Here is a 288,358-nt window from a genome sequence, read left to right as displayed (position 1 = left end):
GTGATGGTATATTACGTGGAACTTTTGCAAAGTGTCATGTAAGAAAGAAGGCATCCCTTCCCTCTCCTTGTTTCTTCTTACTAGCTGGAATATAGACTTGGCAGCTGAAACAAGCATCATGGATCATGAGATAATCTTGAGATTAGAGGTGACACAGCACAGTAAAGACTAAAGGAATCAAGACCCCAGATGATCATTATGCTAACACAAACGCCAATTCTGAACCTTCCATATAGCTATATTTTCATAAGAACAAGAATACCTGACTTAAGTCAATTTTCAGTCTTCTAATGTTATCTGAACTAATCTGTGTAAGGCAGAATCAGTGTACCTTTCCCCAGTAATAATACCTGTTTGGTGGCAGATGCAGAGTAAATAATCTACATGGAAAGAAATGAGAGCAGCAGAAAGGAGCTAAACAGAAAATGAGGCAACAGAGACCCATAGTTCCATATCTCCTCCTTTGTTTTAAGATCCTTAAATTGTAGCTTACTTGTGGGATTTAAGTCCCTCAGAAACAACAGTTCTCAACTAATATAGTATCACCTTTCTATCTTCTGTCACACACCTACCAACTTTATTGTTTTTCACAAAATCCTCAGCTAGTCAGAAAACAAAGTGGAGGTGGAACAGGAAAGCAAATAACTAAATTTGCTAATCCAGGAAAGGGATCCCAGAAACCTGGAACACATAGAAATGCTGGAGCATCAAAGACCTGGGATATGTGTCTGATAAAAAGAAGTAACACTCTTCTTTCCCTGTATCAAGAAGTTAATGCAAGCTACTACGTATCCCAACCACACCAAATTTCCAAAAATAGCCCTCTAGGGAAAGAGAGAAATGAAGACAGGTGAGGAGATATCAGCTCAAAATTTAAAATTCAAGATGCCCTTCTAAAGTTTGGTGTTAGATTTTTATTTTGCTTAAGAATTTCTCCAAGAAAAACATTTTAGTTCCCCAAGTTATCCAATCCATTACTCATGTACCAGTGCAATCCCAAAACCCAAAGATATCTTACCTTCACCAACACATAGTCCCCAGGCTGAGCTCTGACCCTGATCCCAGGGTTAGTGACATCTTCTATCTCTACATCAGAGAAGATCACCTTAAGATTTCCATCATTCCGGCCACACAAGTCAGTGGCAGAACGTTTACTGACCTGCAGAAATAACAGAGGAATTCATTTGTCAATGTTTAATGGGTAGAAAATAGGCATTCTATGTCTCAGATCTCCCAAGGTCTTACTCACTGAGCATTCTTCAACCAAGTAATCACTGATGACTAAGTTTTTCCTACTGCATTAAAAATAAGCGAGTGCATGGTACACTGGAGAGCCACAATGAACTTTTACTGCATATATATATATTTTTGTTTGTTTGTTTGCTTTTTGGGTCACACCCGGCATTGCACTGGGGCTATTCCTGGCTCTGCACTCAGGAATTACTCCTGGCAGTGCTTGGGGGACCATATGGGATGCTGGAAATCGAACCCAGGTTGGCCTCATGCAAGGCAAACACCGTACCCACTGGGCTGTCTCTCCAACCACTGAATAAATGTTAATGAATGACTCAATCAAGTTTTTCTTAATTTTCTTTACATAATGAGGAGCGATAGCACAGCGGTAGGGCATTCGCCTGGCACGCGACCAACTTGTCCGACCTGAGTTTGATTCCTCCGCCCCTCTCGGAGAGCCTGGCAAGCTACCGAGAGTATCTTGCCCGCACGGCAAAGTCTGGCAAGCTACCCGTAATGTATTCGATATGCCAAACACAGTAACAACAAGTCTCAAAAAGGAGACGTTACTGAGCCTACTCGAGCAAATCAATGAACAATGAGTTTTTGACTACAGAATTACCTTCTGTAAGATGTGCTGGGAAGAGGGGGTGATGAGGTGTCAGGAATATAAATTAGGGCCTAGTACTTGCAAGCACTTGTTCCAACTTGAGCTAACTTATTGGCTCCTGAAAGTGTTATTTTCATAAGGTATGCGACAGGTCAGAGAGATAGCTCAACAGACTGAGCTGAGTGCAAGATTTGCAAAACAGAAGACCCAGGTTTGATACCCACTTTTCTTTTTTTTTTTTTTTTTTTTTTCCCCTTTATTTTATTTTATTTTTTTTAAAGTTGTAGATTTACAATTTTTTGTGCTTTGGTTTCAATTATACAATGATCAGATACCCATCCCTCCACCAGTGCCCATTTTCCACCACCATGGATAATATCCCTCCCACCCCCATCCCCCCATCCCCCCGTCTCTGTGGCAGGGCAATCCCCTGTGTTCTCTCTCTCCTTTTGGGTGTTGTGGTCTGCAAAAGAGGCATTGAGTGGCAAACATGTTCAGTCCATAGTCTACTTTCGACATGCATCTCCCCTCCTGGGAGGATCCTCCAAACATCCTTTATTTGGTGCTCCCTTCTCTATCTGAATAGCCCTTTCCTCTAGGATACCCGGCTGGCCTCTAAGTTATGGAGTAATCCTCCTGGTGCTGATCTCAGCTATTCTTGGGTATTAATCTCATACTTTGTTACTTTATATCCCCCAGATGAATGCAATCTTTCTATGTCTATCCCTCTCTTTCTGACTCATTTCGCTTAGCATGATACTTTCCATATTGTACCACTTGTATGTAAATTTCATGACTTCATCTTTTCTAAGAGCTACACATCTGACAAGGGGTTGATATCCAGGATATACAAAATACTGGTTAAACTCCACAAGAAGAAAACATCCAACCCCATCCAAAAATGGGGCAATGAAATGAACAGAAACTTTCTCAAAGAAGAAATCCGAATGGCAAAAAAGCACATGAGAAAATGCTCTACATCATTAATCATCAGGGAGATGCAGATCAAAACCACAATGAGATACCATCTCACACCTCAGAGACTGGCCCACATTCAAAAGAACAAAAGCAACCGATGCTGGCGTGGATGTGGCGAGAAAGGGACACTCCTTCACTGTTGGTGGGAATGTCCACTGGTTCAGCCCTTCTGGAAAACAGTATGGACGATTCTCAAAAAATTAGAAATTGAGCTCCCATTTGACCCAGCAATACCACTCCTGGGAATATATCCCAGAGAGGCAAAAATGTATAGTCGAAGTGACATCTGCACTTGTTTGTTCATTGCAGCCCTCTTTACAATAGCCAGAAACTGGAAGAAACCTGAATGCCCAAGAACAGATGACTGGTTAAAGAAACTTTGGTACATCTACACAATGGATACCCACTTTTCATGGTCCCCAAAGTGCCACAGAAGCAACCTGAAGCACAGAGCATAGCTCTGAGCACCACCAGCTTTGGCCCAATTTTTTCAAGCAAAGTCAAGGGATGTGGTTCAGTGGAAAAGTAAATACCTCATGTGTGAAGCCCTGGGTTCAATCCCTAGCACTAAAAAAAAAAAAAAATCAGACAACCAAAAGCTAAGACTATTTATCACCCACAGACTGACAATGTAACAAATATTAGAGGTTTCCAAGCATGAAGAAAACGATACCAACTCTATCAAGACAAACTACCCAGATCATAGTTTTTCTTTTTTTTTTCTTTAAGCTTTTTGGGTCACACCCAGCGATGTTCAGGGGTTAGTCCTGGCTCTGCGCTTAGGAATTAGTCCTGGCAGTACATGGGGGACCATATGGGATGCCAGGGATTAAACCTGGGTCAGCCCCATGCAAGGCAAACGCCCTACTGGCTATACTACCTTAAGAGTTCTTTTTAACGAGGAAGAAAAGGTTGCTGATAATACTTTTCCCTAGTCCACTAAGTACAAACAAATTCAAGAATAAAGGGGAAAAAAGACATTTTAAAATGAAGGAAAATAGACCTATTTCATTTAGATACATGCAAATAGCAGGAGGGAAAAGCAGAAAACATCATGATAAGCAAATAAGAAGGACAAAAGCACATGTCTGCCAGAAAACAATATGGCTCAGAGACTACCCCACTCTAGATATGTAAGGTTTTATCCATCACCTGAAGGTGAACTGGAGAGGAGAGATGGGACAGTCAGATACAGGTAAATAATAGAGGGTTACTTAACCTCAGAACAAAAGGACTGAGAAGCAGAGCTAAGAGAAACAGACTGAGCCACACCCACTGGTTCTTAGGGTTCTCAGATTTTATGCTCAGGGATCAGTCTTGATACCTAGGAAACCATTTGTGATGCTCAGGAAGAGAACCCAGCTCTGCAGCATGTAATGCAAGTATCTTACTCATTATGCTATTTCTCCAACCCTCAAAGGATAAATTTTATACTGCACAATTAAAATATCTATAAAGTAACTGATTACATGCTAAAAAAGGGTGGGGGGAGAAATTTAAAAATACCTTAAAACAAAGAGTAAACAGAATTTATGAATACAATGGAATAAAATAAAGATGCAAAATGGGGAAAGTTTAATAGTAATATACACAAAATACTTCAAATAAACCATCTTACAAAAATGGAATTTGAAAAAGAACAAATAATGCTAAAAACAGCAAAAGAAAGATCATAAAAATCCTAGCAGAAATAAATAAAAGAAATCTGGGCAGAGAGAAGGTAAAAGGTGTTGAAGTACTTGTCTTGTTGACCCCAGTATGATTTCTGGACAGGCCTGGTCTCCTAAGTATCACCAGGAGCAATTCCCAAGCACAGAGTCAGGAGTGGACCAAGAGAACTACCAGGGATTGCTCAAACCACCCAACACACACACACATTCCCAAAAAAATGAAAGGAAACCAAAGAACATGATAAAAGATCATTGAAAATAAAGGGCCAGAGCAATAGTACAGCAGATTGGGCATTTGCCTTACAGGCAGCCAACCAAAGTTCCATCTCCAGCATCCCATATGGTCCCCTGAGCTCTGCCAGGATTGATTCCTGGCTGTAGAGCCAGGAATAACCCCTAAGCGTCAATGGGTATGGACAAAGAGAGAGAGAGAGAGAGAGAGAGAGAGAGAGAGAGAAAGAGAGAGAGAGGGAAATGTAACCTGGTTACAGTTCATTTTTACAAAAGTGTGGTTTCAAAAGGATTAAAGACAGCAGAGCTCCGGCAGTCAAAGACCTCCAGAACCAGCCACCACCATGCTGAGACCACTCTCCACAAGCATGAAGGTACCAACAGAGGAACAAAGGCATGCAGGTCCCGGGGCTGAGATCTCCAAGCCTGCTCGGATCAGGGCTGAGCATCCTCCACCCAGATCCTCCACCCTCCAGTAGGCATGGGTCACACCCACCAACTGAACCCCAGCACCATGTAATCCCATCAATGGTCAAGACCCAGAGACTATAAAACCCAGCTCCCAGAAGCACACGGCCACATTAGAGAGACGATCTTATTATCTCATTCTTACTTTGGACAACCTGGCAGGCTACCAAATGAAACCAGCCCACACAGCAGAGTCTGGCAAACTCCCCGTGGTGTACCCAATATGCCAAATACCAGTAACAATGATGGGTCTCATTCTCCTAACCCTGAAAGAGCCTTGAATATGGAACTTTTTATAATCTCAGGGCTAGGGTGAAGGAGACATTACTGGTGCCTGCTCGAGCCAATTGACGAACAACAGGATGATCGTGATCGAAAGACAGATAATAAAATTTATTCTAGATATACACACATGATACTATCTCCACAAAGATGTTTTTTCCTAGTCCGTCCACTAAGTAGCACTGTCGCACTGTCTTCCCGTTGTTCATCGATTTGCTTGAGCAGGCCCAGTAACGTCTCCATTGTGAGACTTGTTACTTGTTTGGTCTATCAAATACACCACAGGGAGCTTGCCAGGCTTTGCTTGCAGGCAAGATACTCTCGGTAGCTTGTAGGCTCTCCGAGAGGGGCAGAGGAATCAAACCTGGGTCAACCAAGCTGGCCATGTGCAAGGCAAACGCCCTATTGCTGTGCTATCACTCCGGCCTTCCTCGGACTTTTGGCTAAGATCAAGTGTAGTATCTGTCCACTAAGCACAAATATTATTTCAAGAATGAAGGAAAAAAGTCATTCTAAAATGAAGGAAAATAGATTATCTGCTTCCAGAGTATCTAAAAGAAGTTCTTTAACAGAAAAACAATAAAGGAATTTAAAATCAACAGGAGGAAAGGAAAACATGATGAAATGACAATCTACATAGGAAACCCAATGAAAACCTCAAAAAATAAAAACCTAGAGGTACCTGAATTCAGCAAAGTATTGGGAAACAATATAAACATACTGTCACTGTCACTGTCCTCCCGTTCATCGATTTGCTTGAGCAGGCTCAGTTAAGTCTCCATTTTGAAACTTGTTTTCACTGTGTTTGGCATATTGAGTACGTCACAGGTAGCTTGCCAGTCTACATAGTAGTAATGACCACAAGAAAACCCAAAAAACAATAGCAACTACAATAGCTAAAAAAGTTAAATACTTAGCTATAAACCTAACAAAATACATACAGAATCTGTATGCTGAAAATCCATAAACTCTGGGATTTGGCTCAGTGGCAGAGCACTTGCCTTATAGGCATGAGGCCACAAGTTCTATACCTGGATCCACCCCCACATCACAATCACAATCATCCTGTTGTTCATCGATTGCCTCAAGCAGGCGCCAGTAACATCTCCTTCGTCCTAGCCCTGAGATTATAAAAAGTTCCATATTCAAGGCTCTTTCAGGGTTAGGAGAATGAGACCCATCATTGTTACTGGTATTTGGCATATTGGGTACGCCACGGGGAGTTTGCCACACTCTGCCGTGTGGGCAGGTTACATTTGGTAGCCTGCCAGCTTGTCCACCCCCACATAATCAAGTGATTCCAAAATGCACAGTAAGTGTACAATCTCCAGCAGCCAAAGAGGTATGTAAACCCTAGCAAGCACCACATCTAGTGTGTGAGCAAAGCAAGCAAATCTGCAGCTCTCAAATAGCAGAACAATGACAACAGGGAAAGACATAAGGAAGGAGACGAAATGTCTAAAAAAAAAAAAAAAGATCTAAATACAGGAAGACATACTAATTTTCTAAAACACACACACTCTGTTGGGGGAAAAGGCAAGTGGGATGGAGAAGAGGTCACTAAGCAAATGATGGTTGGAGGGATCACTCAGTATGGCAGACGCATGCTGAAAGTAGGCTATGGACCAATCATGATGGCTGCTTAGTGCTTATGTTGCAAACCATACACCCAAAAAGAGAGAGAAAAAAAGAATGTGTCTGCCACAGAGGCAGGGGGTGAGGGTGGCGGGAGGGACACTGGGAACACTGGTGGTGGAGAATGGGCACTGGTGGAGGGAAGGGTACTTGAACATTACTTGATTGAAATGTAATCACAAAAATTTGTAAGTCTGTAACTGTATGTCACGGTGGTTCATTAAACTAAAAAAATAAATAAAACAAAACACACACATTCTCATTCTCTCTCATTTTCTCTCTCTCTCTCTCTGAGTGTTCTAAAACTCCCCCTCCCTCCCCCTTCCTCCCTCCCTCCTTCCTTCCGTGACACTCTCTCCTCTTTCTCTCTCTCTCTCTCTCTCTCTCTCTCTCTCTCAGCCTCACCCCTTCCACCAGCACCAGCTGGGTACAACCCACAGCAGTCTTGTTGGCTTTTGTAGCTTCTTCCCGGAAGACAGTAATAAGTTCCTCTAAACGCCTTAATTTGACCTCTTCTGGAACATCATCCTTCAACCTATGATATGCCCGTGTCTTCTATAAAAAGAGAGAGAGGCAGGGCTGAGGAAACAGTACAGCAGACAGAATGCTCGTATTGCACACGGCAGACCCAGATTTGATCCCTAGTACCATACATGATCCCAAACCCCACCAGGAGTGATTCCCGAGTGCAGAGCCAAAACTAACCCTTGAGCACCACTGAGTAAGACGTCAAAAACAAACAAAAAGTTCTAATTAAAACAGGCAAACAGACTGGGACATAATGAGGAAGGCAAGGGGGCGGGAACAGGCCTGGTAATGAGTTCTCGGGAAGTAGTAAAACAATGATATAATTAAAAGAAGATAATGTCACTAGTCCTAAAGTAGTAAAAAAAACATGAAGGCTCAATAAAAAAATAACTAAAAAGAATTTTGAAAAAATAAAATGTTTGATAACAAAAATTAAGACAAAAAAATAATCATGAAGGCTGGACTGCTTTGTGGACACAGGAACTAAAGCCAATAAGACTAGTGCAACACTAGTCCAGAGAAGACCAAACCTTTTCTAGAGAGAAGCTTCAAAGCAAGAGAAGGCTGTGATAAGAATATGAAAGTAGACCACCAAAAGTTCAAAGCTCGTACCTTTGATGATGCCCTAGCAAGACTGTTTATCTACACAGCAAGCCCCAAGTGGAAGCAGTTTGGGATCTATAAAACCAACTTTACAAAGGCAAGTAGAATACATCCCCATTCTGGGAGTCACCTGCATCCCAACTTGGAATGTGCAATTTTTTTTTGTTACTTTATGGGTATCTTTGATTCTCTCCCCTCTGGGGAAGCCCACATTTTCTCTTGAACATGCTACTCTCTTTCTCCTTCCCTCCTTATATTCTCTAATTAAAACTGTTTTACTTCACTATTCATCTCTACCTGAAATTCTTTTCTGTGAGGACAGGTAACAGATCTGAAAAGAACTTGGGCAGAGATGAGCACTGATTTTCCTTTTCCTACAAAGGGCAAGTCCTTGCTGCAACCTGAGTTTTAAGGTGCCTCAAGAAACCAGGTGGTGGGAATTAATTCCCAAGCTATGAAGATCAAGCTGAAGTCAGATGCAGTCTACCACTGTCTAGTGGAGCTGGTAGGAAGCAGCATTCACACTATAGGTGACTCATGGCACACTTTATCAGACCTGACCTTTCCAGGCTCTACCCCAGGTATCTGGGGTGAGCGAAGAGAAAAGCAATAGACTGCCCTCTCTAGGGTATGGCGTCTCTTCTCCCCACTTCATATAAGTCATCTGCAACAATTAATTTTACTAATTACATAAAATAATACAGAAGTTAATTAAAATAAACAAATTGAAGCATCCTTTCCGTTCTCAAGGACTGCCTCACTTCCACTTTCTTTTCTTCCCAGTTGTCTAACAATTGATCCCAAACAGGTCAGGAAGGTCAGTCTCAGTCCAGAGTAGCTCTTGTCCTCATCCCCAGCCATCCCGCGTCTCACCTGTCTCATGCTGTAGGCAAAGAGAAAGCCTGTGTTATACTGAACTTCTCGAAGCAAAGACACTGTCTGGAGATGGTCTTCCTCCATCTCACCACAAAAGCCAGCAATGAAATCACTGCTGAGGCTCACACCTATGACCCAAAAGACAACAAGGTGAAGCTGCTACTTACCTTAAAAATCTTAGGTTCTAGGAATTACAAATGGAAAAAATGACAGCTAAATGACCTTTCTTGAGACCACTGAAAACATGTGCAAATGAAATAAAATTATTACAATACAAAAGGGGATAAATCCACTAATCTACAAAATTTACATGCCCAAATTGGTTTTTTGATTTACATTATATTCTACATAGGAAGGTATTTTTATATCAAATTTTGGATTTAATCACTCATTTAGAAATTCACGTTTTTTTAAATGGTCCTGTTTTAAAACCAAGAAGAAAACCTTGCAATGCCTCATACACATAATATTCATTTAACATAAATATATAATATATAATATTCGTTTAACATAATATTCATTTAGTAGCAATAAGAATTACTAACTACTGATACTAAGAAGCTAAACTATACCAGCAATCCAATGACAACTATTGATTGTATCTTACAAAATGTGGATTTATAGATGTGGATGTGGAATGTGAAATCTTACAGATGCGAAGTCCAGAGACACTACTCATTACTGCACACCATCAAAATAAGTATTTATAAACATTAAAATCACTCCCACAAAAAGTGATCTTTGCAGACAGAGCCAAGAGTAAGTTCTGAGAACTACTGATTATAACCCAAAAGATAAAATAATGAGAAATATGGAACAAATGTAGACACTTTCAACCAAATGTAAACTTACAGACCCCCTAGGTCTTCTACTAAAAGTAAGGGAAAACCTAGATCACCATTGGAACCAGGGCATAGGGAGGAAAAGGAACGAAATTGAGTGAAAGGTGTGTGGAAAACTGTGAACACTGGTGGCTGGAAACGTGCACTGTAGACTAATGTGCTAAGCAGAAAACACTTTTAAAATGTACCTGGTATCGAGTCTCTGATATGATCAATCAATTCCACGTATGCTTCCCTTGAATATCTGTAATAAATGAAAAGACTTAGATGAACCAATTATCTTTAAATTAATTCTGTAAAATGGTAACAGTAGGTCAGAGCGATAGCGCTTGCCTTGCAAGCAGATGACCCAGGTTCAATCCCCAGTATCCCATACGGCTCCCCAAGATCTACCAGGAGTGATCAATAAGTGCAGAGCCAGGAGTAAGCCATGAGTACTGCCATGTGTGGCCCAAACAACGAAATGATAACACTATGAATTACCACTTATAATTGCTTCTCACCCTCATAAGTCAGAATAGTATATATTTAAGTATATAAAGATTGTGTTTTGCTTTTGGTTTGTTTTCTGTTTTGTTAAATATTAGGGTTTATTACAAGATGTTTGCATAAGAGAAAAATGTTACTGACTGCTATGAAGCATCATACAATTATCAATAAGCTCATTATTAATGGTACAGTCAAAATAAGTACACATTCAGGTGGAGTGGGGGGTGTTGGAATATTGTATGACTGAAATCCAATCATTAACAGCTTTGGAAGGGTCTATCTCACAATGATTCAATAAAAAAGTTTTTAAAAAAAAGATAATATACAAAATAAATTTAAGAACTAGTTCTTGTATCTTGCAGCAGAGATATGGCACAGTGCCACATCTCCAAAAGAACATAATACCACCAAATATTCCCAAGTAGGCTGGACTGGGCTGAGAATGCTGGAGCCTTCTCACAATGGGGACAGGCAGATTCCTCTTCCTGCTTAAAGGCACAGCAGCCTGCAGCCACACAAGATACCCTCCAACAGAGAAACAACCCAGCTCAATTATTATTACATTATTATTAGTAGTATATTATTGATAATTAATAATTATTATATTATTATTACAACACCTGGTTGGCTCTATGTTAGGGACCATATCATATGTGGTGCTGGAGAACAAACCCAGGTCAGCCACATGCGTCTTACCTGCTAATCTCTCTGGCACCTTACATATTTTTTTTAATAAAAAAGATAGGGGACGGAGCAACAGTAAAGCAGGTAGGGCATTTGCCTTGCACACGGCTGACCAGGATTCAATCTCTGGCATCCCATATGGTCCCCCGAGAACCACTAGGAGTAATTCCTGAGTGCAGCCAGGAGTAACCCTGAGCATCACTAGGGATGACTAAAAAAAGCAAAATAAAATAAAATGAATAAATATGTAAAGATAAACTGCGAAACTCTGCCAATGTGAAAAACAAGACAAAACACTAAAACTCCATAATATCATTTGCCACCTTCTCCTTTTAGTTTTTTTCTCTAAAACATTCTTAAATTAAGTGACCACCAGAGGTATAAATTCCAAGACCTAAAATACTTAAGTGTTAAAAGGTATAGGATTAAAAGCTCAAAGTGTGCCATACTAAACATGCTTCTAAAAAAGTAAGCAGTAACCAGTGATCCAACCTTTAGTCTATACTTGCAGGGTGAACAAACATTCCAATGTCCAAGAGTATATTCGTATATTCCCATGATAAATATTTTTTGAGCAGCTACAATGTGACACATGAAATGCTGGATTTTTTCTGTCTGGTTCTGATTTAGGGTCACAACTCGCCAAGTTCAGGGACTATTTTTAGGCAGTACTCAGGAGACTATGAGGGATTTTAAACCAGGGCTCCTGCATGCAAAACATGTGCTCGTATGCTGGGCTCTTAGATAAGGTTTGATCTTTAAAGAAACATAGAAATATGGGGATGCCCCCTCCTTGAGAAGTCTGACCCCCGCCTCATGGCCTCCAATACACGACTGCTTCCACTCTGGGCCGGCAGATGGATCTGTTTACAGATATTGTCTCTCTCATGGATCAGCTGCAGGACCTGATCAAACAGAACACAATACAGATCATAAAGAATGTAATACAAAGGAATACTATGCTGCTGTTATTTCACTAAGAATAATTTTTAAGTAACTTAAGAAGCTCATTAAACCAAACACAATTAAGCAAATCTATTACTTGTACTCTCTGAGTCTGGATTTTATAGTCTCTGAGTCTTGGCCGCTGATGGGATTACACGGCGCCAGGGGGCCAGGTGGTGGGTGTGACCCCCGCCTACTGGAATTTGGAGGATCTGGGTGGAAGATGCTCGACTCCAATCCGAGTAGGCTTGGAGGTCTTGGCCCCGGAACCCGCGTGGCTTTGTCCCTCTGCCAGTACCTTCATGTGTGCGGAGAGTGGTCTCAGCATGGTGGTGGCTGGTCCTGGAGGTCTTCGGCTGCCGGAGCCCTGGTCGGGGCGGGGAGGAAAGCTCTTCTGCGGGGGCAGAAGACTATAAAATCCAGATCCCGGACGAGAACAGTGCAGTCTTCTGCCCCCGCGCCTGGGTGTTCCTTCCCGGGGTCCCTTGGAGGGGAGCGGGTTGAGCTTTCCTCCCCGCCCCGACCAGGGCTCCAGCAGCCGAAGACCTCCAGGACCAGCCACCACCATGCTGAGATCACTCTCCGCACACATGAAGGTACTGGCAGAGGGACAAAGCCACGCGGGTTCCGGGGCCGAGACCTCCAAGCCTACTCAGATTGGAGTCGAGCATCTTCCACCCAGATCCTCCAAATTCCAGTAGGCGGGGGTCACACCCACCACCTGGCCCCCTGGCGCCGTGTAATCCCATCAGCGGCCAAGACTCAGAGACTATAAAATCCAGATCCTGGAACCGCGCGGCCGCAATTGCGGCCGCGCGACACCTTGTCAGAACTTTTTTTTATGACATCTTATTGTTTCATTCCTACTTTGGACAAACTTGCAGGCTATTGAATGTAGCCTGCCCACAGGGCAGAGTCTGGCAAACTCCCCGTGGCGTACCAAATATGCCAAATACCAGTAACAATGATGGGTCTCATTCTCCTAAAGAGCCTTGAATATAATCTCAGGGCTAGGATGAAAGAGACGTTACTGGGGCCTGCTCGAGGCAATCGACGAATAACAGGATGATGAAATGAAATGAAATGAAAATTACTTGTACTCAAGCTATATTATGTCCCAAGCATTTCACCTGAGAGTATCTCAACTTTCAAAGAATAAAGCAAGCAGAGATCAGATTTAAGCCATGGTGCTATTTAGAGTTAGTGCTGACACAAATAGCAGAAATGACATTTGTTTCACCTAACATATAAGCTAATGAGTTTGTAAAGATAAGAAACTAGAATTAGACTAGCTAGGAATGTAGCTAAATACAAAAGCACATCACCTAGCATGAGCGAAGACGTGAGTTCAATACCCAGCATGAGAGAAAAAGAAAACATAAACTGAACCAAGGAGTAGAGTGGGTGGAAGCCAGGCTGCGGCTTGGAATGGGGGTGGGAGTGTCCTTGGTTTGGGGGTCCATATTCAGTGGCACCCAGGGGTTCCTTATATGGTGCTCAGGGCACCATATGGAATGCCAGAGATTGAACCCTAATTGGCCACATGCAAGGCAAATATTCTACCACTGTTTCTCTGGCCCCATATGAGGCAAGCTTTGCATATATTTGATACCCTGAGTTCAATCATACCACTGATCACCCAGCACTGACAGAAGTGTCCCCAAAGCTCCTGTCAGTCAAAACCTGCCTAAGCACCTCTAAATATGCTATACACAACAATAATAACTAAGTATATATAGAGAATTTTTACAACTTGATGACAACCCAGAAGGGGAAAGACATGGCTAGAGACAAAATTTAAAAGGTCACCCAAACTAAAAAGTTTCCTAAGTAGGCTGCACACTTCATGTCAGGCAAGTTACTGTGTACCTTCTGCGTGTTAGTCCTCTTTTGAAACAACCCAAGAAGTGATCATTAATCCCATTTACAGATGAAGATGAAAGATTAAAAAGTCATACCTATGGGTAAAGCAGAACAACTAAAATTTTAAACTTATGGGGCCGGAGTGATAGTGCCGTGGGTAGCGCACTTGCCTTACATGCAGCCAACCTGGGTTCAATCCCTGGTACCCCATATGGTCCCCTGAGCACCTCCAGAAGTGATCCCTGTGCAGAGTCAGGAATAAACCCTACGTACAGCTTATTTGTGTGTGTCCCAAAAACTAACAAGAACTAAAATAAACTTCTGCCTGAAGCCAGAGTCTGGACTTCCCATTGCATCACACTGCCTCCCTTCCTGTCCATCCTCTATCACCTTCTAAAACCTCTAAGCAAAGCCCTGCTGGCCTCAGGCGATATAAATCACACATTAATATCAGTCCTCTGCTGCCACCTTCTGGACTTTCAATCTTTTCCATAGGTCTAAAAAGTTCTAAAACATTGAGAAGGTGATTTAGCACTACACCATGACATACTGAGCAGAAGTCAAGGTTACTGCTGTGGCCTACTGGATCTAGGCCTTCAGTATGCTTAAGGATACTGGGATCAGTTTGGCATAGATAAACAAACACTTACCTCATCAGGAAAGTCCTTAGGGTGGGGAGAGGTAAAACGGATCCTCATTTCAGGATCTACTCTGGAGACCTGATCCAGAAGGTAAGCAAAACGAAGTCCCCCTTGCTTGATTTTATAGTTGGTGGAGAAACCACGGCTGAGGTTGGTGGAGACTGTATTGTTGAACTGGATCTCTGAATTGTCCTGAAAACTATTAACATTCTGTCCAAGAAGTGTCACTTCTTTCACTCCCTGAAAAAAGGAAAGCAAATATATTGGAACCCATTTAAAAACATTTTGAGGGGCTGGAGCAATAGCACAGTGAGTAGGGCGTTTGCCTTGCAGGCTGCCGACCCGGGTTCGATTCCCAGCATCCCATATGGTCCCCTGAGCACCGCCAGGAGTGATTCCTGAGTGCAGAGTCAGGAGAAACCCCTGTGCAAGGCCGGTTGTGACCGAAAAAGAAAAAGGAAAAAAAAAAGAAAAAACATTTTGAGGGGCGAGCAAAAAGACAGTAATAGCAAGTTGGGCACTTGTCTTGCACAATGACCCAGGTTTGATCCCTGGGACCTCATATGGTCCTGTGCCTGACCAGGAGTGATCCCTGAATGCAGTGCCAGGAATAAGCTGGGTATGGCCCCCCAAAACACAAGAACCATGTTTGGTAGCTTGTCTCCGTCTGGCACCTGGTCCTTGGAGATACTCACCTGGGAATTAAGCAGGGTTGAACAGCGGTGTCAACCAACTACATAAAGATATACTTCTACATGGTCCTGTTCTAACAGCAGAACTGAAAGCTACGGTCTTTAAAATAAGCTAGTTATAGGGGACATAAAGTAACAAAATAGGAGATTAATAACCAAGAATAGCCGAGATCAGTACCAGGAGGATTACTCCATGGCTTAGAGGCAAGCCAGGCATTCTAGGGAAAAGGGCAGCTCAGATAAAGAAGGGAGTACCAAATATAGGGTGTTTGGAGGATCCTCCCAGGACGGGAGATGCATGTTGAAAGTAGAGTGTGGACTGAACATGACTGCCACTCAATGCCTCTTTTGCAGACCGCAACACCCAAAATGAGAGAGAGAACAAGGGGGAATGCCCTGCCACAGAGGCAGGGTGGGATGGAGGGGATGGGTGTGGGAGGGATACTGGGATCCGTGGTGGTGGAAAATGGGCACTGGTGGAGGGAAGGGTATTTGATCATTGTATAATTGAAACCCAAGCACACAAATTTGTAAATCACGGTGTTTCATTAATAAAAATCAAAAATAAAATAAAATAAAAAGTAAAACATTAAGATAAAAAATAAGCTAGTTATGTAAATAAAAAAATTTATAAAGTCTTTGATTTATTGGCAAAACACAGGAATAAAGCCTGCAGTTAGTTTAACTTCAGTACTATTCTTTTGTTTTGGCAAAAGTAACAAAAATAGGAAAATTAGAAGTAACCTCTGTGCAACTCTTCTTTAATCACTTAATCACTTAACTTCCTGTTAGTCGTCGATTTGCTCGAGCGGGCGCCAGTAACGTCTCCATTTGTCCCTGTCGCGTGCTAGATGCCCAATGGCATCTGTTCACTCTGGGAACATGAAGAGCCTCAAACTGATCGTTCATGATCTTCATGAAGAAGTCTAACCATCTGGTAGGTGGGCGGCCACGCGGTCTTTTGACATCCTATGTAATCCAGTCGGTAACAGCTCTAGTCCAGCGGTCGTCTTTAAATCTCATTACGTGACCAGCCCATCTGATTTTCGACACCTTGGCAAATGAGACAGCGTCCCTGATTCTTGATCGTCGACGGATGTCGGAACTCCGGATTCTTTCTCTCATTTGAGTGAAACGTGATATTCCAAGCATAGCTCTTTCTATTCTTCTTTGGGAGACCTGAATAGCGTTCTCATCCTGTTTGCGTAGGGCCCAGGTCTCTGAGGCATATGTTAATGCAGGAAGAACAGTGGAATCAAAGAGATGTGCCCGGAGCCGGAGGTTCTTCGTCCTCTTAGCTATTTCTTCGACGTTCTTGAAGGCGTCCCAAGCCGCTCTCTTCCTCCTGCGCAGCTCGGGTGCTAAGTCATTGGTCATGATGACTTCTCGACCTAGGTACACATAGCTGTTGCATTCGGAGATGGTCGTTCCATTGAGAGCGAATGGGGCATCAGGAACGAGGCTGTTTCTCATAAACATTGTCTTCGTAAGATTCAGCTGTAGTCCTACCTTTCCACACTCACGGTCAAAGTCGGCCAGCATTTGTGCCGCTTGGCTGATGTTTGGTGTTATTAAAACAATGTCATCAGCAAAGCAGAGGTGGTGTAGTTGCCGACCATCTATCTTCACTCCCATTCCTTCCCATTCCAGTCGTCGCATGACGTTCTCGAGGGTGGCACTGAAGAGTTTCGGTGAAATGGTATCACCCTGCCGCACCCCTCTCTTGACATCAACGATCACTTCTTTGTAGAATGGTGAGATCTTGGTAGTGAATCCGCAATACAGCTCATGGAGGATCTTGATGTATTGGGCTTGAATGCCCTGATTGGCTAGGGCTTCAACGACCGCTTCCGTCTCAACAGAATCAAAGGCCTTCTTTAAATCAATGAACGTTAAGCAGAGCGTCATCTTGAACTCCCGAGAAACCTCAATGAGTTTGGTTATTGTGTGGATATGGTCGATGGTGCTGAATCCTTTGCAGAACCCGGCTTGCTCGCATGGTTGTCCTTCATCTAGTGCTCTGCCAATCCTATTCAGGATGACTCGAGTGAACAACTTGTAGATGACAGACAATAGGCAGATCGGGCGATAGTTGCCAATGTCAAAATCTCAAGGCTAAACTAGGCTGCCACAACGAAGGAAGACAAAAATGATCGTCTGTACTTTCAATGCACGTACGCTAGCATGAGATACATCCATCGAGGACCTGATGGCACAAGCGCAAATGATCAAGTACGACATCATTGGTCTGACCGAGACAAGAAGGCACGAATCTCACCATGCCGTTTTCGACACTGGAGAAGAATTGTTCCTCGGAACATGCGATAAAAGAGGTGTCGGAGGCATCAGTGTTCTTGTCAACACAAACTTGGCCAAGAGCATTGATTCATTCGAATGCCTAACAACCAGAATCGGACGTTTACATTTGAATAGATGTGGCTCACTGCCTGCAGTTTCTATCTTCGTTGTCTACGCACCAACATCTCATTATGATGAAAGAGAAATCGAGAAGTTCTACATGGAGCTGGAGAAGTTCTATAAAGAAGACCACACCTTCTACAAGATCATCATGGGTGATTTTAATGCCAAGATAGGACCAAGAAGATCAGCTGAAGAACTTCACATCGGGACCCATGGCCTAGAATGGAACGAACAGGGTGAGAGACTGTCTGAGTTCATCATGTCGACCAAGACCATCCAAGGTAACTCACAGTTGCAGAAGGCAGAATCTAAACGTTGGACATGGGAGTCTCCCGGTGGACAATTCCACAATGAAATAGACCACATCATATTCAATGGACGGTTTTGCCTGACCGATGTCGCTGTTGTCCCAAAATTTCGAACGGGATCAGACCACCGTCTCCTTCGTGCAAAATTCTACTTCACAGAGCGGGGAGAAAGGGCTGCAAAGTTCAAAAAGAGAACTCCCAGAACGACAACCAACTGGGAACTCTTTGGCACTATCGTGGCAACATGGGAAGATACCATTGTTGACAACATTGACAAGGAATACGATCGACTGGTTCAGCACCTCCATGATTGTGCGAGGAACGCCAAGAGAGAGATAGTCACAAAAAAACGCCTGTCTTCAAAAACTCTTGAGCTAATTCGCCAGCATGGTTTGGCGCATGCCTCAGGCAACCGCAAGCTAACGTCCGAGCTCGCAAAGCAGTGCAGAGATGCGATCAAGGAAGACCTCAAAGAGAGAAGAGCAGAAGTACTGGTAGATGCGGCAGAAGCCGGGAAAAGTATTCGTTACGCCCGCCTGTCCTTCGCCAACTACAAGACCAAGATGACTGCCCTCCGACGTCCTGATGGATCCATCACATCCTCCAGAACGGCAATGGAGAAGATTATCCATGACTTCTACTCAAATCTCTTCGACAGCCATGTCCACTTGCCGACATACCAAATTCCACAGGATGGATATGTCGTTCCCAACGTTCTCCCTTCCAAAATCCGACACGCCATTTCGTCAGTAAAGAAACAAACAGCACCCGGCCCAGACAAGGTCAGACCTGAACACCTGAAGAACCTGCCATCAGTACTCATCAATACACTGGCCTGGCTCTTCACTCGCTACCTGTCTGAATGCAAGGTTCCGTCCCAATGGAAAACCAGCAGGACCGTACTACTGTTCAAGAAGGGAGACATCCATGACATTGGCAACTCTTCTTTATTTTTATTTATTTATTTATTTATTTTTGCTCTGCACTCAGGAATTACTCCTGGCGATGCTCAGGGGACCATACAGGATGCTGGAAATCGAACCCGGGTCAAGGCAAACGCCCTACCCTCTGTGCTATGGCTCCAGTCCCCTGTGCAACTCTTCTTTAAACTCAGTTTTAAAAAGAACGTACTATTTTTAAAGAGGCGGGGGTAGGAGGGAGGCCCTGCTAGGGACAGTACAGCAGGACAGTACAGCGTCCCTTACACAAGGCCGACCCAGGTTCAATCCCAAGCATTCCATATGGTCCACCATGTACTGCCAGGAGTATTTCCTGAGTGCAGAGCCAGATGTAGCTTAAAAAAAAAAAAAGATACAAAACGAAGTATTATTCACACCCATGCATGTAAAAAAGACACCAAACCAAATGTCAGAAACATTATCAGGGAGAGAGCTCAAAGGGCTGAAAGCTTGCCCTTTTGGAGCCGTAGTTGGATCACCCATGCTCAACACACCCTCCCCCTCACTACACGCCCCCATCCCAACACCACTAGATGTGGCCCCAAAGCAAAAAACGAAAAAAAACAGAAATAAAAATAAAAACAAAAAAAATTAGGATACCAGGATAACTCAGAGGCAAAGCACTTGCCTTGCAAGAGTGAATTTGATCCTTGGTACCACCCCATTGGGCTGGAGTGATAGCACAGCAGGTAGGGCGTTTGCCTTGCATGCGGCTGACCCGGGTTCGATTCCTCCGTCCCTCTCAGAGAGCCTGGCAAGCTACCAAGAGTAACCCACCTGCCTGGCAAGCTCCCCGTGGTGTATTCGATATGCCAAAAACAGTAACAATAAGTCTCATAATGGAGATGTTACTGGTGCCGGCTTGAGCAAATCGATGAACAATGGGAGGACAGTGCTACAGTGCTACCACCCCATTTGCACTAGCAATGTTTCTCAACCATTTTCCAATCATGGCCCCCTTCTAGCCTTGTTTTCTTCCTGTGACCCCCCCTTCTAGCCTTCTTTCCTTCCTGTGACCCCACCAATTGGTAACTTGTCTCATGCTAGGGTCCCCATTTCCACAATATTCACCTGTGACCTCCTTGAAATATGGCCCCCAGATGAAAGACAACCGCACTGGCATGATCCTAGCAGTAAGTGGCACTGCTGTTCAGGATACTGGGGGTACAACAAAAAGCATGTAATCTCTACAACCAAATGTGTTCTTGGACAATTAAAAAGTTGTATCATTCCAAAAACTCAGCAAGGGTGCATTTTTTTTTTTTTTGGTTTATTTTGACCATACCCAAGGAATATCGGAGATCAGACCCAGCAGTACTTGGAGCATCATATGGTGTCAAGGATAAAACCCAGAGGTCCCACACATAAAGCATATGCTCCAGCCCTTTGAGTTACCTGCCCAGCCCCTTGTAGAAATCATTTATATATATGATTTTATAGATAGATAGATAGATAGATAGATAGATAGATAGATAGTTATATATAGAAATCCCCATGGAAGGAATTTACAGGAAGAAAGTTTAGAGAACTTGTCACCTGCTCAGAAAGTTTCCTCACTTCCTCTAGAATGGAAGCAACAGGTCTACTCCTCTCTCGGCCACGTGTGAAAGGAACAATACAATAGCTGCACATGTTGTTACAGCCTCGCATGATAGACCTGGAGAAGAAAACAATATAACTTACAAGCAGTTCAACCCAAGTCGTTGGACACATAGCTTCCTTCACTTTAATTATTCTCTGGCTCTAAATTCTCTTGGCAAGAGGATCACAATGGACTAATCTGACAATCTATGTTGCACTGACAAACACTTCATCCTAGGCTCTAGGGCCAGAGAGATATAAACTACAGTTCATGTTTTGTATGCAGAAGGCCCGGGATCAATCCCTAGAATTGCATGGTTCTACAAGAACTGGCAGGAGCGACCCAAGAACAAAGCCAGTCCCTGAGCAATGCCAAGTGTATCCCCCTCCACACTCCAAAATAAACAAAAAACCCTAATATCTAATCACAGCATATAAATCAAATTATAATTGGTGCTTATAATGATAACTATGAGGGACAACAGTGGTAAAATATTGGGGCATAGACATAAACTTCCTGGAATTCCTAGTGCTTGGGGCTTTACTGCTCATCCTTTTAAATAAGAATAGACGAGCCAGAGTGATAGTACAGTGGGTAGGGTGCTTGCCTTGCATGCGGCCAACCCAGGTTCAATCCTCAATATCCCTTATGTGGTCCCCCAGGCAATTCCAGGTGTAATTCCTGAGTGCAGAACTAGGAATAACATCTGAGCATCACTGGATGTGACCAAAAAAAAAAAAAAAAGAGGAGGTTATTACTGGCAGAAGGTTTGGTGGAGGGCTGTGTTATACATGAAACCCTATCATTAAAAGTATTATAAACTTATTATAAAGTGTTCAAATAAAAACAAAAATTTAATGATAGGTTATGGGGACTGCGGAGATACAGTTGGATGGACTAAACTTTGCATGCAGGAGCCCCAAGTTTAATACCCAGAGCACCAAATGATCCCCCAAGCACTGCTAGAAATGACCGAAGCACCGAGCAGAAAACAGACTCAAAGAAGTGCTAGGTATGGTCCAAAAATCCAATGCATATTTTTATAAACACAGACACATAAATACAAAGGAAAACATAGAAATTATAAACAATAATAATGGCATTTAACATTAGGTGGTAGAAATACAATTTTTTTTCTTTTCCACATATTTTTCAACAAATAGGAAAAACTATTATCAAAATTTTAACTTAAAAAACAGGGAAGGGGGAATTAGGGTCAGAAAAGCCTAAAGTATTTCAAGTGAAAAAATAGTCTTCAGCCATAAGTAAAGACGAAATCATACAGTTATCTGCTCAGTGGATGGATCTAGAAAGTGCCATACTGAATGAAATGAGTCAGAGGGAAAAGGACAGACAGAATAATCTTACTCCTATGTGGGATACAAAAGAAACTTAGTGGGGAAATAACTAATGCCCAAAAATAACAGAAATGAAGTGCAGGAGAACTGGCCCTTAGCAGAAATCTTGCCAATGTCAAGGAATAGAGAAAAGGTCAGGGAAGGGACAACTAAGACAATGATAGAAGGTCGTGGTGACTCTGGACAAGAACCGGGTGCTGAAAGGTGAAGTGATATGCAGGATACCCTAGCACTAACAGTACTGTAAGTCACGGGTCCTAAAAGGAAAAAAGAAAAAGGAAAAAATGAAAAAAAAGGAAGAAGGGCAGGAGGGAAACTGAGGACATTGGTGGAAGGAAGTGAACAATAATGAAGGAATTGGTTTTGGAACATTACATACCTGAAACCAAATCATGAATAACTTTATAGCTTTGTAATTCATGGTGATTAATTTAAGTATAAGAGGAACAGCAGAAAAAAATCCCATATTACATGAAAGCATATGAAAAGAATCCTTGTGAAAGAGTGATACAGGAAACTACCAGTATGACTACCTGTAAGAGGTGGCCTAGAAAAATGAGTATGACAGATGTGAGGAAACTGCATACAGCTTTTTTGTTTTTGCAGATCTGCTAAACTATATCTCTAGCCCCCTAAGTTTTTGTTTTGCTTTTTAATAAAAAGAACATGTCAGGGGCTGGAGCAATAGCACAGCAGGGGGTAGGGCGTTTGCCTTGCACGCAGCCAACCCAGGTTCGATTCCCAGCATCCCACATGGTACCCTGAGCACTGCCAGGAGTAATTCCTGAGTGCATGAGCCAGGAGTAACCCCTGTGCATCACCGGGTGTGACTAAAAAGGAAAAAAAAAAAAAAGAGCATGTCATTTTAAAAGTGAAAAGGTTCACTCACTCACACAAAGGCAGAAGTAGCACTGGGGCTCGTCTGAACTGGCATGACATCAGCATAGGTTTCATCCAGAGAGAGCAGAACATTGGCAGCTTGCTGGCCTGACTCAGCAACAGCCAATAAGCGAGGAAGGTCACGGTAGGCATCTGGACCAGCCAAAATATCTACCATTTTCTCTCTGTTGAGGAGCTCCTCCTTCAGTCTCTCAGCCATGCAGCCTGAGGGGGGAGGTAAGAAGTCAGTATCTGTTCCAAAACTCCTGAAGTTTCATGGCTTCTCTCTGTACACATTATCTCCAGTCAGAGATAATTGCAGGGAACAGAAATTTCTCTAAAATTTTAGCATCTTCCCCCATTTTTCCAAAACTTCCAGTGCTGGAACCTACATTTTCCTATTTGAGAATCAGTAGGAAAAGAGTTTTTTTTTTCTTTGCTTTTTGGGTCACACCCGGCAATGCACAGGGGTTACTCCTGGCTCTTCACTCAGAAATTACTCCTGGCAGTGCTCGGGGGACCATATGGGATGCTGGGAATCGAACCCGGGTCAGCCACGCGCAAGGCAAATGCCCTACCTGCTGTGCTACTGCTCCAGCCCTCAGGAAAAGAGTTCAACAAAAATTAAATACCCAGAAAAAAAGTTAAGTATCCCCTAAATACCTTTCTAGTTGTGACCCACATCTTCTATTTATTGAAAATTACTTGGTAATACAAGTAACAAGTATTTTGTCAAGAAATTTTTTTGTGGGCTGGAGCAATAGCACAGCGGGTAAGGCGTTTGCCTTGCATGCAACATACCCAGGCTTCGTGCAAAGGAAAAAAAAAAGAATGAAATTTTTTTGTGGATGTACAATGCCTGGTGCTCAGAACATCATACAGTGCCAGACATCAAAACTAGGGCTCACACATGCAAAGCATGCACTCCAGCCCTTTGAGCCATCTGCTGGACAGGAGCATTTTTTAAATAAAATTTGCCAATAAATTTTAAAGAGTGTAGTATGATGCATAGTTGCCTTGGCACTCCATAGTCACCGAGGCCCCACAAGAAGTGATCCCTGTGAACCAGAGCCAGGAGAAAGCCCTGAGCACAGCTGGATGTGGACCAAAATAAGTACATTTTATGATACCTATGTTACTTCAATACCTATTTGGGAGATTTTTGAAATTCCTAACATATACTCAGCAACAAATATATTCCTAACATATACTTAGTTCTCTCGATATTGGGAGAAAGAAATCTGCAAAACATTTTAGTTAACTTCCCATCATCCTATGCCTACTTAGCACATTAATCTGAATATGAGATATGCTCCAACTATGTTCTGACCATCATCAAGAGAAATTAATTTAACTATTCCATAACAGATAGTCTTTTTTTTTCTGGTGGGGGGGTGTTTGTTTTGTTTTGGGGCCACACACAGTGGTTCTTAGGGGTTACCTGGCACAAGGGATGCGGGGATGGAACCCAGATCACCACATGCAAGCCAAGCACCCTACTCACTGTGCTATTTCTCAGGCCCACCAGACAGACCTTTTCTAGTATCTGTATTCAAGGCACCATGAAAAGCCCCTTTGTAAGTTGTCGCTCATTAAATCCTATAGCCTCCAACATTAAGTACAAGAGTTAGAGGGGAAAGGGTGTTGCCCCATTCGCCCTCTCTTCTCTGGAAAGAAGGATGGCGGCCGCATGGGAGCCTTGTGGACAGCAGGTATGAGCCGGGGGTGTGGGGGCGACTAAAACATCATGGGAAGGGGGGCGTTCCGGTCCGTCCTTCACGCCCTACCGAGGTCACCGGTTGCCCCCCGCGAGCGGCTCTCCAGCACGGCCACAGCCCCAGAAGCACAGGGACTTAATGCAGAACCCGGCAGCTTGGAGCAGAAAAGTGAAAGGACTATGCGTTAATCCAGGCCATCATGTCTGTCCGGAGGGGAAAGGGTGTTGGTCCCTTCCGCCCTCCTCCCTCTGGAAAGAAAGGTGGCGGCCACATGGGAGCCTTGTGGACAGCAGGTATGAGCCGGGGGTGTGGGGGCGACTAAAACCTCATGGGAAGGGGGGCATTCCGGTCCGTCCTTCACGCCCTACCGAGGCCACCAGTTGCCCCCCACGAGCGGCTCTCCAGCACGGCCACAGCCCCAGAAACACAAGGATTTAATGCAGAACCCAACAGCTTGGAGCAGAAAAGTGAACGGACTATGCGTTAATCCAGGCCATCAAATCTGCTGGAGGGGAAAGGGTGTTGCCCCATTCGCCCTCTCCTCTCTGGAAGGAAGGATGGCGGCCACATGGGAGCCTTGTAGACAGCAGGCATAAGCCGGGGGAGCGGGGGCGACTAAAACCTCATGGGAAGGGGGGCATTCCGGTCCGTCCTTCACACCCTACCGAGGCCACCAGTTGCCCCCCACGAGCGGCTCTCCAGCACGGCCACAGCCCCAGAAGCACAAGGACTTAATGCAGAACCCAGCAGCTTGGAGCAGAAAAGTGAACGGACTATGCGTTAATCCAGGCCATCAAGTCTGCCAGAGGGGAAAGGGTGTTGCCCCATTCGCCCTCTCTTCTCTGGAAAGAAGGATGGCGGCCACATGGGAGCCTTGTGGACAGCAGGTATGAGCCGGGGGTGTGGGGGCGACTAAAACCTCATGGGAAGGGGGGCGTTCCGGTCCGTACTTCACGCCCTACCGAGGTCTCCAGTTGCCCCCCGCGAGCGGCTCTCCAGCACGGCCACAGCCCCAGAAGCACAGGGACTTAATGCAGAACCTGGCAGCTTGGAGCAGAAAAGTGAAAGGACTATGCGTTAATCCAGGCCATCATGTCTGCCCGGAGGGGAAAGGGTGTTGCCCCAGTCGCCTTCTCCTCTCTGGAAAGAAAGATGGCAGCCGCATGGGAGCCTTGTGGACAGCAGGTATGAGCCGGGGGTGTGGGGGCGACTAAAACCTGGGAAGGGGGCGTTTCGGTCCGCCCTTCACGCCCTACTGAGGCCACCAGTTGCCCCCCACTAGCAGCTCTCCAGCATGGCCACGACTCCAGAGCACAGAAACCAATTTCTTAACTATCTGACTTTCAGTATAAATACTTCCAGGGTCAATAAGTAAAATAGCAGAAATCCAAAACCAACATTTAATTCTTGAACCCAGCTGTAGAAAGCAAATCACGTCACAATGCTTTTTCAGCATGTCTGATTTGGGGGGGGGGGGGGGGGGGGTAAACTCTAAATAATAGTGGTGAATCTTTTATTGAAACAATGAATCTAATCAAAGCAGATAGAGTGTTAACTAGAATTCATCTGCCCCACAGGGACTGGGAGGGGTGGGGGGTGGGGTTTCATTGGGGTTCTTCATGGTAAAAAAAAAAGTATTGGTAAAGGGAAATGTGTTTGATATTTGCATGACTAAGACCTAAACCTGAAAGCTTTGTAACCTTTCCCAAGGTGATTCAATAAATAAAAAATAAATAAATTAAAAAAAAAAAAAGAAACAAAAAAAAAAAAAGAGTTAGACGGTACATATAAGATATCTTGATACACTGGCTGTAATAACTGTGATTCATAGAAAATATATATTTTATATATAGACATATGTACATATATATGTATACATTATTTTTTATAATTCAATTCACCAAGACAATTTTCTCATAAATTTAGTCTACATCCATAGTTCTTAGTTTACAGCATCCACAATGGCCAATGAACTAATCAGTCATGCCAATGCACTGAATCCTACATAAAAATCAAGAGGAGAAAAGCAACCTGTGTTGGCACAGATGTGGCAAGAAAGGGACACTCCTTCACTGCTGGTGGGAATGCAAACTGGTTCAGCCCTTTTGGAAAACAGTATGGACGATTCTCAAAAAATTAGAAATTGAGCTCCCATTTGACCCAGCAATACCACTTCTGGGAATATATCCAAGAGAGGCAAAAAAGTACAGACGAATTGACATCTGCACTTGTTTGTTCATTGCAGCACTCTTTACAATAGAATCTGGAAAAATCCTGAGTGCCCAAGAACAGATTACTGGTTAAAGAAACTTTGGTACAACTACACAATAGAGTACTATGCAGCTGTTAGAAAAGATGAAGTCATGAAATTTACATACAAGTGGTACTACATGGAAAGTATCATGTTAAGCAAAATGAGTCAGAAAGAGAGGGATAGACATAGAAAGATTGCATTCATCTGGGGAATATAAAGTAACAAAATAAAAGACTAACAACCAAGAGTGGTCGAGATTAGTACCAGGAATTTTGCTCCATGGCTTGGAGGCCAGCCACATATGCTAGGGGAAAAGGCAGCTCAGACAGAGAAGGGAGCACCAAATAAAGGGTGTTGGGAAGATCCTCCCAGGATAGGAGAAGCATGCTGAAAGTAGACTATAGACCAAACATGATTGCCACTCAATGCCTCTTTTGCAAACCACAACACCCAAAAGGAGAGAGAGAACAAAAGGGAATGCCCTGCCACAGAGACAGGGTGGGGGTGGAGGGGATGGGGGGTAGGAGGGATACTGGGACCCGTGGTGGTGGAAAATGGGCACTGGTGGAGGGATGGGTATTTGATCATTGTATAATTGAAATCCAAGCACAAAAATTTGTTAAGTCTACAACTGTACCTCATGGTGTTTCACTAATCATCATCACGGTCATCACGGTCCTCCCGTTGTTCATCGATTTGCTCGAGCGGGCCCAGTAATGTCTCCATCATGAGACTTGTTGTTACTGTGCTTGGCATATCGAATATGTCACGGGGAGCTTGCCAGGCTCTGCCGTGCGGGCGAAATACTCTCAGTAGCTTGCCGGGCTCTCCAAGAGGGGGCTGGAGCGATAGCACAGCAGTAGGGCATTTGCCTTACAAGCGGCCAATATGGCTCACCCGAGTTTCACTAATAAAAAATTTTTTAAAAAAATCAAGAGGAGAGGTATCACAGAGCTTCCAGTTTGATGAATATGAAGCTTTAGAGGAACTCCAAGCCTTGCATATCTTCCACCTGGCTATCAACTCATTACCTTTGTAATAAATTGGTGATCTAGTTAAGAAAATGAGTTTCTTGAATTATGTGAGCTGTACTGGAGAATTAATAAAACCTGAGGTGGTTGTCCTGGAAACCTGATTTAACGTTAATCAGAAAAACAGATAACAATCTGGGCTTCCAAAAGGTACCTTAAGTCTGAATAGAATATATGGGAAAATCCCATCTGTACTCTGAAAACAGAATTCAAAAGTCCAGGTTACCAAACGGGACTGGTATCTGAAGTAAAGAACAGGTATCTGTAGTAAAGGGCACCGACTCTTTAAATCTGCAGAACCTGATGCTCTCTTCAGGTGTCAGACAGTATTAGAATTAAGATGAACTCTTAACACTCTGCTGGTGTATAATAACTTGCTTATGTGAGATGTCAGCATTTATATGTCTACCACTGGCATAGAAAGTCACATCAAGTTAAAGTCTCAAAGGTGACAAAATCCAATAATATCTGGATACCTAGAATCCCAATCCTTAGAGGTCCTCGGGAACGAGGCCGCTTTGTCTTCAGGACCTTAAGCTGTTTCAAACGATTCCAGATGGTTTGTTCAGCCTTCTCCCTAGAGATCGAAAAGCAAGAACTAAATTAGAAAGCAAACTATGCTTATAGAGTAATCTAAAAGCACAGGACAATGTGAAAAAATAAAAACCACCCTAAGGTTCAGGGATATAGCTCAATGATACTGGATTTACCCAGCAAGTATGAGACTCTAGTTTCAATCACCAGCACTAAGCAAATGTATAGCAATTCAAGGAAACATTGACACGTACATGGTTTGTCCACCAAGATAAAGAAAATGTTCACCTCCTACAAATCACCCATCTCTCTTCAAAATCATCTTTCTCCTCCACTGAGCCTACCCTAGACCTACCTCATAAATCTGGGCCACCCACTGAATAAAAAACTTAGGAAAAGGTGAGTCAGTCACTCAGCAACACACTCTGAGTTTCAACAAAATGTGTTTAGGTATAGCACATAATTCATAGTTATAAAACTTAGTGCCCGTAGATTATTTTGTACAGGACCTGACACACAGTTATTTGCTCAGCAAACATCAGTTATATCATTACTATTGACATGTAAGTCCATTGGCTGATCTTTGAAAACAAGCCAGTCAAGCACTGTTAGCTCTAACACTACACTATACAAAATATACTAACTCCATAGGAAAGAACACGTTCCCACCTGATTGAACATGTGACAAGGAGGATCACATCAGCCTGAATAAAGAACAGGGAAAAAAATTATGAGTTTTTAAATACCCACAGTCCTTTTATAAAACTGGAAAAAAAACATACATAAAACTTACCTTTATACCCATTTTCAAATATACAATTCAGTAGCATCAAGTACATTCATATTCAGCCATTATCACTATCAACCTCCATAACTATTTCATCTTTCCCAACTTAAACTCTGTTGGGGAAGATAAAATAATTTAACCCATTAAACTCCCTATTTTCCTCCTATTTGCATCCCATTTTATTTCTCTGCCTAAAGGAACTATTTAAGGAAGCATAAAAATTTCAAAAGTAACAAAAGCATACTTTAATTCCATGATACACACTTTACTCAATTCACTCTTGGATTTTTGTCTTTTTTTTTTTTTCCTGATCACACCAGATGGTGCCAAGGATTTAACTGGGGTCAGTTGCATGCATAAGAAGCACCTTAACCACTATACAATTTTTTTTCTCCAGGCTCAAGGAACTCACACTTTCCAGGATGTGCCCATTCCTACACCTAAGAACAAGAACAAATGCAGTCTCACCCAAAGCTAGGGAACGAGAGGTAAAAAGAAATAGTTACCTCTTGGAGATTACTGGTTCGCAGGTAGCCACTCTTCTGTAAGATGGACCATGCTATCTCTGTGTCATTCACATTCATCTGGCAGCCATAGGTCTCCAGGTAGACTACAAAGAGAAGGTAAGTTCATGTTAAGCAGACAAAAAAGAGACCACATAATTGTTATTATTTTGCTAATATTAAACACATATAGCTTTTATTTTATAATAAAATAATGTGTATGTGAGAGAAAGACAGACAGAGATCAAGAGATAGAGAGAGAGATCACGTTTCAGTCTCCTCTCCAGGTGTCAGAAAGATAGTTTTGCCAGAAAGATTTGCCTTGCACATTATTGACCCGGGTTTGATCCCCAGCATCCCATCTGACCCCCTGAGCACTGCCAGGATTAAGTCCTGAATGCAGAGTCAGGAGTAACCCCTGAGCATCGTTGGGTGTAACCCCAAAATTGAGGGGAAAAAGAGAGGGAAAAAAAAAACTTTCCAAACGTCCTAAATAGACCTACAAATTAAAGACAGCCTTTCAGGAGCCAAAGAAATACTGTGGGGATTAAGGCACTTGCATTGCGTGAGACCAACCCACAGTTCAATTCCCAACATTACATATGGTTCCCTGAACATCACCATGAGTCACTCATGAGCACAGAATCAGGAGCAGGTCCCCTGCATAACTGGTTATGACCCAAAAATCAAAAATAAATGAAGACAGTTCTTTCAACACAACTAAGTTATTTATGTATTCAATTATAAGCCATTTCCCATGGTGGGGGAGGGAACATGTATATGAGAATCAAGAAAACATGGTCTGAAAAAATGTAAGAAAAGGGAGGACTGACAGTGATTATCAACCTGGGGGGAAAATAATTAAAATCCAAACATTACTCAAAATAAGATTCTCTAGACTCTGGAAATAAGAGTACTAGTCAGATAGTATACAAAACCACAAATTAAAAATTAGTAATTTGACCCAGCATTGCTGGGCATTACCACTTCTGGGAAAATACCCTGGGGGCCCAAAACACACACAACAGAAACACCATCTGCATTTCTATGTTCACTGAAGTACTATTGAAAGAATCTGGAAAAAAACCCAGAACAGATGACTGGATAAAGAAACTATGGTACATCTAAACAATAGAATACTATGCAGCTGTTAGGGAAAATTAAGTCATGAAATTTGCCTATAAATGGATGGACATGGAGGGTATCATGCTGCGTGAAATGAGTCAGGAGAGGATCAGATACAGAATGACTGCACTCATCAGTAGAATAAAGAAAAAAAATAGAGAGACCTATATCTAAGGCCAGGAAAAACTGGGGCCAGGAAGACTGTTCAATGGTTAGAAGTTTGCCTCCTACTACAAAAAGTCCAATTCAATGCATACTCCCAAAACGCAATATTTTTTTTAAATTTTTATTGTTTTGCTTTTTGCTTTTTGGACAGTGGTCAGGGTCACTCCCATGGTGCTGCTTGTGGAGTCACTTCCAAAAATGCTGAGGGAACTAAACCCAGGTTTCCTGCATGCAAAGTAGGTACACCAGCCATTTGAGTTATGTTTCCAATCTCCAGAAGCACACTTTAGTACCCAATAAATTCTGGTGACACTGAATTTAATGATAGATACTAGAAATAAGGTTTCAATAACAAATAAGGTTTCAATAATGAATATATGCCTCATATGTTCAATGTCCTAAGTTCAATTACAGGCACATGTTCACTCAAGCACCTTCGGTATCCAGGAACACCACCAAGTCAGTACCATTCAGCATCACTGAGAATGGCCCCTATTAAAAAATGTTTTTGAATGACAGAGAATCATATTAAAATCAACAGAAATCATTTAGAAAAGAAAAAGAAAGGGCCAGAGAGATAGTACAGCATGTAGTATGCTTGCCTTGCAAACAGGCAACCTGGGTTTGATCCCCAGCACCCATATGGTCCCCTGATCCTGCCAGGAGACATTCCTGAACAGAGAGCCAGGAATAAGCCCTGAGTGTTGTCATAAAACATCTAAAATATTTGTTGGCTGCTTCGTTGTCTGAAAAATGTCAGTACTTCAGTCAGAAAGTACCCAAGAGGAACAAAAATTTTTTAAAAAACACAATAAGCAACAGTTGGGGTGGGATAGTACCGAAGATAAAACCCCTTGCACGTGGTGGATGCTGCTTTCCCACGTGGTCCCACAAATGCCACCACCCTCAATCAGAGAGCTGGGAGTAGTAACCATGAACTGCCAAGTGTGGCACAAACATCCCCGAGTCCTTCGGCCAAAAAAAAAAGTCATTGATTGATGTACATATTCCATAATTTCTTTTTATTTTTTTTTTTTTTTTTTTTGCTTTTTTGGGTCACACCCGGCGATGCACAGTGTTCACTCCTGGCTCTGCACTCAGGAATTACCCCTGGCGGTGTTCAGGGGGCCATATGGGATGCTGGGAATCAAACCCGGGTCGGCCGCATGCAAGGCAAATCGCTTCAGCCTCTCCATGATTTCATAATTCAATTCCTAGACTGATTATACAGAAAAAAAGATTAACAGAAATAACAAAAAAGAGAATTCCAAGAATGGAACTGAAGTAATTCAAGCTAAAGGACACCAAATCAGGGAGGTCACAAATTAAAACCACCAAGGTAAAGGGTAAAATACTGTCTCAACCAACTGCCACATGGGAAACCAAAATATCAACAACCCAAAAGCCAGAGTTTCTGGGGCTAAAGCAATAATAGTACAGTGGGTAGAGTGTTTACTGACCAAATTTGATCCCCAGCACTCCACAGGTCCCCAGAGTCAGGAGTAAGCCTTCAGCACCCTGGATGTAGCTCCAAAACAAAATAAAATTCCAAAATTTCCATGAAACTGCAAAGACCTGGGGTTGGAGCCACAGCACAACAGGTAGAGCGTTTGCCTTGCACGCGGCTGACCTGGGTTCGATTCCCAGCATCCCATATGGTCCCCTGAGCACTACCAGAAGTAATTCCTGAGTGCAGAGCCAGGAGTGACCTCTGTGCATCGACAACTGTCAAGACCTGAAAGATTATCATCAATATCTGCAGAACTTGACTTGGAAGAGAGCAACAGCTGCAGAGATGCCTCCTCACCCCTCGTCAGGCTGACTTCATTCGGTATCGTGGAGTGGGGGCAGGTGAGTCCCTCCACCTGCCCTAACAAAATCCCAGCAGTCGCAAACTCCAGAACCCAATTACCACTGTGTTCATGGCCAATCTTCAGGCTGTGGATGCATGAATTCACTGAAAAACCCGGGTAAGCAGGTTTTGTGACTGAAATCAGGCGTGCACAGAGTTGGGAATGGGCGTCCTTCCTCCCCATCTCTCTGTGTTTCTGGGTGCCTGGCAGTCAGCCCACAAACTGCCTCTGGGCACCATATAAGCTCATTAATGGCAATGATCCAGAGACTCATAAACCTCGAAAGAGAGCAAACCGCTGGAGAGATGCCTCCAGACCCCAAAGTCACCATCCAGTTGAAAATTTTACTCCAGCTCTATCACCCTATTTAAAATTGTAGAATTCCTGGATTCTCATACTTTATGCCACTGATATATACCAAGAATAGCACACTTCATTTGATGGGGTGTAAAGTATAAGACAACCGATCTTGATCAAAATATAAAGAGAGAGAGATATATTAGCACACAAGGCTCAACCTGTAACAACATGTTAGTGATCTCTTATACAGGGACTTAATGGCTCCAAGGAAAGATATAATTTTCACACACTTCCCTCTATGGAAAATTTTTGGATCATTTTTAGTGCATTTTCATAACAAGCAATACAAAATAAATTATTTAGCATCTGCTTTTGGGTGGTGGTGGGAAAGTTCAAAATAATGGTGGTGAGAAGGTATAATGGTAGTGGGATTGGTGTTGAAATATTGAATGTAATAAATTATTGTGAATCTGCAGAAGCTTCAGGACAATGAACACATGGCTAACTTCACACTAGAAAGCTTCTACTACTTTTGGCCTTTCTATAACCCCTTTTCTAGCAAGTGAAGCTCTCACCCAAGAGAGCCTTGGTTAGGAGACTCAAGCTTAACTTGACCTTAACTTGACCCCTAATAAAACTGAAGCAAAGGGCTGGGGCAATAGCACAGTGGGTAGGGCGTTTGTCTTGCACAGGGCCGATCCCGGTTTGATCCCCAGCATCCCATATGGTCCCCTGAGCACCGCCAGGGGTGATTCCTGAGTGCAGAGCCAGGAGTCAGCCCTAAGCATCACCGGGTGTGACCCAAAAAGCAAAAAAAAAAAAAAAAAAAAAACAAAAAAAAACCTGAAATAAGTATGAATATAAGAATAGTTTTATGATAGAAAAAAGTGCTCAGAACATATCACGTATCATCGCTCCTGGCGGAGTTGGGAGGATCATCTGCAGTGAAGGGGATCATACCCAGATCAGCTGCATGCAAGGCAAACACCTTAGTTGCTGGACTAACTCTTTGACCAAGAGATAGCATAGCAGATAAGAAGATAAGACACTTGCCTTGCACATGACTAATCTGACTTCAAACTCCTGAGCCAGTAGTAAGCCCTGAGCATGACTGTGTATGGACCCAAAACAAAAACAACAACAAAAAATTTTAATAACTTAATAACCATCTATGGGACAAAAACTAAAATACATTACAGTATTACACAACATACTTTGCAGCAATTTTTATTTCTTAATTATGGATATATCTGGAAACTATTTTTTCCCTTTGGAGAGGGTTTGGGGTAGGTGGTAGTGCTCCAAGACTACTCCAGGCTCTGAACTCAGGGGCTGCTCCCTAATGTGTTCAGGGGACATCCAGTGCCAGGATCAATCCGCAGTCATATGCAACGCAAGTGTGTTAAACCCAGCACTATCATTCCAGCCCTGAAAACATTTTAAAAGAAAATAACTTATAAATAATTTGTTCCATGTTGCAGTCAAATCTTTATTTTATTTTTAAATAAAAGCTATAGCCACTGGTGCCTGGGGGTTCTTATGGTGCCAGGAATCTAACCTAGGGACTAAAATATGTTTGCCATGTGCTCTACCATTTAAGTCATAGATCCAGTCCCTACACCAAAAATCTCTAATTATAAAGGGAAGCAAGAGAGATAGTACAGCAGGTAGGGTGTTTGCCTTGCATGCAGCTGACCGGGTTCAATCTCCAGAATCCCATATGGTCCCCTATGCACAACCAGGAGTAATTTCTGAGAGCAGAGCCATAAGTAACTAGAATATTGCTGGATGTGGCCCAAAAACAAATAAACAGAAAATATATATAAAGAGATATTTTTAGGCTGAATAAATAGCAGTTCTACGTAAAAAAGGAGATATATATTTTTTAAAACAGAGCAAAGGTGAAATCTAATTCTCTTTTAGTTATTTTTCAAATACTTAAATGCATTTTAACTAACTGTATAAGCATAAAAAAGCACTGTTTTGGTTTTTTTTTTTTTTGCTTTTTGGGTCACACCTGGCAATGCACAGGGGTTATTCCTGGCTCTGCACTCAGGAATTACTCCTGGCGGTACTCAGGGGACCATATCCATATGGAATGCTGGGAATCGAATCCGGGTCGGCCGCATGCAAGGCAAACGCCCTACCCATTATGCTATCACTCCAGCCCCAAAAAAGCACATTTCTAAAGCATCAATTAAGAAATCTTATTTTATGATTGAAGACAATCCAAAAAGAAGAACAAAAAGTATAGGACTTCCAAAGGTAACCAAAAACCAAGAGAATTTCTATCCACCAGTTGCATGTACCAACACTATGAGTTTTATATAAATGTTATTTGGTAGGATTTGATCTTTATAATTTAAGTCTTCCCATATTTCCCTCCAAAGCTAGGTCCACAATAAAAAATAAATGAAAAATAAACAGGTAAAGAGATAAAAATAAACAGGACACAGATGCTGCAAAAGAGCAGAGCAGGAAGATTAAAGAGAAAAACAAAAGTAAAACCAACCTTTTCTCTGTTTTCCTAAAAGTTCATCCACCATGAGATAAGGGGGTAGATCCTCCACATCTGGAGAAAAGTGTTTCTCTTGAATTGCTGATGTACTTAAAAAATACTGAAAAGTTGGTCCAGTGGCCAGTCTGGTGCTAAAATCCTTCCGAACTCCATCCTCCTGCTGCTTCTCCGGAAGGGGACATGCAGTACTGGGAACACTATTTTGTTCAGTGAAGTTTCTAAGTGACAGCCAGGACACAGAGGCTAAGGGACATCGCCTCAGCGACCTCTGTGATGGGAGGATACGAATTAAGGGATGCATGGTGCTAAATACAGTCCAACATCTGCAAAAGAATGAGAGTCATCACCAACTTTTATTAAACCTCTTATAGAGGGCACTACCCGAAGTACTTCAAGTTTACAGGCATTCCAATTTCACTGCACTTCTCAGGTTCTATTTTCCACTAAATGAAGGTTTGTGGCAACCTCTGAATAAGTCTTTATTAGATCCATTTTACCAGCCTCATGTACTCACTACATAATGTGTCTCTCTTTGGTAATTCTCACATTAGCTCACACTTTTCCATTACTAGATCTGTTACAGTGATGTGTAAAATTACAAATTTAACTATTTAGGGGCACCACAAACCCTAACTTGTAAGTCAGTAAACCCAATAAATAATACACTGTTTTTCATTCCCTTCCTTCCCCCCCTCCCCGACTCCTTTCCTTCACTGTTGTTTATCGACTGAAATGATGGGGGCTGCACATAGCCTGGCTGTGCTGCTCCCACACATTTTTAGCTCTGGTGCTTGCCAAGGTTTGCCCATCACGTTGCAGTACTTGCAGACATCACCACAGTGTTCACCAAAGTTTGCACTCCTTTAATTCCAACGTCTGCACATATTTGCTAGGAATACCTCAGTTAGTTTAGGTAGTTAGTTATACAGGTCGCCAGAAGTCAACAGAGTTTTCACCAGAGGTCCCCCTCCTGGCCATGGCACTCATATTTTTTTTTAATTTCCCCACAGTACTTTTATATGTGCTCTCTCAACAGTAAAGATGCAAGAAATGTTCATATCATGACATAATTTAGTGTTGCATATTATACAAGCTCAAAATCTGAGTTACTGGCATCATGGATTATAGAGATATTTTGAAAGACATTACTACGCTAGAATGGCTAGCAACAACTTTATAATTTATAGAAGTTATTCGATATGCCAGACACAGTAACAACAAAGTCTCCAATGGAGACGTTACTGGGCCCACTCGAGCAAATCGACGATCAACGGGAGGGCCAGAGCGATAGCACAGCGGGTAGGGCGTCTGCCTTGCACCCAGCCAACATGGCCGACCCGAGTTCGATTCCTCCGCCCCTCTCGGAGAGCCCGGCAAGCTACCGAGAGTATTCGATATGCCAGACACAGTAACAACAAAGTCTCCAATGGAGACGTTACTGGGCCTGCTCGAGCAAATCGACGATCAACGGGAGGGCCTTTACCTTTACCTTTACCTTACTGTGAACTGCATAATCCTACTAACCCCAAATTTTATTCCGATTTCAACCTGTACTTTTAACTTCAGTATCAGTGATTTACAGCATTGTATGTTTTCAAAAGTGCCTTTTTTTTTGGGGGGGGTCACGACTGGAAATGCACAGGGGTTATTCCTGGCTCTGCACTCAGGAATTACTCCTGGCAGTGCTCAGGGGACCATATGGGATGCTGGGAATCAAACCCAGGTCGGCCACGTGCAAGGCAAACACCCTACCCACTGTGCTATTGCTCCAGCCCCTCAAAAGTACTTGTTCACATCTTTTTTTTTTTTAATTAAATCACCGTGAGCTACACTTACAAAGCTTTCATGTTTGAGTTTCCATCATACAATGATCGAACACCCATTCCTCCACCAGTGTATACATTTTCCACCACCAATGTCCCCAGTACCCTTATCCCCACGCCATTGCACCCCTCCCCCTGCCTCTATGGCAGAATTTCCCTTTTACTCTCTCTCCACTTATGGGCATTAGGCACTCATATCTTTTTAAGCTGTATTACTTCCTGCAGTTGTACCCCTTTTTGTGGTGCTTACACACACCTGGCTCCAGTGCACTTAGAAATTGCTTCCAGTAATTTCTGGACAAGACAAGAGCTGCCAGGCTCCAACATCCAACAGCAGAGCTGCCATAAACAACATGCTTGGCATATGTGAGGCACTAGGGATCTGAAATGTGACCATACACTTGAAAGGTTAAACTCTCTCAGCTCCTACACTATTCCTCCAAACCCAATATTGTGTGTCCTCACTACTCCATTGAACACCTATTCCCCTATCTTTCGCTTCCTCAACCTCCCTAATCCTGGCAGGAAAATACTAAATCGGCCCAATGGGACCAGAGAAATAGCTCAATGGGCTGAACACATGGCTTTGATACATGAGGCCATGTTTAATCCCTGACAGCCCATGTTTCCCCTCTCCCCCTCCAACCTGCCAAGCACCATCCATCAGGAGCTACCTCCAAGCAAAAAACCAGGAGCAACTCCTGAGCATTGCTGAATGGCCCCAAAACAAAGACTACACCAGTTAGTAACTGGATAATGGCCTTTTAAATGTTCATGTAAAAGGAAGTCGTATCTCTTTCAATCAAAAGCTAGAAATGATTAAACTTAGTGGACAGCAGTCAAAAAATGAAGAGAAGGGGCCAGAGCAATAGTACAGTGGGTAAAGCGTTTGCCTTCAATGCAGCCATCCCAGTTCGATCCCTGGCATCCCATATGGTCCCCCAGGAGTAATTCCCAAGTCAGGAGTAACCCCTGAGCATCGCTAGGTGAAACCCAGAAAGCCGGGGGCGGGGGGTAGAGGGGGAGGAACAAGAAAAGGGTCAGAGAGATAGTACAGCAGGTAGGGAACTTGCCTTGCATGCAGCCAAGCTGGGTTCAATCCCCACATCCCAGAAGGATGCCTAACCCAGTACACTACAATTGATTCCTGAATGAAGAGCCAGAAGGGGGGAGAGGGGAGAGGGGAGAGGGGAATGGAGGAAGTAGGGGAAGAGAGAGAGAGAAGAGAGAGCCTAAGCTAAGCCTCTTGACCTGTTAAGTCAAGTTGAAAATACAAAGAAAAAGTGCTATTCCAGTGAAGACATGAAGAATAAGAAAATGAAACAGTCTTGTTGTTGTTAAGTTTTAGATGTGCGGATATCTATCTGGGTCAGGGCCCCAGAAAGAAAGCTACCTGAACTGAGCAACTCCTTTTCACAGAGGAAGACCAGGTTTGAGTCCTGGCACCAGATTGTGCCACGCACAGGCAGCACTGAGAACACCACCTAAACAGTGCTAGGAACAGCCCCCCAGCACCACCAGGAATAGCGCAAAAACAAATTAAGAATAGAGCTGAGTTTCATTGGGGGTACCCCAGAAGGGGGCAGGTGAGGCCCCTCCCTGCCCCAAAGGACCCAGCCCTGGTAGCCAAAAACCTCCAGAACTCAACCGCCGCCATGTTCACGGCCACTCTCCACACGCTCGGGCAGAGCCTCACCCACTACTGAATTTTCTTCTGGGCCTCACCAACAATATTCCAAAAGCAGCACACCATGGGGTTTAAAGTAGAAGGCAACCAATCTTAGCGGGAAATATATTCTTACAGATATATTTTATATATATACATAAGCATACAAGGGTCAATCTTCAACAACATGTTAGTACTTTCTTACTGAAGGGCTTAATGGCCACTGGGTGAAATATAACCATCTTCACACACTTTCCTCTAAGGAAACTTTTTTGGAATACTTTCAGCTGTTTATTTATAACAAACAATACAAAATGAACTTCAGTTCTGCTTTGGGGCAGGGGTTGAGGACCAGGATGGAAACATCCCAAATATGGTGGTGGGAAGGTGTTATGGTGGTAGGATTGGTGTTCAAATATTAAATATAATCAAATATTGTGGAATACTTTATAAAAATAAAAAGAAAATGTTAATCACATGAATAAATCTAAGCAAACGATAGCCAGAAGAAAATGAATGCAATGTTTTGGTAGTATAGATAAAAATAAAATTTAGGGGCCAGAGCGATAGCATAGCGGGTAGGGCATTTGCCTTACACGCAGCTGACTTGGGTTCGATCCCCAGCATCCCATATGGTCTCCCCAACCACCGCCAGGAGTAATTCCTGAGTGCAGAGCCAGGAATAACCCCTGAGCATCGCTGAGGTGTGACCCAAAAAGCAAAAAAAAAAAAAGTATCATAACTGAGGAATAAATTATTAAACAACAACAACAAAAGAATAGAGCTGTGATCCCATGATTTCCTACTCCTGGCATCTACCCCAAGAACACTTAAACATTAAATCAAAAAGATATTTGCATTATATTTATTGCAATGCTATTTAAAAGAGCCAAAATCTGCAAACAACCCAAGTGCCCAGCAACAGATAAGAGGATAAATTATGAGGCTGGGGTTGCAGTTTAGTGATAGAGCAATTGCATTGCACAAGTGAGGATCTGGGTTTGATCCCTAGCACCTCGGGGAGAAAAAGCTGGACAGTTATACTTGTATCAGACCAAATGGCACTCAAACTAAAGAAAGTGAGTAAGGACAGACACTATTGGTCATTGGAACAACAGATGAAGAGGTACTAACTTTAACCAAAACATATGCAACAAATCAAGGGGCAACAACAAAGCTTCTGCTCACAGATCAAAAGAGGCATGCTGATGGAAACACAGTAGTGGGAGGCTCCAACATTCCAATTCTGTCATAAGATCAACCATAAAGGCCATGTATCCTTTATCTCCCTCCCTCCCTCTCTTCTCTCTCCTCTCTCTCTCTCAATATTTTCCCCTAGAGAAAACACATGCTAGGGGCACTAATGCAAACAGACATAAATTTCCACATATAAAAATTTTATCAGAGACCCTCTTAAACCATGCTATGAAGACAGATACTAATCACTAAAAGGGCCAGAGAGAGTACAGCAGGTAAGGTGTTCGCCTTGCAAGCTGCTAAGAGGTTCGAATCCCAGCACCACATGTGGATACCCCAGGAGTAAGCCTGGCATACTGAGGGCAGTGCGGTGTGACCCAAAACACAGGGGGGAAAAAATTGACTTTAAAAAAGGAGGGAGGGGGAGAGGAGGGCTGGAGTGATAGCATAGCCGGTTGGGCGTTTGCCTTGCACACGGCCAACCCAGGTTCGATTCCCAGCATCCCATATGGTCCCCAGAGCACCGCCAGGAGTAATACCTCCTGAGTGCAGAGCCAGGAGTAACCCCTGTGCATCGCGGGGTGTGACCCAAAAAGAAAAAAAAAAAAAAGAGTGGGACATTCAGTAAATAAAAGGGGCCAAGATCAGAGAGACAGTACGGCAGCTAAGGCCTTGCACACGGCAGACCGGTGTTCAATCCCTGGAACCCCCTATGATGCCCCTAGCCACTTCGGGAGCGATCCCGGAGCACAGAGCCAGGATATAACAGAGGGAGCAGGGGTGGAGCTCAGCCAGAGAGCGCTGGCTTCACGCGTGCGAGACCCTGGGTTCCATCCCCGACACCACAAAACACTAAAAAAGTGGATGAGAACAAGGGCCAGGGAGAGAACTCACAGGCCGGAGTTCACGCCTGGCCCGCGAGTGGCCAGGGCGGCCCGAGCCTAAAGTAAATACATAAATAAAATTAAAATTTATAATAATTTGCTTTAATAAACGGAGGCGCTCGCTGAGGGCTCCGAGATTCGTGGGGAGCCGAATACCAGGAAGCTGCCAGCGTCGCCGCGACAGTCAGAACCGCGCGACCCCCGAGGTCTTGCCGGGCTGGCGGGTTCGACGGGTGGCCCCAAGGCCCCAGCGGGAAGACCCCGCAGCCGCGCCCCCGTGTCCAGACACTGCGCGAGGCTCCCCGCCAGAGCCAGCCGGCGCCACAGCGTCGCCCCCGACCCGAACGGATTCCGTCCCGACTCACCCGGACGGCCCAGTCCGCGCGCCCGGGCATACGACTTCCGGTCCGCTGGGACTTCGGTCCGGGTGTTCCTCCCCCAAAGGGGCCGGGTGGACGGAAGTGCTCTCCCCGAAGGGTCCGGCTGGGTTCGGGTTCCGGGATGGGGGTGGTGGGAGGGGAAAGAAACGTCCACAGCTGCAGAGAACCTCTATCTATGGCAGCTCCCCAAAGTCGGCTGAGAGCTGGAGTGCGAGTGGAAGGTGCTGCACACGGAAAATGCACGCCGGGTATGGGAAGAAAAGGCAGTATTTTTTTTTAAATTTTTTTTTGTTTGTTTTTTGGTTCACACCTGGCCGTGCACAGGGGTTACTCCTGGCTCTGCAGTCCTGCTCAAGGCAATCGACAAACAACAGGATGGTCGTGATCGTGATCCGTGGGACAGAGTTACAAAGCTTTCATGTTTGAGATTGAGCCATATAATGATGGAGCACCCATCCCTACACCAGTGAACATTTTCTACCACCAATGTCCCCAGTATCCAACACCCCCACCACACACACGCACACGCACACACACACACACACACACACACATCCCAGTTCTCACCTTGCCTCTATGGCAGACAAATTCCCCAATTCTCTCTCTAATATTTTGGGCATTATGTTTTACTCGAATTTTCCCACCACCATTCAAGCCTGCCTGCCAGGGGCAGACGCTAGATAATTTATTTTCCATTGCTCATTTTGAATATCAGGAGAGCTTGCGAAGCTCCGATTATAAATGTAAATTTCTAGATTGTAAATGGTTGGATTCCAGAGACATCTCTGTATAGCAATAATCCATTTCGGGATTCAATTGAAGTCTCTGGGCCAGGACTGTTGGTGCGCTAAGATGCACCTGGAGGCGAATTGTTGGCGTGACAGCCAGCTGGGTGGGCAGGGACCCACAGAGGGACAGCCCAGGTCCTGTGCCACCATGCGACCTATAGATTCAGTCCTGGAACCTGAATACCTGGGCCTTGCTTGTGGAATCTCTTGGTCACCGGAATTTCATCTGGAGAAGGCAGGGAGATTGCACCTGCGCCATCCGGGGTAAAGGCAGTATATCTCACCCGAAATTCAGGCTGGCTTCGGAGAGGATGTAGCTCAGTGGGAGACCATATTGTACCTTAGGTACTTGAAGCCCTGAGTTTGATCCCGACTTCAAATAAAAATGAAAGATGGGAACAGAGACACAGTTCAACAGGTAAGATACTTGTTTTGAATACAGTTGACCAGGGTTCGCTCTTCAACACTTCATGTGATCTCCTGAACCCCACCAGAGTGAGCCCTGAAAGCAGACCTAGGTGTAAGCCCTGAGCACTGCCTGGAATGGAAAAAAAACCTAAAATAAATATTTAAAAATAAAAAGGAAAGTAAAAAACTATACTGGTTATATGCTGTTAAATAAGCACTATTTACAGGAGATGGGGTCTGGCTTAGTGATAGAATGCCTGACTTGCATATGTGAGGTCCTGGATTATATCCCAATATTGCAAAAATTAATTTCACCTGTTTCTTTTTATAAGTAAGTTGCAGCAAACTGATTACTTCATCTTTTATTATGAGTGCATAGTGTTCCATTGTGTTTATATATCACAACTTCTTTATTCATCCATTATTATACATTTGATTTGTTTCCATATCCTGGTGAGTGTATTAAGCACTATGATGAACATAGGTGTGCATATATATTTTTGAATGAATATTTTTGTGCATGGGGTAACTATCATGCTGAGAATGTTGTCTGCTTCAGCCTCTTTGGAAAATAGAATGGAGATTTCTCAAAAATGCAAAAACAGAACTTCCATATGATTCAGCGATTTTATGTCTTTTTACTTGGGTGGATGTGTGTGAGAGATTTCAACCAGCTAGCTGTGCTCAGGACTTACTCCTGCTCTAACATAGGGATCATTCTGGCAGTGAAAAGGGGACCATATGTGACGCTGGGGGATTGAGCCCAGGTTGGCTGCACAGAAAGCAGGTGGCTTACCCCTACACTATCTCTGTGGTCCATTCTTTATGCTTTTTCTGATATGGCTACTGATCACGATCACGATCATGACCATCCTGTTGTTCATCGATTGCCTCGAGCAGGCCCCAGTAACGTCTCCTTCATCCTAGCCCTGAGATTTTTTAAAAGTGCCATATTAAAGGCTCTTTCAGGGTTAGGAGAATGAGACCCATCATTATTACTGGTATTTGGCATATTGGGTACACCACGGGGAGTTTGCCAGACTCTGACGTGTGGGCAGGTTACATTTGGTAGCCTGCCATTTTGTCCAAAGTAAGAATGAGATAATAAGATGTCGCGCAGCCACAAATGTGCGCGTTTTTATAGTCTCTGGGTCTTGGCCACTGATGGGATTACACGGCGCCAGGGGGCCAGTTGGTGGGTGTGACCCCTGCCTATTGGAAGATGGAGGATCTGGGTGGAGGATGCTCAGCCCTAATCCGAGCAGGCTTGGAGATCTCAGCCCCGGGACCCGCATGCCTTTGTTCCTCTGCCGGTACCTTCATGCATGCGGAGAGTGGTCTCAGCATGGTGGTGGCTGGTTCTGGAGGTCTTCGGCTGCCGGAGCCCTGGTTGGGGCGGGGAGGGAAACTCAACCCACTCCCCTCCAGGGGCCCCGGCAAGGACTATGGCTACTGAAAAAAATTTTATCACATAGGTGGTTCACATTATATTTCCATTCCATTGCCTGGTTCTATCAGTTAAAGACTTTCAATGCATATCTTATGCTGCAACTTTCTTTGGGTGTCTAATCACCACTTTTAACTTCTACAGATTTCTTAATTTTCTTTTTTTTTAAATTTTGTTGAATCACCACAAGACAGTTACAAGCTTTCATGTTTGGGTTACAATCACACAATGATCAAACACCCATCCCTCCACCAGTGCACATTCCCCACCACCAATATCCCCAGTATACCCCTCCTTTCCCACCCTCCCTCTGCCTCCATGGCAGACAATATTCCCCATACTCTCTCTCTACTTTGGGGCATTATGGTTAGCTCTCTTAATTCACACACACACACACACACACACATCATCATCATCATCATCATCTCACAAAATCTGTTCTGCCCACTCTGGCCCATCCCTATATAAGGTCCAAGCATCCTCCCAGTTGCACAGGAGAAACCTACAAATCATTTTTGTTTCCTATCTCAATCTCCATATTCAATCTGTCATCCAAGACTGTCAGTTCAAACTCCAAAATGTTGCAAATCTGTCAACTTCGGGTTCTGCTGTTTTTGTACTACAGATGTCATCATTAGCATAAAAAAATGACTGCAGTCTGGGGATGTGATTCAAAGATAACTCATATGCTAGAATGCATGAGACCTAGAGTTTGATCCCAGCACGGCAAAATAAATAATGGCAATCACCTGCTTGCTGACTGTTCCTGCTTCTGCCCTTGCCCCTGAACCCCAGAGCAGTGGCTTTCAATCTTTTATGCATGCTGACCAGTGACAACAGGAGAAATACTTCTCATTCCAGTAAGATAGGAAATTGTTAAATTGTAACAAAAATTATTTCTTTCCATATCAATATTTACAGTAATGCTGCAACATGATCCAGGAATATCATATGTTATGTGGCAATAACCTTTTTTTTCTGGACCACATCCAACAATGATCACAGCTTCCTCCTGACTCTGTGTTCAGGGGTAACTCCCAGCAGTGCTTGGGACCATATGTGGTACTGGGGATTGAAGTAAAGTTAGCTGTGTGCAAGCATCTTAACTCCTACGCTGTAAGCATCTTAACTCCTACACCATCTCTCCAGTGGCAGTAAAATTTTCTGCAATAGGCAGGAAATTTCTGCAAACCTGTGGCTCTGTATAAACCATTTCTCACAGAGTCTAAGAGAGTGTATCTTAATTTTCTTTGTTTTGTTAACCCGGACCACATCATTCCTCTGCTGAGAACTCCAATGGTTGGACATTGCCTTAACACTAAAATCCAGATTTTCTACTGTGCCCTAGGGCCTGCATGATCTGATTTCTAATTATTTTTAGTTCTCCCACATACTTTTTTTACTGCTTACTTCTCTTAGCATGGTCTCTCTAACTGAACCCCACTTCAACTACATAATTTTATTTTGCTCCTTCAAGACCCTAAGCCCCTGTTTATCTCAGAGCCTTCATGCTTACTATTCTCTTTCTGGAAAGTTCACCCACAAATTCTTTCTTGGAGAGTTCCTTCTCAGCCTTTTTGTCACAGCTTAAATATCAATTCTTCATTTAAAATATATATGTGGGAGCTGGAGCAATAGCACAGAGGATAGGGCATTTGCCTGGCACGTGGCCAACCCGGGTTCGATTCCCAGCATCCCCTGAGCAACACCAGGGGTAATTCCTGAGTGCAGAGCCAGAAGTCACCCCTGTGCATCACCGGGTGTGACCCAAAAAGCAAAATATATATATGTATATGTATTTCATATAAATACACATATATGTATGGGCCAACAGTGGACCTCAGAAGTAGAACAATTACTACATATGTGTGTAGCCCTGGGTTCCATCCCTACACTGCACCAAAAAATAAATGTAAAATTTAAAAAATATATTAAAAATAATAAATTAAATTACAGTTCAATGAGGCCCTCTCTGACCATGACTAATAAATGGCACATCCTTCCTATACTGTCATGATTCAAAATGTTAGCATTATTTGTTCTCTTGTTCTCTGAGAGCTGGGCTAGTCTGTCTTTTCTGAAATATCCCCAAGGTCTAGCATAGAGTCTGACTCATAGAAGGGCTTAATAAACATGTGTTGAATGAATAAATGATCGCTTTGTGTTTTGGTTTGTGTTGCCAGGAAGCTGACCCTGCAACAAGGATCTGAGTGCAGTAGATGATGTCAGGAAAACCACAGGGAGTGGGGGAATGAGGCAGAGGGGAGGGAGCCCATCAAGAACGTGCTGTCGAACCAGTTACCCTGGGTGTCACATGGATCTTAGTTCTGGTGGAGTCTTCTGGTAAACAGTGTATAATGCCTCAGAATTACTTCCCCTAAGGGAGAGGGAATTTGGTTAGTTGTATGCTAGCAGTCATTCTGGTAGAATGCTTCTACTGTTTTAATCCCTCAGCCTTTCTGTCATGCTGTGCGGAGACCTGTGGTTTTGTTTTTTATTTTTATTTATTTTTTTTTTTTTTTGCTTTTTAGGTCACACCCAGCGATGCTCAAGGGTTATTCCTGGCTCTGCACTCACGAATTACTCCTGGCGGTGCTTGGGGGACCATATGGGATGCCGGGGATTGAGCCCAGGTCGGCCGCATGCAAGGCCAACGCCCTACCCACTATGCTATTGCTCCAGCCCCAAGACCTGTGGTTTTGAAGAAAACTTTCAGTCTCAAGATGCCAACATCAGCCCCCAAAATCAGGAAAGCAAGAATAGCCTGATGATCCTACCTCAATTGATCTCTTTAACCCTATTAGATGTCTACAAGGTTGTTTTTGGCCCATTTGGGGTTGGAGGGTGGGAGGCACGCTGTTATATTTGTTAATGGCTGTTGTTTTTGAAGGCCACGCCCAACAAGGTTCAGGGATCACTCCTGGCAGGACTCAGGAGACTATACGCAGTGCTAGGGATTGAACCAGAATCATCCACATGCAAGGCAAGTAAGTGCCTTATCCACTGTACTAGCTCTCCAGCCCCTAAAGTTAAAGTGTTGTACAAGAGTGAATGCTTATGTGGTGTCCAGTGTTACTACATCATGCCTGTCACCAAAGTGTCCCACCCCCCCATAGTAATCTCAATTCTGTGGTCGGAGTGTAAGACTTTGTTTATGTACTCCCTATGAGTGAGAATATAGGGTATTTCTTCATTTCTTTGCCTCCATAGTGACTCATGTGGAGAACACATGCACTGGAGAGGGAAAGGCGAGGAGATACATGGGGAGAATATTTCAGAGTCTGGAGCAATTGTTCACAGAATGATATCAAAGCCTTGGAAAACAGTGGCAATAATCCTTCTGAATGCTAGGAGTTTGAGACTTAATGCAATGAAGTTTACTCTGTCTCCTTAGAAGATCACTGGATATTAGTCCAATCAAAAATATAGGGCTGGGGGCTGATGCGATAGTACAGTGGGTAGGGCCTTTGCCTTTCATGCAGCCGACCTGGGTTCAATCCCCAGCATCCCGTATGGTCCCCCAAGCACCACCCGGAGTAATTCCTCAGCGCGGAGCCAGGAGTAACCCCTGAGCATCACTGGGTGTGACCCAAAAAGAAAATACATAAAAAAAATATATATATATATATATATATATATGTCTAGGAACTGGAGCATAGTACAATGAATAGAACTTGCCTTACATGTAGCCAACCTGTATTCAATATCCAGCAACCCCATATGGTCCTCTGTTTAAACCTAGTGTAGCATAAGAAAGAAAGAAAGAAAGAAAGAAAGAAAGAAAGAAAGAAAGAAAGAAGGAAGGAAGGAAGGAAGGAAGGAAGGAAGGAAGGAAAGAAAGAAAGAAAGAAAGAAAGAAAGAAAGAAAGAAGGAAAACAGAGCTGGTAATACAGCTCCTGGGAACAATGCATGTCTCACATGTATGAAGCTCTAAGTTTGACCTGTGATGCTGCAAATACAAATAAACACATAAACTCACACATACAAAGGCACACACAGGCAAATAAATGTACTATTGGGGTTGTAGAGGTAGTATATAATAGGTAGGGCACTTTCTTGTAAGCAACTGACCCAGCTTCAATCTCTGGCATCCCATATAGTCCCCCATATAGTCCACCAGGTATGATTCCTGAGCACAGAGCTAGGAGTAACCTCTGAGCACTGTCAAGTATGGCTAAAAAAAAAAGCAAAGAATTATATTATGGTTCTTGGACTGGAGCAGTACTACAGCAGGCATGGCATTTGCCTTACATGTGACCAACCCTGGTTTGAACCCCAGCATCCCATATGGTCCTCGAGCACCGCCAGGCATAATTTCTGAGTGCGGAGCCAGAAGTAACCCCTGAGCATCTCCAGCTATGGTTCCCAAACAGAAACTAAGCAAAGAATTGTACTATGGTTCTTTTTCTTTCATTTTTTTCCACAAGTCATAAGGAACAACTTTTTATTATATTGGCAGATTCTGTGTGGATAGAGAGATGTGAGGGGAGGTAGAAGGGCAGAATTTCTGAGCTCAGATTGGAAGACTCAAAGGTCAGAAGTGTCATGAAGACCATGAGCTGGACTCATCCGAACACCTCCTCAGCCAGACTGAGGCTGGCTGCTAGGAGAGAAGCTTCCCAAGATGCCCCTAACAGGTGCCCCGGAATGTCGATCTGGCACACGGATAAGTGAGAGCTGAGGGGGCTGGAGCAATAGCACAGAGGGTGGGGCATTTGCCTTGCACGGGACCAACCCGGGTTCGATTCCTAGTGTCCCATATGGTCCCTTGAGCACTGCCAGGGGTGATTCCTGAGTGCAGAGCCAGGAGTAACCCCTGTGCATCGCTGGGTGTGACCCAAAAAGCACAAAAAAGAAAATAGTGAGAGCTGAGATCAGTCAAGGCCCTGAGGAGCCTTTTAGTCCCTCCCACTCCTCTACATTAGCATTTTTGTGGTGCCATCACATCAGGCCCAGAGGAGTATTATTAGGGTTCTTGTTTTACACTGTGACTTTTCAGGTAACCTAAAATGTGGTAGAACTTTGGTGGGCTATAAGAGTAAAACATAGCACAGCAGTATAAGAGTAAAAAAACTGATGGGGTATAAGAGTAAAAAATAGTACAGTGTTGTAAAAGTAAAAAAAAAATCAGAATGTCAGAAAAATATGGACTCTACAAACAAAAGTTTGTATCCAAGGAGATAGCTCAAAAAGCAGGAGCTGGGACCAGAGTGGGTAGGGCATTTGCCTTGCACACCACCAATCCGAGTTCAATCCCTGGCATCCAATATGGTCCCCTGAGACAACCAGGAGTAATTCCTGAGTGTACAACAAGGAGTAACCCCTGAGCATCACTGGGTGTAAGCACATGCTTGGCTTTGGAAACCCCAAGTTCAATCCCTGCTACTGAACAGAGTGTCTTACCTCTTGAATTCTCTGTCACCTAAATTTTATTTAAATTTAATTAACCATAATATTGAAAAACCAGTACATTTGCAAAAAATTGGGTATCTGAATCTCTTTTTTTAACTTAAAAGATACGTTTATCACACATTTTGAATAATTTTTTATTAAAGTAACATTGATTGATAACATTACTTAAGTCTTAGGTATGCATCATTATAAACTAATGTCTGTATATTGTACATGAATTTCACCACTAAATGAATCCATTTGTTTGTAACTGCAAATTTTATGAAGTCTAAGTACAAGTGACTTTCCAGTGAAAATTTGGCACCTGAATAGACATATACTATAGATGTGCTTACTTTTTGTTTTTTCCAGTGCTGGGGATTGAACCCAGGTCTCACTGCGTGCAAGGCATGCACTTTGCTGCTGAGCCACATCCCTGGCTCAAAATGTGCTAAAGATATAAAAATACATCCCAGAATTCAGAGGCATGGCATAAAAATAATGTAAAATGTTTCATGAATAAGTATTTCTACTGTTATGTAATACAAGTAATATTATTTGGGATATAGTGGATTAAATAAAATATATTATTAAAATTATTTCTACTTTTTTCTGTGAATTCTAGGAAATTTTAATCACGTGTGCATCTCTCATTCTATTTCTAACAGACAGTGCAAGGCCAGAAAGTAGAAAGACCTGGTTTGAATCCAAGCTCAGACATTTCAGAGGTCTTGTCACTTGGGCAGTCATTCTCCCCACCCCCTCAGAGTCCCAGTCCCCTTCCCTATGAAATACAGATCAGCGCACCCAGCACGCAGGTTTAGAAGTGGTGAGGATCCATGAGGAAATGGGTGCACAGTGTCAGAAGACAATAAACTCTCTCTGAATGTCAGCTACTGTTACTGGCGTCACTGGTTGTTCTGTTCATGGAAGCAAAGCAGATCTAAACAAGGCAAACTCACATCTAACCATCACATTACAGCTTCCAAAGACATTTTCCACGAAGCACACTCCCAGTGTCCTCACTTCAGCAGGAATGGGGCCCACAGCGACCTATGGTGGTCCACCAATTCCCTGATATTTCTTCAGAGGGTGCAACCTCGCCCCCCTCCCCTCAAGTGTGTGCTCAATGCAGAGCCTCACTTCTGATGAAGAGAACAAAGCAGCAGTGACAGCCTATGACATCCAAGACAAGGTCATCAAAGGCCTGTGGAACCCTCTTGGCTTGCTCCTTGTCACGAGCAAGCTCTATGTGCAGGCCCAGGTGGTGAAGAGCTGCGGCTTCCTGCCCACAGCCAAGTGAGTGAGCAATACTGCACACGGATACCCAGCCCCACTCACGCCCTCAGAGGGTACACACCCAGCCAACATCTTGGCTATAACTTCACTTAAAAAAAATTAAAAAGAGGAAAGAACAACCCATGTTAAGTTCCCTCAAATGCCCGATCCACAGAATTAAAGAGATAACAGAGGCTCACTTTCAGATGTTAAATTTTGGGGTGGATGGGGTGAATTATCACATAGTAATGAATAATTGGTATACTCTTTGGGAGTGGGGGGAACATGTGGTCAAAAGCCTTTTTTTTTTTTTACTTTTTGGGTCAAACCTGGCGATGCACAGGAGTTACTCCTGGCTCTGCACTCAGGAATTACTCCTGGCAGTGCTCAGAGGACCATATGGGATGCTGGGAATCGAACCTGGGTCAGCCGTGTGCAAGGCAAACGCCCTACCCACTGTGCTATTGCTCCAGACCCAAAAAGTCTGCTCTTCAATGGGACAAGAGGACCCGGTCCTGAGTCTGGTTCATCTTGGGATAAAACTGAGACACGGTTGGATCCCAGGGCTGAGGTACGACGCACAGACACGGGACCAGGCTGCCTGCATGCTTACAGGCTGTTTATTCATCCAAGATAATGAAGAGAAAGGACAAAGAGTAAAACCAGATGCCCCCACAGTGGTGGAGCTGAGGGGAGAAAAGAGCTGAAAGGCTCCTTTTTCTCTTGCCTTGCATCCCAGGGAGCTCCAGCTTCAGGTGGGGCCCCTGGGAATGGCTTGGGGGCCTCGAGGAGGCCCAGCAGTTGTTGGCTGGGCTCAGGATCTCTACAGGAGCAGTTTCCAGGCTCGGAATGGCTTCTGTGTACACAAAATATCACTCTGCAAAAGGCACTGGTGGGGAGAGGGGAAGGGGGTAGGAAACCTCCCCCATCACAGGTAGGATTAACTCTGTCCTGGGTCTCCACCCCTGCACCTCCAAGACGACCCACCCCCAGGGCTGGGTCTCTGCACCCTTGTTCCTTCCTTTTCCCTTCCGTCAGTCCAGTGGTGAGCAGGCAGTCCACGGAGGGCCAGGTCAGGCCAGGTGCTCTTCGGGGCTGGGCATCCTGCGACGTCCTAGGCCAAAAGCCCCAGGCGGGTGACTTTGGCAGAGAGGAAGGAGTGTATGATGAAGACCATGGTTTTGGGGCATGAATGCAGGTCCAACTGCTGCAGGGTAGATGGAGAGAAGGGTCAGGAGCTCCACTCACCTGATATCCTGAAGAATACTCCCCCCTACTCCCCACTCCACGCCTCCACTCACAATCTCTCCTTCAGTGCCCCCAAAGTCCAGGAAAAGGAGGCTGGCTCCGTCGTCTGAGGACATCTGCAGTTTCTCAAACGGCTGGCGGAGCAGCACTGCTCGAGTGGCGCCTGGCTCAGCAGCCCACAGCGTGAAGCCCTTATCGATGTGCACAGAGAGGCTGCAAGGCCGGCCGTTCCACGTACAGGCTGTGGAGGTGGGAGGACAGGGGAGTGGGCCTGGGCACAGCCAGCACCTCTGAGACTGCACCGCTCCAACCCCCACCAGCAGCTCCCAAAGTGGAGCCTGAGTGCCCGCAGCAACGGGAGACTCACAGCCACACCACAGCCACCCACCCTGCAGAGACTCACACCCCCACCCACAAAACACAGACAGACAGGCCCCCAGAAGGCCCGCTGCTGGCACTGCTTCTAGAAACCCAAGGAAAAAAAGGGAGCTGCTTAACCTCTGCCATCCTCCACAGAAGGGTTAACAAGTAGGTCATCAAGCATGGCCCCAGGCAACCTCAGAGACCTGTAGCTGCCCAGCTAAATGAAAATCCCAGATGCACATGGATCATTGGGACCTACTTAGACTAAAACAAAGCTTTCTCTAGAGCTCAAATTAGGAGGTTGGCGTTAACAGTACATCAGGGAGGATGCTTGTTTTGCACGCATCTAACCCTGATTTGATCCCTAAGGTCCCCTGAGCCTTCCAGGAATGATTCCCGAGTGAAGAGCCAGGAATAAGCCCTGAACACCACTGGGTGTGGCCCCAAAACAAAAGCAAACAATTTAAATTACATGTTTAAATTAAGCTGTTCTATATTTGATCAGCCAAGCCCAGTCCAGGTGCTTATTCTCACATCCTCACCAGGAGAGTCTCAAAGTCAAGCAAGAAAACCAGAGAAGACTCTCACCCCGAGGGCAATGGGAACAGAGGTTCTGGGGCAGAGAGATGGTACAGCAGGTAGGGGGCTGGCCATGCATGCTCTCACCCAGGTTCAATCCCTGGCACCCAACATGGAGCCCCAAGCACCATCAGGAGAGAGCATAGAGCCAGGAGCAAGCCCTGAGCACTGCCATATGTGGCCCAAAGATAAAACTAGATCTCCCCAATACCCACGTTTTACCCCTTCTTCTAACACTCTAAAAAAGGAAGCCTCTTGAAGGGGACTGAGAGCCGTTACCTGAGAGGCACCCCCAGTTCCACCCAGCTCACCTGTGGACACTTCCTGCACACCCTCGGCAGCCCGGTGACAGCCATCCACCAGTTGACGGGTCCATGCAGCCAGCTCCTGCGGAGACTCCACGCTGAACAGGTGGGTGTCCACGCCATGGCGCGTGCCCGTGCGTAGGGCAAAGGAGAGCTCTGCGTCATAGGGCACCGAGCCCTTGGAGGGGCCTGAGTGTACCAGCCTGGGGGAACAGGAGCCGAGGGTCTGACATTAGGCATCAGTCAGCCAGGAGAGGACTCTGGGCCAAGGAGCTGGACAGAACAGGAGTCTGGGACTCTGTTGCCACCTAGCCCTGTGGTGGGGCCTTAGATGGGCACTCAGACGCCCACCCTCTGTCTCTCTCCCCCACCTCTCCACGGCTCCTACCATGCTGGCATCTTCAAACTCCAAGCACACTCAACCCTGCGCTGCTCTGCTCCCTCTCCTCCTTCAGACCTCCCCCCAAGTGGCACCAGCTTGGAGTAGTACCCTCTCGCCTCCCTGCCTGAACCCACACCACAATGACCAGAAGCAGACTTGTTCCTGGCAGCAGTTGGTTTCCAATGTCCCTTTCTCTCTAGAGTATCACCCAGGCTTTCGTACAACTTCTTGTCTAATTTGTTTACTCTTTTAAGCAACTAAAACGACATCTAGCATACAGCAGATGCTCAATAAGCATCTGAATCAATTCATCCATTACTTAGTGGGCGAGCCATGACTCACGATCCAATCCGTGACTTATTACTCCCAAGGGCCAGTGTTTAAGCCAGAGTTGTAGGAGACAAGGCCTCAGACCCTCAGCCTTAGGCAGCTCACGGTCCCTCCTTGGGCAGCAGACCACAGAGTTCCATCGGCAGCCACCTTTGCTTCCTCTCTTCCTGCTCTCTAGCTGACTTAGTTGCCCCAGAAGCTGCTGCTTAGCCTCCCATTTCCCAGTCCTGACCTCCAGGAGGCCCTTGGTACCAAGATTCCCCTCCTAGACCTCCCCATCCACCCACACTGTTTAGACTCAGCTCAGCATCTTGCTCTCGACTCCTCCCTTTGCATGTCGTTCCCCGGTCCCACTGCTTGCCCAGACCCTGTGCCAAGCCTCCCCGAGACCCACTCATCCTGGACACCTCCCTCACCCTCCCCATCTGGCCCACACGAAGCCGGCTGCATTTTACCACCCATGTGCCTCCCCATGCAAATGTGGCCTTTCTTCTCCATCTGCTGCCTCCACCCACCTTCCTCAGATCCCCTGCACATCACTGGCAGCCTCCCAGATTCCATCCTGCCCCCGCCACGTGGCATTTTCCATGTGGCAGCCCTGGGGACTCTTTTTTTAAAAATGCTACCTGAATCAACCTCTCTCACAAAGCTAAAACCCTGCCATCCCTCCAAATGGCTTAAGATGGAGCTCGGGTTCTTGAACTGGGCAAAAGTGGCTCAACCAGGTCAGACCCCTGCCAACTCCCTGCTCCCTCCTCTCCGCTTCCTGCAGATTCTGCTCGCTGGGTTGTACATGATCAGCCCCCATCATGCTCCTGGTCCTCAGACCTCTGCACCTTTGATGCTGTTCTGTGTGAAAATCTCTCCCATCCCACAATCAAGACTTCTACTCACGAGAGAGAGAGAGAGAGTAATAGTAACAGTGGACAGGATGCTTTCTTTGCACATGGCTGACCCAGGTTTGGACCCCGGTACTCCATGTTGTCCCCCAGCACCACCAGGAGTAATCCCTGAGCTCAGAGCCAGGAATAAGCCCTGAGTCCCACTGGGTGTGGCCCCAAAGCCAAAACCAAAAGACTCCTACTCATCCAGTAAAGACCAGCTTCAATAAGCCTCCCCCCAACCAGGCCCAGCAGAGCTCATCAGCTCCTTCCTCTGGGCTGTAAAGGCTGTCCCCAGGTCAGTGTCTCCCACCCCCCACACACACCGTCCAGGTGCTCCTGTGGGGAGACTGTTGGGGGTGGCTCCGTGTCCCCTAAACTATGCAACATAATGTTGAGCAGAGTGGGTGGCAATGAATGCAAGATGAGTGGGCCTCACTTCCTTCTATCCCAAAGCCCCATTTTACAGTTGAGGAAACAGAAGCTCCAATAGGTTGAAGACTTCCTTTGGTCTCCGGGGGGAAATGACTCCTGGATGAAAGGGGCTGGAATTCCCCAGCTTTTCAAGCATGACCTGCTACCACGCCCAAGGTGTGGGTGAGACAAGTACCCCCACCTGCTGATACCTGGTGGTGATGAGTGGTGCGCTGCGGGCGGGCTGGCTCAGGGCCTCCCGGGTCTGGGGGAGACAGCAGTACAGGAGCAGCTCCTTATCCGTCAGCAGGGCCAGGGTGGGGGCTGTGCCTCCGTTGGGCAGCTGTTGAGGACAAGACCCAAAGAGAAGGGGTGAGGGTGAATGGAGGAGCGGAGGGCTGGGGGGACATGGTGAGGAGCAATGGGGATGGATGGGGGGCAGGAGAGGGAGCAAGGGACGGGACCCCGACCCAGCAGGTACCTGCTCTGTCAGCCAGCCAATCTGCTTGATGGCCTGGTTCCCTGCTGTGCTGGTGGCCACCAGCAGTGCCTGCAGCTCATCCTTGACCCACGGCATAAGAGTGTTGACCTGGGCTTGGATAGCAGCTGCCCATGACTTCGCACTCGCCTCATCCTTGGCCCTCAGGAAGAGGGTGTGCTGGCCATCTGCGGAACAGATCTCCAGGTACCTGCAGGTACAGATGGGGGTTGGGAGGGAGGAGCCTCTCCACTGGGCTCCTGCTGTGCAGCCCTGAAAGCTGGCCCAGGAAACCCCATCTACCGTAACCAGGAAACACCGCCAAAGACGCCTGTGAGAGACCCGGGCGCCATGCTCACTGCTGGGCCCCAGCTGCAGGACTGGAGCCATATGAGGTCTAGGGACAGGGGACAATGACATACACAAACACACAGATAAACACACACTCAAACCTGTGATAGGGGCTAAAGCTACCAGTGTAGAAGAACTCATGATCTTGTTCTTTTCTCCAGATTCTAAGGAAAAAATTCTCTTGCTAAACCAGCACCCAAATTTCTATTTTATGGCACAGAAAGCAAGCACTGATTAAGGGGGGGGCGTAGGGGAAACATATAAACTGAAGAGAATTGATGGACCAAATTGATCTACATTTAAAAAAATAATGAGGAGAGGCCAGAAAGAGAACTAAATAAGTCAATGGGCTGAGCACCTGCTTTCATGCTGAAGGCCTGGGATTGAGCCTTGGCACCATATGGTCTTCCAAGCACTGTTGGCAGTAGCCCATGAGAACTAAGCTGGGAGTAGTCCCAAACCCTGCCAAGTATAGCCCTCCCCGCCACACACACACTCACACACACACACACACACACGAGTAGTCCCAAACCCTGCCAAGTATAGCCCTCCCCGCCACACACACACGAGGAATGGATTAGGAACTTGGAAGGGAAAAAAAGCAATATGGACAAATGTGGAGAAGAGTTGTTAAAGAAATACCAAGAGTGACAAGAGGGAAATTTTTAATATTTTGTGGGGCTTTATTACTTCTTTTTTTTTTTAGGCCAGTAATTAAACCAGTAATGCTCTGAGTCTAGTTTCTACTAAATGGTGCTACAGATCAAGGGGTCATTTCTAGTGGTGCCTGGAAGAACTATGGGGTTCCAGGGATGGAATCCAGTCCAGAAACATGCAATGCACACACCCCAGCCTCCTGAACTCTCTCTTGGGTGCCTGTTTTATGGGGCTTTAAATATTCACATTTGAGGGAGCCAGAGTGATAGTACAGCAGGTAGGGCGTTTGCTTGTGGCTGTCCTAGGCTCAATCCCTGGCACTCTGTATGGTCCCCCTAGTCCACCAGAAGAATTCCTGAGTGCAGAGCCAGGAGTAGCCCTCGAGCATTGATGGGTGTGACCCAAAAATCCTATATATATATATATATGTGTGTGTGTGTGTGTGTGTGTGTGTGTGTATTCATATTTGAGGGGCTAAAGAGATAGTACAGTAGGTAAGATGCTTGCCTAGCACAAGGCCAACCCTGGTTTGATTCCCCAGAACCTCTTCTGGCACTCTGAGCCCTGCCAGGAGTCATCCCTTAAGGAGTAAGCCCTGAACACCTCCTGGTGTAAACCCAAAACAAAAACAAATAAAAACAAACAAAAAAGGTGCATACCATGTTGACTTTTCCATAATTGGTGAGAAGGAGTAGAAACTGGAGGATGGTTCTTACAACATTTATCCCAACCCTTCTCTCCTTTGTCTTCCTCTAGTGCTAGAGCTAGAGAGCAAAATACTTGAATTTCCAGACTCTCATGCTGTTAGGGTTGATCATGAAACCAAGTTCTGACCAATGAGATATAGATGGAGGTCTTTAGTGAGGGTATTCTTTCCCAGCTGAAAGACAGATCTTTCTTTTTCCCCCCTTTGGTTCTTGGGCCACACCTGGAGGTGCTCAAGGCTTACTCCTGGCTCTGTATTCAGGGATCCCTCCTGGAAGTGCTTGGAGAACCATATATGGAGCTGAGGATTGAACCTGGGTCAACCACAAGCGAGGCAAGCACCTTACTTAATGTACTACTTCTCTCACCCCAGAAAGACAAAGCTTTTCTAGAAGATGGTCTCCACCTGTCCAGAGACACAGAGTCGCTTCTCTCACCAAAAAGTGAAGTTTATTTCTCCTCTCTTGGACTTTGTGACAAATAAAATATGGTAGAACTGATATGCCGTCGTGCCATGTAATCCAGTTACTGTACCTTGTAGCCAATGACCCTGTGAAGAACAAGCTAGGATGTGGAAAGGCTATGAGGAAAGAGGAAAGCTTAATCAGCCCCAAGTTGTTCGAACCATCCCAGATGAGGCAGCAGTGAGCAAAGCAGCCATCTCGATGTCCTGTAACGGGAGAATTCACACAGAGCAGAACTGACCAGCTGGGTCAGCCCATATTACAGAACTGTGAGAGATAACAAATTATTAGGGGTCAGAGAGATAATGTAGTAAGGCACTTGCCTTGTACTTGGTTGACCCAGGTTTGATCCTCAGCATCCCATATGGTCCCTGAGCATAGGAGAAATCCCTGAGTGCAGAGCCAGAGTAAGGCCTATTGTGGCATGGTGCGAACCAAAAACCACAAAAATTCTGTTAGTTTCCAAGTCACTCAATTTTAAGTGGTTTCTAATGCCGCAAAAGAATAAAATAGCATGAGAAGAGTTCATTTTCCTTCTGCCTTCCTCCTGTCCGGATTAAGGACACGTTTTTGGCCTGTAGCCATCATCCTGCCTCCAAGAAGAAAATCCACAATAAAGATGGCATAGAAAAAAGCCTGAGGGCAAGCTTGAACAGGAATAGCAACCAAACTAGCTCACCTCTGGATTTCTTTTTAAACACGGAGAAAAATTAACTTATTTGTCATTCATTGCATGTTGGGATTACTTGTAACTCAAAGTAATCCTGACATTGAGTAAAAGTTAATTATTTATTATATCTTGGATTATGTATCTTTGACTGGGATACTGTGTTTATATGGAACACCAGTTATATTCAAGTCATACATGCAGCTACTTTATAACACCAGTTATATTCAAGTCATACATGCACGCAGTCTATGTATATACATACAGCATATATGCATAGTAATCAACACAAATAGGCACAAATCTACAAGTATAAATGTGAGAAATGCTGTCACATACACATAAATACTTGCATTTACATGTGATCAACAATATATACATACATGTACACACATGGTTCAGAGGATATCTGAGATCAGGCTGGGAGCAAGATAAACCTAAAGATCTGTGAATTTCAGGAAGAACACATAACATCTCACCTTCAGTCAACACAGAGGGTCTGGCATTGGACCTAATTTATAACTAGGGCCCACAATAAGGTTTTTCTACCCATTCCACACATACACCACCCCAAATGCCATCCAGCCCACCGATCAACATTCACTCCATTCAACCACCACCATCACTTATGCACCTGCAGCTTCTAATGCAGAGAGAGCTACCTGGAATGAGGCAAGTTCCATCCCTTCCTGGTTGTATGGTCTTGGGCAGGTTACTTCCTCTCTCTGTCCTCATCTATAAAATGGGGTGAAATAATAGGACTTTGCTCATAGGGCTGCTACAAGAATTAATTGAAACTGCGCATGAGCAGCACTCAATAACATTAGCTGATATCAATCTGATAATCAATGAATTATTAAGAAATACTCATATGAGAATGATGAAAAGTTTCGATGTTCCTGACACAAATGTTGCTATATATCTCAGAATCTCAGTTGGTAGAAACTTGAAGGACCTAACAACCTTATTTTACAATGGAGAATCTGAAGGTTATTGGAAGGGAAAGAGATCACTAATTCAGGGAGTATAGGGAGTAATAGGGCTGGAGCGATAGCACAGCGGGTAGGGCGTTCGCCTTACACGCGGCCAACATGGCCCGAGTTCGATTCCTCCGCCCCTCTCGGAGAGCCCGGCAAGCTACCGAGAGTATCTCGCCCGCATGGCAGAGCCTGGCAAGCTCCCCGTGACCTATTCGATATGCCAGACACAGTAACAACAAAGTCTCCAATGGAGACGTTACTGGGCCCGCTCGAGCAAATCGACGATCAACGGGAGGGCCTTTACCTTTTAGGGCCTGTTTTTTATAGGGAGTAAAATCCAGGGTTCCACTACAAAGTTCCTTCTCAAATGTGAACTGCCACAGCAATAAGAGAGAAGCAAAGCATACCATCATCCCACAACTTCACTCTTGCATCCATGCAACAAATATTACAGAAGCACATAACTGCGTTTGTGCTTGTGACTCACAACACAAGTCCTTGGGGTCCTTTGGCCCTACCATCTTAATACCAGGATGTCATCATTTCACTTACCTGGGCTCTGGATCAGTAAGGGTGCACCTCCTTGAGACATAGGCCATCTTCAAGGGCACATGTTTGGCCTCACTGAGGTCCCGGGGTGGGGGGCCAGGAGAGGAGGGCTGCTTCTGAAGGGGTGAGGCAGGAGGTGAGTCCCAGCCAACTGACGTTCCACCAGCAGAGTTCTTGAAATAGGGTGAGACCTCTTTCATGTACTTGACTGTCAGAAGATAGGGCAGCAGTTACCACAGTGATATGAGCTCCCAGGAGGCTCCCATAACAACTGTCATTAATTCATTAAGAGTTCCCACTTGGGGTCAGAGAGAGCTCAAAGGGCTGAGCACTTACTTTGCATGTAGAAGGCCTGGGTATGATCCCTAGCACTACAAAATGCTTGTGCATCTTGGGAGTCATCCCCAAGCACAGAGTCAGAAGTAGTCCCCAAGCATTTCCAGGTGTGACAAAAAAAAAAAATGAAGCCTGAGAGATAGTACAGCAGGTGAGATGCCTACCTTACACATGGCTGACCAAGGTTTGATCCCTGGAACCCCATACAGTCCTCCAACCCCCACCAGGAGTAAGCCCTGAGTACCACCAGGTATGCCCAGCTCCCCAAAAAAGCAAAGAATTTAATTCTTTTCCAGTATCACTATCCTCCTTTAAACTATCTCTGAAAAGCTTCTGGAGAGATCTTATAGAAGTAAAGCATTTACCTTGCATGCTACCAACCCTGGTGTGATGTCTGGCACCACATATGGTCCTCAGACCACCACTAGGAGTACGCTCAGAGCACAAAACCAGGGGTAGCCTTTAGCACTGTCATGTGTAACCCTACTTCTTCCCACGAAAAAAAATCCAATAAAGTTTCTGACAGGGCATTTTGTTAAATGGATACATGCCACCTATGGGGGAAAGTACATTTCCCAGCTCCCTTTACTAGGTGTGGCCATGTGACTAAGCTCTAAACAAGTAATTAGAAGTGTTTGGAATTTCAGATGACTATTTTTATGTTTTTAATAAATTTTATTGGATCACTGTGAAATAATTACAAAATTTCATGATTACATTTCAGTCATATAATGCTCGAGCACCCATCCCTCCACCAGTGCACATTTTCCACCACCACTGTTCCCAGTGTCCCTCCTGCCACCCCCACCCTATCCACTCCCTGTGACAGGTACAATCCTTCTTTCTCTCTAATTTTGTGTGTTATGATTTGCAATACAGATACTAAGAGGCCATCGTGTTTGGTCCTTGATCTAATTTCAACACACATCACCCATCCCAGGCAATCCCTCCAATCATCATTTACTTAGTGGTCCCTTCTACATCCCAACTGACTTTTCCCCCAACACGTGGGGCCCGCTTCCAAAACACGGCATTTTCCTCCTGGCCCTTATCTCTACTGTCCTTAGGTGTTAGTCTCATATTATGCTACTTTATATTCCACACTATCACTGTCACTGTCCTCCTGTTGTTTATCGATTTGCTTGAGCGGGCCCAGTAACGTTTCCACTGTGACAATTGTTACTGTGTTTGGCATATCAAATACGTCACGGGTAGCTTGCCAGGCTTTGCCATGTGGGTGATATATTCTCGGTAGCTTGCCAGGCTCTCCGAGAGGGGCGGAGGAATCGAACTCGGGTCCACCGTGTCGGCCACATGCAAGGCAAACGCTTAAAAAACAAAAGTCTTGATTGTGGACTGAAGTCAATGTATTTCTTAAAAAAGAAAATCTCAGGGCTGGAGCAATAGCACAGCGGGTAGGGCGTTTGCCTTGTACACAGCCAACCTGGGTTCGATTCCCAGCATCCCAAATGGTCCCCCGAGTACCACCAGGAGTATTTCCTGAATGCATGAGCCAGGAGTAACTCCTGTGCAATGCCAGGTTGCATAGGGATTGTGTGCAAAAAAAAAAAGAAAAAGAAGATCTCAGGGCTGCAGAGATAGTACAACAGGTATTTGCCTTACATACATATGACCTGGGTTTTATCCCCAGCACAACAAATGGTCCCCTGAGCCCTGCCAGGAGTGATCCCTGAGCATGAACCAGGACTAAGTTCTAAGCACTGCTGGAGGAAAAATTAATTTTTTTGAAAAGGAAACTCTCACTAACAATGGTGATGGTAAGTGAAAGGCACTCTGATGACAGCCAATCCTGAAAGCGGTTGGCAGGGGTAGAGAAATTCAGAGACAAGTTAGATTGATGTACCAGGTTTGGGATTTGACCCTTGTCCTGGAATTATAAATACATGACGCTGTGCTGCTACTTCTTTATCTCTTACCCATAGACAATATAACTAGTCAGGTAGAGTTCTAAGGTACCTACTATCAATCAGAGTGATTGGTAATTGGGTGAATTAAGACTGATGGGTAATAAGACATTGATGCTGGAGAGATAGTATAGGGGTGAAGGCACTTGCCTTGCATAAAGTCAACTCTGTGTGGGACCCTGAAACTATCTGAACCCCTGAGCACTGCCCCCTGATCCCCTACTCCCTGCCTAAAATGACCGACCCCCACTCCAAGTACTGCCAGGTATTACCACACAGCCTCTCCCAGGTGGGAGAAGATGCCACAGTCCAGGAAGTCCCAGCTCAGCTCAGACACCAGCCTCAGTGAGGCTTTCTCAAGGGCCAAGTCAGGACCCCCCTTCTCCGCTGACCCTGACACCCTACTTCCCCCGGGGTGTCAGTGTAGGGATCTGTGCCCCCCACCAGGCTGGAAGCACATGAGGGCAGGGACTCATGGGACTCAACCAGACTAGGGCATATGCATATGCAGACTCAGCAAATGAACAGCTGCCACCCTGGAGACCAGAGAAAGTGCTCAGGGCCCTGCCCCCCCCCCCCCCAGGCCTTCCTAGCGCCTGGCCCACCCTCTCCTGGTTCTCCTCCCGCAGGAACATGCTATAAACGGACGGCATGCCAGCTGGTGCCTGAAACAGGACTTGGATTTCACTAACCAGTCGGCCTGTCCCAGGGTGGGGGTGGGGTCCTGGGGACCCAGAACGTGGCTATAAATAGCCCAGCTCTGAGGCCTCCTCCCTGCTCTGATTTCTGCCTGAGTCACCCAACCAGGCAGGGTGAGATTGCCCAATGGCTGCGCCTCAGAGAACTGAGGGTACTTTCAGGGCACTGTGGCCCATCTCCTGGAGATAGAGATGGCCCATCTCCAAGGAGAAGCCCAGCTGAAGGCCACATCCTCACCAATAAGCCCCTGTCCCAGGAGCCGGACAAGCAGTGATACATGGGCCCAGTGGGAAGCGAGACAGGCAGACCCACACGTGGGACCCCCTCCCCGCAAACAAGACCCTGACCTCCAGGGACTTTTGTTTCTGCCAAGAGAAGCCAAGACCCGGCTCTGACCCCAGAGATCCAGGATGAGATTCCACAGGAAACACTAGGAGTGGAGACCAAACAGGAGCACGCACTGGGAAAGGACGTGGTATGGCAGGGAAAGGGGATGCGTCAGTCTGCTCAATACAGTATCCCAGTGTGCATCACCGTGCCAGGTGAACGCTGGTGACTGAAAGTATTGGCCCTGGGGCCAGAGCGATAGTACAGCAGGTAGAATGTTTGCCTTGCACGCAACTGACTCGAAATCGATCCACAGCATCTTATGTGTTCCCCCAAGCACTGCCAGGAGTAATTCCTGAGCACTGCAAGATGTGACCCCAAAAGACTAAATAAATAAGTAAATAAGCAAATAAATGCCCTGGCCCCCTATCTTGGCTGAATAGATGACTGTCCTCTATGATCAAGCTGTTTCTTAGCTGTTCAGTGGATGGTTGCTTGGTTGGCCCTGCCTGAAAGGACACGATCAATCCATTGAATATTAGTCGCTGGCCTCCCTCTTCTTTCTGGTTCGCTAGGCGAATCACAGCATCTTGAGTAGTACCTGACATACACCAGGTCATGGGTGGAATGTGTTTGAAGACTATATCAACAGGTCTGAGGCTGCTTAGCCTGGAGAAAGAATGCTGCGTGTGGGCTCTGGGATAAAGTGGGGCTTAGATTTACTTTTACTTTCCTCCTCTGGGAATACACACAAGCTCCTTGTCTTCCCCCAGTTTGGGTGTTTTGTTTTGTTTTCTTTTTTGGTGGAGGGGGAAGGCTTGAGCCATACATAGCAGTGCTCAGGGCTTACTACTGCCTCTGTACTCACGAATCACTCCAGGTGGTACTCAAGGGAACATATGCAATACCAGGGATCTAACCAGGGTCAGCTGTGTACATGCAAGGGCAAGCACCTTAACCCCTGTACCACCTTTCCACTATTTCTCCATCTTTATAATGGGAAAAAAATACATCCTACCTTCCAGGGTACTAATGCTGAATACTTGCAAAGCATTCTCTGTCTGTCAGAGAATAGGTTTTCAATCAATAATAGTTAGGTTATTTTTGTTTTGGTTTTTTTTTTGGGGGGGAGGAGTTGTTTGTTGGTTTTGGTTTTGGTTTTTGTGGCATACCTGGTGATGCTCACAGGTGACTCCTAGCTCTGCACTACATTACTCCTAGCAGTACCCCGGGGGATCATATGGAATACCAGGGATCGAACCCAGATCAGTCATATACAAGACAAGTGTGCTACCCACCGCACTATCTCTCCAGCCCCAGTTGGGTTACTTTAGCTGCTGCTATTCTTAGCGTGACAGTATAAGAGATACACAGGAGGTAGAGACACAGAAAGTTTTCCATTTTGGTCCTGTCACTTCCTCTCTGTACTCAGCTAGTCCCACGGTATCTCTGAGCCTCAGTTTCCTTGCCCACAGGTAGGAGGAGGTCAGCTCTTTTTGCACAGCTGTATGAGTTTCAAGTCTTACCTACTCACCTGTCTGCCCAGGATGGTGTAGAGGATAGGAGACTCCAACACACTTTAAAAGGAATGACATTTAAGGTTCTGCTAGTCCAGCAAGGCTGGTTTAAAAATAGTCTCCAGCCCTGGCAGACCCTGCATGAGGACTGACCAACGGAGTCAGAGCTGCCACCCTCTGGGGCATGAAGTTTCACCTTACCACACCCTTGAATAAGTGAGGGAACACCAGCTGTCAAGGTCCCAAAGACAGCTGATCTCTTTGGTTTGGGCTTTGTATTTTTATTTGTGTGTTTTTCAGGGTCACACCCAGTGGAATTCAGGGCTGATTCCCAGCTTGGTGCTGAGGGGACCAGGCTGTGTCAGAGATGGAACCAGCTCTCCCACATGCAAAGCATCAACTCCAGCCTTTTTGAGCCGCCACTCTGGTTTTTTCCAGCAGTGCCAGGAACCCAGGGCGTCACACCTATGAGCATGCGCTCTGCTACTGAGCCACATCCCCGACTCCACTAGAGCTCTTGGTCCTAAAAATACTCTTTCCAGGAACTTCACTTCAAATTAATACTCATAAGTACATGGAGGGACTATGGCTCTGTTGTTTTCTGAACAAAGGTTGTTTGGTTTGGTTTCTTTCATTTGGGGGCCACATCCAGTGATGCTCAGGGCTTACTCCTGGCTCTGAATTCAGGAATTATTCCTGGTGGTGCCTGGTTGACCATAATGGATGCTGTGGATCTGAACCCATGTCAGCCGCTTGCAAGGCTGCTGTACTGTCACTAAGAGCCTCTGTTGTTTGGAGTAGGAAGCTAGGAACAAGTTGAATGTCCAGGAGTAAGTGCTGCTAAAAACAAGATGTGAACTCTCTGACTGGCAGAGATCATTCTGTTTGTTCATGGCTATGACCCGTTACCCACGTAGTCCTTGCCCAGAGCAAAGATTCAGGTTACTAAACACAGGAATCCCAATAAAGGGATGTCTGGAAAGAAGACAGAAATACACGTACCACGTTGGAAAGGTGTCCTTAATTGTTTAAATAACAAAAACAAGTGTGGAAATGATCTGAAAAGGTAAAGGTAAAGGCCCTCCCATTGATCGTCGACTTGCTCGAGCGGGCCCAGTAACGTCTCCATTGGAGACTTTGTTGTTACTGTGTCCGGCATATTGAATACTCTCGGTAGCTTGCCGGGCTCTCCGAGAGGGGCGGAGGAATCGAACTCGGGTCGGCCATGTCGGCCGCTTGTAAGGCGAACGCCCTACCGCTGTGCTGTCGCTCCAGCCCTGATCTGAAAGTACATAAAAATATCAACAGGGATCATAACTAGGAATGATGATTAATTTACACTCTCCTGAGATTTTTTTATGGGGGAACTATACCTGGTGACACTATGTGCTTATTCCTGGCTATGTACACAGGAATCACTCCTGATGGTGCTTGGGGAACCATATGGGATGCCAGGGATGGAATCCAGATCAGCTGCATGCCAGGAAAGTACCCTACCTCCTATACTATCACTCTGGCCCAAGAAATTTTTTTTAGGGTTTTGAAAGTTTTTTATTTAGGGTTTTTTTTTTTTCAGAACTAGGAATAGAACCCAGGGCCTCACACATGCTTAGTCACATCCCCAGCCTCTTGGGTTCTTTTTTATGTGTATATTACTTTTTACTTTTTTTTTAATTTAGCATTTTTTCTTGATCACATCTACGTAAGTTTGTTTTAAATCACAAACTACCTAAGCCAGGATTCAAATGTCATCTGCTGTCAACTCAGGAAGCCTAGACTTGTTTGGGGGGTGGGGGGGGTTAGGGGGTTTTTCTCTTTTGGGTCACACCCAGCAGCACTCAGGGTGTACTCATGGCTCTGTGCTGAGGGATCACTCCTGGCAGGGAACAACGGACCATATGGGATGCAATGGATCAAACCCTTGTTGGCTACATGCAAGGCAAATGCCCCGCCCAAAGTATTATCTCTTCAGTTCCAGGAAGCCTAGACTTGAAGTTCTAAGATTTGGTGATAGGAGAATGAAGCACTCATTGAGCACTTATATGCCAAACACCATAAACGTATTTTCAGCTAACCATGCCAGTTCAATGAGATGGATCTATGATTATTAACAATTTAATAAATTAGGAGCTAGAGAGATACTTCACAAAGATAGAGTATACACTGGAGCCCAACATTTGATCCTCAGCTCCACAAAGTCCCCCAAGCATTACTAGGTCTACACCCCAATAAAAAATAAAACATTCATGGGACTGGAGAGATAGTATGAAAGGTAGAGCACTTGCCTTCCACACAGTCAATTCAATTCAATCCCCAACACCTCATATGGTCCTCCAAACCTGCCAGGAATTAATTCCTGAGCACAGAGGCAGGAGTAACACCTGGGCATTGCTAGGTGTGTCCCAAAAAACAAAAATTCATAAATAAAATTTAAATAAATTAAATAGGACCAAAAATGTGGTCAAATCAAAATGTATGTCTTGTATGCATGAGACCCACGATCAGCTGCCAACACTACAAAAATAAATTAAAACCAATAAATTAAATAAAATTAATCTAAAATGACATGAAATCAAACTGCAGTATAAATTCTTAATAAGACAGGCTTTTGGGCCAGAGCAATAGTACAGCAGATAGGGTACTTGCCTTGCACATGCTGACCTAGCTTCAATACCCAGCACCATATGTAATCTCCCAAGCACTGCTAGGAATGATTCCTGAGCACAGAGCCAGGAGTAAGATCTGAACAGTGCTGGGTGTGGCCCCCCCAAAAAAAAATGCTAAACAAAACAAAAATATGGACTTTGGGAGCCCAATAGATATTACAGCAGGTAGGGCCCTTGACTTACATGCAATCAACCCAGGTTCAATCCTCACCACCACATATGGCCCCCAAAGCCCCACCAGGAGTGATCCCTGAGCCCTGTCAGGTGTAGCTCAAAGCCAAAAACCAAAAAACAAAACAGATAGACTTTGGTGGCCAGAGAGATAGTACAGGGGCGAAGAAACACATAAGCCTCACTTATGGCTGACACCAATTTCCTGGCCAGACATGGTCTCCTGAGCACCACTAGGAGACATTCCTAAGCACTTTCACTTTCAGGCATAGTGACTGCCCCATCCCACCTCCCTCTAAAAAATAAATAAATTAATTAATTAATTAACAGTGTCCATGGTAAAACACTGGTAGGCCTTTCTCGTGCCCTTTGGTTCAATTCCTGGCTGGAAAAAAAAATGTAGGTTTGAGAGATCTGGGCTCAAATCCTATCTCTGCCACTTTGTAACTATGGGCAGATAACTTTACCTCTAAACAATGGAGTGAACAATGCATTAAGTCACAAAGGTGACTTTTAGAATTCAAGGATGGTGATTCAATAAAATTTTTTAAAAAAAGAATTCAAGGAGATCACATATGGAAGGGGCTTAGCACATTGCCTGCCACTCTACTCAACAAACAGCAGATATTACCACAGCTATTACTATCATTATCACCACTATTATTCCTCCACGACCATCTGCAGTAAGGCTCACACAGCTCACTGAGGCCATAAGCGGCTCCAGAGTGCCACGAGCACTTTAATCAAGATCCGGGAATAAGCCAGGGCTAGATTAAGCCAAGTTTTACCTGTGGGGAGTCAGAATAATATGTGTGTCTGTTCAGCCTATGGTCTCCTTGAGAACAATAACTAAAATAATAGTACTACAGGTAAGGTGTTTGCCCTAGCACACGGTCAACCTGGGTTTGATCCCTGGTACCCCATAAGGTCTGAGCACCAACAGGAGTAATTCCTGAGTGCAGAGTTGGGAGTAAGCCCTGAGCACCTCCAGGCATGGGTCAAAAAAAAAAAAAAAATCAAACAAAAAATCAAAAAAAAAATAGGTCTTTGCAGCCAGGAGAGAACTGGCTGGGGGGGGGGGGGGGGGGGCTCCATCCAACACTCAGTTCCTAGCCCCGTAGTTCATCAGGCACCTCATAGTACACCAGAGTTCAACTAAGCTAAATAGGATGGCCACCAATTAGGAGCATCTGTTAATAATTCCACACACATACACACTATTTGCTTCCAGGACCCCTAAGCACAGAGTCAGGAGTAAGCCCAGTCAACCCCAGGAGTGGCCCCCAAACAAAAGCAAACCAAAATAAAAATCACATGAGATTCATAATTCCTTTATTTTACTTTTATGGGCAGGCTTGATGTTTTCTCCCCTCTGGAGAAACCCACATTCACTCTTAGATGCATCAATCTTGCTCCCCTCTTCATCATATTTCCCTGACTAAAACTATTTTATTACAGAGGTGGGGGGAAGAAAATATCTAATGTATATTTTATACACAACATACACTGAGCTCAGAGTCAGGCCCGGTGCTCAGAGACAAAGTCCCTCTTGGTGTCTGCCCCCAAAGACCTTCCAGTTCACTCGAGAAGCCAATCACACTGCTCTGCTGTGATGACAGAGGTGGACATTTATTGAATGTTTGCCACCTGGAAGACATCATCACCGGCACTTCAAATCAACTGTCTCATACTTATAAATAGCAAATAAAATAATCATTCTTTTTTACCTAATATGGGCAGGGGCCTCGGCATATGAACATGAGTTATGAGGCATAGGACAAGCACTGCTGTTCAGTTCTGGCAAACAACTATTTGAGGTAGACCAGTTAGCCAAAGCTGAGGTCACTGTGGCATAACAGTCAGACCTTAGTTTTAATTCTGCAACTGCCGACATATTGTGTGACTAGAAACTATTTTAGTCACTTAAAGTCATTTAAGTCACTTAAAGAAAGCTATTTAAGGTTGCTTATAAAGAAAGTAATATTAACATTGGTTGACCTGGTCTATAAAACAGGGATGATAAAGAGGAGGTTATAGGGGCCTCAAGGGACTGAAGTACATGTTCTGCATGCTAGAGCCCCAGGCTCAATCCCCAGCAATGCCTGGGTGCACAAGCTCCAGTAGAAGCAATCACTGAGCTTCAAGCTAGGATTAGCCTCCAAGCACCTTTGGGGTAAGGCCCCAAAACAAAACTCAAAGATTGGACAGTGGGGAAGGTATTTGTTTTGCAAGTGGCCGACCCATGTTTTATCCCTGGCATCTCATATAGTCCCCGGAGAACAACCAGGAGTAATTCCTGAGTGCAGAGCCAGAAGAATCCCTTGAGCATTGGCCAGGTGTGACCCAAAAAGCAAAACAAATAAATAAATCGCTTAAAAAAAACTCAAAGAGGGGCTGGAGTGATAGAACAGCAGATAGGGTGTTTGCCTTGCACACAGCCAACCCAGGTTCGATTCCCAGCATCCCATATGGTCCCCCGAGGACCGACAGGAGTAATTCCTGAGTGCATGAGCCAGGAATAACCCCTGTGCATCACTGGGTGTGACCCAAAAAGAAAAAAAAAAAACTCAAAGATTAGGGGCCAGATATATAGTAACAGTTGGTAGGGCACTTGCCTTGAATGCAGCTGACCTGAATTCTATCCCCAGCAGACCATCTGGTCCCTCAAGCACCACTAGGAGTGATCCCTGAGCACAAAGGCAGGAGTAAGCCCTGAGCACTAACTCACATGATAAAACAAACAAACAAACAAACAAAAATACTCTCAGAAATTAGAGTGATTCTTATTAGTCTACTCTGTTCATAAATATTCTTATCATGAATATTTATGGACATGCTATTCTATGCCTATCATATCCTTTAGAAGTCTATTCTTCAAGTGGGTTGTACTATCCCAGTTCTGTACAAAGCACTAAAATTGACTTTATTAAACTTTACTGTTCTTGATCTTATTGCTGTTGGTATTTTCTGCGATGGAGCCAGGGATCAAACCCAAGGCCTCTTACATGTGAAGCATGAGATCTACCACTAAGATTCATACCGGTCAGTTGTGCTGCTTTCCAGCATTATTTATTTATTTATTAATTTTGCTTTTTTGGGTCACACCGGGCGATGCACAGGGGTTACTCCTGGCTCATGCACTCAGAAATTACTCCTGGCGGTGCTCGGGGGACCATATGGGATGCTGGGAATCGAACCTGGGTTGGCTGCGTGCAAGGCAAATGCCCTACCTGCTGTGCATCACTCCAGCCTGGCAGCATTGTTTTTTAATGCATCACAAACACAGTCTATATATATTTCTCTCTATGATTTGTTGCCTACTGTCTGAACACCATCAAACATGGTGTGGTAATTATGGAAAATGGGTAGGAAGTGTTTAAGCAGCTGCGCGGTCCGGAAAGTGGCCTGGAGCGTAGCGGCGGTTGGATAGTGGAGGTTGGCTACCAGGACTGGGTCCCTTGGGGCAGGGAGGACTCCCGCCCACACCCCTCTAGGGTGCCCTGAGTGAAAACAGCCTGGCGCAGATTCTCACCAAAGGTTATTCAAGTAAAAATAGATTATCTGGGTTGGAGAGGTAGTACAGCAGGTAGAGACAGCAAGTATGGCACTTGCCTTGCACACAGCAGACCCAGATTTGATTCCTGGCATTCCACATGGTCTCCTGCATGCCACAAGGAATAATTCCCATCTGTAGAACCAGGGGTAACCCCTAAGCATTGCCAGGTATGACCCAAACACTTTTTAAAAAATAAATTTAAAAGTGGAGCTGGAGCGATAGCACAGCGGTAGGGTGTTTGCCTTGCACGCAGCCAACATGGCCGACCCGAGTTCGATTCCTCCGCCCCTCTTGGAGAGCCCAGCAAGCTACCGAGAGTATCTCGCCCGCACGGCAGAGCCTGGCAAGCTCCCCGTGACGTATTCAATATGCCAAACACAGTAACAACAAAGTCTCCAATGGAGACGTTACTGGGCCCGCTCAAGCAAATCGATGATCAACGGGAGGGCCTTTTTTTAAATTTAAAAGTATCTAAAGTTCCTTATTAAAGATGCTAAAACCAGGGACTGGAAAAATAGTAGAGCAGGTAGGTCCCTTGCCTTGCACACAACTGACCCAGGCTCAATCTACCACAGCTTATATGATCTTCTGAGCCTGTCAGGAGTAATTACTGAGTGCAGAGCCAGGAGTAAGCCCTAAGTACTGCCAGTGTGGACAAATTTAAAAGAAGAAGACGCTCAAACCATACCTAAAACACTTCTTATTTTCATCTGGGGATCTTTTGGGTCACTCCCAGGGGTACTCAGGGTGCTTCAGGGCACTACCTGTGTACCCCTAGTTCTAGCAGTGCTCAGGGACCATCTGTGGTGCTGAGCATTCAAACCAGGGTTAGCCTAAAGCAAAGCTAGTGCCTTACCCTTCCTGTATTATATCTCTAGCCGGGGTGTGTGTGTGTGTGTGTGTGTGTGTGTGTGTGTGTGTGTGTGTGTGTGCGCGCATGTTTGGTATCCAGTCAGGGATGCATCCACTCTGCATGCTAAGCCACATCCCCAATCCCTATAAACCTCTCTTTAGCAAACTGGAGAATGCTACCAAACATTAAAGGGGGGGAATGATACCAACACACACGTGAGGGGGCAGGAGAAGCGTTGCTGGTATTTATCAAGTCTATTCTGTATGCCAAATGCCAAATTCTGTTCTGGGCCAAAAAACAGGCCAAGATCCACCTGAAGAAATTTCCCAGGAGAAGGTTTTATCTCATGAAAATTTTCAGAAAATAGAAGTACTGGAGCCCTTTGTCCTGGGGTGTCATTCCTCCTCTCTCCTCAGTACCAGTGGACATGGCTAATCAATGCCAGCTTCTTTCTGCTAAGCCGGGGCTGGATGTCCTAATCCTTTTAAATATAGTACTCCCACAAGATGGGGAGGAAGTCATCAAGACTCTGTGTGAGGGGGCTGAAGTGATAGTACAGCGGGTAGAGTGTTTGCCTTGCACACAGTCAACACAGGTTTGATTCCCAGCATCCCATATGGTTCCCCGAGCACCGCCAGGAGTAATTCCTGAATACAAAGCCAGAATTAACCCCTGTGTATCGCTGGATGTGACTCCTCCCCCCCAAAAAAAGACTCTGTGTGAGAAGGAAGACACCAAGAAATGAATCACCTCATCTTATCTGTATAAGAGTCAGAGCCATTGATCACTAAATAAAACAAGACTTTGTCAGGCTGGAGGAATAGTACAATGGGTAGGGTGCTTGCCTTGCATGTGGCTGACCCAGATTCAATTCCTGGCATCCCGTATGGTCACCAAGCACTCCAGGAGTAAACAGAGCAAGTCCTGAGCACCACCATGTATGGTATAAAAAAAAAAAAAAACCACATTAACTGTCACTGCCAGGAGCCACCAGGGAAACTAACAGTCACGATCTTTTAGTCACCTCTGATCCAGTCTAAACCCAGTCAACAGAGAAGCTGAGGTCTAGAAAAGGCAAACGTCTTGTAGAAGACCACATAGGATTTCAAACAATGGGGAGAGAGACAGTGTTTGTGTTTTATCTTGTTCCCACAGGTTGAACTCATCCAGGGGACACCCTGAGTTCCGTGGTGCTTTGGCCCAATGCTGTGCCAGATATCTGTGTTTCTTGGCTTCTCAAAGAGAGGAGAGAATGAGTTCAATGGGAGGCACAGGTATTAGCCCATAAACCAAGCAATGCTTCAAGCATCAAATCACATGGAGAGGCCACTTTCTCTGAAGAATCCAAAGTCCCAGAGCCCAGAGGGACTTTCTCAACCTAGGAGGGGATATAGGGAGCTACACTGTAGGACAGAAGTGCATCCATAGGGACCAGAGTGATAGCACAAGGAGTAGGAGACTGCCTTGCACATAGCCAAACCAGGTTCAATCCCCAGAACTCCATATGATCCCACAAGTTCCACCAGGAGTGATCCCTGAGCACAGAGTCAGGAGTAAACCCTAAGCATAACCAGGTGTGTCACAAAAGCCAAATAAAATAAAATGACATAAAATAAACACAAATGAGCCCATAGTAGAAATCTTACCATCCACAGAACAAACTTTCAAAGAGCAGAAACTAATTTCATTCCAAATCAACTAAAATAGGTCATTTTGATGAATTTCAATAAGTTCAAACTGTATTATAGGTGATAGATATAAAGTACTGAGGCATCCAGGGGGAAAGTGTCATATCCTTAACACTTAAAGGTGATCTTAGGGCCAGGAGTGATAGTACAGCAGGTAGAGCATTTGCCTTGCAAGCGGCTGATCCAGATTCGATCTCCGGCCTCCCTTATGGTCCTCTGAGCACTGCCAGGAGTAACCCCTGAGCATTACCAGTGTGGCCTCTAAACCAAAAAGAAAAAAAAGTAATCTTATTATTTAACTTTGAGGTTAAAAATATGATTCCTGGCTCAATCCCTGCTACCACATGGTCCCCTGAGCACCTCCAGAAGCTACTTTTGAGCACAGAGCTGGGAGTATTCCCTGAGTCACCAGATGTGGCCAAAGCAAAACAAAACATTCAATTCTGGATCAGAGAGATAATACGGGGATTAAGGAGCTTGCTTTGCATGCAGCTTTCCCCAGCTTGATCCCTGGAACTATGTCTTGTTCCCCTTGAAAACCAGCAATGGGCCTGAGCATAGAGCCAAGAATAGCCCGAGTACTGCTGAGTATGAGCCAAAAAGCAAAAAGTAATAATAATAAGAAAAATGTGATTGCTATATTTAACCTTTTAAAGACCAAAATGAAATCACCTTCTAAGTATATATATATATATATATATATATATGTATATATATATACACATACATATTTTAAGTGCATCCATGGCATTTAAAAAGATATGCAGCTAGGGTAGTCAGAGAGATAGTATGGGGGTTCACATACTTGCCTTGCATACAGCCAACCTGGGTTTGATCCCCAGCACCGCATATGATCCCTCAAACATTGCCAGGAGTGATTCATGAGCTCAGAGATGGGAGTAAACTACAGCTGGGTGGGCACCTCTCCGCCTCTCCTCACTGCCCCCCACCAAGAAAAGGACAAACGGGCCAGGGAACTGAAATACTTCAAAGGGTTAGAGCATATATTTTACAAGTGGGAGCAATTCCCAACACCACATGGCCTGCCAAATACCACCACGATGCAACCCCCAAATAGCTCCTGAGAACCACTGAATGCAGCCCTTGCTAAAAAAAAAAAAAATCATGTTAGTAATCTCTTATACAGAGGCTTCATGGCTCTGGGGTAAGATACAACAAGCTTCACACACATTCCTATAAGGAACTATAAGGAAACTTTTTTTTTCAAGGATGCTTTATGTTTTATTTTATTTTATTTATTATTATTATTATTATTATTATTATTTGCTTTTTGGGTCACACCTGGTGATGCACAGGGGTTACTCCTGGCTCTGCACTCAGGAGTTACTCCTGGAAGTGCTCAGGAGACCATATGGGATGCTGGGAATCGAATCTGGGTCAGCCAGTGCAAGGCAAACGCCCTGCCCGCTGTGCTATCTCTCCAGCCCCAGTATAAGGAAACTTTTATGGATTTTTTTTTGCTTTTTGGGTCACACCCGGCGATTCTCAGGAGTTACTCCTGGCTCATGCACTCAGGAATTGCTCCTGGAGGTGCTCGGGGGACCATATGGGATGCTGGGAATCGAACCTGTGTCGGCCATGTTGGCTGCGTGCAAGGCAAACGCCCTACCCGCTGTGCTATCGCTCCAGCCCCTTAAGGATCATTTTTAATGGATTATTCATAACAAGCAACAAAAAATAAATTATTTAGGATCTGCTTTGGGGGCAGGCTTGGATGGTGATGGAAAATTCAAAATAATGGTGGTGGGAAGGTGTAATGGTGGTGGGATTGGTGTTGAAATACTGAATGTAATAAATCATTGTGAACAACTTTTAAAAAAATACAATTGGGGCTGGAGCAATAGCACAGTGGGTAAGGTGTTTGCCTTGCACATGGCCGACCCGGGTTTGATTCCCAGCATCCCATATGGTCCCCCAAGCACCGCCAGGAGTGGTTCCTGAGTGCAGAGCCAAGAGTAACCCCTGAGCATTGGCTGGGTGTGACCCAAAAAGAAAAAAGAAATACAATACACATTGGGGGGATAAGGGGTGGGAGGGATACTGTGATTAGTGGTGGTGGAGAATGGGCACTGGTGGAGGGATGGGTACTCGATCATTGTACAACTGAAACCCAAGCACAAAAAAATTTTAAGTCTACAACTGTACCTCATGGTATTTCACTAATAAAAAATTTTAAAAAATACAATACACTTAAAATGCCAAAATAAAATGAAACAAAGCTGAAAGAAGTGAGCCTGGGGCCATAGAAAGCCAAAGATGATCCGAGACTCAGAGTCTGTGCCCTTCTGTGGGAAACAAAGGCCACTCTAAGGAGTTCAGCCCGGGCCGCTCAGCAGACTTGATGGTCACGGCATTCTCCACCAACCCCCGCCACCTCCCTGTGCCGGCTCTGGGCCCTGAGCCAAGACACATTCCTCAGGCCCCCAGAACTTCTGGAACAGAGAGAGCAGAGTTTGAGAAAAAGGCTGAGCAAGGCAAAAACACCTTTAGAGAGAAGGCAAGAGCAGAGATGGGACCACCACAGCGAGAGGCATCTAACAAGCCAGAACTGATCTCCAGTGGAAGTCAAGGACTCAGCCAAAACAGTACCATGAAGAGAGGACAGACAGATCCACCGAGACCACCCCCCAACCCCTCTCCCTCCGTAAAACTCTCTGATCCTTGCTGAGGAACTTGGCCGCCTGCCACATACAAGCCCGTCCTTTGCCAGAGGAGGAAGAGCACTAGACAGATCTAACCCAAGGGCTCTCTATTTCCTCAGAAACAAATCTTGTTTTGGGGGATTTGTAGTAGGATGGGGGAGTCACACCTAGCAGTGCTCAGGGGTTATTCCTGGCTCTGTGCTCAGTAGTGACCCCTGGAGGTACCCAGGGGACAACACGCAGTGCCAAGGATTGAACTGGGATCAGCTGCCTACCTTAGTGCCTATGCTCTCTCTTTGGCCCAGGAATGAATATTTTTTGTTAGTATTTTTTTTTGTTTAGGGGCCACACCTGAAAATGCTCAAGGACTCTGCATTCAGGAATCACTATGGTGGCCTCAGGGGACTACATGGGATGCCAGTGATGGAACCCAGGATGGAATCCAGATCAGCGCATGTAAGGCAAAGTGCCTTAGCCACTGGGCTATCTCTCCGGCTCCAGTAGAAATAAATCTTACCACCATTGCCCCCATCCCTGTCCCTTCATACCCCTCAACCCAGCTTAGTCACTCAGTGGGTGGCCCAGTCAGTCATGAACCTTTGTGAGTATGTGTGAGTGTGTGTGAGTGCGTGTGTGTGTGTGTGTGTGTGTGTATGTGTGTGTGTATGTTTTGTTTTGGGACCACATATTGTTTTGTTTTGGGAGGCCCTCCCGTTGATCGTCGATTTGCTCGAGCGGGCCCAGTAACGTCTCCATTGGAGACTTTGTTGTTACTGTGTTTGGCATATCGAATACTCTCGGTAGCTTGCCGGGCTCTCCTAGAGGGGCGGAGGAATCGAACTCGGGTCGGCCATGTTGGCCGCTTGTAAGGCGAACGCCCTACCGCTGTGCTATCAGGGATTAACTCCTGGCTTTGCACTCAGGGATAACTCCTACTGGTTCTTGGAGGGGACTACAGGGGTGCTGACCATAAAGGTCAGCTGTGCACAAGGCATGTGTCCTGCCCACAGTATTCTCTCTGTACCTTTCGTCCTGTACCTAACCACCCAGCAGGCAGAAGTTACCTCCCCATTTTACGAAGGAGGACAAGAAATGTCATGCAAATAAAGTGACTTGTCCAAGGCCACAGACCACAGAACTCAAGCATGGAAGAGAAGAAATAAACACCATGTCTGTCTGATTCATCCAGAGCCTCACCCCATACTGTCTCAAGGTGGTGCCCAAATTCCTTTTCTTTTAAAGGAGGAGCTCCGCCCAGGGAAACTTGGGAGACCATACAGGGTCTAGGAATATCCTCTTCTCTATCACTATCATGTTCAACCCTTCTACCTCGCAATCTCCACTGTTGGAGACCCAGCAGGGGCCAGAGAGCAGTGAGCAGTCATGGGGCTCCCAGGGCTTACCCTCCAACACCACTTCTTTGCCCGTCTTCTTCAGCACCTGTACCGCCTCGTCATGGGTGGCAGAGGAGAGGTCTTCCCCATTCACAGAGAGGATGGCATCGCCCACAAAGAGGGCCTCTGTCTGGTCAGCTGCCAGGCCCTTGAAGATCTTGGAGATGAGAATGGGCATCTTATTCTCCCGGCCTCCTATACAGCACAGAGAAAGGGAGAAACTGAGGCAAATGCACCAGTGTTTGGGATTATTTATTGTGTGGTGTCAGGAGTTGAACCCAGGTCTCATGTGTGCAAGGCATGTGCTTTACTGGTGAGCCACATCCCTGACTCCAAAATTATTTTTAGGGAGCCAGGATAGTTCAGAGGGTTAGTGCCACATGTCGCACTCTGAAGCCCTGGGTTCAATCCCTGGAGGTATAGAGTCCCCTAAAACATCTCCAGGAGCAGCCCCTGAGCAACAAGCTGGAAGCAAACTCCAGCACCACAAATGTGACCCAAAAAACAACCCTTGGGCTGAAACAATAGTACAGTGAGTAGGGCGTTTGTCTTGCACTTGGCCAACCTGGGTTCAATCCCCAGCTCACAGGGTCCCCTGAGCACAGAGCACGAGTAAGCCCTGAGTACAGCTGGCTGTGACCCAAAAACAAAACAAATTAGCCCCTCAAAAATTTCTTTTTTAAGATCTTTTTCAGTGCCAATTCCCATTTCAGGAAAGGAGAACAGAAGGGCAAAAAGAATGTAGAAGATGTGCCAGAGAAATATAGTATAGCAGGTAGGGCACTTGCCTTGCACATGGCCAACCCAGATGATCCCCAGCATCCCATATGGTCACCTGAGCACCACTAGGAGAAATTCCTGAGTTCAGAGCCAGGAGTAATCTCTGAGCATTGCCAGGTGTGGCCCAAAAACTAAAAGAAAAAGAAAATTGGCACCAGGGCCTCACACATGCAAGGCATATGCTCTACCACATGAGTCACAAACCTTGGCACCCAGAATCAATACATTTTGGGGGGTTTTTTGATTTTGTTTTGTTTATGGGCCACACCCAATGACACTAAGGACTTACTCCTATCTCTGCACTCAGGGATCATTCCTGGTGGGGCTCAGGGAACATAGAGGTACCAAGGATTGAAACTGGTCAGGTACATGCAAGGCAAGTGTCCTACCCTCTTCACTACTGCTCAGACCCCAAAACCAACACTCTTAAGCTTATACATGCAAACCAGGCCCTCAAGTCTCACACTGCCAGTCCATCCCCAGTGTGTTCATGATGGGAACTGATGGGGAGAGAAAGAGGGGGTCACACCAACACCAGCCCTAGGGCCCATGAAGGAGCGACAGTTTGCTCAGTGCACCGTACTTAGCCTGAGGCCCAGGAAAGGAAAGGATTTCTATTTATATCTGCCCTTCTCCATCTGAAACTAGGAACTGCAGTTCAGTCTGAGCTGTGATCATTTCAAGCTTCCTGAGGCCGGACTGGACTGGACCCTAGAGGTAAGGTCAAGGCAACAGGCATCCAGTATCCACCTCCATTCAAGAATACAGTGAAGCCAATACTCCCCCCTGATGCTTCCTGAAAGTTATCTCAGCCCACCTGGGATGGTAACTTATGTGGCCTCAGAAAGTTTCTGCTCCACTCCAAGTTTGTCCATTTACAAAATGAACTCTGTCTGATCTCAAAGTTCTTTTCCTCCCTGACACCTTGAGCATACAACTTCTGGATTAATCTGTTGCCCCTGCCAGAATGTGGAGGGCCAGGAAGATAGCACAGAGGTCAGGGACATCTGCTTGCTTATAGGGGAACCCTGGCATGCCCTATATGCGCAAGTACTGTGGGGATCACCCCCACCTCAAAAAAAAATATGGGTTGGGACAGAGTGATAGTAGGGCAGGTAGGGCATTCACCTTGCATACAGCCAACTCGGGTTAATTCCTGGCACCCAATTAGTCCCCCAAGACCTCCAGGAGTGATCCCTGAGCACAGAGCCAGCAGTAAGCTCTGAGCATCACTGGATGTGGACCAAAAACCCAATATATTTTATATTATATACATACACATATATATGTACATACTCACTCACTGGCTTCCCCATTTTCCATCTTATTTATTTAGGTTTTGGGGTCATACCCAGCAGTGCTAGGGATCATTCCCAGCAATGCTCAAGGTACCATGTGGTGCCAGAGATCAAACCTGGGGTTCCTGCACGCATGCATTCCAGTCCTTTGAGCTCTCTCTGTCTCTCCATCCCCTAGTTCTTGCTTTTAGACCCATTTGATTGGTTGCCTAGTCAGTTGCCTCACCATAGGGAAGAACCAGGTCCTCCCCTGGGCACTGTCTAGTGACCTGCTCTAGAATTTCTAATCCAGTCTGCCATCACTACTGGGGAAATCATCTGAGTCTTAATTTCTTCACCTGCAAAATGGGGGTTATAGTACCTACCTTCCTCCACCTGTTGCCAGGATGAAGTAGATTCAGCACAAAGTGGTACTGAGCCAATGACATCCCTACTCCCTCATCCAGGACCAAAGGACTAGAGGCACCAGTGACAGGGGAGAGAATAGTACACATCCAAGACTGACAGCCCTTGACAGGGCAGACAGCTCTGCTCTGGGGGGGCTGGGTTGCAGAGGGCACAACCCGCAGCTCAGTGGGCAGGGATTTTAGCCACTAAGGTCAGCTGTCTGGGGAGTCTTTCCTGGCCTCAGTTTCCTTCCCATCTGACAGCAATAATTAACCAGGTACCTACTGGGTACTGTAAGGTGAGTCCATTAGATTGGTTCCAATCACAGCCCCCTCCTGACTTGTTTCCTTTCTGTGACCACCCTGTCCTACCGGTTGGCCCCAAATCTCCTGCTGTGAGCCCCATTTTACTCAATTTTCACCTGTGGCCACTTTGAACTATCCTAGGAGCACATAGGTGCTATCCGGGTGACATGGCCCGCTGGTTGAGAAACACGTTCTCCCTGTGTTTTCACAGAAAAAGCTCTCATTAGCCTCCTCATTCTATAGTTGAGAAAACTGAGGTTCAGAAGGGGGAAGTGACTTATCCAAGTTCACACAGGCTGGCTGCAGTCTCAAGACAGCTGTCAGGGAGTCAGGATAAATGGCTCAAAAGGCTGGAGCGCATGCCCAGCCTGGTTCCATCCTGCCCCCAGCAACAGGCGGGTGTGGCCCCCCAAAACAGAAAGAAAAGCAAGCCTCCAGTATTATGTCCGAGTCTCTGAATGCCATACAAGGTAGAGATGGTCAGATGAGGAACCTCAGACCCAACTGTCTGGGCTCTCTGCCTGCTACACAATTCCTGGATGCTCGTATCTGCCCAGAGCCCCTGAGCCAGGCCTTTCCCCCACACACACCTGGGTAGTACCAGGGACTTCCCCTCCCTGCCCAAGTCAAGTTCCCGGTCTGAATCTCCTCTCTGCATCCTTCGTTCTCCGAGGCCCCTCCTGCCCTTGGTTTCCTGCAGCCCCCCCGGCCATCTCTTCCCTCCAGGCGAAACTTTAACACCCACCGGTGCGCCCGAACCCCTTGCACACCTGAGCCTTCGCTTCCTACCAAGACCTCGATCTGCCCGGGCTGCGGGGGGCCTCGGCTCGCCCGGTCCCCTCCCTCTCCCTTACGACCCCGGGACGCAAGTACTCTCCAAGTCCACGTCCTCGGTTGCCTGCCATCGCTCCCCAGCCGCCCTCGGCGCACCGCACACACCACGACCCGGTGCCCTCGGTGCCCCCAGCGCCCACCTTTGATGCTAATACCCAGACCGCCCGCGTCGGCCTTGCGCACGGTCACGCGGCGCCGCTGGAGCAGCAGCGCCTCGGGCAGCTGCGGGGGCGCCGCGCCCGGCTCGGCGGCGCCGTTGAGCTGCGCGGGCTCTGGCTCCCGCGGGCCGGCCGGCTCGCCGTCGGCGGGGCTCACGGTCAGCGCGTCCTCCGCCAGGCTGAGCAGCACCCGCTGCCAGCGCTCGGCGCCGGCCCCCGAGCCCGTCCCGCAGCGCAGTTCCAGCAGTCCCGTGCGCGGGGTGCGCCTGCTGGACGCCATCTTCGCCGCACCAGCCGGGCCCCTGCGAGCCGGGCCCACTCCGACCCAGCGCCCAGGGCAGAGGGCAGCGGGGGCCCGACTGGGCCAGCCGCCACCCTAGCCCGGGCCGCCGAGGGTGGAGCCCTGAGGGGCGGGGCTGGTGGGCGGGGCCATGGCCGCGGGGCGGGGCCAAGGCAGCCAGCGGGAGGCGTGGGCGGGGCCCCGGACTGAAGCGTACAAGGTGGCTCTGCTTGAGGGGTGGGGCCATGCGAGGGGTGGGGTCCAGGGGCGGGCCTCGTCCTCAGAAGAGCCAATGAGGCAAGGAAGCTAGGAATTGGGCGGGGCCCTGCAAGGGGCGGGGCTTGTGTCCAGGCGGGACCCTAGCACCGCAGGTTCCAACTCTTGCGAAATAGCGGAGGCCCAGATTATTAGATTCAGATGTAGGAGCAGCGGATGAAAAACAACAGATCATGAAGCTTTGGGGAGGCTTTGGGTGTCGAGGAGGGGCTTTCCTATGGCAAGGGATGAACTTTCCAGACAGGGATTGAATGAAGCGGCCAATATCCAAAGAGGTTGAACACATGCCAGGCATGCAGGAGACCTGGATTTAATCCCTGGCACCGCGTGGTCCGCAGAGCACCACAGGAGTTATCCAGAGCACAGAGCCTGGAGTATCCCCTGAGCACCTTCGAGTGTAACCCCCACAACCCCAAAATAAAAGTGGCAGATACCAAGTTGCTATGAATTTTATGTCAGGGGAGGGATTTTGCAAATGAATGTTGGCGTATATACGACAAGCAAACAGAATAAAGAGAAAAAAAGAAGGAAGGATAGAAGATTAGAAGACAAAAGAAAGGAAATGCATTGATATTTAACTTTTTTTTTTCCTGGTCAGGGAAATGACTCAAAGGGCTGGAGTGCACATTTTGCATGCAGGAATGATGTTCAGTATCTAGACCTCCACGGTCCCCCAGCACTGTTCAGTGTGCCCCTCCAATAAAAAGTAAAAACTTTTTCCTTTCCCCCTGCTTGCTGGTGCTGGGGATAGAATTCAAGACTTGATATGCATGAGTTATGTGCTCTACCACTGAGCTACACGCCCAGCCTGCATTGAGATCTTAAAAATATCACTGTGCATAGGGCTGGAGCGATAGCACAGCGTGTAGGGCGTTTGCCTTGCATGCGGCTGACCGGGGCTCGATTCCCAGCATCCCATATGGTTCCCCAAGCACCGCCAGGAGAAATTCCTGAGTGCATGAGCCAGGAATAACCCCTATGCATCGCCAGGTGACCCAAAAAGAAAAAAAAAATTATGACTGTGCTTGGGACAGAGCAGTAGTAGTACAGGGAGTAGAGCACTTGCCTTGAACATGGCCAACCCACACCATATGGTCTCCCAAACCCAATAGGAGTGATCTGAGTGCAGAGTCAGAAGTAACACCTGAACACAGCCAGGCGTGACCTAAAAACAAAACAAAAGTATAACTGTGCTTAAAATAAAAAATAAACTGAAAATTTTGGGAGTAAACACTTGTGACAAATGAGAATGCCATCTTACTTGACGTTCCCAAGCTTCACTGAGACTTGTTGGAGCCGATCGGTCAGAAGGGCAGAGACCCGGGGGAGGAGGGACCCTCCTTCCCAGAACCAAAGCCTGGAGCCAGATCCTTAAAAGTCCCCCCACGTACTGCCCTGCTTAAAAATGACTTAATGAGTCCCAGACAAACTTAGTGAGAAAAAGTCTTGATCCAGATGGCCTCCCCTAGGGGACTGCTTTCTATGATTATAATGGGGAGGGAGGAGAGTGAGATGTGTGCAGAATGAAAGGAAGCCAGCAGAGAAGGGAACCAGAGGACGTAGAGTCAGAAGAAATAGCAAGGAAATAGCATTGTGCAGTGTGTGTATGTGTGTGTGAACTCTATGTGCGTATATGACTCTCTCTCTCTCTCTCTCTCTCACACACACACACACACTCTCTCTCTCTCTCTCTCTCTCTCTCTCTCATGCACTCTGAGAACATGCATTCTGAATTCTCTCCTCTCTTCCTGGACCCCCAGGATCAGGTAGAGAGGCATTCCCAGACACGGGGTCCAGTACAGGCAGGCCACTCAGGGCCAGTCAGGGACAGAATACAGGCAGGGCTCGAATGGATTCCCAGGAAAGCTCAGGTTCAGGCAGGGCTCAAACACCCCGGTAGTGACAAGGTACTGAGCCCAGGATTCTCACCCACATGCATATGACCATGGGTGGAGACTTGAGGAAAGCATACACGGGATAGAAAGCGCAGGGACAAGACCTGGCAGTCATTCACGGGAGGGGAGTAGAAACATGAGACAGGACTGGTCATGTTTTTCACAGGCAAAAGGAGATACCTGGACATCTAGGGAGGGACCTAGACCCATCTACAATTAAATTTATTTATTGTATATTAAATAAAAAGGTAAAGGCCCTCCCGTTGATCATCGATTTGCTCGAGCGGGCCCAGTAACGTCTCCATTGGAGACTTTGTTGTTACTGTGTCTGGCATATCGAATACATCACGGGGAGCTTGCCAGGCTCTGCCGTGCGGGCGAGATATTCTCGGTAGCTTGCCGGGATCTCCGAGAGGGGCGGAGGAATCGAACTCGGGTCGGCCATGTTGGCTGTGTGCAAGGCAGATGCCCTATCTGCACAATAAACACTTAACTTTTTATCTACTGAGTTTTATATGCAAATCTTTCATAAAATTCTCAAGAACTCAGCAGAGCAGGAAAGCCAACTTCAGTGCTAATATATTTTGAGATTGTGTGAGAGTGTGAGAAGTGTGTAGGTACATGATCTTATGGAAATGGCTGTGACAGTGGGCTGTGCACCCCTAAGACACCCCCAGGGCCCTGTAGCTGGAGGATGCTCTGTCCTTCCACTGTGGTCAATGGATACCTCACTGCTATAGCTCAAAATTGGCCTCAGACACATGTTTCCAGAGTTCCCGGTGCCAGATTAAACCCCAGGTCAGAGCTGCCAGAAATCAATTCCCTCCCAAGTAGTTAGAGAGGGAAGGAAAGAACTGAAATATGCCTTCAGCAGGAAAGCACTCAATTCACCTTGGATATGGGAAGCCTGGGTTCCATGCCCCAGTAAGACAGAAGGGTCCTTGGGGGTATGATGCCCCCAACAGATCAATCTGTACCTGCGGGGCAAGTGCATCAGCAGCCTGATGGTGTCTTCAGGCTCCTGACACCCCAAAATTGCCACTGTGCCCTTGGCCAGACCCAAACAACTTGGGACCAAGTTTATCAAGAAATTAAACGACCAAAAAGGCACATGAAAAAATGCTCCATATTGTTAATCATCAGGGAGATGCAGATCAAAACAACAGTGAAATATCACCTCATACCACAGAGACTGGCACACATTCAAAAGAACAAAAGCAACCAATGCTGGTGTGGATGTGGAAGAAAAGGAACGCTCTTCCACTGTTGGTGGGAATTCCCACTGGTCCCGCCTTTCAGAAAAACAATATGGACAGTCCTTCAAAAACTAGAAATTGAGGGGCTGGAGTGATAGCACAGTGTTTGCCTTGCATGCGGCCAGGTGTTTGCCTTGCATGCGACCAACCCGGGTTCGAATCCCAGCATCCCATATGGTCCCCTGAGTACCACCAGGAGTACTTCTTGAGTGCAGAGCTAGGAGTAACCCCTGTGCATTGCCGGGAGTGACCCCCCAAAAAGAAAAAAATTAGAAATTGAGCTTCCATGTGACCCCACAATACCACTTCTGGGAATATATCCAAGGGTATAAAAAAGCACGGTAGAAATGACATTTGTACCTTTATGTTCATTGCAGCACTGTTCACAATAGCCAAAATCTGGAAACAACCCAAGTGCCCGAGAACAGTTCTTTAACGACTGGTTAAAGAAACTTTGGTACATCTACACAGCGGAATAATGGAATACTATGAAGCTGTTAGTAGAGATGAAGTCATGAAATTTGCTTATAAGTGGATAGACATGGAGAGTATCATGCTAAGTGAAATGAGTCAGAAAGAGAAGGACAAACATAGAAGGACTGCACTCATTTATGGAGTATAAAATAATATAACACGAGACCGACACCCAAGAACAGTAAATACAAGGCCCAGGAAGATTGTTCCATAGTTGGAAGCCTGCCTCATGAGCTGGGAGAGAAGGCAGCTGGAATAGAAAAGGAATAACTAAGAAAATGATGGTTGGAGATATCGGTCAGGATGGGAGATGTGTGCTGAAAGTAGATAAAGGACCAAAAGTGATGGTCTCTCTGTATTGCAAACCATAGTGCCCAAAAGTAGAGAGAGAGAGTATGGAGGAAATTGTCTGCCAGGGAGGCAGGAGGAAGGTGGGAAAGTGGGGGTTTTCTGGGGAAGATTGGTGGTGAGGAATGTGCACTGGTGGAGGGATGGTGATTGAACATTGTATGATTGTAACTCAAACATGAAAGTTTATAACTGTATCTCACAGTGATTCAATAAAAATAAATAAATAAAAAAGAAAAAGAAAAAGAAATTAAACGGCTGAAAGTTAGGTATATGGGAGTCATGCCTACAAACCACCTCCAGCTCAGCTATACAAGCTCATTTATTGGCCTTATTTCAGAGACCCATAGATAATTTCAAAAAAGACCAAAAGCCACACATAATTTCAGATTCACAAATGGCTAAACAAACTGGGGTAAATCAGAGATGAGCAGATTGGCCTATGCCTGCCCAATCAGAACCCCCAGAAGACTCTTGCTTCCACAATCCAAAATCACCACCATACCCCCGGCCTGATTCCACCATCTCAGGACAAACTTCACCAAGATACAATCTGCTGAAAATTTGAATATGCAGGTTTTGTGACTGAAATCTCCAGGATTTCACGGAGTTGGAGTTGACTACCTCTTCCCAGTCCCCAATACACATGGAAGCACTGGTAGTCACCCCCACGAACCAACTCCAGTGCCACCCTGTGAACTCTATTATTAACCTTGCTTCAGAGACCAATAAATAAAATCTCAAAAGAAATCAAAAGTCAGAGACACAGCAGTGAGTCCTAGAAGACACCACAGAACTGGAGATCTCTCTGGGCCCCATATCAAACCAATTTCACTGGGGCTCTCCAGATGGAGCAGGTGCAGTCTCCCCACCTACTCTAAATGGAATCCTGGTGACCAAGAGCTACCATAAGCAAGGCCCAAGTATGCGGGTTCCAGGACTTAATTTCCATGTCCCATGGTGGCAGAGGTGCCAGGTTGTCCCTTCCCAGCTCTCCGCCCACTCGTCAGCATGGCTGTCACCCTCACAGTGTGCCTCCAGGTGCCACCTTAGTGCACCAACAACCCTGTTCCAGAGACGCCCAATTAAATCCCAAAATGGATTAGTGCCCTACAGAAATGTCTCTGGAACCCAACATTTATGATCTAGGATTCCAGAAGCATGCAGCCACAGCACCCAAGATATTCAAAATGAGAAAGGACAATAAATGATCTAGCGTCTGCCCCTGGCAGGCAGGCTTGAACAGTGGTGGGAAAAATTCAAGCAAATCATAATGTCCAAAAGTAGAGAGAGAGTATTGGGGAAATTGCCTGCCATGGAGGCAGGGTGAGGACTGAGATGGGGGAGCAGAGGGGGATGCATGTCAGATATATTGGGGACTTTGGTGGTAGAAAGTGTGCACTGGTGGAGGGATGGGTACAGCTGAATCTCGAACATGAAAACTTTGTAACTGTATCTCACAGTGACTCAAAAATAAAATAATGTGGAGTTCATAGTAATGTGGAGTTCATGCTCAATTCAATCAGCTTAATCAATGGCTGAATACTCCTATTATTTATTATTACTCCTATTTAATGTAGCAGTACTCCTACATTAGAGGGGGAAAAAAAGAAGACAGAAAGATCTTACATTTTCATTAAAGGTATTACAGGCTCAAGTCCTTGAACCAAGAATATAGTACTTAGTCAAACAGGGAGGCTTCTATACACAGTCACCAAGTCAGGGAGCAAAGATCCCTACACCTCTGACCATCAAAACCCAAAGATGCCCAGCATCGCCTGGTTTCCTGAGAACTACCAGGAGCTGCTTCCAAGAACCACTTGGTGTGGAGCAAGTGTTTTTTTCTTTTATTCCATAAATTAAAAAAAAAATTTAAGATAATCCTAGGGCCAGAGTGATAGTAGAGTAGGTAGGGCATTTGCCTTGCATGTGGCTGACCTGGGTTTGATCTTTGGCATCCCAGATGGTCCCCTGAGCACTGACAGGAGTAATTCCTGAATGCAGAGCCAGGAGTAACCCTAAGCCCTACTGGGTGTGGCCCAAAAAAGGTAAAGGTAAAAGGTAAAGGCCCTCCCGTTGATCGTCGATTTGCTCGAGCGGGCCCAGTAACGTCTCCATTGGAGACTTTGTTGTTACTGTGTCTGGCATATCGAATACTCTCGGTAGCTTGCCGGGCTCTCCGAGAGGGGGCCCAAAAAGGAAAAATAAAATAGATAATCTAAAAATGAGGTCATATGTTTGTACCCATTAGGAGATGAAGAAATTGAGGCTCAGAGACATGAAATAATAGGTCTAGAGGATCTGGCCCATAGAGAGGTTTGAATGTTAGTGAACACTGACGGTATCCAACATCTAAGTCTTCATATGTCCTGTCACTGTCACTGTCCTCCCGTTGTTCATCAATTTGCTCAAGCAGGCCCAGTAACATTGTGAGACTTGTTACTGTTTTTGGCATATCGAAAACATCCCGGGGAGCTTGCCAGGCCTTGCCGTGCAGACGAGATACTCTTGGTAGCTTGCCAGGCTCTCCAAGAGGGATGGAGGAATCAAACTCGGGTATGTATATACATATACAGGACACAGGAAGTCTTAGATGTTAGATACATATATATATATACACACACATATACAGGATATATGAGGTCTTAGATGTTGGATACCTCCAGTGTGAGAGAGATACATAAATATATATACATATACATGTATATATATACACACACATATATAGGACATATGAGGTCTTAGATGTTGGATACCTCCAGTGTGAGATGTATATACACATATATGTATATATATATCACACTATATATTTATATCATATATATCACCTTTCAATCCAGTCTGTGAGTCAGGCATTATTACTTTCATTTTGCAGAGGAGAAAACCAATATTCAAAGATAAAAAGTGACTTTCAAAGGTCATATACTTAATAAACATCGGAGTCCAAATTGAATTTTTTTTGGAGGAAGCATATCCAACAATGCTCAGAGATTACTCTTGGCTCTGCACTCAGGCAGGGATTATTTCTGGAAGTGCTCAGAGAACCATATGGGAGACCAGGGAATAAATCCAGGTTGGCCACATACAAGGCAAGTGCCCTGCCTACTGTACTATTTCTCCAGACCCCAAACCAAATTACTTCTGATTTCAAAGCTTTAGTCCTTCAACTGGAATACTTAGGGTCCTAGTTAAAATCCGACTCGCACATGTTGGAGAAGGCAAATTGCCATCAAATGGAATTTAGAGTGAAGGAATGTTAACATCCTATGGAACTAGAGAGCAGCAAGCTAGCATCATGATGGCATCATGCTAAACATGCTAAGAGAACTGTGCACAAATATCGAATGTTCTCCCCCCTTTTGGTGGTGGTGAATCTTGGACCCTACCCAGCCATGCTCAACAGCTATTCCTGGAGCTTCATTAATCTTGGGGAATCATATGTGGTTCCAGCGATGTAGAATACAAGCAAGAAATGCCTTAACTCCTGTACTATCTCTTGGACCCCAAGGATGGTCTCTCTCATATGTGTAGTTTAAAGAAAGGTTAGGGGGGCTGGAGCAATAGCAGCCCTATCCGCTTGCACGCAGCCGACCTAGGATTCCCAGCATCCCATATGGTCCCCCAAGCACCGCCAGTAGTAATTCCTATGTGCATGAACCAGGAGTAACTCCTGTGCATCGCCGGGTGTGACCCAAAAGCAAAAATAAATAAATAAATGAAGGTTAGGGAATAAACAATGACCAGCAAACACCTAAATAGCTTTTTCCCCCTCTAGAGAAGCCCGAGTATCTTGCCCCCGCGCCCGGCTGTCTTCGCCAGGGCTCCTTGGAAGGGGGCAGGTTGAGTTTTCCTCCCCGCCCCGAGCAGAGTTCCAGCAGCCGAAGACCTCCAGAACCAGTCACAACCATGCTGAGACCACTCTCCACACGCACGAAGGTACCAGCAGAGGAACAAAGGCATGCGGGTCCCGGGGCTGAGATCTCCAAACCTGCTCGGATCAGGGCTGAGCATCCTCCGCCCAGATCCTCCATCTTCCAGTAGGCAGGGGTCACACCCACCAACTGGACCCCTGGTGCCGTGTAATCCCATCAATGGCCAAGACCCAGAAACTATAAAACCCAGCTCCTGGAAGCTCGCGGTCACATTTGCAGCAGCGCAACATCTTATCTCATTCTTACTTTGGACAAACTGGCAGGCTACTGAATGTAACCTGCCCACACGGCAGAGTCTGGCAAACTCCCCATGGCGTACCCAATATGCCAAATACCAGTAACAATGATAGGTTCCATTCTCCTAACCCTGAAAGAGCCTTGAATATGGCACTTCTTAAAAATCTCAGGGCTAGAACGAAGGAGACGTTACTGGGGCCTGCTCGAGGCAGTTGACAAACAACAGGATGATAGTGATCATGATCATGAGAGAAGCCTGTATTCCCTCTTGAACATGTATCTCTTTTTGTTTGTTTGTTTTGGGCCCACACCAGGCAATGCTGTACTACTTCTCCAGCCCCTTTAACACATATCTCTCTTTCTCATTGCACTGCTCTAAATTTATTTCTATGAGCTATAGCATAGCGGTAGGGCGTTTGCCCAGCCGAGCCAGGTTCGATTCCTCCGCCCCTCTCGGAGAGCCTGGCAAGCTACCAAGAGTATCCCTCCCGCATGGCAAAGCCCGACAAGCTACCCGTGACGTATTCAATATGCCAAACACAGTAACAATGAGTCTCACAACGGAGAAATTACTGGGCCTGCTCGAGCAAATCGATGAACAACGGGAGCACCGTGCTACCGTGCTAAAATCCATTTGCTTTACTAAAATATGACTTAATTAAATTAAAATTTTTAAATGTTTAAATGCTGCCAACAGAACTGAGGAAATCAGAGGTTGGGGTGGGGCGGAAGGGGCCTAGGGACAGCTGTGAAGGAAATTGGGGCTCTTGTGGTGGGTGTGGTACAGTAGCATTGTAAGCCTGGAACATAAATATTAACACTATTGTGAATCATGACACCACAATAAAAGCTTTTATAGTTGGGGGCGGAGGGGTTACTGGGTTAAGACATAGTTTAAAGGGCATGAGAATGTATAAGGCATGCAGAGACCCTGGGTTCAATCCACACACTGCATGGTCCCCTGAGCACCACCAGGGGGCAACCTTTAAGTATTGAGCAAGAAGAAGCCACCCATGGGCTGGAGAGATGGTACAGAGGGCAGCGCACTTGCCTTGCCTGAAGCCAATCCAGGGTCTATCTCTACTACCTCATATGGGCCCTGAGCCCTGCCAGAGAAGACCCTTGAGTGCAGAGCCAAGAGTAATCCCTGAGCATCGCCAGGTGTGGCCAATAATAATAATTTTTTTTAATAATAATTAAAGAAGGGGCTGGAGTGATAGCATAGCAGGTAGGGCGTTTGCCATGCACACGGCTGACCCGGGTTCAATTCCCAGCATCCCATATAGTCCCCCGAGCAATGCCAGGAGTAATTCCTGAAAACATCACACCCATGTGCATCACTGGGTCTGATCCAAAAAGCAAAATTAATAATCACGATCACGATCACGACCACCCTGTTGTTCGTCGATTGCCTCGAGCAGATGCCAGTAACGTCTTCTTTGTCCTAGCCCTGAAATTTTTTTTTTAAGTGCCATATTCAAGGCTTTTTCAGGGTTAGGAGAATGAGACCCATCATTGTTACTGGTATTTGGCATATTGGGTATACCACGGGGAGTTTGCCAGACTCTGCCGTGTGGGCAGGTTACATTTGGTAGCCTGCCAGTTTGACCAAATTAGGAATGAGATGATAAGATGTTGCGCGGCCGCAAATGCGGCCGCGCGCTTCCGGGAGCTGAGTGTGATGGTCCCAGCATGGCCTTGGCTGGGCCCCGGTGGTCTTCAGCTGTTGGGCCCTGGTGGAGACAGTCAGGCATAGGGTAGGAGACTGCCTTGTTCTCTCCCAGGAGCTGAGTGTGATAATCTCTGGATCCTGGCCATTGTTGGAGTTACACGGCAGTTGGTGGGTGTAACTGTCTAGTTACTGGCAGGTCCAGTCCCAAACTGTGCAGGCTTGGAGATCTCAGCCCCGGGTCCCACACACCTGGGTTCCTCTACCAGTTCTTTTATGCGTGAGGCTCATCCAAGTGTGTGGAGAGTGGTCCCAGCATGGCCTTGACTGGGCCCCGGTGGTCTTCAGCTGTTGAGCCCTGGTGGAGACAGTCAGGCATAGGGTAGGAGACTCAAAATTATGTGAGGGCGATCTGGCTGCGACATCTGTCACCCCATTGATCACCAGGGTTGATTCGGCTGATCTGGCTGGCTAGGCGGGTGTCCCCTTCCTCCCTCACCGCTCCATGTGCGTCCCTCCCGAAGCTGCGCACTCGGTCGAAGAGGATGGCCTTCCCCGATAGAGACGGACCGGTCTTCGGTCGAGGGTATACGAGTAGCTGCGCTCCCCTGCTAGAACCTCCAAACAAATTAATAATAATAATAATAATAATAATAGCACTGTAGCACTGCCCCCCCATTGTTCATTGATTTGCTCAAGCGGGCACCAGCAACATCTGCATTGTGAGACTTGTTGTTACTGTTTTTGGCATATTGAATACGCCATGGGGAGCTTGCCAGGCTTTGCCGTGTGGGTGGGATACTCTCAGTAGCTTGCCGGGCTCTCTGAGAGGGGTGGAGGAATTGAACCTGTGTCGGCTGCATGCAAGGCAAACACCCTACCCGCTGTGCCCAATAATAATAATAATAATAATAATAATAATAATGAAAGAAGTAGACACTGAATACCACTGAACATCACTGGTTTTCAGCATTGTACCCAAAGAAATACAATCACAGCAACAAAAATATTTATGTCAAGTCAAATTAAATAATATTCTATACAATTTCACTCGTATCACATTATGAAATAAATAGGTCTATTTTTTTTTTAAAAACAATAGGTGGTTTTCAGAGGCTGGGATAGGGATATTAATTTTTTTTAATTTTTGTTTTCTTGAGCCACAACCCAAAAACCCGGTGCTCAGGGGTTACTCCTGACTCTGCACTCAGGAATTATAACTGGCAGTGCTCGGGGAACCATATGGGATGCTGGAGATCGAGCCTGGGTGGGCCACATGCAAGGCAAACTCCCTACACTGTACTATCATTCCAGCCCCCTCGTCATTGAATGTGAATCTGTTGATGTGTGAACAGTTTCATCTCTGTCGGCAGCAAAGTTCTTTTTCTTAATTTTTGTTTTGTATTGGGGTCACATTCAGCAGTGCTCAGGAGCAATTCCCAGCTCTGTGCTGAGGAGTTGCTCCTGGCAGTGCACAGGGGACCCTGCAGTGTCAGGTCAGACCTAGGCCTCCTGCATACATAGCATGGCTCAGCCCTTGAGCGTTCTCTAAGGCCCCTTGTGGCACCTCTTGAACCACAAGTCCATCTAATCGATCAAATTTTTACTGACAGTAACTTGGACACTGGAGTGGAAAAAGTTCGATTCATTCCCTCAGAGAGTTCTATGATACTGAACTCTTGGTCCAAACAAGTCCCAGGAGGCCAGAGAGATGGCCAGAAGGTAAGGCACTTGCCTCACATGTGGCTGCACAAGCTGCAACTCTGGTTAGAAACCCTGACCTGATAGATGGTGCCCTGAGGACTGTCAAGTGTTGCCAAACCACCACCTTTAAATAAAAATCGAATTAAAGGGGCCGGAGTGATAGTACAGTGGGAAGATCATTTGCCTTGCACATGGCAGACCCGGATTCGAGCCCAGGCTTCCCATATGGTCCCCCAAGCACTGCCAGGAGTAATTCCTGAGTGCAGAGCCAGGAGTAACCCCTGAGCATCATTGGGTGTGATCCAAAAAGCCAAAAAAGAAATTGAATTTAAAAAAATGGGCTCCTATTAGGAAGGCATGAATTCAAGTCCAAACACCAGTCAGTGGGTTTGGCGAGTCCCAGAAGGACCTCAGAATGGGGGTATACTGCTGTAAGTACAGCAGGGATGAGCAGGGAAATCCCTGAAGGCTGCAGACAGTCAGACCTATAAGGATGAACAGAGGACATGGTGGGGCAAGGATGCGGAGCATGGTGGGAGAGTCCTGGCAGGCAGATCAAGACCATCTCAGCCCAAGCCAGTGCCCCGAGGAACTGGGGGTCCTCCTGTCTCCCTTTGTTCTTGCAGTGCTGGGATCAAGCCCAGATCTCCTGCATGCAAAGCACGCTCTTTACTGCTGATCTCTGGAGACCTGTTTTTGTTTGTGGTTTTACCCAGTGGTCCTCAGAGGCTACTGCCAGTTCTGCGCTCAGATCATGCAGTGCTGGGGATTGAACCCCGGCTTCTCGCACGCAAAGCACGTGCTACAACCCTTTTGTTAGCAGGATCATTTCCTAGCCTAGTGAGTTCTTGCTCTAGACGTGGAGAGAATTACATGACCAAGCTAGACTTTGAATGCTGGTTTTATTTCTCCAAATCAAGGAACACATAAATTGTTTTACTGGGAGGGATTCAGAACATTCCCTCCAAAGGCCCTGCAGAGTTCTCAAAAGTACCACCTCCCAGTCCTGGGTACATCCAGCAATGACAAAGGATTCAGCTGCAGTGTAGAGTCAGCTGTCTGGTCCCAGGGTTGACAATGAAGATACTAAAAACCTTGTGGCCTCCCCAAAAATTATATATCCTAGGGGTCAGAGAGATATAGTACAGGGATGAAGGTGCTTACCTGATATGCAGCTTGTCCAGTTTGATCCTCAGTATCTTATGGTTCTCCCAGCATAGTCAGATGTGCCCTAACCCCAAGTTTCATACTCTAAATGAGTATATCGATTGTATGTAAATTACATATCCATAAAGCTGTTTTTATATAGCTTATATAGTTCCATTTTTATTACGATTAAAGGCTATAATTTTTAGATCAAGGATTCTACTGTCATACTTGACATATGTACCCAAATGATTTTTGGTTTTTATTTTGGTTTGGGGTCATACCTGGCTGTGCTCAGGACTTATTCCTGCCTTTGTGCTCGTGGCAGAGCTAGGGCACTGTATGTGGTATGTGGTGCTAGGGATAAAAGCTGGATTGGCATGCTTGTAAGGCACACAACCCACTGTACCCTACTACTCTCTGGCCCATGTACACAAATATGATAGAGAAGATCTAGAATGGATAATACAGTTACTTTAGTCCAGTCATATTTGAGATGTATATTAATGAGCCTTTACACATTAATAAATTTTTTAATTTTTAAATATTAGAAACTGTACGATTCAGGAGAGATAGTACAGAGGTTAGGGCATTCACCTTAAATGTGGTAGCCGAGCTCAGTTTGTTCCCTAGTACCCATCAAGCCTACTGGGTTTGAGCTCTGAACACAGAGCTGGGAATAAACTCCAGGCAACTGCTCGGTGTGGACTAACCCCCACCCCCCGCCCAATAAAAAGAATAATAAGTTGTATGATTCAGACATTGCAGTATCAAAGTGCATTTTCACTCTTTGCAGCTCAGTCTTGTATTTTTAGATTTTACTCTGTATGGTTAGATATTTTTGAGCAAGAGAGTTGTTCAGCATATCTAATCCTCTAAACTGTTGACTGATTTATGTTTTTAAACATAATCATCTGTTAAGTATAAACATAATCATAAAATCCCTCTCCTCACAAAATACTATGGATGACGTGAGAGCGGTGGGTTCGGAGCAAGGAGACCATTCAGACTATCATTCAGATTTTGCTTTTTGGAAAACACACCCCCACGAGCCTCGCCTTAAGAGAAGCTAGTGATCCTCACCGGGTAGGATATTTGCCTTGCATTTGACTGAGTTCGATTTATGTCACCACTTACAGTTCCCTGAGCCCACCAGGAGTGATCCCTAAGCACAGAACCAGGAGTAAGCCCTAAGCATTGCTGGGTATGCCCCCCCCCAAAAAAAATAAGATTCACTTTCATTTTTGTTTTGTATGGGGGGTCAAACCTTGGGATACTCAAGGGCTACTTCCAAGTATGCAAGTATGTTGCTCAAGGGGGGTGGGGTCACTCTTCTCTTTTTTTTTTCTTTTTGCTATTTGATGCTCAGGGGATATTCCTGGCTCTGCACTCAGGAATTACTCAGGCGGTGCTGGGGGACCATATGTGATGCTGGGAATCGAACCCGGGTTGGCCGCTGTGCAAGGCAAATGCCCTACCCTCTGTGCCATCGCTCCAGCCCCATGGGGGTCACTCTTGATGGTGCTTAGGGGACCATGGTGCCACAAAGCTAGCCCAGACCACCTTTATTCAAAGCATGCTGCTAGCCCTTTGCATTATCTCCCCAGCTCACTTTCAAGATGCCTCCCTCACAGGACTGGCAAGTTGGTGTAGACTTTTAGCTAGAAGTTCCAGTGGGGGTTCATGGGAACTGGGTTTTTTGTTTCCTCTCCCAGAACTGCTGTGTTCTCCACAATGTGACAGGTAACTCACGAAAGCCAATGTCCCAAGGAAGCAAGACATTCAGACACAGTGTTGTTATTTATTTGGGGGAAAGTTGGGGCCATACCTGGCAGTGTTCAGGAACAACTCTGTTTTTTGTTAGGTTTTTTGTTTGTTTGTTTTTTGCGTTACACCTGGTGAAGCACAGGGGTTACTCCTGGCTTATCCACTCAGGAACTACTCCTGGTGGTGCTCAGGGGACCATATGGAATGCTGGGAATTGAACCTGGGTCGGCCGCATGCAAGGCAAATGCCCTACCCACTGTGCTATCACTCCAGCCCCTTTTGTTAGGTTTTTTTGTTTTTGTTTTTTTTGGGGGGCCACATCTACCAATGCTGTAACTGCACTCAGGAATTTCTCCTGGTGGGCTTGGGGGATCTCAGGGTATGTGGAGGATTGAACCTAGGTCGGCTGCATGCAAGGCAAGCACCTTACCTGCTGTTTTATCTCTCCCCTCAGGGGCAACTCCTATATTTACTGTATTTACTCTGTATTTATTCAGGGATAAATCCTGGCAGGGCTGGGGGGGGGGGGGGATGGCGAGAAAGGGAGGGGGCACATGAGTGCCAGGGAACCAACAGGGTCAGTCAGAGGCAAGGTAAGTGCCTTAACCCCTATACTATCTCTCTAGCCCCAAGATGGGTTTTTATGATTTAATCTGAGAAGCCACATAGCATTATTGCTGTAGTCTCTGTTGGACAAGATAGTCACAAGTCCTCGCCAGACTCAGGAGGTGGAAGTAGAACACTCACCTCCACCACTTCATGGAAGAATGACAAGATTCTAGAAGAGCATATGGGATGGGGGATACTCTGTGGCAGTCGTTGGAAAATACAATCCGCACAGAGGCTGTTGGAGTTGTCCATATGGCAAGCGGTGGTGACTTAGGGAGGCGGCTGCAGTGGGCATGGAGGGGAGTAAATATAATTAAGAGGCACAGAGCAGGTCAGATGGTTAAGACTTGTTGAGGGTTTAGGTGAAGGAGATTAGAGTAAGTCAATAGCAATTTAAAGGCATTTAAAGTTTTTGACAGTCTAGGACCATCAAGGTAGTAAAACAAAAGGTAAAAGAAAAATCAGCCCAAGGATAAGTTCTAAGAGAAATCACACAAAAGAGAGTGAGAAAGTATAGGTGAGTCCCTCAGGAAGAAGACACAGGACCAGGGAGACAGCACAGAGGGGGCTGTGTGCATGGTCTATATGCGATGCAAGAGACTGGGGTTTGATCTCCAACATCAAATGATCCCCTGAGTATCTCCAGATGCGCCCCCCCTCCCCATCAAAGCAAGCAAACAAGCAGGACTTTTATTTTGGGGCATGCATTGAGAGCCAGATGTGGGAGTAGGGACAGGTAGAGTGTATGGAGAGTGACTAAGAATGGGATTTTCCTGGGCTGTGTAGACAGTACAGCAGGTAGGGCGCTTGGCTTACACATGGCCAACTTGGGTTTGATCCTCAGCTTCCTGAATGATCCCCTGAGCACCACCAGGAGTCCCTGAGCACTGCTGAGTGTGGCTCAATACCAAAAAAAAAAAAAGAAAGAAAGAAAGAAAGAAGATTTTCAGGGGGCTAAGTGATAATACAGTGGGTAGGGCATTTGCTTTGCACGTGGTTAAGCTGGGGTTGATCCCTGGCACCCCATATGGACCCCTGAGCGTCACCAAGAGTGATCTCTGAGTGCAGAGCCAGAGTAAGCCTGAGAACCACTGGATGTGCCTCCCAAAAAAATGATATTTGGGGGGACCAAAAGGATAGCTCAGGGCGCTGGAGCTATAGCACAGCAGGTAGGGCGTTTGCCTTGCACGCGGCCGACCTTGGTTTGATTCCCAGCATCTCATATGGTCCCCTGAGCACTGCCAGGAGTGATTTCTGGGTGCAGAGCCAGGAGTAATTCCTGTGCATCGCTGGGTCGATTTGCTCGAGCGGGCCCAGTAACATCTCCATTGGAGACTTTGTTGTTACTGTGTCTAGCATATCGAATACTCTCGGTAGCTTGCCGGGCTCTCCGAGAGGGGCGGAGGAATCGAACTCGGGTCGGCCATGTTGGCTGCGTGTAAGGCGAACGCCCTACCCGCTGTGCTATCGCTCTGGGTGTGATTAAAAAAAAAAGAGAGAGAGAAAGAGATAGCTCAAAGGGCTGGAGCATATGCTTTGCATGCTGGAGCCCCTGTTTGGTATTTTGGATATTTTATTTTGTTTTTTTGGGGGGGTTGTTATTTGTTTTGAGGGTTACACCCAAGGTGTTCAGGGCTGTACTATTTTACTGGCCCCAACAGAGGCCCAGGTTTGATTCCAAGCACCACACGGTCTCCCAAGCATCTCTAAGGAAAGACTTCTCAGCGTAGCCAGGAGTAGCCCCTGAGCACTGATGGGTGTGCCCCCAGTCATAGGGTTTTTAGTTCAATCCAGAATTTCATGAGGGAAGAATCACAGGCCCTACAGCAGTTCACCAGCCTATATATATCAGCCCAGTTCGGGTCACTGGCAAGACATTTGGCAAAGGGCTGCTTTCAGGATGCCTTGCCAGAGTGCCCGTACAAAAGCCACACCTGATAGATGCCAGCAGGGGGCAGCAGAGAGCCAGGGCTGCAGGATCTCTGGGCACGAGCCCTGGCAGAAGGAAGAGTGGAGAACGTGCAGGATCTTTGACAGGGACATTTCCAAAGCACTATCTTTCTTTTTTCATATGAAGATCGCACATGTATTTCACATATGGTGATCATAATAATAACAATCGTTAGCATTATGATACCAGTTGCCATTAATTGATACCCAGGCCCCAATCATCAGAGTCACAAACTCAGTCAGCAAACAGAGAGAATTCAGGAATAAGGCAGACCTGCCTTGTCTCCAACTCCGGAGTTTTTTACTGACTCACCAAGTGTCCTCAAAATGGTTGTTTTGGGGACTGAAGAGATACAGAGGTAGGGAGTTTACCTTGGATGCAACCACTCAGGTACAATCCCTGGCACTCCATATGGTTTCTCACTACTTCCCTGAGCATAGAGTCAGGAGTAAGGCCTGAGTACCACTGCATGTGGCAAACACACACACACACACACACACACACAATGGTTGCTTCCTGGGCTAAAGAGGTTGTACAGGGGGTACTTACCTTGTATACAGCAACCTGGGTTCAATCCCCAGCTCTGTGTTTGGTCCCCCAAGCACCATTTCACTTTCCTCAACTGTAAAATGGAAAGAAGGGGCCTGGGGAATGGCTCAGTGGTTGAAAGCAGCTGCTGCATCTGTTTCAACCACAGGTTCTATCTCAAATGCCTCTCATGGTCCTGGGGACTCCTGGCACTGCAGCAAAGTGCACTTTCTCCAGTGAAAAGCTAGGAATGTGTGGGCCTCCCGAAGCTGTATAAGCATTAAGTGCAATTCCCAGTGAGCACTGCCACATGAATCTGCATGCACAGTATGACTACATGAGTATGACCCCTGTCAAACACTCCACCAGCTCCCAAATTTAAGAGTTTATTAAAAAAGAAAGTGTGACCCTTGGGCCAGGGAATAGCTCAACAGGCCAAGCACATACTTTGCATGCTCAGGTTACAACACACCAATCTACCAGAGCACTACCAAGGGTCAATCCTGAGCACAGAGCCAGGAAAAATCCCTGAGTACCTCTGGGTGTGGCAAAAAAAAATGTTTTTTAACCAGGTGGGCCAGGGTCTGGGGGGAAAGAAGGGTGCCTAACTCTGTCCAAGATGTGTATGTCCCTTCTCTTGCCCTCTGACCTCTTTGGCCCACACCTACCTGTGGCATGTACTTTCTTACCTGATGGCACTTTCGCCCACATCCCTGCTTGGGGAAGCTTGCGTTCATTCTTTTTTTTTTTTCTTTTTGGGTCACACCCGGCGAAGCACAGGGGTTACTCCTGGCTCTGCGCTCAGGAATTACCCCTGGCAGTGCTCAGGGGACCATATGGGATGCTGGGAATTGAACCCGAGTTGACCGCGTGCAAGGCAAACGCCCTACCCGCTGTGCTATTTCTCCAGCCCCTTGTGTTCATTCTTGAGCAGAGATCTTTCTCTTTCTGCCCCATTACATCCCAAATGAACTTGTTTTACTTCACAGACACAGCAAAAATAAAACCAAACCCCCAAAATAGGGATAGAGATCAGTAGATAACATGAAGGGTTATAGCATATGCTTTGCATGCAGAAGGTGTGGATTCAAACTTCAGTACCATATGGTCACCCAGGCACCTGTAGAAGTGACCCCTAAACATGAATAGCCCCCAAGTATTGGCGGGTGTGGCAAAAAATTCAAACAAACAGAAACAAAGGACCTCTTGTTATAAAGGTTCTCCAGCAGTCTTCCAATTGATTATTGGATTATTGATTTCTATATGATTACATTGTCATCCTCATATACTGCACTACCTCTAGAGACCCCTGTTTACTGAACCTGAAGCACTGTAACCCCCTTTTTCAAATATCCTCAGGACACTGGCTGGATGCTGCCATAGCAGTCTGCTCAGATTTTGACTGCTGATAACCTGCTGTTCTTCTTTTTGAAGGTTTTTTTGTGGAGCTATACTGAGCTGTGCTCAAGGCTGACTTCTGGCTCTGTGCTCAGGAATCACTCCTGGCAGGGCTCAGGGAACCATATGCAGTGCTGCAGATGGAACCAGAGCTGTTCGCGTGCAAGGCAAGCGCCCTACCCACTGATCTATATCCCCAGCCTCAGAACTTCTTGTTTTTGTTTTATTTTGTTTTGGTTTGGGGGGGTGTTTTCTTTTTGGGTCACACCTGGCAATGCAGAGGGGTAACTCCTGGCTCTGCACTCAGGAATTACACCTGGCGGTGCTCAGAGGACCATATGGGATGCTGGGAATTGAACCCGGGTTGGCCCTATGCAAGGCAAATGCCCTACCCACTGTGCTATCTCTCCAGTCCAAGAACTTCCAGCAAGTTTTTTAGCAAGTTTTATTCAGGGACTTCTACTGCCACTTCAAGAATCCCACTTCTCAACTGCTTCCTACCTCTTTTTTCGAGTGACTTCAATATGACCTTTCTCTGAGCTGGTAGCAGAGAACTGAGGAGGTTCTGAATTGGGCACCCCCAAGAAGAGTCCAAGATTGCAAGCTGGGGTATTCAAAGGGGGATTGATTGGTCACAGATTTTAGGGTTGGAATCTGGTAGATTAATCCTAGCACCTTAGGGACTGCAGAGATCATACAGGGGTTAAGGTGCTTGCCTTGCAATGTGACCGACCCAGGTTTAATTCTGTACAACTTGTGGTTCCCTGATCATTACCAGGAGTCACCCTTGAGCACAAAGCCAGGAGTACCCCTGAGCACCATCAGATATGGACCAAAAGCAAAAAGACAAAAAAAAAAAAATCCTAGGACCTGAAAATCCTAATCCATAGCTTTTTCCCAACCTACACACACACACACACACACATACACACACTATTCAAACTGAAGCTGTTCCCCACATCCCTCTGATGACTGACACCCAGGGGAGTTCCAAAAGGTGTGGGAAATCTCCCACATGACCCAGAACTCATGGCACATCTAGAACAACACTTCACTCGTTTTTTCATAGCTGTATCACACACCTTCATCTTTTTCTAAACTCCCTCTAAAGGTTTCATGGGCAATTTTTTCCAAATGCCAGTAATTCATCCGATATTAATAGAGCTGATTTTGCATGAAGAAGCCATTAAAACATGCCCAGGCCCTGGGCGTAGGGAAGGATTCCTGGAGGCAGCCCCCAGGAAGCCTGGCCTGGTGGGGTCCTGTGCTTAGCTCCCTTGCCACCAGTCTCCTCAGCCCACAGCACTGAAAACCCTCAGGTTAGACTTCTGAGGAACACTGGAGGTCAAACAGGGCACTCTCCAGAGGCTGCCAGCTCACAACAGCACAGAGGGAGGCTTCTGACCAACAGGCAGCACTCTCTCTACTGAGTTCAGGCTCAACACAGCTCTGACTCAGAGGCCCTCCCAGACCTCTCCTGCGGCTGGGGAGGTAGCTCAGCTACCTCTGTGCTCTGTGCTCTGGATTCACTCTTGGTGGTGCTCATAAGCCATTTGAGGGGCTGGAGCAATAGCACAGAGGGTAGGGCGTTTGCCTTGCATGTGGCTGACCCGGGTTCAATTCCCAGCATCCCATATAGTCCCCTGAGCACCGTCAGGAGTTATTCCTGAGTGCAAAGCCAGGAGTAACCCTGTGCACTGCCAGGTGTGACCCAAAAAGCAAAAAAACAAAACAAAAACAAAAACAAGGGGTCATTTGATTTCTGTTTTGTTTGGAAGCCATGCCTGGAGGTGCTCAGGCCTTATCCTGATTCTTTGGTCAGGGATCGCTTCTGGAGGTACTTAGGATCACATGTGGGGCTGGGGATCAGCCCCATGCAAAGCAAGTGACCTACCCGCTGTACTGTCTCTCCAGCTCCCAATAATAAACTTCTGTTATAAAAATAACTCTTCCGTCTGGATGAGGAGAGTAAGAGATAGCTGGAGTGAGGGCTGACCCTCCCCCTAACTCCAAATAAAAGCACACATTAGTATGATCCATGAGCTCACTTCAGCCTTACAGCGTCCAGTGTGGTCACTTGCTGTCATCGAACCATGGGATAAGGAAACTGAGTCACAGTCAAGATGGAGAGATGGTGTCAATCGGGGAAGTTCTAGGAGAGAAAGAACACAGCCCAGCTACAAAACACCCTGGGCTCCTCCTCTCCCCACCCTGGCTTTCTTCGCTCCAGCACTGCAACCACTGTCCAGAGTTCAGGAGTGTGGATTTCGCTCTTGTGTCTGATGGCCCACTCTAATACTGGCTCCTTCCCTTACCCTGATCTGCCTTCTGCCTCACTCTGTGCTTATGATAAAGACTTGTTAACCACACTTCAGATGCAGAAGGAGAGCTTAGAGGATCGTCCAAGGACTCATCCTCAGAGCAGATGTGGGACCAAGTCAGGTGGGCCTTCTCTCTGGTTCACGAGAGTTTTCTAGACCTGGTTCCCCAGGTCAGCCTGTCAGAGACCACTGACCAGGCCCAGCAGAGTGCTAGACACCATTTTGCCACAATCCTGGCTCATGGCACTTCACCTTATTATCGAATCTGTAACTCCTTCTCACTGGAGAAATACTGTCTTGGTCTCACCTGCCCATTCTCTGTAGAAAGATAAGTGGGTTTTCTTTTTGGGTCACACCCGGCAATGCACAGGGGTTACTTCTCGCTCTGCACTCAAGATTTATTCCTGGAGGTGCCCGGGGGACCATATGGGATGCTGGGAATCCAACCCGGGTTGGTCGCGTGCAAGGCAAACGCCCTACCTGCTGTGCTATCGCTCTGGCCCTGATAAGTGGGTTTTCAAGTCTGAGGCTCTCTAGGAACACTGCCTGAGAAACTTCCTGGACAAATGGGGTGGAGGAGGGGTTGTCTCTGCAGAAAGGCTGCCCAGGGAAAAGGCAGGTCAGGCCTGCGAGTGAGCGGGCAGCCAGAGACCAGACTGGCCAAGCTGGTCAGGGCGGGAGGCAAGTATAGAGGATCTTTTGTCGGGCCAGAAGCTGCAAGGCCGCCCCATCCCCACCATCTGGCTCTAGCTCCAGTCCAGTGATGCATGATGGGGAAAACAGGAGGGGGGGGCGGTCCTGGGGGCTGCCCACCTGCTCTGCCTCCTGGGATAAGCCAAGCTGAGATCTCCCAAGCCCATCTGGTCAACACATCCCTGAGGCCCTGATCACCCCTGGGGACTCCTTCTGACAGGCTGAAATTGGCCGGGAGTGTGGCCAGCTCGTCAGGGTCACAGGTCACTGTTAATCTGCCAGAATGAGGACGAGGACAGGCAGGAGGGTGGGCGGGCAGCCGGTGTGGCAAAGCCCTGGCAGCTCCTGCTGTCTGCTCCAGTAGCCACAGAGGGAGCGAGTCCTTTTCAGGAAGACAGGGGTGAAGGCAGGAAAGAGCACAGTATAATTGCTGGCGCTCACATCTCGCTCCTGAGCGATTTCACTTCTATTAAGTGGTATCCTAGAGGCCACAGCACATCGTATGAGATAACACAGCACTGGCCATGACCTGGCTGCCCATCAGTAGGGGTCCAGGCAGCGATAAGGACCCAGACCATCTTCTTCAACTGACGTCTTCCACAACCCTCGAGTCTGAGAACTAAGATCCCCCTATGCCAACGCGACTTGACTGTTTGTTCCAGGAAATTCTTGCCCAGAAAGATAAGACTGTAAACCAATAATAAATTCACTATTTGCCTCAGGAAATTCTCGCAAACTAATTTGTTTGGGCGAACAGTTTGCTCACCTTGGCAAATAGCTCTCTTATCAGACACCAGTTCTGCTTATCAATGTTTCTAGAGCTTCTTCTCAGGTGGCGACCAACTCTAATAACTCATAATAAACTATTATGTTGATTCTAAACTACTACACTCTGCCTAATCTCAGAGAGTTTCTGCCATCAACAATTCCCTGGAACCAAGGAATGTGAGCAGCAGTGGAGTGTGTGCCTTGCACAGATGAGACACTGGTTGATCTCTGGCTCTGTCCTGCTTAGAAAAATGTGTGACTCCAGCACCACAAGGTCAACAGCACATACACTACACAGCCCAAGTCATAACAAAAATGAGTCGAACACAGAAACCTCCCAACCCCCACCAGCAGGAGCTAAAATCTGACCTTTTGAAGTCCTAACTCTCAAAGACACCTTTCTCCCTCACGGCACTAAGTTTCATAAACTTAGCTTTGTTTCACCAAAGTTTTTTTCCTGGTGGCCTTTCTGGAAAAGCTGACCAGAGACAAATAAAATGTGATCTACTTATATGACAGCAAACCCTTCAGAAGGGAAAAGAGAATTAATTTAATGGGCTAGAGATAGGACAGAGACGGACAAGGTGCTTGCCTTGGACAGCGACTAACTGTTCTAATCCCTGGCAACTGCCAATGGCCCACAGAGCACTGCTAGGAGTGATCCCTGAGCACAAAGCCAGGAGTAAGTCCTAGCATAGCTGGCTATGGCCCAAAAGCCAAATAAATAAGTAAATGAATAATTTTTAAAAAAGAGAATGGGGCAGTTGGAACGATAGTACAGTGGGTAGGGCATTTGCTTGCACACAGCCGATCCAGGTTCGATTCCCAGCATCCCATATAGTTCCCCAAGCACTACCAGGAGTAATTCCTGAGTGCAAAGCCAGGAGTAACCTCTGTGCATCGCCGGGTGTGACCCAAAAAGCAAAATAATAATAATAATAAAATAGAAAATTAAAATAAATAAATAAGAGAATAGGGCCATCGAGATAGTACAACAGTTTCTACTTTGCATACATACTTGCCCAGCACACAGTCAACTCAGGTTCGATCCCCAGAATTGCATACGGACTCCTAAGCCCTGCCAGGAATGTTGAGCACAGAGCCAGAAGTAAGATCTGAGCACTGTTAGTTGTAGCCACCACTGTCCCCGACCCCTGCTACACACATACACACACACACACACACACACACACACACACACATACACACAAGATAGAATGAATTTAAAGTGAATGTGTTCCAAGGCTGGAGAAAGTGTGGGGTTGGGGGGGGGTGGTATGATACTTACTTTGCCTGTGGCCAATTCTGGTACAATCCCTGGCACCACATATGATTCCCCTGAGCACCTCATGTGATCTCTGAGCACAGAGTCAGGAGGAGTAAATCCTGAACACTGTTGAGTTGGCCCTCAAACAAACAAAAAATATTCCTAGTTAGTGGGGCCAGAAAGACAGTACCCAAGATAAGATACTTCCTTCTGTGTGGCAGCCAATACCCTGAAATCAAACTCCTGGCACTACATGTGGTCCCCTGAGCATTGCCATGGGTCATTTTTGAGCAGAGAGCTAGGCATAGCTCCTGAGCACTTTTTTTGAGGGTGGGTGTGTTCAGGGGCTATTCCTGGCACAGTGCTCATGAGATGCTCCTGATGGTGTTTGGAGGACCATACAGTGCTGAGGATCAAACCCAGACCTTCTGCATGCAAAGCATTCACTTAACCTTTGAAGATATCTCTCTGGCCTTCACCCAAGAAATCTTTATCATGGGCCGGAGAGATAACACATAGTGTAGGGAACTTGACTTGCATGTGTCTGACCTGGTTTCAATTCCTGGTACTTCATATGATGTCCAAATCTCTCCAGGAGTGATCTGCTCTGATGGCAGAGCCAGAAGCAATCCCTGAGCACTGTCAGGGAGTATGGCCCCAAAACCTAAATAAATAAACAAATCAAGTTTATAAGATCCAGGGTATATAATATATCTACAAATCATATTTATTGATAACAAAATCATAAATTTATTTTAAAACAAAATATTTGCAACCCCCACATTTAGTTATGTGACCCTGTATGGAGTCATGATCCAGTTTAGATTTCAAAAAGTGGTGTTTGTTTATTTGGGTAAATAGATTTTTTTCCTTTATCTAAAATCTCTTATTTTTGAGCTGGAGCGATAGCACAGCAGGTAGGGTGTTTGCCTTGCATGCAGCCGACCCGGGTTCAAATCCCAGCATCCTATATGGTCCCCTGAGCACTGCCAGGAGTAATTCCTGAGTGCAAAGCCAGGAGTAACCCCTGAGCATCACCGGGTTGTGACCCCAAAAGGCAAAAAAAAAAGTCTCATTTTGATTTGTTTTGTTTTCTGGTGCAGGGATCAAACCTAGGACCTCACATCCATGACGCATATCTCATCTCCTCATGCTTCAAGCCTGGCCCTTTTATTGTTTGCTTTTTGTTTCAGACCAAATCCAGCAGTGCTCAATCCTGGCTCTGAGCACAGGGATCAAACTCCTGGCAACTCTGGAAACTATATGGGACGACGGGGATCAAACCTGGGTGGGTTGCATGGAAGACAAGCCACCTACCCACTGTACTATTCCTCAGCCCCTTGGGCATGTTCTCTTCCCTCCCCTGTGTCATGTGTCAAAACTGTGTCATGCACTCGCTTTACCTGTTCTTCCTCCCTCTCCCTCCTCCCCCCCTCCCTCCTCCCTCCCTCCCCCCCTCTTTCTTTTCTATGGTAAAATACTTGTAGCATGAAATTATAATTTCAACCTTTTGGGGCTTGGAAGAGGATGAGGCACAACTGGAGTTTCTCAAGGGATAGTTCCAGCTTGATGCCCAGGGGACCCAGCTTTGACAGGGATCAAACCTGGGCCTTCTGCATACAAAGCATGAGATCCAGTGCTCTGACTTGTCTGGTTCAGTTGTCTGACACTGTTTTGAAACCGTCATCCCCAACTGTCTACAGTGTGGTCCCTCTTACTAAATTGAAACTCCATGCCCTTTAAATAATCCCTTCTCTTTTCTCCTTCATCCCAGCTACCCACTATTCTTTCTGCTTTTCTACTCTCTATGGATTCACTTACCCTCATATAAGTAATATCACAATATTTGCCCTTTTGCAACTGGCTTGCTTTATTTAACACAATGCCTTCAAGAATCATCAATACTGTAGTCTGGGTCGGAATTCTTTCCCCTTTTTTTTCCTTTTAGAGCTGAAGAATATTCTACTGAGTGGCTGGACCCCTTTTGTTCAGCCACTCCTACACTGTGGGCTCTCAGCTTGCTTCCACCATTCAGCTATTGTAACTGAGGCTGCTATGAACATGTGTCTCAGCCTTTTGTGCTGCCTCCAGGCCCAGTTTCATTTCTCCTCTTCCCCTTGTTGCTGTTGTATGAATGACAGGCTCCGCGCTCTTGGCTGAGATGCTCATGCCTGGGCCTCAGTGCTCACCAGGGGTGGCGCCCCTTCATTCAGCTGTGATGCTCACACTCACTCTGGCTGTGATGCTCCCCAGGAGTCACTGTGGTGCTCACACACCAGCTTCCTGGGTTCATACTTCCAGGCAGAGGTGCGTGCTCATTTTCAGTGGTGGTCATGACCAGCGCATCACACACCTTAGTGGGGATGCTCCCTTGGCTGTGCCTGGGAGCCAGTCGTCTGTTGTAGTGCAGGTCGTGTCACATAGCAGCTTTGCTGGAACCCCAGATGGCACGTTCAGGCAGTTTCAGGCATCAAACTCATGTCCCCATGCTTCAAGCCTGGCCCTTTTATTTGTGTTTGTTTTTTTGTTTTCAGACCACATCCAGCAGTGCTTGAGGCTTAATCCTGGCTCTGAGCACAGGGATCATTCCTGGCAACTCTGGTAACTATATGGGATGACGGGTATTAAACCTGGGTCACTTGCATGGAAGGCAAACTCCCTACCCACTGTACTATCCCTCCAGCCCCTTGGGCATGTTCTCTTCCCTCCCCTCCCATTCCACTCCTTGATCTCCCCTCTTTTCCCCTCCCCTTCCTTTCCCTTTCCTGTCACACCTGGTGTTTGGGGGAGGGGCAGGAGTGCTGCTTCTGACATTGTGCTTGAATTATTCTCATCTTCTTATTATCCAGTTACTCAAACTTTTTTTTTTTTTTTTGAGGAGGAGGAGGGATGATGTGCTCAGTGGTGCTTGGAGGAGATTGGAGAATGAGGTCCTGGGTATCAAGCCTGGGACTCCCACCTGAAAAGCATGCTATATTCTGGGCCCCCAATTTCTTCCTCTGTACAAACATCTACACTATTTTCATTGCCTTATTTCTGGCAAACTGGGGCTTAGGAGAGTTAAGTCACGTATCTAATGCTGCACAGACCTAATTTCTGGGTCATGGGCATGATTCTGACCTGCCTCTCCCTTTAGCTTTCGATGTGCTTCTCTTTTTCCTCCCCCCGCCCCCTCTCCACTTCCCCCTCTGTCTTACCCTACCTCCTTCTATCTATATTTTTCTTTGAATTAACTAGTTCATTTTGGGGGTTGGGGAACCACATTTGGCTGTATGTGCTCAGGGATCAGTCCTAGTGGTGCTCAGGGGATTGAACCAGTGTCAGCTGCATGCAAGAGACAAGCACTTTACCCCCTGCACTAATTCTGCAACCCCCTTCTTTCCTTTTTAATACAGAACAGTATACAAAATAATTTGTACTTTAAAAAAATGTCTGAGACTAGTAATGCACCTCAAGTGGTTGAGCACATGCCTTTCATGTGGGAGGCTCTGGATTTGAGGCCCAGGTCTGCATGCTCCAGCTCTCAGCTGAACCTTGGAGACTGGGACCACAGGGTCCAAGCTCATAGAATTTGGTCCCACACCAATGAATAAAGCCTACTTTGGGAGTGATAGTAAGCAGGCAGGGTGTTTGCCTTGCACACGGCCAGACCGGATTCAATTCCTGATATCTATATGGTCCTCTGAGCAATGTCAGGAATAATTCTGGAGTACAGAGATAGGAGCAACCCCTGAGCATTGCTGGGTGTGACCCAAAAAGCAAAAAAAAAAAAAAAGCCCACTTTGAAAAATCATTAACATGGTTATTATTTAAAAAAAGAATAGCAAGTGTTGGCCTGGGATGTAAAACACTGGTGAAACACTTGCCTTGCATGAAAACCTGGATTTGAACCCCAGACAAAAACTCTCTCTTTCACTCTCTCTCTCTCTCTCTCTCTCTCTCTCTCTCTCTCTCTCTCTCTCACACACACACACACACACACACACACACATACACAAAAAATCAAGTGCTGAGAATGCGGAACTGAAGTCCTGTGCACCACTGGTAAAAATGAAAACTGTACAGCTGCTGTGGAAAATAGTAACGCAATTTCTCTAAAATCAAAATTTAGGGGCTGGAGATAGCACAGTGGGTAGGGCGTTTGCCTTGCACGCGGCCGACCCAGGTTCGATTCCCAGCATCCCATATGGTCCCCTGAGCACCGCCAGGAGTAACTCCTGAGTGCAGAGCCAGGAGTAACCCCTGTGCACCACCGGATGTGACCCAAAAAGAAAAAAAAAGTAAAATCAAAATTTACAGGACTGGGTTGAGTATATCACAGGGAGTAGCCCCAGCCCCCTGAATATGGCTTTGAGAGCCTAAAACAAAGAACAAAACAAAACAAACAAACAAACAAAAAAGCGACCAGGAATGTATCTCAGTGGTAGAGCTTTTGACTAACGTAGGTGAGGTCCTAGGTTTCATCCCTGACACCACCAACAAATAAATAAATAAAGGCCTTGAATGCTGTGAGATTTGGGCTTTTTCTCCCTAGATAATCTCTCTCCTATTCTGTAGCATTAGCCGCATACTCTTATTTATCATTAAATAAAAGTAACAATCACTCAGTTGCTCTTACTCAATAAGGTAAAGGTAAAGGCCCTCCCGTTGATCGTCGATTTGCTCGAGCGGGCCCAGTAACGTCTCCATTGGAGACTTTGTTGTTACTGTGTCTGGCATATCGAATACTCTCGGTAGCTTGCCGGGCTCTCCGAGAGGGGCGGAGGAATCGAACTCGGGTCGGCCATGTTGGCCGCGTGCAAGGCAAACGCCCTACCGCTGTGCTATCGCTCCAGCCCTAAAGGTAAAGGCCCTCCCGTTGATCGTTGATTTGCTCGAGAGGGCCCAGTAACGTCTCCATTGGAGACTTTGTTGTTACTGTGTTTGGCATATCAAATACTCTCGGTAGCTTGCCGGACTCTCTGAGAGGGGCGGAGGAATCGAACTCGGGTCGGCCATGTTGGCCGCTTGTAAGGCAAACACCCTACCGCTGTGCTATCGCTCCAGCTCTTACTCAATAACATTTCTTTATTTGGTGGGTCACACTCAGGACTTACTCCTGGCTCTGCACTCGGGCTCACTCTCTGCCAGGCTTGGGGGACAATATTGGGAACTGGAATTGAACCCTGTTTAGCCATGGGCAAGTAAGCACCTTACCCGCTGCACGATCTCACTGGTCCCACTCAGCCACATTTCAAGTGCTCAGTAGATGACTCTGGCATTGAACAGGTGTAGCCATACCACATGGGCTTTGGGGCTAGAGAGAGAGCACAGGGATTAAGGTGCTGGCCGTGGGTCCCCCTGACCGTGGTGGCATCACAAGCAGCCCTCTGGGCCCTGCCAGGGTTGACTCCTGACACTGCTGAGCAGGGAGCCAGGAATAGCCCTCTGAGCACCACTGGGTGTGGCCCAACCTAGTCTCCCTGCTTCTTTTACCCAGCTGCCCCCCAGTACACATAAGACCATTATATCTGCCTTGTACAGCAGCGTCCTGACCCAGATGTTGAAGAGAAGCAGTAGAAGTGGCAAAATCATGACAGGGGAGGTGTTTGTGCAAGAACCTCACTCCTTAGGAGTCAGGGAGGCAGAGAGATGGGTACCAACAGGTTAAAGTGAACAGGTTGTGTGGAAGGTTCTTTTTTTTTTTTTTTCTCTTTTTGGATCACACCTGGCAATGCTCAGCGGTTACTCCTGGCTCTGCACTCAGGAACTACTCCTGGCGGTGCTTGGGGGATCATATGGGATGCTGGAACTCGAACCTGTTGGCCATATGCAAGGTAAATGCCCTACCCGCTGTTCTATAGCTCCAGGCCTGTGTGGAAGATTCTAAGCCTGCACGGTGGGTGGAAGGGACAGAGCAATGGGGGTCAGGAGGGAGCTGGGAGGTAGCCCAGCCTTTGCCTCTAATATTCCTTTCCTTGTCATCAGCTGTGGAACTTACACGTGCAACTTCTCTGAACCCATTTTTCAGACAGAAATAAGGAGGGGCCAGGGAGGTAGTGCAGGGGGTAAGACATTTGCCTTCCATGCAGCCAACCCTGATTCCACCCCTTCTTTCCTCTCCCTGCCATGCTCACAGCTCCCTCTGATCACTGACAACTCTGCTCTTGCGCTGCTTTGGCATGGAGGCTTCCAGAATGATTAGAAATTCATGGCTTCAGAGCTCTATTAGTTAGAATTTCACTACCAGAGAATTCTATTGATTTGAGTCTTAAGGCGCCAGAGAAGTATTGATTCACATTCCATGGCCCTAGAACGCTATCACTTAGAATTTCATGACTGGAGAATGCTATTGATTGAAATTTCATGGCCTTTAGTGTCCCGGCAAAGCAAGTTCCCCCGGATGCCCCCACGTACTTGTTTAGGTCTCTTCTGAGGGCTGGGGATTTGGCTCAGCTGCAGAGCACACGCTTCTCATGTGTGAGGGTTAGGTTTGATTCCTGATGGAAAGAAAGAAAGAAAGAAAGAAAGAAAGAAAGAAAGAAAGAAAGAAAGAAAGAAAGAAAGAAAGAGAAAGAGAGAGAAAGAAAGAAAGAAAGAAAGAGAGAGAAAGGAGAGATAGGAAGGAAGGAAGGAAGGAAGGAAGGAAGGAAGGAAGGAAGGAAGGAAGGAAGGAGAAAGAAAAAGAAAAAGAAAAAAGCACCATGCAGCTCTCTGCTACACGGGTCCCTGCTCAGGGAGGCCTTCCCTCACCTCCCTGTTTCAAAATATTTGTCTGCCACCTGCTCCTTTTTATTTTTCCTCCATAGCAGAGATTACTTAGCAATACCTCAGACATGTTATTTACTGCCTCCTCTACTAGAGAATAAGAAGCCTTACCAAGAGGGGGAATTTTTACTAGTTTGTTCTGTTTGGGTAAGGCCTTACCCAGTGGTGTTCAGAGGCAACTCCCAGAGCAGGCCCCCCAGCATGCTGGGGGACCATGCAGGAATCAAACCCAGGACTCCTGTGTCAAAGCCTGTGCTCCAGCCCTTTGAACCATCTCTGTAAACCGAAGGGAGCTCTTATTCACTTCTATATTCCCAGATCCCAGAATAATGGCAAACTACATGCACTGTAGCACTGTAGCACTGTCCTCCGGATGTTCATCGATTTGCTCAAGTGGGCACCGGTAACGTCTCCATTGTGAGACTTGTTACTGTTTTTGGCATATTGAATACGCCATGGGTAGCTTGTCAGGCTCTGCCATGAGGGCGGGATACTCTCAGTAGCTTGCCGGACTCTCTGGAGGAATCGAACCCACGCAGTCGCATGCAAGGCAAAAGCCCAACCCGCTGTGCTATCACAACAAATTTTCATTGAATATGTATAAGTGAATAAAATGTGGAATGAGCAAATTGTTACAATTATTATATAAGATGCCATAGAACCGTTACAAAACAGTGACTTATGCATCTTCCTTCTCTTAGCAAGCTCTGATTGAGAGGGAGTCACTGTGCCTTTAGCTTCGGGGTGGGAAAGATAGTACTGGGGGCTAAGGCCTTGCATGCCGTCAACCCAGGTTCAATCCCCGGATGCACGAGGTGCCCTGAGCACCGCCAAGAGTGACCCCTGAGCACAGAAATGGAATTAAGCTCTGAGCACTGCCAGATGTGATCCACTCTCCTCCCAAAAGAAAGTTCTAATGTTTTAGGAGAGGAAAGAAATGGAAATGAAGGGAGGTGGGGTGAGTGTAAAAAGTGTTATTTGAGTGAGTATAAAGGGTGATAACTGAGGAATCATTTGAGTGAGTATAAAGGGTGATAACTGAGGAATCAGAATCTAAATCATTTCTAAGGCCTCATGAGTTACCATCACATCCTTCTTCCAGGAAGCATTCCTGAAGAACTCATTCTTAGCTTTCTGCACCCCTGTTCTAAGTATTATTTACATCCAGAGATGTGCTAGGGGATTATCTGATAACTGCAGATAAGGATCAAGTCTTGGTGAACTTGACTCTGCATGAAAACCACATCATACTCTGGAAGAATAAAAAAGAGCATGCTAGGGTAGCCTGCAAGAGTAGTCAGGTGTCAGGGGATGCCAGAGTGAAGAGACCCCCTCAGGGGTTGAGTTTAATCCATAGCCCCCTTCTGGGGCTATCTCCAGAAGAAGGGTAGGGCGGGGCCAAGTTCCTGCAAGTGATCAGCTAGTGAAAGCCAGACTTCCCATAATTGTGGCAATCAGCCTGGACAATAGGCAAACAATTAGCTGAGGGGCCAGAGAGAGCATTGCATCAGGGTGTGGCCCCACAATAACAAAAAACCAACAAAACTGATTAGCTGCCTATGTTCCCCAAATCTTCTAGATGCTAAAACTTTGAACTGAATATCTGTTTTGCTTATCACACACAAGAACCTTACTTTAATCTGCCCCATAAGTGAAAAATAGTAAAAAATGGTCCATCAGGGGCCAAAGAAACAGTAGATCAGGAGGCCAACCCTGATTCTATCCCCAGCACTGCATATGGTCTCCTTAGCCCCCATTTAAGAATATCCTGTGAACACCGCCAGGTGTGACCCCAAACCTTCCTCCCCCACCCCCCCACCCCCCACAAAAGGCCCAGCAAGCCAAGACTGTCAGGGTGGGAAACCTGGGTGAAATTTCATTCTTTCTTCTTTTGGGTGAGGGTGGGACTTAATACCCAGCAGTGCTTAGGGATCATTTCTGGAATACTCAGGGGATCATACTAAGGTGGTGGGGATAGAACCCCCGTCATAAGCAAGCACTGTCCTATCTCTCCAGCCTCCCTCCATTTTTTAAGTATAGAATGTTGGGCGCATCTGTGAACCACTGTGAACCTCCAGCACCTCGTTTGAAGGGATGGTAATAAAAAGTTCCCAAGGCAGTGGTGAGGATTAATCGAGATAACGCTTTAACTCCAGCCAGCCAGACTCAGCTTGAGCCTCTGGGCTTCTCTGGTTCATCATCATCATCATCATCATCATCATCATCATCGTTATTCCAGGGGTGGTTTGGGGAGGGGCGTGTAAATCCTTCTGCACACAAACTGGCATCAAGGAGACCTCCTTAGATGCTCGGAATTTCCCGTTCTCCCATCCCACCCAGATGAAGCTCCCCAGCATCTTCTCCCCTCCCCCCCCCCCGCCCCCAGCTCTCCAGCTCCCCAGACGGGAGGTACTCAAGGCAGCTGGCCAGGGGACTGGCAGAGGGGCCTGTGGTGGAGGGAGGAGGGCTCTGATCAGCCCCCTCGCCCCCAGCTCATTGTCTGAGCCAGCCGCCCGCCAGCCAGCTGATGTCCTGGGTCGGGGACACCAGCTGGCTGGCCCCACCCCCACCCCAACACCCTTTTCTCCCAGGTCCCGCCTAGTCACTCAGCCTCCCCTCTACCCCCCCCCCTCTACCGGCAGTTTGGAAAGACTCTGGGTGCGACCAGAAGTATAGGGCTTTTGTCCCCCAAATCATAGGCTGATTTGCATTCCTTTAGCAATTTGCACACCCCATTCATTTGTAGAGGGCCAGGCTGCCGCAAGGCCTGCGGGCTCCTTTGTGTTGTATTTTATTTGAGAGGGGTTTTAAAATATGGTTTTGGTGTTCCCTTTCAGCCTGCAGCACTTCCTTCATCTGGGACTTTGGCCAAAGGATTTTACCACTCCAACTCTCAGTGCTGTCATCTGTAAAATGGGGACACAACCCTTTCCTGTGTGTAGTCATTGTGGGGATTCAACGGTCCTGCAGGGTACCTGGCACAAAGCGTGTACTCAGAAATGAGAGCTGGGACTTTTTTTTTTTTTTCCTTTTTGGGTCACACCCAGCGATGCACACGGGTTACTCCTGGCTCAGCACTCAGGAGTTACTCCTGGCGATGCTCAGGGGACCTTATGGGATGCTGGGAATCGAATCCGGGTCGGCTACGTGCAAGGCAAACGCCCTATCCGCTGTGCTATCTCTCCAGCCCAAGCTGGGACTTCTTAGACAGATTGTCTTCAGCATCCCAGTGCCCTCCCGTGCCTCTGTGAAAAGCTGAGATGTCTAGTAAGATAGCCACTAGGCACATGTGGTTGTGTCATATTAAAGTTAATTATAACGATAGGCTGGAGTGATAGCACAGTGGTAGGGCATTTGCCTTGCGCACAGCCAGCCCGGCCAAGCTGGGTTCGATTCCTCCGGCCCTCTCGGAGAGCCTGGCAAGCTACGGAGAGTATTCAATATGCCAAACACAGTAACAAGAAGTCTCACAATGGAGACGTTACTGGGCCCGCTTGAGCAAATCGATGGACAACGGGAGGACAGACAGACAGAATTATACCGATTCACTTGTAACCTTAGTTCCTCTGTGGAACCAGCCAAACTGAAAGTGCACTATAGCGCTGATGGCTTCTAGAGGGACAGAGCTAGAACTTCTCATGGAGAGTTTGTGGGGGAAGACCTGGAATGGTGCTCGGTGAAAGAGTATGATCTTTGCACGTTTAGTTGGCCCTGGGTTGGGAAAGGTAAGCAAGGATTCCCACTGTGGAAAAAGAACAGGTGTTTTATACTGTGCTGATTCAAAAGGCGAATTACCTGGATCAAGGAAGGAAAGGGGGAAGGGGAAGGAAAGAAGGAAGGAAGGAAGGAAGGAAGGAAGGAAGGAAGGAAGGAAGGGAGGGAGGGAGGGAAGGAAGGAAGGAAGGAAAGAAGGAAGGAAGACGAGAAGGGGAATTGAGGGGGAGGGTAAGGGAGAGAGACGGGCAGGAACACTTGCACAGCGAAAGGAAGTCGCGTTCCGCAGTGCTGATCTACTCAAGCCCCCAGAGCTTTCCTCCTTTCCCCAAATAGGACTCTCCCTTCTGCAGTTTTTCTCCCGCCCTCATCAAGGTAATGACCTTGGTGAGTAGGTGTTCTTTTGTTCTCTGCACCTGGACCGGGTGGGGGTGGGGGTGAACAGGTGTGGAGCTGTGCCCCGGAGCACTGGGGGAGGGGGGGAAGCAGCGAAACGTCCCTGTTGTAAAGCAAACAGCTGCACCCACCTCCATCCCAGCCACCAGCCGGAGCTTCCCCAGCCAGACTCGGAGGAGGGTGGGCGGGCCCTGGGAGTTGCCTGCCCTGTCCCCACCACCACCCAGAGGCGGTTTCAGGTCACACAGCTAGTCTGGGCCTGGGACGAGCGGTTTCCCGGACAGCTGACACCTGGGGAAGGTGCGCCAGATGGGAGGCCCGGAGTGGAGGGAGGAGGGGCGGATTAGCCACCTCTCAGAGCCACCCAGGCTCAGCTGCACCAGCGGCAGGAAGGCTCAGTGGGTCACACTCAGACGCCTTCCAATGCTGGCCCCCCACTGTGGTCCTGCTGCACCCCTGCAGGAGAACAGCCACAGCAAGAATCTGGGAGACTCATGGGACTTTGGTGGCACCCCCAGTTCACATCTCTGCACCCCGACTCCTGCGCTGCTCCCAGGATGTGTCTGTCTATACCACGGTCTCTTCCTCTCTCTCTTTGGTTTTGGGGCTACCCCCATTTCCACTCAGAGCTTATTCCTGGTTCTGAGCTCTGAGATCGCTCCTGGTAGTGCTGGGGGATCAAACCCGGGTCAGTCACACCCTTTAGCCCCTGGACTGTCTCTAGCTGCGGCCCCAGGCTGACCCTGCCTCATCCCTGTGACTCCATCCTTCCAGTTATCCAGCCCAAATCTTAGAGTTGCCTTTGCCCCTTGTTTTTGTCCCCTGAGTGGCTGTGAGCAGATCCCACCAGCTACCTCCAATCCACCCCCTGCTCTCTGCTGCCAGGCGGAGCTGACAGTGGCAGTTCCTGGGGCTTAATGAGCCCCATTTGCCTGGCCCTGTTCCCTTTGCCCCTCCACTTGGCTGCCCGTGCCCCACCCCACACTGATGTCCTTCTGTGCCTACACACTGCCACCTTGGCGACCTGGCTCTTCTCCCCTCCACCAGGAGCCCCTCAGACCTTCTTCAGGCAGAGACAGACCCTGTTTAGGAGCGACCTTCTCTGACACCTAACAGGTCTCTGAAAACCTGCACAGGCCCCTGCCTTGTCTCTTGCCCTGTTTTTCCTCAGAGCACCTGTGACTGTCTATATTTACGGAACTTTCCAGTCCACTCTCCTCATCCCCCCACAGAAATGCCAGCTCCACAGGCAGGAATTTCATCTGCCTTGTGTACTCTATGCTCAAGGCTCTGGACTGTGCTTGGCTTAGGATAAGAGGAGCAGGAAGAAAGGAAGGAAAGGATGGAGGGAGGAAGGATGGGGAGGAGGGAAGGGAAGGAGAGAGGGAGGAAGAAAGGATGGGAAGGAGGGAGGGAAGACGGATGGGAAGGAGGGAGGGAGGAAGGAAGGATGGGAGGAGGGAGGGAGGAAGGAAGGATGGGAAGGAGGGAGGGAGGAAGGAAGGATGGGAAAGAAGGAGGGACGGTGCTGGTCGTCACACTTAACATGACCAATATCATTCAATGCTCATAGCCCTAAGGTATTTATGGATTATCTAATTTTGATGGTGGAAAGAGGGTCCAAGGCAACAACTTGCCTCAAATTATTAACAGATTTTCCCCAGTGCACCTCAGGTCCTCAAATAACTTTATTTTCTTATGTTGAGGAGAAAAAAGCATCAATTCCTAGTTGGAGTCACTGTGTGTGGTGTTTGTACCTTCTCCCCCTGACTCCTACTTCAAATGTGTGCATGCTAAGTTAATCGGTGTGTCCTGGTCACCCTGGCTCCGTGTGAGTGTGGGTGAACAAACAGGCACCCCAGCAGAGTCTGGTGTCTGACCCGAGTTGGTTCCTGCAGGGGAAGGCTCATGACACCTGAAAGTCTGACCTGGAATAAGTAGGTTGGAAAATGAATGAATGAATCCAAAATGAACGCAAAGTATTGCTTAATATTAGAAGTGTCTGGGGCTTTATTGAAAGGTTTGCGGTGGCTTAATGACCAGCAATATGCCTAGAAATGTCTTTATATTTAAAAAAAAATTTTGTTTTGGGGCCATATGTGGCAATGCTCAGGAGTTGATCCTGTCTATGCACTCAGGAATTACTTCTAGTAGTGCTCTGGGGACCGCTGGGATGCCAGGACAGAACCCAGATTGGTCATGAGCAAGACAAGTGCCCTACCTGCTGTACTATCTCTTCAGCCAGGGAATGGAACTCTTGTTCCTATCACTTTATCCTATGGCAAAAAAAAAAAAATGGTTTGCAGTAAATTTTTTCACTTAAAGTCCTAGTTTCCAGGAACCTGGAAAAAACTCTGACTCTCTTTTATCTCTTACTCCACTCCTATACATATAGTCAGAATTGACAGGGAGTTGCAGAAGATCTAGTTCGATGTGCCTGGGACATGCACCAGCCTCGGCATGACATCTGAGACTGTTCAGTAGAAGTATTTCCAGAAAACAAACAAACAAACAAAAAGCCTCTGATGAATCTCTGACTTCTCTATATTATAAAGGAAGTTCTGGCCAATTGTTTAAAGAAAAATAGAAGGAGTGCTCAGGACTTAGTCCTGACTATGCTCAGGGATTGCTCCTGACAGAACTCAGGTACCATATGTAGTATAGGGGATCAAACTCAAGTCAGCTGTCTGCAAGGCAAACAAGGGCGAGGCAAGCACCCTACCCACTGGGTTGTCTCTCTTATCCCAGTTCTGCTTTTTGAACTTGGCAACTCTGCCACCTTGTATTGCAAGCAAATTTGGTCCCTATGACAGCCAGGGGTGTGTGAGTACCACAAAAAGGGATATAAATCCCTGAAAGCATGTAACGAAAATGAAATGTTAGTGCCACAGCCACAAAGTGTGACCCAGGCCATGTGAGCATGCAGTTGCCTCGCTGAGCATCACATCCAAAGTGGTGTGCCTCAACTAAGAGGGTGAACCCCATGGGCATGTGAGCAGGACAGATTGGGCAGGAGCGAGAGTACAACAGTCAGAGACTTGCCTTGCGTGCAGCCAATCTGGGTTCGATCCTCAGTATTAGCAACAGCACAATGCTAGGAGTAAGCCCTGTGCCCCACTGGGTAGGGCCCAAAGGGGAAAAAGTGTTTTAAATAAACAAAGAGCGGGGCTGGAGCGATAGCACAGTGGTAGGACATTTGCCTTGCACACAGCCGACCCAGGTTCGATTCGCAGCATCCCATATGGTCCCCTGAGCACTGCCAGGAGTAATTCCTGAGTGTAGAGCCAGAAGTGACCCCTGAGCATTGCTAGGTGTGACCCAAAAAGAAACAAAAACAAAAAAAATAAATAAAGAGGGACCAGAGCAATAGTCTAGGTGCTTGCTTGCTTTGGGTTTGACTGCCATCATCCCATATGGTCTTCTGAGCACTACCAGGACTGATCCCTGAGTGCAGAGGCAGGAGTAATCTTTGAGCATGGCTGCATGTGGTCCAAAACTCAAAAGGAAAGGAAGGAAGGGAGGGAGGGAGAAGGAAGGCAGGGAAAGAGGGAAGAGGAGGAGAGAAAGGAAAAGAAAGAGAGGAAGGAAGGGAGGGAGAGAGGGAAAAAGGGAGGAAGGAAGGAAGGGAGGGAGGGAGGGGGGGAGGGAGGAAGGGAGGGAGAAAGGAAAGATAAATCTCTGGAGCATCAAAGCCAAGTAGCAAGAAGCATGATCCCTGGAGTAACTCCTGAGGCACTCCAATACAGGGTCTGTATACAATCACAACATAAAGGGGAGGAGGAAATAAAATTAAACAATCACTAACTCAACTTTTTGAAGGCTGGAGAGATAGCACAGCTTGGAGCATTTGCTTGCCTGCAGCTGATTCAGGTTTGATCCCCAACATTCTACAGGATCTCCTGAACACTTCCAGGGATACTTTCTAAGAGCATTGACCCAAAGAAACAAAAAAAAATTGTTTTTGCTTTTTGGGTGACACCCAGCAATGTTCAGGGGTTACTCCTGGCTCTGCACTGAGGAATCACTCCTGGCAGAGCTGCAGGACCATATGGAATGCTGGGGATGGAAGATGGGTCAGCCACATGCAAGACAAACACCCTACCCACTGTACTATCTCTCTGGCCCCCAAAATTCAAATTTTTTTAAAAAATTTTTATTAGTGAAACACCATGAGGTACAGTTGTAGACTTACAAATTTTTGTGCTTGGGTTTCAATTATACAATGATCAAGTACCCATCCCTCCACCACAAAATTCAAATTTTTAAGAAAAAAAAAACAGATAATAAAGTTAAATCCGGGATAATCTCATTTATATGCAAAATTTCAAGTATATTGGGCCAGAATGATAGTACAGTGGGTAGGACATTTGCCTTGTACATGGTAGACCTAGGTTCAATCCTTGGGATCCTATATGGTCTCCTTAGCACTACCAGGAGTAATTCCTGAGAGCAGAGCCAGGAGTAAACCCTGAGCACCACTGGGTTTACCCCCCACAAATTCTTTTTCAAATATTGATAAAAGTTATCTTCTTAGTAATTATAACTCTCTCTCTGGGTCCCCGATTTTCTTTTCTTTTTTTTTCCCTTTTGTATTTTTGGGTCACACCCGGCGATGCTCAGGGGTTACTCCTGGATATGCACTCAGGAATTACTCCTGGTGGTGCTCGGGGACCATATGGGATGCTGGGAATCGAACCCGGGTCAGCCGCATGCAAGGCAAATGCCCTACCCGCTGTGCTATCGCTCCAGCCCCGTTTGCTTTTCTTAAGGTTAGTGACTGGGTGGGAGCCCTGGGTTCAATCCCTGGCACCACATTACCCCTGGAACACCACCATGGGCAATCCCCAAACCCTAAGCCAGGAGTAGATACCAGGAATTGCTCAGTGTGGTCCGAAGGGGGAAAAAGAAAAGACCTGGAAGTGGAAGCACACAGTAACTAGGAACATAAGGCTGTGTGCAGGAATGCAGGGCCCACTCACCTGTGGACGACAGAAGACCTAGGAACCTCTTTGGGCAGAGGCTTGGAGAGCATTCTCTTGAGAAGACCAAGTATTGATCTGGAAAAAAAAAACATGAATTCTAGAGTCAGCCACTGCTATTCAAGCCTGTGTCTCTCCATCATGCCATCTATTAAGAGGGATAATATGACAGCACTTAATCTAACAGGATCGCTAGACACGCTTTGTGCTTCATATACAGTAGCTGGCTTATAGGAAATATTCAATCAATGTGCTCTTTTTTTTTTTTTTTTGGTTTGTTTGTTTTTGGGCCACAACTGGTGCTGCTCAGGGATTACTCCTGTGGTGCTCAGGGGAAGCTGGGGATCAAACCCAGGTTGGCCGCATGTGTGCAAGGCAAATGCCCTACCCCCCTACCTGCTGTACTATTGTTCTGGCCCTCAATGTAGCTTTCTTGAACTGTTTTTGTGTGACTGGAGAGGCAGGGCAGGCAGAATGTAATAATGATGATACCTTGATGAGTTTAAACAGTTTGTCACAGTCAGGTAGAGTTTGAAGGCCTAAATGATTGCTTTGCAGGCAGGAGACCTGGATCTGATCTAATCCTTAGCATCCCATGAGCCCCAAGTTCCACCAGAAACAATCCCTGAGCACTGCCAAGTGTGGCACAAAAATAAAACAAATGAAAGCAAATGAAACATATATTCTGAGTACAGAGGAATAGAGCTCAATGGCCTTGCTGCACAACTCTAAATACCTAGTCCAGAGTTCAATCCTAGGTGCTGTCACATGTGCCAAAAGTGATGTTGGCAGCTCGGTTGTTGGGGCCTGGTATCTCCAATACCTGTGATTCCCTGGTGCTACAAGCAATTTCTGGCCATATCCCAGGCAAATGTGTGCATACACTGTACATAAAGTGGTTCAATCCCTGGGGAACACTAAATAAAAAAGAGATCTGTGAACTCCATGGCCAGGAAGTGTAACCATTGGTGAGTATATGTGTGAGCACTGCAGCAACTCCTGGCAAGCAGTACCACCACAGCATGTATGATACACACAAGAATGTGACCCCAGTGAGCACATGTACAAGCACCACAACTAAGGAGTGTGAGCCTTAGTGAACGCCACAGTCGAGAGTGCCAGCATCTAAACCTGATGTGAGACTTCCAGCAAGCACTGCAGACACACACACACACACACACACACACACACACACACACACACACATACACACACACAGAGAGAGAAATAAAACAGGAGGTAAGTTGTTGCTTTGGATATGACCTATTGATCATTTCTAGGTCATATATTGATCACGTGAGTGGTAAGTCAAGAATAGCTTTGAGCACCATAGGGTATGACCACGCCCCCATCCATAGCCAGAGAGATAGACCAGAGGATAAGGAATTTGCCTTGCATGCTGCTGATTTCTTTTCTTTTCCTTCCTTCCTTCCTTCCTTCCTTCCTTCCTTCCTTCCTTCCTTCCTTCCTTCTTTTTTTTGCATGCAGCTGATTTCTATCCAACCCTTGCTATCACATATGACCCCTGAGCACCACCCAGGAGTGATCCCTGAGTACAGAGCCAGAGATAGGAATAGTTTTTTTTTTTTTTACTCCTGTCTGCACTCAGGAATTACCCCTGGCGGTGCTCAGGGGACCATATGGGATGCTGGGAATCGAACCCAGGTCGGCCACGTGCAAGGCAAACGCCCTACCCGCTGTGCTATCTCTTCAGCCCCAATAGGAATAGTCTTTGAGCACCACTAGGTATAATTCAAAAATCCTCCCTCAACAACAACAACCCCCCCAAAAAAAACTGGGGGCCAGGGTGATAGTATAGTGGGTAGGGCATTTGCCTTGCACATAGCAAACTTGAGTTTGTTGACATCCACATGGTCACCGAGCACCACCAGAAGTAATTTCTGAGTGCAAAGTCAGCAGTAATCGCTGGGTCTGGTCCCCAAGTGAAAAAACAAACAAACCAACAAAAAAATTCCAATGACAACAAACAAAGAAAATGGAAATAATGATGCCGAGTTATGCTCAATAATTATCACAGGAAAAAATTATTTTGCAGCAGCCCTAATGGATTATTTGTATATGTATCTACCAAAAGTACATTAAATGATTATCCACTAAAGTGGTGTTCATAGAGAATTTTCCCACTGATAAGTATGTCATCCTTGGACAGAGGACATGCTAATCTTTCCTGCATTGTTCCAATTTTAGTATATGTGTTGCCGAAGTAAAGTGAGCACTATAGATAAGTTTTAGCATAAAAATACTGATGTATGCAATAGTTTTATTTTTATGAAAATAAAATGAAAATGCACTAACAATGTGGTCTCAGTTGTAAAAATATTCCCACAAGTAGAAAAGCATTGAAGGGAACAGAAACTAGTGCAATGGGTGAGGCACTTGTCTTGCATGTAGCTAACCCCAAATTGTTCCCTGCTATCACGTATGATCCTTTGAGCACTTCTAGCAGTGATCCAGAGCCAAAATTAAGCCCTGAACACTGCTGGATGTGACCCCAACCCTTTCCTCCAAGTAGATTGGTAGGGCCAGGGAGAAAGCATAGGAGCTAGGAGTATGTACCCAACCCTGGTTAGACCCCCAGAAGCACATTGCTCACTGAGCATCACCCGATGTAGTCCCGATGGTCTTCTGCATCACAGGGTCTAAGCAGCACTGCATCATCGGGTTGTTTCAATGCACTACTGGCCTGGTTGTCCAAATGTTTCCAGAGTTGCCCACGGGCCACTGAGCATTGCTTGGGGCAGGGAGGTCCAAAGGGAAAAACAAAATAAAGCAAATCAGAACTATGGAGGTAGAGCACATACCTTGCATGTGTAGGCCCTGGGTACCATTCCTGGAATTGAAAATTGAAAAATTAGAGAGGTTTTAATTTTGTTTCTAATCTTGTTGTGAAGCACAGTAATTCCTCACTGTAAGTATATTGCTCACATTTCTTTCATAATCATAAGCAATAATGAATTTAATAATATAACCAGTGGCCAAGAAACTCAATTTACTCCTTTCTCCCTCTGGGAGCTTTTCGGCTCTTCAGCCTCCTATGGAGAAAAAGCATTTTCCCTTGCTTATTAGAAAAGTCCCAGTCATGCCAAATGGTTTTCTGGTGCACAGATAATCTTTTTCAAGCGCCATGGGCATTTCAGTTTCCTGTTTACCCAACAGGAGCAAACACCTTAAAGGCACTTCCCCTCACTGACTGTCATATGTCAGGGCCTGGTGTTTATCATTCATTTAGCTAGCCGAAGGGGCATGGCTAGGGCAGATGGCAGGCAGCATGCATTTGTCTCTACCACCCATCTTTGTTCTTCTTGTCAGTAGTGAAAGAACAACAATTACTTGGGGGATTTTTGTTTTGGAGCCACACCCAGCGATGCTCAGGGACTATATTTGACTTGGTGCTCAGGGGTTGCTCCTGGAAGTTCTTGGAAGTCATGTTGTGCTAGGGACTGAACCTGTGCTCCGGCGCTTCCAGCTATTTCCTTGCCATGCTATACCCCTCACCTGCCTGCACCACCCCTCCACACACACACCCAATTAAAAAAAACTTTTTTTTTGTTTTTGGTTTTGAGGCCTCACCCAGTGGTGCTCAGGAGGTACTCCTGGATCTGCACCTAGACAGCATTTCTGGTGGTGCTTGGGGGACCATATGGGATGCCAGGAATCGAACCAGAGTCAGCTGTGTACAAGGCAAACATCCTGCCCTCTGTTCTGTCTTCAGCTTTTTTTTTTTTCTTTTTTGGGTTACACCCAGCAATGCACAGGGGTTACTACTGGCTCTGTGCTCAGGAATTACCCCTGGCGGTGCTCAGGGGACCATATGGGATGCTGGGAATCGAACCCGGGTAAGCCACGTGCAAGGCAAACGCCCTACCCGCCGTGCTATTGCTCCAGCCTCTCTTCAGCTCCTTTTATCTCAGTGTTTTGCTTGTAAACTTTGCTTATGGTGTCTTTGTGCTTAAGAGTTTGGAAAATTTAAATCTCTTGTTCAAGGGCCAGAGCAGTGCAGTGGATAGGGCGCTTGCCTTGCAAGTGGCTGACCAGGATTCAATCCCCAGAATCCTGTATGGTCCCCCAAGCGCCAATAGGAGTAAGCACTGACAGGAGTAACCCCTGAGCATCACTGGGTGTGACCCCAAAAGTAAATTAAATAAGTAAATTTTAAAAAATCTCTTGTGGAGCTGGAGGGATAGCACATCAGGCTGAGCGTTTGCCTTACACGCAGCTGACATGGGTTCGGTTCCCAGAATCCCATATGGTCCCCCAAGCAGCATCAGGAGTAATTCCTGAGTGCAAAGCCAGGAGTCACCCCTGTGCATCACTGGGTGTGACCCCCAAAACCAACCAACCAACCAAACAACCAAACGAAAAAATCTCTTGTTCAATTTTATTAACCTAAAAGAAATTATTTGTACGGGGGCTTTGGGGCCATACCTGGTAATGAGTGGGATGTAAGGCGAGTCCCTTAACATCCATACTATCTCTCTGTCCCTTGTTCCATTTTTTTTTGTTTTTGTGGTTGCACCCAACATGCTCAGGGATTACTCCTTGCTTTGTGTTCAGGAATCACCCTATGGGGAGCCAGGGATAGACCCCTGGTCGATGACCTGCAAGGCAAGCTCTCTACCCTCTTCTATTCCTCTGACTCCTCAATTTTAAACTTATTTTATTTTATTTTTTTGCTTTTTGGGTCACACCTGGCAATGCTCAGGGGTTACTCCTGGCTTTGCACTCAGGAATCACTCCTGGAGGTGCTTGGGGGACCATATGGGATGCTGGGAATCGAACCTGGGTTGGCCTCATGCAAGGCAAACACCGTACCCGCTGTGCTATTGCTTCAGCCCCTAAACTTATTATTATTTTTTTTGTTTTTGCTTTTGGGTCACACCCGGCGATGCACAGGGGTTACTCCTTGCTCTTCACTCAGGAATTACTCCTGGCAGTGCTCGGGGGATCATATGGGATGCTGGGTATCGAACCCGGGTTGGCGTGTGCAACGCAAACGCCCTACCCGCTGTGCTATTGCTCCAGCCCCTTATTTTTTTTAATAGTGTGTCACATCCGGGAATGCTGTGTGCCGGAGGAGTGGTATGCATACCAGTTATCTAAACCCAGAGTTTTCACACATGAAAAGCATGTACTCTACCACTTCAGGAGCATCCCTGGCCCCATTTTCTTAGCTTTTTATGCTAACAGTCAGGGTCAACAAGTTGATTGGCAAGAAAGGACATCATTTGCAGAAAAGAGGGAAAGCATCTCTCTTTCTCATTGTGGATTTAATTAAAGTGTATAAAAATAGCACCTGAGCATGACAGAGGTCAATAATAATAATGATAGCTAACAGTTATTAAAATTATGATGATGATAGGGCCCAGGGGTGTGGCTCAGCAGTAAAGAACATGCATATGCATGAGGCCTGGGTCCGTTCTTTGGCTCTAGAATAAAAAAAGAGGATGGCATTTTGAACCCTTGAAAATGATAGAGGCCTAAAAACGGGGACGGTACTTGTTAACAGACCTCGGGCGGGCGAAGGCTTGCAGAACTCAGGTGCGGCGTTATCCCCGATCCCTCAAGCCCGCCTCCTAGGACTCCGCCCCCCGGGCCCTGGCCACGGCCGAGACCTTAGCGTGAAGCCCAGTGCCAGAAGAGTGGGCAGCGCGCGTGACAGACGCGCGTGATGCTGGAGGGGCGGGGCCGAGTGGTAGGGCGCGCCGGGATAGGACGGAGGTTCGCGCGGAAGGGGCGGGGCCGGCGAGGGGGCGGGACTTGACCGGATCTGGTCCCGGGCTTCCGCGTGCGTTGGTCCGGAGGGCGGGAGCGCGCGGCGGGGGCGTGCCCGGGGCGGGGCGGGGCCAAGCGGGGGGCGGGGCGGCGCGCGGCCTAACGGCGGCGGCGGCGGCGGCGTCGGCGGCGGCGGCGGCGGTGGCAGCTTCGGCGGCGCCTGGGCTGGTGGCGCTCGGCGGCTGCAGGTCCCGCGGCGGCGGCTGAGCGGGACCCGGGCCGCGAGAGGAGCCGGAAGGCGCGGGCCGGTGTGGCCGGGGGATGGTGGGCGTCCCCGGAGCGGCCGCCTTCCAGCGTAAGCGAGGCGGGAAGGAGGGCGGCCGAGGGGGGCGTGTGAGGGGCCTGCGGCGGCTGCCACGGGCGCGAGGCCGCGGTGGGGAAACTGAGGCCCGGGGCCGCGCGGCGGATCCAAGGTCACGCGGCGGGCCGGGCCTCCCCGGGCTCGCCAGGCGGCCCCGCGCGTGCCCGGCGCCGCGCCGACGGCTCGGAGTCGGGCTCGGGCTCGGGCGCGGGGCGAGACGGGGCGGACCGCGGCCTCGACGCCCAGGCCGGGCCGGCGGCCCTCGGACGGGCCCGCCGAGGATTGTTCTGTGTTTCCGGCGCGGAGGCCCCGAGCCGGGCGGCGGGCGGCGCGGCGCGGCGCGGCGCGGCGCGAGGGCCGGGGCTGCGTGGCCGAGGCGCTGGGGGCGAGGGCGGCCGCGCTGCCGGGGCCTGCCTGCGGGGCGCGCGGGTCGGGTCCGGCCCGGCCCGCCCGCTGCGCGCTGCAGCCGCACTCGCGGCTCCCGGCCTCAGTTCCCTCATCTGTGAAGTGGGGGTGCCCCGCCCAGGGCGTCTGCAGACGCCCCCTCCCCCCCGGTTTCGGGCACGCCGGCAGAACGCTTGGCCCGGACTCGGGCACACAAAAGCACTGCCCGTTTGTAAGTCGCGGGTGGTCCGTGTCCACTGTGACCCTCCCCCGGAAAGCTAGACACTGGGGCTCTGGTGGTTTATTTTGGATGGAATTGTGTGTGTGTGTGTGTGTGTGTCTGTCTGTCTGTCTGTCTGTCTGTTTCTCTCTCTGTCTCTGTCTCTGTCTGTTTGCCTTTCGGTTCTGGTCTGGCAGTGTGTTTTGCTCACCTCCGTGTCTTCAGTCCTGCCTTTTATCTCGTGTTCCTCCAAGAATTGTGTGCTGACTATTGGGGGGGGGAGGGAGGCATGGGGGAGGTAGGGGCGGGGTCTATTAACAGCAAAATTTTAATTGTTCCTTGTTACAAAAGCAATTATAGCCTGTGTTTTTTGAGCACCAGGCATTTTGCTTTCTATTCATTTAATATTTATTAAATCATCTATTAAGTAAGAAGTACCATTCTCAGCTCTGGGAATACGGCCGCGAATCTGTTAGACTAAACTTAGGTGAGCTTTGAGTTTTGATTGGAGGAGGGGAAGGTAGCGTAAATTAAACAGATAAATACACTTTGTGTGTTTTACATAACCCTGGTGACTACAATAGAGTTGAGTCTATTAATGTGCCCATCCTGCAGTGGAGAAAACTGAGAGACAGGAACCCTGCAATCTAGTCTTAGAGCCAATATTTCTTACATAAGGCGTCTTTCCATTGCCACTTGGAAGTAGATGACCCTGCTAATAACGCTTTATAGTCTAGCCTGAGGTTGCTGCTTTTGGTCATTTGATCAGTTCCTTTTGATGTTTATAATGAGAAATAAGATAAATAATCCTTTATTGTTTTGAATTTTGGGATCATACCCCGCGAGTTACTCCTGGCTTTACACTAATTAGTCCTGGCCGTTGCTCAGGAGAGGTATGGGATGCCAGGGATTGAACCTGGGTGGACTTGTGCAAGGCAAACACCTACCCACTGTACTATTGCTCCAGCCGCAGTAAATAACCCTTTAAATTTTTAAAAGGTACATCATCTTAGTAGTGTGAAAGAACATAATTTCCTTTTTTTAATGTTTTAATTTAAAATATACTGCAAAGTACAACTTCTTATTCTATAACAAAGTTTTATTTAGTTTATTTTAATGTTCTCAGAGAGCTCTATTATATTCCTAGGCATTATACTTTTTCTTTTCTTTCTTCGTTGAATTTTTTGGCTTTTTCGATGCTTAGGGGATTCTCTTGACTCTGCATTCAGGAATTACTCCTGACAGTGCTCAGGGAACCATATGAGATGCCAGGGATTGAACCCGGGTCGGCTGCATGCAAGTCAAATGCCCTACCTGCTATGCTCCATTCCTACTCTTTTAATCTGGAAGCATATAGTAAGTTGCATTAAAATACTGAGATGAATGTTTTCAGCAAGTTCGCATGATACAGTTAGATTGACCATCTGCTATGCATCAGTCCCTGTGTTGACGTTTGGATTGCAAAGATAAATAAGAGCAGACTCTTGCCTCTGGAAACTTACTGATAGTCTTGATTGGCTAATGTTTTTAACTGAAGTGCTGGGAGTGAGGATGTAGATGCTCAGGGTCCCTGGGGGAAGTAGTCTAGAGCAATGGCCTCAAGTGTTTTGGTAAATAGGGTTGATGTTATGTGAATGCTCTTTCCATCATTGATAGTGTTGACTGTTCTCACTATTACATATATTTGATAATTTTTGGTTTGGTTTGTTTTTGGGTTACACCCAGCGAACTCAGGGCTTAACTCCTGGCTCTGTGCTCAGGATCACTCCTGGCAGGGCTCTAGGGACCGTAAATGGTGCTGGGGATCAAACTTGAGTTGGCTATATGCAAGGCAAAACCCTTTTCGCTGTGCTATCACTCCAACACCGTATTATGTATGTTTTAGAATGTACAGAAATAAAAGCTTTACAAAAGGATGAGCTAAAGTAAATATAATTAGAAGTTCCAATATTGTCTTTTCACACCCCAATGTGTGAATAACAACTGTTCCTCCTGGGGTGCAGACCACTGACTTTGTAGTTGGTGAAAGCTTCCCCTCAGTTTGTTCTGTTAAATTCGATTCTAGAATTTGTGCCGAGGTAAAAATCTTGGGTTTCAGTCCTTACTAGCTTTGAGATTTTTGGCAAATAATATAACCTTTCTGCTCACTTTATTTCCTTCATCTATAAAACTGAGATGAGAATACCTACTTTATTTGCAGTTTTATTGTGTTGATCTTACTGTCTAGTAAGGGCATAAGTAAATGAATAATGATAAAGTGGTTTTTTTTGTGTGTTTTAAGGCAAAGTTTTGGGACTGCAAAGGAGACATATTTTTTGGGGGCTTCGAGTGAAATTCAGCTAAATCTGGGAAGGATGGGGCCTTTGTTTAGGAGTAGTAGGAGGAATGAATCTGACTGACTGAGAGTGAAAACTTGGAGGATACTGAGGGCTTGCCAGGTAACTTTTCAGATCTGGGTTTCAGGCAACCTGATTGAAGCTTGTATACCTTCTTAATAAGATAACTGAGATCTGGCTGGAGTTGTTTCTGGCTCCAGCCAGATGGCAGGGAATTCTGTTCCAGCACTTTTCACAGCACCATAGCTCTTTACTCTCTGGTGGCATTTAACCTCATTCTCCTTCTTAGTTGTTCAAGATTATAAACTCCTAATTTAAGGTCCTTGATGTTTTTAAAAGCCTTTATATTTTTGTGGTTTTATTTTGAATAGCAAGGTTAGTGTGGTGAGAGGTATCTAAATCCTTCAGGGGCTGGAGGGATGCACAATGGGTAGGGTGTGTTTGCCTTACATGCCAACAACCCAGGTTTCATCCCTGACATCGCATATGGTCCCCCCATGTCTGCTAGGAATTATTCCTGAGCATAGTCAGGAATAAGCTCAGCATTGCCTGGTGTGGTCCCGAAACAAAAATAAACAAAAAATTTGTTCTTTCAAAAGAATTTTGAACAATTAAAAGTGAAATGGTAAATGGTGATCACGATCACGCTCATCCTCTTGTTCGTCGATTGTCTCGAGCAGGCACCTGTAACGTCTCCTTCTACCTAGCCCTGAGATTTTAAAAGAGCCATTTCAATGCTCTTTCAGGATTAGGAGGATGAGACCCATCATTGTTACTGGTATTTAGCATATTGAGTACGACACGGGAAGTTTTGCCAGGCTCTGCCGTGCGGGCAGGATACTTTTTGTTGCCTGCCAGGTTCTCCAAAGGAAAGATAATAAGATGTCGTGCGGCCGCAAATGTGGCCACGCGCTTCTGGGAGCTGGGTTTTATAGTCTCTGCATCTTGGCCATTGATAGGACCAACCTGGCGCTGTCGGCAGCTGGTGGATGTGACGCCTACCTACTGGAAGATGGGGGGGTCTGGGTGGAGAAGGCCCAGTCCCAATCCGGGTAGGCTTGGAGGGAGACCTCAGCCCCAGGACCTGCATGCCTGGGTTCCTCTGCTAGTTCTTTCATGCATGAGGCCCGTCCGGATGTGTGGAGAGTGGTCCCAGCATGGCCGTGGCTGGCTCCGGAGGTCCTTAGCTGCTGGGGCTCTGCTTGGGGCAGGGGAGAGAAACTCAACCCTCTCCCCTCCAAGGGGTCCCGGTGAGTACAGCCAGGTGCGGGGGCAGGAGACTGCACTGTTCTTCTCCGGGATCTGGGTTTTATAGTCTCTGCGTCTTGGCCGTTGATGGGACCAACCTGGCGCTGGCGATACTTCTAGTAAAAAACTTGTTTAGTTTTTTTTTTTCATACCCAGTGATACTTAGGGCTTATTCTGGGATCAAGGATCACTCCTGGCGGCTCAGGGTCCATATGTAGTGCTAGGGATTGCTTTGATATTTTATGATAGCTGTCCCTGTGTATACTATTCAAAAGGAGTGCAAAATGTGGGGTTTAGTAACTCCTTTTTTTTTTTTTTTAATTCTTCCCTTCTTTTGTTGTTGTATCAGTGCCTTAGGCTCATACAGTGTTTACTGGGGATCACACTCTTCAGTTATGTTGCTCTTATACATTCTGGTAGTGATGCTTAATAGTGGTTGCATGCTCCCTGAGCATTGTGCTCTTTAGTTGTGCTTGAACACACCTGGCTACAGTCTGCTAGAGCTCACACATTGTTTTGCAGAGCTGAAGGTCCTCAACAGTAGCGCCACTGGGTCTGCTTTGGGTGCTTGTGGTCAGTGCTGAGGATCTCTTTATCTCATGCTTGCACAGCAAGTGCTTTTGCCACTGAGCTATCCCCTGGACCCAGTTCAGTAACTCGTTATCTTAGGCATTAGAATAATAGAAGGGCCTTGGAGATAACTCCAAGGGTTGGAGCAGAAGCAAATTTGATCCTGATTACTACTTGCACCACATGGTTCCCCAGCTCTGTCGGAAATGTCCCCTGAACACACTGGGTGTGGCCCAACTCCCCCTCCAAAAAAAAAAAAGTGATAAAAAGTGATATGAAAGTGTACAAGAAAGACTTCACGAAGGCTAATTAGGCTCTTAAGGCCCAGTTCATCCTTTTCACTCTTTGCCCTGGAAGGCTGACTTACTTACTGTGTGGACTTCTCTTTCCTGTGAAGTTAAGCTTAATTTCCATGCTCTTTTTTGTTGTTGTTGTTGTTGCTTTTTGGGTCACACTTGGCGATGCACAGGGGTCACTTCTGGCTCTGCACTTAGTAATTACTCCTGGCTGTGCTCAGGGGATCACATGGGATGCTGGGAATTGAACCCAGGTTGGCCACATGCAAGGCAAATGCCCTACCCGCTGTGCTATCTCTCCAGCCCCAATTTCCATGATGTTTTTTTTTTTAATTTTTAAAATTTTGTATGTTTTGGGTCACACTCAGTGATGCTCAGGGGTCACTCCTGGCTCTGCACTCAGGAATTACTCCTGGCAGTGCTCGGGGAACCATATGGGATCCTGGGGATTGAACCTCGGTGGGCTGCTTGCAAGGCCCTCCCATTGTGCTGTCTGTAGCTCTGGCCCTCTCCATGCTCCTTTCTGATGGGTGTTGTCTCCGATTGGCCATGTCCCTTGATTGGATATTGCCATACTCCTTTATGCCTTTTAAGGTGGTTCTCTTTATGATTCTCTTCTTGTTGGCTTGGAAAGGTTTTATGCTCTATATTTCTTGACTTATTTGTATCCTCACTAGTCCCAGGATATAACTGCCCTTTGTGATTATCTTATATCCTCCCCCAACCCCCCTTTTTTGGGGGGGTCACACCCGGAGATGCTCAGGGGTTGTTCCTCCTCTGCACTCAGGATCATTCCTGGCAGGGTTCTGGAATGTGGTGCTGGGGATCAAACCTCCGTTGGCCACGTGCTAGGTAAACATCCTATCTGCTGTATTACTGCTCAAGCCCCCTCTAACCACCTCTTTTTTTTAAAAAATAGTATTCTTTATTAAACATTTCTTAAGTTGTCCTTACTAAAGTATGTCTATTTTTCTGGTGGGATCATGTGATTTAAATTTGTGTCTTGTTTATAGGGTAGCTTCTCAAACTTTAACTCAGATCTCATACATTATCTAACATGCTAACATGCTTCAGAGATACTTACTTGAGTCCCCAGCTCATACAGATTCATTTATTTGTAGGGTTTTTTTTTTTTTTTTTTTTTTTTTTTTTTTGCGGGGTTGGCGGGGAGGATACTAGAAGTGCTCAGCCTTACTCTTGGCTCTCAGGGCTTACTCCTGGCTCTGTGCTCAGGTAATCACTCCTGGTGGGGGTCATGAGACCATCTGCAGTGTACAATTTCAAACTGGGGTTGGCATTCTGTGGAAGCAAACACCTTAACTCCTGTACTATCTTTCCTGCCTTCGTTGCAGATTTAGACTGGACAGGGTTTGGGGAGATAGTGCAAAGGATTGAAGCACATGCCTAGCATGTGAATACCAATTCCTGGCACTTCAGTGTGCCCCAAGCACAAACAGGATGTCCTTGGTGGCCACCAGTACTGCTTGGTAGATTCCTCTGCCAAAAAAAAAAAAAGAAAAACCCAACAAATTAGATAGAGAGGAGAGTCTCCGGTAATTATGACTGTGAGAGATGGCATCTCATCCTCTCCTGTGTTTCTTACCTATACTAATGACAATTATGTATTTCATCATTTTTAATTTTTGATGTTTTGGGTCACATTCAGTGATGCTGAAGGGGGTCACTCCTGGCTCTGCACTCAGGGAAAACAAAAAAGGAGCATGGAAATTGGGGCTGGAAATATAGCACAGCAGGTAGGGCATTTACCTTGCATGTGGCCAACCTGGGTTCAATTTCCGGCATCCCATGTGGAAAGAACAAGGAAGAAAAGAGGGGGCAGGGAGATGCTTCAAAGGGCTGGAGTGCATGCTTGTTTGTCCGAGTCCTGAATTCAATTTGTGGCACCACTTAGTCTATGGAACATAGCAGCCAGCAATTTCAAGCACTATAGGGTGTTTGTGGTTTTTTTTTTTTCTTTTTCTTTTTGGGTCACACCTGGCGATGCACAGGGGTTACTCCTGGCTCTACACTCAGGAGTTACTCCTGGCGGTGCTCAGGGGACCATATGGGATACTGAGAATCGAACCCGGGTCGGCAGCGTGCAAGGCAAACGCCCTACCTACTGTGCTCTGAGTGCAGTGCAGAGCAGAGCCAGGAGTAACCCCTGTGCATCGCTGGGTAAGACCCCCCCCCCCCCCCCAAAAAAAAGAAAGAATTAACTCATTTTATAGAACTAATACACAAACCAAAACCTGGACACTGGACACTGTGGACACTGTCATCCCATTGTTCATTGATTTGCTCGAGCGGGCCCAGTAACATCTCCATTGGAGACTTTGTTGTTACTGTGTTTGGCATATGGAATACGTCACGGGTAGCTTGCCAGGCTCTGCTGTGCGGGCGAGATACTCTCGGTAGCTTGCTGGGCTCTCCGAGAGGGGTGGAGGAATCGAACTCGGCTCGGCCATGTTGGCTGCGTGCAGGGCAAACGCCATACCCACTGTGGTGTTGCTCCAGCCCAAAATTAAGATAGCAGTTATTTTTTTTTTCTTGGTTGGGGGCACACCTGGTAATTCTCAAGGCTTTCTCCTGGCTCTGCACTTTGGAATCACTCCTGAGGGGATTGGGGGACCTTATGGGATGCCGGGGATTGAACCTGGGTCAGCTGAACACAAGACAAGTACCCTACCCAATGTACTGTCTCTCCAGTCTGGTAGCAGTTAATTTAACTATTTTGGCAGAGGGTGGACATTTGGGCTGCATTCATTGGTCCTCAGGGACTACTGTTGTCTGTGCTCTGGGGGTTACTCCAGGTGGTGCTAGGAAGGACCATGTGGTGCCAGGGATCATATGCCAGTGCAAGAGCCTAATCCCTTTAGTGTCTCCTCAGCTCTTAACTTTTTTTTTAGGTGGGGCCACCTGGTGGTGCTCAGGGCTTACCTCTCTGGCTCTGTGTTGAGTCATTCCTGTCAGGGCTCAGGGGAACATAAGGGGTGCTGGAGATCTAACCTGTATCGCCCATGTGCAAGGCAAGTCCCTTACCCACTGTACTGTCTCTACTGTCCCATCTCCCCGATTCCCCCTCCCTCCTTTATAGGCCTCTGTCCTCAGTGCTGATCAGGAGCCCGCAGGACTGCAGCTGGCAGTGCTCAGGGGCCCATACAGTCTTCTGGGTTGAATTCATTTATGTGCTTACCATCTAATCCTAGCTATTCATTTAAAATGTGTTGGCTGGGTGGAGGGGGCCGAGCCATAGTGCAACGTGTTGGGTGTTTGCCTAGCATGGGGCCATCCCAGGTTTGATTTCCCTACATCCCATATGGTCCCCCGAGCCCACCAGGAATGATTCTTGTGTGCACATTCAGGAGTAAGCCCTGAACACTACTGGGTGTGGCCTAAAAAAGAATGTGTTGACTGGGTCCGGGAGATAGCTCACAAAAGCTACTGCTTTGCATGTATGAGACCTGGGTTTGATTTCTGGCACTCCATGGGTCACTCAGGCATCACTGGGAGAGACACCGCCCCCCCCCCCAGCATCAAGCTGAAATTCTACACCAGTGTTTCTTCCATTGTAAATTAGGCATGAAAATACTTGTTAAATGTGTTGGCTATCACTAAGTGGGAAAATGAAACACTTTTCCTGCTCTTTTAACTTCCTACATTCGAAGGATCATTTAAGTTATCAGAAAGAACATTTGTAAGAGGAGGAAAACCATGCTTATAGTTATGTGTACATTACCACATTACAGAACTTTTCCTTGCAGTTTCCTCCATTACGTGGGGCAGGGTATTCTGAACCTTTGTTGCCTCATATTCTGTATCCTACCTAATTTACCACCTTTACCCAATTGCAGAGTTGAGTGAAGTGAGTTGAAGTCTTCAAGAATTCTACTGCCAAAAACCTTAATTATTGGTTAAGGCTATTTGCATGTTAATTTTTTGGGGTGGAGGGGCACATCCAGTGGTTCTCAGGGCTTACTTACTTCTGGCTTTGCACCCAAGGATCATTCCTGGCAGCCTCAGGGACCATATGGGATGCTAGGCATCAAACCCAGGTTGGCCAGGTGCAAGGCAAAAATGCTCTACTAGCTGTATTGTCACTGTAGCTCCTGCATTCTGTTTAGTCACAAGAGTTCTTGTGTAGAGTTGAGTGTAAGGTTTTCTTATTAGAACAGTTGATACTTTGTTTTGAGGTCTGTTGAACTTTGATTGTTTTGAGAGTTGTAATTTTGTAAGTTGAATCATGTCTTGGACTTTTGATGATTTTTTTTTCATCTTGGATTTTAATTACATTTTTGCCAGTATGTTTTCCTACATATGGACAGATTCTAAAAATAATCAAGAGATTGACTTTTTAGCCCAATTAGCCCTCCCGTTGATCTTCGATTTGCTCGAGCGGGCCCAGTAACGTCTCCATCGGAGACTTTGTTGTTACTGTGTCTGGCATATCCAATAAGCTTGTTTTTGAATAAGCATGTTGTATAGGGTTTATAAATCTCTATGATCAGTTATTTGAATTTAATGAATACTTTTAGGCAGGAAGGATGGTTCAGTCTTAGTTGCTTTTTGTCCTTTTAGGTTTTTTTGAGGGGAGGGGCAGGTGGCTCTTCTGGTAGCTTGGGAAGAATCTTTTTTTTCTTTTTGAGAAAGAATCTTTTTTTTTTTTGTTTTGTTTTTGTTTTTGGGTCACACTTGGTGGTGCTCAGGGTTTGCTCTTGGCTCTGCACTCAAGGATCATTCCTGGCAGAGTTTGGCGACCATATGGGGTGCTGGGGATTGGATCTGATTTGGCCAACTGCAAAGCAAATGCCCTATTTGCTGTACTGTGCCTCGGGGCCTTTGGGGAAGGATCTTAAATGGTGCCTGGGTTAACCAAGTGCAAGGCAAATGTCATAACTCCTGTACTATATTGCCTGTAGCCCATAACTGCTACTTCTTTTTATTTTTTTTTGGAGGGGTGGGGCGGTTTGGTGCAGCCAGCATTGATTGAAGGTTATTCCTGACTGCACTCAGGGATCACTTCTTTTGACCTTTGGGGACCATATTAATGCCGGATCTCCTGTACAAGGCAAGACCCTATCCACTGTACTATTTCTCTAGCCCCAACCCATAACTTCTTTGTTTAAATTAAAAAAAATTTTTTTAATTGAATCACTGTGAGATACACAGTTACAAAATTGTTCATGATTTGGTTTCGGTGATACAGTGTTTCAACACCCATCCCTTCACCCTTGTACATTTCCTACCACCAGTGTTCTCTTTCCCTAGAACCTTGCTGCCTCTACTGCAAGACACTTTTCTCTCCCTCTCTCCCCTCCCCTCATTTTAGACACTATGATTTGCAATACAGTTACTGAAATGTTACGAAGTATATATCAGTTTACCTCCTTTCAGCACTCAGTTCTTTTTCACAGTGATCATTTCCAACTGTCATTGTCATAGTGGTTCCTTCTCTGTCTAATTGTCCTTTCCCCAACTTGTGGCATTCTTCCAATCATGGACCAGCCTCCTGGCCCTCGTTTCTACTGTCTTTGGGTATTAGTCTCATACTATGTTTCTTTATATCTTGCAAATGAGTGCAAGCATTCTATGTCTGTTCCTCTCCCTTTGACTCATTTCACTCCTCATGATATTCTCCATGCCCATCCACGTGGAGGCCTTGTAGTATTCCATTGTGTAGATGTACTATAGTTTCTTTATCCAGTCATCTGTTTTGGGGTACTTGGGTTGTTTCCAGATTCTGGCTATTGTGAATAATGTTGCAATGAACATAGAAATGCAGATGACTTTTTCTGCATTGTATTTTTGGGCTCCTAGTATATATTCCCAGGAGTATTACTGGGTCTTAAGAAGCTTACTTTCTAGTTTTTGAGGAATGCCCATATTGTTTTTCAAAAAAGGATGGACTAGTTAGCATTTCCACCAACAATGAATGAGAATCCCTTTCTCCCTGTATCTGCACCATCACTGGTTGTTCTTGTTCTTTTTGATGTGTTCCAATCTCTGGCATAAGATGATGTCTCATTGTTGCTTTGATTTGCCTCACCCTGATGATTAGTGATGTGGAGCATTTTTTCATGTGACTTTTGGCAGGCCCATAACTTCTTAAACTGTGGGTTTTGACCGTATATCTCATACAGGAATCGAATGCCTGTTGAAAAGATGGTTTAAATTAAATTTCTTGGGCCAGAGTTATTGGGCCAGAGGTTAAGGCTATTGTTTTTTTTTTTTTTTTTTTTTTTTTGGATTCAGCCGACTCTAGTTCAGTATCTGGCACTCCAGGGTCCCTTAAGGACCATTAAGGGTCATTGCATTTATATCCTGCAAATGAGTGCAAATGAGTGCAAGCATTCTATGTCTTGAAGCAACACCTAAGCACAGAGCCAATAGTAGGCCCTGAGTACCAGGAGGTGTGGCCCTATTCCCACACCCAATAAATAAATAAATTTTTTGGGGGGGCTGGAGATATAACTAAGTGGGTTGAGGGCATGCTTTGTATGCAGGAGGCCCAGTTTTGATCTCGAGCACCACTGGTCCCCCAAATGCTTTTAGAAATTGCCCTTGAGCACTGAATCAAGAGTAGTTTTTGAGCACCACTGGGTGTTGCCCCCCTAAATATTTTTTTCATGATTTATTAGTAAATGATTTGTATACTTATTTTATATATATACCTATATGTTGGAGTTTTAAAATTTTTTGGGTGAAAAGAGTTATGAATGGAGAAAGTTTAAAAAGCTTTGGTTTTTGTCTGAGTGCCCGAGAACAGATGACTGGTTGAAGAAACTTTGGTACATCTACACAATGGAGTACTATGTAGCTGTTAGAAAGGATGAAGTCATGAAATTTACATACAAGTGGTACTACATGGAAAGTATCATGCTAGGTGAAATGAGTCAGAGAGGGATAGACATAGAAAGATTGCATTCATCTGGGAAACATAAGGTAACAAAATCGGAGACTAACACCCAAGAATAGCTGAGATAAGTACCAGGAGGTTTACTCCATGGCTTGGAGGCCAGCTGCACACTCTAGGGGTAAGGCAGCTCAGATAGAGAAGGGAGCACCAAATAAAGGATGTTGGGAAGATCCGCCCAGGATGGGAGATGCATGCTGAAAGTAGATTACAGACTGAACATGATTGCCACTCAGTGCCTCTTTTGCAAACCACAGGACCCAAAAGGAGAGAGAACAAATGCCACTGAGGCAGGGTGGAATGGGGGGATGGGGAATGGGAGGGATACTGGGATTAGTGGTGGTGGAGAATGGGCACTGGTGGAGGGATGGGTACTCAATCATTGTATTACTGAAACCCAAGCACAGAAATTTTTAAGTCTGCAACTGTACCTCATGGTGTTTCACTAATAAAAATTAAAAAAAAAAACACCCTTCTAAGGGATGAAATATTAAAAAAAAAAAATAAAAAGCTTTGGTTTTGTGCCAGAAAGATACACAGTGGGTAAAGCACTTACCTTTCTTTCTTTCCTTCTTTTTTTTTTCACTTTTTGGGTCACTCCAGTGATGCACAGGGGTGACTCCTGGCTCTGCACTCAGGAATTACTCCTGGTGGGGCACAGGGGAGAGACCATATGAGTTGCTGGTAATCGAAACCGGGTTGACCACATGCAAGGCAAATGCCCTACTTGCTGTGCTATCACTCCAGCCCCAGCACTTACCTTTCGTGCAGCTGACCTCAGCTGAGGTTTGATCCTCTGTACCACATGTGATCCTGTGCATGCATAACCAAGAGGAAGCCTTGAGCATACTTGAGTGTGGCCTAAAAACAAATATCAAAAAAGAAAATGCACTGGGCTCTGGTTTACATAATAATGTGAGGTTGTGCTCCCAAAATTTTATGGTATTAGTGTAAATCAACGAACTTTTATTAGAAAAAAAATAGTACACAGGGACTGGAGCAATAGCACAATGGGTTGGGCGTCTGCCTTGCACGCGGCTGACCCGGGTTTGATTCCCAGCATTTTGTACAGTCCCCCGAGCACTGCCAGGAGTAATTCCTGAGTGCATGAGCCAGGAGTAACCCCTGTGCATCGCTGGGTGTGACCCCAAAAGAAAAAAAAGTAGTATACAATAAATAAATCTGCACTGGGATCAAAATGAATTAATGTTAAGCTCATAGTCTCTTCTAGAGTAAAGAAAATATGAAGAAAGATGCGGGAAGTAAGAGTTCTCAACTACCAGTTTTATCCTCGTTCTTTAGTTTTGTTTTTTGGGTCATACCCAGCAGTGCTCAGGTCTTACTACTAGTCTTGTGCTTAAAGATCATTCCTGGTGGTTCTGGAAAACTGTATGCAGTGCTGGGAATGGAACCCACGTCAGCCATGTTCAAGAGAAGCGCCTATCTGGCCCACATTTCTTAGTTGTAAAGTATTGTTTTGAATCTCCTTATAGAAAGTGATCATTCAATGATAGACTTGTTTCATATCTTGGAAAGTTTGAGACCAGTGAGGGAGACTTGCCTCTTCCTTGGTTCTTGTTTCTGCTTGGGTAAGATTACCCAGCAGAAGGGCCTCACTAGTGCTGTACTCACTGGCCTGTTGCAGTATGAGCGTAGTGAATGTACTTGTGACAGAACCAGTTTCTTAGTTTTATTATTACTTGATAAGTAGCTTTTTTTTGCCTTTGTGTATATTTCTGGGTTTCTTTCTCTGGCCCCTTGATGCCTTTGGGACTTTCTGAAATATAGGAATTATGCATTATAAATTAAATTTTTTTGGCGGATGGGGGCCACACCTGGTGATGCTCAAGGGTTACTCATGGCTCTGTACTCAGGAATTTCTCCTGAAGGTGCTCAGGGAACCATAGGGGATGTCAGGGATCAAACCCGGGTCAGCTATATACAAGGCAGGTATCCTACACACTATACTATCATTCTGCCCATAGATAGGTAAACTGAGAAAAATTCAGCTGAAATTTTTTTCTTTAAAAGTGAGTAAATAGCATGTAATGTGTAACAGTAAACCGATTTAGGGAAAAAAGAACCCTGAGATCCCTAATGTGAGTCCTGTGTGCCTGGGCCAGTTCCAGACCTGCAACAGACCTGCAACAGTCCTGAGGCCACCAAGTTCCAAGCAAGGGTTAGAAGGGAAGATGGGTGATTGGAGGTTTAGTCCAGGAGTTCCAGGGGCAAACATAGGTACTAGTTGATTTTGACCTTGGAAAAATCCATCTCTGGATGTTGATCCTGAACTTCTTCTGAATTTCCTGTTTCTTCTGCTCATCTGAGGTGGGAGTCCCATGAACTTCTGTCTCTTGTACATCATCTTCTCCACCATGCTGCAAAGCCTTACTGTCCAGGTCCGACAGCTTGGGATTCTCAGGGTTGATTTTTTTTTTGTGTGTGTTGATCTTAGGATCACTGACCCCCAGGAGACTCCACCACTCCATCTTGTTCATCTCCAAATGCACGGTCTCCACTTTTCCATCCTCATTAAATCATGAGCTCTCCTCCACTTTCACCTGATACGGCTCCTTGTCAGTGATTCCTGTCTAGAGGTGGGATGTCCTGCTGCTGGACGTCCACCACCACATCCTTCCCTTTCAGTCGGAAATTCACACGAAAGGGTACTGCCAGATCCAGTTCTGACAGGGTCAGGGTCTAGCATTAATTGGACAGCTCTGCCTCATTGCTAAGGTTGGGCTTCAGTTTTCCGTTACCCTTCTCTTTGTCCTCCTCCTCCTTTCTCCTTCTCCTCTTCCTCCTCCTCCTCCTCCTCCTCCTCGTCCTTCTACTTGTCCTCCTTTCCTCCTCTGTCTTCTGCTTCCCTGCTGAACCAAGGCTGCCAGTTTTTTTTTTTTTTTTTTGGCTTTTTGGGTCACATCCAATGATACTCAGGGGTTACTCCTGGCTTTGCACTCAGGAATTACACCTTGCAGTGCTTGGGGGACCATGAGGGATGCTGGGGCTTAAACTCTGGTCGGCCAAACACCTACCTGTTGTGCTGTTGCTCCAGCCTCAAGGCTGCCATTCTTGAGGTGCCTCATGATTCTCTGCATCCTTTTTCTGTTCAATCTCCAGCTGCAGTCTCTCGGCCTCCTCATCAGTTAGCTATTTGATCTGGAGCCCAGCAGTCTGACTTGGCCTCCTTGGCCAGCCTGGCTTTGTCTCTCCCGACAGTCAGGCTCCTGCCGGGCTTTTTTCTCCCTCTGGACCTTCTGTGCCAGCTGGTTGTGATGGCTGATGGTCTGAGTGATCAACTTCTGCCGTCCCCTCATATCCTCCAGTGAAAAAGTCTGTTTTGTGTCGCAGGAAACTGAAGAAGTGTTCGCAAGCTCCTGTGCTCCATCCTGGTGCTGCTTTACCATGGACCAGCAACCTGTCCTTAAATTGTGCATCTTTCTGCCCATCATCTTGCCTGCTCCTAGCTGCACACTAACACCTGAGCTCTGCACTTACTTCCCCCGTGCTTCCCGTGCTTCCTCAGCTCTGTCTCATAGCGTCATACACAAGTCCCTGATTTTTTTTTTTTTTTGGCTTTTAGGCCACACCTTGACCTATGTAGGGCTTACTCTTGACTTTGCTCAGGGATCACTCCTGGCAGTACTCAGCAGACCATATGTCGTGCCAGGGCTCAAGCTCTGGTGGCTGCATTCAAGACAAGTGCTTTACCTGCTGTACTATATCTCTCTAGCCCCCAGTTGAAAATTTTGTTTTTGGGCCACACCCAGCAAGACTCAGGATTGACTCTTGGCTCTGCACTTAGGAATCACTTCTGACAGGCTTGGGGACAATATGGGACGCTTGGGTTGGACCCTGGTCGGCTGTACGCAAGGCAAGCACCTTACCTGCTGTACCATCTCTTTGGTCCCCCCAGTTGAAATTTTTTTAAAAAGATTTTTTTGCTAGACTTACGCTGGATGCTTTTCATACAGGTCATTTCATGTAATTCTTAGAATCACCTTGGGAGGGAGTTAGTGTCTTTGTTTTACAGATGAGGAAATAAGTTTAAGAGAAGTTAAATACATTGTTTAAGGTCACACAGTTAATAGTAGCAGATACATTATTCCAAGCTTAGTTTGCTCCTGGTGTTGAGTTCATTTATTCTGAATTGAGACCTGAGTCCAAAATCCTTAGGTTACTATTTTCTAACACAGTGTTTCTTCTTCCTCTTAACTAAACATGTATTCCAAGAGGAACTGTGAAGATACTTGATTTCATTTTTTTTTCTTCTCCTAAATCTTACCAAAAATATTCTAGGAATTGGGCTATGTGTTTTAAAGACTACTATATTAGGATTTGTACAGTTCAAGAAGTGCCCCGAGAGTTAGAGTGGTAGCTAAGTGAATAGGCCATTTTCCTTGCAATGGTCCAACACGGGTTAGATTCCTTGGACCACATACAATCCCCTCAGCACCACAAGGAATGATTCCTGAGCACGGAGCCAGGAGTAAGATCTGAGCACCATCAAGTGTGGCCCACAAACACAACCCTCCCCCTCCCACCAGAAAAAAAAATCCTGAATTGGCCTTAGAGATGAATTAAAAGTAAAGGTAAGAGTAACTCTCATCAGCCTTTACCAATTTATACCATTTGTTACCTGGTCTTAGAAGGTTATGGAATTGAACATCAAAAGCTCAAGAAATGTCTATGCTAAATTTACATGACCATGTGAGTAGCTTTCAGATATGGATGGTCAAATGTATTATATGGACCAGACAGCAGACCTTTACTTTAGACTGTGGCTCTTTTGTGTATAGGGGTGGGGAGGGGGAATAGGGAGTGAGAAGGACAGTGTTGCCACACCTGGCAGTGCTCAGGGCCCATAAGTGGTGCCAGAGGATCAACCCTGGGTTGGCCGTATATAAGGCAAATGCCTCGTTCTCTGTACTGTTCCTCCAGGTCTGGACTATGGCTCTTTAAAAATTTGATTCTAGGAGCTGAAGAGATAGCACGGAGGGTAAGGCATTTCCTTTGCTTTATGGCTAGCCCCACTTTGATCCATGGCACCACCAGGAGTGACCCCTGATCTCAGAGTAGGAATAACCCCTGTGCACCACAGGGTGTGACCCCATAACCCAGAAAAATTAAAAAAATTTTTTTTCTACTGCTCTATTTTGTATTGTACATAAATGCAGAAACTTAAGTAAAATTCAGAGTAACGCAGAACAGGCTATTCTCTGTCTGAATTTATAGCTTTGGAGTTGGCTAGACCTTTCAATTAAATTAGCTGATGGCGACAAATATGTAATCTGACCTCTCCAGCAGCTCAAGTGAAATGTTAATAACAGACATTGCACAGCTCCCTTGACACACGACTTTGACCTTTTCCTCTTTCACAAATGTTTCCCTTACTCCTTTGTTAATTTAACCATCTCCATGAGGGGAGGTTCTGACTGCTTCTAATTCCTAAAGTCTCCTGAGAACAGATATTAAAAGAGCACAGATTTCTTCACTTTTACCTGTATCCCTAGAGTTATTCTAATCATACTGTTTCACCTAATTCACATGTAACATTTAGCTGGTTTGCTGTCTCCTTATCACTATCTACACTCAGACTTGCTCTTACCCTCTCAAAAGCTAATGTACCAGTGATGTTTTTCTCCATGCAAAATATGGCAGGGCATTTGTTCCTTGACTTAAGAGAAAGTGTTTATGTCTTTGGTTTTGTTTCCCTATAGAAAAGTGGAGCCAAACCTGAAGAGAGGAAACAGGCAGAAAGGAAGTTCTGTTTATGACTGAGATTAAAAGTCGAGGTGGTTTGGGAGAGATGTTCAGAGTTTTGCCTCTGAGCCACATCTGGAACCTGATACAGCTTTTTTGGGGTGTTACCAGATATTGAATCTAGAACTTCAGACATTCAAGGCATGCTGTACCATTCTTGAGCTACAGCCCTAATTTTTTTTGGTGGGGGTAGATAGAGTGGTGCTCAGCATTCCTGGCTCTGCACTCAGGGATCACTCTGGGCAGACTCTGGGGACCATATGGTGCATCAGGGTTCGAACCCAATCAGCCTAGTGTAAGGCAAACACCATACTGCTATACTAAAACTCTGGCCTTCAACTTGTCTCTCTTTCTTTGCTTGCTTGGAATCACTGGAGAAGTCTGTATTTTCTCTCTTTTTCTCGAACCCTTAGGCCTCTGGAAATAAATTTAAGTAAAAATTTCTTGCAAAAAAATAAAGGTACAAATTTTTCTATTGTCTTCAAAAGTTCCCTTAGGCTTCTTTCTGTCATTTATCTGCTCTTGGCAACTACAGTGTTGATTTATATTCTCATAGGTTATTGTTGAATATTTCTGTTCCTCTCTAGTCTTGCCTTTTCTACATAATATATAAATGGAGCCATTTGAATTGAACTCAGGTTGACCTTGTGCAGGACAAAACACCCTATCCTCTACTATCACTTCAGCCCCTCCCTTTTTTAATTAAGGCGATATTCAATTTTTTGTTTTGTTTTGTTTTGCTTTTGGGCAACACCCGGCATGCTCAGGGCTTAGTCCTGGTTATCACCCAGGGATCACTTCTGGCTGACTGGGGTACTGTATAGGGTGCTGGGGATTGAAACTGGGTTGGCCATATGCAAAGCAAGCACCCTACCCTTCATATGGTTGCTCTGACCCCTTTTTTTTCAGTTTTCATTCATTCATTCATTCATCATCCTGTTATTCGTCGATTGCCTCAAGCAGGTCCCAGTAATGTCTCTTTCATCCTAGCCCTGAGATTATATTCAAGGCTCTTTAGGAGAATGAGACCCATCATTGTTACTGGTATTTGGCATATTTGGTACGCCACAGGGAGTTTGCCAGACTCTGCCCTGTGGGCAGGCTACATTCGATAGCCTGCAAGTTTGTCCAAAGTTTTCAAAGCAATTAAAATTCTTCAGTTCTTTTCTGTTTTGGGTGCCAGGACTTCATACGTGAAAACCATGTGTCTTATCATGAGCCACATTTCCAGGCCTGCAATTTGAAAAAGAATTGTTTACATGGGGATTTCACATAAACTGTCGTATTTACTGCTTACAAAAGGCCTGTCAGTGAAGTACTATTATCATCTCCACTTATAGTTTTGGAAACAGGCTCTGAGAATAAATCATTGATTTCAGGGTATGCCTCTCATTAAGGAGTAGAAATAAGATTGATCCCACATCCTAACTCCGCATTCTTGTTCATTATTTTTGGGTTTTGGGCCATACCAGGAGTGCTAAGGAGTTACTCCTGGCAGATCTGGGGGATCATAAGGGTTGGCAGAGATCTAGCCCAGGTTGGTTGCGTGGAAGGCAAGTAAGTGCCCTACGTGCTGTTTAGCACTCAACACCCCCATATTTATATCAACTTGATTAGGTAAAGGCCCAGCTACCATATTCTATTTCCTAATCTGTTTTTGTTTCTTTGGCAGTGCTAGGGATTACATCCATGTCTTCTGCTTATAAGGCATGCATATTACTACTTGTTCACATCTTTGCCCCTTCCTAACTATTCTGAAGAAGTGATAAGTTATTACTTCTGCTTTTATACCATAGTTTTTGAAAAGTACTTTATCAATGTAATTTAAGACATTCTTATAAAAATCAGCCTAGATGGATTGGAGAGATAATTCAATGGGTAGGGCTCTTCTGCATTTGATCTCCAGTATCCCATATGGTCTCCGGAGCACCACCAGAAGTGATTCCTTAGTGCATATACGGGAGTAACCCCTGAGCATTGCTTGGTGAGATCCTCTGCCAAAAAAATATCAGGCTGAAGAGATAAAGCTTAGGTAAGGTGCTTGTCTTACACATGACTGACACTCATCTATCCCCAGCATCACGTATAGCCATCAAAGCACTGCCAGAGGTGGTCTCTGAGCACAAAGCTAGGAGTAAGCCCTGAGCACTACCAAGTGGGGCCAAACCCATCCAGTCCTCAATAATACGTCTATTTGTATCAGGCATGGAGAGAGTTAAACAGTTTGAGTACATGCTTTGCATATGGGAGACCCAATCCTAGTTTGATCCCCAGCGCCACATGGCCTTCTGAGCACTGCCATGGGTGACTCCTGAGCATAGGACCAGGAGTAGCTTCCTAGCTTTGTTAGATGTGTTCTCCAAAAAAAAAAATGTAGCAAATAGAGTCAAAGTGAAATTTCTTTCTATGTAATTTTTGCAAGTTTGTATTTCTAGTCTTTTTAGGATAGTTTTTTTTTTATAATTTGTTACATGCCAGTATATAGTTTTTCAATGTGGGATCCATAGCAGCCTTAATATTCTGCTGTCTATAATGTCAAGATACATGGGAAATTCATAAAATTGTTCTCTCAGATCTTTGCTTTCAATAAGAGCAAAGAAATTACTCTCTTCCATTGCTTAAAGTACCTTGGAACAAATTTTATAAATGACAGCAGCATTCAGTATTGATTTGTTGAGATCCTTTTAAAATGATCACACCTTTCATTTCAGAGAACTTTACAAATGCTCTATAGAAAAAAAAAAAGCAGATGTATGATTGACTGCTTCAGGAGACTGCCAAGCACCGTTCAGATCTTTTCCCCTTTCTCAGGAAGTGCAAGGTCATCTATCTTTGGAGCTATTAACTCTTGCAAATGCATTTCCTACCTGTGGTTATAGGACATGTTTCTCCATCTGTCTGATAGTATAAAAAAGAATAAACTTGTGAAGTTCTATAACTAGACAGAATTCCTGGAACAGAAAACAGGTCTTTCCTGCTACTGATAACAGAGAGAAAGCAAAGCGCTTAAGGTAGATCATACTCCAGGCCTATATCATTGACGCCTAGTAATTTTCATCTGATTAATGCCATAAAGATGTTGTAATTTATTTTTACCATTATAAACTATACATATGACAATTTGTTATTTTATTTTTGTTTTTTGAGCCAAACCTGAAGGTGTCCAGGGACTGTGCCTGGCTTTGTGCTCAGGGGTTGTTCCCAGCAATGTTTAGACAACCATGTGGTTCTGGGTATTGAGCCAGAATTGACTACGTGTAAGGTCAGTGCTTTAACCTTGTACTGTCTCGCTGACCTTGGTATGACAAATTATTTTACTTTATTTGGGGGCAGGGCGCGTTATTTTGGGCTATACCTGGTAGTGCTTCTGTGCTTAGGGGGCTACTCCTGACTTGGTACCTAGGGGTCACACCTGGTGGTAATCAGGGGACCATAGGTGCTAGGGATTGGACCTGGGTCTCCTACATGCAAAGTTTTCAGTCCTTTGAGCTATCTCTCAGGCCCCTATTTTCCGTTCATATTTGTTATCTTGTTATCAGGACACATCAGGGTTTACTCCTTAGGGGCTATTCCTGGCTCGGTGCTCAGAGGTTCCTTCTGGTGGTGTGTGGAGATACTAAACTAGGAAGCAAAATCTGGGCCTCATATGCAAAGTATTCATTCCAGCCCATTAAGTTATCTCTTTGACTCCTAAAGATATACTTTGGAATGGTGGTGTTTTGGGCCACATTTGGCAGTGCTCAGGGACTCTATACTTGGGTGACCATGTACAGTGCTGGGAACCAAACTGGGGTCAGCCTCAGGCAAGACCTTATTCCCTTGTACCATCTCTGGCTCCACTAATATCTAGCTTGGTTGTTTAGTTTTTGGACCACTCCCTGCCTGCTCAGGGCTTACTCCTGGTTCTGTTCTCAGGGAGCATTCCTGGTGGGCTTCAGGGACCATATTAGATGCTGGGATTGAACTCAGGTTGGCTGCAAAACAAGTGTGGGAGTTGCACACATTCTGGTTGTACAGTGTGTGGGGGAGTGTCACTGCAGTCCTTTCACATCTTCATGCTCACCAGGGGTCACCTCCTTTAGTTGTGGTGCTCAGACATACTTGACTCTGGTGTGGCTGAAAACTTCTTGTGATGTGGGGCACGTAGACGGCAGAGCTGCCAGGATTGCATTCCACACATTTGGACAGCTGTAGGAATAGAATTTGGGATCTCATGCTTATAAGGAAGATAGATAATTTGGCCACTGAGTCATCTCCTGGGCTCATAAAAGTATAACTTGTATCATTCAGTCTGACTTATTGGGGCTAAAGAGAGAGTACAGGGACTAAGGTGTTTACCTTGCATGTGATGCACCCCCGTTCAGGAAAACCCCCGTTCCATCCCTGGTACTATTTATGGTCCCCTCGTACTGCCAGTAGAGACCCCTGAGTACTTATGGGTGTAGCCCCCTGAAAATTAAAATAAAGTATGGTATGAAATCTTCACTACATGTGTTTTTACTTGCTGAGGAAAAAACCACTATTTCTAGTTTTTACACACGTGTGTGTAATATATGCATATGTATTTTTTGCTGTTTTTGGCTACACCCAGCAGTGTTCAGGGCTTGGGATCACTTCTGACAGTGCTCAGGAGACCATATCTGGTGCTGGGGATTGAACCCGAGTTGACCACAACTAAGGCAAACACCCTGCCTGCTGAACTGTCATTCTGGCCCCCCAGTGTTCTTAATATGAGACACTGCTGAGGAATAATAAACTCATTTTATTAGGATTATCCTCTTTTAAATATTTTAAATTTAGTTTGGGAAGTGGTTAAAGACAATCAAGTTAATGATTAGGCTTTTACACGTAGAACAGTTTTTCTGACATTATTATTGTACTATTCTAACATTTGTGTTTTGGGGATGCAAAGCACAATTTTATCATCTTACAATTAAAAACTGACATGTTTAGCGAGGCTGGAGCTATATTACTGCAGGTAGGGCATGTGCCTTGCACTCAGTCAACCTGGGTTTAAATCCTGCAACCCTTGTGGTTCCCAAGCCGGCCAGGAGTCATCCCTGAAAGCAGAGTCAGGAGTAAACCCTGAGCACCGCATGAAGTGATGTGGCCCGTAAACAAAACAAAAAAAAGAAAAATGAAAAGCAGAAACAGCCAAAACACAGAAAAAATCTGACACTGGTTATAATATGGGCGATAAAATAAGAGCACTGACCCGGACTTGCCTGCTCTGTAGATAGCATTTTTCTTGCAAGCTCCATGGAACTCAATTGTAGAACTAGGTGTTTTACTTTAACTGTAACTAAACCATCTGTGGGACCAGGTGGACAGATTCTGTGTCATCAGGAAAACACAGCTGGTGAGACTTAGGAGATATAATTGACTGGTTTTCCTCAACTATAGCTCTCTCTGGTCGCATACATCTCAGTATAGCTTTTACCTGAGCATAGGAAAAATGACTCTGGTCAGGAAAACAACAATCAATGAACTCCAAAATGGTAGTATTTGCTTGTATTTTTATTTACCTGGCATTGAAAGATTTTCTTTTAATTTAGTTTTTAGTTACTTAAGCATACTTTCAGATTTTATAATGTCCCTGAGAATTCCTTGTGAGAATAGTTAATTATGGTAATAGGTATATCGAGTTTTGTCAAAGGCTCTGTTCTTAAAGAATTGGGACATAAACATGTTGTACTTTTATTAGACAAAATGGCGCAAAAAAAAGTTGTTTATTCCATGCACTAATGGAACAGAAAGTGAGTATAGATCATAGAATATTTTTTGAAAAGACTATCCCTCCTTCCTATTTTACAGATGAGTAAACTAAGGTCTAGAGATAATAAACTGCTGTGGCATTGGTGGAGTGGGGTGGTGTTTGCTAATTCCTTAGAGAATTGAGTTACAATTCAAAGTATCACTGGGTGGGAGGCTAGAGAGAGAGTTCAGAGAGTAGAGCACTTGCCTTGCACAGGGTTGACTGTATATGGTTCCCAAAGCCCCACCAAGAATTATATCGAGCACAGAGCCAGGGGTAAGCCCTGGGCACAGCCAGGTGTGGTCCAAAAACCAAATAAGTGAGAAAGAATTACGGGGCAATATTACAAGCATGGGGGCTAAGAGCTGCTTCTGTTGTCACAGAGTTTAAATTCCTGGTGTCCCACATGTGCTAAATGTGATCTGGGCGACTCTGTTGTTTGAGCCTGGCAACTCTGCCATCTGTGATCCCTGGCATTGAAAGTGACTTATGGCCACACTTTAGCCCAGTGTGTGTAAGCACAGCAAAAAAGGGGCGTCACCCCCGGAAAACATGCCAGTTTAAAAGATGTGCTAAGGCCATGGCCAGGAAGTGCAGCTTCTGGCAAGCACATGTATAAACACTGTAGTGTTTTGGCATGAGTAGCCCTAACTTGTGTGCCTCAACTAATCTCTGTCTTGGGCAGCACATGCAAGGACTCCAACAGAAAGAGCACAAACCTCAGTGAGCACTAGGGCCTGGTGTGCAAATATTGGATCCTGATGTGCAATCTCTGTCAAGCACCACAGCTAAAATTGTGTAAGCGCTGCCAGAGTGCTGGTCAGTTCAGCAGCAGCAACAGCAGCAATGGAGGGGAATATATTTTATTTATTTATTTATTTATTTTTTGCTTTTTGGGTCACACCTGGCGATGCACAGGGGTTATTCCTGGCTCTGTACCCAGGAGTTACTCCTGGCGGTGCTCAGGGGACCATATGGGATGCTGGGAATCGAACCCAGGTCGGCCACGTGCAAGGCAAACGCCCTACCCGCTGTACTATCTCTCCAGCCCCTGGAGGGGAATATAAAGTTCAAAAAATAAAAATTCAAAGTAACATTAAATTCTGAAACTGGATCTAATCCAGAATTATTTGGACCAACTAGTCAGTTTTATATATGATTTTAGCTCATCTGGGTTGCAAACTAAAAATGAACCAGTGGGCCAGAGCAATAGTATAGTGCATATGGTGTTTGTCTTGTATGCAGCCAACCCAGGTTTGGTTCCTGACATCTCATGCTGTCTCTAGAGCCCTGCCAGGAATGATCCCTGAGCGCAGAGCCAGGAGTAAAACTCACTGCTCTATGTGCCCCAAATAAAACACACACACACATACACACACACACTAAAAAGCCCCACAACAAGGTAACTAACTGACCCTGCACACATAGACTAGATTCCGGGTTGGTAGGAAAGAAACATGTGGAACATAGATAGCCATGTGACCTTAGATGACTTTTAAAAATTTCTTCTTTGGGGGCTGAGAAGAGAGTACAACAGGTAAGGCTCTTCGTATGCATCTTATTTTGGTTCTATTCCCAGAACTCCATATGGTATTCTGAGCTTTGCCAGAAATGATCCCTGAGCACAGAGCCAGGCATAAGTTCTGAGCAACACTGGATGTAGCCCAAAAATAAACAAAACTAAAACTTTCTTCTTTCGTTACCATTTATATATTGTGAACAAAAATTGTTTGTTATGTTATTTTGTTTGTTTTTGAACCACACCCACCCAGTGGTGCTTAGGACTTACTCCTGGCTCTGCACTCGGATAACTGGTGAAGGTGGGGGAACATAATGTTGGGGATAAAACCCATGTAGGCTGCACACGTATAAGACAAGTGCCCAACCTGCTATACTGTCACTTTGGCCTCTAATTTTTATGTTTGCTTGTTTGGGGCCATACTTGGCGATACTCAGGGCTTACTTCTGGCTCTCTATGCTTAGGAATTATTCCTGGCAGTGGTACAGGGATCATATGAGATGTCGGGAATTGAGCCCAGGTTGAATGCATGCAAGGCAAGTGCCCTACCTCCTGTACTATCACTCTGGCCTCGATATTGTGAATTTTGAATTATTGGAAATGTTACTGGAATTCAGAATCTGAGAATTTGAAGAGTCTTCACTGTTAATTATATAACCATCTAGATTTTTTTGTTTTTGGATTTTGCTCACAACCTGTGATGCTTAGGGCTTACTTCTGGCTCTGAACTCAGAGATCTTCTAGCAAGGCTTGGGGACCATATGGATGCTGGAAATCAAATGTGGGTCAGCTGCTATATTGTCATAACTAGGAATTTTTAAACTGGGTTTGTGACTGATAGGTAGCATTGGTCTCCCTTTGTTTTTTTTTCATTCTGGATCTTGTATAAACTTAGAAATGTACGTATTTTTATGTAAGATAATTTTATTGCAAGTGAGTTTTGACAGAGCTGTTTGGGACCTCCAATGGTGGTACTCAGGATACTAGCCTGGTACTATGCTCTTGAATTTGATCCCAGATAGTTCTGGGGAGACCATACGCAGTACCAGGGATCATCCCTGGTTCAGTTGCATGTAAGACAAATGCCTTACCTAAACTTATCTTTCTGGTCTACATATGATATAAAGGCTTTTTGGGAACCAGAGTCATATTTTGGGATTTAGGTCATATCCAGCATTCATTCATTCATTCATTCATTCATCATCCTGTTATTCGTCGATTGCCTCGAGCAGGCCCTAGTAACGTCTCTTTCATCCTAGCCCTGAGATTATATTCAAGGCTCTTTAGGAGAATGAGACCCATCATTGTTACTGGTATTTGGCATATTGGGTACGCCACGGGGAGTTTGCCAGACTCTGCCCTGTGGGCAGGCTATATGCGATAGCCTGCAAGTTTGTCCAGAGTAGGAATGAGATAATAAGATATCATAAAAAGATGTCCCGATAAGATGTCGCGCGGCCGCGAATGCTGCCGCGTGGTTCCGGGAGCTGAATTTTATAGTCTCTGAGTCTTGGCCGTTGATGGCGCCAGGGGGCCAGGTGGTGGGTGTGACCCCCGCCTACTGGAATTTGGAGGATCTGGGTGGAGGATGCTCGACTCCAATCCGAGTAGGCTTGGAGATCTTGGCCCCGGAACCCGCGTGGCTTTGTCCCTCTACCAGTACCTTCATGTGTGCGGAGAGTGGTCTCAGCATGGTGGTGGCTGGTCTTGGAGGTCTTCGGCTGCCGGAGCCCTGGTCAGGGCGGGGAGGAAAGCTCAACCCGCTCCCCTCCAAGGGACCCCAGCGAGGAACAGCCAGGCGCAGGGGCAGGAGACTGACTGCACTGGTCTCATCCGGGAGCTGGATTTTATAGTCTCTGAGTCTTGGCCGTTGATGGGATATCCAGCATGGTCAGAGTTTATTCCTGCTTCTGTGCTCAGGGACCACTCCTGGCAGTGAGCAGGGGACTGTGTGACTCTAGGGATCCATCTGGGGCTTGAAGGGCTCCTCTAGCTCTTTGAGCTCTAGTCCTGACTCAGTATTTCCATGAGAGGAGGATCATTCTCTATCTGTGACTTTTTAAGGAATTTACCACAGTCTACTTCATTGGTATCAGATGATCTGGAAAGTTTTAGTTCTTTAATTTTTTGGGGGGGTGTTACACCTGGTGATGCTCAGGGGTTATTCCTGGCTCTGCACTCAGGAATTACTCCTGGCAATGTTTGGGGGACTGGGCATGGTGTGGGATGCCGGAGATCGAACCCATATTTGCCACATGCAAGTACTATCACTCCAGCCCCCTATATTGAAACAAATTTTAAATGAAGATATTCAAGTATGACTTAGACTTCGATTTCAAACATTGGGGAGTGTTAATAGCAAAAGTGAGAAAGCACACAACATACTTTAAAAATGGCAAATGCTGTAACTAGGCCAGAATGTATCTTATATTGTTACTGCATATTTTCACTTTAGGGGCTTTGAAATGTATTTAAGAAATAAGTCCACCCTCCCCCCCCATTACTGTCCCACTAGTAGAAAGACACAATCTGTTATAAGTTCATGTTTAAATCTGCTTCATTCCAATTCCTATCCTTGTACTAGCCTCTTAATTTCTGTGGGTCTGATCCGTTTTTGTGCTAAATGAAAGCACACAATCACAAAATTGTGTAGGCATAAATGAGAGGCATATGGGGGTGGTGTAAAAGGAACTCTAGGAGTCTTCATATGCCTGGGTGGGCGAGCTAGCCTAATAGCTCCCAGCAGTTCTTCTGAATCAGACATTGTGGAGCCAAGAGTCTAACATTTGGAATTCCACTGCCTGTGCTTAGGGTCTGTCTTTTATCCTCCAAACCACCATTTGTTAAATGGCTAATGACCCAGTGGACCTGTTGACAACAAAGGAGGAAGACTGGCAAAGATCAAGTTAAAAGGAAAAAGCTAAGTTCAAAGGTAGGAAAGTAAGAACAAGAAGAGTTTGATCATATCTTCACTTACTGTTTATTATTTTGTTACAATTTATTGTGGAGGATTTAAAAGATACACAAAGTAGACAATAATGTAAGGACCATGAAATTACCCCTCTCCCTGCCCCAGCCCCAGCAATTTACCAGACTTCATTGTATGGAAACCAGAACTCTGGTGAGCCTTGAGTTTGCTCTCAAAGTCTTGTCACCTTTGGCCTAATGCCATTAAACTTTTTTTTTCTTGAGCACCAAGAATGTAGAATACTATGTTTAGTTTTGTGATGAGTAGGATAATACTTAACCTCTAGCAGCTCATGGTTCTAAGTGCGGCTGTTCAAGTATAATTATTAGGGCAGAAAAGTATAATTAGTTTCAAGGGACAGAGTGAAGGGGAAGCTAAGGGAGAAGAGTATATGACAAAGGAATGATTCCCTGTTTGAGATAGCACTGTAAGCAATCTAGTAACTCTTTAAACTGGGCTATTCTGTCTCAGATTTTTTTTTTCTTTTAGGGTCACACCCGGCAATGCACAGGGGTTACTACTGGCTTTGTATTCAGGAATTACTCCTGGCGGTGCTCAGGGGACCTTATGGGATGCCGGGAATTGAACCCAGGTTGGCCACATGCAAGGCAAACACCCTACCCGCTGTGCTGTCATTCTGGCCCCTGTCTCAGATATTTTTTTGCTAATCTGTATATCTCCTTGGATGTTTATTATCAATGATCTGTGCAAGGTGTGTTTGATTCTGAGAAATACCATTTCAAAGTAAGCCGACCAAGGTTTCATTGGACAGGACCTGTGAGAGGAAAGAGGTGGGCTTTGTTGGTGTACCTTGTTTCAGTTATATTTATCAGTGAAAAAAGCCGGAGAGCAGCCCAACTTTTGTATTTTAAAAAGGTAATAGACTGCTTAACTATCAATAATTTTATAAACCATGATTCTTTAATTAAATACAAAGCTTTTTAAGAATTAAAAAAATATAGAGCTAGTTGACTGACCAAATAATGTTATGATTAGTGAGGCATTGAGCTAACCTGGAAGGTTCCTTGTTCTTGTGTTCTGTCTTCTGCTACTTTTCAAGGAATAAATGATAGATCTTTGTGTCTCAGACCCAGGTTTCTCACTATTACATACGTCATTTGACTTTTTTCTTTTTGGGTCACACCAAAAAGTAACCCGAGTGCTGCTCGGGTTACTTCTGGCTCTGCGCTCAGGAATTACTCCTGGCAGTGCTTGAGGGACCATATGGGATGCTGGGGATTGAACCCAGGTCAGCCGTGTGCAAGGCAAACGCCCTGCCCACTGTGCTGTCAGTTCAGCCCATCATTTGACTTCTTGACTCCTCGCTTATATTCAGTTCTTTTAAACTGCTTGAAATTCTCTGGGATGTAAACGCTTACTGTCCTGAACAGTATTTCTTGGGCTCTTTTTTCCTAAACCTTTATTAGTTTTCCTTTTGATATTAGTTTATTATTATTATGGTTTGGAGAAATCTGTGGGTGCCAGGTCTAGAACCTCAGTTGGCTGAATGTAAGGCAAGCACCTTATCTACTGTAGTATCGCTCTGGCCTCCCATGTAAATTTTAAAATCAGTTTGTCAGTGTCTATAAAAAGGGAAGCTGGGAACTTTTTCTTTTGTTTTTTTGTTTTAGGGCCAAACCCAGCAGAGCTCAGGGACTACTCCTGACTTAGGGCTAGGAGATCAAGTCCTGTTGTGTTTGGGAGACCATGTGGTTCCATTTTGTACCTCCTATCTAATCCAGGGTTCCAGCATACAAAGCATGTACTTCAGGGGGTTGAGCCTGAGTCAGGCACATGTAGTGCAAAGGCCCTACCTGATTTACCATCTCTTGGGCCCCTCCTGTCCTTTAAAGGAGCTCTTTCAGTGCTTCTTACAAAACTGGTTTCAAGGCTATGAATTTCCTAAGTTGTTGCCTGTCCATAAAGCTCTGTATAGTTGTTTTAAATCTGAATGATAATGATAATCCAGCTGGATAGAGTATTCTTGGTGAGGTGTTCATTTCATTGTTTTTGTATTGTATCCTTCCATTTTCTTCTGGCTCATAGGGTCTCATTTGGGGATGGACTTATTATTTATTTATTTATTTTTGCTTTTTGGGTCACACCCGGCGATGCACAGGAGTTACTCCTGGTTCGTGCACTCAGGAATTACTCCTGGCGGTGCTCGGGGAACCATATGGGATGCTGGGAATCCAACCTAGGTCGGCTGCGCATAAGGCAAACGCCCTACTCGCTGTGCTATTGCTCCAGCCCTGGACTTATTTTTTAAATGCATTTCAAAGCCCATAGATAAAGTGAAGAAAATATGCGGTAACAATATAAGATACATTCTGACCTAGTAACAGCATTTGCCATTTTAAAAGTATGTCGTGTCCTTTCTCACTTTTGCTATTAATACTGCCCAATGTTTGAAATTGAGGTCCAAGTCATACTTGGATATCTTCATTTAAACTTTGTTTCAACATAGGGGGCTGGAGTGATAGTACTTGAGTTGTGCTTATTTTTGTTTTGTTTTTTGGGCTACACAAGTTTAATCCCCCAATGTGGTCCCTTGAGTAACATCAGGAGTGATCCCTGAGCACAGAGCCAGGAGTAAGCCCTGAGCACTACCAGGTATGGCCCAAAGCAAACAAAATGCTATTAGATAATTTTGGATCTTAATTCATTGCTATCAAACACTTTATTATAAAATATTCTCTTTCATTACAGTTCATTTGCTTATACATGGGACTAATAAATGAAATGATTTTTTATGAATGTTTTCATTGAAAAAGATTGACAGGTTAACTTACTGATATTAGGCATATAACATTAGTTTTATATTTATATATATTATGAATGGTCACCCCAGCAGTTCTTTGTCCTTCTGCAATCTACCCTAAGGTTCTTCTAATGTTTAAATTCAGAATTCTGTGCTAGAAAATGAAATGTGGACGGCTTTTGAACAAATAACCAGCATTGAAGCAAATATAAATAGTAGATATTATATTAATGCCAACTGAGGAAATATGATTAGGTTTAGTCAATAAATAAATCTGTTAACATATCTGTCATGTGCCAATTTAGATAATAAAAGAGTTACTGTAGGAGGATGTTTTGTTAAATGTCCTATGTGGCATGTTTTTTTCTGTGCAGGCTTACCATGTAATAGACATTTATTAATAGTTGGGAAATAATAATGATAATATGATATTGAATTTTCTGCCTTTTAAATTTTTTATCCAAGGTGCCCAGGATAGAGCTTAGAATACCTCCTACCTTGTAGACATTAGGCCAGAATTGTGACTACAATGTGCCACCATCCTTCATACAACTCATTAAAACACAGGGAATAAAAAGACTACTTGGGGACCAGAGAGATAGTATAGCAGTTAAGACACTTGCCTTGCATGTAGTCAACCTGAGTTCAATCCCTAATACCACGTAAGGACACCAAACCCTACCAGGAGTGATCCCTGAGCACAGCCAAGAGTAAGCCATGAGCCCTGCAGGGTGAACACCCCAGCTGCGGGCCCCCCGCCCCCCCCACAGAGTACTTGGCAGAAAGTAGTGTATTTAAAATCTTTGGTCTAGGTCTTCCCACTTTTTGGATGAATTCCAACAAAACTAGTTGTAAAATATCTCAAAAGTGTATATTATTTTCTACTAACATCTTTTTTTTTTTTTTGAGGCACTGTGATATACAACACTAAATACAATACAATAATAGGATTTAATGCATACAGTGTTCTGACCTCACACCTCCTCCAGGTCTTTTTCTTTCCTTCATTATTGTTTTAGTGTCAAATCTTAAACACACACCCTCTCCTGACACCCATCACTTCCCTCCCCACACACTTGGGGAAGCTCAGTTCTGTAAACCAGTTCTTAGATTCTTTGCCTTGGACCATTTGTTATTCCCTTAATACGTTTCTTTTTGTTTGTTTGTTTGTTTTGGGTCATACCTGGTGGTGTTCAGGGCTCCATGCTCCTGGCTCCATGCTCAGGGACCACTTCTGGCAGGGCTCAGGAAACCATATGGGGTATGGGGATCGATCACAGGTTTACCGTATGCAAGGCAAATGTCCTACCCGCTGTGCTATTGCTCCAGTCCCTAATAAATTTCTTTATATCCCACATATGAGAGACGTTCTGTATATGTCCCTCTCCTTCTGACATAATTTACTCAGCAAAGATACCTTCTAGTTTCATCCATGTAGTGGCAAGCGACAGGATTTAATCTTTTCTTAAAGCCCAGTAGTGTTCCATTGTGTGCATATACCACAGTTGTTGTTTCTAATTACCAGTTCTTGGATATTCCTACTAACTTTTGTTCTTAAGATTAAAATACTAAAAACTGAACGGTCAGGGTCTAAGGCACTTGTCTTACATGTGGCTGACCCTATTTTGACCCCTAGCACCACATATGGTCCCTCAAGCACTTCCAGGAGTGATCCCTGAGCACAGAGGAAGGAATAAGTCCTGATCGCTGCTGGTGTGGTCCGAAAACAAAACAAACAACAGTTGAAGTTCTGGAACGAGGGGAATAGTACATGGCTGGCTTGCACTGAAACCATATTCCTACTTACCCAGCAGCACTTGGTTGTAGCCCTTGTGGACTTCAGCAGTGCCGGTTCAGCACAGCACCACGTTGTTAACCATCTATTGCTCGGAGTTGCTCCTAAGACCTCTGAGTAGTCCTTTGGAGACTCAAAAAATAAAATTGAAAGAAAAACCCCACCAATCTGAAACAGTTTTCTGAGCAATAAGTAGTCCCAAGATGCATGGAAAATTAGTAAGTAATATTTCTGTTATGATTGTTCTGTTTGTCGAGTGTGTTAGATTTTTTTTCTCCTTTTTGGTTTAGAACCACACCTGGCAGTGCTTGGGGACTGTTGCTGGTATAGTGTTCTGGGATTGCTCCCAGCCGTGCTGGGAGAACATGAGGTTCTAGGGGTCAAATCCAGTGTTCCTGCATGCAGTGTGTACTTAGTACACTGAGCTCTCTTTTCAACCTCCTTTTGTGAGTTTTAAACATCACATGTAAGTTCACCTTTAATATCTTGAATATTAAAGGTTTTGTCTTTTAACACCTTGTATTGCTTTTAAATTTTGTCTCCTCTGTAACCATAGATATACAGCTTACCTGTTATGTAATTTTTTTTCCTTTTTTGGGTCACACCCAGTGATGCTCAGGAGTTACTCCTCGCTCATGCACTCAGGAATTACTCCTGTCAATGCTTGGGGGACCATATGGGATGCCAGAGATCAAACCCCGGTCGACCGCATGCAAGGCAAACGCCCTACCTGTTGTACTATCACTCTGGCCCCTAAAAATTATTTTAATACTCTTGGTTTTTTTTTTGAAAGGGAACTTGCTAGGGATTGAACTCAGCGCCTCTCATATGAATCATGCCCTCTACTATGGAGCTATATCCCTACCCTGCAAAGTTGTCAAAAACAACCATTTAAAACTTGTATTGAGTTGTTCCCAGCAGTGTTACTCAAAAATCAAAAATTGGAAACAATCCAAATGTTTCTCCTGGTGAACAAATATTTATCAATGCAATACTACCCAGCAATAAAAAAAAAATTACTTGTACTATAGTAGAGCTAAATTTCAGAAACCTTATACTAAATTTAAAAAGTCAGTTACTGAATAAAATAAAATACAGATTCCATGTATTAAGTGAAATGGCTGAGAATAGAGACAGAGTGAGCAGATTGGCAGGTTCCTGGGACTGTGGGTATAATTGGAATTTCCTTTAAATGGACATAATAGACCATTTGAAATGATGGAAGTATTATGAAATGTGATTGTGTGATGATTAAATAATTTTATAAGTTTACTAAAAATTGTTGAATTGTACATTTTAAATGGGTAAATTTTTTTTTTTTTTTTTGCTTTTTGGGTCATACTTGGCAATGCTCAGGAATTACTCCTGGCAGTGCTCGGGGGACATTATGGGATGCTGGGAATTGAACCTAGGTTGTGTTGGCCACGTGCAAGGCAAACATCCTACCTGCTGTACTATTGCTCCAGCCCCTAAATGGGTAAATTTTATATCAATAAAACTTACATTTTAAATTTTATTGAGCTTCACGCCGTACCGAGGCTACAAGTTGCCCCCCACGAGCAGCTGTGCGGCACAGCCATGGAACCAGAGGCACACAAACCAATCTCGTAATTATCCAGCTCTTGGCAGAAATCCCTCCAGACTTAATTAGTAAAATATCAGAAATCCAAAATCACGTAGCCACAGTAGCGGCCACATGACTATCATATGATTTTCATAACCAGCAATAGAAAACAAATTATTTCACAATGCCTTTTCAGCAGTTCTGATTGTTGGGGGGAAATTCCAAACAATAATGGTGCATCTTTTGTCGAAATAATGAATGAAATCAAAGTAGAGATTTAAGTAGAAATCATCTGCCTCACAGGCATCGGGAGGGGTCAGAGGGGGGTATATTGGGGTTCTTGGTGATGAAGAATAATTACTGGTGAAGGGATGGGTGTTTGATCATTGTATGACCGAGACTTAAACCTGAAAGCTTTGTAACTTTTCTCACAGTGATTCAATAAATTAACAACAACAAAAAAAAGAAATTCTGAAATTCAAAAAAAAATTATTGAGGACGAGGCCTTCTTTAGGAGCTTTGGGGACACCTCTGTGATACTTTGAATGGTTCAGTTATCAGGCCCAGATATAGTACTACTTCTGACCGTCATTTCTGGGAACTTCCAAGACCACATTCAGTGGTTTTTAGAGGCCCAAAGGCAGTACTTGGTGTTGCTGAGAGTAGGGCATGTGGTTAGAGGGATCAAATTCAGGGTCAGCCGTTGAGCTAATGTCCTAGTCTTACAGATGTTTTTTCAAAAACTCAGTCTAAAGGAGTGGCCCCTGTACAGCACATCTCTGTAGATTTACTTAGATAACTGCTGATCAGCTTGCTTAGTTTAAATCTTCTGAAAGATTAGAGTCAACAGGAGATAGAATAGTCATTAGGGATCATGTTATGATTTAAGACACATCAAAGACATTTGTTTTTAAATTTATAAACTAGAGGTTGAGTATATAACTGACCTAAGTTAGACCTTACCTGAATTTGAACACCCAGTTTTGTTACTCATATAACATTTTCTTTTTTTTGGGGAGGGGTCGCACCCGGCGATGCACAGGGTTTACTCCTGGCTCTGCACTCAGGAATTACTCCTGATGGTGCTCAGGGGACCATATTGGGATGCTGGGAACCGAACCCGGGTCGGCCAGGTGCAAGGCAAATGCCCTACCCACTATGCTATCTCTCCAGCCCCCTCATATAACATTTTCTTGATGGTAATGTATCCTAATGACTTGACATATATTGCCCTATATTGCACTTGCAAATAGGTATATATCTCTGGATGATTTATTTTTGGTACTAAGGGACAGAACATTGGACTTTGTTATTTAAAAACTGTATGACCTACCACTAAGATTTATCCTTGGTCTGGATGAATGGTAACTTATTTGGAATAGGACAGGGGTAGCAAAAATATTTGGGAAAACCAGGGCTAGTAATTTTCAGTTATTTGCAAATAAGTTATTAAATGTTTTTGCCATTTTAGGGGCCCAGGAGATGGCTCGAAGGACTGGAGTGCATGCTTGCATGCAGGACTCCTGGTTTTGATCCCTGCAGCTCATAGTCCCCCAAGTATCATTGTGTGTGATTCTTCCTCCAGTAAATGTTTTCTTTAATTTAAAATCCATAGTACTCATAAAAATGATTGATGAGGATATAATTTGATTTGAATGTTTTATTTAATAGAGGTGGAGTGATAGCACAGCGGTAGGGCGTTTGCCTTACAAGCGGCCAACATGGCCGACCCGAGTTCGATTCTCCACCCCTCTCGAAGAGCCCAGCAAGCTACCGAGAGTATCTTGCCCGCACAGCAGAGCCTGGCAAGCTACCCCTGACGTATTCGATTATGCCGAACACAGTAACAACAAGTCTCATGATGGAGATGTTACTGGGCCCGCTCAAGCAAATCGATGAACAATGGGAGGACCGTGACCGTGAATTTAATAAGAAAAGATAGTTTTCAGACTATATCTTTGCCTATTTTATTAAATAGAGGTTTTGGTGCAGATTTTTTTAGCTGATGTTTTGCGGTTCTAGAATAAAGAATCTTACTCTGTTACATTTATTTATTTATTTATTTATTTTCTTTTTGGGTCACACCCGGCAATGCACAGGGGTTACTCCTGGCTCTGCACTCAGGAATTACTCCTGGCGGTGCTCAGGGGACATATGGGATGCTGGGAACCGAACCTGGGTCGGCTGCGTGCAAGGCAAACGCCCTACCCGCTGTGCTATTGCTCCAGCCCCTAAATTTATTTTTTAACAAATAGCATATTGTAATTTATTCATCAAATAAGCTTTGAATTTATGGATTTTGACATTCTCCCAGCCTTAGAGGCAGGTAATGGAGATTCAGAATAATGTACTAAAAGTGAGTCAGAGAGCTCAACACACTGAAGAGTATGCTTTGCATGGAGGAGGTCTAGGTTCAAGTCTCCTTTACCATGTGGTTCCCCCAAGCTTTATTGGTTGTGAACCCAAAACAACAGCAAATTGAAATAATATTGTCAATGGGTAACTGAAAACTTAAGCATTAATTTTTTTTTTTAAAGCACCCTACCCGGCTGTGCTACTGCTCCAGCCCCTAATTTTGTTTTGTTTTATTTTGGGGCCGCACCCACCAGTGCCCAGGAGTTACTCCTGGCTCTTCACTCAGAAATTAACTCCTGGCTGTGCATAGAGGCACCATATGGAACTTCAGGGATCCAACCCAGGTCTGCCATGTGCCATGGCAAGCACCCTGCCTGCTGTACTGTCTCTCTGACCCCAAATATTAATGTTTTGGGGCTGGAGTGATAGCACAGCGGGTAAGGCCTTTGCCTTGCATGTGGCCGACCCAGGTTCGATCCCCAGCATCCCATATGGTCCCTTGAGTACCGCCAGGAGTAATTCATGAGTGCAGAACCAGGAGTAACCCCCCCTGTGCATTGCCGGGTGTGACCCAAAAACCAAAAAAAAACCCCACAAAACACAAATATTAATGTTTTAATTATTAAGTATTACTATCATATCTCTGCACGGCAAAGCCTGGCAAGCTACCCGTGACGTGTCCTATATGCCAAACACAGTAACAAGTCTCACAATGGAGACGTTACTGGGCCCGCTCGAGCAAATCTATGAACAACGGGAGGACCGTGGACCGCCGTGACCGTGACTATCATATCTATCTTACTTGCTTTGAAAATCATCTCTCCCAGAGGTAAAACTCCTGTGACATGATTAATTTTCCAGATGGGTAACATAAAAGGGAATATAGAAAAGAGCTTACACACACACACACACACACACACACACACACACAACCATTCCTGACAGTGCTCAGAGGACCATATGGGACGCCGGGATTGAACCCCAGTCAGCTGCATACAAGGTCAAGGCAAGCACCCTTACACACTGTACTGTTTCTCCAGCCCTAAAAAGAGCTTATATTGAGGGAAGAGTTCAGAGTGTAAGAAATAGGTTGGTAGAATAACTAAATATTATCTCTTATTCTCAGGATAAGAATCTTAAAGGGTTATGTGTAATTTGTTTTAGCAAATGAAAATTCCTGCTTCATTTATTTTTTGTATCTCTAATCTATCAACTTTTAAAAATCAGTTATTACAATTAAATTGAATTCTTGATTTTAAATGATGATCCACAGCTGCTCCTGTCTGGTTTGTGTCCCATAAGGACCCATGACTTAAACATCAAGAGAATTGTTTTTCAGTTTTGTTTTCAAGATCATTTGTGAGTGTGATTGCTTCTCTTTTTAAAAAATTGACAAAACATTCTTGCAAACTTTGTAATATTATATAATGCAAGTAACAAGCAAATTATGAAATTTTTATTAATAAAATAGGGATCTACTTTGTTTCTGAAAAGTCTTACCTTATTATTTTCAGGTTATTTAACTTAATTGCTATCTGGAGAATAAGTTTATATTTTATATTTAAAGCTTTAAGAATTTAGGTACTCTGACTTACAGTATTGATAGTGGCAGGGTTACATGCATAAAACACCACAGGCTACTGAGAATCAGCTTCTTTCCAGCATCGTTCCCATACCTCACACTGTAGAATCAGTTTAAAGACAAAATGAAAATGGAAGCTTAAGTAAGAAAGCTGTAGGAACAATTATATCATTTAATCCTGGCCTCTGACTTGACATAGGACTTAGCTAATTAATTTAGTAGCTGAATTGGACAGCGCCCTGAATTGCAAGAGAAATGCCTCTTAAAATCTTTGCTGTAGATTCTAGAGAGATAGTACAGCAGGTTTGATGCTTGCCTTGCATGTGACTGACCTGGGTTTGCTCCCTGGCACCACAAATGGTCCCCTAAGCCCCACCAGAAGCAATCCCTGAGCATAGTGGGGTGTTTACATCCCCACCTCTTAGGGGGTGGGAATGTGAGGTGGGAATGTTTGCTATAATTTGATCTGAAAAGGAAGACCCTCCATACTCTGGTATATTTTAAAAGTCTAAACATTTCTTACATACAAGAGGTACTACCTGGGAAGTATCATGCTAAGCGAAATGAGTCAGAAAGAGAGAGACAGACATAGAAAGATTGCATTCATCTGGGCAACATAAAGTAACAAAATTGGAGACTAACACCCAAGAATAGCCGAGATAAGTATCAGGAGGTTTACTCCATGGCTTGGAGGCCTTCCACACACGCTAGGTGAAAAGGCAGCTCAGATAGAGAAGGGAGAGCCAAAGAAAGGGTGTTGGGAGGATCCTCCCAGGATGGGAGCTGCATGCTGAAAGTAGACTATAGACTGAACATGATTGCCACTCAATGCCTCTTTTGCACACCACAGCACCCAAAAAGAGAGAGGGAACAAAAGTAAATGCCCTGCCACAGAGGCAGGGTGGGATGGGGGGATAGGGGGTAGGAGGGATACTGGGATCATTGGTGGTGTAGAATGGGCACTGGTGGAGGGATGGGTACTCAATTATTGTATAACTGAAACCCAAGCACAAAAATTTGTAAGTCTACAACTGTACCTCATGGTGTTTCACTAGTAAAAATTAAAATAAAATAAATAAAAGTCTGAACATTTCTTTAGGGTTTTAACTTGTTTTTTTGTTTGTTTTTATCATCCTTCCCCCACACTCCCCCCCCCCCCCCCCCAGTGCTCAGGGGTTACCCCTGGAGCTGCATTCAGGAATTACTCCTATCGGTACTCGGGGAACCAAATGGGATGCCAGGGATTGAACCCTGGTTTGCCACTGCAAGGCAAGTGACCTACTCACTGTCCTGTTGCTCCAGCCCTATATTTAGTATTTTGTTTTGTTTTGGGCCCATACCTGGCTGTGCTCAGGGGTTACTTCTGGTTCTGTGCTCAGGGATCACTCCTGGTGGTGCTTTGGGGCTATATGTGGTGCCATAGATTGATCTGGGTTGGCAACATGCAAGGCAATACCCCTACCCACTTGCACTCTGGCCCCTAACCCTTAGGTACTGAAAGTAGTTTGATAAATCATTTGATAGTTTGTTGAGACAAATTGGCCTATATTGTTTACCTACAACACAACAGAACTATGTAGTCTGTTCTTTGCTTGTTAACTGTAATGAATCTTCCTTTTACCAGTAATGTTGTCTAAACACTACTTTCAGGTCTTCATGCATCTTCTCTCATACATTCTTTTTCTTTTTCTTGTTCTTTAAAATGTTTTAAAAAATTCTTATTAGTGTTCATTTTTATTTTTCTATACATTCTTTTCTCTCTACCTGAAGTAATTGAAATATTCATTAACTTCTTTAAAAAAAATCTAATTCCTTTCTCATCTCTTTAAGTTTTACTTCATTCGATAGTACTTATATATAATAAACCCTTCATCAACCTCCCTCTGCCCTATTCTAGGCCCTTAGTTCTCATCTTTTCCTAGTACTTACTGTTTATTATGCATACATCTTTGTAAGCTTTTTATATAACATATAGCCTCAAAAGACTGTGGGCAGAAACTATATTTGTTTGCTTTTTTGTCTCCTATACTTGGCCTAAGATTTGCTTCACTGTGTTTGTGTCTTTGTAAAAATATTCTTGCTAAATTCTGGTATTTTGTAAAAGGCCAGCCAGTAAATGTTTTTGGCTTCCAAAGACATCATCTGTCCAAATTCTATTGTTGTAAGGGGAAAGCAGCTATAGAGAAAACAGTGTAAAGAAACAGGCACGGTCTTTTTCCAGTGAACTTTAGTAAGCAGGTTAAAGCTTGCTGTCCCTGTGATAATAATTTTTCTGTTTGTTTGTTTGGCTCTGGGTCACAGTTGGCGATACTCAGGGGTTACTTCTGGCTCTGCACTCAGGGAGTGCTGGGGGACTGTATGGTATGCTAGGGATCAAACCTGGGTTGGCTTCATGCAAGGCTAGCACCTTCCCCACACTACCGTCTCTAGTCCCCTCATAATAGTATTGAGGGCTGGAAAGCTAGTACAGTGGGTAGGGTACTTGCCTTGCGTGCAGCTGACCTGGGTTTGAGCCTAATACTCTGTATGGTCCCCCAAACATGCCAGGAGTAAGTCCTGAGCACTTTGAGAGATTATTCCTGAGAAGGCTTTCATTCCTAATCTGTGTTCATGTAGGTTTTTTTTTTTGATGGGGGGGAGGGTGGGAACACATCTGGCTATGCTCAAGGCTTACTTTTGGTTCTGTGCTCAGAGATCACTCCTGGCTAGCTTGGGGGTACCATATGGGCTTCCAGAAATTGAACCTGGGTCGGGCACATGCAAGGGAAGCATCTTACCCACTATGCTATCTCTCGAGCCCTCATTCTATTTTGGAATTACATTTCCCTGATTTTTTTTTTTTTTTTTTGCTTTTTGGGTCTCGCGATGCTCAGGGGTTACTCCTGACTCTGCACTCAGGAATTACTCCTGGCAGTGCTTGGGGGACCATATGGGATGCCAGGGATCAAACAAGGCAAAAGTTCTACCGCTGTACTGTCACTCTGGCCCCTTCCATGATAATTGTTGACGAGCATTTTCTCCTGTGTTTTATTGATCTTCTCTGTGTCTTTTTTGACAAAGTAACTGGTCATCCCTTCCTCCCTTTTTATGATGAAATTATTGCTATTATGATTTTTGGCCACACCCAGATCTACTCAGGACTTAGTCTTGGGTCTGTGCTCAGGGATCACTCCAGGTAGGGCTCAAGGTACCATATGGGGTACCTGGATCAGCCATATACAACACCTTACCCCGTACTATATAGCTTCAGCACCTATTACTATTAATTTTTTATTGTTGAAGGTTTTTTCTTTGCGTGTGTATATATTTTACTCTTTGGGCTACTCCTGACTGGGCTAAGGACTTTCTCCTAGCTCTGAGTTCATTGACCGTTTCTGGCAATCTTAGAGGGCTGTATGTGATGCTGGGGATTTAAAACCTGGGTGGGCTACATGTCAGGTAAGTACCTTCCCCCTTGTATTATCTTGCGGCCCTTTTATTGTTGAGTTTTGGGAATTATTTACATACCTTGGATACTCTTTTCTGATGTGCAGTTCTATAAGGTAAAGGTAAAGGCCCTCCCGTTGTTCGTCGATTTGCTCGAGCGGGCCCAGTAACGTCTCCATTGGAGACTTTGTTGTTACTGTGTTTGGCATATCGGATACGTCACGGGGAGCTTGCCAGGCTCTGCCGTGCGGGCGAGATACTCTCGGTAGCTTGCTGGGCTCTCCCAGAGGGGCGGAGGAATTGAACTCAGGTCGGCCATGTTGGCTGCGTGCAAGGAAAACGCCCTACCGCTGTGCTATCGCTTGGAACGATACAGAGAAGTGCAGTTCTATAATTTTTCTTTTTGCGGAGAGGTGTTGGGCCATACCCAGGGATGCTTAGGGCTTACTCCTGGCTCTGTGCTCAGGTCACTCTTGATGGAGCTCAGGGGACCATATGTAGTGCTGGGAATCAAACCCTGGTTTACCATATGCAAGTTAAGCATCCTGTCTGCTGTACTATTACTCCAGCCCTTTATGCAGTTATTTTCTCCTGTTCAGTAGGACATCTTTTTGTTTTGCTGATGATTTATTTTGTTGTGCAGAATGTGTATTTTTGCGTTTGTTTCCCATGATGTTAAAGTCCCCAAAGTCATCACTGAAACCAATATTGTAGTGTTTTGCCTATGTATTTCTCTATGTATTTATGATTTTAGGTAGTAGATTTAAATCTTTAATCCATTTTGGATTCAGTTTTGTGTATGGTGTGAGATAGTGATTTAGTTTCAGGTTTTTTTTTTTATAAATGTATGTATATGAAGCTTTTCCATCATTTGTTAAAAAGAGTTTTCTTTATTGTATTCTTTCAGCTTCTTTGTTGTAAATGAAGTTCCATATGTGTATGGATTTATTTCTGGGCTCAGTTCTATTTCACTGATTTGTGTTTATATTTTTGTCTAGTACCATACTGTTTTCATTACTCTCTTTATAGTATAATTTAAAGTCAGCATCACACCACCTATCTTTTTCCCCAGTATTGCTTTGGTAGTATGGAGTGGGTTTCAATGCAAATTCCAATCATATTTGTTCTATGACCTTGAAGAGTGCCTTGGAATTTTGATAGATACTACATTAAATCTGTAATTGCTTTGGGTAGGATGAAAATTTTGTTTTGTGGGAGGGCTACACCTTGTAGTGCTCAGGACTTATTTGTGGCTCTGTGCTCAGGGATCACTCCTAGTGGTTCTTGGGGGGACCACAATTTGTAGTGCTGGGGATTGAATCTGATCAGCCACATGTAAAATAAGTAGCTTAGCTCCTTTGTTACCTCCCCAAGGATGGGTATTTTATTAGTGTTGATTCTTCTAATCAATAAGAATGGGATGTCTTTATTTCTTGGTATCATTTCTTACAGTGCTTTACAATTTTCATTGTATAGTCCACCTTTCTTTGAAGTATATTCTTAGATATTTAATTTTTTTTTCCTTTTTGGGTCACACCTGGCAATGCACAGGGGTTACTTCTGGCTCTGCACTCAGGAGTTACTCCCGGCAGTGCTCAGGGGACCATATGGGATGCTGGGAGTCGAACCCGGGTCGGCTGCGTGCAAGGCAAATGCCCTACCGGCTGTGCTATCAGTCCAGCCCCAATATTTAATTATTTTGACAATATCAGTTTTCTTTATTTTTGTTTGGGGTCCTGGCGGTATTCAGGGCTTGCTCCTGGCTCTTTGTTCAGGGATCACTTCTGGCATACTTGGGAGACCATATAGTATGCTGGGGATTGAACCACTTTGGCCACGTTCAGTTCAGGTTCCCCTACCCGCTGTGCTATTGCTTCAACCAACACTCAGTTTTGTATGATTAATTTTCATTAAGCAGAAATTGAGTATGTTATGCCAGGTATTTAAGGGAATAAATGATTAAGCTCTGACCTTGAGTGGTTCATTTCTTCTCTCTGCGTTCTCTCTGTTATACTTCCTTTAAAAACACACACACACACACACAAACACACACGCACAACACAATTTACTATAGCATCGTGATTTATTACATTATTCATAGTTGAGTTTCAAGTATACATTGTTCCAGCACTAATCCCTCACCAGTGTCAACTTCCTTCCACCTATGTCCCTGGTTCCTTCCCACCCTCCATTATAGTTCTAAAAATTTTCACTCCTTAATGATAAACGTTGTTATTTGTCTCATTCATATTTTCTTTGCTTTAAATTTTGTCTTGCATTGTGTCCCCATTTTCATTTATAATCTTCAAAAGCATCAGAACCATGTTGCCTGCATTGTCTTACTTTAATCACGTGCCAGTTTTGCAGTGCTACCAAGTTTGGATCTGAGAGGCAGCTTGTGTGAATCATTTACATACATTTCTGTTTATATTCCCCAAATTAATTTGCAACTTTAAATTTTTCATCCAGTTATGTGTTCAAAGCAGATTTTTAATAATTTATTTTAAGAATCTTACCTAGGATTTAAAAACTGGCTCTAAGAGCAGAAGCTATTAAACAATAGCAGGAACCAGACAATACATAGGACTTTAAATCGTAATTGTTAAACCTTTGAATGTTCCCCAAACATGAGTCTCTGTGTATGTGAATCTTTACATGTTACTCCACTAGGGACTCGTGCAGATAGGTTTTGCACAGTATCCTTGCTGTTATTGTCAACCATAAACAAATTACACGTACTTAACAAGTTAATGTCAGATTGGCTAGGAGCCATTGGGAGGTGTGTACTTAGTGACATCAGCTGGCAAAGAGCCCTGGTAACTGGGAGGGTTAGGAGGGTAGTGGAGGGAGAAGGGAGCAGGAGGGAGGTAGAAAAAAAGAGACAGAGAAACTGACTGTATCTGGGGATTCTGGCAAGGTGAAGAGCTGGTCTGTTTGGCAGGACCTTCCCATCTGGGATCCATCTGTGTTTCCCTGGAATGGGACAGGCAGCTCTAGTCAGTGAGAAATCGCAGATGTGAGAGAGCTGACACATGTCCAGCTAATGAAAGAAGGAAGGAGGCTGGTTTCAGATTGGGCTTTGAAGATTAGGAGGAGAAAAAGAGACGCTTTTAAGCATCTATTTGAAATATATTTGGTATATTCATATTCTGGATTGTTATAATTTGGACATTTGGGGTAAGTACATTTTAATCTAATTTGGGGGATCAAAATGGGCATTTCTCTGCCTCAAAGCTTTCGCTTACTTCACATTATGACAGTCTGAATATTTTTGATATTGATAGTTTGTCTTTTAGCTGCGCTTTTTTAAATATTTTGCTTTGTTCATGTATGTGAATTATCACTTTCATTTTGTATATTATACTTTATTAAGTGGAAACCAGTTAGATGTAATGTGTGAATACTATGAGTAGGGAGAAATCCTACATATATTTCTGTAAGGCTTTCCAATTTGAGTCTTAATGTGATGTTTTGAGGTAAATTTTTTTCCTCCAGTATGCACAAAAAAAGATGGCCTATAAAATACTCTTTTTCCAGACTTTATTTCAATATATTTAAGCAAATTGCAGCTGGAAGATGATATCATCACTAAAAAGCATATCAATTTTGATGCATTTAAATTCAGTGTATTTTCATTACTTTTTATCCCTTTGCTGTTTTTCCTGTTTACTTTCTACTTATGAAATAAATAGCTAACATCAACAGATCTGAGTTGAATTGTGAGTTTGAATCACTTTTGTGATGCAGTAAACCCACGTGTATATAATGTGTTCTATGGTCCTTTTTAGTTTGTAGTGGGTAATTTAGCTTTTTGCTACTTCTGAACATTGTATTAATGTTTCCTAGACTTCCAAAACCAGATTAACTATGAAATGAGTGTGAGTTTGGTAGTTAACATATACTGTAGAGTCATCATTAGTAAATGCTCTGTTCCCAAGCAATCTGTTTACTGTCATTGAGTTTATTTTTGTGAACTTCCTGCCTTGTGTTACTTTGGGGGGAATTGGTGCGGCACAATGAAGGCATACACGTTACTTTCATAAGTTTTCAGATGTTCATTAGTCTGCTGTCATTGGTTTTTAAAACATTTGCATTTTTAATTTTAATTCTCATCCTAAGAATGAGTCTATAATTGTAGTTTTCAGGACACCCCTCCTCTCATTGTACCTGCCTCCCAGATCTCTCTATTTTTAAAACAAATATTACACATTATTTTTGTTAAACCTCATTGTGATTATAAAAAAATTGAACAGCATCCTTAGCATTGTAATGTAAATGAGACCGTTATAGTATACCAGAACAGAAGAACTTCAGAAAGTGAACCAACATGACTGAGGTACCCATGAATTACACTCATTGTATAAACAACTATTTAGTTTTCCCCCAAATTTTGATTCCTTAAAATTAACCTTACTTCTGTTGGTTGGATATTTAAGTGGACAGTACAGTAACATTTAATTTCTTCAGTTTTGTATTCCAGTTTCTTGTGGGGAACATTTTTATCAGTTTTTTTTTTTTTAAGCCAAATGACTAGATGAATTAGTAAGAATTTACAGGTTTGTGTTTTGATAGATGTATGTGTGTTTAACATATTTGGGAACTTGTTATAATATCTGAGAGGATATAGAGTTTATGTTAAATGTTTATGATATATATGTTATATATGTGTGTATACATACACACACACACATTTTGGTTTTTGTTTTTGGTGTCACACCTGGCGATGCTCAGGACTTATCCTAGCTTTGCACTCAGGAATCACTCATGGTGAGGCTCAGAGGACCACACTGGATGCTGCAGATCCAACCCTGGTCCACCACATGCAAGGCGCACTACTTGCTGTACTGTCTCTCTAGCCCTAGGTGATAATTTTTTGTTTGTTTTGGGGCCACACCTGGCAGTACTCTAGGCTTACTCCTGGCTCAGAAATCACTCCTGTCAAACTTGAGGGGGCGCCATATGGGGGTGCTGGGTTGACTGCAAGTAAGGCAAACGCCTAACCCATGATACTGTCTCTGGGGCCCCACATGATACTTTTTTTCTTTTTAAAAGTTGTTCATGATTAGGTTTCGGTCATACAATGTTCCAACACCCATCCCTATACCTTCAGTGTACATTTCTCACCACCAGTGCCCCCAGTTTCCCTCCCACCTCTCCATCTTGCCTCTATGGCAGGCACTTCTTCTCCCTCCCTCCCTCCCTCCCTCCCTCCCTCTTCCCTCTTTTTCGCTCCCTCTTTTCCTCTCTCCCCCTCTCTCTCTCCTTTTCCCTCATGCATGCATGCTCTCTCTTTCTCGCTTATTCTCTGGCTCTCTCTCCTTCTGGTTATTATGGTTTGCATTAGACACTGAAAGGTTATCATGTATGTCCCTTTACCTACTTTCAGCACTCGTTTTTCTCTAGAGTGATCATTCCCAACTGTACATGATATTTCTTAAGTGACCAAACAGTTTTCTTTGTTTTTTTTTTTTCTTTTTGGATCACATCTGGCGATACACACGGGTTACTCCTGGCTCTGCACTCAGGAATTATCCCTGGCGGTGCTCAGGGGACCATATGGGATGCTGGGAATCGAACCCGGGTTGACCGCGTGCAAGGCAAACACCCTACCCACTTTGCTATTGCTCCAGCCCCACAAGCAGTTTTCTTTGAACCCTTGGAGACATTATTCTAAGTTGAGTTTGAGAGAAATACTTAATACTGGGCCCTAACGTAGGCAGAGGCCCACAGTGAAGGGCCACAGAAGAGATTTGCATACCACTTTATGGATCTATTATAAATACTTACTTGTATGTCGTGTGCCAAGACCTCATACATGCAAGGCATACTCTATACCACTGAGGTACATTTCTGACCTTGCTCTAGGAACACTTTTTAGAGTAATGTTTCAAGTAGAATTAAAAAATATGAGGGGTCTGAGAACTAGTATAGAGGGTAGAGTATTTGCCTTGCATGCAGCTGAACCTGGGTTTGATCCCTGGAACACCATATGGTCCCCTGAGCATCATCCGGAGTAATTCCTGAGCACAGAGCCAGGAGTAAGCCCTGAGCATTGCCGGGTGTGGCCAAAAAATCAAACAAAATTATATGAATTTTACTATGTGAATATCCATTGACTGCAAACAAATGTGGCTGACTCAAATAAACTAGGAACACATAGTTCAGAAGAGCAGTTGCTTGTTACTGAGATAATCACATATCTTTTTTTTTTTTTTGGGTGGGTGAAGGTCGTCACACCTGGCAATGCACAGGGGTTACTCCTGGCAGTGCTCAGAGGACCATGTGGGAAGTTGGGAACTGAACTCATGTCGGCCCCGTGCAAGGCAAACGCCCTGCTTGCTGTGCTATTGCTCCAGTCCCAACAATCACATACCTTTGAGTTGAAGGTAAGACTGTGAAAGTATTAAAGCTTTATTATTCTGAGAAGAAACATCTTAAATTGATTTCCCAAAATGACCCGACCAAGAATTTTCATACTGGACTGAAATTATTAGTAATATCAGTACAATGAAAAGGAAGATAATGACATTTAAATTGCATCTCTGAAACATCAGGAAAGAATGCTTTTTAGTTTGAATGACTCTTTTATACAAGTGGAAGGATTTAAGTGGATCTGAAAGATTATTTGAATTATTTCATTGAAGGTAATTTTAGACTATTCTAGAAGTGCTCAGGAGTCCTCATTGATGAACTATAAAAAAATTAAGATTGGAAATGATTTTAAGCATAATCTAATCAAAAGCATTATTTTATAATAAGGAATCTTGAGGGGAGGGTGATGAAACAGTAAAGAGTCTGCTTGACTCAGAATTTAAAACCACAGGTCAATGAGAGAGAAAGGTGGATAAGGCACTTGCCTTGTAACCACCCTCTCTCAAAAAAAAAAAATTAAAAATTGATACCTTAGTTGATGACTGAGCTTACATGGAATTGTCTTGAGTTTCTGGAACATACATTTTACATTACATAATTTTGGTTTCTTATATATCATCATAAGGTAAAAGTAGAAAATGCCTTAAAGGGGAGATCGAATGTTCAAAAGTAAGTCCTAGAAATTAACTGCCAACAATTGGAATATTCATGAGGGGTTTGATAGCAACTGATTAGAACTTAGAAAGGGATTGGAAGCTTAGTGTAGGGGTTAAGACCCTTTCTTTGCATGAGCCAACACCATATCAGTCTCCAGGCACCATGTATGGTCCCCCAAGCACCACCAAGCATGATCACTCGGCACAGAGCCAAAAGTAAGCCCTGAGTACTCCTAGATGTGACCAAAAATATATTTTAGAGGTTCAATAAAATATATTTTTTAAAAAACTGTGTCTGGAGGGATAGTACAGTGCGTAGGGCACTTGCCTTGTTTGTGGCCAACCGGGGTTTGCTCCTCGGCACCCAATTTGGTCCCCTGATCCCCCAGCCAATGGTGCTCTCACTCAAAAAAACAAAAAGCAAACATATAAGAACAGGAGGATTTGGAAGAATAGTGGATCGTTGGAAAGGTTCACTTTCTATTAGATGCCAGTGCCTTAAGTTAGACTTTTTCAAGGCATAGAAACACTAATATCTACCATATTTTTAGTTAGGTCTAGCTGTTATCTTTCCGATTGAAGAGTAAATGTTTACTTCTGACATATGTCTCCACATACATGCATATCCCCCTGCCACTGTCATAAACTTAAGGTTTATACCAGGAAACTCTAAAGATTCTTTGATATTGACTGTGTGGGTTTAATTTTTTTGTTTCAAGTTCAAGTCAATTTGTACAAACATTAGTGGTGGCTATATCATGCAGAAAAATAACCTACTGTAACTGTTCTTTATATTCTTACTGGCTGACAGTCCAAACAGCTTTTAAGAGCTAGATGACTTTTAAAAGCATTTGTGCTAGGAAACTTAAAACGGAGATAGATATATATTTCTGAAGCTTGCCACAACTTGCAGAAAGTAACTCTGCTTTGTTTAAACTAGTGATCCTCAGCCACCAGTCCACTGATTGGTGCCAGTTTGCATGTGTAGAAAGTGAAAACACTGGTCTTCTACTCTGGTTATAATTGTCCTGTTATATAGGTTGACTGGTATATAAAGGTCAAAGAATGCTGGTTTAGTGCAAAAGCCAGAGAAAATGTTATTCAGTCCTGAGTTACAGGTGCCTAGTTGAGGCAGGGGGTAGTGTGCAATTCAGTCTAGGATATATGTGCATGTTCTTGCTGTTGTCTTCTTTTGGGATGGGAGCTGGTGGTCCTCAGGGCTTTTTCATGGCTCTGTGCTCAGGGATCAATCCTAGCAGGGCTTGTGGGCCATATGTGGTGCTGGGGATCAAACCCAGGCCAGCCATGTGCAAGGTAAGTGCCCTACCCACTGTATTATCCCTCTGACCTTTGCAATTACCTTTTCTTAGCTGGAGTTCTGAAGTAGATAGAATTTGTATTTTCATCTGCTTATGGTAGTTAATACAGGTGAAGAAAAGGCAATGACAATATTGTGTTAAGCTTTGGCATTAGACTATGTAATCATGACCTAATTTATCTTTCAGTTCTAAACCCCATTTTTTCTCACCTGTAAACTAGGAGGCTGGAGCGATAGCACAGCGGGTAGGGCGTTCGCCTTACAAGCGGCCAACATGGCCGACCCGAGTTCGATTCCTCCGCCCCTCTCGGAGAGCCCGGCAAGCTACCGAGAGTATTTGATATGCCAGACACAGTAACAATAAAGTCACTGGGCCCGCTCGAGCAAATCGACGATCAACGGGAGGGCCTTTACCTTTACCTTTACCTTTAAACTAGGAGTTAAAAAACTTAACTGTGGGCTCTAGGGATTAAATTAGAAAGCAACAAGCCATTGATACTTAATGCATGAATACTCAGTAAGGTTTGTCTTGCACTTGATTTTTCTTGGATTCTCTAAACACTGAGACCACAATAAAAGACTTAGTTAAAAATGTGTTTTTTCGTGTATTTTCAGTCTTTCCTCAGACTGACAGGAAGCCAGCCTTACTCCCTTAGCTAACTCTTAGTCATGAGAGAAGGGTGCATGCAGAGGATGCAGCAACCTTAAAAACTCAAACCTGTTGCTGTGTGGCAAGCTGTTCATGTGTAGGGACCTTGGATTACTCACCCTACTGGAAGAACTGGGGGATGGGCCACTTTAAGGGTGACAGATGTGCCCTCCGCTGCCGCCGGGCGCGTGCCGGCTCTGTCCCTCTGCTCCCAGCACCAGGTGCAGCCATTGTTCTGGCTGGTCTCTCTTCATCCTGCCTCATCCGGCCTCGTCTGTTACTCTGCTCTTTCTAGCTCATTGTTTCTGTAGGAAATTAGCATTAAAAACCCATCTGAAACCCCCATGTCCCTCAACTGCAGGTGACTGTTATTGGTCCCAGCTGCCACCCTTGCGCTTGATTACTTCCATATGGGTCTGTGCAAAGAAGTAGTAGCCATTTATTGATTTCCATCACAACCCCCACCTCTATTACTCAAACTATAATACCCTGAAATCTATTAGACCCCCAACAGCCTGTATAGCTCAGTTGGCACTACAACTGTGATGAACGTTTTACAAGCAAAACTAATTACACCCTCTTCCTACCCCTTTACCACCTCCTAAGTGTTCAGTGTTTAAAAACCAGAGTGTCATACGTGGAATAGTAAATCTTGTGAATGTTTGAAGGTGAATCTGTTTTTGTACAGTAAGGCTTTTACACTAGATGGACTTTTATGGAAAATTTTAGTTACTGCCTTGAATATTTCATATCACAGCCATAACGTTGAAGCAGATTTGTAGCCCAGTAGGCCACAGGGGGAGGGGCATGCAAAAACATTTGTCATTTGTCTTATAAGTTCATCAGGTTCCAGTTTGTTAGAAAGGGACCTAGTTTAAAATACACTTTTTGTTTGTTTTTGTTTGGGGATAACATCCATCGATGCTTAGGGTTTACTCCTGGTTCTGCACTTAGGGGTCACTCCTGGAGGACAATGGGGTACCAGAGATCAAATCCAGGCAAGCACCTTACCTGCTGTACTATCTCTTGCTTAAAAAGCACACATTTTGTGGGAACACTTCTTGCAATTACAATTCTTCCCCCCCTCCTTTTTTTTCGGTTTGGTTTTTGGGCCACACCCATCAAAGCTCAGGGACTATTTCTGACTTGGTGCGGGGAGGGGGGTGTCACTCTTTGCAGTGCTTTGCGGATCATGTCATGCCAGGAGTGAACCTAGATCTCCTTCATGTGAAGCATGCAGTTCAGCTCATTGAACTATCTCTTTGGCCCTAAGTTATTAATGTAGTGAAGATCTTTATTAAGGAATTTATTTTCTTTAAACATCTCCCTGGTTGATCATCTTCACCTTCTACCCCCTTACCACCTTAATTGTTGCTATGACAACTGGGACTGAAAGTTACATACTTGTAGTGCTCACTGGGAATCTCACACTTTTATTTTCAGTTTTCGTTAAGGTTGCACACAAGGATGTTGTGCACATCCTTGCCAGGAGTTACACTCATTCAGTTGTGGAACTTGCATGCATTCTCGTTATAGTTATAGCTTGCCACATGCCTTGGTGCTCACACAGTTCTTTTAGTTGTGATTCTTGCCAAGGGTTTCATGCTTCAGTTCTAGTGCTTGCAGAGTATGTCACACACTCCATTTTAAGGACCTGAAACAGCAGAGTTGCAGGGACCACATTCACCACATGTGGGCACACATACAGGTGGAGCTGGAGATGAAAATCTCTGAGCTTTTGCTTTTGCCACTGAGCCATCCATCCCGAGGCTACTGACAGTAGCCAGATTATTTCATTCTGCATTGTTTTGTTATATACCTCACATATTTGCACAGTTGTATCATTTTTTAGGATAAATATCAACATCTAGGAGACTGGTAACCTGCATTTATTCCTTCAGCAGTAAACAAAGTATGTGTTCTGGTTCATCTTAATCAAGGGTCTAATCCTTAACAGACTGGCTTAAGCCCCTTAATTGCATTATTATTGACTGCTAATGAATTGTATTGTGATTTTAATAAAGTCACTAATCCAGTCTGGTAAAAGTCAGGTGTACATCAGAGCTTTACAAGTCTGTAGTGAGAGGACTGGAGAAATAGTACAGTGTGGTAAGGCACTCACCTTTCATGCAGCCAATCTGGATTCAGTCCCAAGCATTACCAGGAGTGATTCCCTTAACTCAAAGCCAGAGGTAAGCCCTGAGCTCTGCCGGGCATGGACTGCTCCTTCCCCACCCCCCCACCCCCCCCCACACACACAAAACCCCATCTAAGTAAGTAGTAAGATAACCAAGACTAGTCATGACTAAGATTTTTTGGCAGCCGAATATTTAGCTGAGCAATCAATGTTAAAGTAAAATCTGGACTTCACAACATTTTAAATTAAGTTATTTAGTAATTCTAACATTTCATGTAACAACTTCAGTATTTTGAACTTGGCTAAATGGTAACTTAATCATATTTAGAGAAGTTAAAGCCATTATTGGTTGGGAAACTTTTTTCCCCTCTTTTCCCACTTTCCTTTCATTACCTTCTAAAATTTGGAGTTTTAGAATTTCCTAGGGAGACTGGAGAGATCAGACCCAGATTTGGTTGATTTCTCAGATATTGCAATTTGCAAACTCAAACTGATTAACCTGTTGAGGATTAGAAGCAGATTTTATTCGTGGGCAAGAAGTGCAGAAGGTGAAGTACAGATGGAGTCCAAGAAGTTAAGTTCATTGGCTTAAGAATGAGGAGAGAGGGATTCTTGGCACATGTTCATTGCTCAGGAGTTAAATTTAGATCTTCTGTAAATCTGGCGTTTATCATGAATCAGTCTCTGAGTTCTTAAGCTTTGATTTTTTGAGGTCTAAATTATATGAAATTCTTTTTTCTAAAAACAACTTTTTAAAAAATGTAAAGAACCATGATTTATTAATTTCTTAATAGTTTAGTTTTAGAGATATATTTCAGTACCAGTCCCACAACCAGGGTCAGCTTCCCTCTACCAGTGTTCTCACACTTCATGGGCCTCCCCTTCCTGCCTGCCACATTGAGAAAACGTTACAAAGTTCAGTGGTTGCAGCTTAGATCTCATGTTTTCAGTGTTAATGCATTTGTGCTTTAGATATTTAACTACCACTCTCCCACATGAACATTATTTTATGTCCTTGGGTTCCAGTTTATTTCATTTATTTATTTTTGCTTTTGGGGGTCACACCCGACGATGCTCAGATTATTCTTGGCTCTGCACCCTGAAATGTGCTCAGGGGACTGACTGTATGGGATACCGGGGATCGAACCTGAGCCAGCCTTGTGTGAGGCAAATGCCCTACCCACTACACTGTTGCTCCAGCCCCCTCCCCTGGGTTCCAGTTTAGATAGAAATTCTTTCATACCTTTTGTTTCTTTGTATTTGTGTGCTTTGGGTTCCTTTGACAGTGCTTGGGGAACCATTTGGTGATGGAGCTTGAACTGAACCTCCTGTATGCAAAGCATGCACTCCAGCCCATTGAACATCTTTCTGGTCCCCATACCTTTATTTTATTTTATTTTATTTTATTTTTGTTTTGAACCACACTCAGCAGTGCTCAAGGCTTACTACTGGCTCTGTGCTCAGGGATCACTTTTGGTGGGCTTGTAGGACTATATGGGCTGTCAGGGATTGAACCTAGATTGGGCTCATGCAAGGCAAATGCCCTACCTGCTACACTCTCACATTTATCCAGTCCAACCACGTTTGTCATTTGAACACATGTCAGATTGCTATATTGACAATGGTCTCGGGCTAGAGAGAGAGTGCAGAGGATAAGGCACTTATCTTGCAGGTAGCTGATCCGGGCTTGATCCCCTGCACGCCAAAGTGCTGCCAGGAGTGATCCTCGAGTGCTAGAGTGACCTGAGCACAGAGCTGGGTGTAAACCTTAACCAATGCTGGGTGTCCCCTCAAAGTAGGGGCCAGAGCACTAGTATAGTGGATAGGGCATTTGCCTTGTACAAAGCCGACTCAGGTTCAATTCCTGGCATCCCATATGGTCCCCGAGCACTGTCAAGAGTAATTCCTGGGTGCAAAGCCAAGTAACCCCTGAGCATCACTGGGTGTGACCCAAAAAAACAAACAGCAACAAAAAATTCTTTGTTTCTTTTGTTATTGTGGTGGGGTGTGTGTGCGCTTGCACGTGCCTGTGTGTACTGAGTATCAAACCCAGAGTCTCACACACACGTCCTCTGTCACTGAGTTACATTCCCAACCTTGGTTGGTGTTTCTGACATTAGGTTTCTGGGTAAAAGATGAATATCATGAGAGCAAACTTTAGAATTAGATTATCTTGAAATGATTCCTTAATTATCTTGAGATGCAGCCAGGAGCGATAGCACAGCAGTAGGGTGTTTGCCTTGCGTGCAGCCAGCCCGGCCAAGCTGGGTTTGATTTCTTTGCCCCTCTTGGAGAGCCCAGCAAGCTACCAAGAGTATCTCACCTGCACGGCAAAGCCTGACAAGCTACCCGTGATGTATTCAATATGCCAAACACAGTAACAACAAATCTCAAAGTGGAGACGTTACTGGGCCCACTCGAGCAAATCGATGAACAACGAGGGGACAGTGACAGTGACAGACAGAGATGATTCCTAAGTAGTAGTCTAAGCAAGAAATGGTGAAGGTCTGAACTTTGTTGTTGGTATACTGTAGGCTAGAGGATTTGAACTTGGCAGAGTGATGGTTGGTAGTAATGATTTTCATATAATTTGTACCAAGTGCCTAGGGGACTATGCAGTCCAAGGGATTAAACCTGGGGCTCCCACATGAAACCGTGAGCTCCAGACCTTTGAGCCATCTTCCTGGTCCAGTAATGCTTGGTTTTAAAAGACACCTGAAAAATATTTGAGATTGCTCCTAGAGCTGAGCTCCTGCTCTACATATGGGAGGTCTAGGTTCAACCATGAGCACCACATGGTCATCCCCCCGCCCCCTCCCACCATTGGGTGTGGCCCCCAAACTAAAGTCAAACCAAAACAACATCAAAAAGCATGAAAATGCCTGGATTTGAGCTGATGTTGCTATTTGCTTTTTTTTTTTTGTCCCTTTGGGATCTGCTGCTGGTTACATCCCTGATCCCCAGATCAGTTATTTTAAAGATTGCCTATGAAGTGTTTTTATGCTTTCAAAGAGAAATTTGAAAAGAGAGGAAAAGCTTGGGTACTGTAGGGTTTTATTAGACATTTGGGGGTGGGAAAACAATTTCTAAAATATTTCTAGCAACATTATTTTCGTTTTTATCTGCAGGATGGAAAAGTAAATTCTGAGGTTCTTTTTGATTAAATTAGCAGACCATATGGTGTTTACACAGACTGACTGCTATCCGAGGTGGCTGTGTTATTTTCTTCTTTCAGGATGTGATGCTTTACCTGATGCCAATGTTCTGAAATATTTATTTTCTATTCAACAATATGTGAAGCAATTATTCTAATCGTTTTCCTTGGTGTCATAATTTGTGAGGGATTTAACTCTATTTTCTGTTAGTTTGATACTTTATTGTTACTTCTCTTGATTTTTGCTTTTTTTTTTTTTTTGGTGGTTCAAGTGGTTCAACCCAGGGCCTATGCTCTACCTCTTAACCAATTTCTAGCCCTTGTTGCCAAACACAGTAACAAGTTTCACAATGGAGATGTTACTGGGACTGCTCAAGGAAGTCTATGAACAACGGGAGGACAGTGCTACAGTTAATTTAATATTTTAAAAGTTAAGTCTTTATTCCAGACTTGTATAGTCTTGTCCAAACTTTCCATATAGCATACAGAAATTAGTAAATTCTGGTTGTTCATCCCAGCTAGAGGAAATTACCTATGTTCAATATATTAATAAATGATGTATAATCCATGTACTTTGAATATATAATCAATAAATTTCTACATTACATGTAATCATTCACACATTTCCAGTGATTATTGGCCTACAACTTAAAAATTTTTTTTTAGGCTGGAGTTATAATACAGTGGGTAGGGCTGCCTTGCAAGTATCTGACCTGGGTTTAATCCCTGGTGTGCCATATGGTCGCCTGAGCACTACCAGGAGTGTTCCCTGAGCTCAGAGCCAGGATGGCACCACCAGGTGCACCTGCGCCCCCGCCCCCTCATTTCTATGTAATGGAAAAGTTTTAGAAACCTTTATGTTACATTTTAGTTAGCTGAAACTAGGAAAGGGAACCTATTCCAGTGTTTTAGACAGGTGATAGGCCAGTCTAAATGTGGGCATAGCACACCTGGCAGGCACTGGAGAAACAAAAGAAGCCTCAGGTACTATTGATGGACGGTGTGGGGTGGGCAGTAGGAACTTTTTGTTGGTTCACTTAAAGAAGGTTTCTCCTGGGAGGACACAAAGTGATTTTCCCCCATTATTTATTTATTTATTTATGCTTTTTGGTCACTTCTGGCGATGCACAGGGGTTGCTCCTGGCTCTGCACTCAGGAATCACTCCTGGTGGTGTTCAGGGGACCATATGGGATGCTGGGAATCGAACCCCGGGTCGGCCACATGTAAGGCAAACACCCTACACTCTGTGATATTGCTCCAGCCCTCCCCCATTTTTTAAATATTGGAGCCAAACCCCGGCTATCTTCAGGGGCTATGCCTGCTCTGTGCTTGGGAGTTGCTTCTGGTAGACCATCCAGTGCTAGGGATCAAACCTGTGCCTCCTGCATATAAAGCATGACTTCAGGAATTTCTAGTCTATATTATGTTTCAGATATGATACGTACAGACATCTGATTATAAAAGTAAATCACTCTTGGAGCTGGAGAGATAGTTCAGCAGGTTAGGGTGCTTGCCTTGAACACGGCCAACTTAGGGGTTTGATCCCCGGCATCCCATAAGGTCCCCTGTGCACCAGTAGAAGTTTAAGTCCCGAGTGCAAGGCCAGGATTAACCCCTGAGCGTTGCTGGTGTGGCCCCAACCTCCAAAGTAAAGCACTCATAGGCTAGTAGAGACAAGCACAAATGATATACAGGTGTGAAAGATCTGTGAGTGTGCAGATATGGCCAAGTTCATTATGTTGAGTGTCTGGGAAAGCTAAAGGAGAGGTGGGGTACTTCTATTCCCCTCCCTTGCCCCCGATGTGAAGGAGCAAACCCAAGACCTTACACATGTAAGGCAAGTGCTCTACTACTGAGCCACATGCCTTGCCCAAGGTTTATATTCAGCTTTTTTTTTCTTTTTTGGATCACACCTGGTGATGCACAGGGGTTCCTCCTGGCTCTGCACTCAGGAATTACTCCTGGCGGTGCTCAGGGGACCATATGAGATGCTGGGAATCAAACCCGGCTCGGCCTAGTGCAAGGCAAACGCCCTACCCACTGTGCTATCACTCCAGCCCCTATCTTCAGCTTTAAGGTAGAAGTTTTATGAAGTGCCTGCATAAGGTTTACAGGGTAATATAGGGAGAGGATAGTTTGTTTTATTGCCTGTATGCTTGTTTCATTTTTATTAGAGATCTCCTCTTAATATATAGTTCACACTAGGGCCCGGGAAATACATTAGGGGTCAGGGGCTCATGTTCAGTCCCCAGCAGCAAATGCCCCCAAGTGGCTTCAGATCATCCCTGTGGACCCAAACAGCACTGGCTCTCCAGGTTTTAGCATTGAACTGTCTAATCCCTTAGGCTGAGTGTAGCCAGGAGTTGCCTTTAGGCACAGCTTGGGAAAAACTCTCTGCTGAATCAAAATAAAAAGCGCATATATAATAGCATAACTTAAAAGTCGGTTCTTGTGGCAGATGTGTTTATGTGTCCCACTGTAGTGCTCATCTACCTTCTATTTATGTTGTTTGAAATCAGTCCCTACTATTTTAGTACTGTATTTGCATTGTACTTTTATTTTTCAAATATAAATTTGAAAAAAATTTTCTTCCTTTTAACAGCCCCATAGTGATGAAGAAATAAAACAGGTGATAGCATTTTTATTTATGTGCAGGAGAAAATGGAGGCACCTTTATCTTACCAGTATTTTTTGTTTTCAAGCGTTAGTCTTGGGGGCCAGAGCAATAATACAGCACATACAGCACTGCCTTGGCACTTGGCTGACCTGGGTTCATTCCCTGGCACCTCATATGGTCCCCCAAGCCCCACCAGGAGTCGATCCCTGGGTGCACCAGATGTGACCAAAAAAAAAAAAAGACAGAAAGTTAATAAGAGGAAAGAACTTAAAATATCTGTAATGACTATATTAATTTCCACAGTATCTTTGCTTTATTGTATAGGGCGCTGTTCTACAGGAAGAAACTCTCCCAGTCTCTGGGCACAGTGAGAGTGATGACTGATGAGGCAGTCACTAGGAGGGAGGCAGCAAAGCAGACAGCAGGGTTGCTGATTACAAAACTAACAGCCCGACATCTGCAAGCTGCAGCTGTAGCCTTTTGCTACAGCAAATTCGTATTTCTGCACACACTCAGAAGAATCACAGGGTTTGAAGGAGGAATGCAAGTTAAACCATTCCAAACATAGAATGTGCTCCGTTTCTAGCTCTTGTACTCTGTGCTTCTATTTTATATTGGGTGGAATTGTCTGTAACATCCATAGTTGATATTTTTCCAGCTTACTGTTTGTTGTCTTGTTTATCCCAACTTCCCAACACCCAGTTTTAGTTTAATGCCAAAATAAGATTGAATGGAATAGGTGCTCAACATGACTGAAATGCTTTCCAAAGAGATATGAGTGTATTCTAGCTGGTTTTATTCTGAATCCTTCAGCCTCTCCTGGGGAACACATGTAGACCACCTGGTGATGTTTAACTGTGTCATTGTTAAAATATTCATTTAGTGAGCAGTTTTGGCTGTTGACTCTACATTTCTACCTACATATGCTTATCCATTTTCCCAGAAATATCTGGATTTAAATAGTGAAAGAAAGAACTTTTGGGCTTAATTTTGAGGAAGAAAAAGACACTCTTGGTGTGAAATCAATATTTTCACAGTCATGTCTGTCTCTACCCCCCCCCCTTCCCATACCTAAAGTCCGTTTAATTGACAGAGTGTGGGCCTACCTTATCAGAAATCTTTCTGATTGCCATTTGAGGACAGATACTTTTCTATATAATAACTTTTTAGTCTAAAAAAATTATTTTATTTTTTTGAGGGGGCACACCCAGCAATGCTGAGGGGCCACCCCTGACTATGTGCTCAGGAGACCGTATATGGTGTCAGGAGTTGAAACTGGTTCAGCTTTGTGCGAGGCAAGTGCCTTGACCCCAGGTACTATATCCAGTCCCTCAACTAAATTCTTCTGTGTTATCAGTTGATGGCTTTTGTTATCAGAAAAGAATGACTTCAGGCATAAAACAAATGACTTATGCCTAAAATGTCTCAAAAAGTCTTAAGTTACAGGACTAGTACAGCTGACTACAGAAACAACATAAAACTGAAAATATTGACTTTTCAAATTGTAAAAACTTTTTTTTTTTTGCATTGCAGACTTTTAAAGTTGTGTGTTCATGGGCTTGTACAAGTTTTAGGTGACCCTGTCAATCCCAAATGAGAGGGGGAAAATGTATCCCAGACTCAGCCCATCGGGCAGTGCTGGTGATCTGACTGGTGACCTCATGGCTGCAGAGCAGGCGCCCTAGCATGAGCTATTCCTAGATCTCAGGAGTATTCTTTAAAATTTAAGTTTTACCCCAGAAGAATGGGAAGCAGCTGAGAAGTTAAGGCAGTGAACAGTAGAGTTTTGAAAATGAAAATTTGTGTGGCAGTGATGCAGAGATAGCCTGAGTGGTTTTCATATGATCTTAAAAGGGGTTAGTGGAATGGGGTATGGAATCCTTTTCCACTGATTTCAAAATACATATAATTGACATAAAATTCAGGTGATTGTATGCAGTCCAGATTTGTCATGTGAAGTCTCCCTCTCCTCTGTACCCTGTGCTCCTTCAGAATTTATATGTATCCTTTTCTCTTGACAAATTAGAATTGTGTATTTATTATAGCTTCCCTTTTAGACATTACTTTTATACATTGTTAGTTCCTTTACTAACCTGTCTGATACTGTTTTGATTAAACCCAGGATGGCTGCACGCATGTTACATGCTGAACTATATCTCCCTCCTGTAATTTCATATTTTGATTGTTTTTAACTATTAGTAGTAAAAATTTTTTTCGTATAACCCACAAGGAAATACCTAAGACCTGGGCTATTCATTCAATAATAAATGCGTACTGTATTCTGGCCACTAGACTTGGCACTGAGAATGTAGCAATGATCAAGACTGACTGGCCCCAGTTATCAAGGAGCTTGCAATTTAAGAGACTGGCCTCTGACAGATTAAGCATTAGGGCTTTGATGTGAATAGGTTTTTGATAGTCCTTATTGAGTAGCTAATAGAAATGTCAAAATTATCAACTAAGTAAGCATTATTTCTTCCATGTGAGTAGGATTCATCTGTAGCACACAGGTAAATTGCTAATTTTTGGTTTCATATTTTAATGAAATATGTTTTAAACCCTGAGTAGATATGTATGTCTTTATTTTCCACTATTGGTTACTAAGCAATAGTAACCTAACAATTTCTTTGCGAAGTCTTGTTTTATACCTCTGATTGTGTTATAAATTGGGTGTTTTAGGTGTTTTAGGCTACACCTGTCTGTGTTAAGGTCTTCTGTCTCTGTGCTCAGGAATCACTCTGATGGCAGACACGGGAGACCATTTGGAGCACCTTACCTACCATATTATCTCTCTGACCCTTCTGGGTTTTTTTTATTGGTGGTGTTTTTTGGGGGGGATGAGGATAGGAAGTGTTTTTGTTTTAATCCACTGGAACCAGAGGTGTTAGTTTGTGTTTTAAAACTCACATTTGATAGTGGTACCAACAGCTGTCACACTGAATAATTGTCAAGTCATTATGAGAGTTTCTATTGCTCACAAATCTGTAGCTATAAATGTGGGTTTTAAGTGCATGTGATTGGTAGAAATTAGTTTTGGGGATAGTATGCAGTGTAGGATATCTCTTTCCTGTTTGTAAATACAAAAATGAAAAATTAGTCTTAAACTTGGAAAACCAGTGAACCTCAGATGTATGTTAAGATAGCCTGAGAAAAGTCTTGGTGACCCTTATAACATGGGATCTATTTGCAGACACCCATGGCTTTGCCAAAGCATTAGTGTGTGTGATTATGTTCTTCATTTGGTTAGAGAAATCTCTTTATTTCTAGCTGATTTTATTTTGGGCCACACCTGGCATTGCTCAGAGTTTACTCTTTGCTCTGCACTCAGAAAATACTCTTGGGGATTCTTGGGGTACCATATGGGATGCAGGGAATCAAACCCCAGTCTGCCTGACTTACAAGGCAAGTGTCCTGCCTGATGTATTATCACTCTGCCCCCATTTTTAGCTGATTCTCAATGATAGCTTGAACTACAACAGGACATTAAAGTACAATATGATTTGATTGCTTTCCCTTCTCTGATCCCATTCCCAGTCTTCTTGAGACTATTTCTTAATTTTCAGTGATACCAGGAAATTCTTGGGGTTGGAAATGCCACTTTACCCCTCCCCCCCCGTTTTTATAAATTTACTGAGCACTTAATACAAAGCTGTGGTCTAATCTTTCAGTGACTGCTAAATGAATCACCCTGGCAATTTCTTAAATTAAGAAAGTGTAGGGGAGGGGGCTGGAGCGACAGCACAGCGGGTAGGGCGTTTGCCTTGCACACGGTGGACCCGGGTTCAATTCCCAGCATTCCATATGGTCCCCTGAGCACCGCCAGTAGTAATTCCTGAGTGCAGAGTCAGGAGTAACCCCTGCGCTGGGTGTGACCCAAAAAGCTAAAAAGAAAAAAAAAAAGAAAGTGTGGGGGGGGGGAGGAAAAGAAAAAAAAAGAAAGTGTGGGGGTCAGAATTTTAGTACAGGGCGAGCCATGTACAGGGCAAATGCCCTACCCACTGTACTATCGCTTTAACCCCCAAAGAGTGACACCTTTTATTAAAACCAACATATTTCTTCCCTACTTCCCTTCCAGTTTTTGCCTATGCCTGGGTACTCCTTTTGTGTTAATTCTATGAATACGTTATTCTTTCATATAGGAGACCATTTCTATGTTACTCTGTATTTTCTCATCAGAAGCAATCTCAGAATGTACATTGTTTTCCTCACATATCACTTTTGACATTAGATTCTGTTGCTGTCTGTCAATCATTTTACTGTAAAGTTGGTTTAGTCACCTGGTAATGGATCTTTACCAGGGCCAAACACCACCCATGTCTGGTTTCATTTTCTTCTGGATGAATTTACTGTGTGGTTTTCTAGTTTTAAGTTCTTGCTAATTGTAAATCTATTTGGGAAAATATAATAATTTGAATATAATGATTTTCGTCATGTTTCTTTGTGAGTTAAAAATGTATTTAAGGGCCAGGGTTTGTAACTCACTGGTAGAGCATGTGGACTCTGAGTTAAAGGCTCGGCATTTCTCCCCGACCCACAAAAAGAGTATGTTTAAATATGTTAACTAAATAATATTCAGTAAGCATTTAAAATAATTTTGTTTTGGGGGGCTGGAGTGATAGCATAGCACGTAGGGTGTTTACCTTGCACGCAGCTGACCCGGGTTCAATTCCCAGCATCCCGTATGGTCCCCTGAGCACCACCAGGATTAATTCCTGAGTGCCGAGCCAGGAGTAGCCACTGTGCATTGCCGGGTGTGACCCAAAAACAAAACAAAACAAAACAAAAATTTGTTTTTTGAAAAGAATAAAATTGCATACAATTGAAAATAAGTTATTTGTTGAATTGAAGTCATAAAAGGATTCATTATATTTATTTCTGTCCTAAGTCTCCTTGTTTGGAATTTGATGGTGAACAAGTCTCTAGGGGAAGTAATATTAGAAGCCGTTTGGGGGTTGGAGGGTTAGATAGTTCAATGGATTTAGAACTTGCTTTGCATGTAGGAGGTCCGGGTTAAATCCTCCAGCATCACCTCTTCCCTCAAAACCACTGGTGTGGGTCCCCCACCGCCAATAAAAAGAAAATCAGATTTATATTTATTGTCAGGTGTATTTTTTAATATAAAATGAATGTTTAATATTCCTCCCCCCTTCCCCCCCCCCAAATAACAACTATCTTAATTCTAAAAGTACTTTTTTTTTTCTTTTTGGTTTTTGGGTCACACCCGTCAATGCACAGGGGTTACTCCTGGCTCTGCACTCAGGAATTACTCCTGGCAGTGCTCGGGGGACCATATGGGATGCTGGGAATCAAATCCGGGTCGGCCACGTGCAAAGCAAACGCCCTACCCACTGTATCATCGCTCCAGCCCCTAGAAGTACTTTTCTGAGTATCTCCTATACCATCCAATTCATGTATTACGGACGTGCTTTCTTTTCTTTTTTTTGGCAGGGTGTGGTTGGGGGGCATACCCAATGGTACTGCTGTACTATCACTCTGCTCTATATGTCTGTGTTTGTTTGTTTGTTGTTTATTTGGGTGCCACATTCAATGATGCTCAAGGACTGACACCTGGCTCTGAGCTCAGGAATTACTCCTGGCAGTTTGGGGTGATGACACCGGATGCCAGGGTTCACAAAAATGTTAAAACAGTTGACATTCCCATCAGCAGTGAATGAGAGTCCCTTTCTCCCTGCATCCATGCCAACATTGGTTGTTTTTAATGTGTGTCAGTCTCTCTGGTATGTCACATAACTTTGTACTATGTACATTTCCTCTTGTGTGGAATCGTCTTCACATATAAAATTTTTAATGCCTTTATAGTTGATGTCAGTATGTAGTTGGACCATTTATTTCACCAGTCCTTTGTGGTATTAAGGCCTTTTTTCCCCTGGTGTTATTTCTTTAACGACAAATTCCTCAGGAATGAAGGAATTCCTTACAGTCAAAGGCAGGATTTATTTTTTATCACAGAGAAGTTATTTTTTAACCTCATTAATTGCATATTGGTACTGCAAAATACAGTTTTTTCCTTCTTCATTGGTAATTGAATAGTGGAACTAATGGAAGATAACAAGTTTGAAGACAATCTTGAAAGCTTTTGGGTTGAAGGGGAAATACATTTTCTTCAAAGTCCATTATCCTATTTTGCGTTGCAAAATGAGTGATGACTATCTGAAGACCAGGGGAAAAACTTTTAACTTTTTTTAAAAAAGGATAACTTAAAAACTTTCAGAAAAGGGGGGGGGATAATCTTTGATACCCCCCTTTTTTTAGATAAAAGTAGACTCTGAGGTTCCTATTGGTGATGGCTCTTTATCCTGCACAATGGAACCTGCTTGTACTATTTTTCTCTAAAAATCTTAAGTAGAGACTGGATTCATGAAAGTCATTCGTATTTTAGAGCAGATTGTTGCCTTGTATATGAGAGCAAAATAAAATTATTCTCTTCTCAGTGCCAAGGATTGAACCAACGGCTTCCCATATGCAAGGAAAGTGCGTCCTGCTGAGCCTCACCCAGCTCCAAAATAATAACCTTAAATCCATTTCTCATTATGAGTTTCTAAATGATAAAAATGTGGCTAGAGTGTGAAGGGTCGGGGGACTTATTTAGTATAGAAGGATATATGAATGGAAAGGCAGCTTTGAAATAGGAAAACTTTGCTACAGCCCCACTGACACACACACACAGAGATTTGTACTTTGACTCTCAATTCCTCGTTTTCTTGGAAGGTTCAGAGTTAGGGCATAGAAGTTAAAAATTGTCATAGTTTGAAAGCTTTACAATTAGAATTGTCTGTAATGGCCAGAGAGATAGTACAGTGGGTAAGGTGCTTGCCTTGCATGCAGTTGACTTAGGTTCAAGACCCCATCTCTGAATATGGATCCCCAATCCCCAACCCCAGTCTCATCAGGAGTGATCCCTGAGTATGAGAGCCAGGAGTATGCCCTGAATACCAGTGACTGTGTCCCAAAAGAAAGAGAAGAAAAAAGCAGTTGTCCCAGGGATAGGAATTTGGCAGGGTAGTGTGGGCAAAGAAAAAGAAAAAAAAAAAAAAAGAAACTTATCAGACTTTTCTCCAAATCTAAATGTCATAGGGCCTGAGAGATGGTTTTTGTGGTCAATAGTATGCCATGACTTCTATGAAAAATTTAAAATCTAACTCCTCAGTACTTAAATTTAAAACTCTTTATTCATTAATTGAAATTACTTTCAATTATGCTCCCATAAATGGAATTTAAAACCAAAAGTTAAATTATTTTATGTAATTTTACTTGGACTGGAGCGATAGCACAGCAGTAGGGCATTTGCATTGCGTGCAGCCAGTCTGTCCTAGCTGGGTTCGATTCCTACGCCCCCTCGGAGAGTCCGGCAAGCTACCGAGGGTACCTCGCCTGCACGGCAAAGCCTGGCAAGCTACCCGTGATGTATTCAATATGCCAAACACAGTAACAAAAAATCTCAAAATGGAGATGTTACTGGGCCCGTTCGAGCAAATCGATGAACAATGGGAGGACAGTGAATTTTACTTGAACTTGTCAATCTGTGTTGTTTTGGCGTTTAAAGCTATCGATCTCAACTCAACTCATGATTTCTGTCTGGAGACAATTAAAAGACTCATATTTTTATCAGAACTATTTCTTTTTGTTGTTACTGTTGTTGTTGTTTTGTTTGCATTTGGGCCACACCCAGTGATGCTCAGGGGTTATTCCTGGCTTTGCACTCAGAGGTCACTCCTGACAGACCTCGGGGGACCATATGGGATGCTGGAGATAGAATCTGGATCAGCCGCATGCAAGGAAAACACCCTCCCCACTGTCTATCGCTCCGGCCCCCATGTAACACCTATTTCAATCATTATTTCATTCACATGTTTTAAATCGAGATAGAAATTTTATATAGTGAAGAGACCAGAGTGATAGAACAGTGGGTTCTTGTGACCCCTTGCCTTGTGACCCCAGTTTAATCTTGTGACCACTTGCCTTGTGACCCCAGAAGTTCATACGGTCCCCCACACCCAACAGGAATTACCCTCCTGTACAGAACCAGGAGTAAGCTCTCAGTGCCTTTGAAGTGGCTCAAAAACAAAACAAACAAAGGAAAGAAAAATAACTAGTGACAAAATGTTGAGTTTCGAGTAACATTTATTGTTACCATTGAAAAAGGAAAAGATTCTAGTAAAGAAAGGAAGACCATAAAGTAACCAGTTACATAGGTATGTTTACTTTTTTGGGGGGGGGGGGCGGGAACCACACCCAGCAGTACTCAAGGCTTACTTCTGGCTCTGTGCGCAGGGACCACTCCTGGTGTGCTCGGGAAATAAGATAGGGCATTGGGAATCGAACCCGGGTAGGCCATGTACAGGGCAAACACCCTAACCACTGTGCTATTGCTCCACCCCCAAGGATACCTTTTCTTTGGACTAAATTTCAGAAATGAAATAATTAACCAATACTTTCTTACCCTTAATTGCATAGCCAGAACAGTGTGAAGTAATCGTTGTCCAAATTAATTGTGGGGGGTAGAGGAAATGAGAAGGAGGAAAGATGAATTAGTTTTTAGTTTCCTTGGCCTGGGGTTTGTGCCAGTTCTATTTTTATTTTATTTGATCATCAACAGTAATGCTGGCAGCTGGACAGTATTGATTGCAGGTTATAAGCAAGGAAACCGGAGAAACAGATTTTGAGGAATAACTAATCTCACTGTCAAAGAGCTCGAAAAGAAGTAGGGCCTCAGTTTGCATCTTGATCTATCTGAATGTGGAAATCAATTATTTTTCTGTCATCTTCCTACTCAATAGCTGTCCTACTTTCATTTCAGCCCTAATAGTTTTTAAGGAAATTTTTGGGGTTTTGGGTGGTGCTTAGGTATCACTTCTAGTGGGTTTGGGGGACTGTTTGGAGTGCTGGGTATTAAATCTGGGTTGATCATGTGCATGGCAAGCACTCTGTCTGTTGTATTTTCTCCAGCTCCTAGTAGCTTTATTTTATTTATATATTTTTTGCTTTTTGACTCACACCCAGCGATGCTCAGGGATTACTCGTGACTCTGCACTCAGGAATTACCCTGGTGGTGCTGGGGGGATCAGATGGGATGCCAGGGATCAAACCCAGGTCAACCGCGTGCAAGGCAAATGCTCTACCTGCTGTACTGTCACTCCAACCTGGTAACTTTATTTTAAATAGAAAAACAGGTGAAATTGTGTTTTTTTATTTAATATGTTGGGCTGGGTTGATAGCATAGTGGGTAGGGCGTTTGCCTTGCACACAGCCGGCCCTGGTTGATTCCTCCGTCCCTCTCGGAGAACCTGGCAAGCTACCGAGAGTACCCTGCCCTCAGCAAAGCCTGGCAAACTCCCCATGGCGTATTCAATACGCCAAAAACAGTAACAAGTTTCACAATGGAGATGTTACCAGTGCCCGCTGGAGCGAATTGACGAACAGCGGGAGGACAGTGCTGCTTAATATGTTAAAAACATTTTTAATATATGATTTTGTGAAACCAATTGAGATAGTTACAGTTCTTTATGTATGCAGGGGTGTGTGTGTGCATGCGTTGAAAAACAAGTCCAAGCCTTCATGTAAGTGAAGCATACATGCTAGCACTGATTAAATTATATCTGTGGTTTTACATGCCCCCCCTTTTTTTCCAGTACCAAATCTCTGAAACTTAGTTATTTGAACAAAAGATTTGATGTTTATATTTGTCCAATATTCCTGAACAATTTATTTGAGTTTTAGGACCATGGTTGACTATGTTTGGGCTACTCTGGCTAGTATTCCTGGGTCCACACAGTGCCAAGAATTAAATTCAAGTTTCTGACTTGTAAAGAATTTACTGCAGCCCTTAGAGCCATCTCCCTAGCCCAGCTTTTAAAAATAGATATTCAACTTCTTTACAGTTTTGATAATGGATTCCAGATTTATATAACATTTTATGTCTCCATTGAACAGGTAAAGATGTATTACTAGTACATGTAATTTGGAGGGATAATTTTTTTAGGTGCTGCTGATGGATAGAGCTGCATATAGCTCTGTCTTCAGACTTTGTCTTCCTAGTGTCAAGTAAAATTATGACTTTATACGATTAACAGTACTCTGTAGCCTAAAATTAAAGTAAGCAAAACTTGCTTATACAACAGATTCTTACAAAATGTGACTTTATTCATGTCATTTTATTTGGAGGGAAGGGCTTGGGCTGGGGATTCAGTCCCTATTCCTGGCTCTTTGGGAATTACTTCTGGTGGTACTCAGGGAACCATATGTGGTACCTGGGATCAAATTGGGATTGGTTGCTCGCAAGGCAGGCCTTACCTCCTGTACTATCTCACCTGCCCTCAACATTTTGTAATCATGTTTGTGAAAGAAAAGAATGGATTCCTGGCCAGGACTTGTTTGTATGAACTTTACACGTCTCCCCATGTTCTGCTTGAATTTTCACTGGATACACAGAAATATTGCAGGTTTCTCATTATATCCCAAACATGGATAGGTTAATTGTTGTGTCTAAATTGTGTCCTTTTCAGAGTGTATATGAGTGTTTCTTGGATAAAGGATAGTGTTGTGTTGTCCAGTGTTGGTTGCCACCTTGTGCCCTAACTTGCCAGGATGGGTTCTGGAAACTGCTGACCCTACCCTGGAATAACAGGCATGGAAAATGAATGAATATAAATTATCGTATAATATTAGAAGTGTTTTGAGTCTCTCAGATGTTTGATGTTTGTGACCAGAAATAGGCCAGAGGAACTTATTCTTGTTTGCATCAATTATCCTATGGTAAATTGTTTTAGTTGTATTTAATTTTGTCCAATATTGCAGTTTCTTTGAACCCTTCAGCATTAAGAGACTTGCTATATTTATTCTGTTTATGAACATACTTTAGCAAAACTATTATAAATCATCTCCTTTTATTTTCCTCTTTAGCAACAATTGTTACCAAGTCCCCAACTCTTCACTTACAGAGTCCTATGCAAGGTGATACAAAGGGGAGGTGTCAGAGAGATAGTACAGCTGGTAGGGTAGCTTGCCTTGCACTCAGACAGCTCAGATTCAGTTCCTGCATCGTATATGGTCCTCTGTGTACCACCAGATGTAGCCCAAAAACCACCAAAAAGAGAGGGACAGAGAGAAAGAGATTAAAGAGGGCCAAGAGATAGTAAAGCAGGTTGTGCACTTATCTTGCACATTTCTGACCCAGGTTCAATCCCAGCACCTCAAATGGTCTCCTAATCCGTGCCAGGAGTAAGCCCAGAACACAGCCATGTGTGAGCCCCCTAAAAACAAAAATTATAAGAGATTAAACTGAGGACCAGTTAAATGTGGGGACGGGATATAGGAACAAGGTAAAGAATATGAATTGTTATACTGTAACAGTTTTGCTGTTGGTGTCACAGCCCCAGGCTGCTGCACATTTCTTTAATGACCAGTTCAATACAACACAGCTAAATTCTCATGCGTATTTTATTAAGTCTCCTATGATATTATTCCTCAGACACTGAAAAAAGACACTGTCCAGTTGTAGAAAAGGCAGCTAATTACCCCAGAGTTTATCTCTCAGAATTTAATGTTTTATTCTTTGTGTTTCAGAGAAAAGGTAGCAGAGATACTTCAGTAAGTGGAACCAGACAAACTTCGGTTTGATTTTTTTTCTTTTTTGGATCACACCCAGCAATGTGGGGGGGGGGGGTTACTCCTGGCTCTGCGCTCAGGAATTACTCCTGGCGGTGCTCAAGGGACCATATGGGATGCTGGGAATTGAACCCGGGTTGGCTGCGTGCAAGGCAAACGCCCTACCTGCTGTGCTATTGCTCTAGCCCCTTGGTTTGAATTTTTAAAAGCCAATAATAAGCTGTATGAGAAATTGATAGGATTTCTTTCTGTCTCCAGAAACAAATCTGGTCTTTATTTGTCCGGGGTGGCGGGGGGGGGGGGGGGGGGCTCAGCGTTATTAGCTTTTTTCCCCTCTGATAGTCTTAGTTACTTGAATTAGCTGGCTGGCTTTTTGGGGGGATTGGGAGTTGGGAGTATTTTGAGCCACACCTGGTGGTACTCAGGGGACTACTTCCAGCTCTGTGCTCTGGTGTTGCTCCTGGTGATACTCAGAGAACCATGTAGTGCCGGACTATAAACCTGGGTCTCCCACAAGCAAAGTATGGTTAAACCTTTTGAATTATCCATCCTGGACTGTATGTAGTTGGCCAGAAGAGTAATGTCCCCACCCTCCCTCATGAAAAATGTGTGTTCTGCCTATTGGGTTATCCATCCAGCTCTGGCTCCGTGTATTCAGCCCGAATCGTAATGATTATACAATGCTGAGTTTAAGAGTCATTAATGTGGGTAAGGATACCATCTAGGGAAAGACAAGATGTTAATCAAATGTAATTTTAAGTCATTTCTTTTCATGTGAAAAGTATTAACTCGATGGGACTTGAAACAGATGGTATACAGTTGGTGTAGATAACTATATAGTTCCAAATAAACATTTGCTGGAGCTGGGAAGCAACAGTCTTATTTCCTTTCCCCTATTTACTTTTTGCTTTGTTTTGTTTGGGGGCCACACTTTGTGTTGCTCAGAGCTCACTCCTGGTTCTGTGCTTAGGGATCACTTCTGACAGTGCTCAGGGGACTATGTGGAGGGCCAGAAATCAAAGGCTGCATAACAAGGCAAATGCCCACTATACTTCCCCTCTGGCTTCCCCACTATTTACATTTTAAAGTCAGTTGTGTTTCTTTTGCTCTTAACTTACATTATAATTGGCAAGCAATTATAACACATTTAAATACGGATATATTTAAATACTAGTTCCAGGGAACTACTAAAGGGGAAAAATTGGTTACCATTCTTGTGGCTAACCCCTGTTTGATACCCTCTATCACATGTGGTCCCCTTAGCAGCCCATGAGCACAGAGCCATAGAGTAGCCCTTGAGCACTGTCAGGTATTGGCACCGCCCCCCCCCACTTCTCTGGGAGGAGGGCTTGGGGCCACACTTGGGGCAATGCTCAGGGGGTTTCCTGGTTCTGCACTCAGAAATCATTCCTTGCAGTTCCCCATGGCACCTATGGGTCTGCTATCTAGTGTCTTACCCACTGTACTGTCACTTTGCCCATATTTTTAAAAAATAAAATATTTTAGCACTGGAAGAGATCCATTAGTTACATTCAACATACAATGGCATAATTTTTACTGATCTATTACTAATGAATAACTGTCTAGTAATATCATATTATAGTGTAATTAAAGGTAAAGGTAAAGGCCCTCCAGTTGATCATCGATTTGCTCGAGCGGGCCCAGTAACGTCTCCATTGGAGACTTTGTTGTTACTGTGTTTGGCATATCGAATACATCATGGGTGGCTTGCCAGGCTCTGCCGTGCGGGCGAGATACTCTCGGTAGCTTGCCGGGCTCTCCGAGAGGGGCGGAGGAATCGAACTCGGGTCGGCCATGTTGGCCGCTTATAAGGCGAACGCCCTACCTGCTGTGCTATCGCTCCAGCGTAATAAGCACAAACTAAACGCTTGGTTGCTCTTAGCTGTTGCTTTATTTTTCCACAAAATTTTTTGGTTTGTTTTTGGTTTTGGCCCACACCCAGCAGTGCTCCTGGCTTATACCTGGTTCTGCACTCAGGGATCACTCCTCATCTTAGTTTTCACTTTATTGAACTTTCAGTTTTCTTCCTTACATGAGGAGGGTATTGAAAACCGATTTTTGATTTTTATTATTCAGTATCCCACAGTTGATAATAGGAAGACTAAAATTCGTTGTTCACATCTTCCAGTTTCATGTCCAGTTCTAATTCCATGGTAACTTGTCTTTTCTTCAGGGACATAAATCTCAGGGGCCAGAGCAATAGTACAGCATGTAGGACATTTGCCTTGCACGTGGTCGACCAGAGTTCAACCATCCCATATGGTTCCCCAAGTACCACCGGGAGTAATTCCTGAGTTTAGAGCCAGGAGAAACCCCTGAGCATTGCTGGGTTTGACCCAAAAAGCAAATAAAGAAATCTCAATTAATTTGTAATGTGATCTACTTGCCAAATAGATCAATTAACCTTTTCTTTTATTCTTTGACTGTAGACAAACTTTTTTTGTGCTTACTATATATTTCATCTAAGAAATCTGTCTCATTAGTTGGGGGATGAAGGGAAATAATCACATTAACTATTCATCTGGCCTAAAGTACTTTAGCCATTGTATTTGGTTTGTTCCAGTTAGGTTCTGAAATGAGATTTCTATGCAGCCTCTTAAATTCTTTTGTATCTTTTTTGTGTGATATGTTTTGAGACCACACCTGGTGATGCTCAGGTTCTGCACTTAGGAATTACTTCTAGCACTGCTCAGGGGAACCATATAGGTTGCCAGGGACCAAACCTAGTTTGGCCATGTGCAAGGCAAACACTCTAGCCACCGTACTATCACTCTGGCCCATTCTTTTTTTTTAAATTTTATAAAGTAGTTCACAATATTTGGTTACATTTAATATTCAAACACCAACCCCACTACCATTACTCCTTCCCACCGCCATATTTTGGGTGTTTCCATCCCAAACCCCAATCCCTGCCAAAGCAGAACCGAAATGATATATTTTGTATTGTTTGTTATGAAAAACCGCTGAACATGATACAAAAAGATCAGTAATGATTATGCCATTATATGTTGAATGTAACTAATGGATCTCTTCCAGTGCTAAAATATTTTATTTTTAAAAAATGGGCAAAGTGATAGTACAGTGGGTAAGACGCTAGCCTTGCACACAGCACACCCATAGGTGCCACGGGGAACTGCCAGGAATGTTTGCTGAGTGCAAAACCAGGAAACCCCCTGAGCATCGTCAAGTGTGGCCCCAAACCCTCCAAAAATTGCATGTTCCCCACATAACATAAAAAAACAAAATAATTATACTCAAACCTAAGGGTTATTTTTGGTTTTATTCAACTAAGTAATTTGTGCTTATCCTAGCAATAGTGTTTATGAACTCTACTCTCCCTCTCTCCTTCTCTCTCCCTCTTTGAGAAAAAGAAATTTCTTCTTGACTTTTTTATATCTAAGGTACTCTGGAATTGAAGACATCAGGAGGTGATTAGTTCTTTCAAGGGATTCATTTAGATTATAAAATATTTATGAAAATCATTTAATAAAAATTTAGAAACTGGGCTGGGGCAATAGCGCAGCGGGTAGGGTGTTCACCTTGCACGCGGCTAATCCGGGTTCGATTCCCAGCATTCCATATGGTCCCCTGAGCACCGCCAGGAGTAATTCCTGAATACAAAACCAGGAGTAACCCCTGTGCATTGCCAGGTGTGACCCAAAAAAAAAGATTTAGAAGCAAAGTCATCCTAGCAGTGATGACATAAGATCAGGTCACAGACAGCACACAGAGTTAGTGCCTACTTTGGAACATACCGATCAACCACCATCTTAGCAACTGCTTCAGTTTCCCAGGCTGTTTGTGAGTCATTTGACAAATCACTTACATCATGAAGTGTACATTCATGCTACCTAGCCTCAAACAAAAATGCCTTCTGACATTGAACTTGATGATTTTGTAAACTCTTCATTATTCCATGCAGTATTTCTTTAGTTACATGCATTAATTGTTGCCAGTATAGCCATATTACAAGGGAAACAAGTTGAGTATTATCACATGGCTAGTCAAGTGATAAATCCAGAATTTGTTGATTATATTTTCTGTACTCTAATTATCATGACTCTTTATTGAACAAATTTGGCATCATCTATCTTTATTTTTAAATTTATTTTTAACATATCTCTTAAAGGTTGCGTTTTATTTATTTGTTTGTATTGAATCACCATGAGATACAGTTACAAAGCTTTCACAATTGGGTCTCAGTCATACAATGTTCCAACACCCATCCCTGCATTAGTATTTATTTACCACCACCAATATCCCCTGTATCTCTCCTGCCAGTCCCCTTCTCCCCCAGCCTGCCTCTATGGATTCTCTCTCTCTCTCTCTCTCTCTCTCTCTCTCTCTCTTTCTCTCTCTCTCTCTCTCTCCCCCCCCCCTTTGGGGCATTATGGTTTGCAATACAGATACTGAGAGGCCATCGTGTTTGGTCCTTTAGGTAAAGGTAAAGGCCCTCCCGTTGATCGTCGATTTGCTCGAGCGGGCCCAGTAACGTCTCCATTGGAGACTTTGTTGTTACTGTGTCTGGCATATCGAATACTCTCGGTAGCTTGCCGGGCTCTCCGAGAGGGGCGGAGGAATCGAACTCGGGTCGGCCATATTGGCTGCGTGCAAGGCAGACGCCCTACCCGCTGTGCTATCGCTCCTCCTTGTATAATTTCTTCCAGGCATATTTTATTATTTCTCATTTTTGCCTGTATTGAAAGAAGTCCAGAAAGGTGAAATGATGAAATTCCTACAGGTCATTGGTAACAGAATGAGATTTCACACCAGATCACTGACTCCATTATCATGCTTTTTCTGCTAGTTTTTCTGCTAGTGTTGCTATTTGGGACACGAGGACTAACATTGTTGTTGCAGGTTTATGAGTAGTGAAACGAACTAGAGTAGATTTTATCTATAACTAGGATTCTTATGTTTTACCCACTCTCTCAGCTTTCGCTTGGAACATAGCTCAGTATCTGCACTTGGGCTGCTATTTTTTTTTCCCCATTTTACCAAGTGCTGAATATTAAAGCACATGTAACTGCAACTGCTAAGCCCTCCTCAGGCCCTTTGGCGCCCTTGCTGTATAGGCAGGTGGTCTGAAGAAAGGCTCCCTCTAGGTTGTTGCACACTATACACAACACATAACAGTGCGAGACAACTGTCAGTTCCTTCCTTCCCTTCTCCTTCCACCCTTCAGAAAGCTGGGCTCCAGATGGAAGAGCTGGAAGGATGTCAACTGTTCACTGAAGGGCATTGAGAAAATACTGTCAGGAAGAAAAAGGCAAGCACAACAGCTCATTAGTCCACTAATCAGACATGATGATCATCAATTTCACAAAGAAAATGTCCTAGACAGAGCCATGGGAAGAGCTGGCAGAGTGTTGTCCACATGGCTCAGAGTCGGTGCATTTTTGTCAGGGGATTTATAACTTGAGGGCAATGCCTCCTTGGTTGGATTTCTGTGTTCATTATATTCTTCCCCAAATGTGGTCACCACAAACTGTCGTCTAGAAATTAATATTTTGGCAATGCCCCAGAATGTACAAAGATGTGCCTGTTGCTATTGTCATAAATGTTTTTGTTTGTGTTGTGTTGCAGCTATCTCACTGAAAGGAAACTCTGACTTAACATTGTACTGTAAACCTTTGGAATGATTTTTTTTCTACTTTTAATTGATTTCATATTTGATGCCTTGGGTTCAATCCCTGATACCACAAGAAACAAATACATGAAGAGATAAGATCCAGTGATTATAGAGAATAAGCATATGATACTTGAGTGAAAAGCTTAAAATTACTGAGAGTAATACTTTTACGATGATTAAGGTAGACCTGACCCTGTTTTTTCCCCAAGTGTGTAATGTGTCACCTTGAATAGGAAAAAACTTTTCGAAGAATATTATTCCTCAGTGTCAGATCCACTATTAGTTTAGACACAATTTTATTGTCATGATGTTTAATCTATCTATTGTCATGATGTTTAATCTATCTAATTTCCCTTTCTGGAATTTGTCTAATGTTATCAGATTGCTGCTTATTATGACATTTTCCCTATGGGCAAAGTACTGTTTACTTAGGTTGGAATCAGCAAAGCTTTTCATCTTCTTTGAACATAGGCATCATAATTAACATTTATGTGCCAATGTCAAAGATACTACTACACGTTTTTTTGTTATGTCAGGAGTTGAACCAAGGACCTCACACATACAAGGCACATGCTGTATCACTCATTCATTGAACTAAGTCCCTGACCTTGACTCCAGCTCTTCTTTCTTACTTTGAGTAATTAATATATAAAATTACTGGTGATGCCTTCAGGGTCAGGGGAATGAGACCCATTGTAAGGGTCTACACTAGCACGCGACAGGGACAAATAGAGACGTTACTGGTGCCCACTCAAGCAAATCGACGATTAACGGGAAGTCAGGTGATCAAGTGAATATATAAAAATGTAGTATCTATCATTTGTGGTAATCTACATTAAACAGTTTATGACTCTTATTTTCATACCATGAAGTAAATGCTTATTGAATTAGGCCCACATTAGCCTTTATTTTTTACTGATATGATTCAGTTATAAGAACTCAAGAAAGAAATTGAGTTCACAACTTTGTTTCTTCCTTACTTAGCCACTATCCTAATTGTTAACTTTCAGGTCATGTCACCCCTTGCTCTTGTTGACTTATTTTAGTTTTCTAGAATTACTAAAACAAAGCACCACAAACTAAATATCAGAATGAATGAATGAATGAATGAATGAATCAGCAGGATTGATTCCTTCTTAGAGCCACAGAGAAAAAATATATATATATTCTATGCCTTTCTCCTGTCTTCTGGTGCAGGAAGGCTCAAGTGGGGGGGTGTAATGTCTTTTTTATTTATGTCTCTTTTTTCCCCCCTCTCCTTTTAAGGACACTATTCATACTTTGATATTAAAAAACCCAACTCAACAATTCAAAAGATGAATGAATGAATGAATCAGCAAGATTGATTCCTTCTTGATTCAGTCTCTTAAGATTGAATAAGAATTAGAGCCCCACATAACTTAAGGGGCTGAGCACGTGCTTTATTTACATAAGGGATGCCCAGGGTTTGGTTCGCAACACCACAACATCCCTTTAGTGTCCCTTTAGTGTCACAGGGTGTGGCCCAAAACACAAAAAATCATGATCAGGGAGGTAGTTCAGAGATTAATGCACTCACTTTGCATGCAGTTGACCCCCAGTTCAATCCCCAGCAATACCAGGAATTATCCCTGAACAGAGAGATAAGAGTAATCCCTGAACACTGCTAGGTGTCACCTAAAAACCCACCATCCAAAGAAAAACTGATTAGATCTTCAAAGACTTTTTTGTCTCCCATATTAGGAAACATTCACAATTCAAGTAATTAAAAGGTAAATATATCTTTCGAGGGGCACTCATTCAGCCCTTTATACTAAAAATGTTTTTTTGTTTACTTGGGCACACCCAGCAGTGCTCAGGAATGATCCTGGCTGTGTTCAGGGATCAGTCCTGGCGGGGCTTGGGGAAACATATGGGGTGCCAGGGATGTAAACTGTGTAAGCTATGTGCAATGTATGTGCCTTACATGTTGTATTATATCGCTGACCCTCTAAACATGTTCTTTACTTTGCATTCCTCTAAGAAAGTAAGTTAGTTTGTCACCGTTTTTATTATAAAAAAAACTCATTTCCATTCCTTTTTTTTTTTCTTTATAGTTGGTCCTGAGAAAAGGGTGCCAGCAATGCCTGGATCGCCTGTGGAAGTGAAGATACAATCGAGATCTTCACCTCCTACCATGCCACCACTTCCACCAATAAATCCTGGAGGACCGAGGCCAGTGTCATTTACTCCTACAGCATGTGAGACTCTTTTGATTACTTGGGTTTGTGGTTCATTTAGATCTGAGTGATTAGCTGCTGTTTGGGCTTCTGTGTATACTATTTTGGGCTTCTGTGTATACATTTGTGATACATTTGTGGATAGCTCTGAGAATAATATTTAAATTATTTAAGCATTTGAAAATTTAGTAGTTCAAATATTTTGTTTCCATACTGTTGATCTAAGGGCCCAAGAATATGGTTCACACACTTTACATGTGTGAGGCCTTAGTTTGATTCCCAACACAGAAATGAAAGAGGGGCCAGAGAGAGATAGTACAGCAATTAGGGTGTTTGAACCCACATTTAACCCCTGGCACCCCATATGATGTTGCAAGCACCACCAGAAGTGATCCCTGAGCTTAGATCCAGGAGTAATCCCTGGACACTGCTGGATATGGTCCCGCAATAAAAAAATAAAATAATTTTTCTGTCATACTCTTTGTCTGGTAGGTAGCTATTTTAATTTTTTACTGTAAAATAATTATTGTGTTTCTCTGTGCAATTCAGGGTAAGTTTCATAAACAACTTTTTAAATTTTCCAGTATTGTCATGGTTAGACTTGGAGACTGGAAGTCCAAGATTAATTTGTCAGCAGGTTTGGTTTCCCCTAAGGTCTCTGTCCTTGGCTTGAACATAGCCACACACTTGCTGCATCCTCCTGTGGGCTCCCTCTGTGCACATGCACCTGTAGTGAACCCCACCTTTTTTTCTAAGGACAGTAGTCATATAGGATTAGAGACCAACACATCATTTCATTTTATCTTTAAATGTCCTGCTCACAAGGATAATCACATTCTAAGTGAGGGTAGCTGGTTTTAGAACTTCTGTATAAGGCTTAGAGTTGGACAGTCGTACAGAGGATAGGGTGCTTTCATTGCATGTTACTGACCCACATTCAGTTTCTGAAATCACATATAGTCCCCTGAGCACTACTAGGTATGGCCCTGAAACAACAACAACAAAAAAGAGTTTGGAGGACACAGTTTAGTTCATAACAATTATATTAGACAATAAACATAATAAAGTATTCATCAATATATGCAATGAGTGATAGCACAGCGGGTAGGGCATTTGCCTTGCACGTGGCCAACCTGGCCGACCCAAGTTCAATTCCTGTGCCCATCTCGGAGAGCCTGGCAACCTACCCATGACCTGTTCGATATGCCAAACACAGTAACAACAAGTCTCATGATGGAGACGTTACTGGGCCCGCTCGAGCAAATCGATGAACAACAGGACAGTGCTACAGACATTGCTATAGTATATAAAGGAATCATAATTTTGAGGGGTGAGGGGTAAGGGCAGTTTCCTGACTTTGATTTTATGCCCAGCACCACATGACCTACCAAACATCGCCAGATATAGCTACTGGGTACAGTCCTGGAGGCCACTTAGCAGTGCTGAGGTGGCTGTGTTCTTTCCTGGTACCAAAGGCCTGAGCCGGAGCACATCCTCAGGCCCTAGCTCTGAATTGCCAGCCTACTTGATAAAATAACACCAGGAGTAACTCCTGATCACTTGGTAGGTTCCCCACCTTGTTCCTCCTGCCCTGCTCATCAAATTTTAATTTGGTGAGGAAATTAATGAAAGCATCTAAATAGGCAATGCTTTTATCTATTAGGTTTTACCTTAACTTTCCATGTGGTGCCAGGGTTAAACCCAGGACTCACATGCAAAGTGTGTGCGCTCCCTGGTGGTCTAGTGGTTAGGATTCGGAGCTCTCACATGCAAAGTATGTACTCCAGTCCTTTTTAGGGGGGTGGGAAGGGATTATGGGCCACACCCAGCAGTGCTTAGAACTTACTTTTGACTATTCTCAGGGATCAGTTCTGGTGGTGCTCAGAGACCATACAGAACGCTGGAGGTCAAATAAGGGTTGGCTGCATGCAGGGCTAGCCCCTTAACTCCTATACTACCTCTCTGGCCTCCCAGTCTTTAAGCATCTCTTTTCTTTTTCTTTCTTTTTTTTTCCTTTTGCTACAAAATATTTTATTATTCTGGGGGTTTGGGATTGGATCACATCTGGCAGTGCTTGGGTGCCTCCTGGCTCCAACTCAGTAGGATGCTGGGGATCAAACTAGGGTTGTCCATTCGCTAGGCAAGGCAAGTCCCCTAACTTCTGTACTATCTCGATGACCTTTTTATTTCTTTTTCATAGAGATCATTCCCAGTGATGCTGAGATGATCAGTAGAACATTTCCCAGAAGTGCTCAGGGGTTGGGGAGTGGAATTCAAAGCCCTGCATATGCTAGGCATATTGTTTACCTCCTAAGCCAGATACCCAGCCCTTACTCTTTTCTATTTTAATATTTCTGCTTTATTATTTTTTAACTGATGTTCTGTTTCACTGTGAAGCAAAATCATGAAGAACATAAAGTGTCTTGTGTACTCTTAACAAAATTCAAATAAATAAAATGAAGGAGAAAGCAAATAAGAACAAAATTCTTGTGTTTTACACTTTAACAGACTTTTGCTTGACTTTCTTTTAGTAAGTAATGGCATCACCCATTCTCCTCCTACCCTGAATGGTGCCCCATCACCACCGCAGAGATTCAGCAATGGTCCTGCCTCTTCCACATCATCTGCACTAACAAATCAGCAGTTGCCAGCCACTTGTGGAGCTAGGCAGCTCAGCAAGTTGAAACGTTTCCTCACTACTCTGCAACAATTTGGCAATGACATTTCACCTGAAATTGGGGAGAAGGTGCGGACCCTTGTTCTCGCACTGGTGGTAAGTACTACATTGTAGCTGAGTGTGATTTAGAACGGAAGCCTGAGAGAAATAGATTATTGTGTTCATACCAAATCTGCAGCAACTTGCAAATTCTAAAAAATATACTGGTTTTTATATATCCTGTATAAAAATACTGCGTAAGGATTTCTGTTGTGCATAACAATGTCTATTGAAATAAGGTCTGTGACTGTCTTATTATGTTATACTGATGATTTAATGCCAGTAGCAGCTTTTGTCTTGAAACTGTTTCACCAGCCCACTGATACTTAACCAAATTAATGCAAGGTTTGGTAGTGTATTCAGTGTCTGTTGCGTTGCTTCCAAACTAGAGATTTTAAAAATATAATGAGTTTAGTTTTTAAAATTATAGTTTCCAGAATTATTAGTATTGTGGTCTAAGTACATACTGTCTCAAGGGTTATATTCTTTTTTTTTTTCTTTTTGGGTCACACTCAGTGATGCACAGGGGTTACTCCTGGCTTTGCACTCAGGAATTACTCCTGGCAGTGCTCGGGGAACCATATGGGATTCTGGGAATCGAACCCAGGTCAGCCGCATGCAAGGCAAACTCCCTACGTACTATCACTCCAGCCCCTCAGGGGTTATATTCTTTTGCTTCTCATGCAAATATAATTTTTTTAAATTTTCTTGCTATACATAAGTTTTCTAAGTCTGGTATAGTAAACTGGTGATACAAGGGAGTGATTTTCTGGCATTGACTGCTTGCTGCTTTTAGTGCTGAAGTCAAGTACTACCAGTGTCCAGTGTTTATAAATCTAATTCTTTGAGATTTCTTTCCAATAATAGCACCCTGGTCTCTTGCATATTATCTTTATAAATGATGAGAAAAGGTAATCTTAGAGTTCTTAAAGTATAATCAGAGACCTCCCCCAATTCTTTTTCCAGAAGGTCCAAAAGGTCAAAATTATTTTCATAATAATACTAAGATGTCCCTTCTCCTTTTTATTATATCCCGATGGAATTTCCTTTCCCTGTCACCTCCAGTTTTTAGGTCACACCTGGCTGTATTCAATGTTCACTCCTGGCTCCGCACTCAGGGATCATTCCTGATGGGGATCAGGCTACTATTTGTGGTGTCAGGAATAAAATCCAGGTCAGCAAAGTAAGCACCCTGCCCATTGTACTGTTACCACCCCCCTTCATGGAATTTTCTAGATATTACATAACAAATGATTATTAGTTATTTGCAAGAGATGGGAAAGCAAATAGAAAGATCCAGCTATCTTGTATTAAACTAGATGTTAAGTAGTTGAGGCACAATGAGATATCTTATCAGGTGGGAAAACTTCTCGGATTTGAATCAAAGCAAAACTGTTTATTGGTCAGATTTTTAGACCGTTATGGAAAAGTTTCATTGTGTATAGAGTAATAAAATTGGCTTTAAATGTCAGATTAACTTTGAAAGTAAAACAGACACTGGAGTGTTATGCCAGTTCTAGCAGCAAATTATTTTAACTAGAATCTGTGCTTAAATATAGTTTAAGGGGCCAGGGATACAGCTTAGCTGCAGAGCACTTACCTTTTGTGTCTAGGCTCTGGATTTGATTCCCAGCACTGCAATAACAATAGTAATAATAAAGAGTAAAATAAAGAGGGCTGGCAACATAGTACAGGGCTAACAATAGGCACTTGCCTTACATGCCGTAATCCGTCAGGAGTAATCCTGACATTACATATGGTTCCCTAAACATTGCCAGGAATAATCTCTGAGCAGAGTCAGGAGAGAACCCTGAGTACTGCAGGAATAGCCCCAAAACTCAAGAAGAAAAATAAAGTAAGAGAAATGATGAAGCAAAAAATTATTTTTTAAATTATTTTCTAGTTATGCCATTTATTATCTTTATTATTCATTTACAACACAATAGAATTGTGGGAGTATAACTTCATACTTCTCTATATGTCATACCAATCAGAAATTATCTCTGCAACTATAGTTTTTCGAAAATATATTTAGATTTGTCTAGTCACCATTTTATTTTATTTATTTGTGAGGAATGGTACAGCCAGCATTGCGCAGGGTGTAATGGGTGTAATACTCCCTGCATGATGTTGTGGGCTCCTTCTGGCAGTGCTTAAGGGTCAGCCTTGAGCTTCCACATGCTGTGCATTCACTCGGCCCTTTGAGCTGTTTCTCTGGCCCAGAATTTCTTATCTATATTGGGGGGCCATTCCTGCTCTGCACTCAGGGGTCACCCCGGCAGACTCAAGCGACCATATGGGGTGCAAGGAATCAAACCCAGGTCAGCATGTACAAAACAAACATTCTTCTGTCCTATTTATTACTCCGCCCCATGATTTTCATGTCTTTCAACACAGAATGATACTGCATTATATTTATATACCTTATTTTACTTATCCACTGTTGGTTAATGAACACTTGAGTTGCTTCCACATTTCTGTTAGGGAAAATGCCATTTCAGAGTGGGGAATTGTTTAACAGACAAGAACAGACAAGTTCCTCAGTGCCAGTCAGTGGCCAAACTTACAAGCCAGACTTTTTATGGTTAGTAGTTTTAAATCTGCTGTGTTAAATTCTTACCTGTCTAGGAGTCCTTACAAATCATGTTGTAATGTTTTCTTACAAGATTATATGTGAACGGACTCCTCTGTCTTATGCTTGGCATGTGTATACAAACGTGCACCAACCAATGGAATTATGTCTTTATAGGATATGCGTATGTACCGTTCAGTATATAAAGCCGTATGGTTTTCCCAAGCTTTATATCAGTTTGTACTTTTACATTCTAGGGTTTTCAGTAGGATTGGTGTCTTAGTCTCCTTGGACTCTTAGAATGGAATACCATAGACTGAATGAGTTATAAACAACATTTCTCACATTTGTATAGACTATAAAGTCTAAGACGAAGGTGTTGGCATATATGGTGTACTGTGAGGGTCTGGCCTTGTCCTCTTTCACAGATGGTTAACTTCTTACTATTCTCAAATCACAAGAGGGGTAAGGGAGATGGTTTTGTTATTTGTTTTGTTTTTGTTTTGTCACACCCAGCGCTGCTCTGGGCTTACCCCTGGCTTTGTGCTCAGGGATCACTCATAGTGATGCTCAGGGGACCATGAAAGGTGCCAGGGATCAAATCCAGGCTGACTGCATGCAAAGAAAATGCTGTTCTAGTTGTACTATCTCTCCAGCTACTCCAGGAGACATATTTTTATGCATACTGAAGCCTTTCGTGAGAACTCCACTCTCGTGTCTTAATTACCCAAAACTTCTATTTTGCAGTACTGTTAAGTGGTGATTGGGTTTCAGCAAGTGAATATGTAAGGGTATTAGGATAAAACATTCAGCTTATACCAATTGGTGTTGAAAATATTAATATATCTGGTAAAGATGCAGAAGAAATTATTTGTTAAATTTAGCACTCATTCTTTTTTTGTTTGGTTTGATTTTGGCACCATATCCAAATGTGTTCAGGAATCACTCGTGGTAGTGCTCAGGAAACCATACGCAGTGCAGGGATTGAACCAGGCTTGGCTACATATTATTTCTCTGGCCGATCATTTTTTTTAAAAAATTTTTATTAGTGAAACATTATGAGGTACAGTTGTAGACTTACACATTTTTGTGCTTGGGCTTCAGTTATACAATGATCAAGTACCCATCCCTCCACCAGTGCCCATTCTCCACCACCACTAATCCCAGTATCCCTCCTACCCCCTACCCCCATCCCACCCTGCCTCTGTGGTAGGGCATTCCGTTTTGTTCTCTCTCTCCTTTTGGGTGCTGTGGTTTGCAAAAGAGGCATTGAGTGGCAATCATGTTCAGTCTATAGTCAGCATGCATCTCCCATCCTGGGCAGATCTTCCCAACACCCTTTATTTGGTGCTCCCTTCTCTATATGAGCTGCCTTTACTCCTAGAGTGTGCGGCTGGCCTCCAAGCCATGGAGTAAACCTCCTGGTATTTATCTCGGCTATTCTTGGGTGTTAGTCTCCGATTTTGTTACTTTATGTTCCCCAGATGAATTCAGTCTTTCTATGTCTGTCCCTCTCTTTCTGACTCATTTTGCTTAGCATGTGGCCGATCATTATTTTTTAAAATCTTAAAACATTTAGGCATCAGGAGGTAGCTCAAGTGGTAGAGCACATTCCTAGAACGATTGAGGTTCTGAGCTCAGTCCCTCAGGAAAGTACTCAGGAAAATAGGTTATAGTAAGGACTTCCTTATTGTCCTCATGACTTTACATTATAAACAAAAAACCTGTATAGTAAATATCATTCCCTCCCCCCGAATAGGGTCAGTCTTGGTTCATTGCTCGTGTACTGCTGAGGAGCACATGCAAGGCAATCACCTTAACTACTGTAACTCTTTGGCCCAACAAGTCTCATATTTAATGTTGAAATTTTGAAAGCTTTGCTCTTGTAATCAGAACTTTCTAGCCTACCATGTAAGATATAAGTATTACAAGTGTGAGAGAGACAGGTTAAACTGCTGTCGTTCATTGAGAAACATTTATATTGTCTTCAAGCTCACCACTATCCCCTTCTATTTGGTTTGGTACGTCTTGTTGTTCAAAGCTTTATCAGTTTGGAAGGGGATATATTTACAAAATTTATTACCCATTTAAGAAAGACTTCCTAAAGGGTTAATAATTACTTATTGAAAAGAATGATTTAGATTTTATTAAGCAGGTCAGTCTGGTAGTGCAGTGGACTGAAAGGCAAGCCCGGCATTTGGATGCCCTTGCCTCTGTGTCGGCCCCAATGACCCTCCAACAGGTCTGGGCTGAATATTGCCGGTATTGGCACTGGAAGCAACCAAGCACAGCACATTCTTTCTCTACCCACCATCCCCCCCAAAAGATTTTTATCAGGCCTGCAAAAGTCGAGCTGTCATTCCATCTGGAGACTTTATTTGCTAAATTCAGAAAATGCTAAGCTAGACTTTCCCATAGTTGGGGATACAGCTTTCCCTATGAAATGCTGAAATGAAACGGGGACTACATAACAGGGGCTGCAGGGGTAGTGCAGCGTAAGGTGCTTGCCTTGTACAAATCCAGGTTCAGTCCCTGGCAACCTGTATGGTCCTCCTGAGCCTGCTGGAAGTGATCACTGAGCACTTCAGGTATGACCCCAAAACCAGTGAATAAACTACATAACAAAGTCTCCTAGATTTTATACTTTTTACATACTCCTTAGACTGTTTTTGAAAAGCAAGGAACCTTGAATTACTAATGGAGACAGCATAAAAAAAGGAAAGAAAAGGTCATTTTCTAGCCAAAAGATGTAGAAGTGGTCCCTGTGTCTCACTAAATGTGACCCAGAAGTCAGGAGGGGGGAAAAGCTGACCAATCACACAGAAGAAAAAGCTACACCCTGCCAAAAAGATGAAAGGTTTAAAATCCAAGTGAGAAACTTTTTACCTAGAAAGGGAAAACTTCAGTGACAGTGGACTTCTTCTCATTAATAAACATGGAGGCTGGAAGGAAGTTGTTCAACTATTTAATCAGAATCTTCCGTCTTAGGGGAACTGCCTTTCTCAAATGAAGGGTCAGGGATCAAGATCTCTTAGATGAAATAAAGAAGTTTCTCTTTATTCTGAAGGAATGGTGAAAGTTCTTAAAACAGGAAGGAAATACTTAAAAGGAGAGAGTAAAATTATTAGGTGAGCAGCACTGTTCACAGTAACCAGTCTGGAAACAGCCCAGTGTCTATGAACAGATGACTGGAGAAAAACTACGGTACATATGCACAATTGTATATACAATATTCAATTGTATATTGTAAGTATACAATGTCTGTGTTGTATACTTATAGCCAAGTATACAATGCCACTTCGCTATGAAAAAAGATGAAGTCATGCAATTTGCTGCTACATGGTCTGATATGGAGAGTATTATGCTGAGTGAAATTAATAACAAGAACAGGCACAGGGGGGTGCAGTGCCACCAGCAGGTTAGCCTGTACCTGCGGGGCAAGTGCAGCAGCAGCCTGATGGTGCCTTCAGTCTTCCTGATACCCCAGAATTGTCTCTGTCCCTCTGGCCAGACCCCAACAACTCAGGACCAAGTTTCCCAAGAAATTTAACAGTCAAAATTTAGGCATGTGGAAACCACGCCCGCAGACCACCTCTGCTCAGCTATACAAACTCAGTTATCAGTCTAAATATTGAAAAATAACAAAAGCCACAGTTAACTTTGGACCCACGCAAAGTTGAATAGACCAGGGTAAATCAAAAGGGGCAGGTCAGTCTGGTGCCCACCTAACCAGAGCCCCTGGCAGCCACTTGATTCCACAATCCAAAATTGCCACCATGCCCTAGACCAGGCTTCACCGTCTCAGGAAAGATCTCACTGAGATAGAATCTGCTGAAAATTTGGGTCTGCAGGTTTTATGATAGAAATCTCCAGGATTTCTCGGAGTCGGCATGGGCTACCTCCCTGTACTAACGCAAACCTCAACAATCACATCCACACCCCAACGCTCCCATTCTGTTAAAAAAGCTACTCCAGCCTTATCTTTCCAATAAAAATACTGAACACTCTGAACAAACACAATTATTCTTAGTACCTATATTGCAAAAGGAGAGAGAGAAAGAGGAAATGTGCCTGCCTTAGTGGCAGGCTGGTGGGTAAGGGTGTAGGGGTGATGGTGAGAGGGAACTGGTAACCAGGAAACCAGCAGGTTAGCCTGTACCTGCAAGGCAAGTGCAGCAGCAGCCTGATGGTGCCTTCAGGCTTCCTGATATCCCAGAATTGTCTCTGTGCCTCTGGCCAGACCCACATTGGTGGTGGGAAATGAACTCTGGTGGTGGAATGGATGTTGGAACATTGTATGACTGAAACCCAATCATGAACAGCTTTGTAATGGTCTCTCCCAAGAATATTCAATAAAAATTTTAAAAAGAACAGGCACAGACACAGAATTATCTCTCTCATATGAAGGATATAAAGAAACAGAATAACAAAAAGAAATTCAGAACTGGTCTTTAGTAGGAAACTTATCACAGGGGGGGATGGAAAGACCCAGATATTGGGACAGTGGCCACGGAGTATACTCAGGTGGAGGGTGTGGTACTAGCATGTTTTATGCCTGAAACTTACGAATAAAAGTTTTATAAAATACACAGTCTAAAATAAAATTTAAAAAATTAAAAATAGGTATTTCATATGAAAAACTATAACTTAGGTAAATAAAACAGACTTTATTTCTCTTGAACTGTCTAATAAATCATTTGACATTAGAAGCAAAAATTAGAAAACTATCTGGTATTGTTACTGTATATAACGAATAATAGTTGAAAATTTCCAAACTTGACAGAAGATTTAAACCTACAGATTTAAAATTAGGCTGAACAGAAGCTGGAGAGAGTGTGTAACAGATTGGAGTGTATATTTTGCATACAGGAGGCCCATGTTCAGTTTCTAGTATTATGTTGTTCCCCCCAAGTCAGGAGTAAATCCAGAGCAACACTGAATGTGTTCCAACCCACTCAAAATAAAGGAAATATTTCAGACAGTTATATACAGGTAGAGAAGGTGTCCTGATTTGTTTGATGGTGGTTACATGAATATACACATGGCAATAAAGAGACGGAAAACTGTAGGATTATACTAATGTTAGTTTCTTAGCTTTTATGTTAGACTCTAATTATATGAAATGTAACCATATAAGTAATCTATTTGTACAGTTTTTACAACTAGGAATGACTGGAAATGCATCAAATTTTAAGAAAATTTTGGCTGGCCAAACCCTTTGGTTTTCTAAGATCATTTGTAACTATAGGTACTAGACTAGGTCCTTTAATACTTTTTTTTTTTCCACATTCTTGATCTGTCAGAAGCATCTTTCTCACAGCTGTAGTTTTACCTTTTTATTTATTTATTTGCTTGTTTGGTTTTCAGGCCACACCCAGCAGTGTTAGGGGGCTTCTCCTAACTCTTTGGTCAGGGAACCATGCTTATGGAACCACGCAATGCCAGGGACTGAACCGTTGCCTGTATACAAAGCATGTATCCAGCCCCTTGAGCTATCTCTGTGACCTATGTATTTCACTTCTTTCGATGACACTTCCACAAAGCTTTGTTCTCTCCCAATGTGTGATTCAAGACTATCTTCTCTGTATACTAATAGTATCCCTAAATTTATATACCTAAGTTTTTCTGAACAAATAAACATGTTTGTTTTCCCAATAATTAGTTCTTAGGGAAATAGAATTGGTATAGGGGCCTGAGCTATAGTACAACAAGTAGGGAGACTGATCCCCAGCATCCTGTATGTCCCCCAAGACCTGCCAGGAGTAATCCCTGAATGCAGACCCAGAAGTAAGTCCTGATCACTGCTGTGTGTGGCCTAAGGACAAACATTGTTCACACACACACACACACACACACACACACACACACACACAAGATTTAATAGAATTAAATGGAATAGATTTAATTCACTACTTGTTTTTGTTTCTTTGTTTTTTAGTTATGGATTGGGGGGCGTGGGCTGAGGTTTTGTTTTTGTTTTTTATTTTTCCTTGAGGCCTGATTATATTCGTTGCAGTAGGTGTTTTCAGAGATCAAAAAGGGCTGCACCTGGCAGTGCTGTGATGTTGGGGGAACATTGTAGTACAGGAGACAGAACCCCAGGCCCTCAAGCTCCTACATGTAAATGACATGTAGGCTCTACCTCTTAAGCCAGATTTCTTGCTCTTACATTTAGTTTCTTTTTGGCTTTTGTTTTTTTGTTTTTGTTTTTGTTTTCAGTGCTTTCTTTCTCCTGGCTTTGTGTTCAGGGATCATTCCTGGCAGTGGTGCTTGGAGGAGCAGATACAGTCTAGGGATCAAATCAGGGTTAGACACTTGCAAGTCAACCTTTGTATTATCTCTTTGGTCCCTGGGCCTATAAGTTAAAATTTTTGAATTGCTAAGAAATAATATTGGCACTGGAGAGATTAGAGGCTAAGGCACGTGCCTTGCATGCAAGCAAACCCAATTCAACCCTGGACATCACATGGTTCCCCAAGCAGTCGAGAGTGATAACCAAGAAAAAGCTGGGAATAGTCCCCAAGCACCAGGTGTGATATAAATACCCAAACACACACAGACACATCAAATAAAAGAAGCAATTTTGTACTGATGAATAATTCTACAAATTGCCACAAGATGCTTGTTACATCATTGAAAATCCTAGAAGTAGTAATTTTCCTTTCAGGGAAATTGAAAATCAGATTGATGTTCCATTGTTTTTTTAACTTATTATTAAACTGCATTTAGGGGAACTGAAATATTTGTAAACTTTGAGGGGAAATGTTTGTATTTTCCCATAGCAGAGGGCCTGAGAATTCTAGTTTAAAGCCAGGCTTTTGAGGAGTGCAGGATGGGTTCAGTGATAGAGCATTCACCTTGTTTGTGTGAGACCCTGACTTCATTTCCCAGTACTGCCAAAAGTAAATAAAATAAAATCGTGATTTTTAAAAAAGTTCCAGGGAAGTGCTAATAATCTTCAAATTATTTTCAGGTAATGATATGGGGTGTGTGTGTGTGTGTGTGTGTGTGTGTGTGTGTGTGTGTGTGTGTGTGTGTGTGTGCGCGCGCGCGCGCGCATCAGGTAATGTGTGTGTGAGAGAAAGTTTGCTCTTGTGGTGCTCGGTGACCATGTGGTACCAGAGATTGAACATGAGCCCCTTGCATGCCTAGTGTGTACCCGAGACCATTGAACTATCTCTCTGACTGCAGTCTTACCAGTGGGACTCTGCTGCTTTGGAGGTGCTATAACTCTGGTTCCACTTTAGACCACAAACAGACCACATTGAGGTATAAAGTAACCAACTTTTTAAACTTTAAGGCTATCTGGAGAGTAGCCACTAGAAAGTAGGGAGAACCTATGAAGAAATAGGTTTATGAAAAAATGGAGTGCTGGATTATTGAGTCTTCAAACTGACATCCTGAACTAAATTGTCATCTAGTCAAGTGGAAATATTGTCATCTTTGTTTCCTGTATCTGAGATGACTTGCAGTGACTCCCTCAATACAAGAGACCTCATCGCCTGTCTTCCTAGATGGTGAGGAAGATTATGGAGCTCAGGGTTTTGAGCACAGAGAATTTAGAGTAGATACAGAAGGGGGGAAAATGAATATCACTAAGATTTTTTTCTTAAAGTATACTGATTTTGGCTAACCTTTAACAGGAATTTGACTTTACCAGTGTTCTTAAAATTGTCATTTTCCATTATCAGGTTTATATTAGGAAGATAATTTCCAGTTTTAGAAGTTGAACAATATTATATTTTTCTTTTCAGAACTCAACAGTAACTATTGAAGAATTCCATTGCAAGCTTCAAGAGGCTACTAACTTTCCTCTTCGTCCTTTTGTAATTCCATTCCTTAAGGTAATTTTTGTATCATTAATGAATGTAATTTGTCTTCAGTATTTCTTTGAGATATGCACTAATCCCTGTTCAGTGAGCTAAATTAGGGCAATCAACCACATTTTATATCTTTATTTTATTTTATTTTGAGTGTAAAGTTATGTGAGTACGGTCCTCACATAAATTTAATATGATGAAAACTGCTGCATTCCTATGTTGTAGTCTGTGTTACAAAGCATACAGAGTTAGGATGAGGGGGCAGATTATAGGAAAATGGGATATGCAGATGGCCTGGAAACTGGAATCTAGCAGAAGAAATAACTGAATACTAAATCAGTTGTGGCCATCTTAATGTAAGATACCTTAATATAAGTTATATGTTTTATCGGGGCCAGAGGTATAGTACAGTGGATAAGGTGTTAGCCTTGCATGCGGCCAACCTGAATTTGATCCCTGGCATCTCAGTGACTCCTGAGTTCAGAGCCAGGAGTGACCACTGAGCAGTGTGGCCCAAACACCTCCCCCCCCACACACACACATACACACCCCTAAAAAAAGAAGACATATGCTATATGAGAATCCTTTACAGTTTAGAAATACCCCAAGGTCAGGAAAAACTATGGAAAGATTTTTTTTCCCTAATTCCAATTAGTCTGACTTCTGATTATGTCCTCTGTAATTAATTTTTTCTGATTTGGGAGACACTTTTCTTTTTAGGGGATGGGATTTGGATCACACACAGTGCTACTCAGTTTATTCCTGGCTCTGCACTCAGGAATTACTCCCAGTGGGGCTCGGGGACCCATCCATGCTGGAAATCAAACATAGGTTGGACACATACAAGGCAAACTCCCTACCCACTGTACTATTGCTCTGGTTTCCCCCCTGTTTTTAGTTTGTTTTAGGGCCATCCTCAGTGATACTCAGGAATCACTGCTGGTGATCTCAGGGGACTATTTGGGATACTGGAGATTGACTCTAGGTTGGCCACTTATAAAACAGTCACCCTACCTGCTGTACTGTTGCTCCAGCCCAGTTTTTGAAATTATTAGCTTACCTGGTAAGTCAGTATTTGATTAATATGGAATGAATATTCCATCTCTTTTTTTGTAGTACCAGAGATGAAACCCATAGCCCCAAACACTGGAAAATGTTTTTTTTTTAAACATTATTGCCTCCCACAATTTTTAAAGTGATAGGATTTATTTATACCCTTTGTTCAGATTCTTCACATTTTAATGTTATGTTTATCTTATATTATTATATTTTTCTTCAAAATTGTTTGTAGATAAGCTACAGACATGATATATCTAAATAGTACAATTTTCAAATCAATAAATTAACTCTTATGTAACACTGTTATCTAGATTTTGTTCACGTTTCACCAGTTGTCACACTAATGTAGTTTATAGCAAAGAAAACTTTTGTGTGGTGGCCAGAGGTAGTACAGCAGGTACTGTGTTACAGCCAATCTGGGTTCAATCCTTGACATTCCATATAGTCTCCCAAATACCGACAGGTAATTCCTGAGTGCGGAACCAGGAGTAACCCTTGAGCCCAAAGTAACCCCAGTGTGGCCCAAAAACAATTTTTAAAAAAAGAATAGGAAGAAACATTTGTGTATATATTATATATGTGTGTATGCGTAATTTACATCTTGCATTTCATTTTCATATCTTTCTAGTCTGCTGAATCTAGAGCAGCATTTCAGCCTTTTATGATCCTGATGTTTTATGTGGGTGGATGATGTGGTTTGGGGCCACACCTAGCTGTGCCCAGGGCATACTCTTAGCTCCATGCTCAGGGACCATTCCTGGCAGAGAACCATATGTGGTGCTGGAGATTGAACTGGGGATGACTCTGCAGTGCAAGGAGTGGGCCTCTACAACTGGGGAAGAAAAAAGAGCTAAGTCACTCATATGTTACCTAGTCAGTTAACTTTTGATAAAGGGATGCCTACTTCATGTATTAAAACTTTCATATGTGAGGCCCAGACAATATTTCCATGGATAGGATGTTTTCCTTGCATGCGACTGACCCAGGTTCTATCTCTGGTACGCCATATGGTTCTCTGAGCCTGCCGGGAGTGATCCCTGAGTGCAGAGTCAGGAATAAGCCTCGAGCACAGCTGAGTGTTGCGCAAAAAGACAAACAAAAGCAACCTTTCATTTCCGCCCGAGAGATAGTCTAAATTGATATATTGGAACACTTCCCTCAAAGTATCATCAGGTATGGTACCCCCAAAATTAAAACGTTTATATGCTCTTGTTTCCCTTGGGATAAAAACACTTCTCCAACTGTCCTTAGTCTTCAAAAATATGTTTTATAATTACTGTTTAACAAACCTTTATTGAACTTTGAGTCTGCACTTGGCCACAATGATAAAGCACTTTCTTCCTTAAAGAAATTTATATCTTGCGAGTGTAAAAGATACCAATTCTAATTACTAGAATAAATGTCATATTATTCTTAGACATATGAAAATCAGACTGAAAAGGAATGATGGTTTTTGTCATGTGTCATCCAGTTTGTGAAAGCCTTTTGAGGTGTTAAGCCCTGCTGCATGGGGCCTCCCACCAAGCAAACTGTTTCCCTCCCGCTTCCTCCTCTTTTCAAGGCCAACCTGCCTCTGCTGCAGCGGGAATTGCTACACTGTGCTCGGGCTGCTAAACAAACCCCATCCCAGTACCTCGCACAGCATGAACACCTTCTGCTCAACACGAGTATTGCCTCACCAGCTGACTCTTCTGAGCTACTCATGGAAGTGCATGGAAACGGAAAGAGGCCCAGTCCAGAGAGGTGAGATGAGAAGTGCTTTGTTTCCCATGCTTTTTTGAAACATTTTAAATCATGAAAGAAATTTTGATTTCTGTAGCTACAGATAGGTACTGTCTCAACATTTCTAAGGTTAGTTTTGCTTTGTCCCAACATTAGGCAACAGAGTTTGTCTCAAATCTATAGGAGAATCTTCTAGACAGTATTATTTTTTTAACTTTTCACTTGTGGATGTGGAGGAATAGCTCAAAGGGCTACAGCATATGCATTGTATGAAGAGGATTGGGTTTATTCTCTGACACCACCAAGAGCTAGCCCCAGGAACCCAGTTAGGAATAGCCCCTGAATATCACTCAATGTGTTTCAAAAACAGAAACAAAAAGCTTCAGATGACAGTCCACTTGCCTGGAGGAAAACTTCGCTCCAGAGTACTCTCTGGACCCACTTCTCTAGAGCCATAAGAAATATTATCTACAGAAGGCTTTTTTTCTTTTATTGAGAAGTTTTTAGAAAAGTTAATATCAAAGATCCAGAGGGATGGAGACACTTACCTTACAAGAGGCAGACCCAGGTTCAATCCTGACACCCCATATCGGTCCCCTAGCCTTGCCAGGAGTGATCCCTGATCACAGAGCCAGGAGGAAGCCCTGAGAACAGTCAGGTGTGACCCAAAAACCGAAATCAAAAACAATTTTGGTACTGGCTTATGAATCACTGTCACTCAGAATATTTATGTGAAGTCATTCTGGAAATTTCAGTATGAATGACATTATTCTATGGTTTGTCAAAAAGATGTAGGTAGCAAAGAAGCAATATTTTAACAATGAAAAATGTTTAAATTAAAGCTAAATAGTTGAAAATCCACCAATTCACAAGTGCTTTAATTATGTGAGCCTTTTTTTCCCATGTGAAGAATTGTTGTTCTATTTACTACTTCTGTAATAGAAAATTTGACCTCAAAATGTTTGTAGAGGGACTGGAGAGATAGCACAGCAGGTAGGGTGTTTGCCTTGCACGCGGCCGACCCAGGTTTGACTCCCAGCATCTCATACGGTCCCCTGAGCACCGCCAGGAGTAACTCCTGAATGCAGAGCCAGGAGTAACCCCTGTGCATTTCTGGGTATGACCCAAAAAGCAAAAAATAAAAAATGTTCCTAGTTAAGTAGGAAGTAACCATAACCTTCCACATTTCTATCATGCAGGAAAGTGCTGTCATCTCCTTAGTCTTACCATTGCTTTGTGGGGTTTAGATGGACAGATTTGATCACTTCACAAGATGGATTAAGTCAGCAATTTCCATTGCCTGCATGACTTCCAGAGACATTTCTGCCTCATATTATACCTTTCCTTATAGTCTTTTTATTTGTGAAAATATATAGCATAACGTTGATATGTTACATGAACATTTATTGATGGGTTCAGATATGTTCTTCGGGTGCTTTCATAGGAGGGAAGAGAGTGGTTTTGAAAGAGATTCCATTGCTCCTGAGCCTCCCGCCAAAAGAGTATGTACCATCAGTCCAGCTCCCCGGCACAGTCCTGCCCTCACTGTGCCACTCATGAACCCTGGAGCCCAGTTCCATCCTACTCCTCCTCCTCTTCAGCATTATACCTTAGAAGATATTGCAACTTCCCACCTATATCGTGAACCGAACAAGATAATCGAGCATCGAGAAGTTCGTGATAGACACCACAATCTTAGTAAGTGACATAAACAAAAATGTTAATGACTTAAATTCAGATTGAATCCTTGGATTTATTTCCTATCATGCTATCATAAAATAATAGCATTGTTTCCTTTTACTAGTAAGTAAAAGGTAACATGATATTTAGAAAAGAATACTACAGGGGCTGGGGAGATGGCTTAAAGGACTGAAACCAAGCTTTGCTTGCTGGAGACCTGAGTTCAATTGCCAGCACCACCTGATCCCCTGGGACCACTGAGTGTGACCCCAATACAAGCAACAAAATTAGAGTTGTATTTGATCTAATGTGACTAGATTTTAATTTATACATTATAGCCATTATTATAGGATAAAATAGGATTAAACGAATTTTCAGACATGCATAATGAAATTTTGGTGTTTTTTTCTTTGAGGTCACACCTGGCAGTGCTCAGGGACAACTCCCTGTGTGGTGCTCAGGAGATCATGTCAAGGATTGAAACTTGGTCTTCATGCAAAGCACACACTCCAGCTCATTGAACACTCTCTCCAGCCCCCACAGGAAATATTTAAGAATATATGTGTACCTTTATTCTCAAATGGTCAAAAAATAGACTGAAAGGCAAAGAAGCAAACTAAAACATTTTTTAAATTAAACAATAAAAACATAAAATATATGGCATTGTAGTGGAAGTATGGATATTTAGATCGCTCGGGGAGATAAGTTATATCTATATTTCAGTCCTTTGTGGGGGGATGCTCTCCCAGTGGTATTAGGGGTCAACGAAATAAAGAATGCTAGGGAGTGAACTATGCCTTATGCACACAAAGTGTGTTCCAAGTTCTCTGATCTATCTTCCCAGACTAAACTTGTATCATGATTCTGCATCCTGACTTATCTTTGTGATCTTATGCAAGATTCTTTGACTTTCTAAACTTCAAATTACTCATTTCTAAAATGACAAAAATAAAGTTACCTGTGCTGAGTCACTGTTTCATTTGAAATGTCTGGGATATGCCTCCTTGGTATGTTTAGGAAGAAATTTAGGAAGAAACCAAAATGTTCCCTAGCAAAACTCAATCACAGAACATTTTTCAGAGTTTAGCTGCTGAATATGTATCTGAAGAGAGAACTAAAAGACTACTGGCTTCCACGGTTCTCCCCAAATTTCCATTGAGAGAGTATCTTAGGGAATATTAAATGGTAACTATTCCATGCCTCTCAGAGGTTCTTTTCTCCCCTTTGGGGACTTGTACCGCAGTAGGACCCTGGATTCAGAAGTGTAGCAGGATTGTACAATCATGACAACAGTGATGTTCTAAGATGCCAGCATTTACCAAGTCTTCAGATACCATGTAGATTGTGGTATAATTACTTTATCGCTTTATCCTCACAGCATTCCCAACAGGGATATCCCCTTTTGATTAGAGAGGGAGGAACTTGGACCAAATTAACATAGCTAGAAAGTAACAGACAGTATTCAGATTCCAAGTGTCTGATGCCCAAAGTGTCAGAATTCACTGGTTTGTTATAATGCCTCCCTGAGAAGCTGATTGATAATAGTCCTATTCACACCCCATCCCCATTTCTCTTTATTTTGCCAGGTTGATCTTTTTGGAGAGAATATGCTAAAAATCATAACTTTATTGTCAGTTTTGTATTTCTGTTTTAGGAAAACTTTTTTTTTTGGTGGCGGGCAGGAGGTGTTGGGCTACACTTAAAGGTGTTGGAGGCTGCTTCTGCCTCAATGTGGGGTGAGTGGTGGTCACTTCTGCTGTCTGTTTCTCACCTGAGTTTGATCCCCAGCACCGTACTCTTCCCTGACCACACACTGAGGGAAGTTCCAGAGCACTGCCAGGTGGGACCCACAGAGAGCCAAAATTAGTTTGGTTGTATGTGTTTTGCTTGATAGAATTCTGATCTGTTCTATTATTTTCTGTATTTAAATTTAATCCCTAATTTCTAATAGGTCTAAATGGAGGCTATCAAGATGAGTTGGTAGACCACCGTTTGACAGAAAGAGAATGGGCTGATGAATGGAAACATCTTGATCATGTAAGAATGTTTAATGTACAACTTTCCTGTTTATTACTTTTAATTCTTAATATTGCCAGTAGTGAAATAATATGTATGTTTGAAGTCAGTATAACTATGATCGTTTTGCATGAAGCCAGGAGTAATCACTGAATGCACCTTTAGGTATGGTCCAAAACAAACAAAGCACTATGTTATCTGAATTCATTGGAGAAACATAATCATATGTAACTTGTCACAGAATCTGATATGCAGGAAGTGCTAAATACATGTACTCATTTTTATTTTATTTCATTTGTACTTTAAATATGATAACTGGTATAAAAATATAGAACTTCTCTCTCATTAAAAGAGAGTTTCTGGAGTCATAGCACAGTGGGTAGGGCATTTGCCTTGCATGCAGCCAACAGGAGTTTGATCCCCAGCATCCCATATTGTCCACCAGTACACTGCCAGTAGTAATTCCTGAGAGTGCAGAACCAGGAGTAACCCCTGAGCATTGCCGGATGTAACTCAAAAAGTAAAGGTAAAGGCCCTCCCATTGGTCATCGATTTGCTCGAGCGGCCCAGTAACGTCTCCATTGGAGACTTTGTTGTTACTGTGTTTGGCATATCGAATACGTCACGGGTAGCTTGCCAGGCTCTGCCGTGCCGGCGAGATACTCTCGGTAGCTTGCTGGGCTCTCCGAGAGGGGCGGAGGAATCGAACTCGGGTCGGCCATGTTGACTGCGTGCAAGGCAAACGCCCTACCGCTGTGCTATAGCTCCAGGCCCAAAAGTTTTTTACTCAAAAAGTAAAAAAATAAATTAAAAAAAAATTTTAAAAAAAAGAGCTTCCCTTCAACTAAACAGAGGGAGAAGATGTAATGCCTCCATGAAATTTATATGCTGTAGTTTTTTTTTTTTAATGGAGGAAGACTCGGTACTACTAGTAATGAAATCCATATATGTAGAGCCTAAAATCTTTTGGATTTTGTTTTTGTTTGGGGGGGGCGGTAATTGGGGTCCACACCTAGTAATGCTCAGGGGTTACTCCTGGCTCTGCTCTCAGGAATCACTCCTGGTGGTGCCCACGGGATGCTAGGAATTGAACTGAGGATGGCAGCATGCAAGGCAAGCGCCCTACCTACTATGCTATCTTTCTATTTTACTTAGGCCTTGGTGGAGCCTGAAGTTTTAACAGTGCTACATTCCTCATTCCTGGTCTACCATTTTTTTGGGGGGTTGTTGATCTTTTGGGGGGGGTTTTTGTAAGGGCTGGGAAGATATTGGTGTGGTGGGTGAAGGACAGGTAGGCCATACCTAACAGTGCTCAGGAGCTACTCCTGACTGTTGTCAGGATTAACCTCTCATGCTTTCACTGGACATCACCATATATTCCTTCAAGGCTCATATAAGGGCTGCAGATAAAGTGGAGGGGCTAGGCGCTTGCTTTGCATGCAGCTGACCCCAGTTCAAATCCTGATACCCTAAGTACTACCAGAAGTGACCCCTAAGCACAGAGAGCCAGGAGTAAGCCCTGTGCACCACTGAAGTGTACCCCAAAACTCAAAATGATATAGATAGATGAGAGAGATAGATATAGATTCATAGATAGCGTTCCATTTAAAATCAGACTTTAGCTGCTTCAGCTAGAATCCAAAAAATGTTATTTTGAAATTTGGTGGGGGGAAATGCATTACACGTGTTATATTTAAAAATACTTAAAGGGGCTATAATATATAAATTTGATATTGTTAAACTTATTTAATACTTAAACCTTTTTTCTTTTCTTTTTTTTTAACCTGTTCTTGATATTTCAGTGTTGCTTGTTTGAATGTCCTCATCCATTTCTGCTTTACTTCCTTTCTGACTCAGGCCCTGAATTGCATTATGGAAATGGTAGAAAAAACAAGACGTTCCATGGCAGTTCTTCGGCGCTGTCAGGAATCTGATCGTGAAGAACTCAACTACTGGAAAAGGCGCTATAATGAAAATACAGAAATGAGGAAAGCAGGGAGCGAGTTGGTTTCCAGGCAGCACAGTCCTGGGAATGCAGATTCTCTCAACAGTGGTAAGGAGAGAGTCCTATCTAATGTGGCAAAGAAGGCTTTTCCTGTTTTACTTAAAAGATGATACTAGATTATGAAGATAGTATGAAAAGTAAATGAGAAAATACATCTAGCTTTGGACCGAAGCAGTGATACAGCAGGGAGAGTGTTTGCCTTGCATGCAGCTGTCCCGGGTTCGATCCCTGACATCCCCTGTCCCCCAAGCACCACCAGGAGTAGTTTCTGAGTGCAGTGCCAGGAATAACCCCTGAGCATCACCAGGTGTGACCCAAAAAGCAAAAAAAAGACGACGAAGAAGAAAATACATTAACTTCTAGTACCTGGATTATTCAGGAAATTGTGATTATTCCTTACGAAAAATGAAATATTATATTTTTGTTCTGTTTCTAAACTTTATTTATATGCTCAGTGATCATCAAAGATTGTTTGGTAGTTAAATTCAGCTATACTAGGCTCTATTGTATAGATCACATTTATTTCTCATATTAGTACTAAAAGTGTTTACCTCACCATCTATCCTCTACACCCCTGCCCCATATGGGAAAACAGCATTTATCACCCACTGTCTGGCAGCCTCTTAGAAAAAAAGTTTTACTTTGTCAGGACTTTTTCTGGTAGGCCTTATTTACTGCACCAGAGCTTCATTATCCTGTCTCACTTTTTCTCAGATGAAGTGGAAGATTTATAAATAACTGCAGCCACAATCCAGGATGCCAGAGCTGTTCCCCTAAAATATTCCATCACATTCACCTCATAACTGAAAAGGTACCCTGTACCAAAGCAAGCTATATGAGGAGCCATCTGTGATATGTGACTTCCCTAGTCACCCACCCACTTCAGGTTCGGTGTTCATTGGAGAGAGCAAAGCTATTCATTTGACAGATCTAGTATGTTCATGGATGATGGCTGTTAGTCTTAAGAAGACTACCAAAAAACTTTGAATCAGAGATGAGAGAGATAGGTCAAAAGGCTTGGCTGCATATCTAGCATGAAGGTCAATTCTCAACCTTCCCAGCCCTGCCCGCTTTATATAGCTCTTCAGCTTCCAGCACTCAAGCACTCAGCACATCACTAGTACCAAGCGCCAAAAACCCTCATGTCTGCACATCTGGGCACTGGGCTCAGAATAACCAAAAGTCACCCTCCAGGTGCCCAGGCATTGGTCCCATCAAAAAAAAAAAAAAAAGCGGGGGGGGGGGGATTTTGAGTTAGAGCCACTGTTAACCAAGAGTCTATTCCCCGACCCTGCCTATAGAGTGACTCTGCCTACCATAAATTAGCACCATTGTGTGAGATACCTAACACAGTAAGACATTAAAGAATTCTTAGAGCTGTAAAATGATTCCATTTACAAAAATGGAATGATCATGTGCCCCTCATCATCTGAACCTCACAAATTATCCCCATAACAAGTTTTGGAAACTTATTCAAAGTTCACCATCCAAATCCCAGACCTTTTTATTTGTCTATCATTCAGTCTGTATAATTTACAGGTGAGCTGCTATAGATTGTAGTGAACTGTAGACATGGGTCTACTCTTCTCCATTCATGATTGTAAGTCTTGCTAGTGTCATTTAAAACTGATTTCTGGGGCTAGAGAATAGTTTATTGGTCAAGGTACATGTCTTACATGTATAGGGACCCAAATTCCATTTCCAGCCATGTAAAATTGCCCCTAGCACTATCACGTGTGAATTTGGAGACCCCCCCAAACACACAGTGGTTGCCCTGGTAGTCCTCAACACCATCACGCTTGAGCATTGACCAGTCAGGCCTTGTTGGCCAAGTATTGGTAGGAGTCGCCCCAAGGTCCCCTGAGTAGTGCTTGGGAGACACACAAAAGCAGACTCTATCGGTTTGTTTTGTTTTGCTGTTTGGAGAACTCAGCACACCTAGTGGAACTAAGAGATTACTTTTGGCTCTGTTCAGGGATCATATTAGATTTGCTGCACGCAAATCTAATATAATGGGGTTAAGCACCTTAACCCCATTCTATCTCCCAGTCAAATTCTGCATTGCTTTTTTTTGGTTTGTTTGGTTGGTTTGGGGGGGGTGGTTTTTGTTTGCTTATTTCTTTTTTGGGGGGATGTGTGCCCGTGTGCGCGCGCGCGTGCGTGTGTGTGTGTGTGGGTGGGTGGGTGGGGAGGAGGGGGATGGTTGGGGGCGACTCCCAGCTCTTCGAAAGGCTCACTCCTGGCAGTTCTCAGGGGACCGTGCAATCCCAGGGATGAATCCATGTCCTGGAACACAGATCATGTTGCTCAACCCTTCAGCTATCTATCTCACTGGCCCCAGAATACAATTGGGAAAAAATGTGTTTTGGGGCTTTATTCTGAGTTTGGGTCACAACCGTGCTGCTCTCTGGTGGTGCTTGGGGGAACGTTTGGTACTGGGGGTTGGCCAATAATGTAAAATTTTGAGTAAGTGTACTCCCAATCTACCTTTTGTCTGTGATTTGGTAGGATATACCCAATACAGAGGAAGCATGGCATTTTAGAACCAGAACACACTTTTTTAGTCACTATGTTAATATTTGAAGTGTGGCTGTATGTATTTTTAAATTAAAATTTAAATGTGCTATTTTTTAATCTTATTTCATCCCTTACTAGAGTATTTTTGCACTAAACAGACATATATGCTTAATCAAAATAAAGTTGTTAATTTTTAAAAATATAAATAAAAATGCCAAGTGCACAGAACTTCTTACTCTATGCTCTTTATCTCTTCTGTAGATTCTCAGCGGGAATTCAACAGCAGGCCAGGGACAGGATATGTACCTGTGGAGTTCTGGAAAAAAACTGGTATGTTTGTGTCTACTCATATGTGCTCCAATTTGAAGCAAAAATTTAGAATGTAGTTGTTTTATTTCTTTCCATAGAGCTCTAGCCTTCTGCCTTTTACTCTCCAGTATTCTGACACATCTGGGATGACTGTCGTGTTACTTTGCAGGTTAAGAATTTGGAATGGGGGCTGGACAGTACAGTAGGTGGGATGCTTGCCTTGCATACAGCCAATTGGAGTTTCATTCCTGGTACCCCATATGGTTACCCAAGCCCTGCCAAGAGTGATCCCTAAGCTCAGAGCCAGGAGTAAGCCTTGAGCATAGTTAAGTATCGCCTAAAAAGCCAAAACAAAACAAAATATATGGGGATTAGGGAAATAACTCAGAGGACTGGAGTGCACGCTTTGCATATGGGATGCCCAAATTTAATCACCAGCATTGCATAAGTATGGCCCAAAGACAAATTAATGGAACAATTTTTTTGTTGTTGTTTTTGGGTAACACACAGTGGTATTCAGGGATCACTCTTGGTGGAGCTGTAGGACGACGTGGGGGTGCCAGGAATTGAACCTTGATTTGCCATAAGTAAGTGCCCTACCTGTTGTAACATTGTTCCAGCCCATAATAAATTTGTGAAGATTGGGAATATGACTCTGGTAGAGCACTTGCCTTACCATAAGTGAATTGTAATGTTCAACTGCTGGCATTTCATGGATCAATGATTACTGAGCCGGAAGTAGCCCCTAAGCATCATCAGCAATTCATTTGTGCCTATTCTCTTAACTAGTATCTACACTTGTATTCACATACTACAATATTTGGTTTCATTCTGCTGTTGGAATAGTTCTTGAAACCCTGTGCTTTTCAGGGTTTTTTTTATTATACTTTGTTTTTTGGAAGGGGGTATTGCCCAGATGTTAAGTGGGAGTCGTGCACATTCAAGGGGGCTGGAGCTCAGATACATACTATACTATTTGGAATATACATCCGCTAAATGCTAAGCAAAGTAGCAGGATGAGAGAAAGTGATTAGGAGGTAAAGAGATGATGGTAACTGGATAATATATGAAAACCTTGTACTTCTCGAAATCTGTCTCTGAATCATCTCTTTGAAACTTAGTATATACCAAACTGTCTTCTGGTCATTTGAAACTGGTTGCCTCAGAGGCACCCTGATTTTCTCATTTGTCCTCCAAACCAACTTTTTGCCTATTGTCAATTCGTTTGCATAACACCACAACCAGACTCTTAAATGCCACCACCCTCATTCTGCCTCATCCCCTCCTCTGCACCACTTGCTTCTGGCTATTTCAGTATATGTTCTGTCACCTGGATTATTATCCCAATGTTTCTGTTCTTATCTGTCTTTCTTCTTTTTTGCTTAGAACCCCTTTTCAGAAGGAGTGGGTGGGGGGTGGCATTTGGACAATATCTGGTATTCCTGAGTAGGGGTGGCACTACTTCCAGCTCTGTTCAAAGGATACTCCTGGTCATGCTTGGAAGGCCATACAGTAACAGGGATCAAGGCCTTGGTCAGCCACCTGCAAGGCAAGTGTTTTAACCTCTGTGCTATCTCTCCAGCCCCTGCATAGAGTGCTTTTTCTTTAGAAAATTGAGGGATGCAGGAGTCTAGAGAATAGCAGGCAAGGCATTTGCCTTACATGCGACTGACTCAGGTTTGATCCGTGGCACTCAGTGTATTCCTGGGCACCACCAGGAGTGATCCCTAAGCACAGAGCCAGGATTAAGTTCTGAACACAGCTGAGTGTGACCTCCAAAACAAAACCCCCCAAAAAGTTTGGGATTCAAGACTTTCCAAAAATTTGTTTCCATCTGCATCTCAGCCCAAGGGGCTTTATCCATAGTACTGTCTCTCCAGGCTTCCCTGTTTGATTTTATTTTCTTACGTTTTTTTTACCACTTTCATTTCATTTTTTTTTTAACAAAGTTGTTTATTATGATTTATTACAGACATCCAATATTCCAACACCAATCCCTTGCACCTTCCACCATTATTTTCAGTTTTCCCGACTACCCCTTAAGCATGCCTTGATAGCAGGCCCTCAATAATGTATTTAATATTGCTTGTTATAAATAATTTTCTAAAAGAATGATCAAATAACGTTTCCTTAGAAGAAAGTGAAGATTGCTGTATCTCACCTTGGAGCCATTAACCCCTTGTACAAGAGATTACTAAGATGTTGTTACAGGTTACGCCTTCTATGTTGATACTTTTTTTAATTGAGATTGGTTGACTTACATTCCATCCAGTCTGGTGTGCTACTCCTGGGTTATCAGTGTTGTAAAGTTTGAGATCTCACGTGGCATATTTGCAGCCGCACTCTCCGGGAATCCCAAAATTTTTATCCTGTGTTAGTTTAGAAGAGAGTCATCTTATTTCACCTCCTAGAAATGGTGTGGGGTGGGAGGGAAAAGATTTCTCGGCCAGTTGATTTTACTGTCGCTTTCTTCTAGAAGAAGCTGTGAATAAGGTGAAAATACAGGCGATGTCAGAGGTACAGAAAGCTGTTGCTGAGGCAGAGCAAAAAGCCTTTGAAGTGATTGCAACCGAACGAGCTCGAATGGAGCAGACCATAGCAGATGTCAAGCGGCAGGCTGCAGAGGATGCATTCCTCGTCATAAATGAACAAGAAGAATCAACAGAGGTCAGAACTCACGTTAACTCTGTGGGCTGGGCTGGGGGCTAGCAGGAGCAACCAAGCCCTCTGCTTTCTTCTCAAGTGCTGGACATGTACAGTTTTGGAGGGAGGGGTATTTAGCCTATAACCAGAAGTGCTCAGGGCTTACTCCTGGCTCTGTGCTCAGTATCATTACTGGCGGGACTCAAGGGACATATGGGGTGCTGGGGATCAAACCCAAATCAGCTGTATGAAAGACAAGCTCCCTATCCACTATACTACTGCTCCAGCCCCATATAGTTACGTTTTTTATCCAATGCCAGAAGGGTTCTATTTCTTGACAGAGCAGTCATATAGTTTGACTTAAAATCTTGGTTTAAATTTCAAAATGGTGTAAAGATAGTTTGAGGAATTGAGCAAGGTATTATCTTTTTTTTTTCCATAAAAATGGCCTGATTCTTTTTTTTTTTCTTTTTTTATGTAGGAGTACTGCTATTTATTCAGCCACTGATTAGGCTGATTGAATTGTGCATGAACTCCGCCTTACTTTTTTTTTCCATTTTTTATAATTTTATTTATTGAATCACCGTGAGAGCAGTTACAAAGCTTTCGGGTTTAAGTCTCGGTCATACAATGAAACACCTGTACCTTCACCAGTGCCCAGTGTCCACCACCAAAATCCCCAGTATACCCCCATTCCACACCCTCCCCGCTACCGTGTGGGGCAGATGATTTCCAAATTACTCTCTCTATGCTTTGATTACACTCAACATTTCGACACCACACCCACCATTATTGTTTGGGATTTTACCCCAATACTCAGATCTGCCGAAAAGGCAATAGTAGACAATTTGTTTTCTATTACTGGTCATGAATAACATATGATGCCGCGTGGCTGCAGTAGTGACCATGCGATTTTGAAATTCCAAAATTTCAGCAATTAAGTCTGGAGGGATTTCTTGCCAAAACCTGCTCTAGGTTCCAAGATTTCTTCCTGAGTCTCTGGGATCATGGCCATTAAGCAGCTTGATCAGGAGCCAGAGAGGCCGTTCTTAGGCAGTGACTCGCGGTCTCATTGGGATGGGGAGAAAAGGGGCGACTCCACCCCCATCCCATGAGGCCCTGTGTGTCTCGCCACTGAGGGCCCAAACCTTGACTGTCCGGTGGCCTCTGAAGGATGGTGGCCATCAGGCCACCAGGGGGAACAGGCCAAGGCACAAAACCCATTCCCACCTGGGGTGGCCCAGCGCCTGTAACCTACTGCAGGGACTGACGCATTTCTGAAAATGGCCTGATTCTTGTACCCTGCATTTGCAAATTAGGAAACTGCAAATGTAAATAACTATTACATATGAGGGACTCTAACTGGTGATAATCCCACAGTGAATTTAAGATTCGGGAGTAAGGAAATACAGGCTTTAGGGTTCTGGTTTATTTTCAGATAGGATAGGTTTAAAAAAATTGTGTGTATAGTTTTGGGGTTTTTGTTTTGTTTTGTTTTGTTTTGCTTTTTGGGTCACACCTGGCCATGCACAGGGGTTACTCCTGGCTCCTGAACTCAGGAATTACTCCTGTGCTTGGGGGACCATATGAGATGCTGGGATTCGAACCCAGGTTGGCCACATGCAAGGCAAACGCCCTACCTGCTGTGCTATCACCTCAGCCCTAGTTTTTTGGTTTTGGTTTGGTTTTTGGTTTTTGCTTAGGGGTTGCCACTGACTCTGCACTGACCATCTGGGATGCCGGGAATCAAATCCAGGTCAGCCCGATGCACTAAGGGCTGCTGTCCTATCACTCTGACCTCTTTTTTATTTGTTTTTGCTTTTGAAGTCATACCCAAGCAGTACTCAGGAACTTCTCCTGTCTCAGGGCTTGGGATCATGAAGTGCCAGGGATTGAGCCTGGAGCTTCCATATGCAAAGTATGCGCTCCTGCCCTGCTGTGACAAGACTCCAATCCCAGAAATTGGTGATTCTTATGTATATAATGTTCTTTTTTGTTTTATTTTGGCGCCACACCTGGCAGTGCTCAGGACTCACTAGGGGATCACTTCTAGTGGGCTTGGGGGACTATATGTATCAAACCCAGGTTGACCATGTGTGAGGCAGGTGCTCTGCCCATTGTACTATCACTCTGACCACTTATATGACATTCTTATATGACAGTGATACATAAAAATGAAAGAATTGGGCTGGAGCGATAGCACAGCGGGTAGTGTGTTTGCCTTGCACACAGCCAACATGGCCGACCCTGGTTCGATTCCCAGCATCCCATATGGTCCCCCAAGCACCACCAGGAGTAATTCCTGAGTGCATGAGCCAGGAGTAACCCCTGAGCATCGCCGGGTGTGACCCAAAAAGCAAAAAAAAAGAAAAGAAAAAGAATTGAAAAAGCTTATAGCCAAAATATCAAAATGGTCTTTTTTCTTATTTTTATTTTTTTATTTTTGGGTCACACCCGGTGATGCTCAGGGGTTACTCCTGGCTCTGCACTCCGGAATCACCCCTGGCGGTGCTCAGGGGACAATATGGGATGCTGGGAATCGAACCCAGGTCGGCCGCGTGCAAGGCAAACACCCTACCTGCTGTGCTATCACTCCAGCCCCAAAATGGTCTTTTTAATGTAATCAAATTTTTTGATCATTTTTCAACTTCAAGGAAAACTCATTAGACATGAAACAACCTTGTTTCTGTGAAATAAATAGATCCCATTACTAGTTAGGTCATCAAGCTAGTAATGGGACATTACAAGTTAGAATATCCTTGGGACTTTCTTTTGGAGTTTTAAATATTGGGATTTTTTTTGTTTTGGGGGTCACACTCAATGATGTTCAGGGATTACTCCTGGCTCTGTGCTCAGGAATCACTCCTGGCAGTGCTCAAGGGGACATATGGGATGCCAGCGATCAACCTGGATCAACCGCATGCAAGACAAGCACCCTACCAACTATACTATCTCTCCAGCCCCCAAAATTTGGTTTTTAAAGGGCCAGAGAAATAGTATGGCAAATAGGGCACTTGCTTTACATGCAGCTTACCCAGATTCAATTCCCAGTACTCGTTATAGTTCCTCAAGCCAGCCAGGAGTAAGACCTAAGTACTGCCTTGTATGGTGCAAGTAAACCAAAAAATTTGACCGGGGATTGGGGGTTAGTTTGTTTTTCAAAACAACAGGTATTGGTGCTGAAACAATGAGTAGGGCCTTTGCTTTGCAGGCAGATGACCTGGGTTCAATCCCTGGGATCCCACATGGTCCCCTGAGCACTGCCAGGAGTAATTCCTGAGTGTAGAGCCAGGACTAACCCCTGAATATCAGCAGGTATGATAAAAAAAAAAATCACAAAATGAAAAAAGACATTTTCTCATTTTACTTGAATTCATTTCAGGAACCAGAGCAATAGTGCAGTGGATAGGACAGTTGCCTTGCATGCTGCCAGCCTGGGTTTGATCCCCAGCACTGCATATGGTCGCCCAAGCCAGCCAGGAGTGATCCCTGAGCACTAGTGGGTGTGGCAAAATAATTTTCATTTCAGTATAGCAGTGCAGAGTATGGCAATGTGAAAATGAAAACACCTAAACAATGTGTCATCTGAGGATTTCCTTAACCCTGTACTTTTCCTTCGCTCCACCTCCTTTTCTTCACCAGTATTCCTGAGCATTAATGCCACTCACTATTCAGTTGTATGTATATAGTTCTGTATATGTAAGATATGTAAGTATCTTCCTAAATTTGTTTGTTGGTTGGTTTTTTTTTTGTTCCATATCCAGCAGTGCTCAGGGGTGCATATGAAGTGCTGGATATCAAACCCAGATAAGCCACATACAAGACAAGCACCATATCATTCTATCACTCTGTCCCCTCTCTTTGTTTATTTTTTTAAGTTGTTCACAATAATTTATTGCATTCAATGTTCCAAAACCAATCTTGACACCAGTATGCCATCCAACCACCATTATTTTTGTATTACTTGTTATGAATAATCTGCTAAAAATGATCCAAAAAAGTTTCCTTAGAGGCAAATGTGTGAAGTGTGTTATATCTTACCCTGGAGCCATTAGGCCCTTGTATAAGACCATCCCACCACCATTGTTTATTTTGTGTTGCTTGTTATGAGTAATCCGCTAAAAGTGATCCAAAAATTGTTCCTTAAAGGCAAGTGTGTGAAGTGTTGTATCTCACCCTGGTTATTTCACCATTAAGCCCTCGTATAAGAGATTAGTAACATGTTGTTACAGGTTGACGCTTGTGTGCTAGTGTGTGTGTGTGTGTGTGTGTGTGTGTGTGTGTGTGTGTGTTACTTTCTACATTAGACCCCATCATGTGGTGTGCTACTCTTGGTACATCAGGGGGCAGGATATGAGTTGTTGCACAGCAAATGCAGCCACATCCTCCAGGAATTCTAAAATTTTAAATAGGGTGATACAGCTAGAGTTAAACTTTTTTTTTCTTTTTGGGTCACACCCGGTGATGCTCAGAGGTTACTCCTGGCTCATGCACTCAGGAATTGCTCCTGGCGGTGCTCAGGGGACCATATGGGATGCTGGGAATCGAACCTGTGTCAGTTATGTTGGCTGCGTGCAAGGCAAACGCCCTACCCGCTGTGCTATCGCTCCAGCCCCTAGAGTTAAACTTTTAACTGGATGGTGACTTTGGGTTGCAGAGGCATCACTTTGTCGTGTTGCTCTCTTTCTCTTCTGAGATTTATTTGTGAGTGTCTGGATCGTGTCCTTTAATGAGCTTATATGGGGCAGAGGCAGTTCGTGGTTGTGATCACCCCACTCCAGGAAGCACAAGGAGGTGGCGGGAGGTCGCCCATTCCCGACTCCGTGAGAGCCTGGATATTTCTGTCACAAAACCCACATACCTGAGTTTTTCAGCAGATTCATTCTCATGGATAAGCTTGTCCTGAATCTGTGGAGATCAGGTGTGAGCATGGCTGTCTACCTGCTGTTCTATCATTCCAGCACCTACATTTTTTTTTAATTTTTAAGTTTATTCATTTACCTTTTTTATTTTATTTCATTTTTATGGGGTCACACCCAGCGATGCACAGGGGTTACTCCTGGCTGTGCACTCAGGACTTACTCCTGGCAGTGCTCGGGGAACTGTATGGGATGCCAGGGATCGAACCCGGGTCAGCCGCATGCAAAGCAAATGCCCTGTGTGCTACACTATTGCTTCAGCCCCACCAGCACCTACTCTTAGAGTTTTAATGGCATAAACAGTGGCCATGCCTAACAAAGGAAATGTCCAAACTAGGAAACACCAGATGACCAAACTCATTTCTGACTTCCTAGTCAGTACCTCAGTAGCCTCTCCCTCCGACACATACACTAACTATAAAGGACTGTTTGGGGGCTGGAGCGATAGCACAGCGTGTAGGGCATTTGCCTTGCATGCGGCCGACTTGGGTTCAATTTCCAGCATCCCAAATGGTCCCCCGAGTACCACCAGGAGTATTTCCTGAGTGCATGAGCCAGGAGAAACCCCTCTGCATCACTGTGTGTGACCCAAAAAGCAAAAATAAATAAATAAAAATAAAGAACTGGTTTGGCCACCTATATTATTTTGGTTTTTTTTATATGGGGGCCATATCGAACAGTGCTTAGGTGACACTTCTTTTAGAAGATGCATGTTACTGAACCCCAAACAAACACTGACATGCAAACTCATGCACTCAGCCCTTTGCACTTCTTACCAGTCAAAGCAATAAAATTTGCCGTGTCTTAACCAGAAAGCTCATGGTAGGACTAAAGATGGTCAGATGCTTGCCTTACTTGCAGCCAACCCAGGTTCAATCCCCAGCACCACATTTGGGTTCATCTCCCAAACAACACCAAGAGTGTCACTGAGCACAGTCAGAGTAAGCCCCTAGCACCTCCAGCTGAGCTATGGCCCAAAGACAAAAATTGAGGTCAGAGCAGTAATACAGCAGGTAGGACATTTGCCTTGCACACATCCTACCCCAGGTCAGTTCCTGGCTTCCCATATGGTCCCCTGAGCTCCCCCAGAAGTAATTCCTGAGTGCAGAGCTTGAGCACTGCCAAGTTGACACAAAAAACAAACCCCCCAAAAAGATGTTCTTGCTCAATATGGAGGGTCTCAGCTGGCTGAGACTGAACCTCTGTCCTCTGTTCCCTCAGTATTCCTATGAACATGGTAACTGAATTTTTGCCTGTAAGTCATTGTGTTCTGCCAACACTTTGTGTGGAGTCAGCCTCTCAGACTCAAAAATTTGAAACTTGCTGGAATGCAGGGTGCTCAAAGATCTCTAAATGTAACCTGAGAAACACTTCTGTTTCCTAGTTTGGTCATCTGGTGTTGATGTTGGCAAGTTTCAGCAGCCCCTGGAGTCTATTTCCTGAAAAGTCTGTTGTGTTGGAAGGAATTTTATAATTCACTCTAAAACTCCTTAAAACTAAACTGTTGAATCTAGAGGAGTCAGGAAGACAGGTTTGGGGCTTTTTGTAGTCATTTAATTAGACCGTTAGACAATGCACACTAGTTCTCAGTGTTCCATCTTTATAAAGTCCAGTGGTTCATCCAAAGGTCCTTTCCAGCACTTGTTTGTTATTTATTTGAACAAGCATTCTGGCTTCATTGGGCACAGTATCTTTCTTCCTCCAGGGGACTCTAGGACTAGGCAGTTCTGGCGTCATGATTGGTTTCTGCCGTTCTGGAGAACTTTAGTGGGGCAGAGAAGACTGGCTCAAGGCCCCCTGACCACCAAGATAGACTTGCCACTTTCCAATAGCTTCACATGCATAACTATTTTTATTGTTCTTGTTGTTTATGTAGTATAGTTATAATATTTTTCTTTTTGTTTGTTTTGGAGCCACAACTCTGTTGTGCTCAGGGCTTATTTCTGGCTCTATGCTCCAAGATCACCCCTGGTGGGGCTAAGAAACCATAGGCGATGATGGGAATTGAACCCATGTCAGCCACCTGCAAGGCAAGTGCCCTCCCCATTGTACTCCATTCCTGCTTTTTCCATAGAGACTGAACCAGGTAACATTTCCACTAGAATGAGTGAGTGTTCCTTTTTCAGCACATTCCCAACAGCACTAGTGGTTTCCAGTCTTTTTATATATACCATTCTCTATTGTGTGAGGTGATATCTCATTGTCATTTTGATTTGCATTTCCCTAATAACAACAATTGTGCCCAGAGCAATAGTACAGCAGGTAGGACTCTTGCCTTGCACACAGCCGATTCAGGTTTGATACCTGGCATCCATGTGTTTTTTCTAGCACTGCCAGGAGTGATTCCTATGATTCCTGAGTGCAGAGCTAGGTGTAATCCCTGAATATCACTGGGTGTAGTGCCCCTCCGTGCACGCGCGCGCGCGTGCGCACACACACACACACACACACACACACACACACAATAAGTGACAGTGAACACTTTCTGTATGTCTACTGGCTGTGTCCCCTACTTGCACACACAATTTTTTTCTTTTTCCGTTTTGGTTTTTGGGCCACACGTGGCAATTGTCAGTGTCTACTCCTGACTCTCTGCTCTCAGGTATCAATCCTGGCGGGGCATAGCAGTTTGTATGGTGTACCAGTGATTGAACGTAATGCAATGCAGGTGGCCAGTAGCTGTTCTAGCTCTCTAGCCCCTGGTAAAAACTTTTTAATTTGAGGTAGTCCCGTTTGTTGTTGTTTTTGTTATATTTGACATTGGAGTCAGATCACTGAGCTACCTCTGAAGTTCATATTCTGGACGTGGTCTCTTATTTCTCTTATTGATGGGTCCTGGGTATGGTGGGGGTACATTCATGTATCACTGAGGGAGTTCTCCCAGAGATCTGAGGAAGGAGCATACCAGCGGGCAGCTGCTGGACTCTACTCTGGTGACTACATTATTCATGATGCTTTTTCTTCCTCAATTCACCAGGAGAAATGTTACATTGGTGGTGCTGCTTTTATGACTGCTACTTTCATCGGGGGGTTGTTTGGGGGCCACATCTGGTGATGCTTAAGGCTTATTCCTGGCTCTGCACTCAGGGTCAATCCTGGCAGTCTTGGGTCACTTCTAGGGTGCCAAGGATTGAACCAGAGTCGGCCACATACCCACCCTACTATTTCTTTGGTCCTCATGGCTCTTACCTCTAACCCTAACTGAAAATGCTTGCCCATCGATGCTCTACTCCTCTCTCCTCCCCTTCTAGAAATACTGCTGAACCTGAGCAAAATGCCAAAGAAAAGGAAACCTCCTGAACCCTGACCACCAAGCCTTGAGTTCTGAAGTATTGGGGGGACTGCCAGAGTATTCCCCCACCCCTAAGCCACCTGGGGTGAGACACAGGACTGAAAGGAAATGGGCATGAAGCCAATAGCACAGCTGGCTCACTCACTCTCCAGCTCACCCATCCTGGTCTTTGTTTGATGACTCCTTGTTTGTTTGGGCGCCTTACTTGGCCGTGCTCAAGGGCTCCTTCCGACTCTACGCTAGGGATTTTCTCCCTGTGATATTCTGTACCTGGGAGTCGTGGGGGGTGGGTGTGACACTCCAGCCCATTAATGCTCGCCCTTGGCACCAAGCCAGTAACATTTTCAGATCAGGTATTATCACTGAAAACAAGATCCTGTAGGGAGGAGAGACAACAACAAACAAAATGGTTCTCTTAATACATGTATGTATGTGTGGTTTTAAAGTGGGTTACTATTGTGGGGGGGTTGGGCCAGGGTTTAGTTTATTCACTGAAGATTAAAATATGTTGATTGGGGCCGGAGCAATAGTACAGCAGGGGGGCGTTTGCCTTGCATGCGGCCTACCCTGGTTTGATTCTCGACATGCCTCATGGTCACTAAGCACCGCCAGGAGTAATTCCTCAGTGCAGAGCCAGGAGTAACCCCTGAGCATCATTGGATGTGACTCCAAAAGCCAGATAAATAAAATTAAATGAGTTGGTCGCCTTCAAGGTGGAGCCGCCACCACTCTACAACAAAGCTATGCAAATCCATGGTAGGAAGTTTTACAGCTAAAGGAACTCAGAAAGGAATGTATCTTTTCCATGCACGGATTGCTCTGTAGGCAGGACAAAGTCAGGCATATGGGCCTCCAAACACAGCCCCTTTTGCTGCAATGCAGGTAACAAGTGATGACAAGCCTGCCCTATGAGATTCAAGCAATTAACTGATGCCTGTATCTTGCAGAATTGCTGGAACTGTGGCCGCAAAGCCAGCGAGACCTGCAGTGGCTGCAATATTGCGCGATACTGCGGCTCTTTCTGCCAGCACAAGGACTGGGAGCGGCACCACCGTCTGTGTGGCCAGAGCCTGCACGGCCAGAGTCCCCACAGTCAGAGCCGACCGCTGCTTCCTGGAGGAAGGGGCTCCTCAGCCAGGTCCGCTGACTGCAGTGTGCCCAGCCCAGCTCTGGACAAGACCTCAGCAACCACCTCACGCTCCTCTACGCCTGCCTCTGTGACAGCTATTGACACCAATGGACTCTGAGCAATAAACCCACTTGACCCTGATGACCTCACAGCACAGTGCCACACTGCCCTGGTCTGGCTGTGGGAACCAGTGCTAATAACTGTTGGGTCATTAGCAAGAAGGGAAGTGGAGGCAAGAAGAGTGAGAGTCTGTCAGTCCCCTCCACAGCCTCTCCCAACACTTGCCCACTTTCCTCTGTGTCCTTGGGAACTAGTGGCCAGAGCTGTCTTCTCCATGACTCCCTGATTAGCTCTTCTTCCAAATGATGCTGGTACGGTGACCCCTTTCCAGTGTAGACCACCAGCTCCCCTCCTGCCTCTTGAGCCCCTTGAAGCCATGGGCTGCCAGTGTGCCCACCAGGCTAAACCCAGCTCACCACAGGTGCTGTCCTCCCACAACAGAAATCTGGAGGCTAACAGGCTAAGGAGGAAGCTCCCTCTGACAGGAAATGGATCTCTCATTCCAGACAGCTCCTTGAGTCTCTTTTCCAACCTCAACAGATGCCATTGATCAGCCTCCCCAGGGCTTGGGCAAGTGAAAAGCAGCACTCAGGACTCTTCTCATCCTTGCTGTTCAGACTTGTTAAGATTCTCAGAAACCACAGGAAAGAAGTCATCATTCATAAAAGCACACCAGTTATTTTTAAAAATCAATAAAACTTCCACCAAGTATCATAGATCTTTTTGGACAAGATTTTGCAACCTTGTTGGCTAGTTTGGAACCCGTTTGGAACCCCTTTATTTTCTTCTCTTTGATTTTGCTTGTGCAGACAATAGTTTCCTGCGCATGGATTGGTCTGAGAGAGAATGAGACTCGACTGGACATTCTGTTCTCTCTGAGCATGTTGGCCAAACTAGTATCGTCAAACGATTGACCAGATCATGTATGGAAATGCAGAACCATTTGTCACCGCGTGCTGTTTGCACAATCTTCTTGTGTCCTTGTATCAGACCAGGCATGTCTGGATCACTGCACAGAGCTTCCTCCCATACTCTAGTCGGTGCCTCTTACACTCCACTTCTCCCATAGGCTAGTTCTTGCCTCAGCTGTCCAGGCCTGGTTATATCTGAGCAGCCCTCCTGGACCTGAATGAATTCTTCAAACCTCATAGTTTCATAATATATATATACTGTGCTTACAATTGGGCATACAATCTGTTTCCCCCTTTTTGTATAATCTATTTGACACCTCCCCTTTTGCAGCTAAAGAAAAGTTCTGTGAGAAATGACAACCATTTTGAGAAAGGCTGACCAATTTTCCTACCCATCTTCAGAGAGTTTTCCAGTTGTTTGCCTGGCTCTCCAAACATTACACCTTTAAAATGTTCTTAACTGCCCCACACATCTTTCCCGCCATTGGGTTTTATTGGGGCCCAAGAACTCTGACCCTCTTCACCCCAGACCAGTCTGCACTCCCATCAAGGAATCAATGAGTTGGTTGGTCCTGCTCTGCTGGCCCTTGAAGACACATTTCTAATGTTCACCTTCTGTACACAGATCAAAGTTAGGGACTATTGTCCTCATATAATTTACTTTAAGAACTTTAAATTAAATTCTATGTCCCTCCTTCCCTTCCCCAGGAATTTCATATCTTACAAACTCAGCATAAAACATCTTTATAATGCCAGGATTTTCATTTCCTATTCGGGTAGGAAACCTGTATTCTGCTGGAGGCCATACAATAGAGGCAAAAGGGCCATGGCAGCCAATAAAAAGCATACATCTCTCTCACACTACATAAAGGGCCATTCCGCAGAATTCTGTGGCTCTTCTACAGTCCACAGCCAGAAGTTCTCAATCCCTGGCCTAAAGTGTGGTATACCCAGAAAATAACTTGTTCCTTTCATGGAATTGGTCTTTCACAGGGTTATAGTCCACTTCCCAGATAGAATATAGCCTACATTTCCTTAAGATATGGAATTTCCTGGGAGGAGGCCATGGAACCCATACATGGCTAAGAGCTAAAACGTTATCTCAGGCCAAAGAGATAATAGAGGGGTAAAATGCTTGCCTTACATGCCACCAACCCAGGATCCATCCCTAGCTCCACATGTTGTCCCCGAGTCCCACGGGGGCTGATCCCTGAACAGAGTTGGAGTAAGCCCTGAGCAGTGCTGGGAGAGCCCTCCCATAGTACCACTTACCCCGCCCCGCCCCCCCCCAAAAAAAAGGTGTCTCATGGTGTTCCTGGCTCACTGACTATTGAGAACTTGGATGAACACTCCGCCTGGCAGGTTCTAAAGTATATACAACACTAGCTAGTGTAGCTCAGATCTTCCTGGCTGTTACAATCAGACTGCTGTTTACCAGGGGTTGATGTCAATCTGTATAGTTAAGGTTTAGTTTACAAACTGGCCTGCTTATATGGGCTCTTGCTTTCAAATGACAACTTAGTTTCCTGAGTCTCTATAATGCTACTTGACACCGCCTTGTTCACGATTCAGAGACTTCACTGAACATCTAGGCAGTCTACCACTCTGGTTGTTAATTTTGCTTATTTTCACACAGAGGTTGCTAAGATTTCCTTCCTATGTAGATAGGAAAATACCCTTTTCCAGGCTGGAGAGATAATACAGCAGGTAAGGGCTTGCACTTGACTGTCCCAGGTTCAGGCCAGCAGTCCATATGGTTCCCCAAGCCTGTCAGGAGCGATCCCTGTCTGCAGGGCTGGGAATAAGCCCTGAGCACCACCAGGTGTGAGCCCCAATTTTATTTAATCCTTTCCACCAGCTTCCTTGTACCTGCAGTTCTCCAGCCCTCTGCTTGGGTGGATAATACGCCCTGTGGAAGCAGAGTTGGGAGCGAGGGAGGCCAAGTCCAGATTCACATTTTGTTGCAGTGTCTGCTGATACCACACCGAGTCTCATGAATAGAACTACAAATCATACTCTTTCCTTGAGTTCATTAAAATTATCTAAATTAGGCTGATTAGGGACCTGAAAGATAGGGCAGCAGGTAAGGTGCTTACCTTGCACACAGCTGACCCAGGTTCAACTACAACAAGCACCACACCGGGGCCTAGAGCAATAGCACAGCGGGTAAGGCGTTTGCCTTCGATTCCCAGCATCCCATATGGTCCCCTGAGCACCACCAGGGGTAACTCCTGAGTGTAGAGCCAGGAGTAACCCCTGTGCACCACTGGGTGTGACCCCCCCCAAAAAAAGCAATTCAAAGCACCCTATATGATCTGAGTGCAGAGCCAAGGAGCGACCCCTGAGTGCAACCCAGAAGTAATTCCTGAGCACTGCTGGATGTGGCCTAGAAAACAAAACAATAAATAAATAAATAATAATTAAACTGATTAGAAAACCAGCCTTTATAATTCATGTCCATAGGGACAAAAAAAAGACAAAGGGGCTTGGAGTGGTGCTGCCAAAGGTCGGTATTGTCAGGATAGTCACAAGCTCTTGATGTCAGCCCAGACACCAAGAGCATCGCAGTGGCAGGTCTGCACTCTGCCACCCCCACCCTAAGCACACCTGGAGTGCGAAGTCCTTGCCCAGTGAGAAGCACTACAGTGATGGGACGCTGTTGTCCTCTGCCAAGTGAGGAACCGTTGCAGGAAGCCCAAAGGGCCATTGTGAGCTGCTTCGGTATTCGGAGGTGTGCCAGCAGCAGGACCTGCGTTTCTTCGGGCAGCCTTTGTGTTCCCACTGCTCACGCTGTGCCTGACTCCATCCATGGTGAAAACTGACTCCGAAAGAAGCTGGTTCGGTCCATCTGCTCAGGAATAGACCATCGACCTTATGGTCACTCCACTTTGGAGGGTCCCTGCCGTTTCAGGGCCAGGGCTTCAGCACATCTGCTCAGCCCAGTCATGTGACCCTAGGTCACAGAGTAGGTGGGTCTTTCCTCAGGCAGCACTGAGCCATAACTGATTGTTACTGGGTCAAAATGCGGGAACAGGACAGATCCACCAGCACAGGGACATACCTGTCTCTGGTCAATCCTCTGCAGTGTGGACATTCTTGGCCCATCTGGACCTGTTATTCTACCAGGAACACATCACTTCCGGGTGCCTACAGGAGCATCTTCAATTTCTAGAGAGAAAAATCTACGCTTTAACCTTGTTTAGCCGGGCCCCAAAGTTGAATTGATCCCCTGCACTTTCACTGCTTGCAAAAGGGTATAGACATTGTTCTGATTAGTTCCAAAAGAATCTCGGCGAGTCTGAGGGTTCAGCTTCACAGTGGGATTGTACGGTAGTGAGTTCTCATAGTGAAAGCATAAATAATAACCAGGAATCGATTTGTCCTGGAAACTGTAGAAGGGATTATGGATTGAATAAATCATTGGAAATACAAACACATCTTGGAGGCTTTCTTCAGAACTGGTTTTGAGGCTCCTGAGTCAGTTAAGCCAACTTGCTTAGATTTGTGTTTTTTCTTTCTTTGATTTTGGGGGCTTTGTTTGTCTTTTAGCTATTTACAGAGAACTGGGTGATGATGTTTGAACCAAATTAACGAAAGCCAGAGGGCCCCCAGACTGCCAGCTATCAGGAGGCCTGCCCCAGGTGGCACAGGCTGGGCTAGTGGGCAAGCTGCTGAATATACTCTTCCAACTTCTGAGTGTCTGTAGTTCTTGTAAAACCAAAACTGCCTCCTGCCTCCTTGCCCACGTGCATTGATTGACATGCTCTTTTCCAAAGATGATACGGTCCCAGGGGCTTTTTCCGTTGGGAACCAGGAGAAGGTTGGGAACCTGAGGGTAGGGTTTGCATCCCCCTTTCCTGCCCCAGTCCCAGAGATGGAACTTTCCCAACAGACCCATCTGGTCGGGCCTGGAAGTGCCCAGTGTCTTCTCATTGATGCTGATACCAAATAGGGCATGTGCAGCTGCAGGGACAGCCCCGTCCTGCCTTGAGTTGGCAGAGAAGCAGCTCTAAGCAGTTGGTGAATGGTTGAAAGTGCTATTTGGCTAAGAGGCCTTCGGTCCACTTTTGTGGCTTTCCAAGTTCCTGATGAGGCTACGGAATCTCCAACCGTGAAAGCAAGCCAATAATGTAAATAAATGGGAAACAAAGCCACCAGCATGGTTTTGGACGGGGGATGATGAATGTGAAACCACCCACAGGATGCAGTAGAGTCTGATTTTTTCTGTGTTTTGTCATTTTACTGATAGGAACTTTGTTACTTAATTGTGCATAACTTATTTAATGTACTGTATAAATGAACCAAAACTTAAATATGTATTTAGTTTGTTCTACTTAGTCAATAAAAGGCTATATTCCTTTTCTGACTCAGGCTGGAATGGGATTGGGGAGTGGGTACGTAGCACGAGAGAAACCTGCTTTCAGCCTACTCCAGCCCCTCCTACTTCCCCGTATCCCTCTGGGGAGAGAGGGAGCCTCGTAGTTCTTAATGATTTTTGTTTTAGGGCCAGACTCAATGGTGCTCAGGTCTTTTTCCCGGCTCTATGCTCAGGGGTCAGATGAGGTACCGGGGATCAAAATTCCGGTCTGCCACATCCTCTGTACTAATCTTTCTGGCCCCATCTGGTTTTTTTGTTTTGTTTTTTAGTGACCTACCTGAATAGCACCTGAGGTGTGAAAGCCAGAAATTCCAGTAATTCCAGTAACTAGGTGTCTCCAGCTGTTGACCTGCTGCACCTCGGGGAGCAAAGCGGCCTGGGCTCAGCCAGGCCAGGTGCTTGCACTCATCCCAGGGGGCACAGTCAGGCGCCAGCTGCCTTCTTAACTCTTCTTCACCACTAAGTGAGCTGGCAGCGCTCGGAGACTGTGATGTGAGCACCCAGCCAGTCACATGTGAAGCATATTCCTTAACCCCCTCTCATATTTCTTCAGCCCAAAGGGATCTTTTATTTGGGAGGTTGGAGGTTTTACATGTACTCTTTTGTCCCTCTAAATGAACTTTTAATACAGAGAATGACCGTATCAGGGCTGGGGCACTGGTACAATGGGTGGGGCACCTGCCTTCCATGCAGTCGACCTGAGTTCGATTACCACCTTCCTAGGAATGATTCCTGAATGCAGAGCCAGTAGTAATAGTAATTCCTAAACATCACTAGGTGTGTCTCAAAAAAAAAAATGTATAAATAAAGTTTGAAGGGGCCAGAGCTAGTATAGTGGTTAGTACTTGCATGCAGTGCTCTGGATTTGATCCTCAGCACAGCATATCGTCCCCCAAGCACCTGCAGAAGTGATACCTGAGCACAGCCAGATGTAGCCCCAAAACCCTAACAGCAAAAAGTAAACTTTGAAAAACGTTGACATGAAAGTGGACTTACAGATATATTTTCCTAATAACTCATTTCCTGAAATGTTTCACATGAGTATGGTTAGGTCCTTTTTACACTGATGTTAAGTCATAAGTTCACCACTACCTTTACATTTACTTGCTTAATGATTGTTCTATAAGGGACATAGTTTTTTTTTCTTAGTGGTCCAGTGGGTCGACCTCGGCCACAGACCCAGCCAGCTTTGCCCTCACGCTCTTCCTGTTGTGCCACTCTCTTCCTACCTTGGAGGCCCCTGGGCAGCCCAGAAGGAGGCGCCTGGAAGAAGGGGTGTCCTAAAGGACATAAATCAGGTGTCAGGATGCCCCCCAGCATTTTTCTGAGGCTCTTGGGGGCCAGTCAGGCATTGTCAACCAATAGGGTTGGCAGTTGAGTGCTAGGGCCTGAGGATGTGATGCTGCGTGGGACCAGTGGTGTCGAGGGACCTTCAGGGCCATGACAGTGGTGCTCCAGGCGTCTCCAGTGCGGGACACAGCAATGCTCAGCAGGACATGGTGTCAGGGATCGAACCAAGGCCGCGTGTATGCTTTGCACTCTCCCCTGTGCTAGTTCCCTGACACCAAGGACATCATGTTCTTCACTCGCCAGTTGTTGGTCAGCTGGGTTGCCAAACCCATTGCAGTGAAATCAACATCTGCTGACACCTGATTGATTTCTTTTTGTTTTGTTTCGTTTTTGCCTTTTGGGTCACACCCAGCAATGCTCAGGGGTCACTCCTAGCTCTGCACTCAGGAACCATTCCTGGTGGTGCTCGGGGGACCAATTGGGACGCCGGGGATCGAACCCCAGTCAGCCATGTGCAAGACAAACACCCTACCCACTGTGCTATCGCTCCGGCCCCACCTGATTGATTTCTTTGAGATCATTTTCCAAAGTTTTTCCAAACTTAATATTTCAGTAGCCCCTGGGTAGTGCTTTGTGGCACATTGATTTATTTGAGGTTATTTTCCAAAATTTTTCCAAATTTGACTAAATATTTCAGCAGCCCCCTGGCAGTGGCACCCAAGGTGCCCTAACCAGCAGTGCTGTCACAAACCAGTGCAGACACACCTGTGTGTACAGAGTTGGCTGTCAGTCCTGTCCACAGTCTGACCTGAGGCTCCTGTCACCTGAACTCCTTCACTGACTGCTGCCCTCTGCCCCTCTGCCTTCTCCCGAGTAACTAGCTTCCTCAGCTCCCAAGACAGCTCCCAAGCTTCCTCAACTCCTCAGCTCCTGGTTACACAAGTAACCAGGGAGGGCCTGGTTACTTGATATTCAGGATGATCTTGAGAAGGGCTGGCTGTGGGTGGCCTTGGCCACAGGAGGCCAGGTGAGGGCTTAGCTGGGTAATCTTTCGTGCAGATGGTGCTGCTGCCCCGGGCTACTGTTCATCATCTGAAAAAAAAGCACAGCCTGTGACTCAACCCATAGCAGCCACATAGTTAATGGACACAGTTTGCCATAGTGCTGAAGAACAGATCCCCGGGATTCAGAACATCATGTAAAATATCATTCTTTGCTAGAAAAGGAATGACAGACTGAATTGTTTTCCATTACCGTAGAACACCCCCATGCCAGAGAAAGTCTAATGCATTGCAGTATATTTTGGTGGGGTTTGTTTTGTGTGTGTGTGTGTGTGTGTGTGTGTGTGTGTGTGTGTGTGTGTGTTTGTGGTGCTGGGAATCAACCCTAAGCTCTCGTACCTGCGAGGAAACTGCTCTCCTACCAAGCCTTACCCCCTTACCCCAGGAATTGTACCTTGAGCTGCCTTGCTGAAATCTCAGATAAGAAAGTATAAGAAATACCCATGGGACAAAAACTAAAAAATAGGGGCTGGAGCAATAGCACAGCAGGTAGGGCGTTTGCCTTGCATGCCGCCAACCCAGGTTTGATTCCCAGCATCCCATATGGTTCCCTGAGCACCGCCAGGGGTAATTCCTGAGTGCAGAGCCAGGAGTAACCCCTGTGCATCGCCGGGTGTAGCCCAAAAAGCAAAAAAAGAAAAAAAAGAATAAAAGACCAAAAAGACACACAAAAAAAAGAATAAAGGAAACCAAAAGTAAGCTCCTACCGAAAGGATAGCTTAATGGGCCAGAGTGTATGCCCTCCCCACCCGCCTTTCTTCCTATCAGTATGTGATTTCCTCTTGGGCTCATCCCATGCCAGACATTCAGATTCACATCTCTCAGAGACTCCCTGGCTGAGAAATAAGATCTCTGACAGAAGCAAACATGTAGGTCCCCTAGAAAAAAAACATCAGTATCAAAAATGCTGCTCATCAGGGCCGGAGAGATACAACAGTGCTTAGGGCACTTGCCTTGCATGTAGCTGACAAGGGTTCAGTCCCCGGCACCATAGCTGGACCCCTGCACACAGTGCAACTGTCCACAAAACCCTCCAACCAGCCAAAGAAATGAGCAGTAGGACAAGAGTAGGCAGAAACAGTGACCTGAGTTTAGATCCCTGGGGCTTCAGCTACTTCAGGGCAGAAAAAATCATTATGAAACCTCCAAGGATGGTATGTGGAAGAGGGTGTGAGCAAAAAGACTAAAAATAACTGGCAGGATTCTAGAAATGACGGTCCTTGAAGTACTTGGTGAACTATTGAAACAGTGACTCGGATAACTGTTGAGGACAGGTGAAGAATTACCATATGGTTCTGTCATTGAACAGAAGATGGGAACTCAAAGGGGGTTACTCAGGAAGGGGGGTGTGGAGAGGGGACTTTTAAATTTCCACAAGTCTGGTGTGTGTCAAGGAGCTCCTGGCCCTCAATCTCCGGGGAATCCGTTGATCTGCATGATGCTGGTCTCAGAGCACGCAGACATGCATCTTGCCTCTCTGTGCCTGTTTCTGATGTGCTTCAGGGCAAGAGGTTGGTCGTATTCACTCTTAAGCCACCCTTCCCCAGAGAATCCAGAAGCCAGTTTATCTCTGAGAGGATTCATTGTCAAGTGTTGGGTGCCCTCTTGTGGAAAAAACTAGACCCACGTTCTCTGCCACCTCATCCAGTAAGCCAGATTCCAGGGGTGCACACCCCACACACCCCCAGAACTCTTACCACCGCCTTTTTTTTTGGTGGGGGGAGGAAACACATCCAGCAGTGCTCAGGGTTTACTCCGTCCTGTTGCTGCAATCTGGTATCATTCCTGGTGGGCTCGGGGGAGCTAATGGGATGCCATCATTCATACAAAGAGCCTTGCCCTACTTCTGGTACTGTCTCTGGCCCAATTACTACCCACTTTGCACTTAATTTTATGCCTGGCATCTAAACCAGGGCCTCGTGCATACAACGCTCTCCCAACACACCAGCTGGGCCTTCTTTTCTGCCTCATGAGTTCAGCTAAGGTTCTCTGGGTACTTCTTAGGAGTACCAATTTAGGTTCCCCAAATTGTCACGACTTGGCCCCACCATCTTCTGAGTGCTGAAGCCTGGGACCTGCCTCACAGCCACCCACAGTGCTCTGTGCACACACAGCTCTCCCTTGTTGCCACATCTGCCATCTTTGGAGCCCCAGGACGTGGCATGGCACCTTTTTAGGAGAGCCGTGCTGGCAGTTACTGAGGATACAGAGCTCTGGGCAGCCCAGTCCCACTGACTAGTAACATCTGGGGTCAGGAACTGGTCCCCCGTGTGGCCCAGAGCCCCAGCCTGCTGACTCATCTCTTTCCCTGTAAGTGGGGTGCTCATGGTGTCTTTCAGTCTGAGGAGACTGTGCTAAGAGGACTTGGGGGGGCTCATAGCAACCCCAAGTCGGTAGTGCCCCTGGCACCTGGCCTGGCACTGGGCCAGCCCCAGAGGCAGGTTGGAATGTGTGTGCAGGTGAGTTACAGGTGGGAGGAAGTGGCCGGCGGTGAGCAGGTGCAGGGAGTGGCTGGAACAGCAGAGCGGCAGGTGGCGGAGGAGTGGGGAGTCCCCCTGCCCTCCCCAGCCTCAGGGCTGCCTACATTTCCCTGCGTGCTGTCCTGCCACAAAGCAGGTGCCAAGTGATGATTGAAAGAGCTGAAAAACCACCAAGAAGTCACGGAAAGATGACCCAGCCCTGACAACTACTTCAGGGCTGTGGAGGTGGCCATGTGGCAAAGAGGGAAAGACAAGGATGAGGGGCCGGAGAGGGCTGAGTGAGGGGAAGCAGGTCAGCTCAGCTTCGGGGATGGGACATGAGGCCTCGAAGGCCACCTTGATCCTGATGCTGCAGGAGATGGGGTAACACAGAAGGGTCTTGGCCAGAGGGGTGCCATCCCCGCAGTATCTAGGGAGGAGGCTGGGGAGGTGGCATGCAGGCAGGAAGCCCAGTAAAGGCTGCCACCATCTCCCAGGCCAGAGATGACGGTGCCTGGTGGCCAAGACCTGGGGACTCTGAGGAGGGCAAGGCAGAGAGGATGGGGAGCTGGAACTGTAACTGGAGATCTGGGAACTCTCTCGCCCTAAACCCAGAGGTGGGAAGTTCATGCTCTGTGGCTGCACTCCAGCCACCTGTCTGCAGCGGCCCCACAGCCAGCGCCAGTGCTCTGCTCTCCGCCCCTTGGGGCTCCCTGTCCCCTCCACACTGCCCCTGCTCCTCCTGACCTGGCCTCCCCTGTCACCTGCAGCCACTCACAGGCCCCTCCAGGTCGTGCCTCCCTGCAGTAACCTGCCCTGAAGGTGCTGTCACTTTAAGGGCATCAGCTGAGGCACTGCCAGGCCATTTCCTCTGCCGTTACAGTCCTTTGCAGGAGGAAACAGAGAGCAACGCTTTCCTCCAGGCCAGGGACCACAGCCACACCTGGCCTAGTGTGCAGCTTTCACTCAGGCACTCCAGCGCCTCTGAGAAAGGCCTGGAGTTCTGGAAGTGGGGTTTCTGGAGTGTGAGGCCCCTGACTGAGGAAGCCAGGCAGAGAGCTGTGTGACCTGAGGGGAGGTTCCCAAGCTGAGGAGCGGCTGAGGAGCTCCCCCAAGCCTGGTCTGTGACCAGAGAGAGGACACAACACTCGAGGTGACCACTACCTTTATTGTCTCTGGGTAAGGAGGTATTTGGGGGGGCAGCAGGTGACTCTGGGCCCAAATTATTGCTACTTGGCATGGTCACCTTGAGGCGTCCCCACAGTGCCCTGAGTATGGGTGGGCATGGACATGCAAATATTATGCAAATTACATGCAAACCAACCCAGGATCCACCAGTGCTCTTGGTTGCATCCTGGGTGCTCTGAGTGTGTGAAGCCTGCAGGCCTGGGAGGGCCGGGAGACACAATCCTCACCCCTCACAGCTGACAGACCCGGCCCAGCCTCCAGGCTTGAGGTTGCGGGAGGGGGCGTCCCTGAGCATCAGCCCTCATCTGCTGTTGACTGAAGAGCAGAAGCCTGGTCTCGAGACAGCAGAAGGGGTGCGGGGCACTCATCCAGATGGGAAAGGGTCCTGCCATGGTCACGCAGCAGGCCAAGGACATCAGGATCCAGGCCTCTGGAACCAGGCAGAGGCCAGAGGGCTCAGAGGCCAAAGACACACACACAGACACACAGACACACACACACAAACAGGAAAATCAAACAACACAGATAAAGAAACGGACAGCAAGCAGTCCCACAGCCCCACTGACACTCCCCGCGGTGTCCGCCATGTCTCGGAGAGCCAGGCCCAGGGCTCAGAGGCAGCATCGCCCGTGGCCAGTGCCAAGGTGACCAGTCCAGAAGCTTCAGAGGAGGCAGGTGGGGCCCAGGGTCCTTGGCTTAGACAGGTCAGGCTCAGTTATTATTCATAATCCACCAGGAGGCTGGGGGTCAGAGGTTGGGGGTCAGAAATACTTAGATCTCCCCAGATCTCAAGCTGCCAGGGTTGGGGGCACAGCGCACCTGGGAAGAACACAGTGGTGAGGGTGTCCGGGGCCCGCAGGTGATCGATGAGGATGCGCTGGAAGGCTTTGCTGCAGGCCGACTGCTGGTGCCTGCAGGGTCAGGGAGCCAGCAACCATCCCGTGGCTCAGAGCTCCCCACTTTCCACCCACCCCACCCCCTGGGAAGCCGGGGCCATTAAAGGGGAAGCTGTAAGAGCACAGTGCTGGGTGGGGTGCCAGGGAGCAGGGGGCAGCTCCACTACAAGCATCTCCCACAGACCTGGCACTGGGAAAGGAGATGATGGGGGTGGGGAGCTGGAGCGATAGCATAGCAGGTAGGGCGTTTGCCTTGCACGCGGCCAAGCCAGGTTCGATTCCCAGCATCCCATATGGTCCCCCAAGCACTGCTAGGAGTAATTCCTGAGTGCAGAGCCAGGTGTGACCCAAAAATTCCCCCCACCAAAAAAAAAAAGGGCCCAGGGCTCAGAGGGCTTAGGCAACTCTTCTGAGGTGACAGCGACACCTGAGGGCACCTGACTCACTCAGTTTCCCAGGGCCCAAGTCACCCACCTTCTCCAGGAGGCCTCATCCTGCCAGAACTCGTACAGGGTGAAGGAGGCATTCTCCGACATCCTCTGGGCTGACACACTGCGGGGCCAAAGAGATGGCCAGGACGGGACGGGACCCCGCTGCCCACCCCCCCCACCAGCAGCAGCTGATGGACACCCTGGCCTGGGGTGCCCAGCTCTCCCCCCGCGATGCTGAGCCAGACGGGAGGACACTCACTGAAGGCAGCGACTCTGGGCGCCCGTGAAGTCCATGTAGCAGCTCAGAGCACGGTGGAAGTCCTGCAGGGCCGCCTCCGCCACCTGCACCTGCCTCTGGGCCACAAGAATGTGCTGGCGAGGGAGGAGGCTGGGTGGGCGCCGGCAGTGGAGCAAGAGGAGCCACCCGCCCTTTTCAACTTGCAGCCAAGAGGCGCCCCTTGCGATGGAGCCTGGGCACCTCTTCCCCCCGCCCCAAGGTGCTAGTCACTGCCCCTCTCCCACATTAGGGGCCCAGCACTCGCCCCCTGCCAGCTTCCAACTGCCAGGCCCAGAGCCTGCTAACTCACTGAATCAGGTCCCTTGGGGTGCTCCTCCTCGTGCAGGGGCTCCAGCCGGGGGGCCTGTGAGGACACAAGCATGGGCCTGAGAAGGCGCGTCCCAGGACGGCCCTGCGGGCGGCCTCCACCCACTCACCTTGCACTCCAGCTGGTCAATGAGCTCCTGGAGGCGGTTGATCTGGAGCCGCCACTGCATCTCGGCTTCTAAGCTCTGCCCTGCGGTTGGGATGGGGGTCGGAGGGAGGCATGGACCCCTCCAACCTCTTAGAATAAACGAGGCCCTCCCTGTGAACTCTGGGAGATGACCCAGGCCCTCCCCCAGGCCAGCCCACACCCCTGCACCCCCTAAAGTCACACCTGAGTCACAGGAGCCAGACCCACTAGGGGACCAACTGGCGCTCTGCAGGGCCCTACGCCCTGCCCTCCGGCTGCCACGGGGCCTGCTCTGCCACGCCACCGTCTCTTCCTCAGACCTAAGGGAAGCGAGGGTCAGCACCTGCCTCCACCCCAGGCCCAGGTCAGGCCTCCAGGGCCGGCACACGGAGGTCCGGCAGCCCCCAATCCAGCCACTCTTTCTCCATCCTCCTCCCCACGCCCCCCAAGTCACAGAACAGGAGTATAGGTCCCTACCTGGGGGCCTGGGCCTGGGCCTCCAGGGTCTCAGCTGCCCCCTCCAGCGAGTTTTGCAGGGCCTGGAGCTGGCTCACTGTCTCCCGAAGAAGGAATCGCGTCACAAACTGGTCAACTTTGGAGGCTCGTTCATACTCCTGGGGAGCAGAGAACTGGGTCACCGGCTCTCACCCTCAAACATATCCTTTTTCAATTTGGCGATTTTCGGGCCCCATCCAGTGGTGCTCAGGGCTTACTCCTGACTGTATGCTCAGGGATCTTTCCTGGTGGGCTCAGGGGCCATATGGGATGCTGGAGATCAAACCCATATGCAAGGCAAACACCCTTCCCTCTGGACTGCCAGCCCACCCTTTCCCACCAGACATGTTTCTGTTACTTATTTTTATTATTTTTATTATTATTATTATTATTTTGCTTTTTGGGTCACACCCGGCAATGCACGGGGGTTGCTCCTGGTTCATGCCCTCAGGAATTTCTCCTGGCAGTGCTTGGGGAATCACATGGGATGCTGGGAATCGAACCCAGGTCGGCCGCGTGCAAGGCAAAACGCCCTACCCGCTGTGCTATCGCTCCAGCCCCAATGTTTCCATTATTCTTTTATGGCTTTTTTGTTGGTGGTGGTGGTCTGGTTTGAGGGCCACACCCGACTGTGCTCAGGGGTTACTCCTGGCTCTATGCTCAGAAATTACTCCTGGTGGTGCAAGGATGCCAGGGATCAGACCCGGGGCAGCTGCCTGCAAGGCAAATAAGTGTCTTACCCACCTACCTCTGACCTCCATCCCCCCAGACATGTTTCTGAATAGGCAGTTGCTCAGCTGCTGCAAATCCCCTGGGGCATGCTCACGGGAGGGGGGGCGGGGAGCAGGTGCCAGCCCCTCCCTGTGTGGGCCCCACCCCCTTCAGGGAAGCTAGAGGATTCACTGGGAGGATTGGGAAAGGGGGCCTGCGAAGGGGGTGCAGGTCTCAGGGCATGGAAAGGCCAGTTTTGACACCAGGCAAGCAAAGGTGTGTGGGTGCTGTATCTCCAGCTGACCACAGACTGTGTTTGCATCCCTTCATTCATTCATCTGTGCTGCCAACAGGATCTGAGCCCCTTGTGCTAGTGGATGCAAACACAGGAGAGCCAGCCACTGTCCCTGCACCCAGCCATTCCATGCAGCCCCTCAAGGTGGGAAAAGCCAGGGAGCTGGCGATGTTCCAAGCCCTGAGCTTCTTGGGATACTTAGAGGCTCCCCAAGTAACTCCTTTCCCTTCCCTGTGCCTCAGTTTCTTCATCATATGCGGGGCCCTGGGTTTGACTGTCACAGAGGGCTGGGGCAACAGCTCAAAGGGCTGGAGCCCGTGCGCTGCACGCTTTGCAAAACTGGCTTTCACCCCAGTACCTCCAGCCCCCAAAAGCACTGCTGAAAGTGATCCCCACTCCAAAGGTCAAGCCACAATTAACCTTCAAGGACTCCCGGAGTGTGGTCCAAAATCAAACCAAACTAAGTAAGTCATAATTTGAAAAATGGGGATAGAAATAGTTGTTTCACGGAGCTGCTTAGAGGTGCCAGTGAAAAATGTCTAAATATTATATTATCAAGTAGAATACTGACAGACCTGCGCCTTTGTTCGTCCAGAAGACAGATCCCCTGAGATTCTCCTTGTTCTCTCCCATCCCCGTTGCACAACCCCCACCCCTGCCCAGTCCAGGATGGGAGTCCAGGGGCTTGAGCCGCCTCGCGAGGCCCTAAAGAGCTGGGACCACTGAGCTCAGTCATCAGGCCCTCCTGCAGGCTGAGCTGGGCATAGGTATTGAGGTGAGGTGGGGTCCTTGCTGTCTCCAGCCAGCCCAGCACACTTCCTGTTTCTTGACCTTCTCCCAGTCTTGTTAACCTTCCTGTGGTCCCATGGTTCAGCCGGCTGGTCCCCTAGTCTCATGCCATGTCCCGCCCCTCCCCCCATTATAGTGATTTTCTTTTTTGGGGGGGTCACACCCGGCAATACACAGGGGTTACACCTGACTGCACTCAGAAATCACTCCTGGTGATGCTCAGGGGACCATATGGGATGCTGGGAATTGAACCTGGCTCAGCCGCCTGTGAGGCAAATGCCCTACTCGCTGTGCTATCACTCTAGCTCCCAGTGTGATTTTAATGTGTGGCCCCTTAGAATATCCCAATGACCCAAGGCAAGCCACTTGCCTCCTAGTTGGGAAATGCCCCTGACATGCTGTTGCCAAATCCTTTTAAGAGCTTAAGAATGACCAGGGGCCGGAGCTCGAGGGTATGTGTGCACTTGTCTTGCACACAGCAGATCCTAGTTTCATTCTTGCCAATCCATATGCTTCTCCAAACCCTGCCAGGAGTGATTTTTGAGCACAAAACCAAGAGTAAACCCTGAGCCAAACCGGGTGTGCCCTCCCCCATCAAGTCAAGATTGACTGGTTGCTTTTGACTTTTAGTCAAAGAAACCAGCCAACACAAGCACCCATTCAGTACTGGGCCCACAGAGAATTTCATTTCATCCTTAGAGCCATTCATAAGAACCATAATTGATCCTTTCCTTGTTTGTTTTTTGCTTTAGGTCACACCCAGTGGTGCTGAGGGGCTTTTCCTGGCTCTGCACTCAGGGATCACTGCTGCTGGGGATTAGGGGACCAGATGGGATGCCGGGGATCAAACCCAAGCTAACTGCATGCAAGACAGATGCCCTACCCACTGTAGTATTTCCCTCAATTGGCCCCATTTCCAAATTTGTTTTAATAAGACCAGAGAGAGCTCAAGGGCTATTCCCAGGACATTGCTCAGGGTTTGCCCCTGGTGGTACTCAGGAAATCACACTCAGACCTGCTGCATGCAAAGCACATGCTCATCCCATGAACCACCTCCCAGACTCTACTGACACCACTTGGCAGATGAAAAGACAGAGGCTTGAAGGCTACTGATCGCTTCGGCCAAGGCCATCCACTGAGTTGGTGTTCAAGCCAGAATTCAAACCCAGGGCACAGAAATTCCTCTCCATTCACCCCTAAGCACCTTACTAACATGGCCTCACATATGATCTACAAGCCCATTTCAACGACTGAGGTGACCCTAGGTCAGAGGTCACAGAGGTGACAATCCAGGTCAACCTGGGGTTCTGGGAGGGGTGGAGCCTGGAGATAGGTGAGGTCCTACGTGAGATCACAAAGGGGCCCTTAAAGGCTGGCGGGCAAGGCAACAGCAGTCTGGGTACGGGGTGACCAGCCCTGCCACAGGAAACAGCAGTTCCTGTAGAGGACCAGGATGCCCAGGCAGCCCGAAGGGGAAAGTCGACCCCTCATGGACAAGGCCCGGAGGAAACAGTCCAGCCACAGGCGGGTGGGTGCCAGGGGCCAACAGGCAGGCAAAGGCCAGGGAAACCCAGACAAGACAGCAGATGGGCACTGGGGGGGGGGGGGGGGGGTGAGGGACAGGCTAGTGGGTACCACTAGAGCTAAGGGTACAGGGAGATTCCCATGTTTCCCTTCCTAGCTCCAGACAATCCTTTTCCAAACTCTTGTCATCAGAGGCCTTGGGCAGGGCCAGGGTGGGTGAGGGTCCTAGCAAGGCCCGGAACCCCTAAAGGCGAATGGAGCAAGTTCTCAGACTGGCAGCCTTCGGGCTGGGGTGGGGTGAAGTGGGGGGAATGGTGTTGCCAGTAGGGCTGAGGGCGAAAGGTCCGAGGTAGGGACCCCACGGGCAAGGGAGGGCAGCGGGAGTGCAGGAAACGTAGAAGCGGCAGCGCCCTGGGCGAGGGTCTCCGAGGGACGGCGGCGCACTGGCCCCCACACCCGCCCCGGCCGCCCTCCTCTCGCCCGCAGATCAAGATTGTGGTCTTCTCCCGGGCCCGGCGACAGCAGGCGGCGGCCGGGCCTAGCACGCAGCCCGGGAGACCCGGGGCGGGCGCGGAGGGCTCCCCCGAGGGCTACCGCGCGGCGGCGCCCGTGCAGCACGGAGCCGGCGATGCGGGCCAGCGACGCGAGAGCGCCCACGCGCGCAAGATGAAGATGTTCCTGATCTGGCTGCTGCTGCTGGACGCGCGGAGGCACGGGCAGGGGCGCGACGGGGAGGGCGGGCCCGGCGCGGGGGGCGGAGCCGATGCCCAGCCGGCCCCAGAAGGCTCCCGCTGACCCGCACGAGCCCCAGGCCCGCCAGCGGTGTCTGGCCAATAAAGAGGATAAATTGCGCACAGCAACCCGGCCGCCGGCTCGGTCTTTCCGCAGCGGGGAAGCCAGGGTAAAGGGAAACTGAGGCCCGGTGCCTCGACTGTTTTCACTGCCTTCTTTGTGAATGCGGACCTGGGGAAGAGGGGCTGCTTTCAGGCATACACACCTGTCCCGCCCCGGGCCTGCCAGCTCCCAGGACCAAGAACTGTGAGCCTGGGCAAACCCAGGCGTGACCACCATCAAAAGGGGGCCTACTTCGGGCAGAGCCCTGGCATCTCTTGAGCCCTCAGCACCCAGTCACTGACCATGCTGCCACCCATGGTCACCAGTCAGCGCCCCCGCCCCCCCCCCCCATCACCTATTCTCTGTGGGAAGGACCCACTGCTGCTCCCTCCACCGTGGGGCCCAAACCAACTTCAGACTCTCCAGCCGGCTGGGGCTCGGAGCCTGTAGCCTGCCTTCCGCACGCTGACCTATCTATCTCAGGAGGCTCCTGGGTCTTGCTCTCCACTCACTGACCTGAAGAAGCACCTTAATCCCACAAACAACGCCCCTTCTGCATTGCTAGAGAGCATCTCCCCAGAGCACTGACACCCCCACCCCCGCCCCCGCCTCCCTCGGACTGTGGGGAAGATTTGCTGTTCCCCCAGCATCTACCTGATCAGGCGAGCCACGTTCCTCCTGAGGCCAAGCTGTCTGACCAAACTCAAGCGGCCCCAGCTGGTCCTCCCAGCCTTTCTGGGTACAGAAACAGGACATAGACTTTTCCTCATAAAAACACACAGGCTGGGGCTAAAGAGACAGCACAGAGGGTAGGGCATTTGCCTTGCACGCGGCCGACCCGGGTTCAATTCCCAGCACCCAATATGATCCCCTGAGCACCGCCAGGAGTAACTCCTGAGTGCAGAACCAGGAGTAACCCCTGTGCATTGCCAGGTGTGACCCAAAAAGAAAAAAAAAACAGGCTGGAGAGGCGACTCTTCAGAAGGATGAGAGCCATGCAGTGGCCACCCTGGGGACCCCTGAGCCTGCAGTCAGCCCTGCTTCCAGTCTGCTCCCGCCCCCACGCCCAACCCAGTTCCCATTGCCCTTCACAAGGTCCATGGAACCAGTTCCTCACTCGGGAAGGAGCCTTCTCTAGAAATCAACATGATCTTAAAATCTCTGCAGAGACAAGAGGCTGCTTCCCTCCATGCCAGGATTACTAGTACCTTTGGGGGAGAAAACCTACCCCCAGAGCTCTCTGAGAGATTTGGACTCGCTCGGGGCTGCAATTGGGTGAGCCCCTGAAAGTGGTCACAGATTGCCCCAGCTGATGCGGCCAGAAAAAGAGGAAGAGATGAACATCCCTAAAGGAGCCCAAAGATGAGACCATATCCCTTTGACATGCAAATCCTGAGCTCTCAGGAAAGAAAAACCAGGCCGCACCCAGATGCAGAAATCTAAGGCCCTACCCAGAGACCTCTTTGTGGGCTAGCGGCAGCCCACAGGACTGGCCAGAATACCTACAGGTATGTCAAGTGGGATGGGGGAGGAATCAGCACTGGTTACTCTGAGAGGTTGTGTTTGTGAGTGTGACACACACATGGGGAGGTGGGAGGGGCTGGGCTGGGGCAGTGCAGCGAGTGCAGAGAACTGAGGTCACAATGAACTCAGCGGAAGTTCTTTTCCTTCCTTCTCCCCTCCCGCCCCTGGCACCTTCACAACCAGGAACTACCTCCACGGCTTCTGCGAAGCTCAGGTGAGAGTTGCCCAGACATGGCCAGGGGCTCAAAGGTTGGGCTGAACTCCTGGGCCCCCAGACGGAACCGCTTACGTTCCCGTTGAATGCCACCCCACGTGCCTTCCCTTCCAGAGATCTGCGGCTCCCGCCCGCCCGGCGGCTTCTCAACACCAAGGACTTGACCCAGCCGGGTTCCCCGCCTCCCAGCGCGCCAAGGCTGCAAGCCGCGGGACAGCAGCGGGAGCCGCGCCAGTCCCGGAGACCCAGCCCTGGCCCAGAAGGCGGGGTCTCGGGCCTGGGGGCGGAGGCCAGCAGGGAAAAGCACGCCCCCCACTCCGGTGGGGAGATAGAGGCGTCCCGGCCCGAGGACAGTCTGGAGCCGAGCTGTGGTCCTCTGGCCCGGGAGAGCAGCGACCTCGCCGCAGCGGGAACGCGCGGGGCGCGGGGAGCCGGGGCGAGGCGCAGCCCGAAGCTGGCGTCTGTGCGGGTGCCCCGCCGGGCCCGCCGGCTGCCCTCCCTGGGTCGCGTGGCCGTGGTGGTGGACCAAGGCTCGGGCTTCGTGAAGGCAGGCTTCGCCGGGGAGGCCCAGCCGCGCCTGGTGCTCAAGAGCTCCAGCCTGGTGCCCCGCGAGGACCGGCCCGCGCTGTCAGGCCCGGAGGGCTGCGCGCTGGCGGATGGCACGGTGCGGGCGCACCCCATTAAGCACGGCGTGGTGGTCAACTGGGAGGCGCTGGAGGGCCTGTGGGAGCGCCTGCTGCTGGGAGGCCTGCGGGTGCTGCCCGAGCAGTGGCCCGTGCTGGTGAGCAACTCCCCGACGGCGCCACCCTCGGGCCGCGAGCGGGTGGCCGAGCTGCTGTTCGAGGCCCTGGCAGTGCCCGCGTGTCACATGGCCAGCACCGCCCTGCTGGCGCTCTGCTCCACCGGCGTGCTCTCAGGGCTGGCCGTGGAGGCGGGCGCCGGCGTGTGCCACGCCACCCCCGTCTATGCGGGCCACTCCTGGCTGGAGGCCACCTTCAGGATGAACGTGGCCGGCAGCGCCCTGTCGCGCTACTTGCGCGACCTGCTGGTGACCGCGAGTCCCAATCTGCCGTGGCAGGGCTTGTCCCGCAAGGCCATCACCAAGCTCAAGAAGCACTGCTGCTATGTCTCACAGGACTTTGAACGTGACCTCCGGGACCCTGACCGCCAACACCCGGCCAGTTTCTGCTTAGCCAACGGGTACCCAGTCTGCCTTAGCAGAGAACGCTTCTGCTGCCCGGAACCCATCTTCCAGCCAGGTTTGCTGGGCCAGTCTGAGCCAGGATTGCCCACGCTGGCCTTTCAGGCCCTGCAGAAGGTGCCCACCACGCTGCGGGGGCGGCTGGCCAACACCGTGGTGCTGGCCGGGGGCTCCACACTCTTCCCTGGCTTCACTGAGCGCCTGCATAAAGAGCTGGAGGCCCAATTCCAGCAGCACGGTGACCAGGCACTGCAGCCATGCCTGGTGGCCCACCCTGGGCGAGGCACCGCTGTATGGACAGGCGGCTCCATGATGGCCTCGTTGCACTCCTTCCAATGCCACTGGATGACTCGGGCTATGTACCAGGAGTGCGGCTCCAGGCTGGTGCACGAAGTGTTCAACTGAGCACAGACTGGCAAAGTGTGGGATGGCAGGGCAGGGGGCCCCAGGAGGGCAGCAGCAGCCCAGCTGCAGCTCTATCAGGCCAGGAGTGTGGATAAAAGTCTCAAGTGACTGCAGTTGGCATCAGTATGTGGTCAAGATGGTCACCCCATCGCCCTTTCTGGGACCAAACGGTAGTTGGGACCCCCACTTTGTCCTACGTTTTAATGACCCCCTCACTAGTGCCAGCTTGAAAAATGCCACTTTAGCTGCCCACCCAGGACCCTGTTTCCATGGCAACAAGACAGGTACTGCCCCTCACTTGAAACCAGGCCACATGTGTAGAAATCCTTGTTACACACCAGCCCCACATCCTGCACCAACTGGACACACTTTCTGGCCAGGCCCAAAGGACCACCCCTTCCTGGGGACAAAGCCATAGTACAGCATTTGCCTTGCATGTGGCCTACCCAGGTTTGATTCTCTGGCACCACATGTGGTGCCCCAAGCTTGTCAGGAGTGATCCCTGAGCACTGTCAGGTCCCCCCAACCCCCCAAAGTCAACCCTATCCCAAGCTCCTCTATTCCACATGAAAACCAACGAAAGGGGAAGGAAGCGTCCATTCCTCAGCTGTGTGCTGTGGTGCTCACTGACAAACCTAGGACCTCAGTTTCCCCTTTCCAAAGGCCTCAGGCAGTGTTCCCTCCCACTCCTTATTAAGAGCAATGGGATAGGGCTAGGGCTAGAGCTCTGGGACAGACAAGCTCAGCCTGTGAGAGGCCCTGAGGTAGATGCCGGCAATGCAATCAGGCAAGTGCTCTGCCACTGTGGGGTTTCTGAAGTCTCCACCCAAAGGCCCCTGTGAGCGCACAGATGTGGGAGCGCCTGGGCCTGTCCTCTGCCTGCCCCGAAGCTGTACCCTCTAGCACAGGTGGGAGCACACGGGTCCCCAGGCCGCCCCAACTGGCTGCTGGCCTTGGTACTCCACAAACAAATCTGGCCAATGACAGCGACATCAGGAGCAGCTTCCTGGATTAAGCACTTACTGTGTGCCAGGCAGTCTGGATGCTAAGGACAGTGAAAAAAAAAAAAAAAGAAAAAAGACAAAACCCCCTACCTTTGTGCTTATTTAATGGACACAACAAATGGATGCAAGTAGGTGCTCTTGTTATCCCCCGTTTACAGAAAAGGAAACTGAGGCCCAGGTCAAGATAAAAGGCGAGAAAGTAGGAGGGCCAAGATCTGAACTCAACCTTGAGCTGCACAGTCTCAGCTGCGACTGGGTGCAGGCCAGATCCCCCCTACCCACTCTGCGCACCCCTTGCCCTCACCCCTCCACTCACCAGCTTGGTGGCATCCATGGCCGTGAGCACAGCGCCATTCAGTGACTCCAGGGCGGCCAGCACAGGCCGGTAGACCCCCAGGTGTTCTGAGAAGTAGTCTACGGCAGAGGGGGTGCAAGGGTTCCCCGACGCTTCCCCACCACGGCCCCCCAATTTTCCAGCAACCAATTAGACCTCAGACCCTGAGGCCACCCCACCCTATCCCTCAGAACTCACCCACCTTCCCAGGGCACCCAGGAGGGCTCTTCCTGCCCGCCTACTCACCACACAGTTTCTCTGTTTCCAAATTGCTAGAGGGAAGAAAGGGGTCTTTCAGCCCCGAGGCACCGGGACTGGCAGCCAATCTGCCCCGCCCCCCCTCTTCCCTCCCTGCTCAACCAGGGGCTGAGACAGCATCTCACTGTCCCATCACACCGTAGCCAAAGGCAAGAACTCAACCCTCTCCCGGCCTCCTCCGGGGGCATTTCAGGCAGGGGAAGATGACTGTGGCCACTCCTAGGGAGCAGGCAGAGCTGGGAAAGTCTGAAGAAGTCGAGGGAAGACCTAGGTATAGCCCGGTAGCCAAGGAGGGCTTCCTGGAAAGGGTTCCCTAAGCGAGGCCCTGAAGAGCAGGAATTCAGGGTGCCTAGTTCCAGAGTGGGGACAGTGGGAGTCTAGCCCAAGCATCAGCACAGAGGCAGACAAGGGGCCCTGGTGTCAGCTAGGAGCCGGACGCAAGGAGCACCGGGAGCCGAGAGGCAGCTGGAAGCCTCACACCCCCATGGAGAAGGTCTGGAAGCAAGCAAGAAACTCAAGCCCGGCCCCGCCGCTGGAGGGCCGCCTGAGGCAAGGCGCGTGCACGTGCGTGCGTGCACACCTGCACCCATGGGTGCAGGCGGGCAGGCCCAGCTGTCCCCAGGCTGCCTCTGGTCCCTGCAGGAAGTGGGAATGGGGAGGGGCCTGTGGGCTGAACCACGGCTGGTGACTCAGGCCTGGCTATTTCGGGGTCCCAGCTGGAAGCAGTGAGATGGGCAAGGCTGGAGACAGGAGCGGGAAGGTGGGCGGAATAAATTGGCACAGAGCCCAGGCCCCCTCCAGAAGGAAACCAAGGCAGCAGGGGACACAGCGGGCCGGGAGCGGCTCTCCAGCCCCCCACTCCTACTCACTCGGTGGGCTTCCCATCAATGCCACTGAACAGCTCCCGCAGCTCCCCGGGGCTGAGAACCCCGTCCGCAAAGTAATTCTGGAATTCCTCAAACGAGAGCTTCCCGTCATCTGGACAGGGGCAGGGTGGCAGTCAGTGTCTCTGACCCCTGTCCCCACCCCTGCCCCAGCCCTGGGCCTCAGAAGGCCTGGCAGCCTCTCACTGTCACCCACCCAGGTGAAACAGAGGTCTGAGCCTGGTGGGGGTCTGGCTGCAGGAACCAAAGACAGGGTCCGAGATGTGCCCGCAGAAGGCATTAGGGCTCAGCATGCGGCCTCCCCAGGAATGCAGCCCTGGGCAGGGACTCGGTAAGTGTGTGTCGGGTGGGGAAGCAAATGCACAGGCTGGCAACTAGCCAGGTCATGGCAGAGCCTTGGCGCCACTTGCAAGGGCTTGGCCGCCCCGTCTCTGCCCTCGTGCCAGCCCGCAGAGCCCTGGCAGGAGAGTAGCTGCAGGCGCGATCTGGCTGCTCCCAGAGAAGCCGCAGGGAGGCAGAGCTCTTCCGAAGGGTTGACAGCTCTTTATTGAGTGCCAGGCTGGCTCCTGAGGACTGACTTCCCCCTTCACAGGGGCATGTCACAGGCTGTGAACACTGGTCTGGCCATCAGGGGCAGATGAGGGAGAGCGAGAGACCAGGATGGGAGAAGGCAGAGGCGCCTCAGCCGGGACTTGGGATGCAAGAGGAACAGGGCATCTGGAGCAACAAGCTGGGTTTAGGCTCCCCCTCCAACCTGGAGAGACCAGGGGAAAGGCAAAAGGGTGGGCTCCCTCCTGCCAAAAAAGACTGAAACAAAAGATTTGGGGATGCAGGGGGAGGCCAGCCAAGGGGGCTGCTGCTCTGTGGGTTGTAATGTGCCCTTTTTTTTTTCCTTTTTGGGTCATACCCGGCAATACACAGGAGTTACTCCTGGCGGTGCTCAGGGGACCATGTGGGATGCTGAAAATCAAACCTGGGTTGGCCGCATGCAAGGCAAACGCCCTACCCGCCGTGCTATCTCTCCAGCCCCCCGTTTTCATTTTCAAGGGATTCCCAGACCCAGGTTGGAGAACTTGGGCCCAGCTTTATGCTGACCAAGCCTTTCCAGAGGGTCCATATGAACAAGCAGGTGGGAAGCTGCCGCATCTCCCAATAACCCTAAGAATCAGGGCCAGAGTGATAGTAAAGGATAGGGCACCTGTCTGCACTGCATAGGGTCCCCCAAGCTAGGGGGCAAACCCTGACACTGCTGGTGTCAGCCTATATTCCCCCATCCCCCACCACAAACCCATAAGGACATAATCCCCCAGTAGGGCAGCACCTTGCCCAATCTTCCCACGAGCCTCACACAGACCCTGGGCAACCAATCCTGGCAACCAGGTGGAACTGGGTTCAAGGCCCTCAGACAACCTGCTCTGCCTCCCTGGGCTCTGCTTCTTTGGTAGGTGGCGAGGGTGGTTCATGCCCAGGTCCTACTGCCTGGGCACAAGCCCTCACCTCCAGCCTCGTGAACCCACATTCCTGGGCCTCCACTGGGCCAACCTTGGCTCAAGACTCCTCCAGGAAAGATGCCCCAATGGAGTCTCATGACTCACGATTCTTCTCCACTCTGAAATGTGCCCCAAACCCTCCACCCGCCCCTGGGCTTCCGAGGATCAACCCCATCATTCCGTCCCCCATACTCACCGTTCTTGTCTGCTCTGCGGAAAACCTAGAGGACAAAGGGGCATGGGTGGGAGCTGTGAGTGGGGGGCGAGTCTCCCACCCAGCTCATGAAGAACCCCCACTGGCGTCCTGCCTCCAGTGGCCTTTCCTCCTCCCTGGCCCCACCCCCCTCCCAGCACAGGTCCGCAGGAGCCTTCCTGTGTGGGCAGCACAGGAAGGACACACAGCAGGCCTGGGGTTTGCTCTCCTCTCCTGCAGGGCCAGCTCCCAGCACCCCATCTCCCACACACCAGCCCTCCTGGCTGTGCCCTTGGCACAGTCCTATCTTGAACGTGGGGACAAAGCCAAGATGCAGTTTAAGGGTTTCAGGCACCCAGCCTGTACCTGAATCCTGAATCTACCATGAGGCCACAGCCCACATGCCCCACTCTTTCCCTGGGGGTTTTGAACACCCTGACTAGCCTCCTCTGGAGTTCTTGCTTTCGTGTTAACAGGAGGGGGAGCAGAATGAGTTAACCCTTCCAGGACCGGGGCTCCCTATGAGGATAAAAGTCCTGAGTAGGCATGTGCATGTGTGTGTGCGCGCATGAGTGTGCGTGTGTGTGTGTGTGTGTGTGTGTGTATGTACATATACAGAGGGGAGAGGATGGCGGAAAGCAAGGGTGGCCAGAGAGACGTGTTAATGAGACATAGCAATGAAGAATCACAGCGCAGAGGGCAGAAAGGGGCAGAGTCAAGCCAAGGTGTCCCCTCATGCAGGCGCCAGAGAACCCCCAGGTCCCCCAAAGCAGCAGAGAATGGGAGAACAGCAGGTCTAGCAAGGCAGTTGGGGGGAAAGTCCCAGTGAGACCCCCTGAAAGGCCCCCATCCTGGTGCCACTTCCCTGGAGTCAGACTAGGTGCGAGGGGTAGGGGGCAGAGTCTGACTCCAAGGTCTGCCCCAGCTCCGCTGTCCCGCGTGGGCTGCAGGCACAGATGAAGGCACTTGGGGTTCAGAAGGGACACTGGGCTGTGAGTGTCCTGGGGTCACACCCAGGGTCTCTGCCTATGGGTGATCTCAGAATCCCCTAACTCCGCCTCTCTGTTTCCAAGACAGAGAGCCGCAAGGTCCGGCGGCTTGCGGCCAGGACAGTGGGTAAGGTGCTGAGTCACTGGGGGCAGTGGGCAGGGGGCAGGAACCTGGGGATCAGGATGGGGTGAAAAATGCCGGGGAGGGGGGCAAGCTGTGGCGGGTGGCTGAAGGCTGGCTTGGACACCCCTGGGGACCCATGGAGGCTCTGGGATGCCCTGTGAGAGATGCCCAGACCACCCAGGGCCAACCTGCTCTGCCCAGCCCTGGAACCCCCAGCCCTGGATGGGGTGCGCAGACTGACTGCTTAGGCTCCAGCCTGGGTGCCGGAGGGGCAGGGCGCGCTCCTGCGATGGAGCACGGGACGAGAGCGCCCCCCTCCCCCCCAAGCTCCCCGGACACGACAGGGTTGGGCTGGGGTCCTGAATCTGAGACCCCGGCAGCGGGAGAGGGATGGGACCAGGGGATTCTCCCGTGTGGGGTGGGGAGACAGAGGATGCACGCACGGCGGGTGCACAGGTGCGGGGGAACCCAGCCGCCCTCCAGGCGCCCCCTACTCACGTCCTGGAAGAGCGCGTGTCCGGCGGCGCCCGCGGGTGCGGTGGGCGCGAGGGGCGCGGGGGGCGCACGGGGCGCGGGCGGCCGGAGCAGGCACACGGTGAGCAGCCCCGCACACGCCATGGCGCCGCCCGCTGCTGCTGCTGCTGCTGCCGCGGCCCCACGCTCCGGACGCTGCAGCGGGCTGGGGGGACGCGGAGGGCGTGGAGGGGCCCGCGGGCCCATTGGCGCCGGCGCGCCGGGGGCCCCGCCCGCAGCTCCGCCCACCTCCCGGGCGCCGCCGGCGGGGGGGTCCTAGGACCGCAACTTCGCCTCGGTGACTCCCGCTCCTCCCCTGCCTGGAAGCGGGGCGCCAGCCCCAGCCTCTCGGTGGGGCAAGGGGCGCCCGGGAAGGGGAAACCCCGCACCGCCCTCTGTGTCTGTGTCCGGCGGGGCGTGGAGGTGCAGAGCCCGGGCAGCCCCCGCACCCCACCCCGCAGCCGGGTGCACGCTGCATGTCCCCGCACATTCTGGGCTCCAGGGACCGGCACGGCTCCGTGACTCCAAAATGACCCGTACCTCTAAGTGGGTGGTCATGGGCAGGTATTGGGGGGATGCGGAAGACCCACCTGAGGATCTGTGAGGTCGGCCACCCGCCTCCCCTCCTTTTGGTCACTTGGGCCCCTCGTAAATCCAGCCTGAGTCTTGGCCGGTTTCAGTACCTTCAGTCTCCCGGCGCGACCCCCCAACCGAGCCTTCTTGCAATCCTCTGGGCCCTCCTTCCCCATTTGGTCGTCTGCTTTTTTTTTGTCGGGGTGGAGGGAGGGGTTACACCAGTGGTGCCCAGGGGTTCATAAGGATTGAACCTGCTTTGGCTGCCTGCAAGCGAGCACCTGGCCCTGCTTGGGGTGTGATCTTTGCCGACTCTAGCTAATGCCTGCAGTGCTCAGCTCTTGTCTCTTCCAGGAAGCTCTCCCAGGGTTCCTTGCTTGTGTCTCCTCAGTCAGATCCTGAGCGCCACACAAGGGAACACAAGTATCCCTAGAACTGTAAAGTGACAGAATTGGACCACCAGAATAACCTGGTGAACCTTTACAAATGCCCAGAAACATCTTCAAATAATGGAGCCACAGTACAGCAGGGAAGGCATCTGCCTTGCATGCAGCCGATCCCGGTTCGATTCCTGGCATCCTATATGGTCCCCCAGCACCAGCAGGAGTAATTCCTGAATGCAGAGTCAGGAAGAACCTGAGTATTGTCTGGTGTCACTCCCCCCCCCCCCCCCCAAATAACCAAAACAAAAATGGAGCCACTGAGTAACCTCAGGCTGGGGAAAATAAAGTTCACTTTTACAGTAAAAATCACTGCATAAGCCTTTTTTTGGTGTGTGGGGGGGAGGGATACTTGGGCCACACCCATAGCTAAGGGGCTGTACCTGCCTTTGCTGAGGAGTGACCCCCACCTGGGCCCAGGGGAATCATGCCGTGTTGATTGAGTCAGGGGTCAGGCACATGCAGGCAAGCACCTTACTCTGGTACTATCTATCCAGACCCCAGATACTGGTGTTTTTGGGGTTTTTTTTGGGGGGGGGGGGCTCAGGGCCACAGAGAGGTGTTCCTTAAGAGCTATTGCTGGCTTTTGTTCATGACCATCTCCTAGTGGTTAGGGGAATTTATCTGGTGCTAGTGATACAATCAGGACTTGATGGGATGCAAGACAAGCAACTTGAGCTCTGTATATATTGTATTATCTTCTTCAGCCCTGGATCAGACTTTACAACAACCCCACCCCAACCCCGCCCCAGGCTCAAGGTTCATTCTAGTCTCTGCCTGTATTCAGGACTCACTCTGACTGCAGAGATCAAACCCGGTCCTGGGGGTGGAAGCCAAGTCAGCGGTGTACAGCCCTACCCACTATACTGTCCCTCTGGCCCCAAGCTTTTGGCTTTGTGTGTAGGGATCATTCCTAGTGAACTTAGGGTCTATATACGGTGCTGGGGACCGAACCCAGGTCGGCCATGTCCATGTCTCTGATGCCTTACTCCCTGCAGTGTTGCTCTGGTCCCCCAAGTGTAGCTTTACTTTTTTTTGGGGGGGGGGGTTGGAGCCACACCCAGTGATGATCAGGGGACCATATGGGATGCCAAGGATTAAACCGAGGTCAGCCGCGTGCAAGAAAAACGCCCTACCCATGGTACTATAGCTCCATCCCCTCTTTCTTAAAACTGCTTCCAACAAAATGAAACCAAACGGGGCAGAGAAAGAGGAAGTAGACAAGGGGCATTTCCCACAGCAACCCCCAGATAGACTTTCTCCCAGCACACAGTCTCAAACCATCAAAATATTTATTTAAACCAAAGCAGGAGACAATAGAGCTGTAGGAAGACAAATCAAAGTGCAGATTGGAAGGCAGGGCAACAGCAAGAAGTGGAGTGGAGGGGATTTCTTTAAACACCGGAGGGGCCTAGGGTCTGGGGTCTGGGCTTGGAAGACCCTTCACCTGCCCCTTCTGCCCACACTTTCAGTGTTGGACCCCCATTCACCTCTCCTACCGCACATCCATCCAGGGGGCAGCTGGGGAGAGCTCCCTCCCCACCCCCCCACATTTGTCAGTCTGTTTCCCTCCTTCACTTTCTCAATAAATAAACCATTCAGGCCTCAGCTCCTTCAGTGAGGCGAGAGGACAGCTCAAGGGGCCCCTGCCTGGGGTATAAGGAACCGGGGTATCGGCCCCACATCCTTAGCCTCTGTTGGTGCCCCAGGCTTGCCAAAGAGGCAACGAAAGATAAATAAATAACGCTCCATTAAAGCTTCAATCAGAAAAAAACTTTAAGACGACCGAAGTGCTTTAGCACTGTCCTGCTGCTCAACAGGCCAGAGCCTCACCACCGAGCCTGGTCAGGAGGCAGGATGCTAGGACCAGGTGGCCACCCCGGGCCGCGTGGGGCCCCTGGAGCAAGGAACCAAAAGTGCAGTTAAGAGTCCCCACTGTGTGGATGTGGAGGCACGTGCACAGGCATGTGGCCACAACTGGGGCATGGTCTCCACGCGCGCACGGGTTCCCCTTCATTCCCCGGTCCATGCACACACATGCTCGCACACTCCTCACGCTGCAGAAACATGGTGGGCGGTGGGTACACACACGGCCCTCCCACCCCCCACAAGGACTCCTTCCTTTCTCGGCCCGCTCGGCTCCCTGGCAGCAGTCAGATTCCAGAGTGAAAAGCTTCCAGGGCTCGGGGACACGGGTATAAATTAAATGTCTCCAGTCCGGCGGGGAAGATGGCCAGGGCCAGGGGCTCCGGGACTGAGGAGACGGGATGGGCATCTCAGGAGACCTTGCTCCCCACCGCCCACCGGCCCGGTCAGAAATCCAGGGGAGTGAGGTCCCCAAAGTCACAGTCGAAGAGGTCTCTGATGCCCTCACCCTCCTCCAAGCCAAAGTGGTAGTCGAGGGCCTCGTGAGGCGGGGACAGGCTGATGAACTCCTCCGGGAGGAGGCCGGAGAAGTCCTCCCGCACGTGTTCCAGGAGCGAGTCGGCCGCCACCAGGGGAGACAGGCGGTCCTCGTCTGTGGGGGCCCGTAGGCCTCCCATCCGGGACAGCAGAGGTTCTGGGGAGATGGGGGAGCATCACAGGCCAGGGATGCCCGAACAGGGAGGACAAGGGGGCTGTTACTGTGACCCACCCACCGGGGAGAGAGGTGGTCAACCCACCTACCTACCCTTTACCCACCTTGTTCCAGGCTGAGCAGGGACTGGCTGGGGTCCGTGGTGGGAGAGGAGGAGGGCGAGGACGGTGGCACTGTGGTGACAGGGTCAGCGGCTCTATCCTCATCCTCCCCAGAGGAGGACTCCTGAGAGGGGGGCTTCTCTGGGCTTATGTCATCCACAGTCTCTTCGGGGCACAGGAAAACGTCGATGGGGCCTTGCTTGCTCTTAAGGGAGATCTGCAAGTTCTGGGCAGTGGAGGCAGGCAGGATAAACTGAGGCTCCGTCTAGCACCCACCCAGCCAGGTCAGGCCCAGAGGTGCGGGTCTCACCTCGGAGGAGTCCATCGCCTGGAGCTGCGTCTCGGGCGGGGCCTTGATCACCATGACCATCTGCTCCGCGGGGTCCGCAATGCTCCGCAGGTCTTGGCAGGTCACATAGGCCAGGGTTGGTGGAGTCAAGGACCATAGACTTCCTGCCTCCCAGGACTCCTCTTTTTTGTTGTTTTTTGTTTGCGGGGGGAGGGCTCCCTGCTATATCTTCACTATCCTCCACTGTTCTGCACAACTCCAGGGCTAGAGTGGAGAATCCAGTTTGACCCATAATCATGCTGCTAGCAATATGAAAAATTTATAAATGTAATTTGAGAACTCCTTAAATCTGCTTCCCCCAGCGCTGGAGACAGTACAGTGGGTAAGATGCTTGCTGGGTTCCATCCCCGGCATCCCTGCAGGTGCCCAGAGCACCACCAGGAGTAATTCCCAGTGCAGAACCAGGAGTAACCCCTGAGCATCGCTGGCTTCACTGGGTGTGGCCCCCAAACCAGTAACAAAGGAAAACATGCTCCCCACTTTTAGATTTTGGGGCCACACTCAAGAGTGCTTGGGGGCTAACCCCAGCTGAGCTTGGGCATTTCTACTGGAGGTGTGGGGACTGAACCCAGATGCACTGAGTCCCTAAGAGAGATCCACTGATCTCTCTGGCCCCTAAAAGGTGCCCTTTTTGGGGCCACACCCAGCTCTGGGTTACTCCTGGCTCTGCACTCAGGAATTACTCCCAACAATGCACAGGGGACCATATGCTGGATACTGAATCCAGGTCGGCCAAGTAAAAAACCTCCCTGCTGTACTATCGCTCAGCCCCAGGTTGCCTATTTTAAAACAAAACTTTAAATTGTACTGAGGGCTGAAAGGAGGTAAAGTGATATGCATGATATCCTTACAGTATTACAAACCACAGTGCCTAAAAGGGAAACGAGGGTGGAGGGATGGGCAGAGAGAAAGAGGGAGGGGAGGAGAGAGATCTGTCATAGAGTAAACTGTGGGGACAGTGTCGGTGGGAAATGTGCACCGGTGAGGGGATGGGTGTTGGAACACTGTACAACTGAAATTCGATCATGAGCAACTTTGTACCTGTGTTATCTCAGTGATTCAATAATTTTTTTTTTTAATTTGTGTGAAAGACAAATGAAGTATCTATGGTCACTGGAGCTACACCATACACTGTGTCTGTTCTAAATAAACACTCCTGATTGCTCTTGCTGGCTTCTAGTTAAGTCAATGGACTTGAATGCTGCTCGCCCCCAGTCTGAAGTGAGGCCTGGAGGCTGGTCAGGCCTCACAGTGAGTAAGTGCTGAGCCCGGAGGCACCTCCGAAGCCAGGACCCGGCTATCCTCCTGAGGCCCACGAGGGGACCCCTCCCTGGCTACTCTGGCCAGTCCAAGGATATCGTTGGCTCTCGGGGTCATCGGACAGCAGCTGGAGCTGCGTGGTACAAACGTGAATCAGCTGATCCAGCTGCCGCTCGTGGTCCTGCAGCTGCTGGAGGTCCTGAGTTAGTACGTCAAGGCGTCCGCCAATCCCCACGGCCGCCTGGCTGCCTCTGTGGGGAGATGAGGCCAGTGAGCAGCTCCCAATCCCTCCGCCCCGGGGTCAGACCCTCAGGACCCAGCCTGCAGCTGCCTCACTACATGCAGGGCAGCTCTGGGCTCTTATCTGGGAAACAGCAAAGGTCTGGAGCTGGCACACTGGCATGGACCTGGAGTCCAGCCGGGATGTCTGTGAGCACCCATGTCCCTCAGAGGGGGTCAGACGGGTACACGATGGCAGGGACGTGCCATGGGATATTTCATCAGCATACAAAGGACAAGCCATGGTAGCTGCACAGATAGAAATACTGCTAAAACAGGCTGGCGGGGGAAAGATGGGGCCCAGGGGTGCATACCCTGCTCTGGGGAGCCCTGGGCTACATCCCTGAGCACTGCCAGAATGCACTTCCCTGACAGGGATGCAGGGGAGGTGTCCCCGGGCAGGGGTCACCCCGAAAATGCAGAATCAAATGATCTACCGAACACAGAAATACCAGGTATGTCCAGGGCAGAGGAAGAGGAAAATAAGGCAACAAAAGAAAAATAAAACAAAAAACGGGGGTGGGGGGATGGGGGGACCAAACCAGGCATGCCAAGGCTAGGAAGGAAGTAGCTAAAGGGTTGAAACACACCACGAGCAAATGGAGGCTCCAGGTTCGAATCCCAGCCCTGTAGGTTCCATCCCCGAGCAGCACCGGATGGTCCTGGTGGGCCCCAACAGCACTGGCCTCTGTGACACCAGGAGTGGCCCTGAACTTTCTGAGCATCGTTTAAGGGACTCAAAAACCAAAAGACCCCCAGACATGCCAGACCACCCTTCCCTGGCAACAGAAGCCATACTGGTCACCTGGCATGCTAAGAGGGGTGGCATGCTACGAAGCGGCACCAGGGAACTTTCTAGGGTGCCAGAAATGCTCTTTCTCTTGATCCGGATGGAGTCACCCAGGTGGAGAACAGGCCGCGCTGCAGGGAGCGGTAGACGTTCGGTTTGTTTACTTTCCTGCACCTGCCACCGGGAAGGAGGCGACGACACCTGTGCGCTCAGAGCCTTAGCTGCCCTGGACAGGGCTGCAGGGGAGGTGGCCCCGGGGGCATCACTATGGGCGTGGGCAGGCGTGCCCTCCAGTTTTGGGAGGAGAGGGGTACCTACAGCCACTGGATGTGGTTCTTGGACTTCTTGGTGATGAGCTGGATGCCCTCGAGGACGTTGGTGATGTCATAGATGCGGCGCTTCTGCACCTTCAGCACATCGGCCGCCCAGTTGAGGTCCACCACGCCGTCGGCCGAGCGGTTCAGGAGCTCCAGGAAGCGCTTCGTGGTGAGATTCAGCGAGGTCTCATAGCGTGACTTCTCCCCTGGGGACTTCACACCTGTGGGGCCAGGTCAGGCCGTCTCTTCAGCCCCGCCGCAGACAGCCCACACCACCCCTGGGAGCACCGGCAGGGAGGCCCCATGGCTGCCCTTCCAGCAGGGGAAGCCACAGCAGGCTGTCCTCCTCCCCCAGGCTTGGCTCAGGCCCAGGCTGACCGCCGGAGCTGGCCAGTTTCTTTTTCTCTGGCACTGGGGCCCAGTCAGGGGGCGCCTGCACCACCCCAGCCCCAGCGGTACCTTTTCCCGGGTGACGGCCTCTGCCCCGCGCAGGCCCACTACTCTCAGCCAAGTACTGATGGTCGGTTTCCAGGTCCAGTCGCCGCTTCACCTGCAGCGAGGAAAAGGGGAGGATGTCCAGGAACCGGGAGTGAGGCTGCAGGGTGAGGGAGGCGGACGGGGGCTTCTCCCGGGGCCCCCTGGCCCAGTCAGCTTCTCGCCCAGGACGCGAGGGAGAGGCGATCCTCTGCAGAGAACACCCAACTGGCAGGCAGAAGACCAGAGCTCCAGTGCTGGCTCAGGTTTTGTATTTTGGTGGCAGGAGGGGAGGGTTGAGGAGGGCTAGGGCCACACCAACTACACTCGGGAGCTATTCCCAGCCCTGCCCTGCACTCAGGAGCAGGCTCCATTAGTGCTCGGGGGTACCGTGTGGGGCTGTGAACCACAGTGAGTCACGTGCAAGACACGTACATGCCTTAGCCTCACTCTTTCTGATGCTGTATGGTGGGTCTTTATTTATTTATTTATTGCTTTTTGGGTCACACCCGGCAACGCACAGGGGTTACTCCTGGCTCTGCACTCAGGAGTTACTCCTGGTGGTGCTCAGGGGACCATTTGGGATGCTGGAAATCGAACCCGGGTCAGCCACGTGCAAGGCAAACGCCCTACCCGCTGTGCTACCTCAGCAGTCCCTATGGTGGGTTTTTAAATATGTAACTTTATAGGGGTTTGGATCGATCATACAACAGGTAGGGTGTTTGCCTTGCATGCGGCCAACCCAGATTCGATCCCCGGTCTCCCATATGGTCCCCCAAACAATTCCAGGAGAGATTCCTGAGTGCAGAGCCAGGAGTAACCCCTGAGCATCGCTGGGTGTGGCCCTAAAACACAGACAAAAATATATCCATATAACTTTTTAGATATTCTTCCCCTTGAAACTCTAATAGAGCCAGATTCCAGTCCCTTTGTATATCTGGCTGGGCCTGGAATGTCTCTTTTGAAAGCCTAGTTCAGGGACGCCTCAAAGCTGCCTCCCCGTGCTATATAAGCACATCACTGTGAGAAGCCGGCTGCCATGTCATGGGGAGCTCCAGTGACTCCAGGCCAGGCTGGGCAGCCAGGAGACAGCCAATACCCAGCCAACGCCTCATCCCAGCGTGGGTGAGGTCAGACACAGCGGTGCCACAAATGCCAGTTTACTCAGCTCCAGCCTCCAAGACCCGGAGCCAGTGACACCCAGTTAAATCTCCTCTGGACTACCGGTCCACACAAACCTCACAACAGGTATTCAAACCACTCGGGAGCCAGGTTTCTGGGGCACGTCACCTCTGGGGTCTGTCTGGGAATGTGGCAGCACACCAGTGACCCTGCTTTATAGACAAAGCCACTGAAGGTACAAGGTCAAACATCGGGAAGTGGCACGGCCAGGCTTGAGGTCTCTGGATTTAAACCATACACCAGAAGCCCCAGGTAGGGATCCCTGCAGGTCCCAGGCAACTCAACAGCACCTTATCCAAAAGATGCACACTCCTTCCCACTGCCCACCCCTGCCCAACCTCACATTGGGGCGCTGAGAAGTTGTCACCATGGTCAACCCCCCTGCGGACACTCGGTCATCTCCACTCTGGTCTCCCTCCCCCCTTTACCTTAGTAGCCTCATCGGCCACCACGTCTCCACAGGGACTTTGGCAGACAGGCCTGCAGCCCTCAGCCCACAGGAAAGTTCCCTGCTATTACTCCCTCAGACCCTGTAACGGAGACTGCCTCTCCGTTCTCTGAGCCATCTCGGGCCCAGTCATCCCTGAAAACTGTGTCACTGAAAATTTCTGCAGATGAGTTTCTCAGTCAAGACAGGAAGCCTCTTAGAGGTGGGGATTGCGCGGCCCACGGGGGGTCTGGGCCTCAACAAATGTTCAGGGAGTCATCTTCACATGCAGACAGTGAAACCCCATTCACCACCACCCACAACCCACACCCTGTCTTCCAGAAAAAACATCAAGTACTCCCATGGACTGAGCATGGCCACAAACTGATTCCCTGCTCACCAGCATCGGGACCAGGTAGCGTGTGGGCCCCCACTTCCCCAGGGGAAGCTGGGGCCTGGTACACAGTCTACGTGGCTCATCGACCACCACCATCCATATGCCCCCACAAGCCAACAAGAATGTCTCTGGGGGCCGGATCAGCAGTACAGTGGGAAGGGAGTTTGCCTTGCATGCGGCCGAACCAGGTTCAATTCCCAGCATCCCATATGGTCCCCCAAGCAGCGCCAGGAGTAATTTCTGAGTGCATGAGCCAGAAGGAATCCCTGTGCATTGCCATGTGACCCCCCCAAAAAAAGCAATAAATAAATAAATACATAAAATAAAGTTTCTGTTCTCCAGCCTCACAGTCTCACCTCCAGGGTGGTCTAACCCTGGCAGGCTCCTGCCATCTGCACTCTTCATCAGTGCCCTCCGCCCCAGGTCCATGCCCATCACAAATGTGGGTCAACACTGTACCCACAAGCACGGGTTCAAACAGCAACTTCTGAAAGTTTCTATGAAACCGCCCTTTATTTTATTTATTTTTGGGGGGCAGGGGGACACACGTGGTGGTGCTCAAAACTTACTCCTGGCTATGTGTTCATGGATCAATCCTGGCTGGGCTTGGGGGACAATATATGGTGCTGGGGACCAAACTCAGGTCAGCCGCATGCAGAGCAAGGGCCCTCCCCACTGTATTGTCACTCCAGCCCAACACCGCCCTTTAAAACAAAACCCTGTGTGAGGTTCCCTAAAGGCTGGAGGGAAGGCAACAGGAACTGGTGAAAATATTCTCTGGTCAAACACCCATCCACAGGAGACAAGAAAAGGGTGTCGGGGCTGGAGAGATAGCACAGCAGGTAGGGCGTTTGCCTTGCATGTGGCCAACCTGGGTTCGATTCCCAGCATCCCATATGGTCCCCCCAGCACTGCCAGGAGTAACTCCTGAGTGCAGAGCCAGGAGTAACCCCTGTGCATTGCCAGGTGTGACCCAAAAAGAAAAAAAAAGAAAGAAAGGGGGTGTCCCCAGCCCCCTGAGCTGTGCTCAAGGACGAGGCCAGGGCCACAGAGGGCAGGTGACAGCCTTTGCATGGAGGCCCAGTTCAACCCAGGCACAGCACAGATCCTGGAGCTATATGACAATTTGATATGTCCAACTCACAAAAATAAAATCCAAACAAACAAACAAAAAAAACCAAAAAACACCCTCTCAAAGACATCCTAACAAGAAAAAGCTACAGGACAATACATTCATTAGATCCTTTCTGGCTTAAACAAAACAAAACAAAAAAACGGATGGAAGGGAGAGTCTGGAGGGCAGGTAGGGCACTCGCCTGCCATGTAGTCAATCCCAGGTTCAATCCCTGGCACCCCGGTTAGTCTTCTGAGCCCTGTGATCCCCGAGTGCAGAGCCAGCAGTCAGCCCTGAGCACAGCCAGGTGTGGTAGCCTGAAAACAAACAAAAAGCTCCCGAGGGAGGCCCTGAGAGACAACACAGCGGGGAAGGGACAACCTGAGCCAGGTTCCATCCGCATATGGTGAACTGGGGGGCACCTTCTGTTGGCTAAAAGGTAGTTTTCCACGGGTCTTTTTTTCTTTTTTAACTAAAAAGGGGCAGTAGGGCAAATAAGTTTGGGACCTACTGCCCCAGACACTTTCATTCTTTTTCTACAGTAATCATGGATTACATTTATAATGTGAAACTTCAGTTGTGTTTCTTTTTGGACTTGGGGCCACATATGCTGGGGCCCATGGAGCACACCAGGTGCCGAGAATCAAATCCTGGCCGGCCTGGTGTGCAAGTCTAGCACCTTATCAACAATACTCCCTGGCCCCTTCAGGTTAACAGCCGTGAGAGGGGCCCAGCGAATGCTGGCTGCTATGGCTAAGTGTACCACTAGCCACAAGAACACCCTGACACATGCTGGGGACACAGAGGCCACAGTTTACTTGGCCAGGCACCACTAGCACGTCTGATGGCTGAGGGGCATCCGAAGGCAAAAGATAGGCTCATCCTTCAACTCCAGGATGGTTACCTGCCCACAAGCAGAAAATACTCCCTACCCCTAATCCTCAAGGGCAGAGGTTCCTTACTGGCCCCCGTGCCTACTTTGGCATGGGCACACACTCAGCAGCAGGAGGCACAGCCCACCCGGGGTGGGTGGTATCCTCCAAGCCAGGCCTGGTAAACCTGGGCAGAGGACAGCCACGGGGATACTGGCCACCAGAGCACAGGAACTAAGCCAGTGACACACCCCTGGTACCCTCCCCTCCCGGCCAGGGCACAGCATCTCCAGAAGCAAAGCCCCAGGAACAAGCAGGAATTAGGGATGGGTACCCATCCCTCAGGCCTCAGTTTCCTAATCTGTAGAAGGGGAAGGTGGCTGAGAAGGTTAAAGGAGTTAATGGGGTAAAGTGCTTGGCCCAGAGCCTGACACATAAAACGATCTGAAAACAATGGTAGCTGCAGACGTTATTATTATTAGCATCTCAGTGATTCCGGAAGGAAGACAGCACTGGGCATGGGGCCAATGGGGCTGGGGCAGCTTCTCCGGAATGCTTGGGGACCAGCTGCCACCCAAGCCCCCCCCCCACCACGACAGTGGAGCCACCTTCTAGCCCTGAGCCCTGCATCCCCCCACCCCCCACTGGCTCCAAGGCCCTCATTAAGACCCTCCCGCCCCGCCACCCGTGCCTTCCCACCTGCCTGTGCACCACCTTCACCCACAGGCTGTGCCAGTCAAACTGGTCTCCACGCCCTATCCCGCGGCCCACGGATCCAGGTTCCAACCCCTGCTCCCTTCTCCCCTTGCAACTCAACTCCCTCCTCTGGGTCTCCCACTTTGAACTGGTCTTGAGCCTCTGGCTGCTCTCAGAACAATTTGTCAAGGCATCTTCCCTGGGATAATTCCTCCCTCCTGGCACTGGGAAAGGGGAGGGGGGGTAGGGGCGCCTGCTCTCCAGCCTCTGGAGGCCCAGCCCACCCTGTACTTGCACTGGGGCCCAGGGGTCTGCCTGACTGATTAATGAGGCTCCATGGCAACCAGGGCACGGGAGGGTGGAGGGTGGCAGATGGAAGGACAGGCAGAGGGAGGGGATCAGCAGCTGGCCCGGGGGCCCCGCCCCTGCAGAGACGGCCTCCGAGCCAGGAGGCCGGTCCCGGGGGGGCCGAGCGCCAGGCCTGCACCTGGCAATGGAGCAAAAGACGGCGGGAAGGAGGGTCTCCTCAAGGGCTCTCCAACACTTGTCCCCCTAGCGCCCCCCGCCGCCCCCCAGCAGCGAGGCCTGCGACCCAGCCACAAGTCCTCCTGCGAAGCCGGAAGGCCTCGGTTCAAATCCCAGTCCTGCCCCGTTTGCAGCCGGGTGACCCGGGGCAAGTCACTTCCTCTCCGGGCCTCGGCTCGGAGCGGCGCCGTGGCAAGACCGAGCTCGCAGCGTGCGTGGGCCAGAGCCGGGCTGCAGTCTGTCCGGGGCCCGGCATGCGGTGAGCGCCGGCGGGGTGCACGGGAGCCGCGACTCGCACGGCCTCTCGCCCTCCTCGCCAGGAAGCCGAGGTCACCCCGCAGCCCGGGGCGGGGCCCGCAGGCCCACCCCGGCGCGGCGCGGCGCGGCACCGCCCCGCCCGGCCGCCTCGGCCGCCTCCCCTCCCCCGCCCGGGTCAGCGCCGGGGTCCACGCCGCGCACCCGGCCCGGAGTCCCCGGAGTCCGTACCGGCGGGCGTCCGAGCGCGGGGCGCGGCGCGCTGGGCGCGGGCCGGGGCGCTTGCGGCGTGGCGAAGAGCAGCAGGTCTGGGTCCCGGGGGCCGGCGGGGGGCGCGGCGGGGCCGGCGGGGGCCGGCGGGGCGCCGGCGTCCTGCGCCGTGGAGATGATGACGATCTGCGAGGACTCGAGCAGCCCCAGCGCGCCGGCCCCGATCAGGGCCTCCAGCGCCGGCGCGCATGGGCCGCCCGCGGGGGCCACGGCCATGGCGCTCACGGCCCGCGCGGCCCGGGCGGCAGGCGGCGGCGGCGGCGCGGGCCCATGGCGGCAGGCCGCGGCGAGGGCTCCATCCCGCTCGGGATCCCCGCTCCGCCCCCGGCCGCCGCTGCCTGCGAAGTCCCGGCCACTTTTACGCGCCAAATCCTTTTTGCCGCGAAAGAGCCACGAGCCGCCGAGCGCTGCCGCGATTGGCTGTCCGCGCGGTGACGGAGCCGGCGGCGGCGGCGCCCATTGGCTGCGGCGTTGCCGGCCCGGCGGCAGCAGGCGGGACGGGGCGGCGGCGCGAGGGGGCGCAGCCAATCGCGGGGCGGGGCGCGCGCAGGCTTTGTCGGGGCGGTGCCAGGCGCTTTCCGACTCCCCGCCCCCGCGGCCCGCCGGGTGCGGGCCCCGCCCCCGCCCCCACCCCGGCCGTTCATCCCGCGGAGCCTAGGAGGTGGACCCTTTTAGAAAAGCATCCGTTCTTCGCCTTTTCTCTTAGGCAAACGCCACCTGATCTCTGAGTATCCTCTTCCACCTGTAGCCCCAAGTCTTTTCTCGAGAAACTTCCCTCGCATCTTTTCTCAGGCCACCTCCAACCACATCCCCCATCCTCAGCTTGCCCCACCCTCTGTGGTTCCTCACCCACAGCCCAAGCAGCCGGGAGCTGCCCTGTATTAATACTTGGGGCTTTCTACAAGCCATATTTAGCTGGAATCTCTCTAATAAATTTCCCCCTTGAATTTATTCACTCATCCAACAAGGCTTTTGAGAGCTTGAGAACTTGCTCCTTGCCCCAAGCTTGGTTCAGATCTTGACTCCTGGCCTTCAGAAGCTCACAACCTAGTGAAAAGGGGGGGGGGGGGGGGGCGGGGGAAAGGGGAGGGGGTTGGAGGAGGGAGGAGGAGGGGAATAACTAGCTACACATTGTGTGCATGAGACCTGGATTTGATCCCCAGCACCATAAAGACACACACACAAAAAATGGGTTTACAATCATTTGTCCATCAGTCATTTTTTATTACTCAACTGATTTGAAATTCTCTGTGCCAGACCTTGTGCCAGCACAGAGGGCAAAGACGTAAAAGATTGAATCATATCTATGAACTTGCCTGCCATCTGGTGGGGATGACCAGACAGCCTTCCACATCTAAAAGTAGCAAAACACAAGAATCTATTTCCAAGGCAGTATAAATACCACTTCCTGCAGAGCACCCTGCTAGTGGGAGTCACACACTTAATTGAGCAGTCTAGGCTACCTCAGTTCCAGCACTGACCACATATTGGGCTTATTCATTGATCTCTACTATGGGACTGTGCTCTCCAATGGGGTGACCTCCCAACACTTGTCTGACCTCAGCAGTCATTGGTGCTGAGAAGGGTTTTCAAAGAAAAAGAGGCTGATGGGCCCTGAGAGAATCAAGAGCCAGCAGTTAAGGCTCTTGTCTTGCATGCAGCTGACCCCAGTTCAATCCTCAGTGCTCCATATGGTCCCCTGAAACCACTAGGAGTGATCCCTGATCCCTGAGCACACAGCCAGGACTAAAACTTGAGCACAGTTGACCAAAAAAAAAAAAAAAAGGAAGGAAGGAAGAAAGAAAGAAAGAAAAAAGAGGCTTGAGGGGCTGGAGCGATAGCACAGCGGTGGGGCGTTTGCCTTGCACACAGCCAACATGGCCAACACAGGTTCAATTCCCAGCGTCCCATATGGTCCCCCGAGCACCGCCAGGAGTAGTTCCTGAGTGCATGAGCCAGGAGTAACCCCTGAGCATCACCGGGTGTGACCCAAAAAGCAAAAAAAAAAAAAAAAGAAAAAGAAAAAAGAGGCTGATGCCAGAGCCAACCTAGAATTCCCCTCCCCCCAAAAAAAAGAGGCTGTAGTTCTCTGAGGGTGTCCTGGGGCTTTATAGACCCAGGCACATTAACTTTAGGTCCTTAGGTCCGCTCCATTGCTACCGATTTGAAATTTGCATAAACAATCTCATTTGGGATGGGGGTGCACATCTGGCATCAGTCAAGGGCTATTCCTGGTGCTGTGCTCAGAATCACGCCTGGCTCAGGGAACCATATGCGGTGCTGGGGATGAATCAGAGGTGGCCAGGGGTGGCAAGGCAAGTACCTTACCTACTGTACTATCGGGTTCTTCCTAGTTATTTTTATACACATTTCTTTTGAGAGCAAATTGATAGACCTGTGTGGAGCAAATGTGCAGTTGACCTTAAATTATAACCCCTTGAGGCTACTTCCCATCTTTAGTTTTCTTATCAGAAATGGGTACTCTGCCTTGATTTTATGTCAGAATTGTCACAAGATGAAAAATATAGGGAAGGACCAGGAAAATATCTCAAAGAGCTAGTGCACATGCTTGCATGTGGGAAGCCTGAGTTTGAACCCCAGCGTGGTATGGTTCCCCAAACTTCATGGGAACTACCCTCCATAAGCAATGCACCAGTAATAACTCCTAGCACCTCCAGGTGGAATCTAAAAATGTAAAAAATATAAGCAATCTAAATGTGTTTTTGATAGTTTATTTGTTTGGGGGCCACACCCAGAAATGTTCAGGGCTTACTTTTGGATCTCTATTCAGGAATTACTCCTGGGGGCCAAATGGGATGCCAGGGGTCAAACCCAGGTGAGCCACATGCAAGGTAAGCACCCTACCATTTGTACTATCTCTCCAGCTTGCCTTTTATAACCTTAAGATAGTCTTAGGAAAGTAACAAATTTCTTTTCTCCTCTGATGAGTAACTGGGGAAATTAGTCATTCTCAATTCTAGAACGTGTCATCACTAGAAGGCAACACAGTGACTACATTTGCCTCTTACTTGCCAAGTGGGAAAACTGAAGTCTGTTTAGAGGTTGGAACCCCTGAAGCCAACCAGTGACACTATCTGGGCGACACCAGCTTTGCAGCCCTGGGGTCAGCCTGTCTCCCTTCTGCTCCCCAAGTAGAGAAGCTATTGTTAGAATGGTAGGTCTCTACAATAACTAAGCCAGCCCCTAGCTGAAGAGATAACACAGCAGGTAGGGTGTTTGCTTTGCAAGCAGCCGACAAGGCTGAGCCAGGTTCGATTCCTCCGCCCCTCTTGGAGAGCCCAGCAAGCTACCGACAGTATCTAGCCCGCATGGCAAAGCCTGACAAGCTACCCATCGTGTATTCGATATGCCAAACATAGTAACAACAAGTCTCACAATGGAGACATTACTGGGCCTGCTTGAGCAAATCGATGAACAACGGGAGAAACAGACAGACAGACAATCCAAGCCAGGCCCTGGTCAAGGGCAAGAGAAGCCAGTGACGTCCCCATTCCAAATGAAGTTTCCTTTCCTGACCTCTTCCCCAAAAAATCTCAGTAACTACCATTCATTGTAAAGCTCTCTCACACAGTCAATCAGCAAACTCTTACTGGTTTGTCATGTATTATACCCATACTGATTGCAGGGAAAGGAAAGATAAGGTTTGCCTCGTACCATTTTATAAAGAGGAATCTGAGGGCCAAAGATCATGAACTTAGCTTAAAAATGCAAAGGCAGGAGCTGGAACAATAGTGCATCAGGTAGGGCGTTTGCCTTGCACACGGCCGACCCAGATTCAATCCCCAGCATCCCATATGGTCCCCCAGCACCACCAGGAGTAATTCCTAAGGCAGAGCCAGTGCATTGCGGGTGTGACCCAAAAAGCAAAAACAAAAACAACGACAACAAAAAAAAGCACAGGCTGATTTTATTCCCACTTGCTAAGTCTGAGCCAGGGATTTTCCAAAGTGCTGCCTTCCCCAAAGTATTTGAATACCCTAACTCCTTTAGACTCTCCTTCCCACAGTTTGCCTATCCTGCTGCAGCAGAAAGGAGTGAAGAGCGGACTATTCCCCGTGTGAAGTCAAGAAAGAGATAAGGGCCTCTGTATCTATTAATATCCACTTGGAAGCAGCAAAGGCTGGAGAGATAGTGTGCCTTGGCCCAGAGCCTGACAGATCCCGATAAGGCTGTTCTAGACGTCAACAATTCTCAGGCTGCTGGTCTTCCCAAGAACCCCCCACTTCCAAAGAAGATGGCCTTTCAAAAGGATAATCGCCTCATTGAAGCTTCCTGATCCCCGAGGGGCAGGAGAGAGGCTCACAGAGGTGGCTTCACCAGGTCAAGGACACACAGCAGAACTCAGGTGGAGGGTGGGGGGTTGGAGTGATGGTAGGGAATTTGCCTTGCATGCGGCCTACCTGAGTTCGATTCCCAGTGTCCCATATGGTCCTCTGAGCACCGCCAGGAGTAATTCCTGAGTGCAGAGCCAGGAATAACCCCTGTGCATTGCCAGGTATGACACAAAGATTAAAAAAAAAAAGAAGAAGAACTTAGATGGAAATTTAGGCTCTTTCACAGAAGAACAAAGGGCTTTCTGCTCTTACCCTGTGACCCTCAGTAAAAAACCTAAGCTCTGGGCTCAGGGTTGTGATAGCATGTAGCTTCCAAAAGGGAATATGAATTATGGCTTAATTTGTCGGTTCTCACTCCCATTACTACCTTTGGTGGAAGGCCTTTGGTCTGTGAGTCTCTGCCTGGAGATACCCTCTTTCCAGAGATCTTTTGAAGAGGTGGGGTGGTGTAGAAGCCATAGGACTGCCTTAATCATCTGACTAGAAATCTTGCTTCCTATCCATGGTTTTCAGCCTTTATATAAGCATGGAGTGGCACCAGTCAAAAACCACTGGACCTTTGGAAAAATCAATCCACCGTTTCACTCACCAAATCCATGGATATTGATTGAGCACATGGGTATTGACTATATATTAGACATTGAGCTAGATGCTTGTGAGACCGCTGGAAGCAAAACAGATCCATCTCTGAAACTGTTTTCCCACAGTCCAGTGGGAAAGGTAGAATTTATTCTAGGTATCTACATACTACACTCATTAAAAAGTTACATGGGGTGGGGGTGGGGGCACAGAGCAATAGTACAGCAGGTAGGGTGCTTGCCTTGCACATGGTCTATCTGGGTTCAATCCCTGATATCCCCTATGGTTCCCAAACCCGCCAGGAGTGATTCCTGAGAGCAGAGCCAGGAGTAACCCCTGAGCATCAGCAGGTGTGACCCAAAAACAAAACAAAAAAAAATTCACATAGGGTAGGAGGGTGTGGGGGCGTTGTTTGTGGGCCAGAGAAATTACAGGGGTTAAGGCACCTGCCTTGCATGGACCCCAGTTCCATTCTGGGTAATCTGAGCACTGCTCGGAGTTGAGAGTAGCCCCAAGGCACTCCCAGTTGTGCTCCCACAAAAGAAGAGGGATTGAGCTCAAGGGCTGGAGCATGTGCTCTGCTCCCCAGACTGTGTGGTGCCCTAAGCCCTGCCAGGTGGGATCACTGAGCACCTCCTTGAGTATGACCCCAAAACCAAACAATTTTTGATAAAAACCCAGACTAATTCAGATCAGTCTTATTCCACATATACCATCTCTTCTAAATACAGGCTTAGCTTTAACTTTAAAAGATAAAGGAAAGCACCGAAGCAATAGTACAGCAGGCAGGATTGCCTTGCATGCAGTCAACCCCAATTCAACCCCCAGCACCCTATATGGTCCCACCAACAGAGACCCCTGACTGCAGAGTAGGAGTGAACTCAGAACAGCCAAGTATGGCCCCCAAACAGAAAATAA

General features: G+C 46.2%; 6 protein-coding genes and 1 non-coding gene across 10 annotated transcripts in view; 2 read left to right on the top strand and 5 right to left on the bottom strand.

Moving 5' to 3' along the window:
- CDK5RAP1 (CDK5 regulatory subunit associated protein 1) overlaps positions 1-41,527 on the bottom strand; it is a 47,031-nt gene extending 5,504 nt beyond the window's left edge. The window contains exons 1-13 of the mRNA XM_056121450.1: positions 41,501-41,527; positions 35,560-35,888; positions 29,608-29,711; positions 28,984-29,018; positions 28,257-28,357; positions 22,792-23,002; positions 20,495-20,615; positions 14,588-14,818; positions 11,937-12,034; positions 10,145-10,200; positions 9,112-9,242; positions 7,513-7,662; positions 1,019-1,159 (exon numbers count right to left, since the gene is read on the bottom strand). Coding sequence (XP_055977425.1) covers positions 1,019-1,159; positions 7,513-7,662; positions 9,112-9,242; positions 10,145-10,200; positions 11,937-12,034; positions 14,588-14,818; positions 20,495-20,615; positions 22,792-23,002; positions 28,257-28,357; positions 28,984-29,018; positions 29,608-29,711; positions 35,560-35,866 — 1,686 coding nt within the window. The 5' untranslated portion in view covers positions 35,867-35,888; positions 41,501-41,527. The remainder of the gene's footprint in view (positions 1-1,018; positions 1,160-7,512; positions 7,663-9,111; positions 9,243-10,144; positions 10,201-11,936; positions 12,035-14,587; positions 14,819-20,494; positions 20,616-22,791; positions 23,003-28,256; positions 28,358-28,983; positions 29,019-29,607; positions 29,712-35,559; positions 35,889-41,500) is intronic.
- A 9,905-nt stretch (positions 41,528-51,432) lies between these two features.
- Positions 51,433-82,143, bottom strand: SNTA1 (syntrophin alpha 1). Its single transcript, XM_056121736.1, has 8 exons — positions 81,721-82,143; positions 77,986-78,171; positions 60,185-60,389; positions 55,812-56,019; positions 55,543-55,673; positions 53,330-53,526; positions 52,130-52,317; positions 51,433-52,035 (listed from the first exon to the last, which is right to left on the bottom strand). The coding sequence occupies exons 1-8, from the start codon at positions 82,016-82,018 to the stop codon at positions 51,943-51,945; spliced, it is 1,506 nt and encodes a 501-aa protein (XP_055977711.1). The 5' UTR covers positions 82,019-82,143; the 3' UTR covers positions 51,433-51,942.
- A 42,075-nt stretch (positions 82,144-124,218) lies between these two features.
- Positions 124,219-124,330, bottom strand: LOC130030833 (U6 spliceosomal RNA). Its single transcript, XR_008793512.1, has one exon. It is a non-coding gene; the product is annotated as a U6 spliceosomal RNA (small nuclear RNA).
- Positions 124,331-128,003: 3,673 nt separating this feature from the next.
- CBFA2T2 (CBFA2/RUNX1 partner transcriptional co-repressor 2) lies at positions 128,004-243,436 on the top strand. Of its 4 annotated transcripts, none has more exons than XM_056121282.1 (11): positions 128,004-128,181; positions 205,900-206,043; positions 208,554-208,795; positions 219,065-219,154; positions 221,751-221,932; positions 223,356-223,609; positions 225,543-225,628; positions 227,465-227,660; positions 230,391-230,459; positions 232,918-233,105; positions 242,240-243,436. In XM_056121282.1, the coding sequence occupies exons 1-11, from the start codon at positions 128,148-128,150 to the stop codon at positions 242,537-242,539; spliced, it is 1,785 nt and encodes a 594-aa protein (XP_055977257.1). In that variant the 5' UTR covers positions 128,004-128,147; the 3' UTR covers positions 242,540-243,436. The 4 variants fall into 4 exon arrangements, with proteins under 4 accessions (XP_055977257.1, XP_055977256.1, XP_055977258.1 ...); XM_056121281.1 differs by having other exon boundaries at positions 232,915-233,105; XM_056121283.1 differs by having other exon boundaries at positions 128,005-128,074; positions 232,915-233,105.
- Positions 243,437-254,373: 10,937 nt separating this feature from the next.
- Positions 254,374-269,748, bottom strand: NECAB3 (N-terminal EF-hand calcium binding protein 3). Its single transcript, XM_056121285.1, has 13 exons — positions 269,593-269,748; positions 267,985-268,009; positions 266,284-266,392; positions 265,403-265,428; positions 265,139-265,236; positions 256,304-256,440; positions 256,031-256,146; positions 255,810-255,889; positions 255,683-255,736; positions 255,355-255,467; positions 255,139-255,216; positions 254,588-254,679; positions 254,374-254,508 (listed from the first exon to the last, which is right to left on the bottom strand). Exons 1-13 carry the CDS (start codon positions 269,710-269,712, stop codon positions 254,480-254,482), a joined length of 1,077 nt encoding a protein of 358 aa, XP_055977260.1. The 5' UTR covers positions 269,713-269,748; the 3' UTR covers positions 254,374-254,479.
- Positions 259,570-264,325, top strand: ACTL10 (actin like 10). The gene is made up of 3 exons (XM_056121463.1): positions 259,570-259,644; positions 260,127-260,350; positions 262,327-264,325. Exons 1-3 carry the CDS (start codon positions 259,570-259,572, stop codon positions 263,816-263,818), a joined length of 1,791 nt encoding a protein of 596 aa, XP_055977438.1. The 3' UTR covers positions 263,819-264,325.
- A 2,981-nt stretch (positions 269,749-272,729) lies between the features above and the next one.
- Positions 272,730-283,150, bottom strand: E2F1 (E2F transcription factor 1). Its single transcript, XM_056121537.1, is given in 9 exon segments — positions 272,730-273,180; positions 273,303-273,525; positions 273,610-273,724; positions 275,007-275,159; positions 276,296-276,515; positions 276,754-276,844; positions 282,468-282,824; positions 282,826-282,861; positions 282,905-283,150. Coding segments are annotated over 9 exon segments (1,689 nt in total). The 3' UTR covers positions 272,730-272,932.
- Between the last annotated feature and the right edge of the window lie 5,208 nt (positions 283,151-288,358).

The sequence above is a fragment of the Sorex fumeus genome, unplaced genomic scaffold (assembly GCF_029834395.1).
Source record: "Sorex fumeus unplaced genomic scaffold, SorFum_2.1 ptg000044l, whole genome shotgun sequence".
In the NCBI taxonomy this organism is placed as follows: domain Eukaryota; kingdom Metazoa; phylum Chordata; class Mammalia; order Eulipotyphla; family Soricidae; genus Sorex; species Sorex fumeus.
This window is presented reverse-complemented; position numbering and strand designations above follow the sequence as displayed.

Bases quoted from the DNA above. Each gene is read 5' to 3' on its own strand.
- SNTA1 (XM_056121736.1), bottom strand. From the start codon at position 82,018: ATGGCGTCCAGCAGGCGCACCCCGCGCACGGGACTGCTGGAACTGCGC. The intron at 78,172-81,720 runs GTGGGCGCTGGG...TGTGCTGTATAG, and splicing joins TCTGGGTATTAGCATCAAAG to GAGGCCGGGAGAATAAGATG. The intron at 53,527-55,542 runs GTATCAGCAGGT...CTGTTCCCCCAG, and splicing joins GCACCACTCATCACCACCAG to GCTGGTACACTCAGGCCCCT.
- CBFA2T2 (XM_056121281.1), top strand. From the start codon at position 128,148: ATGGTGGGCGTCCCCGGAGCGGCCGCCTTCCAGC. The intron at 128,182-205,899 runs GTAAGCGAGGCG...TTTTCTTTATAG, and splicing joins CGGAGCGGCCGCCTTCCAGC to TTGGTCCTGAGAAAAGGGTG. The intron at 233,106-242,239 runs GTCAGAACTCAC...TGTATCTTGCAG, and splicing joins AACAAGAAGAATCAACAGAG to AATTGCTGGAACTGTGGCCG.
- ACTL10 (XM_056121463.1), top strand. From the start codon at position 259,570: ATGCCCAGGCAGCCCGAAGGGGAAAGTCGACCCCTCATGGACAAGGCC. The intron at 259,645-260,126 runs GTGGGTGCCAGG...TCTCGCCCGCAG, and splicing joins AACAGTCCAGCCACAGGCGG to ATCAAGATTGTGGTCTTCTC. The intron at 260,351-262,326 runs GCACGGGCAGGG...CTTCCCTTCCAG, and splicing joins CTGCTGCTGGACGCGCGGAG to AGATCTGCGGCTCCCGCCCG.
- NECAB3 (XM_056121285.1), bottom strand. From the start codon at position 269,712: ATGGCGTGTGCGGGGCTGCTCACCGTGTGCCTGCTCCGGCCGCCCGCG. The intron at 265,237-265,402 runs GTGAGTAGGCGG...CCTCTGCCGTAG, and splicing joins GGAAACAGAGAAACTGTGTG to ACTACTTCTCAGAACACCTG. The intron at 255,217-255,354 runs GTGAGTGTCCTC...TTGGCCCCGCAG, and splicing joins GCCCAGAGTCGCTGCCTTCA to TGTGTCAGCCCAGAGGATGT.